The sequence below is a fragment of the Phoxinus phoxinus genome (assembly GCF_949152265.1).
Source record: "Phoxinus phoxinus genome assembly, chromosome: 2".
Taxonomy (NCBI): domain Eukaryota; kingdom Metazoa; phylum Chordata; class Actinopteri; order Cypriniformes; family Leuciscidae; genus Phoxinus; species Phoxinus phoxinus.
The window spans coordinates 5654406-5866905 of NC_136877.1; the positions used below are offsets into that span (position 1 = coordinate 5654406).

At 39.6% G+C, this 212500-nt stretch overlaps 6 protein-coding genes across 11 annotated transcripts in view; 3 read left to right on the forward strand and 3 right to left on the reverse strand.

Annotated features, from left to right (window-relative positions):
* Positions 1-63103: 63103 nt before the first annotated feature.
* Positions 63104-98772, reverse strand: mmp15b (matrix metallopeptidase 15b). The gene is made up of 10 exons (XM_079605536.1): positions 97933-98772; positions 85664-85812; positions 82559-82681; positions 82152-82459; positions 79043-79204; positions 76509-76735; positions 71818-71956; positions 68474-68624; positions 66773-66891; positions 63104-65505 (listed from the first exon to the last, which is right to left on the reverse strand). The coding sequence occupies exons 1-10, from the start codon at positions 98059-98061 to the stop codon at positions 65012-65014; spliced, it is 2001 nt and encodes a 666-aa protein (XP_079461662.1). The 5' UTR covers positions 98062-98772; the 3' UTR covers positions 63104-65011.
* Positions 98773-106394: 7622 nt separating this feature from the next.
* On the forward strand, positions 106395-119878 carry LOC306992339 (adhesion G-protein coupled receptor G2). The gene is made up of 10 exons (XM_079601087.1): positions 106395-106530; positions 106740-106853; positions 106967-107086; positions 107171-107207; positions 107828-107928; positions 108031-108149; positions 115294-115562; positions 116900-117005; positions 117113-117390; positions 118059-119878. Exons 2-10 carry the CDS (start codon positions 106740-106742, stop codon positions 118172-118174), a joined length of 1260 nt encoding a protein of 419 aa, XP_079457213.1. The 5' UTR covers positions 106395-106530; the 3' UTR covers positions 118175-119878.
* A 10019-nt stretch (positions 119879-129897) lies between these two features.
* On the forward strand, positions 129898-153443 carry LOC306988189 (adhesion G protein-coupled receptor G3). Its single transcript, XM_079592997.1, has 14 exons — positions 129898-130089; positions 130246-130322; positions 132787-133026; positions 133161-133347; positions 134767-134911; positions 145281-145391; positions 145528-145641; positions 145730-145766; positions 147820-147917; positions 148249-148364; positions 148567-148835; positions 149900-150005; positions 150141-150421; positions 152942-153443. The coding sequence occupies exons 1-14, from the start codon at positions 130013-130015 to the stop codon at positions 153037-153039; spliced, it is 1956 nt and encodes a 651-aa protein (XP_079449123.1). The 5' UTR covers positions 129898-130012; the 3' UTR covers positions 153040-153443.
* Positions 153444-156184: 2741 nt separating this feature from the next.
* On the forward strand, positions 156185-172486 carry adgrg3 (adhesion G protein-coupled receptor G3). 3 transcript variants are annotated; one of them, XM_079600922.1, is made up of 12 exons: positions 156185-156275; positions 157220-157292; positions 157386-157476; positions 157727-157888; positions 158029-158157; positions 158279-158327; positions 161852-161943; positions 162049-162164; positions 162269-162540; positions 170222-170318; positions 170405-170697; positions 172144-172486. In XM_079600922.1, the coding sequence occupies exons 1-12, from the start codon at positions 156218-156220 to the stop codon at positions 172266-172268; spliced, it is 1557 nt and encodes a 518-aa protein (XP_079457048.1). In that variant the 5' UTR covers positions 156185-156217; the 3' UTR covers positions 172269-172486. The 3 variants fall into 3 exon arrangements, with proteins under 3 accessions (XP_079457048.1, XP_079457049.1, XP_079457050.1); XM_079600923.1 differs by having other exon boundaries at positions 156227-156275; positions 158032-158157; positions 172144-172412; XM_079600924.1 differs by lacking the exon at positions 156185-156275 and having other exon boundaries at positions 157249-157292; positions 172144-172412.
* Positions 172487-181772: 9286 nt separating this feature from the next.
* sinhcafl (SIN3-HDAC complex associated factor, like) lies at positions 181773-188425 on the reverse strand. Its single transcript, XM_079592165.1, has 6 exons — positions 188153-188425; positions 186764-186902; positions 185983-186082; positions 185786-185900; positions 183521-183671; positions 181773-183430 (listed from the first exon to the last, which is right to left on the reverse strand). Exons 1-6 carry the CDS (start codon positions 188262-188264, stop codon positions 183253-183255), a joined length of 795 nt encoding a protein of 264 aa, XP_079448291.1. The 5' UTR covers positions 188265-188425; the 3' UTR covers positions 181773-183252.
* A 2451-nt stretch (positions 188426-190876) lies between these two features.
* dennd5a (DENN/MADD domain containing 5A) overlaps positions 190877-212500 on the reverse strand; it is a 73718-nt gene continuing 52094 nt past the window's right edge. For all 4 annotated transcript variants that reach the window (XM_079587984.1, XM_079587985.1, XM_079587983.1 and 1 more), the window contains 13 exons: positions 211120-211251; positions 208943-209095; positions 208757-208844; positions 206397-206481; positions 203156-203284; positions 202697-202818; positions 202280-202425; positions 200972-201090; positions 200717-200895; positions 200517-200599; positions 200310-200433; positions 199394-199562; positions 190877-192813 (listed from right to left, as the gene is read on the reverse strand). In XM_079587984.1, coding sequence (XP_079444110.1) covers positions 192630-192813; positions 199394-199562; positions 200310-200433; positions 200517-200599; positions 200717-200895; positions 200972-201090; positions 202280-202425; positions 202697-202818; positions 203156-203284; positions 206397-206481; positions 208757-208844; positions 208943-209095; positions 211120-211251 — 1713 coding nt within the window. In that variant the 3' untranslated portion in view covers positions 190877-192629. The remainder of the gene's footprint in view (positions 192814-199393; positions 199563-200309; positions 200434-200516; positions 200600-200716; positions 200896-200971; positions 201091-202279; positions 202426-202696; positions 202819-203155; positions 203285-206396; positions 206482-208756; positions 208845-208942; positions 209096-211119; positions 211252-212500) is intronic.

Sequence of the window (212500 nt, forward strand, 5' to 3'; positions counted from 1 at the left end):
TAAAGTCCCCCTGTGGTGAAAATCCAGCTTTTGATTTTGTTTATGTCTGTGGTGTTTTTAATATGATTTAAGACAAACCATGTGCAAATTCATAAGTCAACAGCATTGCTGAGTATTTTCTTAAAACTGCAGTGAACCAAAGACAGTGTCAAAAACACGGTTTGAAATCGCTGGTGTTTCTGACGTCACACACTACCTTGTAACCAATCAGATCAACGTGTGATCGCCAACGAGTGGATCTCTGAGCTGAGTGAGTGAGTGGAGGCGGGGCTCATTTGCATATTCATATAACCAGTGTTGGGGAAAGTTACTTTTAAAAGTAATGCATTACAATATTGCGTTACTCCCTTAAAAAGTAACTAATTGCATTACTTAGTTACTTTTTTAGAAAAGTAATGGGTTACGTTACTTTTGCGTTACTTTTTTCCCCACCTGGGCTGGGCTTGTTTTTTTATAACACAAAAGTTGTATTTTTGGGCAAATGTAAAGACCCTTTCACACCAAAAGTGAAATAATAATCCTCCGGCAGAAGGACATGTGTACAGTAGAGGAAAGCACACAAGCAAACCTTTCTATCTATCTACAGTCATTTCTGCTTATTAAACTGAATCATCGAAGGTCAGAAGCAAGTACATTGGTCAATAAAGTGAGATTAAATGCATAACAATTTATGTTTTATTTAACATATTTAGTTATTTCGAGGTTTGCATATTATTCTGATTCTGCATTTCACTGATTTTATTCATTTTGAGGAATATTGAATACTCTTTTGTGTAAGTGAGATGAGTAAATGCTCACATTTAGTCTAGAACTACAATAACCATCATGTTCACACACACACACACACACACACACACACACACACACACACACACACACACACACACACACACACACACACACACACACACACACACACACACACACACACACGCCTCTGCACTTTGATTTGTCTCAACATGAGGACAGGAGAGCTGTCAGTCAATAAATAGGAAAAAAAAATAGCTTGCGTTACTTATTTGAAAAAGTAACTCAGATATTTTGTTGTAAATTTTAAAAGTAATGCGTTACTTTACTAGTTACTTGCAAAAGTAATCTGATTACGTAACTCAAGTTACTTGTAATGCATTTCCCCCAACACTGCAAATAACCACATATACTAAATGAGGCAAGGGTGTCGAGTTGCATTCAAACGATTTTAAGGCATTAAGACTTTTTTTCAAATATTTTTTTTTTAAATATGTCATTTTGGTGATCAAATGTGAGTTTTAAAGGATAAAATCATTGACTACAGGGGACTTTAAAATGTCTCGCGAATGGGTTAATATGGGGCTCCAGTCGAACCAACACATGTTACATATTCTTATTAATGCACAGGATATATCAATTGCCTTTTTCATGAGAGAGAGAGAGAGAGAGAAGAGAGAGAGAGAGAGAGAGAGAGAGAGAGAGAGAGAGAGAGAGAGAGAGAGAGAGAGAGAGAGAGAGTATGGCTTGGCAGCAATTCACAGATTAACAAGTATTCGAACCATGTGCCACATGAGAGTCTCAGTGACACACAGGAAAGGTGTGGCCTCTATAAAGAATATATGCTTTGCTGGACCCCGGGGACTTTACATAAGTACTCCTTTAAGTGGAAGCATTAATGTGGGTTCAGAGATGACGCCGCAATACCTCTTAGACACTCGTGTGATGTGGAACACTGATGGGAGCCTGATTTATTCATGGAATTTATGACATCAGACACTAAGGACCCACAACATGCAGTTGTAGATGTGTCTGTTGGGCTTCATCACATTATGACATTTTGAAAAAAAAGAAAAAGGTTTAGAGTTCTATATAGAACCCTAGGGCTCTTGACTCGATTTTAAAGAACCGTTTATGCTAAAAAGGTTCTATATGTGACCCTGGATCACAAAACAAGTCGCACGGGTATATTTATGGCAATACCCAAAAATAGATTGTATGGGTCAAAATTTTTGTTTAATGCCAAAAATCATTAGGATATTAAAGCTAGAGTAGGTAATGTTGGAGAGCTAGCCAGATTTGAAAGTGGCACCTCTTCTAAGCTCCGCCCCCTCCTGTCAGTGCTCCGTCCAAAGCTACGCCCCCCCACAAACATGAACGCGCATCCACATTTGGAGTCAGCTGCATGTACCTACCAGTGATGCGCGGGTTGATCCAAAATGAGCGGGTGCCTGCGGTTACCCGCGGTTACGAGTCATCCAAAAATATTTTTAATGATATTCGGGTCGCGGTCGGTCGGGTCGTTTACCTTTGTAATTTATATAGTACTAGACACAATGTTCTATGAAATACATAGGTCTACACTTTATTGTCTGAATGCGCAAGGATGACGCACGAGCAGTCTGCAGATGACAGTGGGAAATCCTTATTTACCTTTTGAATGTTGAGCGCGTTATTAACTTTTGAATAAAAGCTGACACGGGACAAAATGCCCGATTTCCCAACGCGTTGAACTGAGCAATGCCATTGTGCCATTTTAATAGGCTACTTTTAAACGCATATAGCTCAGTAATGTCAGTTTTATGTAGCCTATTTGCTGAGAGGGGGCGGGATTTTTGTTGGGAAAGTCCGGGGAGAGACACACACTTCGATTAGACTGGATAAACACATGCAGCATCTTAATTGTTAAGAAAATGAAACGAAATAAATGAATAAATCAAGCCTTTATTACAAAACACTAGGCTATATCATACAGCATTCAGAAAAATGCGCACCCCTAGTTCCTCCGTCTATGGCCCATGACGCAATGAGCATTTACTATAGCTACTTTAAAAAACGCGGGTCGGGTACAATATTATCTTTCTTTTTTTTGCGGTCCGAGTTGCGGGCGGGTTAGTTGAAAACGTCGGTCGGGTGCGGGTTGTTTATACATTGACATCAGCAGCATCACTGCTGTGCACACAGTGGTGCTCGGGCACGAGACATGAAGGCATCTGATTGGTTCTTTACATTCGCACCGAATGGCAGTGATTGGTCAGAGTTTTTACTGTCCTACAGCTGCTACAGAGGTCAGATTTGTTTCATTCCTTTTTCTGAACACATAATGTATTGACTACTATCAGAATGGAAGGACCATTTCACCCAGTATAAAAAAAAATGTTTCTGAACAGGATTACCAACCCTACCTTTAAGTTAAGATCATGTTCCATTAAGATATTTACTACATTTCCTACCGTAAACATTTAAAACATTTATTTTTGTGAGTGATGCAGTAGCATCGTGAACATAAATGCAATATCCTAATGATTTTTGGCATTAAAGAAAATATTATTTTTACCTTGAATTTTGAATGTATTGTTGGCTATTGCCACAAATATACCCGTGCGACTCGTGACTGGTTTTGTGATCCATCCAGGGTCACATACTGTATAAGGAGAAATGTCCTAAATAATTGCATAATACTTTAATGTTTAATTAAAGTTCATTGGTTCTTACAGAAGCTCAAATGTGCTGTAAATAGAGAATGAGAAATAACCTTTCGTGAGAAATAACGGTACAATAAGGTTCATTAGTTAACATCAGTTAATGTATTAACTAACATTAACAATACATTTGTTACAGTATTTATGAATCTTTGTTAATGTTAGTTAATAAAAAATACAGCTGTTCATTGTTTGTTCATGTTAGTTCACAGTGCATTAACTAATGTTAACAAATACAACCTTCGATTTGAATAAAGTATTAGTAAATGTTGAAATTAATACTCATAAATGCTGAAGAAGTATTGTTCATTCTTAGTTAATGTTAACTAAGGTAGTTAACTTATGAACCTTATTGTAAAGTATTACGGAAATAACCTTTGATTCCTCATCCTCATCACTGCACACAAGAGGAGTGGGAGTCAAAAGCTTTGCTGATGTGCCATTGGAGTATTTTTATTGCTGTAAAATATGATCCGTGTGAGTCTCCAGTTGCTATTGTGGCATCTCTCAGTGTGTTTACTGTAGTTACAGTATTAAAAACTATAAGCCAGTGGAAGTTGAGAGGTCTGGATGTGTCTTTGTGTACTTAGTTACATTCATTTTAGGGAATCATTTGTCCAAAACATCCAAGAACATCCTCATTTGGAATTTTTTTTTTTTTTTTTTATGTTTTGAATGAATCTTTAGTAATTATAATAGAATCAAAGTAATTAAATAGTGCAATTCTTTTTTGCAAGAGTATAAAACAATAAATGTCTCCGATATGACAGCATCTGGTATTTCATCTCAGATATGCTAAGTAACTGCATGTGTGAGTTTGCTCAGATCAGTTTGTTACCAGGGTCACTCAAACATAATCTGTGCCATAATGAGCAGTGAAGAGGTTGTAAAGACGAAGAAGCACTGGAAACGGACAGCAGGGTGGAGATACAGATGAATGTTTCTCTGGTAACCAGTCTGTCTGTCTGTCACCTCTTTGTGCTCGGCTTTCTCTGTCTCCACCATGATCCGTGTTCTCCTCGTTCAACTGCATATAATCCTCACAAAGTGTTGCTCACTCAGCTCTTTCCACATGATCTTAGACAGTGGGTTTCATTTCATGGGACCAACCCGAAATGATTTCAAGCTGTGTGTAGCAGCTGAGGATGATTCGGTCACTCCAAAATGTCCAGGCACGGCAGAAGGTCATTGTGATTGTGGTTTCAGTGAAACTGCACATGTTAGTGGTGCTGTGTCGCTGGAGACTAGTTAAAAGAAAAGCTGAAAATGTCCTTTTGAACATGACTTTTAACTCATAGTTAAAAACGCATGCAGTGATAGGGACGCAAACAGCATTTTTTCACAACAAGCAAGTACGGTTGAGTAGGATTATTAAACCGCTTGATTCATATGGATTACAATGGCTTTATATACTTTAAAGGCGCTGTATGTAATTTATTTGACTGTACTAAAGCATAAAAATACCATATGTTTCAGGTATTTAGATCACATATACTTGTTTCTCAGAAAAACACTACTAAAGCCAGTTATGCTACTTTGAAATGTGCGTTCTGTGTCGGAATGTCTGATTTTGTTTTGGTCCGTGTGATTCGCCCACTGCCAATTTACTCAATATATTTCCACACGCCGGGTTGCCAGTTAGTGGAAAACCGTGTATTTCAGCAATGGATGTCAGCAAACAAACTGGGTCAGAGATTGCAGATCCAACCGGACCTAAAAAGCCTCGGCATCCGTCTAAAAATATCTGTCCAGAGGCATATTAAAAGGCGGATAAATCAACTCATAAACTTGAGTGTGTCAGTCTAATCCGAACCGCTCGCTCCTGTTGTGTGTCCTCAAGTCTTGAGTTTGAGGAGGAGAAAAAATCTCTCCAATATTTTGAACTTCGGAGCTGTCAATATTACATACTGCACGTTTAAGCTTGAACATTTTCATTGTATGTGTCACGGGTTGCTTGTAGGAAAATTTAAAAATGTAAAATTTAAATCACGCAATTCTGACTTTATAACTCACAAAAATGGTATGTACTGTATGGTACAGTAACTGTAATATTATCACTGAAATCTTATTAGTAATTAGTTATACTACTATACTGCAAAAAGTAATATCACTGTAATGCATTACTAGTAACACATTACTGCCCAACACTTGATAAGATTATGTTTCTTTTTTAAATAGTGAAACTTGAAAAATTAGAATATCGTAAAAAAGTTCATTTATTTCAGTAATTCAACTTAAAAGATGAAACTAATGTATTATATAGACTCATTACATGCAAAGTGAGATATTTCAAGCCTTTATTTATTATAATTTTGATGATTATGGCTTACAGCTTGGAAACCTTTTCACAATATTCTAATTTTGAATTTGGGGTTTTCATAAGCTGTAAGACATAATCATCAAAATTATCAAAGATGACCAAAGACTTCCTGAAGTAAACCTGAGGGTATTCAAATGATGATGGAATTTGAATATTTGGGTGAACTATCCCTTTAAGTCTTAGATTCAGACAGTCATGTAAAATAGTCATTTAAAAATTAATTATGACTGTTCTTTATGCAGGAAACGTTGACTTATTATAAGTAGACTTTGTTTGGTATGCATGGAAGCTTGTTTCCGCCACTGAATAAAAAAATTAAAAAGCGAAATTGCAAACTTTTTTCTCGCAATTGCGTGTTATAAAGTCAGATGTAAACTCACTATTGTGAGGGAAAAAACGTAAGAATTGTTAGATAAAAAGTCGCAATTATCTTTTAAAATTGTTTATTCCATAGAGGAAACAAGCTTCCATAGTTTGACTCATAAGGTTGACTTATTATAAGTAGAAAAAAATGTAAATGATGTAGGACATGACCTCCTTAAAAAACACAATTAACCTTCTTTTCTTCACCCATGTGGAAAAAGCACTAAGCTGACCGGCAGATCAGAGCACTTCAGGAATAATTAGTGTACAGCAATAAAGTTAAGATATTTACACTGACTTATCTCACAATGGTTCGGTGAGTGATCCACTAGGATCATTTACCAAACATACTTCTCATAACAGCCTAGATTGCAATATAAGATAGCAAAAGGTTACACGAGAACTGCAGAACTCTGTGTTACACTGGGCAGGACAAGGAAGGTAACCAAAATATGATAAATGTTCTTGTAATTTGAGAGACTCAGAGAAATAGCGAAACAAAAGCATAAAGCTGTTCAAGGATATGTCCTCACATCTGGGCAGCTGCTCAAATCTCAGCACATCTTTTTACTACCGGTACGTGAAAATATGGAGGTACAGATGGTGAAGATGTGTGTAGTGATGATGTGCCTTCTGCTAAATCTCTATCACAAGATTTAGGAGAATAATACATATTATGAGGAGATAATCAACATTAATGTTTGATTCAACACTCTTTCATGGCAGTGACTATTAAATGTTTTGGCAAATTGGAGCTGAATTTGTACTTGTATTTTTAGGGGTGGACTTTCATGCGTCTATTCTAAAAATCATACATTTTAAATAAATATTATAAATTTTAGAGCTGATGAAACGATTAATCGCGATTAATCGCATCCAAAATAAAAGTTTGTGTTTACATAATATGTGTGTGTGTACTGTGTATTATTATTTTGTATATATAAATACACACACATGCATTGAGAAATATTTGAATTTATATGCTGCATATATATTTTTATATAATTTATAAATATAAATATTTTATACATAAATAACTAATTTGTCTTGAATATATACATGCACGTGTGTGTATTTATATATACAAAATAATTATACACAGTACACACACATACTGTATAATATGTAAACACAAACTTTTATTTCGGGTGCGATTATACGAATGTACACGAATTTTCCAAAACGTAAAATACAGTAGTCACGTTTTCTCTTGATATTGGGTTGTTTGATTTTAATTTCAGTGGTTAAATGGCCTCCATGAGCTCAATCTACAGTATTTCCCCACAAATATCCCAAATAGTGGTGAGCTACATGGTTGTAACATTTATTTATTTATTTTGTGTGTGTGTAAAAACATCTTAACTCTTGGTATTTTAATTACATAAAGAATGGGGGGAAATTATGTTAAAACCCTTTAGTCTATTAGCCTACTTCTGATTTATCACAGAAATGGAAGGTCAAGTTGAGTGCATTGTGGGATACTGTGACCCCCACACAGCTGTTTAATACTCACAGAAACACATTAAGAAGTGCTAATGCGACAAAAAGATTATGGTATGTATGCTATAACTACTAATTTTATCCTTCCTTTGGTGCAGTGAATAATGAAAAATGCAATTTTGTCATTCAAGTCTCTTATACAGTACAGCAATACTTTCTAGCAAGCTTTATCAGAATTGTGCTATTGGTTATAGCTTTATTACTTGCATTTCACTAGCTGACTTAGTTGGTTACTGTACATTTATAAGCAGTTATTGGAGAAATTGTGAACAAATAAATCAATTTTTTTACTTGACACACCCCCATGTTAAAAAAATAGTTTTCAGTGAACAGTTCTTAAAGGAACCTATTGTGTGATGAACATTTGATCATAACTTTTTTCCACTATAAAGAACCTTTTTTTTGTAATGGAAAGGTTCTATAGATGTTAAAAGTTCTTTATGGAACCATAAAAGCGTGGATGTTTGGCTGGTTAGCTTTGCTAGTTAGCATGCAAAAACATGGCATTTATAGCTCAGGCTTTAAAAAATTATTTCTGGAACTGAATGTCCACTGAATTGAGCAATAAAGCCATTCATGCACCAACCGAGCAACTGCCATTGAGATGACTGGGAATGCTAACTGTCTCCAGGTGTCTTATGGGTGGTATTTGTTTGTTCTCATCTCATTCTGAAATATGGCAGAATATACATACTGAAAATTCACATTTCATGCACAGTATATACTGCAGAAATAGTAGTGCGATAGGGAAGTGGCGATATGAAAATTTTGGCCGATACGATAACCAATAATTGTTTATATTTGAGAGCTGATACCCAACATATTGGCCGATAAATCTAAATTCAGATTTAATTTTTGAGAGCCTGATTTAAAAAAACTAAATTTCTCACCATTAAAAAGCATACAATTATAATGTTCTTATTGTAATTTTATGCAATCCGTTGCACTTACGTAACAGTATTTTCCTTTTTGAAGCGATTTCAATCATATTTCAAGGAATTTAAAACCATCATGTTGAAGCATCTGAAGCATCTCAACTGAAAGAAATAATCCATTATTTATCGGCTTTAATATATCGGCCAAATCTTCTTACCAGACCGATAACGAAAACATTAAAAATTAACCTATATCGGCCGATGCCGATATGGTGGCCGATGTATCGTGCATGCACCCCTATATGAAACACTGTCTTTCTATTAGCTCATTCTCAGCTTACGCTCTCACTTCCTCTCTGTTGTTGTAGCATGTTTGATAAGTTAGCAGAGAGCAAAGGCTGATAAACGTGAATGGATTCCCACAATGCACTGGAGCAGAGGGGGGAGGGGAAGGTGCTTTAGACCACATGGCTCCATTAGCTTGATGGAGTTTTTATGAAATTAGCAAAGGCAGTCTATGGATGACTCCTCTTTCACCAGAACATGAAGAGAGAGAGAGAGAGAGAGAGAGAGAGAGAGAGAGAGAGAGAGAGAGAGAGAGAGAGAGAGAGAGAGAGAGAGAGAGAGAGAGAGAGAGAGAGAGAGAGAGAGAGAGAGAGAGAGCAGTTCACTCAATCACATTAGAGTCCTTATTTCATTTGTGAGAGCAGAAGGGGAGGGTCACTCGGCTGCGGGCGAGAAAAGACAAGGCCTCATAAATAGGGACATATAGAGGAGATGAAGAAAAGCACTGAAGGGTTGAAGGACCGGGTGGCAAGGGCGGGCGATTTATCGCGTGTGGCAGAGTGACAGCATGCTACAGTTTGCTGCCTGCCAAGAGATATTTCTAAATTGGATGAATTGATTCTGACCTCCATATTGTTGTCAGCAGGTGTGAGTTGTGAGGTCGACTTTGTTTAGAATAGCATGCTAACATGCTAACATGCTACTCTTACGGCAGGAATTCCTCCGTTGCACACGAACGGAGATCTGATGTGAAGAGACCGAACTGTAATGGGGCATCACGTCCTGCTTTTCATTTATTTAGATGTCTTTGGTCTGTGTTGCGTTCATATTTCAGTCGAACCGCACCAGAGTTCGTTTGGAAGAGGATCGAGACACATCTTTTTAGGAGTCTCGGTCCGCTTGTTTGGTGCACACAGGGTTCAGACGGCAGTGTTCACACTTATTCAAATGAACCACACTAACAGAGCAATCGCACCAGAGTTAATTTTAATCCAACCAAACATGTGAAGTGTGAACACACCCTTATTCCAGTTGCAGAAAATGTTATGCATAAAATACTGATGACCTATTTTTGCTACAAGGCACTTTATCCACAATGCAATACAAATGATTTGACCTTCCATTCCCAATAAGTATTAAGAGGTACAATAATAAGTAATATCAGATGCAATTTTTCTTGAGTCATTAGGACTCGGACTGACTGCCAAATGTTAAGACATTGTATATAATAAATAGATAAATAAGAATCGGTTTCATTTCCAAAACATCCTTTGAAATGGATTCACTTACTATTTTTACATAATAGTACACTCTAAAAAGTCCATAGAAATAAGGTCTAATGACCTATATGCTAATATTAAGGAACTTTCCGTACTGATTTCCCCTATATTTTTAATTACACTGTTTTGTGTTTTAGAGTCCTTAAACTTAATGGAAAATTTGTATATGGATTTTTTGTATATGGATACAGAGTATGCAGTATATAGTAAGCTGCATGTCATTCCAACTCAAAAGTCTTTGGATGTTTATGTGTGTGCATCACACACACACACACACTGCCCCTATCCCTAAACCTACCCATCACACACACACGCACACACACACACACACTGCCCCTATCCCTAAACCTACCCATCACTCACACACACACTGCCCCTATCCCTAAACCTACCCATCACACACACACACACACACTGCCCCTATCCCTAAACCTACCCATCACACACACACACACACTGCCCCTATCCCTAAACCTACCCATCACACACACACACACACACTGCCCCTATCCCTAAACCTACCCATCACACACACACACACACTGCCCCTATCCCTAAACCTACCCATCACACACACACACACACACACACACACACACACACACACACACACACACACACACACACACACACACACACACACACACACACACACACACACACACACACACACACACACTCACACTCACACTCACACACACACACAGCCCCTATCCCTAAACCGACCCATCACATTCTGTATTTTTACATTTTTAATAAAACAATGTTTTTTATGTTTTTTAAGCTATTTGAATTACGAGGACTCATGAAATGTCCTCATAAATCACGTTTAAGTTGTAATACCAGTGTAATACACATGTCATTATACAGATTTGTGTCCTCATAAATCACAAAAACAAGAGCACAAACACACACACACACACACACACACACACACACACACACACACACACACACACACACACACACACACACACACACACACACACACACACACACACACACACACACACACACACACACACACACACACACACACACACACACACACACACATAGGTTTAGGGATAGGGGCAGTGTGTGTGTGTGTGTGTGTGTGTGTGTGTGTGTGTGTGTGTGTGTGTGTGTGTGTGTGTGATGGGTAGGTTTAGGGATAGGGGCAGTGTGTGTGTGTGTGTGTGTGTGATGGGTAGGTTTAGGGGTAGGGCCAGTGTGTGTGTGTGTGTGATGGGTAGGTTTAGGGGTAGGGGCATTGTGTGTGTGTGTGTGTGTGATGGGTAGGTTTAGGGGTAGGGCCAGTGTGTGTGTGTGTGTGTGATGGGTAGGTTTAGGGATAGGGGCAGTGTGTGTGTGTGTGTGTGTGTGTGTGTGTGTGATGGGTAGGTTTAGGGATAGGGCCAGTGTGTGTGTGTGTGTGTGTGATGGGTAGGTTTAGGGATAGGGGCAGTGTGTGTGTGTGTGTGTGTGTGTGTGTGTGTGTGTGTGTGTGTGTGTGTGTGTGTGTGTGTGTGTGTGTGTGTGTGTGATGGGTAGGTTTAGGGATAGGGGCAGTGTGTGTGTGATGGGTAGGTTTAGGGGTAGGGGCAGTGTGTGTGTGTGATGGGTAGGTTTAGGGGTAGGGGCAGTGTGTGTGTGTGTGTGTGTGATGGGTAGGTTTAGGGATAGGGGCAGTGTGTGTGTGTGTGTGTGATGGGTAGGTTTAGGGGTAGGGGCAGTGTGTGTGTGTGTGTGTGTGTGTGTGTGTGTGTGTGTGTGTGTGTGTGTGTGTGTGTGTGTGTGTGTGTGTGTGTGTGTGTGTGTGTGTGTGTGTGATGGGTAGGTTTAGGGATAGGGGCAGTGTGTGTGTGTGTGTGTGTGATGGGTAGGTTTAGGGATAGGGGCAGTGTGTGTGTGTGTGTGTGTGTGTGTGTGTGTGATGGGTAGGTTTAGGGGTAGGGGCAGTGTGTGTGTGTGTGTGTGATGGGTAGGTTTAGGGATAGGGGCAGTGTGTGTGTGTGTGTGATGGGTAGGTTTAGGGATAGGGGCAGTATGTGTGTGTGTGTGATGGGTAGGTTTAGGGATAGGGGCAGTGTGTGTGTGTGTGTGTGATGGGTAGGTTTAGGGATAGGGGCAGTGTGTGTGTGTGTGTGTGTGATGGGTAGGTTTAGGGATAGGGGCAGTGTGTGTGTGTGTGTGTGTGATGGGTAGGTTTAGGGATAGGGGCAGTGTGTGTGTGTGTGTGTGTGTGTGTGTGTGTGTGTGATGGGTAGGTTTAGGGATAGGGGCAGTGTGTGTGTGTGTGTGTGTGTGATGGGTAGGTTTAGGGATAGGGGCAGTGTGTGTGTGTGTGTGTGTGATGGGTAGGTTTAGGGATAGGGGCAGTGTGTGTGTGTGTGTGTGTGTGTGTGTGTGTGTGATGGGTAGGTTTAGGGGTAGGGGCAGTGTGTGTGTGTGTGTGTGTGTGTGTGTGTGATGGGTAGGTTTAGGGATAGGGGCAGTGTGTGTGTGTGTGTGTGTGTGTGTGTGTGTGTGTGTGTGTGTGTGTGTGTGTGATGGGTAGGTTTAAGGATAGGGGCAGTGTAAGGAGACAGAATATACAGTTTGTACAGTATAAAAACCATTACGCCTATGGAATGTCCTCACAAGGATAGGAAAACAAACTGTGTGTGTGTGTGTGTGTGTGTGCGTGTGTGTGTGTGTGTGTGTGTGTGTGTGTGTGTGTGTGTGTGTGTGTGTGTGTGTGTGTGTGTGTGTTCGTGCGTGCGTGCGTGCGTGCGTGCGTGTGTGTGTGCAATTAGAAATCTTGTGTGTGAGAGGGGGCTGTTTTTATGTGTGACTGCATTTAAGTACCGCCACTCAGCGATCCAGTTATTTACAGATGCTGTTTTCAAAAGAGACGCTCAACCTAGAAAACCAATATTATGAACATTTTGTAAACAGAGCAAGAAAAGGAGAGACAATTAGTCTGAGAGAAAATAGCTGGCTCAGACACAAGGGCTCTGGAACGTGAGGTTACTCCAGGTAAATCCGGAGACTTTTTGACAAGAACTCACTCTATTATTATCATCATCATCAGTGTGGTGGTTTACATGAGGCTGCGCATAACAGGAGAATGAAGTGAGTCTGTGTATCAGACCTCATTTGGAGGACACCATTTCATTAAAACAGACAACAAAGCAGCAGCAGGAGGAGTCACATCCTCAGAGTAATAATGGCATCCCGGCTCTCAGACAGTCTGGTGTTGGCGTCTGGGGCCGCTGGGCTGTAAAACACAACCTGTACACATTTCTGTCCATATGGCGCATGATGCTCTTTTCACAGACTGCATGCATAGAGATCTCTTTAATATCTCAGCTGATTTTCCTATAGACAGCAAACAGATGGAGTGCAAAAACTCTTGTGGAAAAGAAGTGCGCTTAACTGTGTTGAAGTTACACTTGCAGTCAAGCATCAAAACTAATGAAACTGAAACAAGAAAACCTTCTTACTACACCAAAATATTTAGCTTATTGTTTATTTTTGTTAGTTTTGTTGCTTATTTTGTTGACGTATATTCATTTAGTTGCTTATTTATTTTTATTCACTTTCTTTTTTTTCTTCTTTTTTTTTCTTTTTGTTGCTTATTTAGTTCCTTTTTATATGAAATTGCAGGTGTTTATTTTTTCTTCTTTTTTTTCATTTTATCAAGTGCACAGTTACATTTTTTTGCAGCTTGAAATAAATATTTCTATGTTCTGTATCACTCTGTGTTGTGTTTGTTTCCCTGTTCTGTTTAGAAGTATTTAAATCTCCCTTGTAAAAGCTTTACGAGGCATCAATAGTCCTCACTTTAGATGAGCTCACAAAAATAGTTAACTGACAACTACTAATGTTTTATAACTACCTGAATTAATCATGAATTACAGTAGGAATACGTGTTAAAAAAACATTTATTAACACAATAAGTAACTATTACTATATGTCTAAATAATAAGATGTATAAATGTACCTTTAAATAATGTATTAATCATTCACTTACACTTTCTAAATGTTCTTATGAACCACTGACAATTTCTAAATAACTGGCTTTGAAAATAATGTAATGCTAATAGTATTATTTTTATAAATTACAAATTGATAATAAAGTATGAAAATACAATTAGTAAACACATTATTGATATGCTTATAAATCAAGAGTAAAACATTTATAGCTAGGCTATATTTATAAACTGCTAACTGATGTCTATTAATGTATTAGGGACAATGATTTATAAATGAAATAAAAAAACTGTTTGTGTTTACTAATGCTTAACTAATGATTCATAGCTTGCAGTTATTATGAAGTGTTACCGTATTTGAGTAAATGTAATTAGTTACTGTACCTAATTATCTTTTTGGCACACTTTGTGCTTTGAGTCATCTACATAAGTTTATACATTACAATATATTTGTGATATTCGTGAGTAATGCGTGTCCATTAGGTGTTGAAGACATCTTGTGTATATTGAAAAATATAAATTTTATAAAAATGTAAAAATGAACTTGAGTCATATAATTCCGGGTGATCACTCACAGCTAAAATTAGTTTCTCCTCCATTTTGAATGAGTGACTTCGAGCAGGAGTTTGTTATGCTATGTCACGTGAAGCAAGCAGGCTCCTGATTGGTTAACGCGGCACGAATTGACGCAGAAGTTCAGATTTTTCAACTCGGGCGGCAGAAGCGAATTCGCGTCAAACGCGTGAATGCACAAAAAGCACTATAAAATAATTCGCTCAATTCGCGCCATTGAGGCGTATTCACGTCTACCGCGCCACACTCTACGCCTCATTCGCGCCACAGGATTTTTTTACGCGCGTAACGCATCTTTGCATTGACTTAACATTGAAATCACTCGTCCCTGACGCGCTATTCGCCTCCGGTGTGAATGCACCATAACACTGTCAGGTTGATTGGGACATTGCTGTGAATCTAATTTTCACAAATATTTTATACAGTTAGATGCTCATTGTTATTTATCTCTAATACACAGACAGTATAAATATATGTATAGGAAAAAGTTTTATTGTTACATCATAAGTGATAGAATTATCAACCTTATTATTCCAAAATAGCTTTACACTTTGCCGGGTGGGTTATCGTGAGGTCTCAGGAGTCAAGCAATTTGAAAAATAACAACCGAACCACATCTGTGATGTCTCACCAATCACAACCTTTATTTCATATCCAATAGACATTCAGCTTCAACACAGTGACAACTGTTGTGATTGGCTTACAAAATTAACCATTTACAGTACCCAAAAGCTTAAGTGTCCCACTCAACCTGATGTCCCACTCAACCTGATGTCCCACTCAACCTGATGTCCCACTCTACCTGATGTCCCACTCTACCTGATGTCCCACTCTACCTGATGTCCCACTCAACCTGATGTCCCACTCTACCTGATGTCCCACTCAACCTGATGTCCCACTCTACCTGATGTCCAACTCTACCTGATGTCCAACTCTACCTGATGTCCCACTCTACCTGATGTCCCACTCAACCTGATGTCCCACTCAACCTGATGTCCCACTCAACCTGATGTCCCACTCTACCTGATGTCCCACTCAACCTGATGTCCCACTCTACCTGATGTCCCACTCTACCTGATGTCCCACTCTACCTGATGTCCCACTACCTCAACCTGATGTCCCACTCTACCTGATGTCCCACTACCTCAACCTGATGTCCCACTCTACCTGATGTCCCACTCTACCTGATGTCCCACTACCTCAACCTGATGTCCCACTCAACCTGATGTCCCACTCAACCTGATGTCCCACTCAACCTGATGTCCCACTCAACCTGATGTCCCACTACCTCAACCTGATGTCCCACTCTACCTGATGTCCCACTCAACCTGATGTCCCACTACCTCAACCTGATGTCCCACTCTACCTGATGTCCCACTCAACCTGATGTCCCACTCAACCTGATGTCCCACTACCTCAACCTGATGTCCCACTCTACCTGATGTTCCACTCAACCTGATGTCCCACTACCTCAACCTGATGTCCCACTCAACCTGATGTCCCACTCAACCTGATGTCCCACTACCTCAAGCTGATGTCCCACTCAACCTGATGTCCCACTCAACCTGATGTCCCACTACCTCAACCTGATGTCCCACTCTACCTGATGTCCCACTCAACCTGATGTCCCACTACCTCAACCTGATGTCCCACTCTACCTGATGTCCCACTCAACCTGATGTCCCACTCAACCTGATGTCCCACTCAACCTGATGTCCCACTCAACCTGATGTCCCACTACCTCAACCTGATGTCCCACTCAACCTGATGTCCCACTCTACCTGATGTCCCACTCTACCTGATGTCCCACTCAACCTGATGTCCCACTCAACCTGATGTCCCACTACCTCAACCTGATGTCCCACTCTACCTGATGTCCCACTCTACCTGATGTCCCACTCAACCTGATGTCCCACTACCTCAACCTGATGTCCCACTCTACCTGATGTCCCACTCTACCTGAATTCACCCATTGCATCTTTGAGCCATTCAGACACCTATATAGCAGACACCCTTCAGGATTTTAAGCCCGATTTGCAAGTTAACGAGCTCGCCGACAGGTCGGGCTGTAATCGCTTGCAAATCTGCGGGTGATCCGCGCTCGCCAATATTTATGTGTGAAATACTAAACGATGCATCATAAACGCTCGCTGACGCCTCGCCGACGCCAGACACATATCTAGCATGCTAAACAAATATCTGGAGCTGTTGGCCGACTCGATAGCCTTTGGTGTCATGTGTCGCGACGAGCAACAGCCAATGATCAGCTTGTTATCACATTAAACAAGCCTTTTGTATTTGTAACCATCGTTGCCAAACCACAACATCAGCAGACGACCGCTTTTTCATTATAAACATGTTTTACTCTCCCTGACATTCATTCCCTGCTGCCCGCGTGTGCTCATCCATCCTATGAATCCTTTCACCCATATTATTATCTTTTCTTTTTTTGGGGGTTCTAAACTACGGAAGCGTATTGCATTCACTTGAGGAAAAAAAATCTACCGGTACTCTGTTTTTCTGAATTAATGAGTTAATTATCTCAGAATTACGAGATCATTTTTCATGAATAAAAAGTTTTTGCTCTGTTTTTCAGAATTAATGACTTAATTATCTCAAAATTGTGAGATTTTTTTTTTAAATAAAATGTATTAATTCAGTTTTTTTTTTTTTTTTACAAATAATTAAGTCATCATTAATTCAGAAAAACAGAGCAAAAACTTTTTTCCCCATAAAAAATAATTAACTCGTTAATTCAGAAAAACAGAGTAGATTTTTTTCCCTCAAGTTAATGCAATACGCTTCCGTACTAAACAGATCATTGCACAAACAAATTTAATTTTTTTATTTTTTTGCACCGCCCATTTTTTCCGGCGTCCATTTTCAAATAGATACCTCCTATTTCGCGTCATTCCCATTCCGCATCTCGCATGTGTTTTGGGGACAAAACGTGCTTCGGGGATCGGATAGAGTCGTTGGGTGACAGAGTTGTTGTCATCTCACACCACAACGACTTCAAGACTCCAGAGCAAGTCATGTAGTCTAAACAGCACAGCGATCTGCCGACGTTTAAAGTTGTGTAGTGTGAACTTAGCATAAGACTAACTTGTAATGGAGTCATTTTTGCTGTAAGGTAAGGTTTTCAAGTACTCTCTTTACACCTCTGAATTGTAGTAGGGACATCAAAAGCTGTTACTGAAACAAAGCTGAGTCAAACCTGTTACTGAAATGAAACGAGACTCCAAGTCTCTCGAGCAATGACAGAGCAATAATAAAAGCTTCCTCTGGGAATACTGTTAAAGAGGGAGGCTTAATGAATATAGGAGCGGCCAATCAAAGATTTATAGGTTGTATCTCACAATTGGGTGTGCGCACCAGAAAAGCCATTCTTCTTCTCATACTCAAGATCCTGCTTGAGCCCCTTGAAAGATCATCAATATCTGTGCTCAAATCCAACAGTCACGGAGAACCGAGAAGAAGACTTTAAGAGCTGTCACCACTTCTGATCCTTTAATCTTTTCAGAAAACCTGCCCTATAATGGTCACTGAGATGTGAAGAAGCATACCAGAGCCATGCAAACAGAGCAAGCCATCACAACAGGGACTCTCGGGTTATTCATTAAACGCCAGGTGAAGTTTGCTTTCAGCGTGGTTTATCATGGGCGTTTAACGACGGGAGGGTTAGCTTTAGCTTCTAGCGATAGGGATCTTAGGGAGGACTGACCTTTTTGAGGCTGGGATCAGAGACAGGGACACAGCAGGCCTGAATGAAGCCATTAAGATCTATTACAATGGCCCTGACCTCATAGGGAAAGCATGGAATCTGTGTTATTGCTCCATCCCGGCATGCTGGTGTTCACACGCAAACGGTTACTGCCGGCAGACCGAAGGTCAAACACACTCGCGCTAAAAACAAAGTGTTCTTCTCACCTCTGTCTTTATAATTTACAGCATCCCTCTGAGAAAGAAAGAAAACAAGAAGATGGCAGCTTTATTAAGCAGTGATGTATTCAACTAATATCCGTTCTCTTCACATGCATGAAGAAGCTCTTTAATATCCGAGCAAATTGAATATCAGAGCAAATTTTGTCTTTTTATGGCATCATATTTTCCATCCGACTTTATTTCACGGAACTGGGACATTGTATCTTATAATTGCGACTTTCAATGTGCCTTAAAGGGATAGTTCACCCAAAAATGAAACTTCTGTCATCATTTATCGATTCAAGACATTTCTTTGTTCTGATGAACACAAAGCAAGATATTTTGAAGCATGTTGGAAACCAAACAGTTGTTGGGCACCATTGACTTCCATAGTATGAACAAAAAAGTAATATAGTCTTTTTAAAATCTTCTTTTGTGTTCAACAGAACAAATAAATGTATACAGGTTTGGAACAACTTGAGGTTGATTTAATAATGACAAAATGGGTGAAATATCCCTTTAATATATAGCAATGTATACGTTTCTTTCATATTTTTGAAACTCACAATTACCTGTTTTATTTTTATTTTTACCTGTTTACAGCAGAAACGGACCTCCACACTATTTGCTTCAGTCTCCTGTATGTCACTGTATACAGCGAAAAAGCCTTGATAATCTTATTTTTTCCTGTAAGGTTGCAGATGAGATCTGCACAATGTTTCAAACTGTACTCATATTTCCCCAATATAATAAGTACCAACAACTAAGGTTAAAGCCTGACATAGGCCCAAAATGAGCAAAAATATGCAATTTGTTGCAGTTTCTGATTTTTATATGGCCAAAATGTATAGCAGACTACATTAGCGTTGACAGGCATTAGAATAGAACCGCACCTGCTACTGGCAGAACGATCATCCGTGTTTTTTTAGGGTTTTTTCGCTCTCAGAATTACGTGTTTCTCATGTTGGTTGGTTATCTATGGGTACTTACATAAAATGCATATGAATATCAGTTGTCACTCTATATCTCTCTGTACACTCTAAAAAATGCTGGGTTGTTTCAACCCAATTTTGGGTCAAATATGGACAAACCCAGCCGTTGGGTAAGGTTACATTTTTAAATTACATTTTTAACCCAACGTTTGGGGTTTGTCCATATTTGACCCAAAATTGGGTTGAAACAACCCAGCATTTTTTAGAGTGTACTATGTCTTAGTAAGACAAGATTTAAATGCTTAGTTTTATGATCAAAGCCCTAGTTTTTATTTTGGAGGGTAAAACATACAATGCGATGCAATACAATGATGATCGAGAGATTAACAAATAAACGTTCCTCAAAAGTCTGATGGATCATATTTGATACTCCCATTTTAACATGAGTTTTCTTTTTCTTTTTATGGATAATCACATAAACCTTGCTTCAGTTCAGTAAGCATTCATCTTGAAAAATTACTAACAATATTGAATTGTTATTCTTACGTTTACTTTATGAATCACGGCAAAATAACATGTATACCGCAACCTGAAGAGGGACGTTTCTAAAATTACACCAAAAAGTATAAGCGATCAGTCAGACGACAGAAGGGATGTACAGTGAAACTAAAAAAAAAAAATAGAATATTGTGCAAACGTTATTTCAGTAATTCAACTTAAAAGGTGAAACTAATATATTATATAGACTCATTACATGCAAAGTGAGATATTTCAAGCCTTTATTTGTTATAATTTTGATGATTATGGCTTACAGCTTATGAAAACCTTTTCACAATATTCTAATTTTGAATTTGGGGTTTTCATAAGCTGTAAACCATAATCATCAAAATTATAACAAATAAAGCCTTGAAATATCTCACTTTGCATGTAATGAGTCTATATAATATATTAGTTTTACCTTTTAAGTTGAATTACTGAAATAAATGAACTTTTGCACAATATAAATTTTTTTCGAGTTTCATCTGTAGAAGACAGTGTGCAACAGGTTTTTTAGTAATGTTTTGATCGTGTTGATCATTTAGAGGCCTTAGAAATATGATACAGTAGGGTTAAAAATGAACACACATTAATTACCTGAGCTAATGTATGCTATAATAAGTCTTGAGAACTTTGATTGTGTGAACAGAAAAGAATACTAAAATACTCCAAAATAACCCTTTTACGTACCAGAAAAGCCCACCTTGTAACTTTCTCTCAGACACACTACCATCTCACACCCAGTGTGTTACGCCAGAAGTGATGTCATCACAAGTCTTCCGCAAGGAAATGCGAATCTGTCGACTGTAATCCCTTTCCTCTCCCGCTTCCCCGAGGGCATGAGATGAGTGACCATTATAACAGGCACAGGAAGTCTATTGTTCTGGCTGCTTCACACACTTAACCCAAATCACCCTAGAAACCAAAGTATTGATGTCAGCAAACCCACCCAACCCTATAACCTCAAAGCCTGTGTGCACAAATGCCAAACACACCTTTGTTATCAAACCATTTATCTATTGATTGAGTTTTCAGTAGTCTCAGCCTCAGACATCACGCGTTGGCTAAAGGCACACAAAATGGAAAAGACTTCTTGAGTTTTGCAGTCGTCATCAGGAGTGTGTTTCCCGAAGCATCGTTACGTTAAGCAACTATGGACCCAAGTTCTGTCGTCATCAGCATAGATCAACATGTCGGTGTTTCCTGAAACCTTGTTCCCAACGAACATTGGCAAACAGCATTACAAAGTTGTGTGGTTTAAATGACAGTGCTCGACCTGTGGTTAGAAGCAGTTTCTTGTTTGCATGACTTGTGCACTTACAGGACAATTCCGGTCAAAAATGAACCTAGGGGTGTTGTAAAGAGTTTTATCTCTAAAAACAGATTAGCTTATATCGCTAGTATATGGGACATATAATAGGTAAAAGTAAATCGCTAGTTAATACCACTAACAAGGCTCAAAATAGCCTCACCCTAACACGGTAGCATAATGAGGGTCCCTACATGCAAACCGAAGCATTGAGAACTTTGTAAGTGTACAGACAGTTTAATAAGAAGGTACTTCATAAGATACGGTACACGTCGCGTATACAGGCAGGAGCCATCTTTGGAAAACAGACTCGACCAGTCGAGCCACGAATGGCGTGCTAAGTGAGTTAGTCAATAGGTTTAAGTCACAGTTCAGCTCACGTAGCACGGCGTTCGAGGCTCGAGTTTTGAGCCTTGTTAGTGGTATTAACTATCGATATCTTTTTACTTATATTCGATGCCCCATATACGTTATAAGCTAATTTGTTTTTAGAGATAAAACTCTTTACATTCGATTATCATGAAAACGCATCCCAGAGAACGATCGACTCGGTAACCATGTGTAAATTACCCCTAGGTTCATTTTTTGCCGGAATTGCCCTTTAAGTCTTTTAGTTTGTCAAGAGATTTAAAGCACCGTTTTTGAAGGGAGCGCTTGAATCTGAAAATAAAGCAAAATAACTGAGGAAAATGAGAATTAGTCAGAATTAGCACAATTTTGTATTTTTATTAATTTGATCTCAAACAGATTCGTTATCAAAAGTTATTACTCAAGCATCTGCGTGTCATCGTTAACCAACGCGGATGAACAACAAATTTGCGACAGTACGGTTTCTGGAAACAGTCGTGACTAGCTGGTTGGTTTCTTCAACAATGTATCGTACTATGATAGTTAAGCAGCGAGTTATGTCGTTATATGGGAAACAGCCTTGATTGGATGAATTCTACAGGATTTCCGGGAGACGTGTGTGTCTGCCTGGAAACCAAGCCATAATGTGACGCCAAACCCTCCTCAATGAAGAAGAAAGCCGTCGTGTTTACAACTGTGGCAATGAGTGCTTATCAAGATCAACTAAACGCTGGATTTTAAAAAGTATGTAAAGTTTACGTTGCCATTGTTGCAATAAACTCGAACAATGTTCTTGAATAAATCATTTATTAGATGCATGTTATTGTAGGGACATTGACTTTACATTTTTACATCCCTTAATGATGCGGAACAAACCGAACTGTGATTGGTCGCTTTAAACGTCAGTCAGACGGCCTCTGGACGGTCCTTGGCCAATGAAAGCTGCCGTGGAGTCCCGACCTTCTGCCACCAGTCTGACTTTTTCAGTTTCCTTCCAGTCAAATATCCATTACACTCCAGCGTAACAGATCCGCGCGGTCGCCGAAAAGCACACGTCGCAATTTGATAACGTTCTGCTGGCCAAGAAAAAGGTGCTGGATGTGCATGACCTTTGACCCTTTCTTTATAAGTAATCAGGAATTATTGATTTGTTCTTCAATTATTAACACCAGCTCTAGAATATGGTCACTAAACATTTCTAAACTAAACAAATCTGTAACTTTGTAAGTGAATTTTGTGAAATATTATCTAAAGCCATTTACGGCACTAAAGCACAGTGTATTCTCAGACACACTTTGCCAGGAACATAATTTAGCACTATATCGTAAGTCACTTTAGTGAAAATGTGTTCGCTAAGAGTATAAATATTTATGAACGATGAATGTATATGAATAAATGAAGACTGCGTAGGGATGCCAATCCACCATGATAACCATATCTCAAGAAACACAGAGAGACATCAGACTATATTAGATGACTATACAACGCTCTCCATGTCTACAGTAGTCTTGGCGCATATTCATCTGTCACCAGCTGTATGTAAGACTGTTCTCTGCTTTAAATCTGTTCCCTTCCGTCAATCCATTTGAGTTTTGTCAGAAAGACAAGAGGGGCTTTTGTAGTCTGTGCTAGTGACCCCGACAGCCAGCTGACACTCAGTCTGCAATGAAGTCCATTCATTATCTTGTTCTTCTATCTGGAACTCCTACATACTGTTCATTCCTACATACATGCACGTATTAGATGCATACCACACAGGTCAAATGCTGGACGAGACACCAGAAATACCCTTTAGTTCAACACTTATACTTTTTAAAATATCTGCATCTGTGTTCCACAGAAGAAATACAGTTGTCCAGGTTTGGAACAAACCATATAGCCAAAAAGCAGACAGGGTGGTCAGCGTAACTGCCAGCATTTACAGAGCCGCTGACAGAACGAGCTGGACTTTTGATTTCATTGTAAACTTGCCTGGAAAACACTCTGTCACTGTAAAACGAACTCCATCTGGTGTCACCGTAGCATGGAAATCTAATCAAAGCCTGAAAATGTCCTCAGTCTGTCAGTGTCAAGCTGAGTCTGACTGACCATCAGGGGAAAACTACTCTGATGTCAAACATGAGGTCACAAAACAGTGACAGGGTCAATAGTGTAACTAGTTTTAATACTTTATTACAGTTCCCTGGAGACAGCCAGGGCGTTCCGGCACCTATGGGTAAAAAAAAAAAAAAGGAAAAAGATTCTCACTTTGTTTTTCAATCCGTGTTTTGTGTTCTACCTCTCTCTGCAGATGGATGGATGGATGGATGGATGGATGGATGGATGGATGGATGGATGGATGGATGGATGGATGGATGGATGGATGGATGGATGGATGGATGGATGGATGGATGGATGGATGGATGGATAGATAGATAGATAGATAGATAGATAGATAGATAGATAGATAGATAGATAGATAGATAGATAGATAGATAGATAGATAGACTTTTAGCTGGCAAAATATACATGACAGACAGACAGACAGACAGACAGACAGACAGACAGACAGATAGATAGATAGATAGATAGATAGATAGATAGATAGATAGATAGATAGATAGATAGATAGATAGATAGATAGATAGATAGATAGACTTTTAACTGGCAAAATGGATGGATCGATGGATGGATGGCAAGGACGGACGGACGGACGGACGGACGGACGGACGGACGGACGGACGGACGGACGGACGGACGGACGGACGGACGGACGGACGGACGGACAGACAGACAGACAGACAGACAGACAGACAGACAGATAGATAGATAGATAGATAGATAGATAGATAGATAGATAGATAGATAGATAGATAGATAGATAGATAGATAGATAGATAGATAGATAGATAGATAGATAGATATAGATAGATAGATAGATAGATAGACTTTTAAATGGCAAAATGAATGGATCGATGGATGGATGGCAAGGATGGACGGACGGACGGACGGACGGACGGACGGACGGACGGAGGGATAGATAGATAGATAGATAGATAGATAGATAGATAGATAGATAGATAGATAGATAGATAGATAGATAGATAGATAGATAGATAGATAGATAGATAGATAGATAGATAGATAGATAGATAGATAGATAGATAGATAGATAGATAGATAGATTGATATAGGGTTCTACCACTCCAACTTAACTCCGTCCATCAGTTCATCTTCTTTTCAACCCAGGAAAACAAGTAAACACATTCAGAGCATCTATCTGATCCGAACTCCCTATGATGGGACCTGCTGACCCCTCGATGAACCTCCAAGCTGGCATTCTGCAGACCAGCCGTATCCGCTGAGATCTCTCAGAGCGGACATTAAGCCCACAGTTCAGCCATAATGGCTGAGCTCATTTGTATAGGACTGAAGACGTGACCACAGAATCATACATTTGTTTGCATTGCAATCAAAGAAACATTTAGGGCGCCTACACAGTCATTTCTCATTTCGAATGTTGGTATTTGACATGACTGGAGGGATGTGAGTTGAATATGAGAGGCTTTTGTGTATTGTCTCTGAGGAGTTTTCTGATGTTGATGAGTATAATTGCAGGAAGCACAGTCTACAGCGAGGATGTTGGACTGATCGAGGGACGGCCGAGGAATGTTGCGTAGACCTCTCAGAACAAGAACGCAACTTTTCTTACAGATGAAACACCGCTGTGGACTGACTTGCCTTCTTTCGCAATTGACTTTTTAAGTCACAAATATTTATTTTCTGTGTGTGTTACCATTCGTATTTCAATAAATGTTTATTTTATTTGCAGTCAACATTAAGTATATCAGGGCCTTTAGTGTATCGCTCCGTTAACTTAGTCAACTCTTGTTTTTTTTATATTGCAGTATTTCTTATTAATGATTCATCCATGCACATCTTTTTTTTTTAAATTCATGTTTCCTCATAATCTTGAATCAAAATAACTTCCCCTCCTCTTGCAGCGACATCTTTTCTCTTCACTGAGGGCGAGGGCGGGGCAACCTGTCACTCACATGAGATCAACCAATAGCAAACGACAACCATCCAATCAATTCCTAATGGACAAAATCAAGTCCCGCCCTACATTTGTTCTTGTTCGAAAAGCCATTTCACTTGGATTTACATTACAATAGAAAAGAAAAGGCTATTACAACTTCTGTTTCATGGCGACTTTAATAACATGTTAATGGCAAACTTTATTGAAATCAGTATTTGTTTTGCAAGTGGAGTTGCTGCTTATAAACAATATTCAAGATCATTAAATTAAGAGTTCCATTGTGTTATTGGTTGACATCTAGATCATAAGGTGTATTCTGACCTATATCATTTATGATTATGATAATGCTGCATCCAAAATTAAAAAGTTCAACTTCAGATCTGCCCAGTTTTCTTTGTATACATTCGTATATTCAGAGGAACTGTGAACAACATTAATGAACCAGACTTTTAATTATAGCAATCCTGACGTAAGCGAGCCCAATGTCCTTTATCCTCTTAATAAGAACTGACTCCATGTTAGGGTACAGCACTCTCCGTCAATGTATCATGAGCATGTTTCAGTTTTATTAGGGTCTCTGTGATGCTGCACCATAGTGACATAATTTACCGCGTCGCCTTTGCTCTGAGGTCAGGTCGTTTGGCACAATTAACCTAAATATTGTCAAAACATCCTTGTGTGCCATGTGGTCAGTGACATCATCTCTCAGTGCCCACTTGCCTCCACCCACGATCTAACCACAAGGCTCCACTGATGACCTAACCTCCACTGGGTTTTCCCCCATTCTCTTCCCTTACATCCTAACAGCAAGTGTTGAAACCGTATCTGCAGGCATGAGTGTCGAGGTTAGAGGATATGTGTTTTCTGTGTGGAAAGATTAGGTCATACCAGGTGATGAAGATGGTGTTTGGAACATGTAGCGGGTTGCGTTTGTCTTCCGGCCCTAACCAACTTGACCAAGATTAACCAAGATGTTGAAACCAGGGACTGGATTGAATGAAATCTTTTAAAGGAAGTTAAGAAAGTCCTTAAGACAAAAAAATCGGTTTAACTTTATTTTGATGGTCCCTTTGTACGTTACGAAAGTTACACATTGCACTTACATGTTAACTAACTCTCATTAGAGTGTAAGTAGTATTAGTAGACTATAGGGTTAGGGTTTAGATTTTAGGGTTAGAATAAGTTGACATGTAGTTGCGAATTTACTTATAAGCCACGTTTCCACCAAAATTACCCGGAACAATTTGTCCCAGGAACTTTTTTTGCCCCAGACTGGTTGATTTCTGCGTTTACACCGCGGTCTAAAGTACCGGGAAGATTATGTAAACTGCACACAACTGCTCCTCCCAGTCTGCGACGGACAGTAATCAGTTTTGAGCGCCACATTTATAATAAGTATGGAGGAGATTCAAACTGTGCTGCAGTTGTTTGTGATGTATTGGTTTACTAACGAGATAATTAACAAAACGCCAGAAAAGAGATGAGCACTGATACTAAAGCATGTACAGAAAGCTCGTAATGCTAGATTTAAAAATTAGACAATGCGGACATTGACCGTGAGATGGCTGGGACGAACGCGCAGAAAATGTCCTCTTCTTTCTTTTAATTTTTTTTTATTAAATTCCATATTTGCAGACAGACAACTCTTATGAAGCCACAAACCGCAATAGATTTCTAAAAATGACGGTTAAAATAGAATGCTGCGTGGAGTCATCCAATCAAAATGCAGCGTGAACACAACCAATCAGCATGTTCAGCGCACAAGTCCCACCCCCGAAAGTTCCTGAACTTTGAAAAAGTACTACCTCCCCAATCAGGGACTTTCGGAGGGGGAAATATTTACCCGAAACTTAATTTAGACCCTGGTTCCTGCGATGTAAACACACCGAGTACCAGCCCAAAGTTCCTAGTTCCTGGGGAAAGTTCCTGCGGTGGAAACGTGGCTATTGTCAGTAGAATGTCTGTTGAGTGAGTGAGTGGAGGCGGGGCTAATTTGCATATTCATATAACCACATATACTAAATGAGGCAAGGGTGTAGAGTTACATTCAAACTATTTTAAGGCATGAACTTTTTTTTCAAGGAAAAAATGTTTAAATATGTCATTTTGGTGATCAAATGTGAGTTTTAAAGGATAAAAGTATTGACTACAGGGGGAATTTAAATAGAAAATGCCAGGCTTTGGTGTTATCTGAGTGGGTCTTGGCAAAGACCTGCTGATCAACTTAATTTAAAACACCTCCGAGGCCATGTTTTTATGATGTCTTACCGTTATAACAATATTAAGTGTGCACAAGTTTTTCTTTGCAAGAGCCTGAGCAGTGTCAGTGATATTCATGTGTTCTGACTTCCCAACTTTATTCTTAGGTTAAAGATAGAAGATATAAAATAAGAAGAAAATAGCAATTAAGAATTTTTTTTTTATGAATGTTTCATGAGTCTTGCCCCAGGAAAAAGGCCCCTGGTCAAGATGATCCTCTACACCAGCTAATGAATATAAATGACCAACTAGAAAACCATAGGCACCACCTCAGGCCAGTTTTAGCCTGACCTAAGGTCAATGTTGATACCTTCCACTGATTGTTTGAGCAGGGTCTGAAAACCACCTTCATTAAACACAGCACATTTTATACATTATACATACAGAACATTCTTTCTCTTGTTCAGCTATGCATTCCACTCTCCTTCAAACCCCAAATCAAAGACGTTACAGAGCCGTCTCATCCTCCCATCTCATCACTTCACCATCCCTCCCCTGCACTCAAAGCAAAAATGCAATATCTCAGTCTGCACAACCCAACAGCACTCAGACTCTTTACAGTCAGGCGGTAAATGACCATACTGCCCTAGGTTAACAAGACCTTTATTAGAAGGGTTACCGTAATCTCCTCCTCCCTTCTTTTTATTTGTATACGAGTCTGGGAATAATTGTGTCTAGCTATTGTCTAGTAGTGTCCTCACTGTCATCTGATTCAGGGTCTCCTGAGAGCCGTTTCCTGTCTGCTGGATCAGCACAGCATGCTCACATTACCTTCATAGACAGGAGGGCTTTTTTCTGATCTCCTCATGCTAAAAGCTCTCCTGCTGTGTTGAATCTGCTGTGATGATAAACTGTGCTTGAATTGCGTCAGAGAGCTCTTGGGGGTCCCAAGTCTGTTCTTTTATATTGTGAAGACAAGAATCTGAAGTGTCAATCTGTAAGTGAGCCAATGACAAAGATGCTAATTTATACGTATAATGACATAAATATATATATATATATATATATATATATATATATACATGTGAAGATGTACCTTTAATTTCATCAAGCTGATTGCTCACTAAAAAAACCCAGAAGTCATCATGTTTTCAGGACATTTCAAGTTTGATTTTGATGTAATATAAAGTGGGGATCTAAATGGCTAAGTTGTTTACTTACTTTTTATTCAGTATTCTTCCCATGAACGCCATGAATCATTGTCTTCATTCAGGCTGATTCGAGAACGTGCACGAAAACAAGAGGTGGGATTTATCACACAAACCAATCATATCCAATTATATCCGATCATATCCAATCATATCCAATCATTAGAGATGTTCCGATACCCTTTTTCCCTTCCCGATTCCGATTCCTGGACTCAGGTTATCGGACGATACCGAGTAGTGATGCGATACCTGGGTGTGTATCTATACAGCTGCAATTCATACTAGCCCTGTATGAATTTATATAATTATTTTATGGTGTGCTTCAGACTTATCCCTTAATAAAACATGAACAAATACACACAGTAAACTAGAATATTTGTATTATCTGACATACATTTAGTATATTATTTATTTTTAAGTGAAAAATAACTTCAAATGCAGCCACAAATCTAATACTGTAAACTGAAAAAGGTATTTTAGTTTTACAATATATCTGTATAAAAACAGTACAACAAATAAATCTAGGAATCAAAAAAATTATATATGAATCATTTAAGAAAATAATCTCTTTAAAACTTAAAGATGACGGTGTCACTGTGCCCACCCAGTGTGCTTGTCAAACTCAGTAAGGACAGCGGGGTCGCGTCGCGTCGCAGCTCCAGATGTCGATAGTAAAGCGAATTGTTTGCACATATTTTAGTTTACATGAAATGTGTTCACGCACTGTCTCGAATAGCTTAGGGAGCGCTGTTTCAGAGATGTATTTGCGACCAGGCAAACTGTACCGGGACTCCAAATGTTCAATTAAGCGGCAAAATCCAAAGTTTTTGACGACTGACAGTGGCTGGTCATCCAGAACAATAAACTCGATAATTTTGTCGGTTATATTGCCAAACTGCGGACATACTGCTAGCCCGTGCATTTTAATTTCTTCTTCACTGCTCTAAACGGTGGTTGCTTGTGGTGACACAGCACAACTTCCTGTGTTGCCGTGGGCAACCACTGTTTAGAGCAGCGAAGAAGACTTGATCTCCGATTTGCAGCGTTAAGCAAAGCTAGCGTGCAATAACTAGGTATTGTTTATGAAAATGGTATCGGATTGGTACATGGGTAACGTTACAAGTACTCGCCGATACCGATGCCAGAAGTTTTATTGGTATCGGCGGCATTTCCGTTACTAGTATCGGAATCGGAATCTCTACCAATCATAGTGCGATAAAGACATTGCCTCCGCTCCTCTTACATGACTTTCCCCCATTCCTTCTCAATTACGCTCCATCAAGCTCAACATTTTAGGGGGTCTGTTAAAAGTCAATGGGCTCAACTTCACCTGCAGGTGTTACAGTGTTACTTTATAAAAATGAGTGAATTTTACACTTTTTAATGTCACATTTTGTAATATTTGCGTTTTTGTGATATCAATTATTTTCTCACCCAGTATTTTTGAGGAGACACTGCCTCATTTGCCTCCTTGGAGGAAATGCCCCTGATATTTGTATATATACATATCAATCATGACAACTCTCTAAATAGTTGTATGATGTTCTTGAACATGGCAATGTTCATGTATTTGGTCTTGGCGGACTAGATCTGCTACGCTGCTGCTGTTGATTATTGAGCAAGTATGGACTTGCTACTGCTAATAGATATAGACACATTGCTGTGAGCATGTAAGGTTTGCTGCTGCATAAATAAACACATAATTCCCTTTGCAGATCTAGGTAGGTGGAGCTGGGGGAGGTGGAGGGTTTCAGAGGATCTCTGATAACGCACTGCAGGACTAGCTTACAGCTAACAATCAACCAGACTATTTAAATGTTGAGCAAGCAATCTCATTGGCTTCAGGATCAGCAGGGGCCAATCAGCTTGTGCCATGTGGTAATGATGTGTTTGCTTGCAGATTACATGTAAAGGACCTATCAGTCTGCACCCACTAGAGTTTCATGACTGAACTATATATATATATATAGGGATATTTAGATCCAATCACGTTTCAGACTCGATCGGAATCGGACGTTCCCTCCCGATCAGGACTCAGATATATATGTATATATATTCTCAGTATTTTTTAACACATCTATAGTTATGCGGTGGCACAGAGTTAGACCCTTTTGACTCCACACAGAAACAGCAACGCGTGCGGCATGACATCACTTTGTTGACATCACCAAAAGTGAAGAATGTATGTTATTTATTACTTGATTGTTAAAGCTACCTCACAGAAGTGCTCTGTTTGTTAACAGAGTTGTTGAATGTTAAAATAAGGTGAATTAAATAAAAAATAAGGAACATCCTAGATCTGTTTTTTTGCTCTTCTTTATTCTTTTTTTTTTATGTATTATAGAAGTATCTGATTGGGACTCGGTATCGGTAGATACTCTAAATTAATTGACTCGGACTCGAGGGCAAAAAACCCTGATCGGGACATCCCTACATATATATAGTACAGGTGGATGTCATGTGGCGTGAAAAAAAATAGTTTGTACACGTCAAATCATTGATTAAAACATGGTTTTATGAAAAACAATCACATTATGTCAGAGCAATAATTAAAGTTTTTTTTAATTCAATTAAACAGAATGGAATTTTTTTTTTGCTCTTACGGGTGGTCGCTTAACTCTCACGGAGGGCCCAGGAGCCACCAGCCCCCCTTCACTCCACAGGCAAAGGGAAGAAGGAGAAAAAAAGAGGAGTTGTTGGGTAGTTCTCGTATTTGTGATCAACATAATTCAGACGGGAGAGGAGATAACGTGACCTGAAGGCCAGGCAGGTCAGCAGACGCCCATGCACAAGACTCTCAGTTTCTGACAGCGCATCATTCTCACACAGCTCTCTTAAACTGCCCGCATCAGATAACTGCGGATTATCACTGAAAAGTCCTAATGCATTTCTCCAGACACGCAACAGACCTAAATATCAGTTTCACAGGCCAGTTTCATCATGTAACGTGGGGATGTTTGATGTCAGCACCTGTTGAGGTTTCTGTGGGAAGAGGAAAAAAAATATATCAACCCTTCAAAGGAAAAAAAAAGAGTATGTGTCTCTGTCTTTTGTCCAGAAACGGTGTGTGGTTGAAAAGACTGTCAGTTCTTAAAGTGTTTTTCACATGTGAACACACTGACAATGCTTCTTTACCAATCTCACACAAACGTCCTCCTCTTTCAGCTCAGTGCTTGTCTGGCTTCTTTGAAAGCTCAACTGGTGAGAAAAGCAAGCCCAATAATAGCGGTGTCTTTTTACAAGTAAACACAGGGCTACAGGGTCGGCATGATACATGAACGTCACAGTGAGTTTAATATTTCCACAACACACAAGGGAAATTTTCAACAGAACATTTGTTATCACCAAACCGGCAAAATGAGACATTTAGCAGAACACCAATAATGAAAGTAGACGAGAAGGTTAGCTCCAAAAAAGAAAGAAATATCCACACATTGCGTTATAATTCACATCTTCAAGGCTAAACAAAAGCTTTGTCTGAGGAACAAACTGAAAGTTAAATCCAAGTTAATTTTGAGTGATCTCAATTTTATCGAGATATCCATAGAAATAAAACATAATAATAATGCTATCAGTCACACTCATCATACTCAAAATAGTGTAATGAGGTGGATGGAGAGTTTGTAACCAAAAATGTATCTGCACGTCCTGCAGACTGGAGTTGTTATAGTTATTCTGTGTCTCTTATGTTATTTCAGTTGAGACGTTTCGTTGCTATGATACAGAATATCCGTGGCACAGTTTTGTTCGGTTAGCTCTGCTGGTTGATGTCGTTGTACCGAAAGAATGTTGTGACAGTTGGTCGGTGTGGTATTAGTCCCGCCTCTCCTCCACTGTGATTGGTCGGTTGGGTAAAAAGTGACAGTGATGAGCGCTGTGTTTTACCCAAAGTTGAACATTCTTCAACTCTCGGGCTGTGAAAAAAAACGTTCAGCGCCTCGTTACGCTCATGGCGTTTTAAAAACGCGGCACTCCCATTGAAAACAATTGAAAAAACACGCCAGCTGCGTGAAAAAACTCTTTGGTGGACACACGGCCTAAGTCTCTATTTACTCTTTGTTTCTCTCAGTTCATGTTGGTTCTTGTTTTATTGCAGCGATCGTTATACTGGTAAGTTAAACTGAATTATTTCAGAAGACCTGGAATAAACTGCATACAAACAATGTAAGTAACTGCACACAAACTTAATTTGTTCTTGCATGTATTGCCAATATGCCAGGTTTGGATATGCAAAGGTGTGAGGGGAATGTAAGAGCAAGGGCTGAAGGCAAGGTTTGGAGATGTAAATATATATTTTTTAATCCCTGATATTCAGAAGCAAATGGACTGACCTGTCTGTTTAAAAACACTTGAATGTGTCATCACAAATACATGTGCAATAGCTTCACCATTTGAGGTCCTGTCATTGAGATATGTGAGGCTCATAATGGCTGTCAACCATCAGATACTTGTATAGAGCTTCAAAGCTTGCAGCATAAAGCCTGATTTGGTGAAACACACCATCAAGGTCTCTGTGTGGTCTAATATCTCCAAAACGGGCTCTTGTTATCTGCAGGACACTACGAACCTGCTAATGACAAGAAACAGGACTCTGGGAATAATGGGAATACGAGAGGCATTTCAGCATGCACTTTATATGGAGATGGATTGGTTCACTTTCATTAAAAGACCAGTGTGTTCCCCAAAAGCATCGGTAGCCAACTATGGTCGCAAGTTCTGTCTCAGAAATAATAACGATTTGCCGTTTTCCCGAATGCTCCAACAAACATTTGTAAACAGCATTGCAGAGTTGTGTGGTTGGGACTCCAGCTCTCAGCTTGTGGTTGGAAGCTGTAAGTGTGTTCGGCTTTGGCTGTGGCTGAATGTAACCGTTTGGCAAGATTTGCCACAGTCGAGAAGGACATGAAAAAGGAGACATGAAGTCGGACACTTTCTGCTTCCAGTAGTGACGCTCTCTCTGTGTTTGCATACTTTATCACTGACGAAGTGGATTAGATGCAATATTTGTTAAATACACTGACCTTTCAGACATTTTCATGAAGCAACAGACACACTTTTCATTCAATACTTTATGTATTACTTACAGTTTTTTTACGATCGCTATGACAGTTTTTTCAATACATTTAACAATTTTCCTAAACTCTTAACGCACCAACACACCTAAAACACACAATTGGCAAAACGGTTAATTTCATGCTCAAAATCACACACTGTAAACTAAACTCCAAAACTAATTTTCAAAATACAATAATACACTAACACAATACACAATGTCTAACAAAACACTGCAAACATGTTTCAAAATCAAATAATTATTCAAAACACTAACACATGTTCTCTTCCAACAGGAACATTTAGTCAATCATAACACAATGACAAAAAAAACACTAACATCAGCTGAAATTACAGAAACTGCATTATGCTATGTGTCAGGTCTGCCCTTATACAATAGACAGTATATTGTATTGATCATATATTTGTGTTTTGCACTGTAGTTTCTTTTGAAGCCTCTCTACATTTTTGTTTTGTTGAGTTTAGTAAATGCATGCATTTTGTTTCCTTTGCTGCAGAAATTCAATACAAAAAAATTAATGACCATCTCAGAGTAACTTTATGTACAGTTTATGAAAAACAGAATTCCTGCAGTAAAGACTTTATTTGCAAAAGGACATTACTGCAAGATATACCTCTTCCTTGTCCTTGCCCAACTCCTCTCCCTTGTCCTGGTAGTCGTCTTCCTCTCCCTCTTGTAGGCTTCTTTCTTTCTTTCTTTCTTTCTTTCTTTCTTTCTTTCTTTCTTTCTTTCTTTCTTTCTTTCTTTCTTTCTTTCAGAATTCCTGCAGTAAAGACTTTATTTGCAAAAGGACATTACCGCAAGACCTCTCCCTTGTCCTGGTCCTTGCCCCACTCCTCTCCCTTATCCTGGTACTTGCCCCACTCCTCTCCCTTGTCCTGGTACTTGCCCCACTCCTCTCCCTTGTCCTGGTACTTGCCCCACTCCTCTCCCTTGTCCTGGTACTTGCCCCACTCCTCTCTCTTGTCTTGGTCATTGTCTTCCTCTCCCTCGTGCAGGCATTTCTTTCTTTCTTTCTTTCTTTCTTTCTTTCTTTCTTTCTTTCTTTCTTTCTTTCTTTCTTTCTTTCTTTCTTTCTTTCTTTCTTTCTTTGTGTTGCTCTATATTGTTCCTTTTCCACACACGATCAGCCCAAAGAGTCCTCTTTTAGAACATCATGCGATTGAAAGAACCTCAACACCTGAGTGTGCTTTGGAATCAGCTGTAATTTATATATTTGCATAACTTCAATAAGCTGTTTCTCAGTAGCAATGGAATACAATACAGGGCATATATTTGTGTTTCAATTCACAATATGATCAGCTTTTCACTTTGACTTTAGCCTATATAAGTTATGTTTAGAACATGATGTTATCTGTTCTGACATACAGTGTGAAAGCATTTGTAAATTTGACTGTAAAATTACATAGTTTTGGTATTAGTTGAGCTTGTGTGTAAAAGAAGTTCAAGCATTTTAAATTTGTGTTAACTATATGCATTTTGTGTCAAAGCAACAATAAATGTGTTAATTGTATAGCTTACAAAGACGAATGTTGTGCTAACCGTGTTAAGAGTTTAGGAAACTTGTTAAATGTATTGAAAAAACTGTCATAGCGATTGTAAAAAACTGTAATACAGCACCTGTATGTACAAGAATAAAGTTCAACATGAGCCTATACCATTTAAACACCAATCTATATCAGTTTTATTTTGAATAACATGACACAATATAACATTAAGTTTGCATGAAAAGAGTTTTTACTTATATAAAAAAAACACGTATTTATGAGCATCAGCTGAGCTGAATGTGTCAGAATAAGCATGAAACACACGTGATCGTTTTCTTCTATAAATCCGGCCAGTCGTGAAACAGCTGTTATCTTCAGAGGTATTTAATGGCATACATTACAGTCATGTGACGCTGACGACGTCTTAATCCGGACAAAAATTGTAACCAGCATGCACTGCTTGAAGTCAGATATTGATCAGTCTATGCAGTGCCGCATCAAGTCAAACACACCTATAGTTTATTGTTACTGTGGCATGAATGACAGATCATGATCTTAAGGAAAATAAGCGAGCTAGTATAATCTATACTGTATCTTTATACAAATTTCATTCTACATCTTTTAGAAGGTCAAATAATGAAACCACATGTGCTCGAATATGACGTAAGAGGGAACCCGTGATGAATCAAACATCTGGACAGAAAGCAAAACAACGGAGAATTAAAATAGCGAAGGATTCTTCAGATGCCATGTTCATTATTTACAGCCGCATCACACAGGAATTACATTGAGGAGAAAACCGCTAACTGAACAAACTAAAGAGAGTAAAGCCAATTGCATAAGAATGTCAACAAATGCATGACTTTCTGTTTTATAATAATCTGACATTTGATCTCAAACCATTTATTATTATTATTATGTTCCTCACCAACTGAGTTACGCCAATAATGACAGTTCAATATTATTGAACCACCATGGTTCGAACAACAAATGTGCAAAAAAAGTTACTACAGTTTTGGAAAACAATCATGACATGTCTCCAACGATGCATCGTACAGTTGTCGTTAAGCCGTCAGTTACATCGTTGTAAGGCCAAGTTTATTTATATAGCACCAAGTGCTGCACAACCAACATAACAACGGGGAGGTGCATACGGAAAACATACTTAGACCAGCATGAATTCTCTGGTTCATGCTAGTTTGGTTCGGATAAAGCTGGTAGACCAGCAGGGTTGAAGTAAACAACACCCTCAGGTTAAGCTCAAGTTTCCTGGTAAGAGATATCCCCACATCAGAAAACTGACATGGAAATGTGCTAGGAATAAGTGCAGACACTGTTTTGAGAATGTAAACATGAAAGTCAATGTATAATCAACATAATTCCCTATTTGGCAACAGAAGCCTAATTTAGTGACAGTGTACAGGGACGCCCGGCTAAGTATTGGAATCTGGAAGGGGATTTGACAATCCACTCCGCTGGGCTGTTTATAGCCTGTGCTGCGTAACACTTCCAAAGAAAATCCAGCTTCAGCTCCAGTGTGCATGACAAGCGTGCATTAGTGGACTGAAGAGAATAAACAGGCCAATAAATTGCACCGAACGCCCGTCGCAGACAGAGGAGAGGCGTCTTAGCCCCCTGGGATGCGTTTGTGTGCTGTAAGAGATGTTTTTTGTGTATTCGTCTACAAAAAGTGGGCAAACATGGAAAAGCTAATGCGAGTCAGCAAAAAAAAAAAAAAAAATCATTATTATGCTGTCTATCAAGCATTCCCTTTCTTAATTTTACATGCTTTTCTAGACTAGGTAAATCAACAGCAGAAATATGGGTTCAGACATAATGATTAGTTCATTATAACAGAAAATTAATTATATGTCCCTAACTAAGAATACTGTGATTATGAGTTTAGAGATTATGCATACAGTGGCTGTGATTTGATCCAGAAACACATCCCACTTGATAAAGATCTTTTGTTGGCCCTGGATCAACATTCTTAGTCCTAACCCTTTCCCTGAAGTCTAATAACCTGACATTAACTACAGAAATGACAGAGTAATGATAGGTTGCTAAGAATGTTGTTTAAGTCAAATTGACAAAGAACTGGCGAGGATGAAAGCCGACTGTGTTGTTGCCTGCGTCTCGGTCAAAAGATTGCGCTTGAATAAACGGCAAAGACTACAGCCGGCGTTAGAGGAAAACACTCTCCATACCAGCAGGTGGCAGTAGTCTGTATTTGTCATTCAAAAATGGAAACCGAAAATTGATATACAAGATATACAATAAAGCAGCAATTGCTTATCTTTTTGATTATGACTCATGTTGATCAGTTTTTCATTCCAGACAGCCATGTCGTTATTAAAATATTCAAAAGCAAGTTTAGTTCTCACACGGTATAGAGCTTCTGTGTTGTGTTGATCAATGTTTATATGTGAATAAAGCCTAAATTTACTTTGGATTTAACCACTCGATTCATATGGATTGCTTTGTGATGCATGAACTTTCAATGGTTGGACAAGAAGTAATGAAAGAATATTAAAAATACCTCCCTTTTTGTTCCGACGATGAACAGACATCTTATGGGTTTGGAATGGCACACAGGTGAGTAAATGATGACATCATTTTAATTTTTTGGGTGAACTATTAATAACCACACCCACAGCGAAATATCACTGGTCTAAAATTGTGCTCCACATGGCTTTATAAATAGATAAGCTGTGCATCTGATGCTATGTGCAGGATTTTCCCTTTCAATGAGGCTATAAAAGGGAGAAATTAAGTAATTGGTATAAGTTCTTATTTCAGGTTTCCTTGAAAAAATGAATAAATAAGGAAGTGATCATTTCACCAGCTGACCACATCAAAATCACTAGGTGGGTTGGATTTGAGGTGTGTATGACGTTGAAGTACCGTGAGAAGTCAAGTACCAACATTTTTTTATATCATGCACCATTGGTCTGCGAAAAGAAGAGGCGTGTTCCGGCGCAAACGTTCCCTGATGCTATTTTGCAGTTTGAAAAAACAATTCCGCCACTGACCAGGAAAAGTCTAAAGTCAATGGCGCTGGCGCGTTATCCAGATGCTATTTTAAGGGCGCATGCTTGGCCATAATGTAGCGTGTGCACAACACGTATACACTTGGCTTCTCTCATCTACACAGACGTTCATATTTTTGCAAACCATACATAATTACAAGGAAAAATATTACCACACGAGGGGAATAATTGTGGTGTCCATGAAGATGTGAAAAAAATAGCTTACACATTTACCCAAATTATTCAGGCTAATTGTAGTAATGACTGATCAAACCTGTTTGATCAATAGTGGCAAGACACATCGGTATATAAGGACATCTGACAATGTGGTTTGTCCGTCAAGAACCAGGAAACAAAATTCTGAAGGCTGCGAAATCACCTTTACTATCATGTGCGTGTGCTGGCAAATCCACCGTTATAATAGCAATCCGCCATGGAACAAGCGCGTCTGCTCTTAAAGGGAATGTGAGATGACGCTCTGATTGGTTTATTGCACGTTACGCCCAAACCACACCTATGAGTAATGAAGCAACTTCAGACCAACCCATTTTAGATTTGCATCGGGCACAAGAGTCATTTATCCCGCCGGTATAATAGCAACAGAGATCCGCCCACCAACTTACTTGCGTTTCGCGTTTGATACTTGCATTTCAAACCGTTAAAATAGGGCCCCTAATGTCTTCGCGTCTGCAACTCCCACACACTGATATTTCAGCAGCTCGACCAGCATATCTGTGCCCCATCCTCTAATGGTCCACTGCTCTTCTCTCTGTTTATCATCAGCTGACTGAGGGTTGAAGAGAGCTGGAGGACGTGGTCTTATCGCTGCCTCAAACCCTTTCATCTCACTCCCTTCCCTCCTCGGACTCTGTTTGAAGGACACTTGTGTTGTAGGGAAAGCGCCTTTTGAGGGAAAGAGCTGTTAACCCTCACATAGACTTGAACTCTACCTTAGGGACTTTAAAAAGCCTACTTGCCCTTTTCGTGTTGCACAAATAGAGATCAGGACGGTGCATATATCAAAGAAAAATGTGTGAATCTGTTCTGCATCATTGGCTTCTTTAATTTTAAATCACATGAGAAGTCAACAAAGATTATACTGGACTAAAAGGATTTGGAAAGGCAAAGGCAAAGGCAGAGACTGTGGCTCCATGCCTCTTAAAGCTTTTTTTTTTTTTTTTAATAAAATGAAGATAAAGTTTAATTTAAAAAGATAAAGATAAAGAAGATAATTGTAGTCAATATGCAGTTATATATATTATATCTGACCCCAAGAATTAAACAGAGCCTTTTTTGTCTTCAATGTAAACACTCTCTGAACATGAAATAAGAGAAATCCCATGAGAAATAATTCTCTCCTGTGCTTATGGGCGGCAAGTTTGCTGTCGAGTCAAAAATTGTTGTCATCTGTTGTATATCAAGATGGGAAAGAAATATTTTTGGACCTTAGTTCCAATAAAGGAACATTTTGGACCGGGTTTTGAGTCATGAAAGTTACATTATTTTTACATAGTACTTTCACAATTTGATTTCTCATGATATGATCCTTAGCCTTTAGCAAAATCTTAAAGACACATATTTGTACGCCCTAAAACTATCCTGGGGTGCGTTTCCCAAAAGCATCGTTAGTCAACTGTGGTCGAAAGTTCCGTCGTTATCAGCAGTTCAAAGAGTCGATGTTTCCCGAGACCATCGTTCCAACGAACATTCGCAAACAGCATCGCAAACTTGTGTGGTTGGAGCGACAGCTCTTGAGCATGTTAGAAGCAGAGTTTCTAGTTTGCATGACATGTGGACTTAATAAATCCTTATCTTGAGCAAAATAAGCAAGCTGACATCAGTACAATCTGTATGTTTTATTTAGAATACATACAAATGTAATTTACGTCTTTTATTTTGTCACGAGATTTAAAGCGTCGTTTTTGAAGAGTGCGCATGTGCGAACGTACTCTAGTACGTAATAACGAGCCTATGACTGAATCTGGAAATAAAGCAAAATAACTGAGATAAATGAGAAATAGTCCTCAGATGCCATGTCTGTAATTTATAGCCAAACTTAAACTGTTTCATTAAAAGAAGTTATTACTCCACTACGTGCGTGACGTCATAAACCAAGGTGGTTGAACGACCACTTTGCGACAACATGGTTTCTGGAAACAGTCGTGAGCTAGTAGATTTCTGGATTTCGATGCATCGTACTATGGTAGTTAAGCAGCGAGTTACGGCGTTGTACGGGAAACACATCCCTGGTCGCTTCAAGTGAAACCATTTCACCCATGATTTTATCTGTCAAAATCATGTTTCCTTCAGGCAGAGTCAAGTGAACATACACACACACACACACACACACACACACACACACACACCAGACAAGAGCATCTCACCTCCTGCATGAAAGCCCTATTCATTTAAAAGCAACACCAGCAAAAGAGATGATTTCTGAGAGATTTTCACATTTTGTCACAAAATTCACTGTGCAAAATTAGAGTGTTGTGGGTGGTTGTCATGGCATTGCTGTGCAGTTTCTAGGGTGGTTGCTAAGTTGTTACTTACTGGATCAAGTCAAAAGCTCCCAGCATCAACTCTATGAGAGCCTGGTCCCAATATGTTCAGGTGTCTCCTTCATGTTATGGATTTTTCATCTGTTTTATAATCAACCAGACGAACATTAAAAGTCTAATCACTTAATAATGTTTGCATTAGCAGAAAGCATTATTGAAATAACATCTCTGGCCTGACTAAGAAATGATGTCCAGTGAAAAGTGCATTGCATTAAATAGTATAAGGTCACATTTCATACCAAGGTACACATGAGTAATGAATGAAAAATAATAATGATAATAAATGATAATCATATAAATGATGAATGACATATTTCACATTTGGCTCCTGAAAACACTTTTTCTTGAATCTTGATATAAACTCTTAAATTGTCTCAACTCTTAAACTGTATATGTATCATACAGTATATGTACCATAAATACCAAATTGCATCACTGTTTTAGGGTCACAGTTTCGGTACGGTCCAGTATGTGCAATGTTCAGGGGGAAAAGTACTACTGTCAAAATAAAAAAAAATAATCAAACTAAAAGCTCAAATAGATGCAATAAAGCAAAGCTACAAATAAAATAAACAGTGCTTTTTAGTTTTTTCAGGTATCTAACAGTAGTTTTCAGGAACAAACATTGCATATAATCTTTACTGTATAAATAAAATAAAGAGGAATCATTATTAAAGTTACTAACGCTTTTGTTGTTTGACATTAAACACAGACAGCAGGAATATTAGGCTGCTGTCACTTTAAGATAAAATGCACGGATCCAGTATACACTAATATTGTAGACATGCATCGTCTTTCTCGGCAGTTTACGTTCACTTAAGAAAACCTACTATGTTGCTATACTATAGCCTGCCAAGAAAGGCATGTTGATATCATTTGTGTGTGAATTTGGTGTAAATGACTGGTTATACGGCACTCGCATTGAACAAAGATTAGGGGAAGCTGTATACATCGACAGAAACATACATTAGCCTAACTCTAGCTAAGTGTCCATCCACTTGTCATTGTCAATCGAATTATCTGAAGTTCGGTAAAAAAAACTCATGCGAATAAAGCTGGTGAAAGTGTGTTTCCATCCAACGGCTTTAAAGCTAATAAAAACCTGTGCGTAGTGACGTCACTGCTGTTTTGCGATCAAATTGGTATATCGAATTGATTTGAGACATTTTAAGGTGTTTCCATCCATTTTCGCACTGAATCGCACAACATTCAAGCCAACATTTGCGAACAAAGTTTTGCTGGACAAAATGGATTCATTATTTATTCGCCAAATAACGTTTCCATCAGCGTTTATCGCATAAGCCGTATATCGATCAGGATACAATCCGATGAGACCGAACGCATTTCATTTGAGTCGATATTCATGAAATTCAATCGAATTTTACTGTTTCCATAAGGCATTTTTCATTCGATATCACTTAATTCGGATAAAAACGTGTGGATGGAAACATACAGTAGCTTCTGTCTGTCTGTTTTATGTGTTGTTATTTTAACAAACCATTACAGATGCGTATGCAGATTTGAGATTAACCACGGGAACGGTTACACTTCAAATATTAGGTATTTATACTTTATATATTAGTATTTATACCAAAACAGTAAAATATGAATTAACAGATAGAAGTCAAAGTGTTTTCAGCAGCCAAATGTGAAAAACTACATGATGAACAACAAAAGGAAAAGAAGAAGAACAGCACCTCTGAGAATGCTTGTCTTTGTGCTGATCAACTCAGAACTTGAATTAAGTCGTGACTCTCAACTCTATTCCCCTAATTAACATGCCACAGAAGAAGAGGAAGTGTCTGTCCGCCGGGTCTCCATCTCTCCAGTGTTTCAGTTGTTTATGTGAGTGATCTTATCTGGGTGACAAGCCAACGAGAACCAGCATGATGATGGATGGAGTGCTGCAGTGAGCGAGTGGATGAGTGCAGCACAATGAAGCGCTGGCACAGAACAAGGGAAGTGGAGGAAGGAGGAACGACCTTTCATGATGGTCATCTAAGGTGGACATCTAAGGCCTTGTCCACACTATACGGTTTCATTTGAAAACGCATCTTTTTCTCTCCGTTTTGGCTTTCCGTCCACATTTTAAAAATATATATTTTTTAAATCGAACCAACCCTGTAAACAGATTGTTGCAGTTTTTTTTTTTGTTTGTTTGTTTGTTTATTGTTTTTTTTTTTGTGGCCCTGATATTATGTGTGTGTATGTACAAGTGACACTCGAAAAATGTAAATATCGTTAATTTATTTCAGTAATACAACTTAAAAGGTGAAACTAATTATATAGTCTCATTACATTCAAAGTGAGATATTTCAAGCCTTTATTTGTTATAATTTTGATGATTATTGCTAACAGCTATAAAACCTTTTCACAATATTCTTATTTTGAAATTGGGATTTTCATAAGCTGTAAGCCATAATCATCAAAATTATAACAAATAAAGGCTTGAAATATCTCACTTTGCATGTAATGAGACTATATAATATATATTATTTTTACCTTTTAAGTTGTATTACTGAAATAAATTAACGATAAATTAACTTTTGCACGATATTCTAATTTTTCAAGTTTCACCTGTACATTTGTATTGTATGTGAACACATATTGTCTGTGTAATTTTATGTTAGTGTTGTTGTTGACCTGCCTGGGGACTACGGATGAAAATTAGCCTTTGGCTAAATCCGGTACAATGCATGAAATGGAAACATTTATGTTAAAAATTGTACATGGTCCCTTGATAAAAAAAAAAAAAAACTGAGATGGCACACTGTCCAAAGTGACTAGAATTGAAAACGCCTTTTTAGTGTGGACTGTGAAACCGGAGTTATTTTAAACCGATGGCGTAAGTTTAGTCATGTGATGCATATTGTACCAATAGATATTCATGTTTATACTGGTATTGTGCCTTTTTTTGTGCTATTCACTTTCACACTGTTGCTAAAATATGTTACTTTGCACACTCTTCATATCACAGTCCTGCAAATATGATTTTAAAAAATGTACTCACATTTGCTGTCCTGTGGCAATACATGAGACCAGTTGTGTTTTAGACCAACTTATGGTGACTGAGCTTGGCCTGAACACATCAGTGAATGGTGAGATATTTTGCTAAATAAAATGATCCTGTCAGAAGAATTGCGCGATAACTTTATTATTTATTTTTTCGTGTGAATCATCTCAGTGAGCTTTTGTGATGTTTTACGCATGCGCAGTAAGGTGAATTTAGCGTTTTCAGGCGTTTTTCAAAAGTTTCTCATCCACACTGAAACATCAGGAAAACGCCTGAAACCGGTAGTGTGGATGGAGAGGGTTTTTAAAGGAGACTTTCACCCATGGGAACATTAATCTTTATTGAAAGTGGGTCATATATGTAGTCAAAATGTCATATAAATTTCGAATTTGGTGCCTTCTTGACCGAGGAAAGACAGAAAGTAACTTTAGGACGCATTTGTATGGAAAACAACAACTCCCACAATGCACCACATTGCACAGCTCCACAAGCCACTCCCACTAATCCAAAACACTAATCCCACGAATCTCTTCGCTATATTGCGGCTCGTAAAGTATGAACATCTGAGTCGAGCATCAGACTTTCGAAATCCTCTTCTTCCATATCATATTGAGTACCTTCCACCATTGTCGTAACTTCGCATCTGGCTCCACAGCGATTGTTAGCTTAGCTTCCAAACAAGATGGTGGATATTGCTTTAAGTTTCTGCAAGTGAAGTCCCACCCCCTGGATAAATGAGGAACGAGAGTTTGTAGTCTCAACAACCTCTACAAAGATATGGGACTTCCTGCCTAGAATGACGCAAATTAAAGATTTTTACATCATTATAAGCAGGAAATGCAACACTGAAATCCTCATTTCTCCCGTCTCAGGGGAAAATGAGGGAATAATGCACGACTATTCAAAAATATGACTGGGTTTCTAACGATACAAAGCTTAATGCAAATGGTTAAAGTGCTCCTTTAAATAGAAACACTGTTTTCAAATGTATCCAGATTAATGTAGACATAGGTTAAGTTGGGTGTATCTATAAGAGTTTTGGAGAGTAGACAATCCGTGTAATCCTTCTCTTCTCTGAGCTCAGATTGAATTCTGTGTCATTAATTCCCCATCAATCGAGGAGGAAATATGATGGACTCCATATCCAGTAGGACTCTTTTTGCTGCCTGACCCTTGAACACACCCTGAAATGCTGGTATGGAGTCCAGATGCTGAGCCCGCTGGTGGGGTCTCCACTGCACAGCTGCAGGACCGGCAGACATCATGGGCCGGGAATGTCTGACTAATCGGAGAACAAGGACCACGAGCAGATGTGCTGAGTCTGCTAAGCAATCGAACATACGTTTGCACACTTATACAAGTGCACTCCTCCCAACACACATTTTAATAAAATATCAGAATGATTTTTGTCAGTCTGACGTAGCATGCAAGATTGTAAATGTGTTAAGAGAAAAAACAGATTGATGCTCTGGTCTTACTTTCTCCTCCCTGGTGAAAGGTCTGGCTCAGGGGATGTCAAACTCAGTCCACTGTCCACGTTTCCCGTACAACGCCATAACTCGCTGCTTCACTACCATTGTACGATGCATCAAAATCAAGAAATCAACTAGATAGTCACGACTGTTTCCCGAAACCGTACTGTCACAAATTGGTCGTTCAATCACGTTGGTTAATGGTGTTACACATGTGGTGGCGCGTAATAACTACTTTTAATAAATCTGTCTGAGATCGAATTAATGTTAGATGTTTTGCTATAAATTATGGACATGGCATCTGAGGACTATTTCAAATTTTTCTCAGTTATTTTGCTTTAGGCTCGTTCATACGCAAACACATGCGCACTCTTCAAAAACGGTGCTTTAAGGCCTTGTCCACACGAACACGGGTATTTGTATAACCGTGACTTTATTTACGCGGTTCGCCCGTTCGTCCACACGGAAACGCAGTATCAGGTCACTGAAACCGAACATTTTTGAAAACCCCTGACAGGGTGAGGATTTTCAGAAACGCTGGTTGCAGTGTTGTCGTGTAGACAGTAAAACCGGAGTTTTTGCCTTGCGACGTCAAAGTGTGCGCCGTTATCCGCTGTGTTTGACGTCAGATCAAGCGCTGCCGACAGCTTCTGATTGGCCAACGTGGCTTTACGGTTAGGGTTATATCGCCGCCTGCTGGTGTGGAATGCTCTTGACGGCGCTTGATAGCGTGTTTTTGCGTTTTCATGTAGACGGAGATTTTTTCAAAAACGCAGGAGGAAAAAATCTGGTTATAAAAATACACGTGTCCGTGTGGACATGGAATAAATCTCTTGACAAACTAAAAGACGTAAAAGACATTTGTATGTATTCTAAATAAAAGACAGGTTGCACTGAATGTCAGCTTGCTTATTTGGCTCAAGATAAGGATTTATTTAGTCCACATGTCATGCAAACAAGAAACTCTGCTTCTAACTACAGGTCGAGAGCTGTCGTTCCAACCACACAAGTTTGTGATGCTGTTTGCGAATGTTCGTTAGAAGCATGGTTTCGGGAAAAACTGATTTTTTTTTAACTATGCTGATAACGATGGATTTGCGACCATAGTTGACTAACAATGCTTTCGGGAAGCACACCCCTGTAGTTCAGAAGTTAAACACACCTAAACCAGCTAATCAATGTCTTCAGGATTACTAGAAGCTTCCAGGTGTTTTGGAGCTACACTATGCAGGACAGTGACCCTCCAGGAACTAAGTTTGACACCCCTGGTCTAGCTTATGTTTTGGATGCTGGTCCTTAAAGTGGAAAGCTGTTTAAATCCCGTCTGGCTAGAGCTCTTCCTATAATGTTACGCATTAGATCAGTAGACGGAGAGAAGACGGTGTTTTGTGGCGGTTTGAACACATTCGACCACATGAGCGTTTACACTACGAAAGCAATCCGGTCGAATGTGTATTCCACTACCTCTGGAAGTGGTTGAAAGTGGACAAGCTCAAAACGCTTTAGACCCCGTTTACAGCTGTATTTAGCGTCGTCCACTTGTGATCCGATCGACCACAACGCATCTTAACACCAAGTGTAAACAGAGCCTAGAATGGAAACACATTAACAAATACATTCCTGGATGCGCAACAAAAAATCTCACGTGAATTTTCCTCAAAAGAGGATGTGATTGGATAACTGGACTAACCAGTGGTTCACGAGTTCACACTTACATATAATTTGAAGGGGTAAAGTTTAATGCGTATTTGGCATGCTGTCCGGAGGGAGGGCTCCGAGCTCGGCCCGAACCCAGAGTACTCCCCCCGTATGTAAGTGTTTAGGACTAGAAGCGTGGAGAAGGGGTGGTGGAGGGATGCTGCAAAACTGTCAATGGGATGAGGTGAGACTGCTGCGTGTATATATACCTTTTACCATTGATTGCTGAGTGCTCTCCACTTGCATTAATTATCTGAACGTGCTTCTCCCGAACCTTGTTAATAAAACATCATACCAATCTCATTGCACAACATCTAAAATATTTCTGACAGTCAAAGTCTATCATCAAAGTGGTTCAGTCCTAAACATCAGGCATCCACCTCTGAACACAACAGCTGAGGCATTATTGTGCTATAGTGTAGGAAAAATTTTGTTTTAATTATGTAGGTTTGAATTGCAACTTTGTACGGAAACATTGTGGTGATGATTTACCTTGGATTCGAGCAAGAGTGAGTGTAAAGCGTATGAACCAGTTCACACAAAACACGTTTTTGCTGTTAAATTATGAGGTTACTTAGAAAACTATTACAAATTGCATTTAGTTATTTAGTCAGTTAACATGTAGGTTATGACCTCTACGTAAAACGAATAATAGTTTTATTTTGGTACCATTTCATTGCTAACATCAGATATCAGGTTCCCAAACGAATGCAAGCTAATCTTAGTAAAGTATCAGTGCTATCGTGATTCTGTATATTGTACGAGGTTAATAGTGTAAGGCATTGTTTACAGCGTAGGCTACATAATTTTCTCCGTGAAGATTCAGAGATCAGTTGATGTGAAAGGCGAAGCTTGAATTTCCAGGTGTGTCCCTCTTTGGCTAATGTATTTTCAAGATGGAGGCGCAACATTCAAGCGACTCGCTCGTATGTATTCTGAATGGCAGATTCTACGCTCACGAGAATACTTGATTAGTTGGTGGAAGTAATTACACATGAATGAGCACATATCATTTTGAAAGAACAAAGTGTTTTTTGCTAAGAATCAACTTAAAAAATTACACAGTGTAGCTTTAACTTGAGTGCATTGTTTTAGAACACCGTGTCATGAGAGACGCTGCAAAAGTCGCGAAGGTTTAAACACTAGTTCAGTTTACACTGAAAAACTCAGTGTACTGTATTTTGCAATTGCCCCTTTGCAAGCAAAACTGTCCTTTACCTTATTCTTGTAAAGTTAATTTCCAGGTCATGGTTGACTCGAAATATGATCATGGTTGTCAGAGTATGACTTTTACCAACAAGATTTTATCCACATTTTGGCCTGTTTTTTCCCAAGCCCTTCTAAAGATATTAGCATCAGCGTCTGTCTGATGTTGTTCAATCTATCCAGCAGGGAAGGCAGAAAGACACCTGTGCTGTTTACAGGCGGCTAGACGCCCTGCAGAGAGATAAACAAAGCATTTACTTACAAGAGTACTCACAGATGTGAACACCCAAGGCAAGGCAAATATCACTATCATCATTCCCAATATTTAGGGTTAGAGGGAGAGAGAAGTCTTAAAGAGATAGTTCACACACAAAAAATCAGTCATCAATTACTTACCCTCATGTCGTTTCAAACCCTTAAGAATTTTATTCATCTTCAAAACACAAATGAATATATTTTAATGCCCCGCCATTGAAAGTCTGCTAACCCAAAACTGTTCAAAATATTAGTAAAAAAAATATCCATATGAATTGAGCGGTTTAATCCATGTAGTGGCTATTTTATGATATTCACTGATCTTTAGTAAAATATAGATGATTCAAAGAATGTCACATGTGTGACTCTCACTTGTAGTGAGAGAAGATTCTTTTTATGTACCTGGGGAGGCAGAAGGGAGAGACACTCCAGAGAACAGACGAACGAGGACCTCTGACCTAGATGTCAGAAGGCCATTTGATGCAGGGGGGGCTTAGTGACGAATCTAAACTAGTGTTATGGCTTCCTTGTCTATGGAAAACCACTGGATGGAAAACTACTGTGGGAGGAGGGCTCTGAAGAAGAAGACCTTGAATCTTAGATAAAAGCTGGTTCAGTCTGTCTGGGGGTGTGTCACTCTTCTGCACAGGGTAACAGCTGTGTATTAGACTGCTCCTTCTTGCAAGAATAAATACTTTTAATTTTATAATTTGACTCTGAGTCTCCCTTACGCAGTGATGTTTGTTTGATGAATTTTTGCCACAACATCCAATTCTTCTGAAGAGACACGATCGTTTTACATGACGAACAGATTTAATTTAGGCTTTTATTCACTTATAAACATTGATCCACGAACATATATAACTCAAAAACGGTTAAAGCTCAATAGTACTTGCTTGATGCGCAAGAACAAACCTCATTGGTTCTTGCAGAAGCTCAAACATCACTGGTTCTTGCAAGTCCGTTTACTAAATTTGAGTGCTCAATGTACGTTCAATGAACCAGACTTACAATTTACGCCTGGTAAATAATAATAAAAGTTGAATAATTCCATAGACTTACATTGAAAAAAAAAAGTCATACAAACCACATTTTGGTTGCTCTTTTTTTTGCAAGTTATTAGGCCAGTTTTCTATGTTTCTTGGCACGTTTTATATTTTTAATAGCATGCATAGCGAGATGTACTAGAGTACACGGAGATTGTGGTGTTTTATAGTGTGGAGTCAGCATGACTGAACAGACACTGCAGGTATCCTGTCTTATTTGGCAATAAGACAACTTTTGGTTCTTAAACACATGTCTTTTGATTCGCACAATATGGCCTTTTTGCTGATCCGATTCTATAAAGGATAAGAGCAGTCTATTAAAGTTTTTTCTTTCTTTTGAAAATGCAGACCGATCAAAAGGTTCTGTCTCTCAGGACTATCTAGCTCCACACTATAGTCATAAAGAGCGATCACATAAATCAAGACCATTTGTGAATATAATCTCTGAGTGCTTTGCATCTGCATCATAGGAGATGGAAAAGCCAATGCACATGAAAATGTATGTGTGTGTTCACAATGAAACATGCTTACTAGCATACTATTTAGTCAAGTCACATAGTGTGTTATACAATACAGTAATAAATTAACAGTAAAACAACAGTATTATTGGTGCAAAGTTCTTCAATTATAAAAATTTCAGCTGTAAAGCAAATCTAAAAAGACTTAGGCAGCTAAATTTAGTTCAATGTTGATTCAATTGGTTCAATAACAGTGTCAATGTTGCAGTTCATCCTGAAGTGAGCATAATTCAGCTAGAAGAAGCTCTAAAGGAGGTGATGTTGTTGTTATTCAGCTCAAGTGATGTTGCAGAGTTCATCAATTATGAATTATTCGATTCAGCAATAGAGCAGCTCTACAGAAGACATTTATCATCATCCAGCTCAATTTAGTTCAAGCTTTGATGTCAGTGCATTCAAATTGATAATATAACTGATATTAAGGGCCCTCTCTTGCACCCAGCGCAATTTACTGTACGCCAACGCATGTATCAATCCCTGCACCCGACGCACAGCAGACTTTTCTGTTTCAGCGAAAAGAGGAGGTGTGTTCCGGCGCAAACGTTCCCTGCTGGTATTTTGCAGTTTCAGAAAACAATTCTGCCACTGACCAGGAAAAGCCTAGTCTAAAGACAGTGGCGCGTTATTCGGATGCTATTTTAAGGGCGCAACGTGCATTCACTTTGCTTCTCTCATCTACACAGACACAGAAGTTCATATTTTTGCAAACCATACATAATTACAAGAAAAAATATTACCACACGAGGGAAATAATTGTGGTGTCCATGAAGATGTGAAAAAACAGGCATAAATCTAGCTTACACATTGCCCAAATTATTCAGGCTAATGGTAGTAATAGTAATAGTGGCGAGACACATCGGTATATAAGGACATCTGACAAAGTGGGTTGTCCGTCAAGAACCAGGAAACAAAATTCTAAAGACTGCGAAATCCCCGTTACCATCATGTGTGTGCGCTGGCAAACCCGCCGTTATAATAGCAATCCGCCATGGAACAAGCGCGCCTGCTCTTAAAGGGAATGTGCCAGCAGTCATATCACCCTGTAGCCCAAGACTGGTTTCCCACTGAAGCTAAGCAGGGCTGAGCCTGGTTAGTACCTGGATGGGAGACCTCCTGAGAAAAACAGGTTGCTGCTGGAAGAGGTGTTAGTGAGGCCAGCAGGGGGCGCTCACCCTGTGGTCTGTGCGGGTCCTAACGCCCCAGTGTAGTGACAGGGGCACTATACTGACAAAGAGCACCGTCCTTCGGATGAGACGTTAAACCGAGGTCCTGACTCTCTGTGGTCATTAAAAATCCCAGGATGTCTTTCGAAAGAGTAGTGGTGTAACCCCGGTGTCCTGGCCAAATTTGCCCCTTGGCCTCTGTCCATCATGGCCTCCTAATCATCCTCATATATATACTAATTGGCTTCATCACTGTCTCCTCTCCACCAGTAAGCTGGTGTGTGGTGGGCGTTCTGGCGCAATATGGCTGCCGTCGCATCATCCAGGTGGTGCTGCACATTGGGGGTGGTTGAGGAGATTCCCCCCTTCTATGTAAAGCGCTTTGAGTGTCCAGAAAAGCGCTATATAAATGTGATGAAATGAAATGTAATGTGAGATGACGCTCTGATTGGTTTATTGCACGTTACGCCCAAACCACACCTATGAGTAATGAAGCTACTTCAGACCAACACATTTTAGATTTGCGTCGGGCGCAAGAGTAATTTATCCCGCCGGTATGATAGAAACAGAGATCCGCCCACAAGCTTACTTGCGTTTCGCGTTTGATACTTGCGTTTCAGATCGTTAAAATAGGGCCCTATTTAAAGTGTGTCTTGACACTTTACTTCACAGTATGTGCTGTACATTGCCTACTATTTTAACCATATGTGACATTCTTCAGTATGCAACGATAAACATCTCAAACCGTAGTAAGTGACATTGCCGTCACATGACCTAAAAAAAAAAGTGGAATAAGTGCATGTAAACGGGTTCATAGACCACACAAACCCAATGTGTTCAAAAGAGAAACTTTAGTGTGTTCACACCATGGCGTAAGTATTCGAGATTTCGACTTGTAAAAAGTGTTCACATCCTCGTAGAGCTCGTAATTACAACTGGTCTGGGAATTTTCTGAGAGCTCCAACTCACACTACTTAAAATAATAACATACTTTAAAATATATACTTCAGTCCGAGTTGATTTTTATTCTTTTTTTAAAATATACTTTTAAGATTTGAGGTGAATATTCAATACAATTAAGCAAGATCTTTGAGATCCATGTGAACATGCTGTGTGTGTGTGTGTGTGTGTGTGTGTGTGTGTGTGTGTGTGTGTGTGTGTGTGTGTGTGTGTGTGTGTGTGTGTGTGTGTGAATCTCCAGGGTTCTGCTGCCTGAAATGTCAGAGACACAGGGAGGTTATGGGAACTAAAGAGTAGAATGAGAGCTGTGATGAGCAAAGACCACGACCACTTGATCAAGACTTTCTCTCAGGAAACAGAGTGACCTACACAGACCACCTGACCCTGTCAAGCCACTTCCTCTGACCTCGTCTCCACATATCCTCAATATGAGGTGATGCAATCCCTCCCATGATTCTCTTCTTCAGGTCAAACCTCCAGACGAAATGGCACACTACTGGTTATATTTTCTCTTAGGTGGGAAAATGCTTTCAAAATAACAGATGGGAGTGCAATTTTTCCTCAGAAGTCATGGCACTACTACAACAATTATTTGGAATTTAATTTAACAAAGCAATAAGCCCCTTGAAGCCATGTTTTGCAGTGCATTTAGAACAGCTAAGGGGCGTTGTTAGGCACGACGCGGAGAGGAGTAAACCCCTTATAGCTGTTTTAAATTCACTGTAAAACACGGCTTTTATAAAACGGTTACTCCATAAAAATATTTATTTTAATATTTATTTTATTCCTAAAATACAAATATGTTCCCTATATCCCTTTCTTGCTGATGCTTTACGTCATATAGCATTTAACAGATGCTTTGTCAGACAAACATCCTTTTACTGGCAGTTCTGAAAGCTCAACCGGAAGGTCATTACGAGCTAGAATCTCATTATGATCATCACAATGATAATTTTCCCACTAATGTGTAACATATGGATGACTTCAGCAGCCATTACACGACCAGGCCATTAAGCAGCTGCTAAATGACCTCAAATGCTTTTTCAAGACTGAGCTCGTGCAAATACTTGATTGTTTCTCTGAATTGTTATGAGTTTACTTGCATAAACCTCTTTTCATGAGAAGCCATAATTTTTCCAATCTGCTGTCAAAGAAAAGTTTAAAAGTTTAAAGTTGAACTGATAGATCTCTTCTGTGCGTGCAATAATAATTAATAAATCAGTGATTTGCATTTCCACTTTACATTAGATGCACTTTCACAGGTTATTCATATTATAACTAATGAATTAATGGTTTGCATGTGTTCACCTTACATTAGGGTTCACGGGTAACTAATATTGGAATTAATTTGTTCATATTTAAAATCTCATAAGTTATGGTTGTGTGCTATTATATATTTTTTGATACGTTCATATTAGAAATTAGTTGATAAACAAGAAATCAGTTTTTATACATTGCTGTGGACAGGCATCACAAGCTTCTAAGCAACATAGGAAAAGTGACACGAGTCGTGAGATATTAATAAGAAAACCACAAATACAACACCCTATATGCATCATGAAAAAAGTATGAATAAATATATTTATTAAGCATTTATAACATGCTAGTTAAAAGTGTCTCACTATTTGTAAGGTATTGAGTTAAAGTCACCCTTTTTATACTAATGCAGTTAACTGCTTATCAATGTTTTATGCAATTGTAAATTAACTATTAGTCTTTAAAGGATACTTCCGGTATTTAACACCTTGAGTCTATATTGTAGTTTGTTTTGGATGAACAAGAGTGGTGGACAACATTTTTTTGACAATGGTTCCTCTCTCGAGTTTTTGACTATAAAAGAATTGGCCATGGATCCATTTAACATTGGAGTCAATGGGCATGTCCGAAAATGTCATTAAAAGAACCTTTAACATTAGTTTTCAAAACTGTGCAACTCACCGAGTGATTAGTGATGTTAGTTGATGTTCCAGAAACAAAAAGTGTTGCGAAATACAGTTTCTGTCGTGTTTTATTCGTCATTTTGTAAAATCCCATTGAATTCTGTTGAAGGACTGAGTGCTCGTTAATATAAATGCGCTACCAGAAACAGAAAGCGGGCTGTTTACATTTGGTCGATGTAGTCTTTTTGCTCGGTTCCGTTTCTCAGAAGGCTAGCGAGCAGAGCAACTGTGCTCCGGGAGAGTAAGCGAAATTCTAACCATATTGAAAGACGTGACCCCTGACCAGTGCAATATGAAGTTGAACTCGACTGTGACCGTGAGTGTCCCGCGAGACATAAACATCGGTTATCGCCATCAAGTGGTCGGGAGTGTGCTAACGCTTCAGATTCAAATATTGAGCGGAAGTTACACGGTTGTGAAGTGTCTGAAAAAATAGTTCCACTATAGCAAAATAAACGGATTGGAATCATATATTGCGACGATATATTGTTTATAATCATCAACGAACATCACTAACCACTCGGTGAGTTTAACAGTTTTGTAAACAAACATTATTGGCTGTTTTAATGACATTTTCGGACATGCCCATTGACTCCAATGTTAAATGGGTCCATGGCCAATTCTATTATAGTCAAAAACTCCAGAGAGGAACCAGTCAAAAAAATGTTGTCCAACACTCTTGTTCATCCAAAACAAACTACAATATAGACTCAAGGTGTTAAATACCGAATTATCCTTTAACGAACATCCTTATAAACCCTCTACAAAGGGAACCTTAAAGGTACACTGTGTAGGAATTTCTCCCATCTAGCAGTGAAATTGTATTTTGCATTCAAACGAATACTGATTTCTCGCTTTTTCAAATGCGTGTTGCAACTACGGTAGCCGTTATGTACCAAGAAGCTCTGATAACATGTCTTCCAATAGCACTTCGTCGAGTTTTCTTTCAGGTGATGAGGTTCGTTATTTCAAACAAACTGCAACTTGACACACAACGCACAAACGAATGTTACTGTTACCGTATGAATCACAGACTGTAAAAAGCATCTCCTGTGGCTCGGCATAAGTATGATCCTGCATTATGAAGTACCGTGCAGTGCGTACAAGCGCCTCTCGCTGATCTCCTTGTCCGTCTCGGCTGGTCTCAGTCACGTGACGCTGGCTCTGAATGGAAACGCGTTGAGGTAGGCTAGTGCTTTTTGTCCCTCTCTGCTACTATAGTTTTTTTAAATGGCGGATCGACATGGAAGCCTCCGTGGACTTACCCGTCTAATGTAAATAAAGATAAGAAATTCTTCGCTTACAACGATAAGTCAGATCATTGGCTAATTTTACACCAATGAGGATGTATTTATGAATAAAGACGTAGCTAATAAAATACTGCACAGTGTACCTTTAATGTAAAGTGTCAACTTATTTTAGTATATTAGCTACTGCAAGTAGTTATATGTTTGAGATTTGAAGTAGGCCTATACATGTTGACATTTAATATAATTAAGTGCAGGTCTTTTCATAAGAGGGAATGAAAATTATATGAGCAGTTAAAACCATTAAGGTCCATATTAATCTTGGATTTCCTTTTCCTGGATGAATTTTTTTTTTTTTTTTTTTGCGATAGTGCTAATTCATTCAATGTGACCTGCACTAAGTGGACTTTGTTGACAACTTTAAAGATCAGGAAACAGTTTAAAGACCCTTGGAGGAATAAAGTTTCCACAACATCCTAATGGCCACCTTTGTGCTCAGCCATTGTGTCACCGTTTCTTTAACCCATTGTGTGCCTTCAGTCTTCAGAGCTGCCAATCAATCTTTCGGCTGGCCTCGGGCTGAGAAGCTGACCAAGCGTTGAGCGCCTGCTTCTTCTAGGGTTACAAGTGTGTGGTCAAAAGTGTGTCAGGTTAGAAAAACAGGAATGCCCTTGGAGGATTCGCTTCGAGAAAACGCCTCAGAGCTGCAGGTGTTCGCCGCGTGTTATGAAATAGTTTACTCTCCACATTCACAGATGAAGTAAACCCATGGCTCGCATTAGACGTGTGCAATTAAAAGGTGTGTTAAGTTGTTTTGCTCTGTGTTGTTTACAAGTGTAGCGGAGGAAAACTTTAAATTGTTCGTGAAGGAAACCATATAAATCCGAAGAAAGAATGTGCTTGCTGGGTCTTGTTAGAGTCGTAGGTTTTTTTATGGAGGGATCTTATAGTGTGCGATCGCTGCCCACCCTAATTCTTCCACAAATAAACACTGGAAACCACATGCTTTCTGCTAAAAAACACTGACCTCATTCCCCAGCAGGGACGAAGACATGTGAACAGAGCGCTGTCAAAATTTAACTAAGTATGTTAGCGACAGACCACCTGTTTTCTTCAAGACGATCTGTTAGGAAATAGCAGGTGCCTCGGGGAGGAGTGAGTGTTAAGTGTTTCTTTAACAAACCCCAGGTGGAGATCTGAAAGTAATTACCTTAGAAATAAGTAGAATCATATGACAAAAACAGTAAGAATAGCTAGCATGCTATTTTGAAGTCAACTTTCTACTCTGCCTTCTTCTTTTAACTCATTACATTGCATTCAGCGAGTGGTTTTTCCGGTCCAGTTATTGTTTTGGAAATAAAATTGTTGTTTTGCATGTGTAATACAGTTTTTCAGTTTAAAATGGTCCCAATGAGTCTCAAGAAAAAGCTCAGGGCTGATTCTGGTTTATTCATTACACTGGAAATATAAAGTCAAGACAAATTTACCTAACACAGTAAACTCATAGCATAATAATTAGGGCTGAAAACGATTAATCGTATCCAAAATAAAAGTTTGTGTTTACATAATATATGTGTGTGTATTTTGTATAATTATTTTGTATATATAAATACACACACATATAATTTTTTTTATTTATATATAAAATATTTCTATATATAAATCATATAAAAATATATATGCAATATATAAATGCAAATATTTCTCAAATATATACATGCATGTGTGTGTATTTATATATATATACAAAATAATTATACACAATACACACACATATATTATGTAAACACAAACATTTATTTTGGATTCGATTAATCGCGATTAATCGTTTAGAGCCCTAATATTAATACTATTTTTGCAATACATGCCTCTGTTTATACAGCACCTTTAGACAAATGTACTGTAAACTAATACCGTTATGGGATTTTAAAAATTTGTTTTACTAAGAAATCTGTTACTTGCATATTTTTTAAATAAAAAATACAGTAAAAACAGTAAAAATTCTTACAATTAAAAGTAACTGTTTTTTATTTAATATATTGCAAAATCAAATTTATTCCTGTGATGCAAAGCTGAATTTTCAGCATCTTATTCTTCAGTGTCACGTGATCCTTCAGAAATCATTCTGAAATGCTGATTTGCTCCTCAAGAAACATTTCTGATTATTATCACTGTTGAACACAGTTGTGCTGCTTAATATTTTGTGGATTCTTTGATAAATAGAAAGTTCATAAGAATAGAATTTATTTGAAACAGAATTTTTGTAACAATGTAAAAGTATTTGCTGTCATACATTTTAGTGCACCCTTACTGAATAAAAATATTAATTTCTTTACAAAAAAAAACTTTTGAACAGTTGTGCAGGTCATCCATGCATTCAGAAAATTAGGATAGTGCGGAGAGAGTAGTATGATAGTGTTGTTCCGGTCATAAAGGGGATGGGAGTTTAGCAAACTTGTTATTGCTATTTTATCAACACAGATAGTGAGATGGAAAAGCAAACATTAGCTTAGTTTTATTGATCTAGGTCAGGGGTGTCCAATCCTGTTTCTGGAGATCTACCTTCCTGCAGAGTTCAGCTCCGACCCTGATTAAACAACTGACTCAGATAATTAAGATCTTCAGGAGCAATTACAGACAGGTGTTGGATCTGGTAACAGGATTGATGGACTCCTGACATAGGCGGTCCACAACCGTTCAGCCGGTGTTTGAGAGAGCATGAGGCCCCGTTTACACGTACATGGTTATTTTGAGAACCGGAGACATTTCTCTTCGTTTGTGCCCTTCGTTTACACGCAAACGGAGAATTCACCCCTGAAAACGATTCTTTCTAAAAACTCCGGCCAGAGTGCAGATTTTGGAAAACTTTGTTTGCATGTAACCTGAGAAAACTGAGTTTTAGGCAGCCGACGTCACAGTATGCAACAGACCTTGAATGCGTCAAAAGTGCGATCTATAATTCGTTGCTGTTTTCGGGATTCTGATTGGCTAACGTGGGCTTGAGCTTCTCGTTACACTGCCACCTACAGGTCTGGCATGCTCTTGACGGCATATACACGGGTTCATGAAAACGAAGACTTTTCTGAAAACTGACAGGTGTACACAATGTTATTTTTGAAAACGGAGAGGGTGAAATGTCCGTTTATGAAAATAGCCGGCCACGTGTAAACGTAGCCTGAAACTGATCCATAAAGCTTCCTGCACTGATGATAATTAAAATCGGTGTGTAAATCAACCGCACACTCTGGATTTGTGTCTGCTTGGGTTCCTACAGTCCACCTGCTCTTAATGCTTCTCATCGTTTCTCTTTGTACTTCAGCAACTATAAATATCCCGCCCGTCTCCCATGGCCCATGCGGCCCTGCTCTTTCCTGAGGGAGAGGAAGCTCAGGCTGATTCAGGGACCCGATCTTTCTCCTGGGAGAGAGGAGAGCCCAGCGATGGGGGTTGGGAAGGACGAGGCTTGTTTACACTGGAGATCCCTGGAGGTCTGCACTGTACAAAACACGGGCAACCATCAAAGGCAACCACAACAATGAGCATTAGACCGTGAATCAATGCTTTTTTATGCATACTCAAAAATATTGGCTAATTTTATGTTTATAAATTACATTTACTTTAAAAGGTTTAAAGTCAACATGATATTGTATTTGCAACTTATTTTACTTAAGTAATGCGATGCACTGTTGAATTGTTTACAAGACCACAAATGTGTGTTAAGTAAGTACACTGTAAATAAAAAAAAAGTTTCTGCCTTAAATTAAGTACAATCAACTTGAATGTTTTAAGTAATTTCCACTTAAGTTACATTAAACTGATTCAAAAATCTTGTATAACATAAAGTTGAAAATAGCTTAACTTATTTTGATGAGTTAAAGTAATGTAAAAAACATATGTTGTCAACTTATTGATCATATATTTTTTTACAGTGTAAATAAGAGCGGTTTTGATTTCATGTTTACTTAGAGAAGACATGTTTGAAAAGTAACTGAAACTTCGACAGAAAACAGAGACTTGATTCTTTAACATCTTTTTTCTTTTATTACTGTTTACATGTCCAGCATGGAGATCGTTAAACACACTCAGAAGATGTGAACAAACACAAATGTATAAAATCCTCAGTTTCTACATAAGAAAAAAATCAAAAACACAAATCGGAATGTTATTAACAAGGTAAAAACCTATTTAAAAAAAAACACAAAAGAAAAATATTGAAAAGGCACTATTTACAATTTTAAAAATGACCAGATTTAAGATAATATTAAGAAAAAATATTAACTGAAAATATGACCATCTAAATTTAATTGTATCATTATTAATAAAGACGATGAGGTGTTTAAGAAAACACTGCAGCACAACGTTGTGCACATTAACAGCATTGCTTTAAATGTTAGTGATTTGCTACTACTGCATATTTTGTCTGAAATGCTCCGTCTAGTTTTAAACAGCATGTTTTTGTAAGGCTCATTAAGTAAAGTGAGATTCCCTTCAAGACAGTGTGCATGCCTAGACGCATTGTCACACAACAGGCTTGATTTGACACTGAATCTACCCTTGACACAGAACAATGCAGGCAAGAGCAAACACACCGTCTCATTCTGCTCAGCTGATTCCACAAATATTGTCTCAACATTCATTTTTTGGCTATTTATTCAGAAACCTAACAACGATTGCAGTCTAATCACTGCAGCTGGTTAATAAATGGTGTGGACGGATGTTCTTAGAGGCACCTCTGATCAGAGCTCAAGTTTATATCAGGAGAATATACATACACACAGAGAGAGAAGTCACGCGGCATATGTTGCGTCACTGTACTGTCCGTTTGGGTGGTCAAACTCCACTTAACTGTGATGAAAAACCCATCATTGCATAAAACAGCAGTGGTCCTGAGCTGCGTTTATGGGAACGGACTGACTAAAACGGTCAACGTCCATGATTCATACTCGAAGCCTTCTGAACAGAGGCTGTTGTTAGTATGCAATGCTAGTGTGAGGGCTGGTGGGAGGAAGCTTTGTGGCCCTGGCCGAGGGCCCAGTCTATCTTCCTGTTGGCCAGAAGCAATGTGCACGACAATAATGCAGCAAGAGAGAGGGGCCATTGTTATAAGAGCCAGTCCTAAACTTGGCCAAGAGTCGATTTGAGATGACGGTGAAAATATTAGACCTTAAAATCTACACTATCACATACTAATAAACAGACTGTTTTGATTATTCCTCAGTCATTGGCTACCACAATCTTGTTTAGTCACCCTTATCATCTCTGGAAGAAAAAAAAGACAGACAGACAGACAAAGACAGTGTAGAAACAAACTTACTTAGTAATACAGTTTTATGCATACTAATTTACTTAAGGGCCTTGCACACACTGAGTCTGACATTTTCATATGCGTTTTTTCGCATTCATCATTTGGTGGTTCTGAAATGTCAAAAAAAAACTCTCAAAATGGTTGCTATGGATGCAAAAAACTTTTTTTTTTATGACGGACGGAAGTTCGGAGGCAGTGTGTAAACATGATTGACACAACGTGAGGTCAAATTTATTTTTTAACGTGCGAAAATTTCGGACTCAGTGTGCAAGGACCTTTACTCTCATGGTACCAAGGTAAATCAGATATATATACCACCTGGACTGGATTATGGACCGAACTAGTGGTGCCAGGTCCCAGGGGCCCGACAAAGCCTACAGCCGTGCCAAAGACTGGGAAAAGGACTGGCAAATGGGACTCATGGTCCTTGGTGTACACAGCTGAAGCTGACCACTAGTGCCCGAGCGCCCCGCCACATATAATGGGTCATGACGACTAGGGCCCCGGGCCTCTGGGCACATATAATGAGACATGACCACTAGGGCCCCGGGCCTCTGGGCACATATAATGAGACATGACCACTAGGGCCCTGGGCCCCTTCTGACAAATAGGGCTAATATAGAGCAAATGGACCACTACCACCTCTTAGTGAATACAGCCCAGACTGACCATTAGGGCCCTTCTCACCTCAGCGAATACAACATTTGCTGACCTTTTGGGTCCCCTAGGATCCCTACAGCAACCAAAGTGACAATTCTACCAAAACAAGTGTTCCCTAATTGTGTTGTTTAATGCAGGATAAGTTATATATATATGTAGAAATTGGAGGGATGGGGCTCGAAAAGAGGTGTGCTGAAGGACCTCAAAGAACCATGACTTGGCCCTTAATACCATATTAAATGATTACCCAATTGATGTAGATGATTTGACTCCAAGAATACCATTGCATAACCATCATGGTTGTGCCCATAAAGAATGGTATTACCATGGTACTACAGTATGTCCAAAAGACCATGACAATATCATGGTACTTTAAAAAAAACAAATAAAGTGGCAGATTATGGAAAAGGGCCATAAAGGAGTAGCCTATTAAAGTAAGACAAAGAATGGGCTGTAGTGGGAACAAGATGGGAATAAGGCCTGAGTGAGCCCCTGAGAGTGAGCGTTTCAGATATCCTTCAAGCCTGTTTATGTATTCCTCATTGATCTGGGCGAGTGGAGGAGAAGGTAAAGGGCGTCGAGGGAGGGACGGAAGAGCTTTTATGTCTGATTAACTCTCCTCCAAATCTCCTCGGACGAGAGGAGCACCGCAAGGAGGGGCGGATCGCCTGGCAATGGTATTCGGTGGGATTCATCAGTGACCGCATTCAGATCATGACTGTCCTGTGTCTCCTCTACTCTCCCAATAATATATATCAAAGTGCTTTCTGCTCTACCTTGTCTGACAGGGCAATATTTATAATGCCACTCACTTTCGTTCTCTCCTCGACGTCTACATCTTCCACTACAAAAAGGAAAGGTACTCTCTCGCTGATTGCGAAGGGTAAATGACAGAGATTTTGTCTGAGGCACTTTAAAAAATGGCGGCGGTTTGTATTTCAATGCTTTCCGTGTCCTAGTATACTAGCTGTGTTTATGTAGGTTAGACACAAGACTAAGCAAACACTACAGAAAGCAAACACAGACCTACCTGACAGCAGTTATATCTTACAATGTTAGGAAACTTGACTAATTTGTCTACTTTGCCTAGTAGATCACATCAGCATGAACAAGTCGTGAATGAAACAGGGATCCTGTTTCCTCTGCTGGTCAAGGAATGCGCTCCAAAAATAACTGGCAGTGGACCCTGGCAATGTGTGCCAACACGCTCTCATATAGGGATGGCATTGCTACACACACTATCTACCAAGCGGCTCAAGCTGAGGCCAAAAATATACTCTAAGCAAGTATCCTAACACAGATGTGAATGCGAGGCCAATGCACTGCAAGTGTACGGTCTCGTCGGAAACACTAACGTGCATTCGTATTCGGAGTTGCCTTCAAATGTCAAGAATCATTAAACGTTTTATTCAGGTAGCTAGCTAGAAACATGTCTACAGTTTAACCGAAACTTGCTCAGCAAGATTCCCAAACTGTTGCTTCCAGACAGTGATTGAATATCTGGCCATAGAAGAACGTTTACACTAATGTCTGATACAGCACCCCTTGAGGCAATTCTGAGAATGCAACACATACAATTGAGACAACTAAATCATATATCAACACATACTTGTGCACAAGTATGTTTCAGCCTTGGAGAGGGAGCTTGCAATGGGTTTACCCCACTCCTGGCTGTTTGTTTATTACACCCCCACCCCTAAAATATCCCCATCACTGTAATATAATCCAGTTCAAACTCTACAAACACACTATAAGCCCTTTCGCAAAGACTTCAGATATAAGGTTTCTGCATCTTAACCCTTTCCTTCTGAACTCACAGTTGTCCCTGCTTCTTTCCCTGTCGTCTCACCCCACCTTTGTCAATGAAGAGTGACTTTTCTTTGGTAGGGAGAGCTTTGGGTTTGGGAAAGAGGAGCTTACCAATGGTTTTCACCCCCTGCTGTTTTTGAAATTAGACTATTACCTAACATTCCCTACAACGGTGAGCCCCTACTAAGGCTTTTATTTATAATTGGGCCCCAAGAAGCTTTTTTCGCATTTTAAATTGGTGTAAGCTAGTGGTATGTATTTTATAGTTCTATTTTTCATATTTTCATTTGATTGACCGATGTAAAGCTATTATATAAATATACACTTTCTCTCAATGCCTCAAGCTTTTTCAACCCCCCCGTAAATTAAACCAACCTAATCATTATACTGCTCAGACAATAAAAATTATAATCGCCACAGGATCACGGCACTGTTGGAGATAAAAACACACCAGCTTGCAAGAAAAAAAGTCAAGAGGGCTCTACAAATATGGACGGAGCCACATAAAACATGTTAAAACAAGGGGATATAAAATGCACTAGGTAAGCAAAACGTAGAGAAAAGTCCCTATTTTGACACCAAATGAAATATCAGATAAAATTCAATCAAACACAATTGGACTTAGTTACTGGTTGAATAACCAGGTCCAGTTGCTTGCTCAAAAAAGAAAGGTCTAAAAGTCGGAGACCACTAGTTGAGAATGTTTAATTTTTTTAAAGCAATAAATGTTTTCTACATTAAAAATGTTATTAGAATGAGAGTTTGAACTTAAAATTAGCATGAATTTCTTTGCTTTGACAGCAACACTCGAGCTGCATGAACAAAAATAATCAAAAAAATGTGTTGCTTTTTAAAAAATCTTCTAAAATAAATTTTCAGGTTTAAATTAGTCTCTCAAACCCAGACTTTCCTTGTGGTCTCAGACGTTTGGACCCCGCTGTATATCAACATATTACCAACAAGTTATGATAGAAGCGGCCACAGTCTTTACAGTCTTTATGATGATGTATTATGACTTGCCCGGACGGTTGGAAAACCACAGCTGAGAGTCCTGAGAAAAGGTGAATGGATGCAGAAATATTCCTAAGCGAGATATTCCTTTCTCCGCTTTCCTTTCCCTCACTTTTTGCTCTGCGAGACTTCCCGTTCATCGTTTACGCAGTGATTGGAGATCTAGATTGTGACATCTTAAAAACAGAAATGAAGAAAACCCCAAAAACAACGGATTCAAAAGAAACAAAAATATTATGAAAAGGAAAACCCAACAACAAAATCAATGTGCAAACTTTCTGATATAAATAGACTAGACAACATGTTAGGAAAGCACCATGGGAAAAGAAAAGAAGGGTGAACATGAAAGTGTGTGTGTCAGTATCTGTGTGTATGTGTGTGTGTGTGTTTAAGCATGTTTATGTTGTTGTTTTGTGTGTGCAAAGTTTTAGGGCATGTGAATTGGAAGGGCAGAACAGGGATCGGAGATCATTCTGAGAGGTTAAACCCAGTCCTGCATTGAACGTCTGCAGTGCACTAAATACTTGGGTGCTCCTTTCCTCTGTAGTGTGTTAATAATAGCGTAGATCAATCCCAAGATGCACAGCACCAGGACCAGGGGTACCGTCACCATGATGATGTTCATGGTACGCTGCGTTTCATCAATCTTCAGAACCACATCCACCTCATTCGTTTTCTCTTCCGTCTCTTCTTTAGAGTCCACGTCATTGGTGTTGTCTCTCTCCTTGTCTTTCTCCTTGTCTTTGTTCTTGTCTTTGTCTTTGTCCTTGTCTTTGTCTCGGCCAGCATCTGGGTTGAAGGGTGGGCGATCAGGCAACTTGCGTCCCGGGTCCACGTCGGTGTCTATGTCAGGATCGAGGTCCACATTACAGCCCATGAAGTCTCTAAGAATGGACTTTGGGTAGCCCGGCTCGCTCGTCATTCTGTGGTTGTCAAATTTCCAGTACTTTGAACCCTTGTAGAAGTAAGTATGAGCTGTGTGAGAGACAAAGTTGGAGATTGTGTCAAATATTGTGGATCACCGCATACAAACTCAATTTAGATTATCTGGTCATTACTTTATTCACTGAGTGATTTGGGAAAAAATTATGCACATAATACACACATTTCAGTTCACAATACATATTGCTTCAAAGCAGCTTTACAGAAAATTATTGTTTCAATTATCCATTGTCCACCAACCAAAATTATTCAGTTACCAACATTCTTCAAAATATCTTCTTTTTTGTTCCACATAGGCCACATAGAGGGGTGGGGAGATGACATTGCGATATTTTGTATTTCTGCAACATATTGCAATATCAAAACAATTTCAACAGTTGACTTGAATAGCTCTATATGGAAAGAATGAATCATTCTAGGATCATTTTGTGGGGAAGTGCATCTGCATAGAAAATAATAAGCAATTTACAAGCATAGATAAATACAATAGATACAAATTAAATAAACAGTGCTTTATGTTTTTCAGGTAAGTCTAACAGTATTCAGGTACGGAAATTAAATAATCAAATGTAAAATAACACTGCATAGTCCTAACTGTATAAATGAAATATAATTAATCTTTGATAAAGCTACAAAAGTGATTTTATATTTGTATTTTATAGTTTGATGAACACTAATGACACAGACAGCAGCAGGAATATAAGGCTGCTGTCACTTTAAGAGCGAATGCACAGATCCAATAATGATATGCATTTGTTTTCTTTCTCAACCGTTTACGTTCACGTAAGCCATGACTGTTTATGGGGATTCTCGCCGAGACGAGCATGTCGACACCATTTTGCGTCTATGTGTTCGATCAAGTACAAATAGACGCGAAAGAGAATTAAATTAGGTGAATGTTTAAATGGACACAACCTAAATCAAGTGCTCTTTGCTAAATCAATATATCGTGCAGCCCTAGTTCCACAGAATAAAGAAAGTCACAGGTTTGAAACTACATGTGAATGAGTAAATTAAGACAATTTGAACTATTCCTTTAAATCAAAATTAATATCTATGGTAATCGATATCATGCCACAGATCCAGTTTGACTTGCAGGAACATTCCTTTAAATGGGAAAGAGCTTTCAGTGATGTAAGTGTTTCCCGATCATATTGCATTACTTTCTCAAATCACATTTCATGCATTACTCTCTCTCAATGTCTTTGTTTCACCGTTTGTTTGATCCCCATCCATCGAGTACATTAGGTGACAGGCTCTAGATGACCCCTCAACCCCACACACCACCTCCCTCACTCACCTCCATCATCGCTGAGGAAAGCCCCCTTGGGAGAAGACGGCACAGAAGTGCCCCACACACTGAGTGGTTTAGGGTAGTCCTGATCCGCGGCTCTGGAGTGCTCATTAAACCGCCAGTACCTGTAGTTTATCAAACACAGTTCAATGCATCTTTCCTTAATGCAACAGTTTCAGCAACAGCACAGTGACCTCATTTACATATGACATTGACATGAAAAGAGTTTAGAAAAATAATGAAAACCTTTTTATGTCAAGACAGTTGTATCTCTGATATTTTTGACTTTATGCTCCTTCAAAAAATATTTAAATTACCTTTGTTCATTTAGAAATGGAAATCATTTCATAGAAGAGGTGTGTTTAATTCCTTGTACGTATGTATGAATTTGATTCTTGATTTTATTATTTTTGAAGCGGTGTCATTGACCCATTTATTGGAAAATGATTATATGTAGTCAAAAAATAGTCAACCTCTCCTCTATAGCCCCTTTCACACAGCGCGTTGATCCCGGGAAATTGCCGGGAAATTGCCAGAGGGCCTTCTGTGTGAACACAAACACGTCCCGGGATTGATGCCGGGATCGATTGTCCCGGGTTGGGGGACCCAGTAACATTGCCGGTATCAGTCCTGGAACGCGCTCAGTGTGAACAAAAGCCAGGATCAATCCCGTGAGGTGTGTGTCGTAGTGATGACGCTGAAGCTGGGATCGTTCGCCAGCTAGTGAAACGGTACGTAATGCACTAGTTTATGATTCAATCAGGAAAAAAATGCACTAGCGAGAGAGAAATCACAGCTCATGAGCAAACTTAGGATGCTGGAGACATTACGTCACATCGATGTCACGTGTCTTTACGGGATCTTTGCGGGTTGTGTGTGAACGCACGCACAGATTCCGGAAAATTACTGGCAGTGTGAATGAACCAAAATCAAACAATCCCCGGGATTTATCACATTATCCATGTATTTTCCGGAATCTCTGTGTGAAAGGGGCTTATGAAATCCAATCTGAAGTGGTCACTGAAGAAGCATGCGAGACGTCTCAGAGGACCACTTTTGATCGGACCACCCGAGACCGATGTAAAGACCAGGACAGAACAGGCCGTGACACACCAAGCCGACATTTAAAAAAAAGCTGCGCTTGATCGCATCAGGAAGACTACAGGCGACTGCCAAGCATCAATAATCAATACTCATCATAAACCGAAATTAGCACTGCAGATATACAAACCCTAAACAAACCCGTGCTTGCTTACCATTTTGATTATCATTCATGCTGATCACTTTCTTCATTCCAGGCGGCTCATGTTGTTATGAACTTATTTGCGCATTCAAATGCTCAGGTAAGGTGACGTAAAATTAGACAGCCTTCTGTCTGTGCTGTCTTGACTTCACTTTCGCTTTTTTCTTGTGCACTGACTCATTTGCTAAGCTAAACAGCCAATCAGACTCTCTCACTGACAGACACCGATTCAACATGCTCAATCGGCCAAAACACCCCTGATGTCCAACTAGTGCAGACAGTGTGGAACACATCGAGTAAAAAAACTGGGCTGGACGATGCTCAACAACGGCACAACGATGGCTTAGTGTGTCAGGGCCAAAATTCATCGCAAGGAGGATTTTATAAAACAGCTCAAGGGAACGATTAGACAAACATTAGAGGAAGAATTCTTTGTGGAACAAAAAATAAGACTATTCCCTCACCAGTCTCCTTTGAAGAAGTAAGTGAAGCCAGAAGGTTCCCACCAGATGGCCGTGTCGATCTTGTCATATGGGATGTCTCTGCCATAATCCATCAGCTCCTGAGGGTAGCCGGGCTCCAGGTTGGCTTCCCTGAACAACCAGTACTGGCTTCCTACAGGTGGAGGGTCACAAAGAGAGAGGACGGTTATGACTTTTTTTGTGAATTTTGAATAAATATTGTGTAAAAAAAAAAAAAATTTGCCATCATATGAGGTTTATATATCCGCCACCCATTGAAAAACCCATATCGGCACAGACAATTTGCAGGTGTGACGGACCAATTTTTGCCAGGGTCGATATTGTCCCCACATTGATATTGATGTACCTAATACAAATGAAACGTTTGTTAAATAAGTGTGATCTAGTGCTGGAATGTATTCGTTGCCGCTCTTTGCAGTGTCGGAAGGCAAAAATTGTGGCTTGTGTGTCAGTCTCTACACAGATGAGCACTTCAATCTACCGCTTAACGCCGTTGAGGAAAATCTCTATTTGTTCCGATGAGATCACAAAACAAACAAACAAAAAAAAAAAACCTTGTAAACCAAACCTAGTTTTTACCACCAGACCATTACGACATACAAACATTAATTGTTAACATAGTATGTATTTATTTACTGACGCGAAGAATCTCAGGACTAACAATATATTATATTACAGTAGATGTAAGGATGAAACTATGACATAAGTTATATATCATTATTAAATAATTGGTTGAATTCTAATGTTGAATTCGAATGTATTATTTCTTGATGACAGACCACTGCTAAGTATAACAAACCGTTGCCATGAAAAACAGAGCGTTGCCATGGACGCAGGATTCTAACCGTAGAGGCGGAATGGAATATTTTCTTTAGCGGAAACCATATAAATAGTTTTTAAATCAATAAATTCCTTTTTAAATCAATATTTTGAGTCAAATTATTGATTTATTTGGTAAGTAGCCATGTAATAAGTGGGATAATGTATAGTGAGTTGGTTGTTATAGCGAATACAACTCCCTTCAGGCTGATTCAAGACCCCTTCCCGCTTCGCATCGGGTTCCCGATCAGCCTGTAGGTGTTGTATTCGCTATAACACCCGCCTCGCTATACATTATCCCTTACATAAATTAAACTCGGAAACTCGACCGCGAACGGGACTTCCCTGCATATCGGCTAACTACTAGAAAACAGGTTAAAAAGTAAAACACTCAAAAGTTCATAAGAGAACAGAAGTAGAAAAGACAAGAAGTGGGGAATGTACAGGGACTTTCCAACCTTTGACACAGTCTCCAGCACCGAACCACAGATTGGTGTTTATTCTCCATTAGAAAACATATAACTGCATGACAACACTGAAAAAGATGCACCAACAATGTGGGTTTGGTTCGAATCCCACATTTTAAGCGGTTAAAGTGACGACAGAGAGCATCGCATGGAGCCGTTACAGAAACATTGGGATACGCTTCAGTTTTTATTATTTTACAGTATGGCAGACACCGAGGCACCATCCTCATGGACCCGTTTGATTCAACGGGCCCTCATCCAAGTCCAACCGTTGCTGTCAGCATCTGGTAGAACCGCTAGCTGACGCAATGGCCTCGCCTCACCAAGAACAGATGTTGCTCCCCAAGATGTTTGGTCTCCCGATTTTCTCGGATGGCAGAAATCCCAAGTTAAAAGGGCCTTGCCAATGACATCACTTGCCCTACAGAGTTTCCTTATGGGAGCCAGCTTTCCTTAAGTACAGCGCATACACATTCATTCATCTACACAGAAATCTTCAGTAGGAAGTCATTAGATGTCTGTTTCAGGGGGCCGGGTGTTGATATGTAGAACTAATGTGGGAAACCTCACCGTGGTCTGAGCCGTTTTTGATTTCAATCTGCTGGCAGGGCTTGATAACAGCGAGGGCTGAGTTTCTGGCCAGTTGACTTTGCACCAGAGATTTTTCATTGATTTTATGACTTGCAAATATTAACATTTGGTTTCCAGTTTTAAATTAAGATGAGTTAAATATTATCTAGCAAGATGTTAGCATGGATGTTGTTGGACTGGAGTGGTGGAGGGATGACGTTTATTGTGTGCCAAAATCTGTAAATGACTTAGCATTTTAGCACTGAAGTCAATGTTTTTTTTTAATGGGTTTTTGTTTAAAAGCTTGAAATAAAAAAAGTCTATGGTGAAAATAAGATTTGTAGCTTAATGACAGAGTATTTACCCTTCAAAATTCATAAAAGTTGTCAATTTGTGAAGATTACCATGATGAACAAACCGTGTAAGAATCATAAGCTTTTGTTGGTCACAGTCTTTGTTTTCTGCAATAATCAAAAAGTCAATGGAAAGATCCTAATGGGTTTTTGTCGAAGGAAACTGTGTGATGCTGAACTTATGGGTTGGTCTACAAAAATAAATCATCACTGCAAAAAATTACTAACCAATCAGTAATGTTTGCACCATTTGACATTACAAAAAACCAAAGCAAAAGTAAACAAAGCAAAGTATGTTTATGAATGTAATGGTGTAATGGAGTTAAATTATTGCGGTTTAATTTCTAGCTATTGTTTAAAAAATTGTTTGGCAACATTCGCTTGAAATGTTTTTAGGAAACTTAAAAAAAATATATATATATATATTTATTTTAATGAATCTGACACATCCAAAAATTTAAAATTATAAAAAATAATTATTTTGTTAGTAGGACAGTTTACTAATGCTAACTTTTTCACAAGACCTTAAAATTATGTAAAAAAATATATATATATATAAAAAAAAAATGTAATTAAATATAACTAAAATATACTTTTATATATGCCAGAAAAAAGTATATCATTTTCATTATAAGGGTTTCTTGTTACTAATGTAGTACCGGTAATATTGTAATTTTCAGCTGCACATAATAATAAAAATAAAAGCAAAAAATCGTATTGTTGAGTCCTGATTGAAGTGAAGCTAATGCGAGTTAAAGCATTCACAGTATTTTGCTTCCTTTGCAAAATTTATGGTCAATCTCCAGAATTATGCAGCTCCTAAATTACATTTTGGCCGTTCACCTTAAACTCATAAACCCATATATAACACAAAAAGCCATGTCTCTGAAACTCTACCTGTAAAATCCATCAGACTAACACATGAGAGGCTGAGGGAAATCAAGGACACTTCCTGTACTAAATGACAAATGTCAAAATCAATGGCTCGTTCTAATGTAAAAAGCACTTCAATGTGATGTAATTCTGCCAGCCTGGGTAATAATGTTTATGGTCTATATTAACTTTTAACAGCACAGAGCTATATCAGTTTTCAAGTGAAGTTAGAAAGGGAAAATACCTTTGAAAAACACAAATCGGCCATCATGCCTTTCATAAGCGGCGTCGATGTCTCCCGGCAGACCCCTCCAGAAGTGTCCGATCGGCATAGGGTAGTTATCCAGCACTCGATTCCTCCTCACTCTCCAGAACCAGCGACCCTGGGGAAGAAACGAGACTCAGAATCAATGACCAGATGATGATGGTTGTGTATTCTGTACTAATGATGGTCAAGTTTATTTGCAGCCCTCTTTTGTCCACTTTCTGCCCTGATTTCTTCGAGGGGATGGTCTATGGACGGGTAAATGTATGCGTTTATTCAGATCTTTAGATCTAATGGACAAAATAAGCTTGCACAGTTTACATATGAACGCGGAAAAATACACGGAGAGCATCAGCTTTAGTTTCTGCTCTGACAGACGCAAGACCTGTGAGTGAGTGTTAGAGATCAGGAATGGTGGGAAAACATGTGCTTTTGTACGTTTTTCATCTTCAAACCAAATTTGGGTCTTTAGCCGACAAAGTTTAAATCCCGTCTGGCTAGCGCACTTCCATAATGTTAATAATAATAGGTGGGTGTGGCTCATGATAGTGCGCGTGCACATGAAGGGCGCGGAGGAGAGAGAAGCATGAAGAAGGAAGTTAGCTAGAGAAGAGATGTCCTAGACAACGAAAAACGACTAACGTTAAAAATGTATATTCTTTAGAATTTTGATGTGGCCGACACACGACCAAAGAGACGACATTCCGATGAACAAATAAAGAACGGGCAAAGTCCCGAATCTACATTGGGAAAGTGGCTCTGTTTTTGCTGGACAGATGGGTAAAGCTGCGTTCACACTACAAGCGACAAAGCGACACGTTACCATTCATTTCAATGGGGAGTTTTCCGGTGACACGCGTGATCGCGGCCGTTGGCGACCGGATGGGGCGTGTCTGGCGATGCGACAAAGTTGAGATCTAACTTCATGCAAATGAAGAGCGACAACCAATAGGAGTGAAGTCAGTGGAGCGCGCGTGATCATCCGTCACTCTCTGACAGAGGCAAGTTGAACGAGAAGCTAATTTTAGCCGTCAGAAACTGTCCTATAAGTTGTGATATATCTCCGTGTACATACAGTGGTGTTCACAGCACTGACTCAGAGCCTGACTGGTTTCGTGAACACATATAGACCGGTATTTGCCCGTTTGTTGCAATTAAATAGCCGCGATGGCAAAAGCACTCACAGTTTCTCGTTCATCTTTAATATTATGCATGTTATACTGATTCCATTTATATTTAGAATTTTCCTTCCAAAATGTTTGTTTGTAGTGGCAAGAAAACGGTTTGTTGTCTACAACATGGAGAAACATCCGTGAATGTCACTCACAAACATTACTAGGCAACCAGTAGCGGGAACGCCCACTAGCGACCTAACCGCCAGTCACTGGCGACCTGCAGCGACAAAGTCGCTTGTAGTGTGAACGTAGCTTGAGAAGTGACGTCATCCTACATCGCTTAGAGCTCCTTTAACTGCTGTTTTCTCACCGCTGTCATTTTACCTGTGTGTTTATTCTGTTATTAGGAGGAAAGTGCACAGCACATATTTACATATTCATCTAAACGTCGCTCACAGCAGTGATGTTAGCTAACAGTATACCACTACAAAGCTATATCTTTTTACCTGTTTAAAGAACTTCGCTGTGAGTTTATCGAGGCCTTCAGTATGAGCTGCAGTAACAGTGATCATGTACATAAACTCAGTGTATCCTTTACACTCACTCTGGCTCTCCACCGGGACCTTTTCCAACTTCCAAACCAAGCCCAAATTAAAACCAGAGACCGTTCTGCGGCCAACACGCTCTAAATTTATCCAGCTTTCTCCCTACACCCTCCTCAACCCCAACACCTCATCGTAACAGACACACGTGCACCTTGTTCTTGCATGAGTTAACTTGTAGTATTGTGTTACATGAGGAACCGCCTTATTTCAGGAACCTGCCTTTGAGAAACACAGATTACTAGGGAGTGGTTCTTCACTCAAGGGCATCTGGGTGTTGACTAATGGATAACCTGACTACTGTGACTAGTTAAACAGTAACACCTGAAGAAGAAACACATCAATATATGTTTCCAACAAATTGTGCTAAGGTGTAACAAGCCTAGTGGCTCCATTTTTTATACATTTTTAATTATGTTTACATGCACAGTAAAAAAAAATGTTGGTTTAACTTAAAAAAGCAAGTTACCTTGTTGCCTTAAAATTTTGAGTTCGTTGTAATTAAAAATTTTAGTTAATACAATGAAGAAAAATGGTTTAATAAACAGAAACTCAAAATAGTGTTATCTTCACACATTAGTTATCGAAGTTGATTTGACAAAAGATAAAAAGTTGTGATAACAAATCATGAACATATTTTTTTACAGTGTGATAAAATATAGCAGTAGTACCATTAGTAACATTATTTATAATAATAATAATACATTTATTAAAATAAATAACAAAATATATTATTAAAGTATTTTTTGCTTACCACATCTATAAATAAAATTAATATATATATATATATATATTAACACACTGTAAAAAAAAGTTGCTGCCAACTACAAAAAGTTGCTGCCAAGTACAATCAACTTGGGTATTTAAGTAATTTCAACTTAAATTACATTAAACTGACTTTTAAAAAATGAGTGGAATCTTGTATAACTTATAAAAAAAAGTTTAACTTTTAAACTTATTTTGATGGGTTAAAGCGATGTAAAAACATGTTGTCATTGATCATATAATTTTTACAGTGCACTTTACAATAAGGTGCCATTTATTAATCAAATATTCAGGATATTTTTGTCCCTAGATATTTATTTGTAAAAAGGTTAACCAGGAGGACACGGACATAATTGCTAAATTACATTGTTAGGATTTTTATAATAACCTAACTATTTCCATGTATAAATATCTCTTTGTTCTTTCCTATACTGTATTTCTTCTAACTTCTCCAACAGCAAGACTCAAGCAAAATAATGTGCTTCTTCATCTAATGGCAGAAAGTGAAAGATCATATGATGTGCTCTGTGTTTTCCCCCCCAGAGGAATTAAAGAGACTCTGCCACAGAGAGCACTTCTTTCATGCAAGAGCAAATCACATGACATGGCGTGACCACAAAACCGCAACTCCAGCAAAAGGGGCAGAGCAGATGAAGTCTGATGTATCTCCTGATCAACTCCAGACTCCAGATACATGTTTCCTTTCCTCTTTATGGAGCTCTGCCTCGTAACAAAGACCAGCACGAGGGGTTTTTACGGCCCACTGCCTAACAAAGCCTGATTGAGAGCAGGCCGACCTCAGCGGGACTCGACCTGTGTCTCGGGTCCTTCACCTGGAACTGTGACTGTTACCGTTTCACCGCTTCAGTGAATCTTACGAAGCCTGTCAAAAACATGTTTGCGACATACTTCTCATTACTATAAAAAGCTTGGTTGCACTTTATTTTAAGGTGTCATTGTTACAGTGTAATTATACAGAGTAATATTAATTAATAACATGTACTTACTACAGGGTTAGGGTAGGATAAGGATTTGGTCGAGGGTTAGTTGCATGTAATTATGCATAATTTACTGTACATGTAACATACAGGTGAAACTCAAAAAATTTGAATATCGTGCAAAAGTTCATTTATTTCAGTAATTCAACTTAAAATGTGAAACTAATATATTATATAGAGTCATTACATGCAAAGTGATATATTTCAAGCCTTTATTTGTTATAATTTTGATGATTATGGCTTACAGCTTATAGAGACAGAGTGTAACGCGTCATAATCTGAAGACCACGCCCACCGGGGAAAACAATCCAACCGTCTCCATTGACTTTGCATTGCGAGAGGCTGCCACCTTGTCATTTCTTGCTTCTAACTAAAGACAGAAAAATGCCTTAAAGCTGCTGTGTGACAAGGTGTACAGCAAACAAGCTAAAAAAAAACAAAGTTTTTATAAGCTGTCGACCCGAAAAAACAAGCGTTTTCAGTACTTAAAAGTGGTTACAGGCTGGAATGAATGGGTAAATTGTGGGATCCTGACACTCAGTATGCACTAAAAACACAGTTACGTGTGCTGTAAGTTAAACATTTGGTCACTGGTGAGTCAAATATCCAAATGTCAGTTTTAATTATATTTGTAAGATAAGCTATCCTGTGTTGCCGATTACGTTCTCCTCCAGCGGCCGTACGTTAGTTCTCAGAGTAATGAGACGCGTTACGCTCTGTCTCAACTGCCTGATCCACTTTTATGTCCCTAAACACTCGTTTCTTGGGGTCGACAGCTAATAAAAACGTATTTCTGTGTTTCTTAGCTTGTTTGCTGTACACCTTGTCACACAGCAGCTTTTAGGCATTTGTCTGTCTTTAGTTAGAAGCAAGAAATGACAAGGAGGCAGCCTCTCGCAATGCAAAGTCAATGGAGACGGTTCGATTGCCCCCCCCCCCCATCCGGTGTGGGCGTGGCCTAATCACGCTCTGTCTCTATGAAAACCTCAAATTCAAAATCAGAATATTGTAAAAAGGTTTTCATAAGCTGTAAGCCATAATCATCAAAATTATAACAAATAAAGGCTTGAAATATCTCACTTTGCATGTAATGAGTCTATATAATATATTAGCTTCGCCCGTATGTAACAAGGACACTGTAAAATAATGTGTTACCGAAAGCTTTTATATAGCCAGGGTCTTTAGCTCACCTTAAAGACAAACATCTCTCCCCTGAGCATGGTGACGGTGTCGAAGTTGCCCTCGCAGATGTTGGGGCCGTAGTGATCGGGGCGGTCGGTGGTGCGAGGACCCGGCGGCCGGCGAGGAGGCGCTCCGGGGGGGTTTTTAGGAGGCTGAGGGGCCCTGGGGTCCGGTTGGGCCGGGCGTCGAGGGGTCACAGTGGGGAGAGCCTGAGTGGGAGAACTGTTAGGGGGTCCTACAAGGAAGAGTGGGAGAAACAAACACAAAATACTTCAGAATTTGTACCAATAATAGCTCATTGTGCATGGCAACCTCTTAGTTCAGTCTATAATAAACAGATAATGGATATCTTATATATAAACTAATATATTATATAGCTATATAATTGAACGATTATGGCTTACAGCTTATGGAAATGTCAAAATTTGAATATTGTGAAAAGGTTTTCATAGCTGTAAACCTTAATCATCAAAATTATAACAAATAAAGGCTTGAAATATCTCACTTTGCATGTAATGAGTTTATATAATATATTAGTTTCATCTTTTAAGTTGAATTATTGAAATAAATGAACTTTTGTATGATATTAAAATTTTTCGAGTTTCACCTTTGTGTATATATATTTAGCTAATATATTTTATTAGGTACAACCGTTCAACTATTCGTGCAAATGCAAATATCTAATCAGCCAATCACATGGCAGCAACTCAATGCATTTAGGCATGTAGACATCAAGACAATTGAGCGTCAGAATGGGGAAGAAATGTGATTTAAGTGACTTTGAATATGGCATGGTTGTTGGTGCCAGACGGTTTAATGCAGAACCATATCTAAGGTTTACAGAGAACGGTCCGAAAAAAAGAGCCAATATCCAGTGAGCGGAAGTTCTGCGGGTGGAAATGCCACAGGCTTGTTGAGGTCAGATGAGAATGACCAGACTGGTTCAGCTGATAGAAAGGCAACAGTAACTGAGATAAGCACTCGTTACAACCGAGGTCTTCAGAAGAGCATCTCTGACCACAAAACACGACCAACCTTGACGCAGACGAGCTACAGCAGAAGAAGACACACCGGAACCACTTCTGTCAGCTGAGAACAGCAAACTGAGGCTATACTCACAGTACAAAAGCGGTCACCTTTACAAAACGTACACTTTTGTTCCTTTTAGCCACTAATGTGAACACTTTAGCTACTAATGTGTACCTTTAAGGTACCAATATGCACCGGCCCTTTAGTTACAAAAGTGTACCTTTTGAAAAGGTACCACCACAGTGACAGCTTTTGTACCTTTTTTTTCTGAGAGTGTACAATTCACACAGACTCACCAAAACTGGACAATAGAAGATTGAAAAACGTTGCAGGTATGAGTCTCGATTTCTTCTGCAACAATCCAATGGTAGGGTCAAAATTTGGCATAAAAAAATGTGTGTGTGAGTGTGTGTGTGTGTGTGTGTGTGTGTGTGTGTGTGTGTGTGTGTGTGTGTGTGTGTGTGTGTGTGTGTGTGTGTGTGTGTGTGTGTGTGTGTGTGTGTGTGTGTGTGTATTTTACAAAGCATCAAGATATTGTCCAGGTCATATTTAATGTCCAAAAGATAATATATTTTGATTAAATTAAATGAAGCCTTTTGTATTGATTTTGCATTGTGACACTTTCCCTAAACTTTGTCATTATGGTAATTTTAACAACAACAAAAAAAATATTTTAATTGTAATGTTTATTTATAAACTTTTTAAACACAAAAATACTTTTTACATATAAACTTTTAACTCTCTTCGATTTATGCAGATTTAAACAAAAATATTATAGTACTAGAGTAATTTGTTTATGCAATGAGTAATGATAATATAGAGAGAGAGACCAGTGAGAATTAATGGACCCTGAACGCATTACGATATCCTAATGGTTCCAGAACTAGGCTTCATTTTATTTCTGTATGCAAAAAAATCATAATTTTTGTCTTTTTAAGTATGAACAATAATAGTGATGCTTGCCTTCACAAACACCAATAATGTGTAAAATGATTAACGAATCCACCATGACATGACCACGAGTTCTTTCTTCTAAACTGGGAAGGATGCCTGCGATTCTCCCTCACAGCTGAAACTCCCTCATGCAAAACTTAAATAAATATTACTTAAGTCCACAAAGACCAGAGTATTTCAAAAGGAACATGGCCTGGTCCAAGGCAAAGTAAATCCAATCTACCACAAAAAAACAAACATTATAAACTTTACACCAAAAAGCTTGAATACCACTAAAACTGCTTACTGTAAACAAAACAACAACACATGTATATAACAACTCTGGTCCAGACCGAAACAGGAAACTAAAGTAATCTAGAGCTGTAAATCTATAATGTCTACAAACACTTTCTGCCAGATGATAAGGAGAAAAGCAGAGAACGGGATCCGGAAATGAAACGCGCCAGAACAAATGTTGCACAACCGCTACGCCAATAGCAGTAGCACTAAACACTTGTTCTTGATAACTGCCCACTTGATCAGAGATAATATACAGTAAAATAAGAACAGCACAGGTTACCGTAAATCTGCTGGACCCCGCGGAGATCATCCTCAGGCAGCTCAAAGTTTTCCGTGTCCATCCACTGGTAGAAAGGAGCCATAATCGCCAGAGGATTATTGGAGTGCTCCAGTCCAAGGGCATGGCCCAGCTCATGTACGGCTACCAGGAACAGATCATTACCTGGAGGAGACACATATTAAATATCACATGCTGAGGTATAAGAGACAGCTAATGGTCAGCAATGAGGAGAAGAGCTGATTTACTGAGGTCTGATGTCTGACACAACAGCATTCGCTCTGGGAGATCACAGCTGCACTTTATGAGCACTCTGGCTTGAGGACACATGATATAATGCATATCAACTGCATATTACTTTTGCTGTAGTTAAGTGTACACACTAGGAACACGCCAACTTTTTGGGACTTTAGCTTATTCACCGTATCCCCCAAAGTTAGATAAGTCCATACATACCCTTTTCATCTCCGTGCGTGCCGTAACTCTGTCTGACGCACCCACCGCTAGCCTAGCTTAGCACAAAGACTGGAGGTAAATGGGTCCAGCTAGCATACTGCTCCCAATAAGTGACAAAATAATGCCTACAGAAGGCGAAGCACTGCTACTTCTGCGGAGTGATTTGCTCGCAGCGCCTGAGAAGCCCCGTGGTGAGGAGCAGAGAGTTCGCTCAGTGTTGCGCTAATCACTCCGCAGAAGTAGCAGTGCTTCGCCTTCTGAGAATATAGTTGCCAGTATGTATACGGTTAGAAGATGGCTGTGTCTCATGTGACCTTGTTATTTGTACACGCTGTGACTATACAAACCACAACAGTTATTTTGTCACTTATTGGGAGCAGTATGCTAGCTGGAGCCATTTACCTCCAGTCTTTGTGCTAAGCTAGGCTAGCGGTTAAACTGTAATGCCGAATGTACTGACATTTGTAATTACACAATTGTAATGAGAAAGCTGTAATTTAGAACATTTAAAATATATACAATTTAAATGTAATATCAAATAACACACTACACTTAAAATTATAATCATGTACTTCACATGTGCTTTAGTGTGTTAGTCTGTTAAGGGTTCTTATTTAGAGCAAGAATGATTAAAAAAGTTACTTTAAAGTAAAACGTTACATTTGAGATTATTGCAAAGCGTACTTTTTAAAAGTATTTTTAACACTCAGTAATGAACGTGCACTCTCTTTAAGTGCACTTAAGTGTCCTTTTTTTTTCGTTATATTATCTGCAAGTACAGATTTTTTAAGAAATACACTTTTGAGATTTGAAGGACATTTACTGTACATTCAATAAAATCAAACACACTACTTTTCCACATGGATAGGCCACTTGCCGATTGAAAATCACCATGTCCTGAATGGGTACACATTTGTAATACATAGTAAGTGTTCCTCTCACTTAGGCTTATCAGTTCATATGAAAGGAGTTGGTGAATCAGTGCAGAACATTTGCACACGATTAATGGAAACACTTGCAATGACAGTGCACTCAGTCTGTGACTGATTTGAATCATATTCTGTCTCCATTTTCCGGCTGTCACAGTGATCTGTGACTCTGCGGGTGTAAATGGCTCCATGTGATTGTTAAATCCTGATTTCGAGAGGGACAGACAATGATTGACTGCTTCCCTTTAATACTGACTGTATCCATTATTAGCCAGTGTTAATGCAGGCTGTATGAAGTCATCGGATAGTAATGTTGCTTCTTCAAGGTTTTTTTCTCTCTCTCTCTCTCAGAGAGGCAACATCATTAAGGCTAATAAGTGTGCAGATAAGAGAAGCACTGAACTGGTTGTCCTGATGCGTTCAGACAGTTCAATCAATGACGGCTTTCACAGACAAATGCACTCGTCATTCAAAGCTGCCCTTGTCTGAGGGTCGCGACTGGTAAAAGATGCAACTTCAAGGCAATAGGAGACATCTCTCCTCACAGCTGGGACACGGTGACCGAGACTTCAACTGTAGCTAACAATGATGATCCTGTAGCCGGACATTACAAACCTATGGAAATACGCTCTGGAAAATCCTCGAGATTCCCTTTGAAGTTGCATGATGAGTTCTCTCTCAGTGAATGTTGCAGTGTGTCAGCGATTCATCAAATGTGTCATGATTTCTTTAAACTGTTTGAAAAACTACATCTCATAATTAACCTTTGGCCCATTTAAAGACAAAGAGGCTTTTCCGAGTTACTTTAGCAAACATGGACCGTATTATAGCAACTTTCGATCTTAAAGTCAGCATGAAGATGCGATGGTCTCGTGACGTATATATGAGTGAAACGGCTTCAGGACTTGACTTTGTCCATGGGGAATTTATTGGATTGTTGTGGTTTGCTATTGGCCGATCTCATGTGAGTGACAGGTTGCCCCGCCCATAATAATGATTTCTGAAGGATCATGTGACACTGAAGACTGGAGTAATGATGCTGAAAATTCAGCTTTGATCACAGGAATAAATTACATTTCACAAAATATTGAAGTGGATAACAGTTATTTTAAATTATAATGATATTTCACAATATTAGTGTTTTACTGTATTTTTTTATCAAATAAATGCAGCCTTGGTGAGCATAAGAGACTTCCCGACATCTTACCGACCCCAAACTTTTGAACGGTTGTGTATGAATATATAATTTCACATATGTGACCCTGGACAACAAAAACAGTCACATGGGTCAATTTTGTTTTATCATATGAAAGCTGAATAAATAAGCTTTCCATTAATGTATATGGTTTTTTAGGATAGGACAATATTTGGCGAGATATGACTATTTGAAAATCTGGAATCTGAGGGTTCAAAAATATCAAAACATTGAGAAAATCTCCTTTAAAGTTGTCCATTTATGTTCGCGATTGTGCTGCATCCACTCACAAAAATATTTTTTTAATATATTTATGGTAGGAAATTTACAAAATATCTTCATGGAACATGATCTTTACCTAATATCCTAATGATTTTTGGCATAAAAGAAAAATCAATCATTTTGGCTATTCCCACAATATATTTATATATATATACCCGTGCGACTCGTTTCTGGTTTTGTGATCCAGGGTCATATATATGTATATTACATATTATTCAATCTATAAAGCACACGGGTCCTTCTGACTCACCTTGTAGGTTTTGCGAGCCAATGGTCCACGGCTCGTCTGAGTCGAAGTGAGTATCTCCACCCATCCCCGGACCAGGGAAGTAAGCATGAGCCAGGAAACCTCCCTCTCCGTCAAACGGAGAACTGTCACCATGGAAACCCGATGCGAAGAAGATCATAATATCCGGTTCCTTCCGACGGCCGTATTTGACCTCATGGAAAGGAATCTCATCAAATGTCAGCGGCGTCACTTTCTCCCACACTTTGAAGGCCCTTCGGATGGCCTCGTATGAGTTGTACTCCCCGATCTTAGGCGTGTAGTTCTGAATACTGCATCCACAACAAACACAGGGAGAACATTGATGCAAGGGAAATCAAAATCACTAAAAATAATAATGACATGGACTGAAGAGTCAAATTCAAACCCACCTGAAAGTTATGTGGGTCTTGTCCCACTTGTGGCCAGTAAGGGCATAACGTTTCCGTCGTACATTGGTCTTGATTTGACCCCCAAACTTGTCTGGGACGCCACAGCGGGGTCTTTTCATGGCCCTAGAAAGACAGCAACAGATGAGGGCTTAGTGTTGAAAAGTAATCACAAAATAAATCCATGTTAAGAAAGCTGAACACATGTGAACAGGGTTTGACATTAACACCCGCCAACCCGCTAAATGTCCGCAGCCACTCCTACTGGCCACTTTCATTTTATATACGGTTTTCACTTGTCTTTTAAAAAGGGTTAGGAAATATTAAACTAAGTACAATGTAGTGTTGTCAAAAATATAATTTTTTCGATACTGAGAAACACTTCCAATGCTCATGTGCCTCAGAATAGATAGACGATACCAGCTGTGCTTTCTCTATCTCTCATCTCTCCGAGTGACACACAAACCCGCCTCTCCTCACTCACTCGTTTCTTTTGCTCCGGATCAATATTGTTGCTGTTAGAGGGCTTGAATTTCGGCATAGGATTGCGCGTGTTGTTCATAATTTTTGTTCACACCCAAAGTGCACGTACATAAAGCATTTTCTAATGTACTAAATTGTACTAAATGGAGTTCTTTTTAACTGCTTAAACAGTCAAATACACACAAAATAGTGTGTATTTTTTCATAGTTTGGCTGGTCCTGCGACTTATAGTCAGGTGCGACTTATATATCAAAATGAATTCATACTGACTGAGATGAACCAAGAGAAAACATTACCGACTACAGCCGCGAGAGGGCGCTCTAGTTGGCGGAGTTGTTCAGAAGCGACACCGAGGAAAAATTTAATGGATTCAGTGTTGTGGAATGAGATCGGGAGCTTGGTGAACTTGCTTACCGGTAAATTGTTGGATTTAGCCTATTCAGCCTCCCAGTGTGTTCTTTATGCTATTGTGTAGCTGAATAACTGTTAATGTGTTACGTTAACATGCCGGACACCTTCAGCCTGTTGTTCTGTGTGCTGTTGTGGAGCTGAATAACTTGCCTTTCCAGATTAAATGTCTGTTCTTGGTCTTGGATTTTGTGAAATAAATTTCTAAATAAATGCGACCTATAGTCCAGTGCGACTTATATGTGTTTTTTTCCTCTTCATGACGTATTTTTTGACTTATGCGGCTTATTCTCCGGAGCGACTTATAGTCCGGAAAATACAGTATGTTTCAAACGCGAACAATAAACAGTTGAGAAAGAAAATGCATGTGTAACAGTAAAATGGATGTGTGCGTCAGGTCTTAAAGTGACAGTAGGTATATTATAGTCCTGCTGCCAAATTATGAGATAATATGAAAAATATCTATGTGGCAGTTTTTCACCATGGGATGTCAAAATTGTGGCCAGTAAAAATGCTGAGTGGCTAGAGACTTCGGAAAACCACTAGCTACAGTGGCTGTGAACAAAAAAAAGTTTAATTAAAGGAATATTTCAGGTTATTTTTAACTAAACATCTATGGAGAACATCTGTGGCATGTTTTCCATTACCATAGTACAATACTTTTCACCTGATAATACACTTACAAAAGGCAGATAAGCATGCTAGAAAACAGAACACCTCAATGAACATTTTAAAAAGGCAACTATCACCGTTTTAATAACAAAAACACTTTAACATTAATGTGTAAAGGCCTGTTTACAACCCAAAACGATAACTATAATGATAATAACTATAATATAACTATAATAAGTATTGTATGAGAATAGGGAAGTTCACTCCACAGCTATATCAATAGCGACAGAGGAATTATATTGTTTCAGAACTACTTTTTCCACCTGCGATAAAAACGATAAAAACATTGATAGCCAATCACAATCCAACCGAGTTTAATGAGCTTAAGGTGGCAGACGGCATAACTGCACACACGCTTATAATAAACTGAACAATATCAATAAAGTTATCATTTTAGTTATCTTCATAGTTATCAATCTTGATGTGAACAGGCCTTCAGTATTATATGTTAGCATGAGACCGGTGTAATAGAATCGCTTGTAAACTGTTGTCTATGGACATTTCCAATCAAACTCATGTTACAACCAGGACTGTGTTTTCAAAAGCATCAAGTTAATAATGGAGTCTATTGCCACCAATGTTCTCCACAATCAACTACGATCAAACAGCTTTTGGAAAAAAAAAAGAAAAAAAAAATATAATGCATGACCACAGGATCCTTCAGCTAGAAAAGTACTTCCACAGACATTAAATAACCTATAGAGAAATAACCTTCCGGTGGACCAGCATGGGACCTTATTTTGGAAAAATATTGTATGGTAGTCAATGGCGAGAGACAACAAATATTTTGATCTCGTTTGAATTGTGCCCTGAATTACACATATTATGTTTGTCAATTTAAAAGATACATTTTAAAGTCAAGAAAGTCGCAGTTTGATGTAAAACTGTTGAGGTTTAAGACTGTGAAAATACGTAATTACAAAGACTACAAACCCAAAAGGCGCACATGTGACGTCATACCTTTTCTCTCAATGAATGAAGCTAACTTTACTGAAGCTAACTTTACTGAAGATAACGTCTGTCATTTTTTCTATAGTCTTGCGTTATAATCGCAACGTTACGTCGTCATGCCTGAGTGTTTTGTACCAGACTGCACACACACGGTGACGTATAGTGCGAGACGAGAGATGTAGTTCATTGAGCGATTTTCACATAAAACTAAAGTTACTCTTCCGATTTTATGACAAACTGCGACTTTCTTGACTTTCATAATTATCTTTTAAATTGACAAACATCATATGTGTAATTCAGGGCACAGTTCGGATGGAATAAAAAGATAAGTTGTCTCTCGCCATTGACTACCATACATATTTTTTCCGAAATAAGGTCCCATGAGCCGGAAGCGGAGGGGCGGGACTTAGGCTCTCTATTACCTCAAACGTCTCTATCAGGTGAACTCTGTTTTTCTGTTCAAATACAGTATTAATGGGATGAAAGTACTTGATGAAAAAGCAATGGTTTGATTACGGCGAGTTGAAGATGACTGCTGGTAGCTCAAACAGTACAGCTGATACATTAGATCATGTGATGGACTGAGTCTCTTACTCTATGGTGACGATGTCCATCTGTCCAGTGATCTCCAGCCCATAAAAGCGTTGCATGTCGCTGATGGCGTTGGACAGGATTTGAGCTGAGCGCATGGTGGACATCTGCCTGCTGGCCTGAGGGAGGTAGCCGTACATCCGCAGCCATGACTAAGAGAAAAACACAAGACAGATGGAATTAAAAAGACATATCATGAGAAATCAGATTTTCCTTGACCTTTTCTGAATAGGGATAATAAGATATGACATCTCAGAGATTCTGTCCCTCCATTGACAGTCTACGCAACTACCACTTTGACACCTCAAAGTTCATAAAGAGATCGTAAAAACTAATCCATATGAATTTTGCGGTTTAGTCCAGATTTTACGACCCGCAAACAACTGCGTAAGTAAACCGAAATTACGGTGTACGTTTCTGTAATTATAGTGTACTTCTGTGTAGGTATAAGGGAACAAAAATTAAGTTTTGGGTAATAAAGGGGTAACAAGCAGATATACAACCTGCAAACAACTGCGTAAGAAAACCGAAATTACGGTGTACGTTTCTGTAAGTATAGTGTACTTCCGTGTAGGTATAAGGGAACAAAAATTAAGTTTTGGGTAATAAAGGGGTAACAAGCAGATATACAACCTGCAAACAACTGCGTAAGTAAACCAAAATTACGATGTACGTTTCTGTAATTATAGTGTACTTCCGTGTAGGTATAAGGGAACAATATGTTACGTTTTGGGTAATAAAGGGGTAACAAGCAGATATACAAGCAAATTATTTATAATGTAATTATTTTAAAACTAAGAGGTACCTATTCTGTTAATATATTCCAGGCAAAAATTGTACGTCTGTTGTATATAAAAGTTATCATCACATTTCTGGCAAAATATGTTCTTGTGCAATGTATAGTTACAGGGTCATTTTTACATCTGTGGGTTGTAAATTAAACTTATATATATAACTTATAACTTACCACGGGTAACAAATACTACTTACAATAGTTACAGGGTCATTTTTACATCTGTGGGTTGTAAACTCAACTTATATATATATATATATATGGCTATATTTAAATTTATTGGCTTTTCTTACTAAACTACTTAACGTTAAGTCAAAAAAAATAGTTTCTGCTATGATTTTAATTTAGAACGTACCATGTAGTACTTAGTACTTAACTTATCACATTGTGTTGCAATGACACTTAAATGTCAGGGCAAATATACTGTGTAATTAAAACGTCATTTTTTCTTTTTCTTAATAAGAGTACCTTTCTCTGTAATTACTGTGCAAATAGTGTTGTTTCGTATTGTAAGTAGTATTTGTTACCCGTGGTAAGTTATAAGTTATATATATAAGTTTAATTTACAATCCACAGATGTCAAAATTACCCAGTAGCCTAACTACATTGCACAAGAACATATTTTGCCAGAAATGTGATAAAAACTTTTATATACAACAGACGTACAATTTTTGCCTGGAATATATTAACAGAATAGGTACCTGTTAGTTTTAAAATAATTACATTATAAATAATTTGCTTGTATATCTGCTTGTTACCCCTTTATTACCAAAACTTAACATATTGTTCCCTTATAACTACAGAAGTACACTATAAATACAGAAACGTACATCGTAATTTCGGTTTACTTACGAAGTTCTTTGCAGGTTGTATATCTGCTTGTTACCCCTTTATTACCCAAAACTTAACATATTGTTCCCTTATACCTACACGGAAGTACACTATAATTAAAGAAACGTACACTGTAATTTCGGTTTACTTACGCAGTTGTTTGCAGGTCGTAATATAAAGTGTTAGCAACAGATATAATATAGTAGGCTTTTATTCACATATAAACATTCATCAACACACATTAGTTGTGGTAAACAGAAGCTCAATCATGTTATCTTGACGTTCGAGAACCAATGAGGTTCATTCTCGTGTTACGCAGCACGTTTGAGTTTCTGCAAGAACCAATGAGGTTTGTTCTCACGTATCAAGCAAGTACGGTTGAGCATCTCTTTATGTTTGTTGATCAATGTTTATATGTGAATAAAAGCCTAAATTCAATCTGTTCGTCATATAAAGCGTCAAAGTCTCTTCAGAAATGTTTTACTAAGCCGGTAAATTCATATGGATTAGTTTTACGATCTCTTATTAACTTTTTGAAGCGTCAAAGTGGTACTTCTGTAGACTGTCAATGAAGTGACAGTAATCTCTTAGATTTCATAAAAAATATCTTCATTTGTGTTTCGAAGAGGAACGAAAGTCTTGTGGGTTGGAAATGAGGGTGAGAGAGTTAGAGAGGGGGAAAGGCTATGAAAAACTAAATGATGTGACTCCTTTAAGACCACAGCAATTCAAAAGCACATAAGTCTGTCACTGCCATGAGAATGAGGGAGAAATAAGATATTATCACGGACTTAAAGACCGTCACACCTGTTATACGCGACACCTAATACTGGCCCAGACTGTGAGCGAACACTTGGGGCAGATCTGACCACAGATTGAGAGGAGACGGCACCAGCTGCGGTGGTCAATTTATCAGGCTTTAGAAGCAGAGAGTGTCCACTTTTCCCTTCACTGCTGCGGGACTTTCCTCAGGGCAGAGACATGCATGGACTCCCATCTGGCTCTTGTGTGGGATGCGGTGAGCGATTTTAAAAGGCCAGAGGGCTGATTAAAGGGGGTGAAAGCTGGACATTATGCATTGATGTGCATTAAATGTGGCTACAGCTACTGCTTATCATCATTAGTTAGGTCATTAAGACAAATTATGTAATTAAACTACCCTACTGTTAAGCCCACCCTGTAGCAACACTAATCGGGCAGCCCTACACCAAACAAAACTTCCCATAGGAAGTTAGGTTTCTGTAATGTCTCAATTGTTTCTCCTAGACAGCAGTGAGATAAAGTGGAGAACAGATGGGGAGGTATCTTGCTTGTCTCATTGTTCGGAAAGTCTGAACAGTGTCACAAAGTGTCCTCTGATTTGTAAAGATTCTGCCATCCAAAGGCAGAGGATTTAGGTCTATCAGACAGCATTCATGCACAGTTTTACATTTTAACGTACACTGTAAAAAATGTGGCTGCGATTAGTTATAACAACTTAAAATTTGTTGAGATAACTTAAATATCCAACTTAACTAAACTAAGCTAAAGTTAACTAAACTTAATATTTTAAGTCAACCATGAACACATACTTTTTAAAGTTGAAACTGAGACTAAAGTTTGCAATTTTTTTTTATAGTGTAACAGATGATTTGTCCTGTTTATAACGTTACTTCCGCACACAAATCCGTCGTGTATATGCAAAAAAAAAAAAAAAGAGAATTGCGATCCATCCCCAATTGCTTATAATGTGAAACGTAAGAGATCAAATTGGTCCTAAAATGAAGGAACCAAGAACAAATGCAATACTAAAAGCAATTCAGAATCAATTGCTCAACATTGTGTTTGTGACTTTACAGTGCAAACTGCTTTTCACCTGGTATTAATAAGCAAAGGGCTAATGTCGACGTCCCAATGGGCTCATGTGGTTAAGGGGGTCCCTGCTTTAATAATGTCCCCTTCTCTTCCTACTCTGTAACCAGGGCTGCCTGGACCCGATCTTCTCTTTCCATGGCCACAGAAAACACAGGCCTTTGTGCCCTTCTGTGTGCTGAGAGGCATCTGGATAACAGTAAAACAGTTGAATAGCTGGCCCTGTTTTGGCCAAGAGTAATGTGCCACCGCACCAAACAAGCTATCTACAGTCTGTAGAAGCAAACAAAGTGACTATAACCCAACATGCATCACTATATTGGTTAGGCATGTGTTATTAAAACCTTGGGTATTAAACTTCTGCATGAAGCTCATTTTGCTATGTTTGTGCTATAGACTGGAATAATGCCTCAAATAATGCAGCTATAGTTTGAGTACTTTCCTAAGTGATCAGATTTACTATTATCATCTGATGAATGATAAAAATGGTGAAATGATCCTGAAATAAAAACAAAAATAGTGATATGGCTGAGTGCAATTATCGTTAAATGCGTTTACAGTGTCTCAAAATGGCTCAGTTCGTAGTAAAAGCACAAGAACTCACCTCTGCATGTTTTCTGAGTTTAGTGATCACTTTAATGTGAATTTGGGAATGAAACACGCAGCCATCTTCTGATACGTAACAAAAAGCATTTATAAATACAAGAGCAGCTTTAAAGCTGTGTAGGATTTTCTCCCATCTAGTGGTGAAATTGTATATGACTACCAACTGAATATTACTTTCTAGCCCCTCCCATCCAGAGGGCGTTTTAACTCCTACAGTGGACATATTATTTCAAATCTGCCGGCAGTTGCGAGTAATCTCCCCCTCGCATTCGTCACGGCGCCACTGAGTGTAAACACGCGAAAGGCGAAACTTGAATTTCCAGGTGTGTCCCTCTTTGGCTAATGTATTTTCAAGATGGAGGCGCAACATGGCTTCCACCATTCGAGCAGCTCCCCCGTATGTATTATAAATGTCAGATTCTACGCTTACGAGTAGTTGGTGGTAATTATACATTAATGAGCACATATCATTTTGAAATAGCAAAGTGGTTTTTGCTAAGAATCAACTTAAAAATTACACAGTGTAGTGTTTCCCCCAAAATAAAAGCTTGATGGAACAGTTGACAGTGTTGGGGGTAACGAGTTACAAAATAACGGATTACAGTAACGATATTACTTTTTTGGGTAACGAAGTAAAGTAACGCATTACACTAAAAATATCAGTAACTATACTACTTTACTAGACTATAGGAACGCGCTTTCCTGCGTTACCCAAGCCATGTTTTCATGTGTGTAAAGCTCTGATCTGTCGAAGTGGTGCGTGCATGCCTGTGTGTGTGTGCTTGCCTGGGCACCGTTGCCATAGAGATCGATTTGAGTGACGTAGCTGCTGGTGCGAAGGACAGAGAGGAATGGAGATGGAGACGGAGACGCGAGTTTCGGCCAGTGAAGATATTCACATTACTTTCAGTTTATTGCTCGAAAGGACAAAAATATTTGCCAGAAATTCACTCTATGCCCTGGCAGGCAAGTACTGGACATCGGGACTACCGGGAGATTCACGGCTTTTTGGGCCGATCCGATGCATCTAAAACTTTTTTGTTCGTTTGTCTTAACGGCTCATAAAACTCGTACATCGGCGGCCCATTCGTTTTGTTTTGCTTAATTGGCGGCGCTGGGTAAGTGCTGGTGTAATGCATTGGTTAAAAAAAGTCAGCATTAGTTTTTTTTCTGACAGACCGGCCCATGAAACACGTAGATTGGCCCATTGGTTATTTTCTTGATTGACACTGGACTGGCCCAATCACATCTTTAAACGCCTCCCCCTTTGGGCTTTGAGCGAGCGTGCAGTGTCAGTGTATCTGTCAAAATCTCTTATATACGGTCTATGGTCAAAATACAGATGGAGAAGAAAGTTTCAGTTTTGCAGTTTCCGTCAAAATAAAATACAATGTTTATCTCTGTCCAGCCCTGATCATGTGTCTACCACCACGGACATAATCCTGTTGTTTGTAGATTTTACAGTGAGGCATATTTCTTTGTGCAGACAGGGATAGTTATTTTATATGGTTTTACATGCCATTTTTATCGGCTACATTTATAAACACTATGCGGACATGCAGGCTAAATGATGATAGGGCTATGATGTTTGTCCATGTATCTACACGGTAAATTAAGAAACGGGAAAGTAAAGTAATAAGTAGTGAAGTTACTTTTCAAATGCAGTAACTAGTAAAGTAATCTCATTACAATTTACAGAAGTAACTAGTAACTAGTAACTAGTTACTTTTTTTGAGTAACTACCCCAACACTGACAGTTGAGCATGAAGAAATAAAAAAAACGTACACAGTAAATATAAATTACAAATGCAATCGATTGACAGCACTCGTTTTTTTTGCCCCATTTCCATATTATATGTCAACTACCCTTACTTTCATACCTAATCAAACAATCCCCAGCTTTTTTCCTCTCCCGGAGCACAATCCGCTTTGTATCCCCCATAGGGCTGTGAGAGAGGGAAGTGCTAAAGGGCGGTGCAGGGCATGACACACCTTACCCCCACAGATAAGACTGCTGGCTTTCAGTCTCTCAGAGCCCTGGGGCTTTTAGCAAGGCGAGAGGTGGGAGGGTGTGTGAACTCCCACAACAGAAAGACATTACCCTAGTGTTCTGCTTACTGGCTCGTAAAGGAGAACAACGTTCTTGTTTTCAGGCTTTATATGCTCTTTTCCTTATGTCAAGGGCACCTGGGATCATTCGTTGCAGGTCATTGGAACGGACGCCAAGCTCTCCAGTGCATGAGATAAACGAAGACCTAAAGTTTTCAGCATCTATCCCACCATCACAACATCATATGTCATGCACACAGAGTAAGGCTTTGCAGAGAACAGAAGCAAGGAGAGCCATCCTTCTCTCCCATCAGCCGCCGTTGCCAACTGTTGGCTCAATTGGACCTTGAGAGCGTCTGCCAACAGCATGTCCTCCAGGAACCTGTGATTCACAGCGCGTCGTGAAAAGACTTGAGTTTAGTGTGTGAGAGAGAGAGCGTGTGTGTGTCCAGAACAATGTCAGCCAAGAATCTAACGACTAGAGAGCGCTATTATTCCTGGGCCTTGGGTGCGTGCCACTTTTTGGTCATTAAGTGAGAGGGAAGGGGGAGCAAGCGAACCAGATCAAGTGAAAAAGATTAAGAGGAAGACAGGAAAACAGAACATGACAGAGGAGGGTGGGAGTAAAATAAGTTAAAGCACGTTGGGATTTTGGCGTTCCAGACAGGATTCTGGCTCTGATCTCTCAGGTAACTGGTCTGGGGAATAATCAAGGACAAATTTCATTTAAGCTCCATGTGGTCTTCTCTCTCAGCTCTGCCTGATGTCCTTTACAGCCTCCAGAAAATGCAATAAATAGATTTTGAAAATGCATTTAGGCTATATCTTTGTTAGGCAATGGCAGGCATTGTGAAACGAGATTCAAAGCAAGGTCAAAGGACCAAGTGCATCAATCAGTTGACAATTTAATTTCCCGCTGTGTAAATCAATGACCATAAATAAATCAAAACGGCATATTAAATTAACTGAACAATCAAGTGAGGAGTTTTCAGAAGGAGATGGAAGTATCACCAAAAGAGATTTAGAAATAGTCATTAACTATGTGTAGCTCTAGTTAGACAGCATTTTAAGTAGGGATGCACAGCATGTACCATATTGGTTATCTGCCAATATTTTTAAGAAAATTTTATCATAACGGTTAATATTGGAGATAAGTTATTATTATATGAATATGGCAATGTTAATGTATTTGGTTTGGTTAGATCTGCTATGCTGCTGCTGCTACGGAGCAAGTATGAACTTGCTACTGCTGATACACAGACACGCTGCTGTGAGCATGTAAGATATGTCAACACGATCTCATGAAAGTGCGTATCTACATCACGAATGTTATTTCTCATAGCATTTATACGGCAAAAATGTTTTTTGCGTGCATATGCTACGCACTGAAAACCCATGGGTAGGATTAGGGGTGGGCAGTGTGTGCGTATTACACGCCATAAAGTGTGTATCATATGCACGCGAAAACTGCGTATCATATGCACGCAACAAATTATTGGCGTATAAATGGCACGAGAAATAACATTCGTCGTATAGATACGCACTTTCATGAGATCGGGCTAGATATGCTGCTGCTGCATGAATAGACATGCAAAAAACCCATAGCAGATCTAGGCAGGTGGAGCTGGGGGAGGTGGAGGGTTTCAGAGCAATGCGGATAGTGCGCATCGCAGGATTACCCTACAGCAAACACTTGAACCAGACTATTTAAATGTTGAGCAAGCAATCTCATTGGTTGCAGGATTAGCAAAAACCAATCAGCTTGTGGCATACGGTATGATGTGATTGCTTGTAGATTGCATGTAAAAGACTTATCAGTCTCCGCCATTTATTTTCATGACTGAACTAGATATTTCCTTAAATACTAAAAGAAATATTTAAATTAAATGCACTATTTTACCCAATGTGTATTTATTGCTTAGTGCTGAGTATTAGCATTAACTTGGCAACATGCACCAAACACAATTGAAATCAATTTTTGAATCGCCCACATGCTTCACATGAGGAGGAGCACTGCAGTATTTGTGTGCATAGTTGCTGCCTATGAAGAGCGTTCTAAATGAATCACTTATGATGGTCAATTTCTGTGAGGATAAGGCAGATATGTACAGTAGAGAACGAGGCAGGTTTCAGAACAGGCCAAACGAATCTCATTACACTCATGCCCTTGCAGTAATTGCGCTGGTCAGTGTGGCCCTGGTTCCCAATGAGAGGAAATAGACCTACCGGTCAGAAGTAAAAGTCATCCACTGAGACAAGGACACAATTAGCAGTTAATGCAGTTAATGCATTTCCCCGGTCCAATCACATCTCATTACCCCCTCAGAGTCTTAGTGAGGTAGCCCAGACCCCACACAAACAGCTGAACATGAGTTTGTGGGAAAACCACAAAGATGCGACGTGCCAGATATTCCACGGATACTCAGGGCGGATAAAGAGCATAAGGGAAAAGTGGGACTCCAGGGGTTAAATGCAGGATAAAGATAAGGTTGCAGGAAGTGATACAGTCGGCTCTCTATGAAGTACAGTCCTCAAAACCCCCCTCGGCTCCCTCAGCTCTTCCCGTCTCTCTATCTCCCCGCACCTCTGATCACAGTCAGCTGAACACAAGAAGTCTCATTGTTGCGCCTCAGCTGCAAGCCCTGAGAGCCCTGCAGTCCTAAACGTCTCTTAACTCTTTCTGTTTGTGGCCTATTTAGAAAACAGCTGTTGCATTCACCGATCACATGCAACATGGAAGAGCAAGCCAACACCTTTTAACCCTCCACCCAGAATCCAATTAAACATTCCTGATAGTGTATGACATATCCAGAATTGAAAGGACTCTATTTGAATTGCCAAGCAAACAGATAAAGCTATCTGAAAATTGAAGGAACCGACAACAACTGAAAGTAACCTTGTCGCCAATCCCTGTTCAAAAGTTCATCATTCAAGTCCACTTTGAAGTCATATCTTTGTTTGAGAAAGCAAATGCTTTTCTATGCAGTATTGTATTGTAAAGAACGGTATGACAAAAGGCTCTCTGAGGAGCACCCACACACACATACTCACAACACTCCCTATCGTCACTCAAGCGACACAAGCTTTGAGTTTGCACTTTTTGTCATTGCAAAGAGATTATACAAAACATAAAGATACAAGGTTCAAACTTTTTTACATACACATATACATATTAAAAGAAAATGTGTGTTATAGCTCACGCTGTGAGGTTCCTCAGAAACCGTACATTCTGCAGATATGCATATGTACAGCTGGCTATTGAGAGGTCTGTAATGGGTATGCATGTTTTATGTAAATGACTAGCCTCTGTCATGTGGTTTCTCATTTGGAATACTCCCATTCGTTAACATTAAAACATGGTTAATAGCAAATTCATGTGCGTATGCATGTGTTGTGGGTTAGGCAGACAATTTTCATGACAATTAGCGTATGTTTAGAATATTCATGTTCTTAATTGTGAATCTCAAATGCAAGTTGTTCTCTGTAGGCTTCATAAGGTCTTGGTGTACACCCGTTGAATTAATGTATGTAGATCCAGCACAATGGACTTTGAGGGCGCTGCCATCTGAACCCTGGTGCCACCAAACAAGCAGATCAAGACCCTCTTCCAGTGAACTCTGGTGCGGTTTGATTGAAATATGAACAAAAACAGGATGTGATGGCATGAGATGAGACCCTAAAAAGGACAGAATGCTGTTGTGTACCTGTTTTTTCTCGTCATAGGAGCTACGTTGAACATCACAGTTCGGTACAGGCATCAGAACCGCCATCTCTTTGAAGCAGATCTTTATTTGTGTGTGTGACAGAGGAATACCTAGCACTGTTTTAACTCATTTACACATTTTATAAGCTTTTTGTGAGTTCTCAGCTGGTCAAAGTACCAACATATGTACACACATACAGTGAGCACATTTTGCACAATGCATTGTTTTGGATGTTCAGTAAGTTCTGTCACAAAATATATGTTATAAAAGAGAATGCATGCACACTATACTTTTCTATTAAGGTTTTGGAGCGGAATTTGAGCCTTTGTTCCCAGAGTTATCTCACCACGCACTTAAATCTGTGGGTCGTACAGCTTTAACACACATAATCCCCCTAAGAATCCATAGACCGTTGGGACAAGTACAGGCCTATCAGCTGTCATTCAACATTTGTGACTGGTAGATTTACGAAGATAAACTGCTTCTTTCTGAAAGGGTTTCGGCCAACTATAGGTTTAAAACGTCTATATGTTAAACCAAATGCCCAAACCTTGGAGATCAGGGATGCATTTCCCAAAAGCATTGTGAGTCCAAGTTGATCATGCAGACCACTGCCACCAATGTTCAGTGAATACCACCAAAAAAAATGTCATCAATTACATCAATTACTCACCCTCATGTCATTCCGAACCCGTAAGACTTTAGTTCATCTCCGAAAATCAAATGAAGATCTTTTAAATGAAATCTGAGAGATTTCTGTTTCTCCATTGACAGTCTATGCAACTAACACTTTGATTCTTCAAAACGTTAATAAAGAGTGTGTGTTGATGTGTGTATGTGAATAAAAGACTAAATTCAATCTGTTCATCATATAAAGCAATCGAGTCTCTTCAGAAAATCTGGAATAAACCACTCATTTCCTATGGATTCGTTTTACGATCTCTCTTCGAGGCGTCAAAGTGGTAGTTGCGTAGACTCTCAATAGAGGGACAGAAATCTCTCAGATTTAATCAAAAAGATCTTAATTTGTGTTCCGAAGATGAACAGAAGTCTTAAGGGTTTGGAATGATTTGGAATGACAGTAAATAATGAATTTTTATTTCTGGGTGACCTAACACTTTAAACAACCTCAAAAATAATGAAAGGAGAATGTGTAAAATTCATATTTGGGTTTTCAGTCAAAAAGTTGTGTGAGAAGGAAAGAAAAAAAACACCGGCACAGAATGAGTGATAAACAGCCGATGTGATAACCAGGTATGTGGGAACAGCCCAAGCAACGTCACGTTTTGATAGTGTCACAACATCAGAAAGTCCCTCAGGCTTTTTTCACAAAACCAAATCATCAGGGCAAATGTTAAGCATCCCTAATCTGAAGAGACTGCAGGTGCTCAATTTGAGATTGATTTTGCTTCCAGTCCAGAGGAGAACTTCTATATTTATAGCTTGTGTTATTCAAGACTTTTTTTTTTATTAATCTAGGTCAAGACTGATTTAAGAAGGCAACAGATACCTGAGAGGATCAATATGAGGCTCTCTGCCAGATATCTGAATCAGTCTGGATCTGGAAGAGTAAAATAATGAACTGCCGGTTCTTCTGTCAGTCTCTTTACACAGTGCCAGACCACCAACGACTGGGTTTGGACCACTGAGGCACTGCATGCATGAGGTGGCACACCACTAACAACCCTCAAACCACACGGACTACAAGCTGTTCCACCACTTCAAACCAAAACATCCAAAAGTGTGTCTACAAGCACGTAGCTTTCAAAGAGACAAGAATTTTGGCAATTCAAAAAGTTGTTAAAATCTAAATAACTTTCTAATTTGCTCTCTGATATTGCAGCAATTCCCATGCTGAGCTACAGTCATTTAGCGGTCCTATAAAAACCAAACCTGAGACTGGATAAGAAATGCACAGTGCATCAAACCTAAATGAGAAACACACACCAAATATAGGGTTTATACTTGTATCAAGCTTGTAAAGTAGAGAATGATCAACACCAAATGTGCAGCACTGTAAAAAATATTGTTGGTTTAACTTAAAATTTGAGTTTGTTGAAATTAAAATTATGAGTTAATACAATGAAGGAGATTGGTTTAATGAACATAAACTCAAAATAGTATGTAGCTACTCAGACAAAATAAAAAAAAGTTGTGATAAATCATTAAAAAATATTTTTTTAAAGTGCAAACAATATGCATTTAACCAGGACATCAACAAACCAACTATTCCTGTTCTAGTCCAAACTCTTCAGGCACTGACAACTATCTGAATACATTATTTTCTGTTTGAAACGGTGACCAAACTCAGTGATCAAAACAATTTATATCTAACATTCAAAGTGCTCACCAAACTTGCTGAATAAAGTACTGAATAAGTTCTACATGATCAGTTTGTGGTAGAAAAATGCAGCACATTGATAATTTGAAAGAATCACCTCTCCATTAAAGGTTTCATCTCCAAAGGCGCGCGCTCCACTCATCAACAGCACCAGAAGAGAATACATTAGAGTCCGTCTCCACAGCAACGTGAACGGGTCATCCCATAATACTGCCATCATTCTCATCGGGATCAGTGATGGTGGGTTCCGCAGCTTAAACTCTTTAAAGTGTAACCAAAACTGTCTGTAACTAAAAACACAAAAAAATCCAATGCACTCAGATTAAAACCAATCTCATTGTGGGCTCGCTTCTAGTCGCGTGTCCGTTCTGCAGAAGCGCGAGGCTCTTGAGCGCAACAATCATTCAGTGAGATTCAAACACCAATTCCAGTCAGTAAGGTCCGATGTTCTGTCAGAAGTTTCGGAGTGTGTTAGGTTGTATCATATCCCGCGGGTGTGCCCACTTAATGCTCGTTTCATCCCACTCACGTGCTGACTATAAAATTAATTACATCTACAACCTACTTCAAAGCAGGCGCTGTGCAAACTTGCGTTGCAATTTCCTCTTGCGGTATGACTCTGTAAACGAAGCATGAATACTGTCTGGTTTTATTGTGGTGCACAAATTTGGGACAGAAACTCGCTCGTGAACGATGCCCTCGGTCGTCGCGCGCATCAACCACAACACAAGAGCGCTCAAATTGTTCGCAGATGACGGCAACACTCTGACACCTGCCTTGGATCACCGCCCTGCTTGTAAAGATTTAATATGATGGTTTTTTCTCGATAAAATCCTCGTTTTCTCTCAGTTTTCTTGGACGGTTTCCACTTGGTTTCCGCTTGTGACGCCCCTCATGTGTGCAGAGAGTGACTCGGACTTTGTGCCGAATGAATCCTGCGGCGTGTCCCGCTGCCGTGTAGAGCTGGAGGAGGGGCTCAACGCGACGGACATCAGTAAAGTAGCCAGTGCCACCTCCAGTCTGGACATTTATCCTAACACAGACATGCACGAGTTCATGCACTTTTTGAGATATGCATAAAACATAAAAAGTAGGCTAGTAGGCTACTACGCCTACACAATTAGCCTACCTTTAAAAAAAAAAAAAAATAGACAACAGCCTAACCGTTCCTCGCTATTCTGAGGGGGAAAAAACAGCATAGCAAGATATAAACTCATGCTAGAATAGTAGGCTATGGGAGCCCCTTAAGGGACATGGGGACGAAAAAAATATGAGATGGAGGAAAAATTATCTGTCAATGCTTTTGCGTTCTCTCACAAATGTTTTGCGCTCCCATGAGCTGCCTTTCCGCTACACTTGATTTTGAGCTCTTTGCTACGCAAAGTTTCCAGGGGGAACGCAAAAAAGTTTGCGAGCGAACAAAAAGTTTCCAGGGGGAACTTAAAGGTTTTGCGGGCAAACGCAAAGTTTCATGGGAACAGAAACGTCTTGCAAGCGAACACAAAGTTTTTCGGGGGAAGGCAAAGGTTTTGCAAGCGAACGCAAACTTTCTCGGGGACCTCAAGCGTTTTGCGAGCGAACGCAAAACAATTTAAAAGAGAAATTTAACTTTTACTATCCCATGAGGCCATGGGAGAGGATTTGTGAATGGCAGTGAAGCGACGCGACTGACGCTGGTCGATCACATGATAATGACAACATGGCGAAATACTGTATTATGTCCAGATTATATTCATAATTTACATATATAAGGGTAAGGGTAACATGGTAGATATAGATTACATTCATACTATATAGAACACACTTTTTAGTGTTTGTGAAGTAATTAGCTACTTGTTTAAAATAAGTCTTTATTAATAATTCTGCAGGATAGCGGCCCCCATGAGCCGGTTTGGGCATCCCTGCTTTACAGTTTTTTTGGGGGGCTACCAGACATTCAGAAATATGCTCTGGTTAATTTCAGACAGTTTCACTCTATCAATTTTAGATTGGTTGTTTATAGAAATAAATGAACAGGATGCCAGTAGCGTGTGTTGAATTCACTCACACTCAAGAATAGCCCTGTGTGACTGAGAGCATCTCTGTGACAGAATCAGAGTGAGATTGTGTAGATTGATAAAATGACAGTCAGATAATGGGACACAGCGCCCTCTACAGGACAGATGTTGTGTTGCAAGACTTTAAAGTAGTGCATTGTGAATCTCAAATGCAAGTTGTTCTCTGTAGGCTTCATAAGGTCTTGGTGTACACCCGTTGAATTAATGTATGTAGATCCAGCACAATGGACTTTGAGGGCGTTCACACTAGACAGGTTTGGTTCGATTAAAACAAAATTTGGTGCGATTGCTCGGTTAGTGCGGTTCATTTGAAGAAGTGTGAACAGTGCCATCTGAACCCTGGTGCCACCAAACAAGCAGAGGCTTGGAATAAATCATGTCATTATACTTTTGGAAAAAACACGAGAACCAATGGTGGTCTTAGAATATTAGCCTATATGAGCGCTGAAAACAGAGCGCTATAGACAAGTACTTTAGTTAAAAACACGTTTAAAAGAAGAAGAAAAATATCGAAGTAGTCTTATCAGGTAGTTTGCCAGAATCAGCACTCACAAGTCTAAAATCAGGGAAATCATGCAGACTTGATATTCTACATGAAATATATTATATGATAAACTGGTGGCATAACAAGGGTTTGAATATCGGGTTCATTTGAGTTCCGGCACATGTAGGCGTGAAATGAAATGAGAAACTGGATATAAGTTATCCTTAAGTTACAATTTTTTTTTACATTTCATTAAGTGAGTCCATCACAAAATATCTCTCTGTGGCAGGAATATTGGGATATTAATGATACAGGAAGATATTTATATAATATTCAAAGACACGATGGTGTTGTCAGAGAGATGGATAAAAGTTGAAGGGAAGTTGCTCAGAATAGGGCATACAACAGCATACGACTCAACCTGACACTTCATATACGTAATAGGAAAACACCCAAATAGATTGTGTGTTTAACTGTAACCAACCAGAATATGTCCAACATGTGATAACAGAATTGAATGCATATGAAAAGGAAAGAATACCTAAAAGATGCACTCAAAAGTGTGAAGCTAAACTTCACATTAAAAAAAAAATCCTTGGAATAGCATTCAGACAAATATATGCACAAGTATTAGATAATTTTTTAAAGAAACTTAATGGAGAGAATATAGAATGTCTTTGGTTTATTTTATTTGGTGAATGGTTAAAATTTCCCTGCCAATGTCCTAACTCACACTTCTGTCCAGTAGGTGGCAGTAATGCACCTTGGTTTGCCAAAAGACAATAAACACCAATAAAATGTCACATCATTTACAGAGAAAAGTAGCTCTGGATACAGTGGAGCGTGAATGGTGTGGGAATTGCATGATTGCGTGAAACTGAAAGTTAATTAGAACGAACCAGAGAAATGCATAAGTTGTGTCCCAATTCAGAGGCTGCATCCTTCAAAGGACTCAGACTTCACAGGCCACGCCTTCAAAGTCCACAAAGGTCGAACCAATCGTTGTTGGCCCTGTCCCGACTGGAAGCCCTCCCAGTCACACTTTCGTTACAAAAATGGCACTTTGACTGTCAGCTGTGTTCTTCGGGGCTCAGCAAAAGTGCACATCGAGGGCGCATATCGGCCACAAAGGTGGTTAAGCGAACATCCTTATGAAACCTAATATGACAAATGGGAAACCACAAGTCCACAAGACTGCAATTGCACATGGACTGTCCCATTTAAATGGGACGGTCTAACATATGAAAAAGTGCTCACTGACGCACAATGAATCCTGGGATATTCCAGACTGCGAATGATCTGGCCCGGGAAACTGAGCACGCATTAGTAGGCCACATTCAAAGGAGCCTTGGACAGGCTTTGAAGGATAAAGCTTCTGAATTGGGACACAGCCATAGTGAAGCTTTAAAGTGTAGGAATTACTCCCATCTAGTGGTAAAATTGTATATGACTACCAACTGAATGTTACTTTCTTGCCCCTCCCACTCCGAGGGCGTTTTAACTCCTACAGTGGCCGTATTATTTCAAATCTGCCGGCAGTCGCGAGTAATCTCCCGCTCGCATTCGTCACGGCGCCACTGAGTGTAAAAACGCGAAAGGCGAAGCTTGAATTTCCAGGTGTGTCCCTCTTTGGCTAATGTATTTTCAAGATGGAGGCGCAACATGGCTTCCGCCATTCGAGCAGCTCCCCCGTATGTATTATAAATGTCAGATTCTACGCTTACGAGAATACTTGATTAGTTGGTGGAAGTAATAATACATTAATGAGCACATATCATTTTGAAAGAACAAAGAGGTTTTTGCTAAGAATCAACTTAAAAAATGACACAGTGTAGCTTTAAAGTTACTTTCATTAGACCTTATAATGAGGGTTCTTTCCTAATTTGTGTCCATTAAACATATTTATTTATGTACCACCATTTACTTATTCATAACACACAAAACATACAATGTCAGCACAGTTCTACAGACAATACTAATACATTTGTCATGTTTTTTATTAGTAATTGTTGCTTCTGTGATCAAATGACTATTACTAAAGATTGCTCCTTATCGAGCGCCCCCCCCCCCCCCCCCCCTCCCCTTTTTTTAATAGACATGAAAATGCACATCCCGAACTTAAATGGTTGTAATTCAAGAATGCTTTGGAAAATAGATGTAAGATTGGTCTTGTTTTTAAGATTTTTGTAGAAGTGAAATAAATTAAGACAGTTAAACAGAAAAAAAGTTATGGAAGTTTGAGTTTATGAAAATGTACAACGTTAAAAATTTAATTATTCATATTTTATATAAAATATATATTTTCAAAACCTGCTGGACTCTAAAACTGCAAAAACATCAAGGGCAAAAATCTGAACAAGTTGTGTTTCAAATTGTAAGTTGATATCTCAAAAAAATAAGCTTTCAGTGAGATTTAGTTTGGGTGCAGTACCAGACTCTTCCACTAGTTGGCATTACTCCCCATATAAGGGTGCCTCCATTTCCATGTTGTTTGAGTGATCTGAACCATTATTTTTACAATTTTCATACAATTTATGAAGTAATCATCCTATTCAGAAGTAATATTGGAAGTTTGGCAGATTTTGAAATGAATTCAACTTCTAAGAAACACAAAAAGATCACGTATGTGCATTATAGCTCGCTGCCACATCACAAATGGTGAATCTATTATTTTTTCTTTATATTCAAAACATTTTCAGACCTTTTTTTCTAAAACAATTGAATAAATGCTATCTTTTGAACTCTTGGCATGAAAACAAACTGAGGTTTCTACCATTCTTTCATGTTCATCACTATTTCAAAATAAAGGTCTGAACACACCTTAGGAGTATGAAAATATTCTTGAAATAAAATCGAAAAAACGAAAACTAGAGACTGTAAGCTTTCAAATGATATATAGTTTGTCAAGATTAGTTAAGGTTTAGTATAGGATATTTTAAATACGGTGCCAATATAAAGGGTTAAAACCATTTTAATTTCTGACCCTTTTCACATTTTAATGCTGTTTTATAAAAACTGTAGAATGAATATTTATAAACTTTGCAGAAGCACAAGAAACTATTTATTTACCATGCTAATGAAAAGAGACTTAACATCTGAATTGCTCTTGTAAATATATCAACAGTTTGCTCTTAACTGGTGTGTTTTTTTACTTAACTCTGTCAGTCTGCATTCCTGAGACTCGTGTGCTTGTCATTAGCAGGGCGTCTGTCTTGTGCTCGCTGCTGTCTCTAAAAGCTCAGTGTGTTTGAACGGTCTTGTGTTTTAGACAGGTGTATTAAAGGACCGCGCTGAATGTCGGAGATAAGAGTTGACTGTGTGCTGAGAGTGTCTAGAGCTGTCAGATAGAGTGCTTTCTAACATCTGTCGACACAAACAAATTAAAGCCCTTTTCAAATCCCTTCAAATACACACAGAAATGGTTAGACCTGCCTAAAGAAGAGCTAGAGCTGATCAGGACACGGTACTGACAGTAAAAATCCTCAAACAGTGAATTACCAGAACACTCGCGCAACCACCGTCAAGCTATAGTTGGTCTAAAGTTAGTTTGACAAACTATTAAAAATGATTTGTGCCCTAATTTTCTTTTTAAATGCCACACTATTTTTATTGTAACAATATTCATCTCATTTACTTGTTAAACATAATTCATTGCTACAGCATGAACAAAAAGGGATTTTCTAAATATCTTGATTTTGTTAAATATTTTATTCTATTTATTTAGATGCTTGTTTGTTTGTTAGTTTTCAAAGCTATGCTATGATCAAGTTTTCCACAGTTAGTCAAATGACTGTTTTTTTCCATCACTGACCTCATTTATTCAAATCAAGTCTTTAGAAGGAAGTTTTTATCTTTTTATATTTTTCTGGAGGAATAAAATCTTATTTAGCATGACATGGATATCATATAAAGTTTTATTTTAAAGTTGTTTTTTAACCTAGTATTTATAATGAAATAATTATTTTTAGTGAAATAATCCCAAATGGTAGGTACCTACGAAAATGAGCACAGTATTACAATATGTTGAGAAAGTGGAAGTAAGTTACATAGCCATTAAGAAACAGTAGTAGCATGTAGTGCTGAGGATTTGGTCATATTATATAATATATCATGTCAGCGAATGCCATTTCTTTAAAACAGTACAACCGCCCCCTTTTTTTTTTGTCTTGCATTTATTTTTTTTATTTTTTTGGCACATGGGTACAGTATGTATGTTAATAGTATGGCTGAAAAAAGCTAAATGCGATGACAAGGATGTCATTGTGCTCTGTCATCAGTAGAGCTCACCGAGTTTGACTGAAGCCACAAAATTTGAGTTTTGCTCTTCACTTCTACAAACTTTCCACAGAGCTAACACAACTTCAACCTACGTGAAAAACAGTAAGGTAAGAGAAGAAAGATTACGTCTATGTATTTAAACAGAAATACTTATGTTTAATGAAATATGTATATGTTTGGATACTACATATATTAGGCCTAATTAGCCTATCTTAATTTATTTATTATGAAGTTCATTTAACAATGAAAAGATGAACCTAATTATTGTAGGTATTTTTATTATATATTTACTGTTTTAATCGATTTGTCTTTTTGTATTTGATTTGATGTATGTCTGTGTCATAATTTATTCCACAGAGTTGAAGATATGAAACTCCTGCTGCTTCTGATCATGATCTATGGAGTGGAAAAAACTTTTTCTAATCAATACTCTGACAAAGCTAAAAAAAACAGCATATCTACTGGCCGTAAGTTAATCATCCTGAAATAACATTTCATTATCATTAGTCTTGCACTCCAGATCTCAGTATGAGACAGTGTGATATTGCTTTTTTACATTACATTTAGGAATTGTATTTGCATAAAGTCTGCACATTCATAATCCAACGCAATTTAACAACTTGTATAAAATTGTTTATTTGTTTGGAAAAAGTACGCTCACCCTTTATTTGATCAAAAATAGAGTAAAACTGAAAAATTTTGAAATAATATTACTATTTAAAATAGCTTATTTCTATTTGAACATATCTAAAATGTAATTTATCCCTGTGATCAAATCTGAATTTTCAGCATCATTACTCCAATCTTCAGTGTCACATGATCCTTCAGAAATCATTGATGTGCTGCTCAAGAAACATTTATTATTATGAAAATAGTTTTTGCTGCTTAATGTTTTTGTGGAAACAATGATACACTAAAATTCAAAAGTTTGGGGCAAGTAATATAAAAAAAAATGAAATACAAATAAATGAATACTTTTATTCAGCAATGTAGGCCTATTTCAAATAAATGCTGTTCTTTTACAACTTTCTATTCATCAAAGTATCCTGCAAAAATGTATCAGTTTCTACAAAAAGGTAAGCAGCAAATACTGTTTTCAACATTCAAAATAATAAGAAAGATTGTTAATAATAGATAACCAATAATATTCATGTAAGACCATGTGACACTGAAGACAGGAGTAATGATGGTGAAAATTCAGCTTTGAATAAATTACAATTTTAATAAATTGCATTTAAAATTATATTAAAATATAAGGCAATTATTTTAAAAGATAAATATTATTTTATAATATTATGATACTGTATTTTTGATCAAATAAATGCAGCCGATAAGCAGAAGATATATATATTTTTTAAAATCCAGTTCATTACATTTGAGCTAATAATTTTTCAGTTGTATTTTTCCTTGTAAAAGTGCAAATAAAATAAAATATGAACTTGAAACAAACCCAAGTGTGGAAAAAAAGATGAAAGTGTAATTATACTTATGGTCATTTTTCCCTTAAACTATTTTAGAGCCAAAAACCTCAGCTCAAGCCGGCTGTCACAAAGTCTCGTGCGATGTTTGCACCTCAGTGCATGGATCTCATTCAGATAATAAAAACGGAAGAGAACAATACAGGTAAACACTGTATAAATCGTATTTTTCTATTTAAAAAAAAAAAGAGCTAAATAAACTATATTAATCTTGTGTTGATTTTGTTGTGTCCCTGTTGATGGCATCATTGTGCAGAGAACAGACAGAATGTATAAACAGCGTTATAAATACGACGAACGAATCGCAGACCTTCCGTTATAGCGATCTCACTTTGACTGTGGTTACGGTGAACATCAAGAACCACAAGTTCAGCCAAGTACTAATCACCGCTCCAAGTGTAAGACTCTTCTCCCAAAGGTCTAAAAGACAGATTACAGTATTTATTAAAGACATTAAGATAACACTGAGACTATGTTCAAAGGTTGCAGCTTAATTTTTTTACAGCTCAAAAAGGTTACATAATATAAGCATTTTTATATCATAACCTTTGTAAGTGTTAATAATACAGTGAAATTATTTCATTCATACCTTTTCATTTTATTTAAGATGTCTAATGAAACTCGAACAATACAGACATGGATCCCAATGGAGGCTCTCAGGAATGCAGAAACCAAGCAGAAAGTTGGAGTAGCTACATATAAGTCCGATGATCAGTTTAATGTAAGGTTTACATTTGCTCTTCTGACTGTTTTATAAGACTATTAAACTTGTTCTTAACCCCTTCACTCGTTATTATATAGGCCTAACCTGCCTGTCTGTGGTTGTTTTCACAGGGGCATAAAGCTATAATGTCCAAAGTCATACAGATTGAAATTCTTGGACAAGACATTGTGAATTTGACCAATCCACTTATAATGAATTTCCCAGTCAATAATTATACAAATCACACAAACGTAAGCATACCGTTTTAAAATTTTCTCCAAATGCTCCAAAATGTTATTAACTTGTTTATTATCTTTTTTTGTTGATATTCATAGGGAAACTACACATATTCCTGTCAATACTATGAAAAAGGTGAGTGAGCACTGAAGGGATAGTTCACTCAAAAATGAAAACTGTCATCATTTACAACCCCTCATGTCCTTCTTAACCCAGGTGGGGTTTTTTTCTTTTCCATGTAAAACAAAAATCATCGCATCACAAAATCAAAATTATCCTCGTGCTTCCTCTAACTTTGAAACAGGAAGAAGTATTGAGAAAACTTCCCCCTGACAATCACACCTAATACTTTTTCAGTTACGTCTTTTTATGACAGACCGCACTGAAGCCCACTCAAAATCTACAACATAAATCGTGACACTTTTTTGTTTTTGGGTGAATTATCCCTTTAAAAATAGTGCTAAACTGACAGAGGTGGAAAGTCCAGGTTCAGAAAGTAAAAGTCCTCCTCAGTATTTTGTTCCAATCACCTGGATTTGCTAATTAGCACAGTTTTTCAGCCAGTAGATAGAACTAATTAGTGAAATCAGCTGACTGAGTTCATGGGTGGAATAAACATATGGCAGGACTTATACTTTCTGACCCCTGGACTTTCCACCTCTGCAAACTGACATATAAGCATTACTACATGCAGACTTTAAATACACATTTTTTTTTTTTTACTAAAATGCATTTAATTCACATGGAATATGTAGAAAACGGCATCTGGAAACCGGATGGCTGTAACACCACTCTGCTCAGTGATGATGTTGTGGAGTGCTCCTGTAATCACATGACTGCTTTTGCTGTGCTTCTAGTGAGTACTGAGCGGATAATCCAGGGCATTACAGAAATCATGCTGATATTATTTTTATTTAATTGTTTCCACTTAATTTTGTCCTTCCTTCACTCTGAATAGGTTGAGGTGAACAATATTGATGAACGCCAGTGGGAAATCCTGTCCTACATCAGCTACATAGGCTGCAGTCTGTCTGCGATCTTTTCTGCTTTCGCTGTCTTGTTGTTCATTTTCCACAGGTGCTGTTCCTTCTGTTTTCATATAAATGCATAATTTGCATAATCTTGGTATTAGTGTAAAATAATAATGTGAAGAAAAGCACATTTTTATAAATATATATATAATGTGCTTTTCTTCACATTATTATTTTACACTAATACCAAGATTATGCATATACACTTATCAAAGCTTATATAATATCTCTTTTGCGGAAAAAGTCTCTTATGCTCACCAAATCTGCATTTATTTGATGAAAAATAAAGTAAAAACAGTAATATTATGAAATGTTATTATCATTTAAAATACCTCTTTTCGATTTAAATATATTTACAGTCGTAATTTATTCATGTGATGCAAAGCTAAATATTTGGCATCATTACATCACACTCTAAAAAATGCTGGGTTGTTTTAAAAAAAATTATTACAATTTTAACCCAACGGTTTAGTTTGTCTATATTTGACCCAAACATGGGTTGAAACAACCCAGCATTTTTTAGATTGCAGTCTTCAGTGTCACACGGTCGTTCAGAAATCATGGTGTTGATGCTCATGTAGGGTATCTAACGTGTGAACATGCCGAATTCGATTGGCTATTGGAGTCAGGTGACAACACAGTCGCTCCGGGTATAAAAGGGAGCCTGAAGAACACGTCATCAGCTTCTTTGTCTTCAGGAAGCCGTTTGTCTGTCTGAGCGTGTGAATTTCCCTGCGTGTCACCGTGTCCTAACCAGACGCGATGTGATAAATTCCAGCAATAAATAATTTGTCTGTCCACACTAGACGCGACTACGAGATGCGTACAAATCAATCAAAACCCACAGCCAATCAGAACAGCGTGTAGGCGGGCTCTCGCGGTAAGTGTACAGCACCAGAGAGTAATCTTGACGGCAATCACAAGAAAATGGATAAGTAGGCAACACAATTTAATTCAAATACATTACATAGGCTACTGAGTTACTAAAGCAATCTTTGTCGAATAATACACTTGTTTCTTCACAGTTTGAACGACATGTTTCCATTTGTTTAAATTTCAAGATCTGAGGTGAATTATCCATTGTTGCTTTTACAGCTACAAATCTGGAGCACTAAATGATATTCGAAGTCCCATTACACGCTTTTAACATTAAATAAAGCACATAAACAGCACCTGAGATTATCATTGCCACACTTTGTGTTTGTTGTTCCAGCGCGACGTCGCAGAAAAATAGAAACAGTTTCTAAAATAGAATTGTCGCGTGACGCTGGTTAGGACAAAAACTCTGATTAACATGGAAAATATACATTTTATCGCGTGCCGCGTCACGTTGCAGTTAGGACACAGTGTAAGAGAAAGAAACCATGAGATGTGCTTGCGAGCTATCTCTCCTGGCACTCCAGCCTCCTGGAAGGCTTCGGTCTTGCCATCGAAGCCCTGCCAAACTACATCTAGGCTCGTTGGCAAGGCATACGTGGCAACAGGTCAAGCCTGTGGCGCTTTTGACACCAAGGTGGTGTTGCAAGCCTACCCGGCTGACCTGTAGATGGACCTCGGCCAAGACTAGGGGATGTCTCCAGTTGCAGTCTTGGAGCTCCGCCCTGCTGCAGATCTTACCCTCCATCTCAAGGAGAAGGGAAAGCACATAAACTAGCCAATCAAGGCCGATGCAGTCATGACGTTGCAGGGTGTTCCCCAGTGTATAAAAAGGGCACTTGAAAACACGTCATCTGTTCCAATGTCTTCAGGAAGCCACTTGTTTGTGTGTTGTGTGAAGATTGCAGTGTGTGAAAAAAAAGAAAAGGAAATATGGTGAGATTAATACGCTGTGTCCCTCCATGCCTGATTGGTTTCCTGGTGAGGTGCATGAGGAACTGTGACTTCTTCTGTGGAATATGAGGACTGGTTGCTCGCTTATGATCTTAAAGCAGGACTGTCGTTGAGACGGTGGTGAAATGGTCGAGAAACTTCTTCTCTTCCCTTTCTACCAATCTATTTTGGAGAATAAAAAGGCATCTTGTTTTGAGGTAAAAAAAACCCTCCTCCCTCACCCTCTGAGGAGGGTTCAGGTTTGCAACAAGCTGCTTTTGAGGAGATTAACGACAACCAATATTTGTGTTTATGAAAAGAATAATTATCCTCCCTCCTTAGAGGAACAGGAAGTTGTATAATCTCCTCCTTATCCCCCAGTTGTGGCCGTTGGGCGGGCAGCATGTTGTTTTTAGAGAAGGATAAATTCTCCACCCTCCCCCACCGAAGAGGGAGTTGGGATACAGTGTTGTTACTAGAAGAGAATACAGATAAGGGTTGGCCCCCTGATAACATATTTGGATGTAGAGCTGACAGATGTTTGAGATGATCATCTATGATAGTAATACTCTCTTATGTCACCTTCCCAGGTATCTGGGTATTAAGTGAGGTTACACTCCTTCCCATTGCAACGTTGTGTGTCCAATCGCTGGCTGAATTTTTTGTTTCAGGGCCTAAGATTTTAGACTGTGTTTTGTCTCCACCAGGCACTGGTAGTTCACATTGACATCCCCATTGCATCAGCTGGCGTGGCATTGAGTTCCCTCAAAAGGGAACGTCTCAGGTTACGCATGTAACAATGGTTCTCTGAGAGGGGAATAAGACGTCTCGTAGCATTGCCATGCTTCGGGCATGCCAGCGCGTCTTCCTTCAAATATTTGAAGCTGATGACGTGTTTTCAGGAGCCCTTATTATACGCTGGGGAGCACCCTGCAACGTCATCAGTAGCTGCGTTTACATGGACCCTTATAATCGGATTGAAGGCTCAATCGGATTGAAAAACCTTCATGTAAACACCTCAATTGATCCGATTGAGCTCGAACCGATTGAAATTTCGATCGGATTGAATGGGGTGGTTTATTCCTTTTGTAATCCGATCAAGAGAACATGTAAACACTTAATCGGACTGAAAACCAAATCTGAAAGGAATGCGCATGTGCAATGACGTAGAAATGACGTAATGACGTATGACGCACTGTTGTTTTTGAAGGGAAGATGGCGTGCGGTAAGCAAAATTGGTCTGTAGCAGAGACCAAGTTGTTGCTGAATATCTTGAAGGAAGAAAAAGTCGTTGAAAGATTAGACGGTCGCAAGTCACGCAATAATGACTTGTTCAAGCAAAAAATAAGCAATGGTAAGAGGGTGGCTGTTATGCGCATTGTGGAACGGCGGCGGGAATCGTCTTGTGCACTGATTGTGCGTAACTGCGCATGTCTAAAACGATCAAATCAGATGTAAAGCTTGTGACATGTAAACGCGCACATCAACCCGAGTACTTTATTTGTCGTCCATGTAAACACCTTGTTCGGATTCTTTAATCGGATTGATTTCATTCGGATTGAGCCATGTAAACGCAGCTACTGTATCAGCCATGATTGGCTAGTTGGTACACGTGCCTCAGACACCGGGTCATATGGGACACGTCCCCATTGCATCAGTTGATGTGGTGTCACCCATCAGGGAACCATGGTTGCATGTGTTACCTGAGATGTTCCCTTTTGTGGACAGCAGGCAATACAACTACTTGCATCTCACTCCCTTATCGGTCGCCCCCTCCAGTACTGGCAGTTCAGAGTTGGTAGCAATGTTCTCCCTCTGTAATTGTATATAAATGGGCTAGTATAGAGGAGAGTGGGCAATACCTCCACTCACATCCCACTTTCTCCCTCTCCGGCTTGGAGTTTAAAGGAAATCCCTTTAAACTTCCCTTGGAATCACATTCGTATGGTTAATACATGGAATATGGAAACAGCGTTATTGCACATCCCTTGGGATGCAAGGCAAGAAGCTGTTGACAGAATAGGACGAGTGGGCATGACCGTTAGTAGTATTCTACCTTCCTATCTGTTGTCCCCTCCAAGATGATACAGAGCTTGCATCAATGTGCTTCCTCATATGATGTTTTATAAACAAAGTTCGGGAGGAGCACGTTCAAATAATTGATCCAATTATCACATCATTCCAACCAGCTGTCAACAATCAGTAATCAACATTTCTATCCAATCAGCATGAGTGGAGACCTATATACATACTCATTTGACTCACCAACGTTCCTCGACAGTTTTTCAGCATTTTGGCCGCGTCCCATATAGCCTAACGTTGTCCGAAACGAGCTCTCCTGTCCGATGAAGAATCTTTTCGCCCTTCAGGAATCTTTGCCAGAATCCTCCGGCGTTATCTCGCGGGCGTCAGGACAAACAAACGGATCCTCGCCACCATGGCCGAAACATCCGGGATCTTCCTTCAGCGCAATTTTTCAAACCGGACCATTCAATAATTCCTGCTATAGAGAAATGGACAATAAAGCCCGCCGAGCACCACGCTTGCGTCTCGGGCAATACCGCCCTCTTCATGCGAAGGAACGGGACTTTCCTCCAGCATTAAGCCACCGCAGCAGGCAAGCGAGTCTCTTTTGAACGTCACCAAATAAATGAACCAGCAACAGATAAATGAACAAACGATCATATAAATCAGACTGTACTCCGCTGTTGGGTGATCATCCTTAAAAGCCTTTCTTTTTTTTATTCAGAAAGGCTTTTATGTGCTAATTGTTTTTATTCGTTTTAAGTTACTGTCGTTTTACTGTGTAGCACTTTGAGATTCTTTGAAAAAAAAAAAAAAAGTACACGAAGACGTATGCTGAGCTCAATCATCGCACGTTTACTGAGAACATATAAAATGACACCAAACAGACGTGAAATACAGCTCATCCGGTCACATTCTCCTCAACAGCTTGCATGAAACTCTTTCCACCAGTTAAACCGCAAGGTTTCTGCTGAGCTTCGGTTTTCAATCGCCCAGGATAAACCATGAGTCTAACCACATCCATTGAATTCTGGGCTTTAACTTGGATACAGTTAATTTCCAGGCCGCCATGCACAAGAAGAAATCAAAGGATATTTCTGGTCTCATTCACCTTCCCAGACATTTTAAACTGTCCTAAACCCGAACTGCTATCTTTGCTCGGTCATTTAGACCTAAACTTCAGATGCGCATAATCCGGCAAGGCTGCCATTTAAACCTCTAAACCTACAAGCTCACCATATCCACCATTCCCGCAGGATCCCTCTCACACTGCCACAGCAGTGTCATCTCCTCCGCTCCTACATCCGCTCCGTCTCTGGCATTCATCTGGTTAACCTTCTTCACTGTCAGCAGTCCATTCTGCTCCCACAAGAGTCAAGTTTCTCTGACTAACCTTGCCTTCACCGCCACAGCAGTGATGTCCCCTCTCACTCCCGCAGGAGCTTAGTTTCTCTAGCTAATGTTCTCCACTACCGCAGCAGTGACGTGTCCGTCGGCTCCCGCAGGAGCTCAGTTTCTGTCTAAACTTGCCTTCACTGCACAGCAGTATTACATTCCTGCTCCGGTGGAGTTAAGTTTCTTTGTAAAGTACTCCAAAGCCGCAGCAATGTCACATCGGCTCCCACAAGGAAAATTGTCTCCACTGTGCAGTGGAGCAGTGATGTCTCCTCTCCAGTACCTTACTATTCAGAATTAATATCCCCGTGACTCACTCGTTTAAAACCCCTACTCGACGCATCGCTCGACACCATCCTCCAAGCAGTTTTCCCCCAGAACCATCCAATCCTGACTGCACGAAGATGTTTCAAAGGATCCCACTTTGCATATAACTTGCAGTTCCTCAATATTTCTCTCCCTTCAGTCACCTCATTCACCTCCCATATCAACAGCGGTAAGGGCCTCCAAGCAGGGTCCATCAAAGGCTACTTTAGTGGTTTCCAATTTTTCCATAAGTTCATTCATGGTGCAAATCCCCCCGTCTGTTGATGACTCCCTTGTTGCCCAGGATCCATTGCAGCTTCCCAACGCCGCAACGAGCTCCCATGCTCAACAGGACAGCACAACCGAACCTCCAGCAAAGAGCCGAGCCGCTTCCCGTACCCCGAGGCGCCGTGGCTTGCCCTCACCCCCACCATCAAGGTTGCCACCACCATCTCCAGCATCCTCCTACACTTCAGTACAACCCACCATTCCTGCGATTGAAATTTTACAGTTTTGGGGTTGAGACAAGCGCTAATCAGCGCCGACGTTAATTTTACCAGGAGAATGAATAAAGCACAACTATACAACCTGTACGTTTCTCTCCAGTCAGCTTTTCCGTCTCCAAAATCCACTCCACCTGCAAATCCGCAAAAGGCGAGTAATTACAGAGCCCCGAACTCACGTTCACAGAAAACAACTTCCCCTTTCGCAGGGCCCAGTTTTCCCAAGCGTCAGGCCGCAGCAGGCCTTCAGCTAGCCCAAGCCGCGCCTCAGTTTCCGCCGCTGCCGGCAGGCCCCAGCCTCCTCTCCGCTCCGCTGAGCTACAGACCGCAGCTTTCGCCAGCACCACGCCTCACGTCCCAATGCCATTTCTAAACGAACAGGCCCCCCTTTTTAGCGTGAGTATGCCTCCACCAATGGCGCAGGCCCAGCTACCATATCATTTTCCTGTCACTTTTTTCCAACCGTTCCCCTGTCCGTGGCCAGCTCCACCTCCAGACTCTAGCGCGAGGCTGCCTCAGCTAGAGGAGCAGGCCCAGACTCCCTTTCTGCCTACTCAGCTCCCTTCCTTTCCCACTTTTTCTGTTCCTCCACAAGCTCCAGGGGCCGACCTAAGCGTGAGGTTGCCTCCACAAACGGCCTCGGCCCCGGAGGGTTTTTTCCTCCTATTTTTTCCCAAAATCGGCCTCCTATTTTTTCCCAAAATCGTCCGGCAGGGAGACCACAGCTACTCTGCGACTGCCAGCAACTCCCAATAAGAAGAAATCAGACTAAAGTACTGCTACCCTGACCATCCAATTCTTCGTCCATCAGTTCTAAGGGGAACCGTACTGAAGGGAGCATAGAGTTAGGTATCCCATCCTTAAGGACTGGGAAAGGCCTCAGGAGAGAGCTGTGCTATGTCAACTGCCTGCTCAACCGGAGGAAGAAATAGCGAAAGTGTTTGCTGCTTAGTATTTGAGCGTAAAACATCTTGTTTTAGGATTCTTTAAATATAAAGTTTAAAACTGCATTTATTGCCTTACTATCACAAAGGTATTTTTTTTTACTTACCTCAAACTTTTCAGCCTTGATGAGCATAAGAGACTTTATTAAAAAACAATGTAACATAATTATGCCAAACTTTTGACCAGTAGTACACGTGTGTTTCTCAGGAACGCAAGGGCAGAAGTGTCCAGCAGCATCCATGTGTCTCTGAGTGGCGCTCTGTTTCTCCTCAACATCAGCTTCATGCTCAGCGAATGGGCTGCCACACTGGGAAAGGAAGAGTTCTGCGTGTTTATCGCTGTGATGATACACTACAGCCTGCTGTGTTGTTTCACATGGATGGCTGTTGAAGCCTTGCATCTGTACCTTCTTCTCATCAGGGTGTTCAACATTTACATCAAGTACTACATGACCAAGTTGTCCCTGATCGGATGGGGTGAGTATAACAACATACAAAAACACAGCAGCCAAAGTCTCATAGGACAACTTTAACATCAGTAACTGCGTTCACAACCCAGTTTACTTTCGTAATATATAATATTTCAGAGTTAAATAGGATATTTGATGAGAAAAGGTGTAGGAATTTATTTCAACCACCGGGGTGTTACCTATGAGAATAGCGTAGGTGGTTGGAAGGAAAGGATAGAAAAGGGATTTGTGACAACTGATGAATATAATGGCATTTAAGAGACAGAGAATTTTATTAAATTATAATAAACATTAAAATATTTATTTGATGAATAACATGCTCAGATTATTCATGCACTTTAAGACCAGGAATATAGTAAAACCCTGCCCCCTGTTCAATATTCCGTTTCACTCTGAAATGCGTCACAACACTTGAAAAAAGTCGTTTGCAACTTCCGGTTCACGCGGCCTTTAAAGAAGACACTTGCACATTATTGTTGACCTGAAAAAGTTATAAAAGCGAATTAGAAAAAAAGTTATAGATAAGTTTATGAAATTGTAATGTTTTTACTTGTTTTGTATTTTTTCAAGTTGTGTTCCAATTTTAGTATATCTCTGCAATAGCCAAATGACATCCAGCTCCCCCTCTCTGGTTGTAATGGGTGGAGCTTGACCTAGTTATGTTTAGAGTTAGAGTTATGTTCAAACTCCCCCCATTTCACCTAGAGAGGAGGAGCTGGATGTCAAGCTCCACCCACTGGCTTTGCAGTGATCAGCCTGTCAAAAAGTGAGTTTTTGCAGTACCAAACTCTTCCACTAGATGACCTCCAAGCTCCATTGGCGTTCCATATAAGGATTTAGGATTGGTTTGAGACGTTCTTTGGTTCACATATTTGTTTATGTAGTGTTTCTCTAGATGTAAAACATTTTTAGAAACAAAATTAAAATAGATGTTATCTTTTGAACATGATTGCATGATTTTTACTCGTCACAAATGTCTATCAAAAGTCTATCTTTCCAATGGCATACAGTTTGTTACAGTTAGTAAGATTTATGGCTGTTTACAAGTTAAGTAGTACAAAGTAAGCACAAAAAACTAAAGACAGTCAGTTGCATAAGCATAGCCATTATGTTAAGACATATTCTTAATAGCTAGTATGTATGACCCACTATCAGTTAGATTACATTTTTATGTAACTGATTTCAAAAAGTTATGAACAATATTAAAGAAAAAAAAAATGGATGTCTAACTTGTAAGACTAGTCTTAGCGGTTTATGCAACCGGCCCCAGGACTATAATACTTGAAACATAAAAAATAATGATCGAAGTGTGTGGCTCATCCTGCAATCTTTTCCTCTTGACAGGAATCCCTGCTGCTGTTGTTGGAAGTTTGCTGACAATTCAAAACACTCATCCTCTTTACGGCACTAAAAATGTGAAATTATCAAATTCGAATGCAACAAATGCAGTGTAAGTCCACGCTTTATAACTTAATCTTTTCATTTTAGTTTGTTTTAGCTCTTTTTTTTTTTGTTGCTCTTTTTTAACTTTAGCATTGTTTATTGTATGCGTTACAGTTGCTGGCTCAAAGAGCCTCTCGTCCTGTATGGCGTGAACCTTTCCTACTTCACCGTCATATTCCTGTTCAACTTATTAGTTATACTCAAAGTGTCCAGACAGATCTTTAAGCTAAAGCAAGTGGAGAAAAAGAAGCATAAAATACCAGTGAAGGATGCGGGAACAGTGCTGGGCCTCATGTGTCTGCTGGGAACAACATGGGGTTTGGTGTTTTTTGGCTCTGGATATACCAACTACATTATACTTTACCTCTTCTGCATTTCAAATACAATGCAAGGTAGGTTTACTCTTAATCATAAGCATGTTTCCATCCGCCTATTTTTATGAGATTTTTGGAATATTGCATATAAAAAGCTGGATAGAAAGACCAAGATGTGCATAAATTCTAAAAATGTGCATAAAAAAAACATATGCATAAAAAACATTTAAAAAAAAATGTTATCCAAAAAGAAGCATAAACTATGATGAAAACACATTTACTGAAGAAATCCCTTTGCACAACATAAAACTCATGTGACTTTGCCTCAACAGAGGATGTGATTGGATAACCAGTGGACCAATCCCATTGCGTTCCCAAACACCAGTATCAGAACGCATGATAACTTTTGTTGCGCTCTGAGGCGCAAGTCACTTAGGCTACGTATGATGTCTTTAAAAAGAGGCACAGTGGCTTCCCGATTTGCAGCAACTTCCATTTTTATTACAGATATTTTGTGCCAGTTTCCCAGGAAGTGATGATTTTGTTCTCTTGAACACATAGAATTGTGCTTTATTCACAAATGTTTTATGTTATTATATTCCAATTTTGTGCATAAGTCAAATTCGCAACTTTGGATGGAAATATAGCTATAGAACCATAGAGGAGGTACAAAAAGAGATGTGTCTGATTGTTGTCAAATGTAAATGTTTTCTAATACAGTTGCCTTCAACTTTATTTTTTGGCAGGGGCTTCTATCTTTCTGTGGATGTGTCTGACAATGAGGCCAGACAAACAGAAAGCAGCTCATACCAAGTCTTTATCCACTGTGGACACCTTCACCATTGATAAACAGAAGGAATAGTCCATGCCTAACATTTACCAGATTGTAATCATACAACCAAAATGTCTAATCTCAATAAATAGCATGAGTTCTTTATGGCTACATCCCATAAAAAAAAATTTTTTTGGGGGACCCATTTTTAAAAGTGATCTCTTTTTTTTTAAATTACATTTGCTGCCACTAGAGGCACAAAAATCCCACACTTTGTCTGTGTCTGAAATCTCCTCTACACCCTCTAGTGGTGTTTGAAACCATAGTGGACATTATAGAGTACGCTCATTTAATCCCAAAATGCACCACAGGTGTACACTCAATGGCTAGAGAATACCCATAATGTGCTGTGAAGGCCCCAATATACTTCAAGTGAAATCAAAGAATGAATAATAATATGTATAATTGCGTGATAAATAGGTGTTGCTCTGAGCCTTTTCATTAGTTCACTCACTTGGTCCATCTAGGCAAAGAAGACAACAATAGTTGTAGGTAATAGGTAATTCATGAATACACCAGACCAGAGTGCTTTTTATTGATTATAATTCTGATTCAAGAAATATAGAGAATATTCAATTACATTTGCTCAGTCATTTCAAACTTCTTTTCACTCCCCTTTTTTAAAATAGAAAATAGTGTTTCGTTTACATCAAAGCTCGGCGAGAGCCGTTGAGATCGGTAAAGCCGCAGTTTACTCCTAATCTCTAACCGTGTCTCCTCCTAATCTCCGCCATATCGATTTAAAGCCACAACTTCATTGTCTATTTATAATGTACGGGACGGGACGCTTTAGATTCTAGAGAGCATTTGATCGGACAGAAAATCTGATCAGGAGCTGAAGTGCAGAGTGATGTCATCAAAATCATTGATCCGTATTGGCTGAAGTGAGGGACTGTAAGTTTTGAAGGCTGTGGGTGGGGCCTATGGTGCAATGATGTATAACTATTCGTCGATGTCTTGCTCTCAGTCAGTCATATGCAAATATATTTGCCCATGTGATGTCACAGATCCCGCAATATCCAAACGAACTGTTTTTTGATCTTGATCAAATAAATGCTTAGTTTATAATGAGGATGACGTTTTAAGCTCTGAAACTTACAGGATATTTTAATTGTACAAATACCTCTTATATGTCAAAAGATCAAGGCAAATGTGATTTCTCATGTCATGACCCCTTGAATTGTGTTTTTATCTCTTTATTTTACCTTGTGTACCTTTTATAGTTATAGTTTTATAGTTATATAGAGTATTTTATCATATTGATATTGTGTGAAATTGTATTGTCAATAATAGCGTTTGTACAACTGTATAGTGTGAATGATAGTATAAGAGGCGATATATATGTTAAATAGGACACATTTTCCCAGTCATCTCAATAGCTAAAAGTGTCCCAATCAACCTGAATTTATATATATATATATATAAAGAAAGAAACTATTGGGAACTATGCTTTTAAAACAGCAAACAAGAAATTGCTTTTCGAACTTTTTGAAGAAATCAATCTTGTACTTTAGAGAGGTTTCGCTATTTACTTTATGGATGTGGGTGGCGAGTGTTTCCTTTGTACTGATCATAGTAAATTAAGGTAATTTATTTGTTCCTATTCTGACTATGTATTGCAACTGCATATTTCATTGACCATTTCATTTACAAACAATGATTTGTAATTTTAAAAAAATGTAAATGCTCTGTTTTTCATTCACTTTTAGCAATAAACTACAAGTCTAAAAAGTTAATGTGTGGGATTGTTGTAAATCATTTTAATTATTTAATTATTTTTTGTTTTAATCTACACTCCATACCATATTATGGGGAATTGAGTGTAGATTGATGTTGAAAATAAATTAAAGCATTATAGCTACTGTACATAATATTAGCCAGTATGCCAATTTAGAGGCTTTAGTTCCAAACATTTGCATATCAGGAAAATGAACAGTATTTAAATATTTAAATGCCGAAACACCAACATGGAAACAGTCATGAGAAAGATGGTGTTCTAGTTCCTCATTAAAGCTGTTACAAAGCAAACTGTATTATTTTTCTGCAATCATGTTGCAGATCATCACATCACAGAGATTTTAGGGTTGGCTCTATTCACGTGGTCCAGTAGCAAGTGGACTGTGCAACCCTTTTTAGTGCACTTTAGTTGCAGAGTACACCAGCAGCCATATCATCCATATCATCAGCCATATCCATATCATCAGCCATATCCATATCATCAGATATATCCATATCATCAGCCATATTCATATCATCAGCCATATTCATAACATCAGCCATGTCACCACAAGTACAAACAGCAAACTTCATTATTTGAGAATAGGCCTATGCCTTAAACACATTTACCAAAGTTGAGCACCAAACAATCACAAATAATTACAGAGCGCATTGATGCAAAATACAGGCCTACGGATAAATAAATAAAAAAGACATAAATTGCAGTCAGGTTGAAATAAAATGTAGCCTAAAAAGATTCCTGGAATCCAATATCAAAAAAAGATAATGACGAGCAAAATGCAAAACAGAGAATGTCAACACAAAAAAGACAGCAAACATTTTCTTAAAATGATAGTTCACACAAATATACAATAAAAAAAGCTCTTTTCGTTAAAAGGTTTTAAGTATTTTGACCTAGGTATCGTTTTCGTTTCTGGCGGGATTCTTTTATTTATTTATTTATTTGGAGCAGCATTTAAAAGCACTAATGGACTCAGAGATTATTTATTTTGCTAAAAATATTCCTCTGTGTTTATTTGAAGAAAAAATACACTTGGGATGAGCCATGAGGGTGAGTAAATGATTCGAGTTTTTATATTTTGTGTCGACTATCTCTTTCAGGACTATTTTAAGTGGTTCTCAGATTATTTTGGTGAAATAATAATATAATAAAAGAAATAAAAGAAACCCATACAGGTTTGAAATGACATGAGAGCGAGTACAGAAGCTAACCGATGAAACCATATGAGGCCATATGCAAAGTCATTCAAACGTTGCGTTAATAATTTGCATTCATGGATTCATTATAATGTTTGTTATTTCCCGGACTTACCGCAAAGAATAGCCTACGGTTTAATTCAAATTATTTATTTATGGCATTTCTTTTATCTCTCTTTTTTCCCAAATGTATCTGCAAAATGTGTTAAATGTCTTATCAGCTGGTCATGACTTGAGTAAGGTGACCAGATTTCCGAAATGGAAATCAGGAGATTTCAGTTCAGTTGTCAAAATGCCATTGACATCTCACTTGTTTATTGAGCATATGAATACTGACAATAATAGAGCAGCATCAAAATGCTTGCTATGTTACCCATATTGCTAACTTTCTCTCCTACACTATTGTATTAACCCAATGTTTGGTGTAACATTGTTAGAAATATTTGTTCTATATTCCTATGTTCCTGCATGCCCCCAGACCTGTATATGCAGCATAAGCATTCCTTTATGTTAATGTAATGGTCACATCTGTTATACATTAAAGCTGCAGTCCGGCACTTTTTTGGGTTTAAAAATATCAAAAAAGACATTTTTGAAAAAAAACGTAACCAGCCAGTGTTCAAAACGATCTGCTTGCCTTACCTCGATTCAAAACGGTAATCTTGTAATAATGATTTTAATTCCAGTGGTACTGGTGGATTTCCGCGGGAATTTCGAGCATGTCTTTGCGTCATTACGTCACTTTTGTACACATAGAGAAGGAGTCCCCGGCTAGCGTGTGTGGATGATGGAGGTGGAGATTTAGCTTAGCACTTGGTATGGCGGATCCCGAAAGTTTAAAGCGACAATCACCAGTGACAACTGGAGATTCACCAGTTGTAAAACCCAAAGACTTCGGACTTCAGAGTGGCTACAGAAAAAATATATTTTTCACGTTTTGACGTGATATAGCCTAAGCAATCGTTAGATTTAATCAGCATGATATAGCCTACTGCAATGCTTCCCCCCACCCCCCGAATTTGGTCAGAACAAAAGTGAATGTTACTTACTTGTTCAGATGACATTTACCGATGAAAATTCTAATGTTGACACTTTCAAAAGGTATACTCTAACATTGCTGATGACAGTACAGTATCCACAGCGACGCGACAGGTTCTCCTCAATACATTGTGTTCATCCGCGCTGTTTCATGCCGATTTACTACCCACGCACAGTTAATAATTCTGCGAATAACTGCAATTGCAGATTTCTAACAGAGATGGCGACAAAGAGGAAAAAAGACGGACTGCAGCTTTAAGAAGGCCCCTTTTGCTCAAGTGGAGAGCTGGTTCGAGGGTCTCTCATTCTTTATATTGAGGGTCCTGTTCGGATACACATGTCTGTGTGGAGCTTTGACAGGAAACTGACCATATTTAGAATGTGTTATATAACTATGCTATATGATCCTATATGATGTAATGTATGGTTTTATTGGTGGAGGGGTTTTACTCCCCCTTATACTTATCCTATATCTATGGTAAACTATTGTCTGAGATTAGAGAATCTTCTCTCCTCCAGCGCTGGACGAATTGTTTATTCATGCCTGAATAAAGACAGAGACTGGGGCACTTTTGTTGGAGTCAATTCATTTCTAACAAACATTAAATGTCATTTTATTTATTTATTTATAGTTATTTAATATATATAATAACTATAAATAAAGTTATTAGTTATTTATAGTTTATAAATAACATTTTATTACATTAAATGTCATAATATTAATTAGTGCCCAGTTGCCCTAATGGTTAATCCGGCCCTGGTCCCGCCGAAACGGGCGTGGCTTAGGGCTATATATTTCGCTCACAGGCTTATGAACTCTGATTTTTTTATCCTTCAGCGAAACACCTACATCGCTGATCCGAGGAGAAGCTGCGCCGTCGAGGGAGCACTTCAGCGGGAGAGGACGTGAAGCCGCTGGCACCGCCGCCTTCTTCGCCTTCCAGCTGCGCGTTCCGGCGCTTATATCCTTTGCCTCCATTTGAGTGTGTGTGAGTTCGCCGGCGCGACTCACACGTGTTATTTGTATCCGAAGCCGTCTTCTCCGAAGATGCCTTCCTGCGGCTCATGTAGTGCAACGCTCAGCGACGGGGACCGTCATGTTATATGCGCTTCCTGCCTGGGTGAGCAACACGCGGCTATCGCTCTTGCGGATGGCGGCTGCCATCACTGTGAACTTCTGCCTTTGGCGACTCTGCGGACTCGCCTGGCGACTGGCGTCATTCCAGGAGCCCGTGTTTTCCGCTGTTGTGCCGCGCCGTAAAAAGCGCCGTGCACAGCGGAACCCTGAACCATCCCCTAGCCGCCAATGTTCGCCGGCGTGCCCGCGTACTATTTCTCCGGCTTCTTCAGCTTCGATCCCCGACGGACAGCGGCCGCAGATTGCCGCCGCTTCCGTCGACGACATCGATGAGATCGACGCCATGCACATGCGCCCGCTGCAGATATGGCTCAAAGGGAGGGTGCCCTGCAAAGCATGGGCCACCGGTCGGCTTCGCCTCAAGGTCAATCAAGCTTGCGTTGCAGCTTTGAAACCGTGGAAGTCAAAAGACTGGTACCTGTCAGGTGTAAGCCTAGGGATTTCCTCGAGTCTGAGGGTGGTGTCTACGGACGCATCCAACGCAGGATGGGGAGCGCTGCTCGAGGGCAGACCGCTGTTTGGCCTTTGGTCAGAGCGAGAGAAGCTCTTCCACATAAACTGCCTCGAGATGTTAGCAGTGTGCAAAGCGCTCACTCGCTTTCGTCCCCTGCTTATGGGCTGCCATGTACTGATACGTTCAGACAGCATGTCAGTGGTGTCATACATAAATCGCCAGGGCGGCCTCAGGTCTCTGTCATTATACAGGCTGACCAGACGCCTTCTGGTATGGGCGCGCTGCAACCTCCTTTCATTAAGGGCGCGCACGTGCCAGGACACCTGAATGTTGGACCAGATGTACTGTCCAGGAACCGCGTTCCGGCAGGAGAATGGTTGTTACACCCACACACAGTGCAACTGTTGTGGAAGAAATTCGGCAGAGCGGAAGTAGACCTCTTTGCGTCTCCGGAAAACGCTCACTGTCTGGAATTTTACTCAAAAAGCAGGGACGCGCTGGCTCATCAGTGGCCGCGCCGCCCGCTGTATGCTTTTCCCCCTGTCTCCCTCCTGACCCAAGTGGTGGAGAGGATCAGGGAGGAAGGATGCTCAGTGCTGCTGATAGCACCGCTGTGGTTGAATCAACCCTGGTTCCCAGCTGTGATGCAGCGGCTTTTTCTGAAACCGCTCACGGCCAGTCCATAGGAAGGAACGATTTAGTCATTCGGTTCCTTAAAGGAGCTAGGAGACTTAATCCACCCAGACCTCCCACTGTTCCCATTTGGGACCTTTCTACGGTGCTGGACGCCATTAAGGGTCCTACTTTTGAGCCTCTTCAGGAGATTGATTTGAAACACCTGTCGCTCAAGACGGTGTTTCTCCTGGCTCTCGCTTCAGTGAAGCGCGTTGAGGACTTGCACGCGCTCTCCGTGAGCGCGTCGTGCATGGAATTTGGGCCTAATGACTCCAGAGTCGTGCTCAAACCTAAGCATGGTTACGTTCCAAAATCCCTAAACACACCGTTTAGGGCGCAGGTTATTTCCCTGTCTGCCCTTCCGGTCACCGGGGACAATACGGACGATAATTTTCTCTGCCCAGTGAGGGCATTGAGAGCTTACGTGTCGCGCTCGTCTGCTTTCAGACAGACGGAGCAGCTTTTTGTTTCGTTTAGTGGGCGTCTCAAGGGACTTGCCACTTCGAAGCAGAGTCTATCCAGATGGATAGTAGACGCGATAGCTCTAGCTTACGCATCCAAAGGCATTCAGTGCCCTTTGGGTGTTAGAGCGGACTCCACGAGAAGTATGGCTTCTTCGTGGGCTTGGTCGAGTGGGATTGCCTTACAGGATATTTGTATGGCGGCAGGCTGGGCCTCACCGTCTACATTTATCAGGTTTTACAACCTCGAGGTGCCCGCCTTACAGGCCAGGATTTTATCGGTTCGAAATAACCGTGTTTATATTAGACTGAGATTTCAGTCGCCGTTTTATGGCATTGTTATGCTGTACTGCTGAGTGCAGTCAATTTGTGCTGATCTGCTATGTGCAGTCAATTTTGTGAGAGATGGTGGTTAGAACCCACCTCTTTCAGGATTCTCTGTGAGTCCTATAGGTGATTATGTACTGTATGAACCCCAGCTCAGTGCTCTGGGTCTATGGTGTCGGATCACTGCATACACGGCGTCTAACAGGGTGTTCCCCAATGCGTTGCTACGACAACGCAGTACGAGAGTATCTCTCGTAAGAGAACGTACTCGGTTACTAACTTAACCTCGGTTCTCTCTAGAGAGGAACGAGTACTGCGTTTCTTGCCGTGTCTGCGCTCTGGTTGTTTCGCTTTAAAAATCAGAGTTCATAAGCCTGTGAGCAAAATATATAGCCCTAAGCCACGCCCGTTTCGGCGGGACGTGACGCGGGAGGGCGCGAAGCGGTTCTCTCTCTAAAGAGAACCGAGGTTACGTTAGTAACCGAGTACGTTCTTGCTCCATCCATGCAATAACTGCGTCCTTGAGCCGAGTTTTCTGTTTACTTCAGCTGCTCAGTGCTCTGGCAATATCAATTGTATGATTTGTTTAAATTTAAAAGCAGAATATGAGCATAGCTCACTTAATTTCAATAAAATATTGAAACGTTAGCAATCGCGAGCGCCAATAGTGATTAACTGTCAAAGCGCGGTTTAAGCGCCCCGCCCCCCAGCTGAACTGGGAGTTTTGATTGGGTTTGAACCCGATCGAGTCAGACCTGTCAGCAGAGGTGGAAAGTCCAGGGGTCAGAAAGTAAAAGTCCTGCCATATGTTTATTCCACCCATGAACTCAGTCAGCTGATTTCACTAATTAGTTCTATCTCCTGGCTGAAAAACTGTGCTAATTAGCAAATCCAGGTGATTGGAACAAAATACTGAGGAGGACTTTTACTTTCTGAACCTGGACTTTCCACCTCTGCCTGTCAGTTATTGGCTGAGGCGCTTCAGATCTGCCAGTTTATGCCTGAAGAGCGCAGTAGTTTGAATAGTGTCGGTCAGCTCGCTCGCCCTGTTGCTCCAACACGATCTCACGAAAGTGCGTGTCTATACCACGAATGTTATTTCTTGTAGCATTTATACCCCAAAAATGTTTTTTTTTTGCGTGCATATGCTACGCACTGAAAACCCATGGGTAGGATTAGGGGTGGGGAGTGCGTGCGGTGCGTATTACACGCCATAAAGTGCGTATCATATGCACGCGAAAACGGCATCATATCATATGCAAGCAAAAACTATTTTGGGGCGTATAAATGGCAGGAGAAATAACATTTGTCGTATAGATATGCACTTTCATGAGATCGGGCTGGTTTACAGGCCATCCTTGGCTCGATAGACAAAGGAGAAAGCCTCTCAGCGGGCGCCGGCAAAACACACCGTTCATACCCCATCCCAGGTCGGTTTAACAAAGTAGAAGGCGACCACGCATGAGATTAAGCCAAACAGCAAAGCTTTTCGCGTTTTCTCAGAAGCGTCCTTTTCCAGGGCAAGTCAGCAGGACGCCAAGGTTGGTACAGGGAGATAAGAATGGGTATGCAAAGGAGAGGCACTGGCCGTGTCGCCACCTACTGGTGTAACAGCAGAAGTTCAGTGAAAAAATAGACTCACTTTGGAACAGCATATTACGCTTAAGAACTTTTCACATAAGAGTGCGTTCAAGTCCTCCTGGGAAGTTCGTAGGTATGAGGTGTACAGTCGTGTTTACGTTGTCAGGTGTGTCGCTTTCATCGGAGTAAGATGGAAATGTACTTTCTCTTAAATAATTAGACAAAAATACAGTAAGGTTCTTACAACTCTAGTTCTAGAAAATGAAGAACAAAGAAATGTGCAGGTGTACTTTGGTTTTTTAAGTTTTTAATAAATGTATGAAGCCAAACTTTATCGTTACATATTACATTGTTATTATAATGCCATCATCCTGTGCAGGCAATTAGCTTACTTTGCTGTAAATAGAGAAGTCTAGCAATGTATTCACTGCTAAATTCCATTAAATATTGTAGTCCGCCGGCTTAAAGAAAATCCTGAGCTTCCCACTCGTATTTACGACATTGTGGTGGCGTTCATGTGCGTTCAACTCGTAAATACGATCTTTACGAGATGACTTGAACGCACCATTATTGTCGTTCAAAACTCCACTTAATCCCAGGAAAGGACCAGTTCTCACTTATAATTCAGAAGAGCAGTTTGCACCTGGGTTATGAAACCCTGCTCTGGAACAGGGTTAGCACCACTTTTGCAGTCCCTAACGTGTACAGTGTGAATTAAAGCAGTGTAAAACTATACTACGTTTACCCCGGGTATTGGTTATCTTAAGCGTGAAAAGCCCTTTATCGTGGCATAACTATACTGTCTCTGTCTCAGACAGCACACACTGGCCGCCCACAGCCTGTGCACTAAATATCTAGTGCTTATTGCATACAAAACTGCAAGGTACAATTTTTATCTAGCAAGAACAAACTTCCTCAAATGGCACATATGAACTAAATAAATCATGAATTGCTTATATGCACGTCTGAGAGTCTTCCTGTCTAAGTGGGTGTTTCTTAACCAGAATAATCTGCAGTACACAAGCAGCTCTAGTCTAGTTAATTCAAGACACTACTGAAAAATCCCCACCAGTAACACGCAGACTAGCAAAAGTGGAAAGTCCCTGTGCTGGACAGTGTTATTTATTTTTTTTAATAAGTGTTTAACATCACAACATTTAGCTCCATCAAGAGGTGCATCAGTTTTTGGTCAAGATCTTGTGTTAATGCAAGAGTCCATCACTCTGTAAAGTATCCTCCAGCACATCTCAAAGACTTTCAATGAGTTAAAGCTCTGGACTCAGAGGAGCCAATTCATGTGTGAAAATTGGCTAAGCCCCGCCCCCCTTAGTTACTGTTGCTACGTCCGTCAACTTCATCTGGGCTCTGGTTTGGTATCAACATGGCTTATGCTGTGAAAGATCTTCCTGCTGAAATTATATCAAACTTTTATAAAGCAGCAAATAAAGTGTCCGATAGAAGTAGGCAAAAGCTGCAATATGCGTTCGAAGGCTTTATTCAAGACATACCGGTGAAACGCAAGCAACAACAAGCCATCCAAATAGAGGCAAAAGCATAACGGTCACAGTCAAAAAATGAACCACCGCATATCCTAATGGAGACGGAGGCTGGGACTAACAATATCAGGAGCAACACTGTTCATGCAAAGCTGGGTAGGTCTCTATTCACTTCTATAATCGTTATTACAAAGCAAACGGACTATGCGAGTATAAAGTTGTATTTATGAGCAGCGTGTGCTAGCGTATCAACAATTAGGGTAGAGAACCGAAATCATAACCTAAAACTGTCTAACTAGTATAACTTCACAGTAAGGTTAAAAGCTAAATGTATCTTAGAGCACACAAGTGTGCTTGTTACTTGAGGGGTTTCGCTGACTGAGGATGTCCACACAGTTTAATCCAAAGACGACACTTGTCAGGATTTGACTTCGGTTTTGGGAAGGGAAAAAAACGGACACCCCCCTCCAACCTCTCTGGGAAACGCGTATCTGTGTTACAAATGCCCCAGGCACAACGTTTAACCATATTTTTGATAAAACTACAACAGTAATAGCCTGCAGAGACCAAAAATATGAGACGCCTGTGTTAAAGTCAATGGAGCGCTGTGAAAAAGTGTCGGACCCTCTGTGGGAGCTCGTTCTTGGCTGCGCTGTGATTGGTCATTCTACATTCTAGGGTGTGGCTTAGCCAAAGGAGAATTCTCCTACCAACCATTTTTTTTCATCTTAACATTGTCATCCTGGAATATGGCCATGATGTGTGTTCATACATGGATGTTTAAGAAATGAAAAGCTACACACTCCATCAGTTAGGGTTAGAAGAACTGTTGTCAAACATACATGCTAGAAACATAATAATCACTGCAATAATGAACCAAATCATAGACTCTAGCCAATTTAAATCCAAACAGCGACTTCTGGCAAGGCACTGCATATCTGAGTGAAATGTCTTCTCAAACAAGAAAAATAAATAAAGTTCTGGACTTGATTTTGTCTTTGGGAATTGATTTAGTAGCCTGGTCCTACCAGACTCTCGTACATTTCATTTGTCTCTCTCCATTGTCAAGTGTTAACATCCTTGAAGGCGGGTCCTCTGTTGAAGTTTAAAACTATTGGATCTGCCCAGAGCCACTCTGCATCTGCCATAACCAATCGCTAACATTTGGTCGTGAGTTTCGTGACTTTTGACGACTCAAACTAGCGCATGACCTCAACGTCATCGTTCTCAGCCACTCCCTCTGTTCGCTGATTGGACCGGTAAAAAATTTATCGGAGAAAACCCAAGAATACACCGCAAACCCAGACGTAGTACTGAAGGAAAATGAAAATTGAGCGGAAGTACGTAGGAGGGCGGAAGCCAGGCTATCGATTTTGATGGTTGGGGTTTGCTATTGGTTGATATCATTTGAGTGACAGGTTGCCCCGCCCTCACGCCAGTAAACACATCATCAGAGAAGAGATGTCGCTGCAAGAGGAGGAGAAGTTATTTTGATTAAACATTACGAGTAATATGAACTTTAAAAAATAAAGTAATGATGTGCATGGATAAATTATTTATAATGAATGCTGCAATGTTCCACACTTCTTTCATGGCGTTAACAGAGGCGGTTGTCACTGATGATAAGATCATAGACTGTTATGCCTAGGAAAAATTCACAAACATGTGTTGATGAGCATCATTAATAACATGTTATGACAAGGCTTGTCATTGTTCTCTGATGTGCTCATTAGAATCCAAAGCCACAAAATTTGAGTGTGGCTGATGATCAACTCAGTCTGTGAATCCTCACCTGAACACACAGAGCTGTCAGCACCTCCACCAGCTAAGAAAACTCAAAGGTATGTCAATCATACGCTTTTAGGCTCGTATTGGATAGCATTTTTATGATTAAGTCAGTTTAAGAGATGTATATGTAAAAATATTAATGTTATTAAGCTTCTAATGTATGATGATGAGTTATATTGCAACTCCCAAAAACGTAATATATCCCACAGAGCTGAAGATATGAGACTCCTTTTACTTCTGATCATGATCTATGGTCTGGATGCTGAGAGATGTAGTCATGAAAGGGGTAACTATTGAAAACACTTACATACTTGTAATAATTAATTTTAAGTATATTAAATTGATTTCCATGGCCAGTTTATCTACTACTGATTGCTAAAGCACAAAAAGGTTATAAATGGTGGAATCCCAATTGCTGAGATGAGAAATACTTTCTTAATGTATTGTTTTTAACAATGTTTTATATTCCAATAAGCAAATTAGAAATATATGGAAAATATTAGCATACGATTTCCATAAACATACTCATAAAGTAAACAGGTTAGCATTTATTGTACTGAAGTTTGCCCTCTGCATTTTGACTTCACTGGTAAAGAATATTCTGTGATGGAATAAATACAACAGAAAAAACTAATGTAATTTCTGAATATAGTTCAGGCAGAATTTTAAAAACAAAGTATATTCTATATGAGTACTCAATTTAAAGGGATAGTTCACTTTAAAATGAAAATTCTGTCATCATATACTCACCCTCGAGTTGTTTCAAACAACTGTATGAATTTATTTCTTCTATTTTGAAGAATGTCAGTAACCAAACAGTTAACTGGTTCCCATTGACTTCCATAGTATTTTTTTTCTTCCTACTATGGAAGTCAATGGGAACCAGTTAACTGTTTGGTTACTGACATTCTTCAAAATATCTTCCTTTGTGTTCAGCAGAAGAAAGAAATTCATAAAGGTTTGAAACAACTTGAGGGTGAGTATTTGATGACAGAATTTTCCTTTACTATCCCTTTAAGCTTGTAGAAATTAAATCGTAAATATCATTGCCATCAAATATTTTTCTTAACTTAGTAGATTTTAACGAATTCCATATAGGAAATTTACTTAACAAATCTCCATGCAAAAACTTTTTTTTAATTAGTTATTTTATGTGGCTTTATTTTAAATTTCTGTACAGAACCTGCCATTAACAGTTTATGGTTTTTAAATAAATTCAAACATTAATACAGAATATAAGAGCAAAAAACTAACCCACAATTTTTTATACAATTTTTATAAAAATTACAACCTATAAAACATGTGACGATTTGTCCTATCTTGACATGACATGTCTGAGCGATACTCTTGTCCTGACAGCGTAACTCAACGCAAAGGGTTGAGTTCAAATCTTCCTTTATTATGTAGTTGACACTTCTCAAAATGTATGCCAGTATGATGTCATTGTTTGCTTGTTTATAGAATATTATATTGATTTCTGAAGGATCATGTGACACTGAAGATGCTGAAATTTCAGCTTTGCATCAAAGGAATAAATTACATTTTAAAATATATTCACCTAGAAAACAGTTATTTTAAATTATAATAATATTTCACAATATTACTGTTTTACTGTATTTATGCTCCAATAAACACAGCTTTGGTGAGCAGAAGAGACTTATTATAAACTCATATTAACCACAAACCTTGTAATTATAGTAATTTACTGTAATTTTAGTATCGAGAATAGAATTTATAAAATCACTAAGTTGAACAAGGTATTTGAAATAAAATAAAAACACTGTAGAGAAAGCACTACATTGTATAGTCACTGAGATGACAACTAGCCCCAGTCTTCCCTATATAGAAATTATAACTGATACGTCTTTTAAAGACTTAGGGGAGACCGGGGATGGTTGTAACAATTTTGACCTTTCTGTCTATATCTTGTAGTACTTTGAAGTCAGTGTGTTCAAAATGTGATCCAAACTAGTTACAAGTGTCTGCTATTAAATGACATAGCTATTATCTTTGCAACACAAACAGAAAATGCATGGTTTAGTTTCAAACACGAGGAGTGAAATGTTACAATTCACCCCATAGTCAGGGTTAGTTGTAACATACCTTGGAGTGAGATGTGACATTATGATACCCAGCGGGGTGATATGTAACATAATGAAATAAGGATTTTGACAAAAAAAAAAAAAAATTTATTCAACACTGACTTTTTTTAACTTGAACACAAACATTGTTTGTTTGTAAGCATGCTGTTACTGCCAGTGTTAGTATTGGCCATAATAAAATTGAACACTTGAACATTGTGTGTATGTGTATGCGTGTGTGTGTGTGTGTGTGTGTGTGCGTGCGTGCGTGCGTGAAAGTGAACCCAGAGTCATGTAGCCATAGCTTACCTTACAGCTAACAGGCAAAACATTAGCACTAACAACTTGCATGGAAAATATCTACACAGACACACAATAAACATGATAAAAAATTTGATGAGTTTAACTACAAAGCAGAAATTCCCATAAAAAAAGTAACTTTCTTACCTCAAAATTGTTTTTTCCACTCTAACATGTGCTGTGTCTGCCACAGGGCTCTACTTTATCACATGTGGAATAAGAACTAAACTGAGCATGTGCGAAGTGAATCAGGTTATATATAACTATAGTTCCTGATTGGACAGATTGGAATTGTTACAACTGACCCGTGTTACAACCATCCCCGGTCTCCCCTACATTTGACTGTGTAATTGTGTATTATCTCTTTAGGAAATCTAACACTGACAAATAACACACGGACATTGGAGACGAGAATCTCATTGGAATGTGGACACAACATCACTGTTCGTGACAGTGCAAAAGGATTATTTTGTAATTCAACCACAAATCCATGTTATATTGAGTGCTCCTCTGACGATTTATTTGAAAACCGAAACTTTACCGCACCGCAAACATTTGAGATATGTGCAACGTATATTAAGAATTACACTAGAGTTGAATTCAGCATACGTAAGTAAGACTTATTTTACTCTATTGCTTTTAACCAGTAACACAACAGCATTATGAGAAATGTGCATTGAGTATATGATTACATGGTGTTACTGTTTACTCGGGAGATTAATTATTCCTTCCGTCTATTACAGAAAACAACGCACCACTGCCTAATACTACATGTATTGTGGTGGATTGCTTGCATGATGAAATAAGTCAGCTCTTGGACGAGAAAGAGCAGCAAATGGATATCCCAAAAGACTTGAGAAACATTCTCAATATTAAAAAAATGTGCCCAGCTGTGATCTTTAATGAAACTATTGTGAATACCTACATTAGGTAAATAAAACCTTATTAAGATTTTAAAATCCTTTACTACAATCTTTACGTTTGTTATGTTTCCAACCCCTATTCCTGGAGGCCCACAACAGTACACATTTACCGATATACTTTAAGTGAAATTGAAGAACTAGTGTGACGTAATTTCAAACAAAATCAGGCCAAAGCGAAGTTCATTTAGTTTCGAACAAACTTTCCAGAAAAGTTCGCTCTGGCGGGTAAACACATTTGCAATACCATTGGTCCGTGTCGATTATGTCATAGGTGGGTGTGGCTTTGAGACTCCGCCTTCTTTGAAGTGGAAATCTTCTTCAGTTCATTTCTCCTGTTCGGTCTGTCTGTCGAGGTCAGACGTCTGTGAGTAAAAACATGAACACACTACAAGGCGCTTTATAGTAGAAACTGAAACGCTGTAATAGCTGAAAACCTGCTGCTTCAAAGGAATCTACTGTATAAAGTGATATATGATAAACGTGACGTTTATTCTTTTTATCCCACGTTTCTCGCTTCCATTAAAAATACATTTAATGTATTATATTTAATAAAAGTGGCACTTTTGCATTGTTACAAAAAAACGGTAACACTTTATTTTATAGTGTCTTTGGTACTATACGGTTATCCGGACCACACGTGTGTCTTTTAGTCCCGTATAGTCATCCCTGATTGGTCTTAACCCCAGTGACGGGTAGGTTTAGGGGCGGGGTTAGGGGTAGGCCATCGTATGATTGGTCTTAACCCCAGTGACGGGTAGATTTAGGGGCGGGGTTAGGGGTAGGCCATCGTATGATTGGTCTTAACCCCAGTGACGGGTAGGTTTAGGGGCGGGGTTAGGGGTAGGCCATCGTATGATTGGTCTTAACCCCAGTGACGGGTAGATTTAGGGGCGGGGTTAGGGGTAGGCCATCGTATGATTGGTCTTAACCCCAGTGACGGGTAGGTTTAGGGGCGGGGTTAGGGGTAGGCCATCGTATGATTGGTCTTAACCCCAGTGACGGGTAGGTTTAGGGGCGGGGTTAGGGGTAGGCCATCGTATGATTGGTCTTAACCCCAGTGACGGGTAGGTTTAGGGGCGGGGTTAGGGGTAGGCCATCGTATGATTGGTCTTAACCCCAGTGACGGGTAGGTTTAGGGGCGGGGTTAGGGGTAGGCCATCGTGTGGTCCGGATAACCATATAGTACCAGTTGTGTTTGTTTTGTTATTGAGAGGAAAACGCATGACATTGCTGAAAGCGAAGAACCAAAAAAGAACTTCACCTTGAGTATATACCTTTATCTGACACTCCCTTCAGATCATAGAGTAACTATTAGGTGTGATTTTGGGGGGAAATCCAAAATGTGTGTTATTGTAGGGGTCTCCAAGAGCAAGGTTGGAAACACTGTTTTAGTCCTGGTTTTATGTTTATTATCTCCTTTGTGCAGAGTGGAGAAGAAAGCCATACATGGTGTTATAAATATGACTATTCCTGTGCAATCCAAGAGCTACTATCATGAGGATCTATCCATGACTGTGGTGAAGATGAATTTAACCATGACAGATGAATATTTACAAATCATTGCTCCACATGTAAGTATACCTGCTGAAGTGAAGATAATGGGTAGACGCTCAGTCTAGGTGCTAATTCTGGGTTTATCACCAGGTTCACTCAGATGTGTCGGCCAGAACACCACTTAAGGCCAAATATTCCAGAGTATGAAATAAAGAGCTGAGAGAAAGTTCTTATTATTCCGTTTATTCTTTGCTTTTTCTTGTGTGAGTGAGTTTGAGGGTGAATGTAATTTTGAGTGTGTGGTTTCTATAAAGAGAGAAACAAAATACAGATGAATAAAGGAAACATGCATACACTCATTCCTCCTTAAGCACTAATATACATTACAAACATAAAATAAATAATAGTCAGAATATGACTATATATCTCTTAAACTCTAAGAATGTAAGCAGAAAGAAAGGATTCAAACACTTATATGGGATTCTCAGATTTCCTACCATGCATTAAGTTACCAATAACGTAGATATAACCTTCTGTCGTCTATGATATACTTCAAAGCCTCAATAGCGGTCCAGATAATAATATTTAACGCCACTTCATATTTGCTCAACCAAAGTACTGAACATTCATAACAACAAATAGTAAAGGATAAGCATGTCTAAACACGATGCTGTGATATATTTTGACCCGACGTACTGAATCAGATGGACCGAAGCTAGAAAGTAACGTACGAACGTGGATATAATCAACACAACGGTCGCGTAGCGACCCTTAAACTCCTAACTCTCATCCATAGCAAATAGCAGAAATAACAGCAGACAAAGAAATACAATATCACGAGTAATGCAGCAGATATACTTACTTTCCTCATTTACGCACACTCTGAAGAAAAGTGTCCCTCACAATTATCATCCGACCGACGATCTCTATCTTACAGCATACTAACAACTGTGACAACCAACCGACTATCTCTATCGTACTGCATACTAACTGTGCAACGTCAGATATACTATACAAACCAGCGCGCGCTTTACCGTCACAAGCACTGAATACACGGGAGTAAACATGAAACATAAAGCACAATACGGTCTGAATCCTAAATAATTAGTACTAAATAAAAGCAAAACTGACATAACTTTGGGGCCTTTTCTACAGCCGCCCCCGAATGTATGTAATACATTCGCTCATCATTAAAGGCAACAAAGTTCTATGGCTGGGGTGTAGTGGCAGGAGTGGAACCATCTCCATCTTCTCCAGAAGGAAGTGCAGGGAGGACAACCAGCCTGGCAACTGGCCGGGTGTAGATTCTCTCCTTCACCTTAACATCAGCGGACCTGATGTGCCCGTCAGGGCTGGGATGAGTCTTGACTACTTTTCCAATGGGCCAGAGGGCCCTCGGATGATGTGGATCAGCAATCATCACTACACAGTCCCCTGCAATATCAGCTGGTGTAGCCTGCCACTTCTGGCGAGCTTGCAGACTCGGCACATAGAGTCGGATGAAACGGGCCCAAAAGTGATCAGCCAAGATTTGTGAGTGTTTCCAGCGGCGGCGACAGATGAGCTCACTTTCGGGGTAGACTACCTGAGGTAGCGAACCATCAGGCCGCCCCATAAGAAGAACACTGGGAGTCACTGGATCTGGGTCGCTGGCATCTGAAGACACATAACCCAAGGGCTTACTGTTAAGGATCCCTTCTACCTCAGTAAGTACGGTGCGAAGCACTTCTTCTGGAACAGGCTGAGCACCGACTGTGGCATAGAGTGCGCTCTTAACTGAGCGTATCTCCCTCTCCCACACCCCTCCGAAGTGGGGAGCTGCTGGGGGGTTAAAGCGGAAGGAGATCTTCTGTGGTGCAAGGAGATGTTGTAGTTCATTAGACATTCCAACGAAGGTCTCACGGAGTTCTCGCTCACCTCCCTTGAAATTTGTCCCCTGATCGGAGAACAGCTCTGCAGGCGTTCCTCTACGGGCAATAAACCGTCGAAGGGACATCAGAAAAGCATCTGTATCAATAGAGGTAAGGAGGTCCAAGTGCACCGCCCTAGTTGTGAGACACTTGAAGATGATCCCCCATCTCTTCTCTCGGCGCCGGCCCACTTTGATCTCAAATGGCCCAAAGCAGTCCATCCCTGTAGAATAGAAGGCGGGCTTGAAAAGGCGCAGACGGGCTGATGGCAGGTCTGCCATCTCCGGCACCGCAGGTTTTGCCCTCCATCGCTGACAGTCAGCGCAGCTATACTGGTAGCGGCGGACAGCCTCACGCCCTCGCAGGATCCAGAAGGAGCGTCGAAGCTCTGCGAACACCCGCTCTGGGCCTGGGTGGCGGAGGCGGTTATCGAAGTCTTTGATCAAGAGCATAGACACTCGATGACCTGGATCTAAGATGACTGGATGAAGAGTGGTCAGTTCTAGGCCTTCTGCTCGACGGAGTCGTCCTCCAACACGAATGAGCTCTCCCTTTTCATCCAGCTCTGGAGATAGAGTGCGAAGTCGACTGCTCCTGGGGACTGGTTTACCAGCTTTCAGGAGGCTGTACTCCTGCTGAAAACTATCCCTCTGAGCCCTCTGAAGTATTAACTGTTCAGCCTGTCGGTAGTCTTCAGCTGTGGGCTTATCATTAGAGTTGGCCGCCCCATGCAGCTCCTGCACTGTCCCTTCCAGCAGCTCCTTCCACGAGCCGTATTGGTCCACATCTGAAGTCGACTGGCTTGATGCAACTGCGGCGACCCCACAGAAGATAGACTTGCGCAGCTCTGAGATATCTTCTGCTTGGTCAACAGTGGGGTCTACTGGCCATGAGTCTGGACTGGTCAGGAGGAAGGCAGGTCCCAGGCTCCATCTATTTGGCTGAACAAGCTCTCGCAGCTTCTTCCCTCGTGTTACATCATCAGCAGGGTTTCTTGCGGTATCAACATATCTCCAGGTATGCTCGTCAGTCAGCTCCTGTATCTCGGCCACAAGGGTGCCCACAAAGACCTTGAACCGGCAGGATTCAGACCTCAGCCATGTCAGCACCGTTGTGGAATCTGACCAAAGGGTTGTCCGATCAATGTGGATGGTAAGCTCCCTCTTCAGCACCTGTGAGAGCTGTGCACCAGTAAGGGCAGCACAGAGTTCTAATCGGGGCATAGAGTGAAATCGCTTGGGAGCGACTCTGGAACGGGCCATCAGGAATGACAGATACACTTCACCGTGTCTGTCAGTGGTCCGGAGGTACGCCACTGAACCATAAGCCTCTTGTGAGGCGTCGCAAAATACATGCACCTCTCTCTGAAGACCGGAGATGTCCACGGACTTCGACAAGTACGGTCGGGGCAGGGTGACTTGAGGTAAGACTTTTAGTTCTTCTTCCCAGTCTTTCCACTGCTGCAGAAGCTCCTGCGGTAGTAGTGGATCATCCCATCCCCTGTGTTTGTCCCAAAGGTGTCGAACAATTATCTTAGCCCTGGTGGTGTAGGGTAGGATGAACCCCAAGGGGTCGTACTGACTCGCCAGCACCTTGTAGATATTGCGCATCGTGGGAACACCGTACTCCACATGACGATGCTTGTAACCAAGGACATCAGTGTGGAAGAGCCAGCTTAGCCCTAGAGTAGATTCTGGGGTATCCGTCTTGTTCTGAGCCAGCCATAGCTCAACACTAGCAGAGCAGCTCTCTTCTGGTAGATGACTTATTACACCTGGTTCGTTGCTGGCCCACTGACGTAGATCAAAGCCTGCAGACGCAAGAAGGGCTCGTAGTTTGTCGACTAGATGCCTCGCCTCAGCAATAGTGGGGACACTCTGGAGGCAGTTATCTACATAAAAGCATTTCTGAACCGATATCCTCACCTCTTCATCTGGCTGGCTGTTATCGGAGACGTGGCGTTGTAAGGCGAATGTGGCACAGCAGGGGCTACATGTTGTACCAAACGGTAGCACCTGCCACTCGTACACTGCAGGAGGTCCTTCTTGACTGATGTCGCGCCAAAGAAACCTGAGCAGAGCACGATCTTCTGGGAGGAGGCGAACTTGGTGGAACATGCCTCTGATGTCTCCACTAACTGCAACTGCATGCTCTCGGAATCTTAGCAGAACTCCCAGTAGTGATGCTCCTAAGGTCGGCCCAGGCAGTAGATGATCGTTGAGGTTCTGCCCTCGATACTGATAGGAGCAGTTGAATACCAGCCTATTCTTGCCATTATGGCTCACCATATGGTGAGGGATATACCATTCCTCACGACCCTCCTCGTCGGAAACTTTCGGTCCACACTTGATGACAGAGCCCGCCTTTATAAGTTTGTCCATCTCCACTCTGTAGGCTTCTGCCCGTACAGGATCTCTGGCCAGTCGCCTCTCTACACTTCGTAAACTGGGCATTACGGCTTCTTTAGTAGCCTGAAAGAGCGGCATGTCTTTACGGCGGAGCAGCGGGGTTGCGTAACGGAGAATGCCATCAACCTCTACCCTGATGGTTTTGGCCTCCAGGATGCTGATGGCCTCTTGGTCCTGCCTTGAACGAGTAACTAGTTTCTCACTTCTGAATGGAACAGTGTCGACCTGCCATAATCTCTCAACATGTTTCATCAGCTCGCTCGCCTGGGGTGTTACTGTTGTAAATAGACACTGCTGGGGTTGGGCAAGGTGACGGACTACACTCGCTGGGCCCTGCAGAGTCCAGCCCAGCCTTGTGCGGATGGCAGCAGGCCCACCTGGAGGTCCCAATCTGACAGGTTCAATGGGAGTGACGAGATGGGGATGGTCACTCCCAATAAGAAGCAGGGGCTTGACATTTATAAGAGTCCGTATGGGAAGGCCAGTGAGGTGCTTGTAGGTGCTCCGGAGTTGCTCCATGGGGTAAGTATGGGCAGCTAGTCCAATACGACTACTGGTGAATGCACCTATAATCTTGAACTTGGTCTTTGGCTTTGATGGCGAAGAAATGGAGAACGACACTGATGCACCACAGAGGATCTGCACTTCTTCTCTAATTGTGCGTAATGGTAGGTCCTCTTGAATCCCCTGCACACCTAACTTCTCTGCAGCATCTGGCAACAGCATAGTTCTCTCTGAACCGTCATCAAGTATTGCATAGGTGTTGATTGATTGGTCACCATGGTGAATGCGGACTTTGACAACTTTCAGAAGGACCCGACTGCCTTCAGTGGGTCTGTCTAGATACAGAACCTCTGTTGTGCCCCTTGTGCCTTGGCTTTCTGCTGCCAGTGTTGACGCTGCCACCTTGGGTGACCTCATATTCACCTCATGCAGCACCTGGAGGTGTTTCCCTTGGCAGAGGCTGCATGTCTTTTTTAAGTTGCACTGGGCCGCCTGGTGTGGCCGTGCACATCGCCAACATCTCTTGTTACTCTTTATCCATTCAGTTAGCTGATCTTTTGTTAGCCTGGATACCTCTGTACACTGGCTAAGGTAGTGTTCCTCGTTATTGCAGAATGGACAGTATGGCTTGCTCTTGTTCCATTTGAAGGAGCTGCTTGGCACTGGAGCCTCAGGTTTCTTAGCAGTGTCCTTCACACCATGGAGGACAATGGTAGGTTGCTTGCCCTTCCTACCCTCATGTCTGGACACCGGCTTCTCTCGAGCTCCTCTCACAGCTAACTGTCCTTCAGAGTCCTGACACCAAGACTCGTATTTCAACCAATCTGAAAGATTAGTTAGGGTGTGGGTTTGTGTGCCCTGATGGTACATGCAGCGGCGAAACTCAGCTCTCTGCTCAGGTGGCAGCTTGCTCAGCAGACGAGCAACATGTGAGCCACACTGTAGTTCCACTTCACCCTCATGGCCTAGTGTCTTCAGCATTCCCACAAGTGACTGTATCTGGAGTGCAAACTTCTCAAATGCAGCAAAGTCTCCCCGCCTTATGTCTGGTGAGTCCATCACAGCAGCAATACGCCTCAGTGCTATCTGATGTGGTTGGCCAAACTTGTCATTTAGGGCAACCATTGTGTCTGAGAAGGGTGTTGGGGAGTTAAGGTAAGCATCTGCTATTAACCTGGCTTCTTCTAGTTGCAGGTGATCGACCAACACTTGGTATTTAAACAGCTCAGATGCACCATGTGGTAAGAGGTTCTCCAATGAGATCTTGAGCCGTGCAAACTCACTTGGGTCCCGACTTGAGAAGTTGCGGATTGTTGGGCGTGGCCCACAGTAACTTGGCTCTGGGACATTGTAGTTATGACCCTGAGGTGAGCTAAAGGGCAGAGGTTTGGTCCATGCCATGCCTGGATGTCGATGTTGGGGCGTTGGGTTGCAGCCAAACTCACTCCGTTGACCAACATAAGCTGTAGGGTACTTGGGCTCAGCTGGAGGTAATCCGTGTGGCTGCGGCAGAAACTGAATGGGCTTGAACCAGGGCGGTGGATGACGGCCAGTGTCATCCCATGGCTTTGCAGTATGAAGGGCCCCACGTGCTGAATGATTAACTTGTGGCTGGCCCAGAAACATGTCAGGAGCTGGGGCTGGCAGTGCTTCTTCCTTAGTACTTGGAACCTCATCTATTCTCCTAATAAGCGAATGTAGCATAGGTGGGTCACTAGGCAGAAGTTTGTCCATTACTGGGTCTGGCCATGGTGGTGGTGCAGGCCAATCATCCTCTTCCTCTGCTTTAGATTCACTTTCAACAGGTGGCCGTGATGACATCACCGTTAACTCTGGCTCTCTGGTATGAATAGAGGTTGGACTCTGCATGTTGCGAACAGCATCTACTAACTGTCTCATGTCTGCTCGCAACGCTCTAAGCTCGACTAAGTCTGATGCCATGTGCCGCTGTGTCTGCTGCAGGAGGTGTCTTTCATGACGAATGTCATCTAACTCAACTTGGCTCTCCTCCTGTGGATGTATAGGGTGCAGCGCTGAAGGTAAGGGAGTAGAGTAATCTCGTAGCTGTTCCCTAAACTCTCTCTCTGGAAACCGCTGGGGGGCTAGCTGATTCTTCTGGCTGTGCTGTTGGTTCTCCGTCCTATAGCCCAGGTCCATCTCCTGAAGAATAGCATCCCACCTCTGCAGGCGAAGGGGAGAGTCATAAGGGGAGGTGAGGGGTGTCATCCTGGCATTTCCCTCCTGGTGAGTACTCTCTAGTTCCTCTCTGTACCTCTCATCGATGTAGCCTCTATAATCAACCTCATAATCTGCATAGCGCACAGGTGGGCGAACATGCCGTCTGGGACGTGCACCACTAGCATCATACTCTGGATGTAATTCCATCTCTGACGTAAACCCAGTGATCCGGCTCGAAGGACCATCAATGAAGTGAAGATAATGGGTAGACGCTCAGTCTAGGTGCTAATTCTGGGTTTATCACCAGGTTCACTCAGATGTGTCGGCCAGAACACCACTTAAGGCCAAATATTCCAGAGTATGAAATAAAGAGCTGAGAGAAAGTTCTTATTATTCCGTTTATTCTTTGCTTTTTCTTGTGTGAGTGAGTTTGAGGGTGAATGTAATTTTGAGTGTGTGGTTTCTATAAAGAGAGAAACAAAATACAGATGAATAAAGGAAACATGCATACACTCATTCCTCCTTAAGCACTAATATACATTACAAACATAAAATAAATAATAGTCAGAATATGACTATATATCTCTTAAACTCTAAGAATGTAAGCAGAAAGAAAGGATTCAAACACTTATATGGGATTCTCAGATTTCCTACCATGCATTAAGTTACCAATAACGTAGATATAACCTTCTGTCGTCTATGATATACTTCAAAGCCTCAATAGCGGTCCAGATAATAATATTTAACGCCACTTCATATTTGCTCAACCAAAGTACTGAACATTCATAACAACAAATAGTAAAGGATAAGCATGTCTAAACACGATGCTGTGATATATTTTGACCCGACGTACTGAATCAGATGGACCGAAGCTAGAAAGTAACGTACGAACGTGGATATAATCAACACAACGGTCGCGTAGCGACCCTTAAACTCCTAACTCTCATCCATAGCAAATAGCAGAAATAACAGCAGACAAAGAAATACAATATCACGAGTAATGCAGCAGATATACTTACTTTCCTCATTTACGCACACTCTGAAGAAAAGTGTCCCTCACAATTATCATCCGACCGACGATCTCTATCTTACAGCATACTAACAACTGTGACAACCAACCGACTATCTCTATCGTACTGCATACTAACTGTGCAACGTCAGATATACTATACAAACCAGCGCGCGCTTTACCGTCACAAGCACTGAATACACGGGAGTAAACATGAAACATAAAGCACAATACGGTCTGAATCCTAAATAATTAGTACTAAATAAAAGCAAAACTGACATAACTTTGGGGCCTTTTCTACACCTGCCCCATAAACGCCAAAGGTCCTTGCTGATATAAATTATATAAAAATGCTAAACTGCTGTAAGTTATTTCTGCAGCACCTCTTAATTTTTGTCCATGAGGATTTTTTTAAATGCATATAAAAATCGCACAAAAATATGAATGTACTCAGCAAGTCGGTCTTGCATGACCAAAAATAATAGCTAGGGTGAAATGACAGTTAGCATCACGCCCTCGACAAAACCCAATAGGATTTTCCCATATTTTTTGGATTATCGCTAAAAACAAGCTCTGTGATCAACACGAGAGTTTGACAAAACAAGTTTATGATACTTACACGTTTTGTCTATCAACATAATTATCACAGATGAATACAACTTTTATGAATTTTGAAGCCTAAATGCAGTCGCTAGAAGTAAAAAGCTAAAGGCAGGCTATAAACGAACTACGCTACGGTCACATGACTTCAGCGTCACCATCACTAGGCTTCCGACAACTCTTTCAGTTTTCATTAAAAAAAAAAAATCCCAGAACGTTTGAGTTAGAATAGTGTATAAGCACGGTTATAAATGTAACCCCTCCACCCGGGTCTCCGGCGTGAGAGTCAGTCATTCTAACAAGGAGGCTAAAGACTGCAGACTCTAGCGTCTATCGCTAGAGCGCCTATTGAGATCAGAGGAGTGAGGTTTACTCGCACAGCGACTACTAGCTCTGCCTCCGTTACACTCACCCCCCTAAACCTCACTCCCACCCGGGTCACGGCACCAATGTAACCCCTCCACCCGGGTCCTACTCGCCCCGCTCTGTGCGGGCATCAAACTCAGGTTTCCGGCGTGAGAGTCAGTTGTTCTAACAAGGAGGCTAAAGACAGCTGACTCTAGTGTCTATTGCTAGAGCGCCTATTGAGATCAGAGGAGTGAGGTTTACTCGCACAGCGACTACTAGCTGGCCTCCGTTACACTCACCCCCCTAAACCTCACTCCCACCCGGGTCACGGCACCAATGCAACCCCTCCACCCGGGTCCTACTCGCCCCACTCTGTGCGGGCCTCAAACTCGGGTTTCCGGCGTGAGAGTCAGTTGTTCTAACAAGGAGGCTAAAGACAGCTGACTCTAGTGTCTATCGCTAGAGCGCCTATTGAGATCAGAGGAGTGAGGTTTACTCGCACAGCGACTACTAGCTGGCATCCGTTACACTCACCCCCCTAAACCTCACTCCCACCCGGGTCACGGCACCAATGTAACCCCTCCACCCAGGTCCTACTCGCCCCGCTCTGTGCGGGCCTCAAACTCGTGTCTCCGGCGCGAGAGTCAGTTGTTCTAACAAGGAGGCTAAAGACTGCAGACTCTAACATCTATCGCTAGAGCACCTATTGAGATCAGAGGAGTGAGGTTTACTCGCACAGCGACTACTAGCTGGCCTCCGTTACATAAGCATAATGATGCTGTAAAAGCGGACTGATCTTTACTTTTCGGCGTGATGACGTTTAATCTCCTCGACAGCCTCAATAGTCACATTTAGCCATTTGTTAGCAACCGCCTTTTTTAAGACACGTAACAGCTTCAAAAAAATCACAAGTCGGGTAATACTGATGTATTTTATGTCGTAGAATAAAATGTGAAAGTGTCTTGAGCTTGTGTTCACCACAGACATTATTTCAGCCATTTAATAAAAATATACCCCATTTAAAAAAAAAACATTTACTTCAGGACGATGGAACCGCAAGATTTAAAATGCCAACTCGATAACTGATGTCATACCTATTGTGTTATCAAGTACAATGAACTTTATTTCATGCTCGCTCCACAGCACCACCCAATGCGTTTAGTTATAACTGTGTTTAGTTTGTGTGCAAAGGATTTATCATGAATGCACTGCATTTACAGCCAGCAAAGCAACATTTAGCGAAATCCAAGTTGTAATTTTATTTTTATATTCATTATTGCAGATCGGATATCCGACTAGTCTTGCATGACCCTAGTGTAAAACCCTAAAATACAATTTCTGTAATTTCGCTATATATATGAAAGAATTAGCAGCTTCATTTTTTTCACTTCTAAACAATGTAGAAAATGTGTAGCCTATATACTGTAAGAATGTAATTATTTATTTTAGATAATTATTAAAGAGACCTGATGTATTTTTTCTTTTTAAGGTATTAGATGATAATGAAGTGGCAAAGATGTGGATCCCGGGGAAGCCTTTCCAAAACCAATCGGAAAACAAAATTGGTGTAGTTACCTACGATAGCGATCAGCACTTTAAGGTTCGAATCAAACCCCCTTTTAACGTTCTGTCGAGTGTCATGCGATAAGAACAGTGTTGCTGTCACAGTCACACAGATTCTCAAGTTTACAGTAAGCTTAAATTTATAAATCAAACTATTGTCTTTTTTTTTACAGCTTGCACCGGGAAATACAATTTTTACCTCGAAAATCATACGGATTGAATTCCCTGGACCTGACACTAACAACTTGATTGATCGACTTAGAATTCAGTTCCCAAAGTCCACATTTGTAAGTGTAACTTGAATTTTGAATATTCTCAAATTGCTTCAAAATATCCTAATAATGATTTGTTCCTGTTTTATATTTGTATTTAAAGAAACAAACCCTGTCCTGTCAGTTCTATGATGAAAAAGGTACAGTAATGGTTAATTGCTTCTTGGGCTGGGCGATGTGACCAAATTCTTATTTCACGAAATGAGAAATTTTAATTCACGATAACAATAAAATATATATATATATATATCACAATATTTTTTTTGTGTTCTTTTATCTAATTTCTGTTATTAAAAAGAAGAAGAAGCTAATTGCAAACAATAGGACAAATACAATGTAACAAAAGAGCAGTAGGTACAGTATATTAGGCTGCTGTCGCTTTAAGACCCAAAGCATGGATCCATTATACTGATGCACATCTGGTTTCATCCAGCTGTTTACTTTCACTTGAGACACAATCGTCTGTGTTTACATGAATACTCCACATGATGGGCATTTTGACATAATTGTGCATGTGTTTGAACATTCAAGCGCAGTAAGACGTGAAAGAGAACTGAATTCCAGATTCCTTCACTGCATTGAAGTGATAGTTCACCCAAAAATTTAAATCACCCCATGATTCGCTAACCCTCAAGTCATCCTAGGTTTATATGACATTCTTCTTTCAGACGAATACAATGGGAGTTATATAAAAAAAAAAATGTCCTGGCTCTTCCAAGCTTTATAGTGGCAGTGAATGGCCGTTTCTGTTTTGAAGTCCATAAAAGTGCATCCATCTATGATAAAAGTGCTTCACACGGCTCTGGCGGGTTAATAAAGGCCTTCTGAAGCGAAGCAATGCGTTCGTGTAAGAAAAATATCCAACTTTATCGACTAAAAAAACTAGCTTCTAGCAGACGGCCTACGCAAGTCGACTTACGCCAAAAGAGTAACGAAGAGTAACGATGTATGACGTCGGATTTAGGATGTAGTGTAAACTTTGACGCCTCTCACGGTTCAAACAAACAGGACTGGGCAACAAACTCAAGCTCCTCCGACATTTCTCTTTAAAAATTGTCCTTTTAGACTTCTAATTCGTGACTGGTGTTTTGTTTTGCTCTTTCCTCTGCACTCCTGCGTTCGTCATTACATTGTGCGTCAGGTCAAGTGGTTACTACTTCACCGTAAATCGCGGCGTACTGTAAGGCCGTCTGCCAGAACCTATTAGTTATCGATAAAGATTTAGATATGGATATGTTTCTTACGCGCTTCACTTCAGAAGGCCTTTATTAACCCGCCAGAGCTGTGTGAGACACTTTTATCATGGATGGATGCACTTTTATGGACTTCAAAACAGAAACGGCCATTCACTGCCACTATACATGGGTTTCTGTGCAACGTCATCACGTAGATGCGCGCGCATCTAAGAGGCAGAAAGCAACAGTCTTTACGGCTATATCTAGCAGAAGCAGAGATGACGCGGAGCTGTTGTGCTGTAAACTAGCCTAAATGCATAGGGTATGTCATGTTTTTATGATTCGCAAACTTAGTTGGACAATTTCATACTAGTCAACTAACTAACTTTTTACATAATGTTATATTAATATGCAAATGAAACACAAGCAAACAGATTCAACTCTGAAATTGCAGTTTATTATTGAGTCAACAAGAATTTACAAACAATGCGAAATCTACGTTAATTACAATGTTCTTTTACAGAACTCGGCATAAAATATAGCGGTCTTGCCTCTTGGATGCGCGCGCATCCGGTATTGTTTGTATACAAGAAACCTGTGTATAAAGCTTGGAAGAGCCAGGACATTTTTTAATATTACTCAGATTGTATTCGTCTGAAAGAAGAATGTCATGTACATCTAGGAAGGCTTGAGGGTGAGTAAATCATGGCGGGATTTTCATTTTTAGGTGAACTATCCCTTTCAGTTTCACTGCTTATTGTGCTTAATAACACTTTTGAACATCGAACAAGTTTTCTGAGAGGCAAATTTCCGTGCGCGCACTTTGTGCCAGTCAGTATATTTACATACAGCAATATATACATGATATAGCAAAACCGATAGACATTTTATACCGTGGTAACAATATATATCATCCCACCGCCCAGCCCTAATTGCTTCAATGAAAAATGTGCTTATGCTCTTATATTACAATATATGTTCTTTGATGATGATTTGATTTTTGTTTACTGTCATATAGGAGACAAAACCTGGAAAAAGGATGGTTGTCTCACCAATAGTAGAGATGATGTTGTGGAGTGCTCCTGTGACCATATGACCCCTTTTGCTGTGCTTCTGGTGAGTACTGAGACATCCACCCGTGAAATAAATAAAAGTACACTGTAAAAAATATGGTCATGATTTGTTTTCACAACTTTTTATCTTTTGTCAAATCAACTTGGATGAATGTGATTCAGATAACAATATTTTGAGTTTCTAGGTTATTTATTAAACCAATCTCATTTGTTGTATTAACTCAAATTTTTAATTGCAATGAACTCAAAATTTTAAGGCAACCAAGTAACTTACTTTTTTATGTTAAACCAACAATATTTTTTTTAAATAATCAGGTGATATGGCTTAAATTTCACTCCACCTCTTATTTATCTACCTTCCTATCTTTGAATAGACTAACTTGGAGATAACCGAAAGCCAGTGGCATATCCTGTCCTACATCAGCTACATAGGCTGCGGTCTGTCTGCCTTCTTTTCTGCTTGCTCTGTCTTGGCGTTCATGTTCATCAGGTGCTGTTCCTTCTGTTTTCATAGAAATGCATGTATAATCTGTGCTTTGATTCACATTAGTCCATGCATAAATTAAATTGATATAAAAAGTGTGAATATAAACTCTTCAAAATGAATATAAACTTCTTCAAAGCCAATAATGCTTCATTTACATCCATTTTTGCCCATAGTTTTCAATATATATTATGTGTGTGTTTCTCAGGAACGCAAGGGCAGAAGTGTCCAGCAGGATCCATGTGTCTCTGAGTGGCGCTCTGTTTCTCCTCAACATCAGCTTCATGTTCAACGAATGGGCTGCCACACCGGGAAAGGAAGGGTTCTGCGTGTTTGTCGCTGTGATGATACACTACGGCCTGCTGTCTTGTTTCACGTGGATGGCTATTGAAGCCTTGCACCTGTACCTTCTTCTCATCAGGGTGTTCAACATTTACATCAGACACTACATGGTCAAGTTGTCTCTGATTGGATGGGGTGAGCATCAAGACTAAGGCCCTGTTTACACGAGAACGCTCGCGGGTGAAAACATAAAAATATTTTATCGGATGTGCCTTTCGTTTACATGGCGACGGCGTTTTTGGGGCTTAAAAACGCAAAAAGTGAAACCACCCTGACCCCCCAGAGTGGAAATCTTAAAAACGCTCCACCATCGCGTTCCCGTCTAAAGGGTAAAAACGGTAAAAACGGTAAGGCGTTGCGTACGCGTTTACGTCACAGGCATGCGCCAGTACAGGAAAATAACAAAACATTATCAAACTAAAATATAGCATTAATTTCATTGACAAAAAAAAAAATTTCTGTCATTTTTGAGCGACATGCGAAGAGCACCGAGGGTTAAAGCAGCAGCTTTACCGTATTAAACATGAAAAACAGTGTCAGCGTCTCTTTTACTTTCAGTGCTTCACATTGCCACCTAGCCGCCTGGAGTGCACACTACATCGAATTTCACACACTTTTGCGTCACCATATGCACGCAGATTTCCCCATAACGCTCGTCTAAATGCAGGATAAAAAGTGATAACGCAACGCCACTTCTGCGTTTTCTCTTCAGATCGTTTCCGTGTAAACATAGCCTAAATGTAATGTAAATAACATAGCAGCTAATGTCTAATAAACATGCAGGAAGCATTAAAGGGAAATGTGCAAAATTGGAAACTCAAGTGTAAAATTTGAAATCAAAAATTACTTAAAGGAACCGTATGTAAGAATTGTATTTCAAATAATCATAAAATGTCCCTGATATGTCAGTAGACATAAAGAAATCATGTTCATTTCAAATACTTATATCACTGACAACAGTAGTCCAGCCAGGATATTGTCATTTAAAAGTGAAGTTGCAGCCCTCAACTGATGTTGATGTTGTCATGTTGTGTTTTGGCTGCGCCACCCTCCGCAAAGCAATGATAAATGTGACTGGGTAATGTTTTTTTGAAAAACACAGAAATAGATGGATTTGTGATGGAACTAAATTCATAAAAAAACGTTTAAAAAAATTGAATCTTGAAATTGTTTATCCTGCGATCTTTTCCTCTTGACAGGAGTCCCTGCTATTGTTGTTGGAGCCTTGCTGTCAGTTTATAAAACTAATCCTTTTTATGGCACATATGAGATGACATTATCAGATTCAAACAAGACAAATGCAATGTAAGTCTTCACATTTTTTTAAATTTGCATTAGATATGGCATTAGGCAAATGTAGTTGAATTATGTTGCACTCTATGTCAGTCCATCAAAATGAATGAAGTACAAGCTTACGTTGCAAACCTTTCTTTCATACAGTTGCTGGATCAAAGAGCCTCTCGTCCTGTATGGCGTGAACCTTTCCTACTTCACCGTCATATTCCTGTTCAATTTAGGAATCCTAATCACGGTGTCCAGACAGATCTTTAAGATGCGACATGTGGGCAACAGGAATACCAAGATGCCAGTTTGGAAGGACGCGGGAACAGTGCTGGGCCTCATGTCTCTGATGGGAACAACATGGGGTTTGGTCTTCTTCAGCTCTGGATATACCAACTACGTTATACTCTACCTGTTCTGCATCTTAAACTCATTGCAAGGTATGTTTAGTTAGGGTTCAAGAGTGATAGAGTAGCCTACATATGAGTGTCCACAATAAATCTTGCAGTTTAAAACTATTGCCAAGTTAAATGTAAAGTACACTTCATAGTGGTTCCATTAGGTTAAATCTAATGACTCTAAAATGTCATATGGTCTAACCATCAGGTACAAAGTCCTAACATCTTGAATACATGTGAAAGTACACATTTTAATTACATTTTTAGAAATTTAATTCATTAGAAATATGATATAGCTTATGAAAACCCCAAATTCTAAATTAGAATATTGTGAAAAGGTTTTCATAAGCTGTAAGCCATAACCATCAAAATTGTAACAAATAAAAGCTTGAAATATCTCACTTTGCATGTAATGAGTCTATATAATATATTAGTTTCACCTTTTAAGTTGAATTACTGAAATAAATGAACTTTTGAATGATATTCTAATTTGTCAAGTTTCGTATATCGATAGTCCTCTCTGTCAGACTACAGGCAAAAGTGTACCAAATATTTCTTTCTTTTCTTTTTCTTTTTTTGTGTGTGCTCATATGTAACTCAGATTTGGGGGGGGGTTCATAACCGTGTGAACGGCACAAACAACATGGAATCTGATCTTTTCTATTGTGATTTGGGCCACTCAGATATGAGGTTTTGCAGTGCGACCGTCTGAACAGCCCTTATCAGAATTCATGCGATGTTTACGTCACTCTAGATCAACATACACGCAACTTACTAGACAGACATGTTTGACTGTTGCTTTTTTTAATTTTTTAAATCATGTTCGGGCCCCTAAATTATGACTTCAATAACCTCTGTGTTTATTTCCGTATAATTCTGTGGTGCGCCCCGGTTTTGGGCCTGTCCAAATACCCTCACTCGTGGTCTTTGCACTTGACTTGACCACATGTCTACTCAGATTAAACATTTCCTGTATTTGGCCTAAGCATTCACGCTTGAAGACCGTGTGTGTAGAACTTTTGATTACCAAATAGGCCACACTTATAGTTTTGTAAAAATGGACGTTTAGTAGTCAGTAGTGTTCAGTAGTCCTTATGAAACAGACAACACAATTTAGCAATTGTGGTGCTTCCAAAATGATCCAATAAAAAACAGTTACAAATGTTGCACAAAATACACAAAAACATTTTTTAACACTTCAGTTTAGGGTCCAATTCTCACTATTAACTATTTGCTTATTAACATGCATATTACTAGAATATTGGCTGTTTATTATTACTTATGAGGTAAATATTAATGCCTTATTCTGTATGACCATTATCTACATTCCTTACCCAATACATAAACTTAACAACTACCTTACTAACTATTAATATACGGTAATAGGAAGTATATTAAGGCAGAAGTTGTAGTTAATGTTCAGAATTGGACCCTAAACTTAAGTATGACCAAAATTTCATCTGCACCAATAAAAGGGGGCGACACTTTATGTTTTACTACCAAATTATAGAATAAATTGTAATCTCTAATTAATCTAACTTACAGTGGAGTGTTTTTTTTTTCAACATCTCACGAATTTGGGGCATGTGAGATCTTGAACATGATGCATGATGGGATAAGTCTCGAGGCTAAGCTTATGTCATCATGCATCATGTTTTTGGTTTTATTAAGGGGAACTGAGATTTGGTGTTCTCAAGACCTCGGTCAGTCTTGTGCGCTTACTTTTGTTGCGTCCACACGTTCTCGCTGGCCAAGACCGCAAGTGCGGGTATTTGGACAAACCCTTTGTTATTGTTCTTTTGCGGATGCAGGTCAGTTCAGGATCGTGACCTGTTCACACTCAAATCTGACATTGGCCGCATTAAAAAAATTATGTGAACAGCCAAACAAAACAATTAAAAAATGGATCTGAGCAATAAATCAGAATGGATTATTTGCAGTGTGAACGTAGTGTTTCCTGTTTTATTTTTTCCCTGCATGTTGGTTGTACCACATGACTTTGTTCGTCACGCCACATGACTTTTATTTGGCATATGTACGTTTTTCAAATACTCTATTATCAGTATGCCAAACTACTTAAGGTTTTTGTTCCCAGAGTTTCATCTTTATTTTATTATTATTGTATCACCCTGATATTTTTGACTTAATGCTCCCTCACAGAAAAATTCCCAAATACATTTGAATACAGAATTCAAAAACATGCTCATCATAGAAAAGGGTGTATTCAAATCATGTCATTGACCCATGTCTGCTTGCAAAATGTATCAATTTTCCATGGTGGCGGATAACAACAGGCGGAAACTGAAGAAATATTTGTCAAATTAAAACGATTTGTTTCTATTTGTTTCTGCTACCAAAGCATAGTTAGGGTCAGAACAAGGATTGCTTTAAAGTCACGACACAGTCTAGGTAGGAGGAAGTGAAATATGAAAGTACATGTTTGTTTTCCTGTTAAACCACAAGTAGAATAATTATGTGACGTGAAGACTCAAGAAAAGGGGAATGGAAACTTCTGGATAGCAAAAAATTATGGACTGAAAAATGAAGTTTGTTTGTTTACAGGGTTTTACATCTTTTTGTGGATGTGTGGCACAGCGAGGAAAAACAGAACGCAAACACCTCAATCCAAGACTAAATCCACTCTGGACATCTCTAAATAAGGACCTCGCATGCGGTTTTCTTATTAAAACCTCTGACGTGCTTTAACAAGAAGACATGTTCCAGCTATAGATATCTTCAGCCAATCACCCACAGACATGCACACTGGCTTATAATTGACACTCACCACAACATGCCACCTTCAGAAAGTGTCGTCATGACCAGTCTGCTTCTTTTTTTTTCGTCTTTTTTTTGCAAGTGTACTTCCCCTGCGCTAATTTCAGTTCATCGCATTAAAGAAATGCAGTTCCCTCTTTGTAATTACACATACTAAAACCTTGATCTATTATCTATCATATCTCATAGCTACTTCATCATATCTAACAAATGAAATAAAAGCTGTGATTTGTACATTTTAAACAATTTGTTCTAGTGTTGCTGAATGTATTAATAAATCTATAAGTGTAAAATTAATGTTTCAGCCTATATTGGAAACAATAATTTCAACAATGCTATTTTAAAGCAATATACATGTGGCTACCTGGATCAAATGCAGCGGCTATTTACTGTTTAAGTAAAAAAAATCATATTTTCTTAGCGATATGCTTTTTACCCTAAGTGAAAATAGCGATAGAATATATTTACACTGTAAAAATATTTTCTTTGCAATAAGTATATAGTTAAATGCAATTTATAGGCTACTTATAAATGTGGGAGATACTATTTGCACCTCGGTGTTGTTATAACCATTAAACTGTATACAATAATAGCTTAGAGTGTAAGTTATTATATTTATTAAAATTATTATATTGATGCCGCCTTATTGGGATAAAAAAAGCCCTCCCTACCCCTAACCGTTAAAACCTTAATTATTCAACACACGCACTTTAATTCCACTTTTCGAATGCTTTCTTAATTTTTATTGAAAATAAATGCCTTTCCGATCTGATCAGTGATGGAAAAGGGAGTAGAGCGAGTTCGACAAAAGGCGAATTCGACATCAGGTCGATTTGCATGAAAACTTGCTGCCACGCGCATTACCCGTTTATATACTGTCTATGGCATTACCGACCTATCGACAGTCCAGCGTCTTCTGTAGTTTTGTCTGGCCCAATCCGATACCAGTGGGCAGTTCGTGGAAATAGCCTCTGCCAACAAGACAGGGCTGCGTTTCCCAAAAGCATCGTAAGCCTAAGAAGTTCGTAAAAACGATCGTACGACTGATCTTAATATTATGGCCTGTTTCCCAAAAGCATCGTAACTTAAGTAGCACTTAAAAATGTTCGTAGAACTACGAGTGCTCTGGAGTAATTGTAAATCCCCAAGTGCATCGTAAGAAGATTTATGAGGTCACCTGCAGGACAACCGGCAGATTACACTTTTATCTAGATTTAACAGATAACATTGTGCAAGGTTTTGATTGCACTTTATTGTACACTTTATTGTAGCTACTCGTTTAAAGGGTAACTAAACCCCTGGTCAGAGCCTGACTCCACCCACTGGCAATATTTGAAAAATGCTGGAAAAGTGGGCAGAGCCCAACGGACGAACCGAGGGCGGGGCTGAGCGGGTGATTGACAGACCCGCAGTGACTGACAGCTGCTGTCAGACTCGCTAAGATGGAGAGTGACGCAAGTAGCTTTGCAACAGAGCGGTCATTTAAAGTTGAGGACTTTTCTCACCTGAAGTGGAGGAATTGTCTGTGGAGCTAAAATCATATCAATTCGAGCCGCTAGCTCAAACTGCGGTGTCGCATCGCATTAACTCCCGCCTCGCGATCGGCATCCGACGATGCTAGCGAAGCAGCCGCGCTAGAGAGAATGGGTCCAGTATCTGAGTGGATTATTATTACTATTGACCTACGTTAAGCATATTTTGCCGCTATGTGAAAAAAAATATCCAGCAAAACGCGCCGGCGGTTGTGGAGTCCATGCAGGAAGAGCAGCGTTTGGCACACAAGTGCATGTAAACACTGGCGCCTAATTTCTAAGTCTGGTGGGAAGTTATACAGTCCAGCAGTGCTGTTGCAACCGGCAACACTACACCTATACCAGCCTAACCACTGTACTAAATACAGATAAAGCTAATGCTAAAAATCTACACTATCCTAACTGATGCAATACTATGCTACTAACTAACTATGCTTCTAACAACACTAACAACTATGCTAAATAACTACCTACACAAAATAATCTAAATAACTATAAATGCTATGCTAACTAGATGCTAAAATACGCTATCCTGATCGTTTTCAAAACTCTTAATTCCAATTTCCAGCTCCTGACTCGCTCTGGTGTTGACGGAACCAGATGCTTTTATACCAGGGGCTGCCAGGGGCGTGGTGAGCTCGCAGCGTCAGAGAGTACCCTACGTCAGAGAGTACCCCTACTTCAGGAGATTCCGTTTAACCTGAAGAGGGCAGCACTCAGACGTTTTTACACCATATATTTGAAAATTAAAACACTTTATACTCAAATGTTAAAAAAAGTACTCGAATCAATGAACAGCATTTATGAAGCTCCATTCGTACAGATCATTAACTAAAAAAAGTTGGTTTAGTGTTTAGTTACCCTTTAAATTAATTTATAAATGAAATAATTAAAAAGGGAAGAAAAAAATAGAAATACACACCTAAATTAAACGAATTAACAAAAAAAAATATAAAAGAAGTAATGTGGAAAATATGCTTCAAAGACTGGCCAAAATAGGGAATTAAAAAACATCTGTCAATGACTTGCTGACGTGAACGAAACCCAGCCATGTATTGGCCATTTCTTGGTTGGCCATCATGTGATCCCATGCCATCTTCGTCGTCCTCCTCTTCCACCTCCTCCACCTCTTCATCTTCCTGCCTGTTAAGTAAGGGCACTCTTACTTAATTACTTAATTTAATCTTTTTGAAAGGTATCTTTTCGTGCGTTTTTTTTTTCAGCCATTTTGTCAGTGCCAAAATTATAATAATAATTATTAAATTATTACATTTTATTATTTAATCAGTTATTCATTCAGTAATGTTTGGATTGTTTTCACCTTAAGATCACATAGAGGTTTGTTTTAGTAAGTTTTTGGTAAAATGCGTCATGGTTCCTTAATTTTAAATGATATGAAGTTAACAGCTATGTTGCACAGGAAGCCACAGGAATCACATGACACAATTTCAGTGTCTGACAGATGCCACACACACACACACACACACACACACACACACACACTAGAGGAATAGAGCATTCAACAAGAGAAATGAGAGGCTTATGTTTAGCTCTTTGGATATATTCCTGCACAATATGGACTGCAGCTTGTGAGTATACATTTCAGTTCGGAGTTTAATCAAGTTATTTTAACACAACAAATGTTGATAATAATCATGTTTACATTATTGTGATATACTAGGACTGCTGGGTAGATGACTTAATCAGTTACTGATTCCAAATTACATGACAAAAAATGTAGTTAGTAACGAATCCCTTACATAACATATTTGAGGTAATATAATCTGACAACTTTTTTTGATTACTCATGGGGTACTTGTCTTCAAGTAAATATATTCGGTCAAAAAAAGTTCAGTGGACATAAGAGTTGAGAAATCCCTGCATTGCATGTAAATATGAAATGACTTGAATTTGTATATTTTAATGTGTTTAGAAGACAAAAGCCTTCCAGAAACAGTAATACGTGATTAAATGACTCACTGAGTGATAATTCAAATAATAAGTTTGTCAGGAGATGATTAGACAACATTGTAGTCTACAACAATTAGACTAGGCTACAATGTTAAGAAAATACAAGTTAAATGATTTTTTTGTAAATCCAGTGATCAAATGCTGGTCTCAATTTTCAGTGGCTGGTCTGTAGGCCTATATGTAATTCCACAAACCTGGAAGACCTCCTGAACAAATATAAGCAGTCGGCTTTTTTAGAAAGGAAAATCTGAAAAGATAAAAAAGTAGTTGGGAGAATCAATGAATTATGAATAATATACTGCCATTGTAAGAATAACGTAATCATGTAATCAATAAAATGGTTACTAGTCTGATTACGAGTATTTTAAAATGTAATGCAATCTAATTGCCGGTACAAGCATAATAATTTACAAGAATCTGACTACGTAATCCAGATTACATGTAATCAGTTACTACCCAGCTCTGCTAGCATGTAAGAATGTTTATAAATATGTGTTTGAATTTTACGGTTTGGGTTTTCATTTATTACAAAGACAATTTACCACCAATGATTTGACATCAGTTTCTACAGGTCAGCCTTTTTGTCATGAGGTTCCAGACAAATGTATGGAAAATAATGATTTTCCACTTCCACAGTAAGTTATTTTAACAAGTGAAAAGTTTTTAAATGCTTTTAAATGTTATTATTTTTAAATAATACTTAAAGGCATAAAGTATGTTTTTAACAGGTGTATAGAAAAAGCCATGAGACAATGCCAGCAACCAAAATTGCGATTAAAAAGTCCAAACTATTTCTTTAAAAACATTGACTCCTCAGAGGTAAGACTAAATATATACTTCTTAAACATGATTTAACATGCATTACACAATCCACAGACAAAGTCCATGTTTGAACAGTACTATCACATACATGTATATTTGTGTGGTCTGATTGATAAACGTGTAAAACCAATTATAACAAAACAAGAAACAGAAGTTGAACTTCAAGTGTCGATATACTGTAGGTTTTTAATACAGGAAGATCAATAAGGTGACGCACTAGATGTTGTCTTCACCTTTGTTTTTGCAGGCAACACTGGATACAGAAAAGGGATATATAATCAACATCACCTCTGAAGCATTACAAAGGAGCAGAAATGAACAGGGGGGAAACAATGATTCAAATGTGAACTTGATTGTGTCTCTTCTCAATGAGACCTTATTCAGGGTCAGCAGCAGTTCAGACATGGAGGTACACAGAAGTACTTTATCTCTGTCCTCCAAAGACTTGTTTAATTGTCAAATTAAATGTGAATTTTTCTTCTTTGTGGAACATCTGCATGTCATAACACTGGTTTCTTTGGATCATTTGTCATTGTGGTATTGACACAGAAGGGAAATGCCTCAAAAGATAGAGACCCAGTATTGCATGGGCGAAACGTGTTGGGAGTTTGGCTTGGTGGGAAAGAAGTTCACAACCTTTCTCAGCCTGTTCAGCTTAGATTCAGGAATAGCAATGAGGTGAGATGCTTTCACGTCACACCATAATGCCACTGTAAAATAAAATACAGCTTGGCCTTGTGGCTTTTATTTATCAACTGCCAGTTTTCACGTCTATAAAAGTGCAACTTCATAATTGCAGAATGAAAATGGACTCTGTGTCTTCTGGCATCTCGATGGAGACGGCAGAGGTCAGTATGATTTTCACACCATCTTCAGAGCGAAACATTTATTATTAGATTAAATGAAGCATGAAATCTCTCTTTATAAACTGAAACAAATTTACTATCCTCCAGCATCTAGATCAATCTCAAAAGTAGTGCAATATGTGTGCGTGTGTTTTATTTGAAATATTAATTTAAAGAAATATTATTTTTCCACCTCAGGCTCAAAGTAACAGGATGGATGCAGCCCCTTTAATATACACATTAGGCTGCAAAAATATATACGTTGTTTTTTTTAGTGGTTAATTTAGTAAACTATTAAACCAGTCCACAAAATGTTATCACAATCTAGTACCACTAGTACTAACGTTAAGCCTAATCTAAAAGTGCTGATTTATTTCAGCCCCAAATTTGGAATTCCTCGAAATTCTTTGAATTCTGGTAAAATCAGTTTTATTGTTTCTTATATTTAATCACATTATAATACCAATAAAAACAAACTAAACTTTCTCATTTGGTGCCAATTCAAAATGCTTCAGATAGTTGATGGAACACAACTCAAGTCTGAGGGTTTTTTTTACAGGAAAGGAAGGGCAAAGCCTGTAATATTTAACCACTTTATGGTAATGTGCTATTTGTGTTATTTAAGGTTAACCAAGCCTGCTTACCCAAAGTTTATTTAGAGCTGCCCATGACGAATTATTTTCATAGTCAACTGGTAGTTGTTCATTTAAGCCATTAGTTGACTAGTCACACCTTTAGGATGTTCATTGAATTACTTAAATATACTGTATTCCGGAAGGTACATTAGTATACTAAACTATAATAATGAGCCTTTAAAATATACAATAAGTGCATAAAGCACATGCAGTTTGCAATATCAATCAGCATAACAGACAATTAACATTTATTTACCTGTTTTTGAACAGGTAAAATAACTATCCTAAACCTTACTTCCATACGGGTCACGGCACTTATGTAGCTTATCCAACTCTGCCCCTTAAGAAATTTCACACTAATAATAACAGTTCATCTCCATTTATTGGCTCTGGACAAAATGGGCTCTGGACACTTTGTCCGAGGAATATCCATTGCTCTAACCTCTTGCCACGTCATATGCAATATTGACTGGGAAGAGTAAGGGGCCGTTCACACAGAACGCGTTTTTCCATTCCACTGGGCTACTTTCCCATTGTTTTTCAATGTAAACACACTCTAAACTGACGTTGCGCTCGCGTATTTTGCAGCATCTCACGCACGACACGGCGTTATAAAAACCAGGTGCTCAAGTTAAAAGAAGTTCAATTGTTAAAAAACACTCTAGACCTTGCGCTTTTGTTCCCGTTCCATACCGGCGTTTTAACAGTGAAAACACGTTCTGTGTGAAGTGAACCGGCCCTAAGAAGAGAACATGCATCCGGCTTCGCCAGCTTCAATGGGCATTCTGAGGCCAGGTATAACAATATAACAAAACCAGTATAACAAGTATTCAGTATAACATATACTGTTATTACTAGCCCAATTGAACCAGCCCAATTACTACTCAAAACCAGTCCAATTACAACTCATAACCAGTCCAATTACTACTCAAAACCAGCCCAATTACTACTCAAAACCAGCCTAATTACAACTCAAAACCAGCCCAATTACTACTCAAAACCAGCCTAATTACAACTCAAAACCAGCCCAATTACAACTCAAAACCAGCCCAATTACTACTCAAACCCAGCCTAATTACTTCTCAAAACCAGCCCAATTACAACTCAAAACCAGCCCAATTACAACTCAAAACCAGCCCAATTACTACTCAAAACCAGCCTAATTACAACTCAAAACCAGCCCAATTACAACTCAAAACCAGCCCAATTACTACCCAAAACCAGTCCAACTACAACTCATACCCAGTCCAATTACTACTCAAAACCAGCCCAATTACAACTCAAAACCAGCCCAATTACAACTCAAAACCAGTCCAATTACAACTCAAAACCAGCCCAATTACTACTCAGAGCCAGCCTAATTACTACTCAAAACCAGCCCAATTACTACTCAAAACCAGCCCAATTACAACTCAAAACCAGCCCAATTACTACTCAAAACCAGCCCAATTAAAACTCAAAACCAGCCCAATTACAACTCAAAACCAGCCCAATTACAACTCAAAACCAGCCCAATTGCTACTCAAAACCAGTCCAATTACAACTCATACCCAGTCCAATTACTACTCAAAACCAGCCCAATTACTACTCAAAACCAGCCCAATTACAACTCAAAACCAGCCCAATTGCTACTCAAAACCAGTCCAATTACAACTCATACCCAGTCCAATTACTACTCAAAACCAGCCCAATTACTACTCAAAACCAGCCCAATTACAACTCAAAACCAGCCCAATTGCTACTCAAAACCAGTCCAATTACAACTCATACCCAGTCCAATTACTACTCAAAACCAGCCCAATTACAACTCAAAACCAGCCCAATTAAAACTCAAAACCAGCCCAATTACTACTAAAAACCAGACCAATTACTACTCATACCGAGCCCAATTACAACTCATACCCAGTCCAATTACAACTCATACCCAGTCCAATTACTACTCAAAACCAGCCCAATTACAACTCAAAACCAGCCCAATTACTACTCATACCCAGCCCAATTACTACTAAAAACCAGACCAATTACTACTCATACCGAGCCCAATTACAACTCAAAACCAGTCCAATTCAATGTAATTCCTGCGCTCCCCAAAAACATAGCGTGCAACATCAATAAGCGTCCTACTTAAACTAAGTACCTTAACTAAAAGATCCTATACCCAACATTACATGACTATATACATGAATATAAGTATTTACTATATTATGATGATGACCAAATAAATGAAACCCCATGGAAACATTTTTTTTGGGGGGTAGTCACTACAGATAAAAAAAAGTAAAATTATTATTTTTCTTTTTTTTTACCAGTTACACTCGCTCATTCAAGTTACAAATGGCCGCACATACTCTCACATTAAAAATAAGGTGGATAGAGAGAAATGCAGGTTAAAATGTATAATGTTTAAATTTAGTGGCTAAGACTGCTACTTACATCTTTCAAATGATAAGCCACGTTTGAGGTCGATGAATGATAGGCGAACGTTTGGATTTTCTGTCCGACATAATTACCACATGGACCAGTTGTATTAAAAGTCTGTCCGTCACAGACTTCGCCACTTCATGTGGAGTTTTTTTTAATCTGCAACAACTGACCAAATAAAACCTGGTTGACCAAGCCTCTTCTCATCAACTAAAGTTTGGTTGACTAATAGGAGGGTTTCGCTTGTGTTGCCCTGAAGTTGACAGGAAAGATAGTGTGAAGATAAAGTGGAACAGAGTAGTATTTGGAGCATCTGCAACGTCACTGTTTTCTCAGAATGACCTATATACTGTATTTTGTAACAGTCATTGTGAAACTAATGTCCTTATTTACAGACAGTTCTCATTTGAATAGATGTTTTTGCATCGAGTTAGTGTACATGTAATGTGTGTGTGTGTGTGTGTGTGTCAGGTAACTGGAGAACAGACGGCTGTGAGACTAGCATTGACAACAGAGACTTTGTGTGCAGTTGTAATCATCTGAGCTTTTTTGCAGTGCTCATTGTAAGTGCATTTGTCATAAAATGGCCTTTTTTGGTTTTAAAAACATTGACTTTCAGATTAAACTTGGCTGCTTGTAACTGATTTGAATGCTCTCATTTCTTAAAGAGTCCTCAAATTCCTGAAGGGTCTCATATAATCCATCTCAACTACATTTCATACGTTGGCTCTGCCCTTTCAATCGCATTTACAGCGCTTATGATTGTCATGTTTCTGTGCCAACGGTAATCTTATTATTACTTCAAATAAATGTAAGACACAGTTTCAGAATGAGATGTTCTGTGGTACAGATATGCATAGATAATGTCTTTCAACATCCTCTCAACAGGAAGAAGCAATGTGAACATTCAGTCTTCATTCATGTTCAACTCTCGGGTTCCTTATTCTTGCTGCACATCTCATTCTTGTGCAGCGTGTGGTTTTCGGGTCAAGGAGACACTGAGTCAGTGTGTCAGGCTCTAGGACTTCTCCTACACTGGTGTCTTTTAGCCACTTTCACTTGGACAGCCATTGAGGGCTTCAACCTGTATCTGCTGCTGGTGCGGGTCTTCAACATCTACATCAAGAGATACATGCTCAAACTAAGTCTTGTGGGATGGGGTGAGTTCACATTCACATTCTGAAGTCAATATACACCATTCCCACATTACTCATGGGCCCTACGATTTCCACGACGCATTGGACGGAATCACGGTCATAAAAACGGAATTTACTGTATAACATGGAATGTCACAGAATTTGGCGAAATTTGGATGAATCAAACAAACGTAGGGCTGTACACTTAGGGCCCTTTCACACCTACCTTGTTTGATCCGGATTTTCGCACTTTTCAGTTTGATCCGAATCAAAATTAGGTGTGAAACCTCCCCCGGACCACGGTCCGGATCAAACAGACGAAATTTGGTCAGACGAAAAGAGGTAGTCTCGGTCCGGATCAAACTGAACAAAGATTTGGTTCGTTTCTAGTGTGAACGCATTTTCTGTATGGTTCGTACTTTCAGAGCATTTACAGGAAGTTCCGGTGGTTCCCGCAGGATTGATTGCAGTCTTCTCCTCCTTTCCTGCCGGCAACGATAAAATGTTTGCACAACAAGGACGTTAATTTGGCGAATTTGAACTAGCCTCGAGTGTAGTTGGTGCTGCAGGTGGTAATGCCGTAATACCGTTTTCCTCAGTCGCTTTGGTGCATTTCTCACATCACTATTTACATTTGCACAACAGTTAATGCAGTTCTCAAAACAATTAGTACAAACTGCAAAACCTAGTTGATAACCTGCAAAAGCGTGTCACTTGCTCAAAATGGATTCATGTCAATGAAAGTTGACCAAGATGAAAAGTCCTGATACCATTGTTTATGAACAAGATAGTCAAATGGCTTTGTCATGTTTTCATTATGACAGTTTACTACTGTAAATGTTTTCCAATGCAAAAAAGTCAGATCATGGTGACACTACCTGAAAATGTTCAAGACAGCACTATATACTATTTGCACAGCCATTTGAAAAATACAGTAAAGTTACAGATTACTGTATTTAGTGAGGTAACTGAGTACAAGACGCTGAATGTTTCACATTTTTACTGCATATGCTCTTTACTATTCTAATTTGTTCACAGCATTGTGCAAAATAAAAAAAATACACCCTTATTTACAACAAACATAAACTCCCTTTGGGTAGAGCTGTGCACAACTGTAAACAATATTGCAGTACATATTGGAACTGAACATACAACATACATAGTACTGTAGTCATTCATGCACATCCAGACGTTCCTCTCTGTCTGGCCGCATAATTTCATCTACATCACAGCGAATAACAGCGAATATCATCTCTTGCAATGCAGCGAGGAAAGTATCTCCTCGAGTGGCGAATCCACCCTCTGCAGGACATCCATGGCCGCTAGCAGGGCCATTTGGGTTTGTGGATGCCGGTCATATACCTTCCACCTCCAGGAAGAAAAAAACTTCTCTATTGGATTTAGGAATGGTGAGTAGGGAGGGAGATATCCCACCAGCATCCTATCATGTGCTGCAAACCACTGTCTGACGACATCTGAGTGGTGAAAACGCACATTATCCAAAACAACAACATGCTTGCTCAGATGGTCTCCAGTTAGACCCCTCTCATTCTCAGGGATTATGTCCCTGTAAAGAGTGTCTAAAAAAGTCAGCAGATGTTGTGTGTTGATGGACCAAGACGGGGGATATGGGTGAGGACGCCGTTTTCTGAGATGGCTGCACACATAGTAATATTCCCTCCTCGTTGGCCTGGGACATCAATGGTTGCTCTCTGTCCAATGCGATTCCTTCCACGTCTTCTACCTTTTGCCAGATTGAAACCCGCCTCATCAAGGTATATGAATGTGTGCAGCGGTTCCCTGGCCTCCAGCTCCAGTACATGCTTTATTACAGAAGAGGGAGTGAAAAAAATAACAGCTTTTCCAGTGTAACAATGCATTTTGGACAAAATATTGTACAGTATGCACTGTGAATACACACACACAGAACTGTCATGTAAGTGTAGTGCATGACACTACTCAAAGTAAACAGTTTACAGCACTGAACATTAGAATATGCATAACACATACATGTTTTACCTGTACATACTGGTGACGGATCTCCTTCACTCTGTCGCTGTTCCGTTCAAATGGCACATTGTACAATTGTTGCATGCGCATTTCATTCCTCCTGAGCACTCTGTCAATTGTAGCGGCTGAAACAGATTCAATATTCCCAAAGATGTTGTCATCCTCTATAACAGCACTTTGTATCTCTCAACTTTATGGCATTGTTTGCAATCACCATTGCACAAATGGCTTCCTCTTGTTGCGGAGTAAAAATGGGCCCTCTTCCACCTCTGCAAGGTTGTCTTGCAATCCTGTGGTGCAGAGTAAAATTACAGTAAATATGGCAAATCTTTACTGTAGCACTACTGTACACTACAATACACTAAATCTGTGATGCAGTAAAGCTGTACGTCTAAAAAGTTATTGTCCCACTGCAAGCTTCATGTATGACACAATGTCAGTAGTGCAGTGCAGATTGTTTTGTGCTGAATTACTGTCCATTTATACACACCTGTTCTCCCGACGAAATGTTTGAATAATTGAATTTACAGTGGTTCTCCCATCATTTGGCTGCAGCCTTCGACCAGCCTCAGCCATTGTGAGGCCGTGATTGACAACATGATCCACAATTGTAGCCCTGATTTCATCAGGGATCTGCCTATGTACTTGGCACCCGCACCCTCACCCTCACCCTCACCCTCACCCGCACCCTCACCCGCACCCTCACCCGCACCCTCACCCGCACCCTCACCCTCACCCTCACCCTCACCCACACCCTCACCCTCACCCTCACCCTCACCCTCACCCACACCCTCACCCTCACCCACACCCTCACCCTCACCCTCACCCACACCCTCACCCTCACCCACACCCTCACCCTCACCCTCACCCTCACCCTCACCCTCACCCACACCCTCACCCTCACCCTCACCCTCACCCTCACCCGCACCCTCACCCGCACCCTCACCCGCACCCTCACCCACACCCTCACCCACACCCTCACCCACACCCACACCCTCACCCACACCAGCACCCACACCCTCACCCGCACCCTCACCCGCACCCACACCCACACCCGCACCCGCACCCTCACCCTCACCCGCACCCTCACCCGCACCCACACCCTCACCCGCACCCTCACCCGCACCCGCACCCTCACCCTCACCCTCACCCTCACCCGCACCCTCACCCTCACCCTCACTTCAGCGCTACGATTGCCTGATGCACAAAAGAGTGTTTTAACTTCACCTTATTAAATTTGGGAACTCTATACCTCCGCTTTGACGGTAGTAGTTCGAACTCTTTGTACAAAATATGCATGGGATTAGAAACTATATTGTTAGCCAGCCTGAGAATGTTATTGTGATAAGTTAAGTCATAAATCTTGTCAAGCGGCTGACCCATTATCTTTGAGCAGATTTTGAATTGATTAAAAACCTTTGTTTTTAACATGACAGACATACTTTTATACCAAATAGAATTGCAGTATTGCAGTAAACTCAGTATCACAGACCTAAAAAACAGCAGAAGAATCTGCCTTCTTACTCCAAAAGACCTAAGACGGCGAAGAAAATAGATTCTCTGCTTTGTCTTTTTACATAGAGTCTCAATGTGATCTTTCCAGGATAATATATCATCTATGGTCACTCCCAAATACTTATATGTCTTGACCAGTCTAATTTCCTCTTTATGAATAAAGACAGGCACTATATCTGCCTTTGACCCAAATACAATCTCCTCAGTTTTACTCGTGTTGATGATAAGAGCGTTATTCTCACACCACTCAATCAATTTACTTACACCGTGTTGATGGACCTCAGGACTATCTAAGTCATTCAACACAGATATTAGGACAGTATCATCAGAGTACTTCAAAATATACTGATTTACAGTTTTTCTCAGTCGCTTTGGTGCATTTCTCACATCATTATTTACATTTGCACAACAGTTAGTTCAACCTCCACAACATTTAGTCATTTGTGCACATCATAGTAGCAGTTTCTCATTCCTTCGAACAAATTGCAAATGCTTTTGGACATGCATCAATTGCTTTCATACAACTCTCTGCTGTTTTATAACATTATCATTTGCTTATGTCATGTCAGTCAAAATTAACTATACTTGTGAATGCTGAATAGTCATTCCATATAAAACTAATAGTCCTCCTTTCATTGCTTGAGTCATTACATACAAAAATGTTGAACTAGTTGTCAAAATCTGTCAAGCAAATTTAAAAAAAAAAATTAAATCATTTTTGAAAATGTCTCCTAAGTTGAACAATTTATCTTAGGTGAATCTCAACTTTCACTGATGCGAAGGGGTGTGTGAAGCATTACTGTAGTTGCAACCAATGATAAGCAACTTCTCTACAATCACTGTCAGAGCTGAATCCCATAAACCCCCACTTTACAAGCATATATGAACCAAGCAGGACATAGTGTGTTCCATTTCAACGCATTCTCATACAGAAATGGAAGGCCAGCCTCGTGGAAGAGGGGTGTGGGTGAGGGTGCGAGTGCGGTGCAGGACGGGGACGGGGAAGGGGAAGGGGAAGAAGAGGCCAAGTACATAGGCGGATCCCTGATGAAATCAGGGGTACAATTGTGGATCAATTGTGGTACAAATGTTAGGGGTACAACAGGGGTACAAATGTTGTCAATCACGGCCTCACAATGAAACATCTGCTGACTTTGTTAGACGCTCTTTACAGGGACATAATCCCTGAGGATGAGAGGGGTCTAACTGGAGACCATCTGAGCAAGCATGTTGTTGTTTTGGATTGCATTGCAAGAGATGATATTCGCTGTTATTCGCTGTGATGCAGATGAAATTATGCGGCCAGACAGAGAGGAACGTCTGGATGTGCATGAATGATTACAGTACTATGTATGTTGTATGTTCATTTCCAATATGTACTGCAATATTGTTTACAGTTGTGCACAGCTCTACCCAAAGGGAGTTTATGTTTGTTGTAAATAAGGGTGTATTTTTTTATTTCACAATGCTGTGAACAAATTAGAATAGTAAAGAGCATATGCAGTAAAAATGTGAGACATACATATTCAGTGTCTTGTACTCAGTTACCTCACTAAATACAGTAATGTGTAACTTTACTGTATTTTTCAAATGGCTGTGCAAATTGTATATAATGCTGTCTTGAGCATTTTCAGGTAGTGTCACCAATATCTGACTTTTTTGCATTGGAAAACATTTACAGAGTAAACTGTCATAATGAAAACATGACAAAGCCATTTGACTATCTTGTTCATAAACAATGGTGTCAGGACTTTTCATCTTGATGACACTGACACTTTCATTGAAATAAATACTTGCTTTTGAGGAATGAGCGATCCATTTTGAGCAAGTGACACGCTTTTGCAGGTTATCCACTAGGTTTTGCAGTTTGTACTAATTGTTTTGAGAACTGCATTAACTGTTGTGCAAATGTAAATAGTGATGTGAGAAATGCACCAAAGCGACTGAGAAAAACTGTAACATGTCCGTTCGACAATTGTCGGTATATATAATGTAAAAAGTATGGCAGAACTAACGCAACCTTGCGGTACTCCGACATTTGTGATAATTTCAGACGACACGGTTTTATTCACCCAGACTCTTTGAACTCTATCTGTGAGAAATGAAGTATACCACTGAATCAGATAAGGGTTCACCCTCAGCTGTACGAGTTTTAACACTAGTCTGTCAACCTGTATGGTGTTAAATGCAGAAGAGAAGTCCAAGAACAAAGTTCTCACAGTTGTTCTTGGTTTATCTAGATTTTTAGAGATAATATGCACTAAAGCAGCAACTGCATCTTCAGTACTTCAGCTCTGACAGTGAGTGTAGAGAAGTGGCTCATCATTGGTTGCAACTAATGCTTCACACACCCCTTCTCATCAGTGAAAGTTGAGATTCACCTGAGAGAAATTGTTCAATTTAGGAGACATTTTCAGAAAAAAAAAAGATTAAAAAAAAGTGTAAAATTAGCTTGACAGATTTTGACAACTAGTTCAACATTTTTGTATGTAATGACTCAAGCAATGAAAGGAGGACTATTAGTTTTATATGGAATGACTATTCAGCATTCACAAGTATAGTTCATTTTGACTGACATGACATAAGCAAATGATAATGTTATAAAACAGCAGAGAGTTGTATGAAAGCAATTGATGCATGTCCAAAAGCATTTGCAATCTGTTGGAAGGAATGAGAAACTGCTACTATGATGTGCACAAATGACTAAATGTTGTGGAGGTTGAACTAACTGTTGTGCAAATGTAAATAGTGATGTGAGAAATGCACCAAAGCGACTGAGAAAAACTGTAATAAGAGTATAGTGGCAACGCTACGCGTCTGTTCATTCATTTTTGTCAAAGTTACCCGCCGATTTGACAACACGCTAACGTCAGACGCACGTCTGTTTACAAACCAATCAATGTCGAGATGCCGCCCGCATAGATGATGACGACAGGACGCAAGCATGTCATGTAAAGTTATTTAGTGCGCTCACATAATTGCAGTGTGAAACCAAACCAAAACTTACAGAATGTATCAAAACATGAACCTTGGTGCGGACTTTCAGGTGTGAAAACACCCTTAATCAAAATGCAATATGAAATATAGCTGCAATAAGCAATTATGTGGCCAAGCACAAAGAAGGCATGACAAGTCATACCATCATGGCTAGGAGATTCAGACCAACTGTAACAATGATATATTAAGATATATTAATATATCATATATTAAGATAATTTTAGGCAAAATGGCTGAAAAATCATAAATACTAGTAATTTGATTTAATGGTTTATCACTTTTGATCAATAGGTGGTGCTGTGACCAAATTGGTGTGGTGTGGTCAGAGTGAGGTGACAATGACATATTCAAAGTTTGGTGTCAACGTGCCAAAGCTTTGCAGAGATACAGCCTCAGAGTCGGTTTGGTATCGTGCCATCAATTTTGTTAATGCGTTATAACAGTTTTGGCTATCGATGCGAAATCCATCAATTTTTGTCGGCATGGTCTGAAGATGACCTGACTCAAATTTGGTGAAAATCGGACGAACGGCCCAGGATAAGTTAGAAACATTTTTTGTTTTAAGTTTTTAGTTTAAAAAAAAAATCTAAATGGTGGACAAGATGTTCGGCCGACTATGGCAGATATGATATGATATGTTCTCGACACTAGCCAATGAATCTATTAAGACCAGTTTCATTACAATCAGCTAATTAAATCCAAAGTTACTTGCATGTATGGAAATCTCATTATAGCTTTTGACCACAAGGTGGCGCTGCCAAGAAACATTTTCAATCAATTTTCGATGCAATCGAATCATCTTGAGCCAAGGAACTAGAGGAAAAATTTTTTTTTGTTTCTAGCCCTTACGCCATAATCATAAGTGAATCTTTGGACAGTTGGTGGCGCTAGAGGGATACAGTTAGATACTCCCAAAATTGCTGTGGTTAATGTTCAGACTGTCCTCGATCTGTGTGCCAAATTTCATAACTTTCCCACAAGCACGGGGAATAGACTTCCAGAGCGGAAAAATATAAGATAAGATTGGGAAGAATAATAAAAACGGCAATTATTACAATAAGTGCTTATGCATCTTCAGTGCTTGGCCCCTAACTAGTGTTTGAATATTAAACTGCAGAAAGACTGGATGTATCTGAGCATTGTGTGTATTCGATCTATTTACTGTATTAATCTTCTCCTACAGGCGTTCCCACGTTTACAGTGATGATATGCGGTGTGACTAAAGCGTATGGCAAATATTCCTTCCACATGGATAAAGAAAACTCGACAGCCACACAATTGTAAGGTCAATCTATTCAAATGACACTGCACTTCTCTTTCTGCGTCATCTCCTGAGCGTGTGTGTGTGTGTTTTATTATGGTGTAGATGCTGGGTGACCACACCGATAGTGAGCTACATTACAGTGAACGGTTATCTGGGACTGGTGTTGCTCTTCAACGTGGCTATGCTGGCGGTGGTGCTGGGTAAGATTCGCCAGTTGAGATCACAGGCTCCTCAGGTTAAAGACCATCAGAGGAGGGCATGGAAAGACTGGGTGTCTCTACTGGGACTCAGCTGTGCTCTGGGAGTGCCGTGGGGTCTGGCCTTCTTCACACACTTCACACACCCATTGAGTCTCACTGCGCTCTATGTTTTCACCATTCTCAACGGTTTTCAGGGTAAGAACACGTTTCAATGCTCACGGAAACAAAAGCGTGTGTTAATGAAGCACAAGCATACACAGGCCTAAATGGCACATTCATAAACAGAGTACAAAAACAAAACAAAAAACAGCACAAATACTGTAGAAAAATAACAGATATAACATATATTATAGAATGAAAAGTGTACAAGCTTTAAATGTGAATTCAGTAATTCGCGTCTGGTGCGCATTATAACCTGTTAGATCGAGGGCTGCCGACTCATGCATTCAGTCTGACACACACACACACACACAAACACACTTGCCACTGTTCTCACGCTCTCACGCATCACATCTTCACACACAGTAAAAACCACTGCAGAACATAGAGGGCATTACAACACGCTGACTGACAAGACAACACGTTTCAATCTCCAAATCGGTGTTTCAACCACGGACACACGGAAGTAAAACCGCCTGTGAACAAAGTCATTGTCTCAGAAAAGCCATTCGGCGTGAGAAAGAAAAATGTACTTTAGCATTTTGCAAAAAAATATGCATTCTACATTATAATTTACTTACTTAACCTAGATAATTAAGTCATTGTTATTAAATAATAGTATAATACCCATGTTTGGTTTGTTAATATAGGCCTACAGTGTGTTTGCTGTCTTTATCAGTTTGCCTAAAGAACTATAAGCCTTTATACATGGTCACTTGTGAAATGTTAAATAGAACACAGAAATCATATTTAAAATAATTGATTACAAATATGTCCGATTTCTGGCAGCAACCGTAATAAAAATATCCATGCAGTCCAAATATCCATTACAATCCAAAATGTAAAAGTGGACACTTTTTAAAGATTTAAACTTTGGAACATGGACTGTATTTAAAACTGTTATTAAACACTGTAACTTAATCACTTTTCCCTTGAAAAGTAAAGTAAGGTGTTTTCTGTCATTTAATTACAGTATTTCTGGTGTAAATGCATTAAATACCGCATAGACTAAAACAATAGTGGATTTAACATTTTATGTCTAATGTGAAAATGTGTGTTTTTAATGTAACCTTCTCCCTTCACAAATTTGGTCAGTTCAAGAATAATTTATGCAATTTTATATTTATTTAAAAAGAATAAAAAGAGCAGTTCATGCCTATCATTGTCAACTGGTCGAGGTTGATACAGGATTTATAAAGTTGTTAAAACAGCGCATATATTAATGTTTTTTATCTTTCATTTTTATCTTATCGTTTACATAGATTAATCTCCTTGCACTTACCATTTGTTGAAAAAGAAAAAATGTAGACTTTTGAAAGGCATATTTTGTTCCCTTTTTGCATTAAGTGCCAGATGCTTATTTATTATATTTGTGTTTTTTGGGCCCTAAATGAACAACGTGAGGCATGGGCTCTTGATGAAAGATGTCTTTGGCATTAATAGGCTACAAATTACTTCATCTCTGTTCTTTTCATCCTCTAGGTATCTTAATTTTCATGTGGTTCTTGACTCTCACGTGTCAAATACGGAAAGAGAAACAAATCTCATCTAAAGGCACCATCCAGGTCAGCTTCCAGAGCAATGAAGAATATGTGACTACAAGATAACCAGCGGCCTTGGTGGATCCATCAAACCTTCATGTATTTCTTTTTTGTATTCATATTTTACATGTAGATCTTTGTGATTTTTAACCTGGGGTCTGCAGAGCCTCGGGGGACTGCAAGGGGGCGCTATAGGAAATCTGCATATAGTTTTAATAGGGGGGGTATTTATTTCTAAATGTTGATATATAATTTTTTTATTAAATTCCAGAATAGTTATTTTCATTGCGATTGTAACGTCTGGCTTACTATATATATATATATATATATATATATATATTAGTATATAATTATATTCATTGTGAAAAATGCAAATAAATAAATCTAAAATTGTTCTAACATTCTAACTTTACAACAAAACTGAACAACAGCCGAAATGCATTATTTTCCTGTTATCACTGTAAAACTGTATTGTATAAAGCTCTATATAAATAAAAGTGAATTGACTGGGTAAAAAACAAAAACCTGTTGACTTTAGCTACATATATTTAGTAGCCTACACTGAAAAAAAGTTAATTATTCTTAGGAAACCCTACATTTTATGAATTTTGCACACATATACAGTAAATGGATTTTTACAGGTATATAGCTTTATATTTTTGCGAGGGTTTCATCTTATTTGGGGGTCCTTGCTCTTAAATGAAAGAACAATCAAATAGCTTAACTTTAACAGGAGAGCTCAGCATCTGAGGATCAGTGTGGTTTCGACCATAGACATCATATAGATAGACGCCCTATCGACCGCTACTGCCTATTAGCGCGGTCGAGCCGTGGGGCCGCCATCTTAAACCGGTCACCCGCTCCACTCAGTGTAATCTGTATGGCCGGTGCAATGAGCGATCAGCGCATTTAATTAATCATACCTCACTGAATACCGAACTGATTTTCACGCGGGGTTTTTTTCTGCAAATGTCATTCATGTAGCTATGATACAGGACACATGGTTCGGCATATTTTAATATTCATAGTAGGCTTAACAGTAATATAATATTCTGATATAAGATATAAAGTGACCAGACGTCCAAAATCAAAATAGCCTATGTGATGTAGGATATAAGGTATTTTATAAATCACACACTATAAATATGATAAAGAAGCAGAAACAGATAGTTGCAGTAAAGTAAGATATTTTAATAAGTTGAAGAAACAATAATGATTTGTGACACACACACTTACTCTCTCTCACACACACACACACACACACACACATACACACACACACACACACACTTACTCTCTCTCTCACGCTCACACACACTCGATTTGCGCATCGCCGTCATGTGTGTATAACACAGGTAACGTTATTAACGTTACATTGCTTCCTGATATCACGTGCGCAAACACAAATAACCTATATTTGTTTACTACAGGGCCGTTGAATGCTTGTATCTGATAACCGAGAAGCTCTTGTAATTATTACTTTACCCAACCTCTCCATGCCGGCTGGTGCAGTAAACATAACATCTAACGTTAGCTGGCTACGATTTCAGTCCAGTAATATCAAAGATCCTTGCTCCTTCTCAATTATCTGGTAATATTCTATTCACAAAATACAACCCAAAGTACGGTAATGTTCAAATGTACTTGTGAAAAGTAATCCCGGGCCCTATTTGCGATGATCCGCCGATTAGAACAGGAAAATGCTCCACAGTGCTCTGGAATCTGACTGCTGCTAAGCAACGAAACTAGGAGTACGACCGGTTTAAGATGGCGGCCGTATTTCTCAGTGCCCAGCGGCCAATAGGGCATCTAGTCTCTATATAATATCTATGGTTTCGACATTAGTGTTCAGAAACGGAAAGCACACATTTGTGGCAGACTTCTCCAATAAAAGAACAAAAAAAAGGTAATTATGAGTTTTATCTCACAATTCTGACTTTCCCCCCGTAATTCCGTTAATATATAACGATTCTGGGAAGAAAAATCTGAATCGCAAGATTTAAAAAAAAAAAAAGTAGCCTATTCCCTTTTCCCCTTAGAATGGCGAGTTCTGGTCAGGAGTTATTAATGTTGCCTTCTCGCGCTATTCGACATTTCCTACTTCCCACTTCTGAAGAAGTGATTACGAACTCAACGCAATCACATTTTGACTTGAGTTCATGTCCTATTTTCTAACTAGGAAACGAGGTTGGGAATCTCCCAAATTAAACGTCTCACTTCAGACTGTCATACACATGTTGACCACATGATGTCGCCACGACACAACGAGAGCATATCGTGTTTTTGTCAAATACGGCAAAAACAGAATAAAAACAAACATAAAACCGCTTTGAAAGCAGATGACGGAAAGCAAAAACGTACTCGGTTACTAACGTAACCTCGGTTCTCTCTAGGAGAGGGAACGAGTACTGCGTCGAAGAACGCTACGGGAAAGATATTTCTTTGTCGAGATTGAAGCCAAAAATTAATCCTTAATTTTGTAATATTGTAAAACGCTTTTCTGAAGCATACAACCTAGGCGGAGCAATACAGCTCACCCATTGGCTGCTCTGCCAGAAAAGCACAGCCTATGCGAGGCCAGGACGCTGACCAATGAGGGCGCTTCGCACCCTTCTGCGTCACCTCCAACCCAAACAGGCGTGGCCTAGGCCTATAAATACGAGCATAGCTGTCTAACACGCCGATTTTCGTCAATGAAGCGACGCAGCGTGGACACGCACGGCATGAGACGCAGTACTCGTTCCCTCTCCTAGAGAGAACCGAGGTTACGTTAGTAACCGAGTACGTTCTCTTACGTAGAGTTCTCTCGTACTGCGTCGAAGAACGCTACGGGAACCCCATGTTAAACGCCGTGCGTGCTCTTGGACCGACACAGACACCTAAGGGCGCGCGCGCCCTGGTATACAAGTGCCTACCCCAAGAAGTATAGGGAGAGCGGCTAAAATAGCATCATCCCTTATAGTAGTGCCTCTTAAGGCATAATAGCATATATATGTAAATATAGATATATATGAGGGGTAATAGCATGCTCATGGGACACATTGTCAGTGAGTGGTGCTTAAACATTGAAGTGACCTGGGCCGCAGCGCGGGGCAGGAACACTTATACATATTAGACATTGAAGTGACCTGGGCCGCAGCGCGGGGCAGGAGCACTTGTACATATTACCATTGAAGTGACCTGGGCCGCAGTGCGGGGCAGGAACACTTATACATAGTCTTCTAGACCGAGAGCAGTTTAGCCTGCAACGCAGGAACCTCTAGGTTATAGAACCTAATAAATGTAGACGGGGAGGCCCAGCCTGCCGCCATACAGATATCATGTAACGAGATTCCGCTATACCAAGCCCATGAAGAGGCCATGCCTCTCGTGGAATGTGCTCTGATGCCCAAAGGGCATTCCAAGCCTCTAGATGCGTAGGCTAGCGCAATGGCGTCCACTACCCATCGAGACAGACTCTGTTTCGTTGCGGCTCGTCCCTTGGAGCGCCCGCTGAACGAAACGAAGAGCTGCTCCGTCTGTCGAAAAACAGCGGAGCGGGACACGTAAGCTCTTAATGCCCTGACCGGGCAAAGGGAGCTATTTCCGTCCTCTGAGGCCGGCAGGGCCGACAGGGAGATGACCTGAGCCCTGAACGGTGTGTTGAGGGACTTAGGCACGTACCCATGCTTCGGTTTCAATACGACTATAGAGTCGTTTGGCCCGAACTCCATACAAGAAGCTCTCACTGAGAGCGCTTGCAAGTCTCCCACACGCTTCACTGAAGCGAGAGCCAAAAGAAACACGGTCTTGAGAGACAGGTGTTTCATGTCAACTGAGTGAATAGGCTCGAAAGGGGCCCCTTTCATAGCGTTCAACACTGTAGAAAGGTCCCAAACGGGGACTGAAGGAGGCCTTGGAGGGTTTAACCTCCTGGCGCCTCTCAGGAAGCGGACCACCAGGTCGTTCCTGCCTAGTGAACGGCCAAGCGTTGGATTAACGAACGCTGATATGGCAGCCACATAGACTTTGAGCGTGGATGGGGTTCTTCCCTTATCCAATAGCTCTTGCAAGAAGGAAAGAATCTCCGGTTCTCCACACTGAAGTGGTGACAGACCTTGATCTGAACACCATCCAGAGAACACCGACCATTTGGAAGCGTAGAGCCGTCTAGTAGACGGAGCCCTAGCTTGTTCGATCATGTCTAACACTCCTCTTGGGAGGTTAGCGGGTACCCGTTTATGGCCCATACGTGTAGGGACCAAAGCTCGGGGTGAGGATGCAGAATCGAGCCCTTGGCCTGTGAGAGGAGGTCTCTCCTCACTGGAATCGGCCACGGGGCAGTACTTTTCAGTCGCATCAAAGCTGGGAACCAGGTCTGATTCGTCCAGAATGGAGCAACTAGCAGTACTGAGCATCCGCTCTCCTTGATACGCTCCAGCACTTGAGGCAGGAGTGAGACAGGAGGAAAAGCATAGAGCGGGCGGCGGGGCCAGACTCTGGCCAGCGCGTTCGCGCTCTTCGAAAAGAATTCTGGGCAATGAGCGTTTTCCTGGTTTGCAAACAGGTCTATTTCCACTCTGCCGAACGTTTTCCACAGCAGACGCACTGTCTGTGTGTGTAGGGACCACTCTCCCGTGGGAACGTTGTTCCGTGAGAGTCTGTCCGGGCCTACGTTCAAGTGGCCTGGCACGTGCATTGCTCTTAACGAGCGCAGGTTGTGCTGGGCCCACACCAGTATGCGTTCCGCTAACCTGAATAGGTTCCGGGATCTCACGCCACCCTGGCGGTTTATGTAGGCTACTACCGACATGTTGTCCGAGCGGACCAGGACGTGGTGTCCTTTTATCCGGGGACAGAAGCGCCTCAGCGCAAAGTCCACTGCCATCATTTCCAGGCAGTTTATGTGCGGTAGTTCGGCTCGCTCTGACCACTGGCCAAAGAGCGGACTGCCGACGAGCAGTGCTCCCCAGCCTGAGGTGGACGCGTCCGTGGACACCACCTTCAGGCTCGAGGAAGTCCCCAGGCTTACACCTGACCGGTACCAGTCTGACGCTCTCCATGGTGTCAGGGCTGAAATGCATTCCTGAGTGACCTTGAGGCGATAGCGACCGTGTAGCCATGCTTGGCGCGGTACGCGCGCTCTCAACCAGAACTGTAGTGGGCGCATGCGCAGCAGGCCCAACTGCAGCACTGTTGAGGCTGAGGCCATGAGGCCCAGCATTTTCTGAAATCTCCTGAGTGGCACTATGTGGCCGCTGAGGAAGGATTTCGCCATTTGCAGGGTATTTCGCCTGCGCTGTGATGACAGCTGTGCTGTCATAGACAGTGAGTTCAGATCCAGTCCTAAAAAGGAGATCCTTTGACTGGGAAACAGTGAACTTTTCTCCCAATTGACTCTCAGACCTAAGCACTCGAGGTGATCGAGTATTAGTGTCTTGTGGTGAGCGAGTTCTGACGGCGATTGAGCCAGAATTAGCCAATCGTCCAAATAGTTCAGAATTCGAACGCCCCGGAGTCTCAGGGGTGCCAGCGCCGCGTCCATGCACACTGTAAATGTACGAGGTGCTAGGGATAGGCCGAATGGCAGGACTGTGTACTGATATGCCCGGCCCTCGAAGGCGAATCTCAAAAATCGCCTGTGACGTGACGCAATTTGTATGTGAAAATACGCGTCTTTCAGATCTATTGCCATAAACCAGTCTCCTCGGCGAATTTGCGCGAGGATACTTCTGGTCGTGAGCATTCTGAACTTCCGCTTTGTTAGCGTTTTGTTCAGACGCCTTAGATCTAAAATGGGTCTGAGACCCCCGTCTTTCTTCGGTACCAGGAAATATCTGCTGTACAGACCCCCTTCGCTCTGAGCTTGAGATAAAGGCTCTATGGCCCCTTTGCTCAATAGCTTCGCTATTTCGGCTCGAAGTAGATGTGCTACTTCTGTTTTTACCGTGGTTTCGACTTTTCCCGTGAAACGGGGAGGGCGTCGATGAAACTGTAGCGAATAGCCTCTTTTTATAGTCTCTAGCACCCATTCTGAGACCCCGGGAAGTCCTTCCCATGCATCTGCACGTGTGACTAGGGGTTGAATGTAATCTGGGCCCTGGTCGCGAAATGGCGGCGACACGAGAGCAACCGTGTGCTGTAACATGGACGCCGTGGCGTGTGAGGCGGGGGGGCATGTTTAACACAGTATGCATCCCGCGCGCGCTCGGCTCTCTGTGTCGAGAGAGAGCGCGCGGGACGAGTCCCGTAGGGCTCGTTATGCTTGTGAATAAACGTGGGCGCTTGGTGGCGGGCACATTTATAACACCGGGGACACTGTGTTTGTGTACTGACTGACCGTTCGTTAGTTTCGTTTATACAGAAACCGCGGAACGTGCAGTGTGTAGTGGTTGTGGGCACTTGGCAGTGGACACGCTTACTACATGTAAAGCACAATCGATCTGAGTCGATTTTAAGTGTGCAAACCCTGTGTTGAACGGGGCTGCCCGTAGGGCTCGTATATTTGTGAATAAATGTGGGCGCGTGGTAGCGGGCACATTTATAACACCGGGAATACTGTGTTTGTGAACTGACTGATCGTCCGTTGGTTTCGTTTTTACAGAAAAACCGCGGAACGTGCAGTGTGTAGTGGTTGTGGGCACTGGACAGTGGGCACGCTCACTACATGTAAAGTACAAACGACCTGAGTCGTTTTTATGTGTGCAGACCCTGTGTTGTACGGGGCTGTGCTTGCACGGGTTGAAAAACCGGGCTCTGGTCGCGAAATGGCGGCGACACGAGAGCAGTCGTGTGCTGTAACATGGCGTGATGCGGGGGCGCGCTTATCGAGCGGGCAGCCCGCGCGCGCGCTCAGCTCTCTCAGCTGAGAGAGAGAGAGAGAGAGCACGCGGTGCGAGCTCCGTAGAAACCATGTTGACATGTAGCTTGTAGTGATTGTGGGCACTTGAAAGCGGGCACGCTCACTACATATAGTGCACAATCGACATTGAGTCGATTTTATGTGTGCAAGCCCTGTATTGTGTGGGGCTGTGCTTGTGTGTATGAATGGGCACTGGGTCGTGGGCATTGCAGTTACACACATTACATCATCGGCTGTGGCCGGGACACCGTGTAGCACAGAGAGTACTGTCTATCAAAACCGACTGACCGTGCATTCGTTTCGTTTTTACAGAAACCACGGGACATGCAGTGTGTAGTGATTGTGGGCACTAAAAAGCGGGCACGTTCACTAGCTTACATGTGACGCACAATCGACACGAGTCGATTTTATGTGTGCAAGCCCTGTATTGTGCAGGGCTGTGCTTGTGTGTATGAATGGGCACTGAGTCGTGGGCATTACGGATACACACATTACACCATCGGCCGTGGCCGGGACACCAGAAAATACATTTTCAGATTTACCTGGGGCGTCGTGAAAACGGCGTTTGTGTGCAGGCAAACGAGCATTGATGCTGATTTGGTGACTGCAAAATACACTGGCACGGTCGCGTATGTTGGGACTGTGCGAGCGAGACATTTTAGTGAAACCCGGCCGCGGCGGGATTTTAACACTGTAGCTTCCCTCGAAGCAGAAGTGCGCATCCTGGCTAAAGACGGGGCTTTCCGGGACTCCGCGCTTTCTTCGTGAATTCAGGAAGAAAAGGGCGCGGGTCGTGAGGACGGTAACGTACGTTCCTCTGCAGAAAAACAGCCATCCAGCCGGTAAGCGCATCGATGCTGGTCTTTCTCCGTCGACGCTCATGAGCGGCGGGGGAGGGGAGATCCTCGGAGCTCGCCCATCCGAAGCGGGAGAGAAAAGCAGTCTTCCTCCACAGACGCGGCTTCACCTTCCTCGTTCATGACGGACGCGGCGGCACACAGCGGCCCTTGTCCGTCGATCATAGAGTCCAGCGAAGCGGGCGGAGAAGCTGGCGGCAGCAGCGGCGAGCACCTCGTGGTGAAGGGAGGTTCCGGGCTCTGCTAAGCACGGCGCTTTTCACGGCGCGGCACTACAGCAGGCGGAAAAGATGCAGCTTCAGTAAATGAACGCCAGGCGAGTCCGCAGAGTCACCGTAGGCATCAAATTACAGCGATGGCAGCCGCCATCGACGAGAGCTGAAGCTGCGTGATACTCACAGGCAGGAAACACAAGCACGTGGTCCCTGTCGCTGAACGGGGCTCTACACGAGCCACAGGAGGTGCGAGGCATCTTGAAAAAGACGCTCGGCTCTTTTAGTGGTGGAAAAACTGTGTGTCGCGACGGCGAACACACACACAAAACACACACACATAATGTAAAGGATATTCCACGCCGGAGAAGCGCAGCAGGGAACGGCGGCTGAAGGCGGCGAAGACCAGCGGCTTCAGGTAAGAGGCGCGTCCTGCTGAGGTGCTTGTTCCAAACGGCTGTGGCGGCTCGAATCCAATCCAACGATGCGTGTAGCTCGTGAATTTTAGAAAATCGGCGTGTTAGACAGCTATGCTCGTATTTATAGGCCTAGGCCACGCCTGTTTGGGCGGGAGGTGACGCAGAAGGGCGCGAAGCGCCCTCATTGGTCAGCGTCCTGGCCTCGCATAGGCTGTGCTTTTCTGGCAGAGCAGCCAATGGGTGAGCTGTATTGCTCCGCCTAGGTTGTATGCTTCAGAAAAGCGTTTTACAATATTACAAAATTAAGGATTAATTTTTGGCTTCAATCTCGACAAAGAAATATCTTTCCCGTAGCGTTCTTCGACGCAGTACGAGAGAACTCTACGTAAGAGAACCAAGGAATTATTACATAAACTTAATGTCTAATGTTTAAATTTGTTTTTACGTTTAGGCCTATGCTCTTGGAAGCAGGACTTGCCTACATCTTGGAAGTGACCCCAAATTGACAGGTCGAATCATAAACATTATAACAGGCCCCTAGGCATTGTGAGGGGACAAAAAACATTAACGAAGCCGTTTTCATCATATAAGGCACAGGTTAATATAAATGTGCAGCCTACATATTGAGAATTAATATTATAATATAATTTGTAGTCTTTAGTAAATTAAAGTGACTCAAAGTGCACCAGATTAATGAATTTATCTTTAAAATGTACAAAAAAAATTCGAGCTCCACTTAAAAAAAATATTGTAGGCTGGCTATTTGATGTTCTATGAAAAATACAAAAGTAATTCTCTTATAATTAAAAAATGTAGCCTACATGATCAGGGGGTTTTCATCTCCGCCTCGTTTTGAGCCAGGAAAAACCATGCATATAGGCTACAGCCCCCCTAAAATGAAAATCCTACAATCACCCCTGGTGTTTGAACCTCATAATTAAATACAAAAGGAGGAGAAAAAACGCAAAAAAGTCCATCCAAGGTCTTTTTGAAACCCCCCCGCCCACACCACCACCTCCTCTTCCTCCTCTTCAATAGGCTGGCTACGGACCTGTTTAAATATATAGATAGATAAATAGAGATATACACACACACACACACATATTTATTATATCTATGGGTCGAACGAACGTCCGACTTTGAGTGACCGCAGCATAATTGCATAACATCCCTCTCTTCTTCCAGTTTTCCCATATTTAATGTATTGAAGACTACCAAAAAAACTGACAAAGACAAGATTTACTTTAAAAGTTTTATGAAAATACCAATGTGAGGAAAATTGAGATACAAAATTTTATCAATGGTAATATTACAAAAAGTATAAAAAAGAAAGTGCACTAAAACTTCTTTACAGCATTAATTGTACAGACAGCTTTGAATAAATAGCATAAGTTAAAAAATGACAAATGAACGTAATGAAATGATCAGCTAAATCTCTGGTAAGGCACATTGACTGAGAATGTGCCACATTAATAGTCAAAAACATTTTTCCCTGAAATTTATCGACATCTTGTGTTCGCTCTCATGTATTTTAGGAACGAGAGCATCAAGTCAACACTAAAGTTGACTCAAAGTATTGCTGGTGAATAAAAACAAACATTCATTCAAATAATAACCTAACCAAATTCATAAACTCCACAATCTTGCTCAAGTTCAGAACCAAAGCAACTTCCCCCTGCCCAAAGAAAAAGGCTTTTCTGTCACATCGACAACATTTTGATTAATCCAAACTGTAACAATAAAAACAAAACAAAAACAAAGGCTGCAGTCAATATATCAAGGCTGAAAGACTGTACAATTTCATCTTCGATTACCTTTAGTGTACAATATTGAGACATGGAAAAAACGTGGTTAAAAACACAGTGTAAAGCCTGGTCGGAAATTCATCATTCAGTAATATCTCTTACTTTCTGTATTATAACACTCTCATACAACAATAACATAAAATAAAATAAAAAATACAAACACCACCAACTGATCATGCCTACAAATACATTATGCATGCTTTCATATGCCATTGTGTAAATGATAACCATTTAAATACTCTGAGATTATGCGTTTTTAGCATCTTGGTTTTAAAGATTTACAAACCCGTAACCGTATTTTAAATATTGAGAAACATCTTTATGCCAAACCAGAAATAAATGAGATTTTACAAGCATGTGTCCAAAATTCACATTGTGAATATTGTGCCCAAAGAAACCTTGTCAGTAAATGCATGTGTGTGTGTGATTTAACAGAGCAGAAGACCGCAAGGTAAAATATTGTATTTGCTTAAGTTAAAAGTACACCCATCTCATCAATGCCTTGGCTGTAATGTTATATATAGCAACTTTACATTATTCATCTTTAACCCGTGAAACTAAATGCCAAATAGAAGTCTTTTGGTGCACTGGAATGGAAAATAAGATTATATTTACAAAACACTGGTAACTCCCAAAAAAAATTTACAGTAATAAAAAAAATGGATTACATTAAATTTCCTAACTCAGACCTATAAATATGTCCTAATGCCCAAATGTTTATCCTTTTTGCGGTTATATATAAAAATAAGAAAAAAGGTACAAAACTTACATTTTACAAAATAGGCATGAAAAAATAATAATACAAAAGCAATGGGAAAACTCAACTCATACACAGTCATCTAACAAAGGGAAGATATCAGAGTCTACCACTGGAGACAAAGCTATGAGGGCCTCGAGGAGGGTGTGCGATCGGGGATCACCAGCTCTCCTTCATGACCTCTGGGAGAGGGGAAGGAAGTGTTTGGGAGATCTGAGAGTCCGAGGAGGATGCCAGAGCGGGACGCTTCTTGTTACAGCAGGGCTTGAAGAGACGCGGGTCGATGATCACCTCGCCGAAACGCCCCTTGTAGACAATCCCACAGCACACCTTCTGCCTGAAACACATCCGCGGTGTTATTCACCGGCTCAGCCACTAGGGTGTCAACATGCATTGGTAAACAGAAGGAGAAGAAGAAGAGGAATACCTCTTCCAGTAGGACAGGTCGAGAAAGGAGAACCCAGACGGGGTCGGGCGCCTCTGTTTTGTCTCGATGTCTGAGCCATCGTCTGATTGGTTACTGTGGCTGGGGGACTGAGACGGAGACATGCTGGATGTGGTGCTGTGGGCATCCGAATCTGTCAAGACACGACGGCAAACATATTAACATCTGCAAAAACTGTACTATTTTAGGTGGCGATTTTGTATTAGTTTGTGTGATGTGAATAGTAGGAGAAAAGGAATTAACAACACCGGGCCGTTCTCTGCAGACATTTGTTGGTGCAACTCGAAAAATTTGAATATCATGCAAAAGTTCACTTATTTCAGTAATTCAACTTAAAAGGTGAAACTAATATATTATATAGACTCATTACATGCAAAGTGAGATATTTCAAGCCTTTATTTGTAATAATTTTGATGATTATGGCTAACAGCTTATGAAAACCTTTTCACAATATTCTAATTTTGAATTTGGGGTTTTCATAAGCTGTAAGCCATAATTCATCAAAATTATAACAAATAAAGGCTTGAAATATCTCACTTTGCATGTAATGAGTCTATATAATATATTAGTTTCATGATTAGCGCACGATATTCTAATTTTTCGAGTTTCACATGTAATATTTTGAACCGAAAATTATTGCCTCATTGTAATTACACATGTTTTTTAAGTCAGTTTAAAGGCTTAGGTCTTTGTTTAGGTCTATTTTTATTTCCCACAAAAAAAGTATGACTACTTGATTAATTGTAAAATGATTACTCAATTACAAAAATAATCGTTAGTGGCAGCCCTATATCACAGAATAATCCCATGTGACATTTAGTATATATATATATATAAAAAAAAAGTATCTGACTACTCGATTAATTGTCAAAATAAATAAACTGATTACTCGATTACCAAAATAATCGTTAGTGATTGACAGCCCTATATCACGTGACATTTCATATATTCCAAGTGTTCTGGTGGTATTTGATAGCGTTTGGTGAAAAACAAATCAAAACGTAATGCATTTAATGAAAGTCTTGAGCGTGGCCGTTGGTCTTCTGTGCTCGACTGCGCGTTCACGAGTTTCTATGAGTGCCGCAGTTCACACACACTAGCCCGGAAAAAGCCAAACTAGTTATGAGAAATCAAGATAAATTTTTTTTTGGGTAAACTTCCAAAAAACTTGGAATATACAACATGTGACATGGGATCATTACTGTATTTTTTTTTTTTAAGCTTGATGCTGCTCAATGGCATTATATGGGCGAGCACGAGAGTTACGTTTTGTTGTTTTCTCCCTTTGTGGTCCATAAAAGAAAAAAGGGCATTAAAACAACACCAGGGTGGGTAAATGACGACTTAAAGGAATACTCCACTTTTTTTGGAAATAGGCTCATTTTCCAACTCCCCTAGAGTTAAACAGTTTTACCGTTTTCCAATCCATTCAGCCGATCTCCGGGTCTGGCGGTAGCACTTTTAGCTTAGCTTAGCATAAATCATTGAATCTGATTAGACCGTTAGCATCGCTCTCAAAAAAATTACCAAGGAGTTTCGATATTTTTCCTATTTAAAACTTGACTCTTCTCTATTTACATCGTGTACTAAGACCGACAGAAAAATTATAAGTTGCGATTTTCTAGGCCAATATGACTAGGAACTATAGTTGGGCGCAATGATATTACAAACTTAGCGCCGGTCACGTTGGAAGTTACCGAGCTGGGGACTATTTTCAGGCACTGTGTAATATCATTGCGTAGTACGGCAGCAGTTCCTTGATTATTACGCAGGAATGAGAGTATAGTTCCTAGTCATATTGGCCTAGAAAATCGCAACTTCTCATTTTCTGTCGGTCTTAGTACTCGATGTAACTACAGAGGAGTCAAGTTTTAAATAGGAAAAATATCGAAACTCTTTGGTCCTTTTTTTGAGAGAGATGCTAACGGTCTAATCAGATTCAATGATCTATGCTAAGCTATGCTAAAAGTGCTACCGCCAGACCCGGAGATCGGCTGAATGGATTGGAAAACGGTAAAACTGTTTAACTCTAGGGGAGTTGGAAAATAAGCCTATTTCCAAAAAAAGTGGAGTATTCCTTTAATTTAATGGTGCTTTTTTAAATGAAGATGCATCCCTAAACATAACCGTCACAAGCAAATCGCACTTAAAACATACGAATTAACCACACAAATCGCCAAAATATAAAAAAATATCGTTATATGAACCATCATAAGATTAGATAAATAAAGTAAAAGTGCGACTCACTTTGCCTTTTGAACTTATGAAGCTTCTTCAGTTTACTTTTCTTCTTTCCATCACTATTTTTGACTTTCTTGGGTTTGGTCAGCTTGAATCCAGGTCCTGCTCTGGCATCAACCACCTTGGGACGGAAACAAGATTATTCTCTAAATGTCCGGAATGAAAATGGACGATTCCAGTGAAAACCAGAAAACGGCCCTTACATGATTCCAGTTCTTCTTTGATCCGTGCGGTAACTTCTTCCAGCGCTTCACCAGCAGCACACAAGCGTTGCAGATGTCCCCGACCCGGTCCTCGGCCAGACTATGAACAATAGCGCAATAATATGAATATGACAGAAAATTTATTTCAGATTCTGATTATTTTATTTAATGCCATGTCAGCATTAAAAGCTATTTCCATGGCAAAAATACAAATATCATATAAAACAAAAATAGCAAGTCATATTTATTACAGAATTTTTTTAATTAACATGATAAAATAAAAATAAAAAACCTTTTCAGGCATAATCTTATTAAATATGTCCTTAAGTGAAGTAACTTCATAAAAGAGCATTCTCAGAAAATGTATTTAAGGACAGATCTCATTTTTAAAACATCAAGTATATGACAAGAATTGTATTGCCCGTTATCAAAAACAAATCCTAATGGAATTCCTCTCTTTTTGGAACCAATCCCAAAGGGATCACATAAGCTGGGAAAATTAAAAAAGCTCATCTAGTATGATATTATTTAATTCCAATATGCTTCTCGTTGATCTATTTAGGATCAAAAATTGTGATTGAAAATGATTTTTTTGGAGGGTTAGAATCATGAAATTCCTAATGGAATTCCTCTTTTTGGAACCAATCCCAAAGGGATCACATAAACTGGATAGTATGATATTAATTAATTCCAATAGACTTCTCGTTGATCTAATTAGGATCCAAAATTATGATTGAAATTTTTTTTTGGGAGGGGGGTTAGATCATGGATAAACACTTACCCGAAGCAGAGTCTGAAGTTCTCCTCATATCTGCTGCTGTCAGTGAACCGAGAACTGGATGACTTGGTTTTGCAAATACAACACCCCTCGTTACTGCGGTAAATCTTGGATTTGTGGAAGCCGAACATCTTTACGGGCTCTAGAAATGAATGGAGAGCGTCATTAAAACAAAAGGTCTCCTGGTAGTTTTGCGCGGGGGATTGAAGGGGGCGGGGGCACAAATACATCTCCTGAACTTGATCATTTCATCGCGTTTTGCTCCAGAAGTTAGGAAGAAAAATGCGGAATCACAAGCGTGCGTCTGGGATTAAACCCCCGTGTTTTGCTTTGAACCCGTCTCGTCTGCATGACCTACTTCTGATGTTTGACAAAAGCTTTCGCAGCAGACACTTAATACACGATCATTCACTCGCACGGGGAAAACAAACAACAGCAGCATGTGTGCACTGGGATTTGATTATTTGGGAAATCCTAGAAAGAACGATAATGGGATTTTTTAACGAACTATAAACTGGGAACCCATTTTAAACAGGAATCCGCTAAGAATCAAGTCCTACTGGATAAATACATTTCTATTTTGTACAGTCCTTTAATTTCTGGTCTTATTTGATTTTTGTTGGATTCCCATTTAGTCGCTCCCAATAATGATAAGAATTCCTTTGGGAATTTTGACATGGGGCGAAGCGGGTGAAATAGGCGGAGTTGTAAAATCGAAAGTACCATTAAATGGGCGCCTTGTTCACGGGGTTTTAGACAAAACACCAGGAATAAAAACACTGGGCTAATACTACTTAAAAACACCCTTTTAAACGGTATAACGTTATCCATAAAATAATTAACATCGCGCGCTTGATACATCAACACAAACGCGTGAAAAACAACATTAAACATGGCTCATTCACACATTAAAAATAATTATTTTGATGAATTGTGACATACAGTATGCTCGGGTTTATGTTTTTTTATTAGCTCGTTCGCGCCATATTTGCATATATTGAAACCAAAAGAAAGCTACACGGACATGTGTCGTAAATTAACATTCACGCGCGCTTTTAAATCGCTTAGGAAGCGGTTTCTAAAACAACACACGGATGATATTACTGTTAAAATACGGTTTGAATACGATCGCTACTCTGAACTTGGCCAAACAGTGAGCGAGCGCCAAACGCGCGTCCCATTAACAATAACAGCTAGCCCGTTAGCACGCGACCATGCCACGCTCCACGTCCACGCGCGCCAAGCCCCATTGTTGATGTAAATAACCGCGCTGCAAACGCACTAACATTACACACACAACACGTTACGCACTCCGATGCTGACATTACAAACAGTTAAAAACGAGATGCTACATTCGTGTAAGTTAGTTCGCAACAATAACAAAGGACTTACCGTCAGAAACTTTGAATTCCGTCCGTTTTACTCGTCTGTACTGCGCATGCCTTACTACGACCACACACAGAAACACAAATGAATGGTGGGGGCGGGGCCTGCGTACAAACATTGAGTAAAGGGGTTTGTCGGAGGAAGACCATATAAGGAGTTTAGACGCCAAGTTTAAACATCCCTTCAACCAATCACGGCGCTCGAGCTTGGCATTTAAGAATGTTTCATCCGGGGAAGTACACAAACGTTCCGCACGTAACGCATTGTTCTTGTTGTGACTTGAATGTGTGTGAATGGACTCGTTTCCCGCTATGTTAGCTCGCCTCGAATGCTTGGAAATTGAATACGGGACTGTTTTTGTGAATTATATTATCAAACACGCTGAAATGTAACTTAATGTTCCTGATAAAAGTGATTATATTATGTCTTATCTTTCAGTCAGTGAAACACTAGCAGCATTAAAAAAAAAAACAGTATCATTTTTTTGTAAAGGATATAATGGGTACATATCTTGTCCATGCACTTTTCCTGACAACTCATCAATATTAAATATAAATATATTTTTTATTTCATATCGTTAAAGTTGAAGTTCTTTTTTAAAAACTTGCTTTAAAAGTATAAAGTTAAGCAATGAGAGATCTATCTCTTTTTTTTTAGTTTTTCACATTTTTTTTATCACCCTTTTAATACTACAAACTATTCCACGTAGTCTCTCAATCAATATGGGAACTAAACAATACAAATCTGATACTTAAAGGCTGTGTAGCAGGGTTAATTTTTCAACGAATTTGTGCAATTTGCTTGTTGGTAATAAACATTTAAACTGTTATCCATTGTATTTTATGTTGTTGGGTATCACAAAACAGAATAATTATAATAGAAAAAGCAAAATCCTGCTTAACCCTCTGGGGTTCTTCGGACCAAATGGTCCCGAAGCTTTTGAATAAACATTTTTCAAAAATCATAGCTTCATCGGAATGGTCCGAAATTTGGTAACTTTGTTGGTACTTGGTATATGAACACCCAAAAAAATTGGCGACAGGATTTGAATTGTCTAAGTGGTTGTAAAAAAAATAGTCACACTCAAGACCTTCGGGTCCAAATGGTCCCCCATAGGAAATGAATGGGAAATTGGCAAAAATGTGAAAATACAGAGTTTTTTTGCGCGTACAATCTACAAATCAGCCACGATCCAGAAAAAAAGCACACAACAGTGAAGGGGTGAATCTATAAAACATCAAGAGTGCAAAACAGACACATCACACACACACACACACACACACAAACACACTTTTATACACATACACACTAATAAATTCAGATTACATAAATCTATTTTGAATTTTTAAAAATCACAGCTTCTTCGGAATGTTACGAAACTAGGTGACTTTTATGGTATTAGGTATGTGAACACACAAAAAATATTGAAGTCATGATCCAAGCATGCTAAGTGGTCATCACACTTCTGCTCTTTGGTCAAAAATGACCCCCATAGGAAATGAATGGGAAATTGTAAAAAATATGAAAACACAAGAGTTTTTTTGTGCATAAAATCTACAAATCAGCCAGGATGCAGAAAAAAAGGACTCAACAGTGAAGGGACGAATCTCTAAAACATCAAGAGTGCAAAACAGACACACACACACACACACACACAAATGAAAGCTAATTTGACTGTATTATAAAGTAAAACTGGCACTTCAAATTACCATTTAAACCAACCAAACTAACAAAAAAAGACAAAAATAGTCTTTGAGAATCTGTTATTATATTTTAAAATCAATAACCTGAAAAAAAATTGGCAAATATGTGCAAAAATCACTAGAATTTGCAAGCCTTTCTACAGAAATCTGTAAATCTATCTAGTGGTAAAAATGTGCTATTGCGTGATAAAAATGCTCAGTGTATCCACCAGATGGCACCAATCTAATTAAAAAAAAATGTTTCATGAGGCCTAGGCTTGACTCTAAAATGAAATACAGCTTTAATAAAAAAAAAATAATAATTACATATATATAAAAAATTTATATTATATTCAATGGGGAAAAATGGGTCATAATTATTGCATAAATATTAAACCAACCAAACAAACAAACAAAAAAGACAAAAAATAGTCTTTGAGAATCTATTATATTTTAAAATCAACAACCTGAAAAAAAATTGGCAAATATGTGCAAAAATCACTAGAATTCGCAAGCCTTTCTACAGAAAGCTGTAAATCCATCTAGTGGTAAAAATGTGCTATTGCGTGATAAAAATGCTCAGTGTATCCACCAGATGGCACCAATATAATTTAAAAAATTGTTTTCATGAGGCCAAGGCTTGACTCTAAAATGAAATACAGCTTAAAAAAAAAAAAAAAAAAATTACATATAAATATTTTTTTTATATTATATTCAATGGGAAAAAATGGGTCATAATTATTGCATAAATATTAATTACAAATCATAAAATTATCTCAAAACACCAAAAAAGAAAAGAAAAAATATTATAAAAAACAAGTAAAAAAAATTTTTTTTACATTTTTTTTAATAAATATTATTCCCACCCTCCCGGACCATTTGGTCCCGAAGGTCCTAAGTGTGACTCTGAAACGAAGGACACCAGAGGGTTAAACTGTCATAGGACATGGAAATATATATATATAAAAAAATCCTCACAACAATATACGGTAATCAAATGTTGCTCTTGATGAAAGGTTGCATCATAAAAAAAAGGCTGAAGCATCATAACCATATTGAATTGTCACCTTTAATACATTTTATACACTGTACACAATTGTTCAATATTTAACACTACATTACACTGCTTTGTCTATAAATGTATCGAGATAAAACACAAGAAAGAAAGAAAAACTCCCAGAATGCTCATGCCAGCTGTGTTTGAACAGGAACCAGAACATTCATGATGAAATTGGCACATGAATATCAATCAGCCTTTGATGTGCTTCTCCAATGTATATCCTACGAATGATGCTAGCTAGACTCTAAAAACAGGCGAATATTTCATCAATATTCAATAACAAAACGTTGGAGCTGTAAATATTGCATAGCAGAAATAGAGGGGCTGCTGGGGTCTAACTATAGGGACACAAACACAGCAGCTGTGCCAGTTTAATTCTACTTTAAATATGGCATTAGAGTCGCCCACAGTCGAGACCTGGGATACATCGGTTGCGGCAACTGCTTATTAGGTGAAACGCTAACGTTATCCTTTTTCCATTGATTGTTCTCGTTTTTTACAGTCTCTCTCATAAAATAAGTTTGGACATCACTTTCAGACGTCGTATCTATGATTTTAGGGGATCATAATAAGCTTAAGGAGACGGTTCACCCTTTTCCTGCGGGGAACACAAAAGGAGATATTTATATGAAAGTCCAAGCTGCTCTTTTCCCATTTAATGAACCGTGGTCACCATTCACTTTCATTGTATGGGGAAGAAAGAAAGAGGGTTTGGAATGATACGGGTGAGTAAATTATGTCTTTTCTGCTCACAAAGACTGCATTTATTTGATCGAAAATACAGTAAAAACTGTAATATTGTGAAATATTATTACAATGTAAGATAACTGGTTTCTATCTCTATAGTTAAAAAAAAAAAAAAAAGATTCCTGTGATCAAAGCTGAATTTTCAGCATCATTACTTCAGTGTCACGTGATTCCTGTGATGCAACATTTTGCATTACAGGAATAAATAACATTTTTACATGTATTAAAATAGAAATCAGTTCTTAACATTTTTAATGTTTCACAATATGAATATTTTTGATCAGGTAAATGCAGCCTTTGTGAGCTGAAAAAAAAAAAAAAAAAAAACACATTAAAACATTATTCCAAGCTTTGACCGGTAGTGTAACTTATGGCGCGAACTCTTTCTAATCTATTTAAACTGATTTGCATTTGAAATCACACAAGCCTCTGGCATTGTTTTTTTTTAAAAGAAGAGCCTTTTCCATTTTTCTTATCTTTTCTTCCTTTCTATTTTTAAGTAAAATATGAATTCCCCACAAGTTGTACTTATAAAGCATACTTCTACATCATTTGCTTGAAACTCTGCATGGTGACAGTATGGATTCGATTAGAGCACAGAGCAAGCAACCTGACACATATCAAAATAACACTGTTCTTCTCTGAAAATATAATAACAGTTTTTCTTACATGTTTTCCTTTTAAATATAGCCATTGTCAGCAGTCCACAACAACAACGAAAAAAATATTGAGCTTTCAATAAAACGGTATAGCACAGGTGGGAGTTTTCACCTTTCCAGAAACGTATGAATCAAAATAGAGGACATATTCGAATGTCAGTTGATAAAAATGATGACACGTTTGAAAAGACTCATTGCACTTAATATATGGCAAACATGACAGTAGCTTTAACGTAAGCCAGGTTAAGTCCTTTTGTTCAAGTCTCCATGTAAAAAAAAAAAAAGTTAGTCCATGGTCCCGCTGATCTGTGTGTTAGTTCTGTATGGAGACGGCGTTAGATCCCGATGCCTTTGACGAGAGACGCCTCCAGAGTGATATTGAATTCCTGCAGAGTCTGTAGCACTCGAATCAGAGAGTTCACCAGAGAGTGGTCCTTTAGGAGCGCCATGTCCTCGTACATTTGTGCTGTGATTGGACACTCGGCGAGGAGCGCGATCCAGTGGTGCAGCAGGTGATCTCTGCAAGCAGGAAGACAACACATGTGACTAAAGAGCAGCATGTCACTTTTTATGCGATATTCGAATATGCATTCGAACATGACGTGAAATATCCGTAATCTAAGTAAGGAATAATTGACGACAGGCCGTTGAATTATTAGAAAAATACTAATACTAACTACTTATACTACAGTTACCACACCTCGAAATATTGTTCAGATGATGTATTTCAAGACGTTTGTAAAGTTTTTGTCATTAAAACGCTCTTGTATGTAGGACTAATTCCTTGCGCATCTAAACTGCATGCTCCGTTGCTAATTCCAAAACGTCATTTTAGAGTTAGTAACGGAGGTTTGAGCCGCTGATAGCAGACTAAAGGCCACTTAATGCTGGACACACGTAACGACTAGAAACATTCTCTGACTGTGAATGCAGCAGATTTTAAACACCGCTGTGAACACAGACTGAACGCGCTGAACACGCGTGCATGCAGATAAGTATCAAATTACATTCATAACCGGCCTTACAGTAAGTGTGTCCCCGGCTTTATGCAGTTATTAATGCAGTTATGAGAGAGAAAGAAGCATTTGCGTCAATATTATTATTTATTTATTCAATTCGTTGTAATTAATTCGTTCATTCTTTTTTTTCTATTAGTGACAGACTAGCCTAATAAATGAAACACAAAGCCCTTTTAACAAGTATAGGCCAATCAATAATTTTTTATTTGTTATATTATCTGCAGCAGGACTATCAATTTATTGAAATATTCTTTTTAATTTTCTATTGATTATATATAGGACTATATAGGCTATATACTTCATTTATTAAAATTAAACTGCATGTTTCCATTGATTGTGAAGTTAGACATTGAAAATCACAGATCAAGCGCATGGGGCTGCAGTTTTCTTGTTATGAATTGTATCCTATTTTCCGTTATTACAGTTGACTTTGCGAAGTGATATGGAACTGTAATACGGTTAAGACCTGCCGGAACTACTTTAGCCGTGCGGTTCCCTGAATATAATTGCACACCTCAGAACGTTCGTCAACCAATCAGATTCAAGCATTCAACGGCCCTGTAGTATAACTATAAATAAACTATCCGGTTTTTAAAGTGCCATGTGTAGCGCTTTTTTTTTTTTTTACAGTCGTTTGTTTTTTATTTTATTGTTTGCCATCTCATTTACTCGCCAGTAGCGGGCGCTCTAAACGTATTGTAGCGTAGGCCCATGACCAAATCAAGCAAATAATAGCCCCGGTATTATAGCACCGCTGTTTTAAAAATGGAAGATAACGCACAGAGCGGCCAGCCAGGGGTGCGTTTCCTGAAAGCATCGTTAGCCAACTATGGTCGCAAGTTCCGTCGTTATCAGCATAGTTCAACGATTTGGTGTTTCCCGAAACCATCGTTCCAACGAACGTTCGCAAACAGCATCGCAAACTTGTGTGGTTGGAATAGCATAGTTTCTAGTTTACATGAGATGTAGACTGAATAAATCCTTATCTTTAGCAAAATAAGCAAGCTGACATTCAGTACAACCCGTGTTATTTATTTAGAATACATACAAATGTAATTTACGTCGTTTAGTTTGTCAAGAGATTTAAAGCACCGTTTTTGAAGACTGTGCATGTGCGAACGTCAGAGAGCTGCACGGGTCCGATTTTGTAAATCCGCACCCGCCCGTACCCGCAGGGCTTAAAACCGCATCCGACCCGTTTTCCGACAGCAGCACTAATTAAAATCCGCAACCCGACCCGACCCGCTTAAAATAGAACCGAGATCCGACCCGCACCCGAAATAAAATCAGTTTAGTCAATCAGACACACTTTTTTCAAATTTGTATTGCCTTTGGCGGCTTGCCTTAACACAAGGACAACAGCCGAAGCTGTCAAAAAGCCGATAGCCTGTAGGCCTACATGGCTAACGCGTTACCACAAAACAATTCAATTTCGTCTAGCACATCAGCTTCACAATTTTATATATATTTATATATTGTTTCATCAATATTAATTATATGAGAAGTTAAAAGCATAGTAGCCTAAGATCATACGTTGTGCAATATGTCGGAGACAGAGGCAGACATTATTGACCACTTCATTATAAGTTTCTTACTGTATAAAGCCTTTCTTTAAATTGAATTTCGTTTTGTATTAATTTTATCTTAATTTTAAATGATGTTTTATAACCAATTGTCTGAATTTAATAAATAAGAAGTAGCCTAATAGCAGGCATCAGGACACGGAGCGGATCAACGGCGCATGAACTGGAAATTAACGAAACTCAGCGTATAAGCTAGGCTACATGCCTCACAGACCTGAGAAACATATAGAAAGCTTGAAATGTGTAGCCTACTTTTAAACAAAACAATTCAAAACGAAAGAAAACAGCTCTGTCTCCTGTCCTGGCTATATTTGACATGGCCTATATAGCCTATTCAATAATCATTAGGCTACTTTTCCCGTTTCTTTGTGACGTTTTCATGAACGAGTCATCACCTCTCAATAGTTAATATTGTTATTTGGTGTTCAGTTTATACAGGTTTTCAAATGTTATTTAATAAAAATATTATTTTTTTCCCCTGTGGCTGTGTTTGCATTAAAGGGATAGTTCACTTTGAAATTAATTTTTGATATGTTTTATCTTACCTCAAGGACATCCAAGATGTAGGTGTCTTTGTTTCCACAGTATTTTCAATTTTGATATTTTTAGGTCAAACCGTTCTTGTCTGAAAGTCATATCATGCAGGTCTATGGGGTCCACCTCAAAGAGCATGCACAGAGAAGTCCAAATGAAACATGGGCCGTTTCTCAATACAAAGTACGCAAACTTCGGACTTGCGTCCTTGGTAGTTCAGACTTGCCAAGTTCGACTTAGGAGAACGAACTCCCGAGGACGAGAGGACGCAAGTCCGGTTATTCTGCAAATGGGACAGCGGCGTTCTTGATCGCGTCACTCAGCACGCTCTGGCTACTCCGGTTATCTCTTTATGTATATTTAATCAACAATAAAACGAAATATGGTATAAAAAAACACTCTGCCTCTTTTCATTTAAAAAAAAAATCTTAAACACATTAAATGGCCACACAAATGTGGTTCAGGCAACGTGTACATTGATTATCTTCACTGCATAACAACACGAAATAAAACGCAATCCTGCTTCTTTTTGCTTTCATTAAAAAAAATATTAAACATTATTGAACATTAAAACTGACATTTAAAAAACAGACGGGGTTGTGTCATTTTATTTTATTATACATGTACAGTGAAGAGAATTTATAATAAAATTAATATAAAAAATATTATATATATTTTAAAATATATAGCCTAAAATAAAATTACACAACCCTGACTCTTTTTGTTAAATGTCCGTTTTAATGATCTGATATCCAGTATAAAAGTATAAGTAAATAAAAATAAATAAAGCAAACAATTCAGTCAAACATAAGTCAGCTTAAAATAGCCTATAGCTCAAGTTAAATAGCCTAAATATATACAATTATGAAACTTCACTTTGCCCTCAGCCAAAACGATTTGCCATGGAACACATTATAGATTAATGAGACCAAAGATCGCCCGTTAGATATAGGCTAGACAAGACAAATAATATCTCATGTTTAACCACTAGACTAGAGACACCAGAGCCAGCGGCAAACATCAGAAGCACAAGCCGAGGAAAAGCTGGTCCAGTCGGGGTTATTGAGCGCTGAGCGCCCGGTGATCGCCTGGATCTCACAACTCCGAAAACGTCAGATACATTTTTTAAATAGGCGCTATCTTTATAAATAAACCACAGATTTAAGCTTTAAACAACTACATTCTCGACTGAAACACTCTTAGAATTACATTTCGTGACACGATAACAGTAGTATTTTGATATTACGCGGGTTTTCTCCTCTGCCATTGACGCTTGCTGGTGGGACGAGATGCATTCTGGGATACCTGTCTGTCTCAAGTCTGCACAAGTCACCTCTACATGCATCCTCGGTAAAAGGGGCGGATCAAGAACACATCCGGGGATTTGAACTGGACTTGGCTAGATGTGAACTTTTGAATTGGGACAGTACTTGGGCAGCGACTGATGACGTTTCACAAGTCCACAAGAACACAAGTACAGACAAGAACGCATATTGAGAAACGGCCATGATTTAATGACTCGTAAATGTAAGTACACATTGATGGCCTAAGACACGAAACGAGCGGTTTGTGTGAGAAAACGAACAGTATTTATATCGTTTTTACCTCTTGTAACAAAGCCATGTCCAAGTGATCTGAGAGCGCGCGCGCTTCCTTCTGTGTGACGTGTGCGCAGAATGGTGCATAGATATGTATACACTAGATTTCGCATTAAAGACATTCGTTCCAATGAACTGCCGTAGCCAAGGCGACATCTAGTGTATATACATCTATGCACCAGTCTGCGCACACGTCACACACCAGGAAGCGCGCGCGCCCTCAGATCACTTGGACCTTTTACAAGGCGCCGCATCTCACTGAACCCGTGTTTAGACCCGCGTTTCCCCGTGTCCGACCCGACCCGCACCCGTATCCGACACAGTTGGATATTTTTCACCCGTTTGAGCAAAATTTGCGGGTCACCCGTCGAACCCGTGCAGGACTCTGGCGAACGTGCTCAACGTATTTAAGAACGAGCCAAATATTGAGTCTGGTAATAAAGCAAAATAACTGAGAAAAATTAGAAATGGTCTTCAGATGTCATGTCTGTAACTTATATGACAAAATCTAGCGTTAATTCGATCTCAAACAGATTAATTAAAATAAAGTTATTAGTCCACTACGTGCGAGACGTCATAAACCAACGTGGTTGAACGATACTTTGCGACATACGGTTTCGGGAAACAGTCGTGACTAGCTAGTTGATTTCTCCAACGATGCATCGTACAATGGTAGTGAAGCAGCGAGCGATATAGTTGTACGGGAAACGCACCCCTGAGCGGACAATTACGACCCCAACTCGTTTAAAAAGCAGTGTCTATCATATTTTTAATTCTACACCGTAGATGGTAAAGTAACCGTTAAAGATAAGGTTCTTTTCTCAACATTGACGCACAAATACCTGTGTGTGCCGGGTCTGTGCGCTCCGAACGTGTGTTCTCCACCGCGGGGAACATCGTCAATAAAAAGAGAGCCGCACTTGATCCAGATCAAGTTGATAGATTGGTGTTTCTAGCAATCCTGCTGCTGTTTAAGTTGTCACGTTGTTGTGTGTGCCGTGCTGTTCCGATTCAGTGTTTTTTTTTTTTTTCATGTAGCCTAATTTTGTGATTGGCTATGCAGGCACTTCATATAGATTAAGTTGATAACTTGCTGTTTTAAACATTAAGTCAAAAAAAATTTAAAGACAGGCTATGGCCTGAGTCCTGTTTATCACTGTCAGACTGTTAATACATTTGTGATTGCATCTCCGTTACGGTGTTTTTTTTGGTGGGGGCGTGGGTGGGGCTCGTATATATTCGAATATATTCGAATACATTTCTTGATATTTGATATCCGTTTGAATTAGATTTTTCTCAAAAGTGACAGCCCTAATGTCAATTCAAATAAGGGCACATATAATACACCCTTTTCTGATTTGCCCTGTCCTTTAGTGTATCATATACTGTTGCTGTTTGTTCATGTAAACACTCCGCAAAGTTAGAAAATCGAAGGGTGTCGATCTCTCCATCAGAAAACAGGACGTTAACGTAACTTTAGAATAACGTTCAACAAACCAAAAACTAACGTTCTATTTCCGTTAAAAAAAAGATTTCCTGGCTAACCAAAAACAAACTTTAAAAAAGAATGTTTCAGGAACCAAAAATTGTTAGCTAGGGATGAGCTATATACCGGTAGACACGATAAACCGATAGAAATGTGTCAAATCTCTAAGAGAAATCTCTATCGTGGTTATGCGCAAGTGACTATATGCCGTGCTGTCCTGTCATGAAAGGTTATTGTTTTAATGCGTTTTTAAGCCTCGTTCAAGCACAATAAGCAGTGAAGGAAAACTCATTTCTGTATATGGCGCACTGTCTAAGATGTTTTCTGAGCGCACACATAAAGCCACTGCTCATCCAGCGCGTGAGAACTGAAATTAGTTATTTTTAGGTTTAAACATTTGGTCTAAAAGTGACAGCAGCCGAATAAACCTAGTTAAAGTTATTCAAACAATCTCTCACTGCTCTTGACTGAATCACTTTTCTAACTTGGAATACATTCTTATTTAATATTTAAATGAAGACTATGCAGTTTTTTGTACATTTGACTACCGGTACTTTATACAATGAATGTAGTATTTCTTATTTCTAGAGTTTGATGTTTTCAGGTAGGTCTATTTCATTTGTGTCTTTGCTCTACTGTAGTTTATTGTCCTATTGCTTGTAATTAGACAGGAACTGAAGCAGAGTGTTTCAGGGTGAAAGAGGTGCTGCAGAAATGTATAGAATGGAAAAAATTTGTGTTTCTTTTTCTTTAAATCATGTCAATATTTTGTGGCTGATACCAAACATAGTTATGAACTTGTAAAGGAGGATAACATGAGCACTTTAAAATTCAGAAATACTTAAACAAGTCAAAAATTTGACGTAAATAATGACCAACCTGGCCCCGAGACACACGAGCATCTGAAACTTCCCATCTTTGCCGATGTTTCTGGGTGTGCTGTTGATGGCGCGCATGAAATGGCAGAAATGACGGACTCTCATCAGCCAGTTCTCGTCCTGGGTCATCTGACTCTGTTCCACACTCTCAAAGTAAACCTGTGACTTTTCTGTGGTAATACAGAATATAAACAGGAGGATTTAGGATCATTTGCAACATTTTGAGGTATCATTCATGTTCCCGATAGGATTTAGATAATAACAAACTCCAAGTCTCAGCTTCAAACTACAGAAGACTAGCCAAGATTTACAGTAAAAATAGTAATATTGTGAAATATTATTACAATTTATACCGTTTTCCATTTTAATAAATGTGAAAGTGTAATTTATTCCTGTGATCATTACTCCAGTCTTCAGTGTCACATGATCCTTCAGAAATCATTCTAATTTATGCTCAAGATATATTTCTTATTATTATCAATGTTGAAAACAGCTGTGCTGCTTAACATTTGTGGACAAAAAAACAAAAGCATTTTTTTTTAGGACTCGTTAATGAATAGAAAAGTTCACAAGAACAGCATTTATTTGAAAGTATTTGTTTGTAATATTATTAATGTCTGTACTGTCAGATTTGATCAATTTGATGCATTTTTCCTTAATAGAAGTATTAATTCTTGAAAAAAAAAAACTTTTGACAGTAGCATAGTGAATAAAATGGCACATAAACAAAACAAACAGTGATTGATCCCTTCACATGTCAGTCAAGCTGCTCTTCCTGTCTAAGTGGGTGGCTCTTGACCAAAATATGCAGTATAAATAACACCTAATCATGTCTGATAAGACAAACAACTCCTAACACCAAGTATGAGAAATTAATAATAAATAAATATTGTATAGAATGTAACAGTATTTGTTACCTAGAAAGTCCCAAATGAAGACGTTCTTGAAAAGGCGCGGTGACTTGAATCCATGCTGGAAAACCTGCTCTAAAGCCCATACTAAACCATACTCTCCACACAAAAGCAACGTGAGGCTTCCTCTCTACAAGAGAAGAAAGAAGAAAGATCATCAATATGTGCTGATTTCATCCACATTTCTCTTTTCCACTGTTTGTTTGTCTTTACCTCTTTTTCTGGCTTATGGAAGTGTTTGACGATCCCATTAATCGCCTCTCCCACTCCTTCCTGGATCTGGCCTGTGTTTAACTCTAGAGGGCACACAATGGGAAACATGCTTGAGATAACAAATATCCTCCAGCAATAAGTGCAGTTATAAAATCTATAAGCTGTGACTTTGGACTTTTATGAAATTTCCAAGTACACACTTGGTTTGCTGTTTGGGGAAATGGTGACAAATCTTCGCATCATCCCGGGGGATTGCTGCATTGGAGGAGTCCGGCACATTCTTTCTTCGTTCTCCGTGTTAGTCACCAATTCGCCCACCAGTATCCTCTCCAAGCTGCCATCATCCACTCCTTTACCCAGCCAACGGCCGCACGGAAACCTACACAACAGACAGTCAGTTGGGGGACTAATAATGAATAATGTGATTATAATGCTACTAAAATCTTGGCACTCACTTGTAAGTGTGCCCTGTGATCCCATTGCGGACCATTACGCACTCCACTAGCCACTTAGCATACAGCCCTGAGTTATCATGGCCCATCTGTATGGTGGTCAGCTTCCCCAGGTTCTGGCACTGTGTGAAGTACAGACAGAATTATGCAACAAACCTCGAACAAACAGATTACCAAAGGAGGAAGTCACCTTGAGCTTTTCAATAGTCAATATCTAGCATGGTGCCCAAAAATACAGCAAATTATATAGTGAAACTTTACTTTATCACTTTTTAATGTGTTATTTTTTTATTCTTATTTTTCTTAATCTTATATAAATGTTCTTTTTATTATCTTGTGCATGTATGTATGCATGCATGCAAGTATGTATGTATGTATGTATGCATGTATGTATGCAAGTATGTATGTATGTATGCATGTATGTATGTATGTATGTATGTATGCAATTATGTATGTATGCATGCAAGTATGCATGTATGTATGCATGTATGTATGCAAGTATGTATGTATGCAAGTATGTATGTATGTATGCAAGTATGTAGTATGTATGCAAGTATGTAGTATGTATGCAAGTATGTATGTATGTATGTATGCAAGTATGTAGTATGTATGCAAGTATGTAGTATGTATGCAAGTATGTATGTATGCATGTATGTATGTATGCAAGTATGTAGTATGCAAGTATGTATGTATGTATGTATGCAAGTATGTAGTATGTATGCAAGTATGTATGTATGTATGTATGTATGTATGCAAGTATGTATGCATGTATGTATGTATGTATGTATGTATGTATGTATGCATGCATGCAAGTATGTATGTATGCAAGTATGTATGTATGTATGTATGTATGCATGTATGCATGTATGTATGTATGTATGTATGTATGCATGTATGTATGCATGTATGTATGCATGTATGCATGTATGTATGTATGCAATTATATATGTATGCATGCAAGTATGTATGTATGTATGTATGCATGTATGTATGTATGTATGTATGTATGCAAGTATGTATGTATGTATGTATGCAATTATATATGTATGCATGCAAGTATGTATGTATGCATGTATGTATGCAAGTATGTATGTATGTATGCATGCAAGTATGTATGTATGTATGCATGTATGTATGCAAGTATGTATGTATGTATGCATGTATGCAATTATGTATGTATGTATGCATGTATGCAATTATGCATGTATGCAAGTATGTATGTATGTATGTATGTATGTATGCAAGTATGTATGCACGGGGGTAATGCGCAAAAGAACGTAGATGTGTCGTAAAAGAACGTAGGTGTGTCACCTCAAACGTAATCTCCAGAGTGTGTTTGGGGACCTGCAGGACCCCAGTCTCAGCTAGTTCCCCTGAGACGCACACCCAGGGGTTGGCCGTAAACATGGAGCCACCTAGTTTCTTACTGGGAATGATGACCACATGGTATGGTATCACTGTGAACAACAACAAGGACGAGGTCAAGAAAAGTTTATTTGATACAAGAGTTAATATAATAATTCATAAATCCCATATCAGATCTAGGCAGGTGGAGCTGGGGAAGGTGGAGGGTTTCAGGGTTTAAAACCATTAAGCTTTTGCAGTTGAAAGTAACAATATAGACTGTATATATATTGTAAACACTATAACTCAGCCCTAATTGTTACTCTCAACTGCAGAAAGCTTAATGGTGTACTGTGTCTGCAATCCGAGATCGATGCCTCTTACTAATCGTGGTGAAGACATTGGTAAAGCAGAAGTAGTCCACCGCGTTGAAAGAGAGGAGATGGTAGAGGAACTGCTCCTTTTCATCATCACAGCGCAGGAAAGCATATCGCTTATAGAGTTTCCTTCAAATAAATACAACCAAACATAGTAAATAATACAGCTTTAAAGAACACAGAGATGAAAGTTAAGTGCATGTTTAAAACCCCTGAAGAAAATGAGTTCAAATGCATTTCAGGTCAGAAGAGAACACCACAAAGAATGTGGATGAGCCACTTCAGTTCAAGGCCCATTAATAATACATAAAAATAAAAAAACACTTCATTTTTAATGGAGCCTTATTCTTTTGCTGTGCTACATCTCTTACATTTGAACTGTCTCTTATCCGAGTGTTCGTCTACAGTACATCTGATTCATGATAGTGCCTTCTACGCCACTAAAGAACCAGTCGATGGGTCTTACTTGGTGAGCTCATGGTCCGACAGCAGTTGTTTCAGGTGCCGGGACAGCAGCTTCTTCTCCATGGAGAGACGCACCCATGCCCTGGCCTTCCCAACATCTGTCTTGATCTCGCTGATGTTCTGGATGTGCCTGAAAAATGACAGATAGCAGATATCACATACTGATAATAACAGGATTTCCAATTCCAATGCCACATCACGACATGCGATAAAAGGTATGTTAGCGGCCCCTAAGCTAATAACTAATGATCTTTGCAATGGATGTGAATCAATCAAAAACGAACTTTAGCTGGACAATAACTTTATTCTAGAGCTGTTGTAAAGTCAAAACAATCTCTGTTACTTTAATTTCCTAGTATCAATGTAAAGCTGCTTTGAAACAATCTATATTGTTAAAAGCGCTATATAAATAAAGGTGACTTAAATACTCTGAGTGAAAGGGTATTTTATTTTTCTATTGGTTTTCAAATTCCAATGGATTTTGTCAATAAAAATTCACCAAAAAACAGTAAATTTGATGGCTCAATAGACCTTATGTAGCTCCGCCCCTTTTCAGCGCTATGCTCGTTGATCTTGCATATTTATGAATGAACGGCTCATTTTAAAATCTTCCTACTGACATTTGTTAAGACATCTGCTTTAAACATTACAATCCTCATGATAACTTTAGTTAACTTTACATTAAAGCTACAGTATGTAAGATTTTAAGCCACAAGAGGGCGCTGTTTCCAACAATAACAAAGGCGAAGCTTGATGACGCTATGAAGGAGAGTGGAACGATGGGAGATGTCGTTTTCAACATGAGACGTATGGAATTAATGAATCATGATCACGGATGATGTAATTTATTAGTTTTTGTATTACCTGTACGTCTGAACACGAAATTTTATGTCATGATAATGAATTAACTAAAAGGAACGCGAAATGTTATGCTATATTATCCTGTTACAGCTATTTGTCAAATGATTTGTTAGGTTGATGCTGTGTAGTTTTAGGATGTTTATAGTTAATGAAGTGTTGTTTTACGTGTTCAAACCAATCGTAGTAAAATTAAATTTGAACGGACATTTGCAAGTAATGGCTCAATATTTTTTAACAACAGATATCCGATTGTATTTAATTGCACTGCCATAATCTCGGTCACGGACTGGCCGGCCAATGTGGGCCAGCCCACCTGCTACACAAATATATTAAATAAATGACGGAAATCATAATAGGCTATTACATGCGTGGGTGCGGGGATGCGGCCGACAATTTTGTATAATTTATAATGTTGATATATCGCATCTCGATAGTGTCGTGGGCAAGTGTGCCATCAATATAACGTGGGAGACCCAAGTTCGTGTCCCAGCTAGAGGAACTTTACTGATTTTGTCCCCCTTCTCTCTCTCTCACTTCACTTTTTGTCTCCATCTCGAAAACGCCACACCGATATTTATCCTTGTTTTATTCCTCCGTTTGTCACAAATTCTGCGTGTATCCCCAATATGGACGCTTACGTTTTGTTGGCACTTCAATACTCGCCAAAGAGTAATCGTGATCCATGATGTACACAGCTATAACCACCACTTCCGCATTTGTCCACGTGATATTGCGGAAACCAAGGATAGAGCGGATATTGCATCACTGACAGGCGACATTTTTTTCCGGGACGGACAATTATTTAAAATTTGAATTTATCTGAAATAAAAAATCTTTGGAGACTTTTGGGATATTGTAAGTACATAACTGCAGGAAATATATCACACTGTCCAAGTGATTTTTGGATTTTTTATTACAAAATTGTTACATATTGTATCTTTAAGTAAATCCACTTCAAAAGATGGTTAATCTTGGACAGCAATGCCATAGAGATATAGAGAGCGACCGCAAAAACGGAAGTTCAAAGACAATATTCTAAAGATGGCTGCGCCCTTGTTTCTCTGGTGCATAAGATCTATAAGAATCAAAAGGGCTCTTGCCAAGATAACGCCGTGCACAGGTTCACAGCACTGAACACCCAAGGCATTCTTGCAGTCCAATGGGAATTCGCCAGCGTTTCAGGAGAAAATGGGGGCAGGAGAAATGTCTCAGACTCCCTAGAGCATCAGCCAGCCGCTATCATGCATGCCACGTCCAGACACATTCTCTTCCACTCCACCTCTAGTAGTCAACACTGTCTGACCTTCCATTACATAAATGCATTATAGCGTTCAGTGCCGCCCTCCAGACTCTGCAAACTTCGCAATGACAGTCTGCTGAAGCCAGATTTTCAAGCAGACCTGCAGCCATAATATTAATGCACTAAACAATGTCATTGCCTTGCTATATTATGCTGACATCAGGAAAAAAAGGTACCACAAAGGTAATACTTTAATGATAAATACTGTGTTGTTAACACAAATTAACCATTTCTGTTGAATGCACTGTCAATAGGAGACGCTGACATGGCTAAAGAGAGCCGAGGCTTTCATGCACTGGCACAGTTCAGCTCAGCAGGGGGTCTGGTGTTAATTAGGCTGGAAATAATGTGGCGACATGAACCGTCTCAGTGCTTTCTTCACGCGATGTGAGGAATCACCCCCCCCCCCCCCCATGCCTCCTCCCCCCTTCCATCTAAGACCATACGCTCTCTGCATTGCAGCAGCCTACCTATATTTTCATTAAAAAACGATATTAAAAATTCAGTTTCAGTTCATAAATTGATTAAAATGTTAAACTGTAAAGAATTAAAGAAATAAAAAATACATGCGATCCTCTTTTGACCTTGGGTTTCAGGGTATAGTTTCATATTGTCTGACTATCAATTTGATTCTTGTAAGGAATATAGTTTTTTGGGGGGGAATTACAAAAAAAAATGTTTAGACACAAAACAGGTTTTCTGATGTACACGCAAATGATCACTTTAAATGACTGATGTAGTAATGCGAGTTCATTTGATGGACATCCCGTTCCTTTATTTGTTGCATTGTTGCAGTGACTCGGGACACTATATTATACTATCTTTTGTTTTTATTAAACGTATTATGCTCATTTACAAGTTTATAATTGTATTTTTGGGATCTGCTTAAATATATTTACATGATTTGATGTTCAAAAAAATTATTTTTCACATACTGCACATTGCTGTACATGTCAAACCAAAACCCCTCATAACCAATAGCCAGAACCAAAAAGTAAAAGTACATGCAAAGGACAAAGGACTCCGTCTTCTCTGTGTAGTGTGATTGCTTTGCTCTATCCTATACTGGTTTAATTCTCACCTCATGTCCTGGATCAAGGAGACTTTGAGAGGTGGCAGTGCACAGCTAGCATCCGACTTCCGTCTCTCTGTGTCATGAATGATACCTGAGACACAAAACAGGGAAAATATGCTGATAAATCAAACATAACAAAAGCTATTCAGCATGTTTTCAATAAAAACTAACTACCTAAGCACTGCACTGGCTTTCTGTTCCAGACCCTAGCGAGCTGCCGACCTGGAAAGCATTTCGGCATCATAGGAAACATTTCCGATGTGGAGGTTGTTCCACCAGCAAAAAAATATATATCTAAGTATCAATGCATATATCCCAGAATGCACTGCACCAAATTCAGTGAACGTAATATAAAAACACGTATATTGTAGTCAATAATAAAAATGTACTCCTAAAAAGTTCTGGCATTTTTGTTTTATGCTTTATAAAATGCAGTGCTATTTTATTATTATTATGTATATACTATTATAGTATTTATTAATGTTTTTTATTAGCTTTTTAAAATTTTAAGTGTTCATGTAAAAATGTAGTGTAACACCGTGTCCTAAGAACGTTCAAACTCAATATGAACAAACGAGAGTAATCTATGAGAAAGATTGTTTCAGTATGTATTTTTATTAAATTATTTTTAATAAAGATAAAATGGTGTAATATTTACAAATTTGACTATCTACTTGTGATTATTGTACATGTAATTCTTATACGTTTATTTTTTTCAATAATTCTACTTAGTTTTTTAGTAATTTTATGCCAAGTCATCATTTCTAATATTTATATTTTATTTCAAGTATGTTTGAATTAACAAAAATAGTTAATTGTTTCAGTTAAGGCATGTTCACACCAAGAATGAGAACTTTAAAGATAACAAACACTACATTAGCATCCACGCCAACGCACGATAACGTTTTGTCTGCCGCTTAAGTCAGGTGGATTCTGATTGGCTGTCAATGTTTTATTATTATTCGGCAGCTAGAAAAAAAAAAACGGTCTGAAAGCGATTCCAATTATATCATTCCTCTATTGCAGTTATCTTGATAGTTGTGGTATGGACTTTCCTATTCTCACAAAACTAGAATGATTATTAGTTAACAATAACAACACTGACAGAATCGGTGCGTTCACGCCATGTCGTAATTACCGTAATTACAGGATTACGCCTTGTAAAAAATAATTCACGTCCTCGTAGAACTCTTAAATACAACTTGTAAACTGGGAATTTTATGAGCGTCCCGACTTGTACTCCCGACGGTGTACCACCTGACACTGCAGATTCATATTGGCGTTGATAAGTGTTGTTATGAAACGGCACGGATTGTCATCTCGTAATTACGGTAATCACAATATGGCATGAATGGAGTATACGTCAAGTTGTTAGCTAAGCTAAATGTAACATCAAAGTTGGAATCACCATGTTAGCCGAGTTTTAGTGCGGTCCGTGTGTGTGTGTGTATATGTGTGTGTGTGTGTGTGTGTGTGTGTGTGTATATGTGTGTGTGTGTGACCAGCATTTCAAATCAGTCACTCATGAGGTTCTATTTTGGTTCGCATGTTGCCTCAGAAGAAGATGCAGATGCCGAAGTAGTCATGTTTTAATTTTGTTTGTTTTAATTAAATTGTTTAATAACATGTTTTAATTTTGTTTGTGTGACTATATGCAATTGCTTTTGTTGTAGACGCACTGATTACAATTTTCTAGGCCGATTTCGATTTCTGATTTTTCATTGAGTTTGACCTGCCGATTCCGATTTCATTTTTTCTAACCACTTTACAGCACACACAAATATTTATTTTCTATATTATTATTTTTTTCATAAAACTCCTTATACTTTTACCCAAACTGAATAATAAAAAAAAGTTTAAATGGGTACATTTTCTATAAATATTTTTGACTCTTCATATTCTTTTCTGACATAGCTCCTCCAGTTCTTGTTAAAACACATAAGACATGCAAATTGTGTGCATTTTGGGCACTTTTTGTGTGAAATCATATTTATTTTGTCCATCAAAAGTGTCATTTCACCTTAATTGAGCATGAGCAACGCAGCAAAAATAGACTCTGCGCCGAAACCCACATTTGACCGGCATAAAATCGGCATAAGTCAGACTGACCGGCCGGTCGCCGATCATGGCCGATCAATCGGTGCATCTCTATAGTATTATCTATGCTGGTAAGCACTTTGGTCAACGGCAGCTGTTTTAAATGCACTACAGAAATAAAATTTGTATTGTATTGTATTGTATTGTATTGTATTGTATTGTATTGTATTGTATTGTATTGTATTGTATTGTAGTCAGGTAGAGGTATGGAAAAGTGCAAAAATGTGATTCAAATTTTAAAATGTGCAAAATGATTCTAAGCATTTTACCAGGAGGGCCGAGGCCTGCTGGAGTAGCGTCTCTCTTCTCTTTACTCTCTTGATAATGTAAGAGGTGCGACCACAAGGCGGATTTTCCCTGAAAAACACACAGAGCAGGACCAGGTCAAACAATCTGACTAATGGTTACTACTTTCATATCAGTAGTCGTAGAGTTTGTGTATGTAGTCCATTTACCTGCTTGACCTGCAGACCGTGGCTCCAGATTCTTTCCAGCAGATCACACAAGCTGGCGATGAGCGTGTTCTCCTCCACGCCAGTGATGCTAACCTCCCCGTGTCCCAGCTCCACCGCTTCCCGGCCCATCTTCTCCACCAGCATGCGCTTCGTCTGAGCCACAGAACAACCGGGGTTAGTTATGGTTTACATCCTTGAACTATCTGGATCACCCGTGATGATTATCAATACAGGGTTTATTACATCAACATGTAAAGCTGAAGGTGCGTTCACACTACAAGCGACTTTGTCGCTGCAGGTCGACGCTAGTGGGGGTAACCACTACTGGTAGCCTAGTAATGTTACTCCATGTTGTAGACAACAAATCCATTTTCATGCTGCAACAAACAAATATGTTGGAAGGAAAAGTCTAAATATAAATGAAATCAGTATATATAATGCATAATATTAAAGGCCCAGTTTTTCCTGTGTTTTTGAAGCTTTGATTGTGTTAATAGTGTGCAATATAACATGTGTTCATGTTTCGCGTGTAAAAAAAACACAGTATTTTTCACAAAATGTACTTATCTGTATACTGCTGTTTTCACTGTCCTAAAAACGGGCTGATGACTTCCTTGTTCTATGAAGTCCCTCCTTCAGAAATACGTAACGAGTTCTGATTGTGCCAGCGGTTCCTGTGTTGTGATTGGACAGCAGCTTAGCGCACGTTGGCCGGAAAGGTCACGCCTCTTACCATACCGTGGAGATGCATGCGCTCAGTGTTATTGTTAACATGTCTTTAATATTACCTTATCAATTTGAGCCTCGGCGACAAACACACTCTACAAACGCAACTCTTCCTCTTCTCTGTAGGAGCGCAACAAGACCACGCCCCCTTTATTTGACTATTCCTGTGTGCGGAGGTTAGTCAAAAAACTGTTGTAGTGACGTCATTAAAGCAGGAAGTAGAGGATGTAGTCCGAACCGGCCGTTCGCTGTCGGCTCTGAAAGGGGACTTCTGTTAAATCAAATATCTCGCTTGGCATTGAACTTTGAGCTTTATAATTTTACAGGTATTATTTATGCTCTAGCAGCAACATTACACACTAGCTAAAGTTTAAAAAATGGGATCACGAAGAACAGGACCTTTAAAGATGAACGAGAAACAGCGAGAGCTTTAACTGCAGCAAACAGGTAAATGCCCATCTATATGGGTTCACGAAACCAATCAGGCTCGGAGTCAGCACGGCGAATACCACTGTATGCACACGGCGATATATCAAATTGCTAAATTGCTAAAATGAGCTTCTCGTTCAACTTGCCTCAGTCGGACTCAGCACTGAAGAGTGACGGATCACGCGCGCTCCACTGACTTCACTCCTATTGGTTGTCGCTCCCAAAAGTCGCTCTTCATTTGCATAAAGTTAAACAGATCTCAACTTTGTCGTGTCCCCATCCGGTCGCCGACGGTCGCTGTCATGCGTGTCGTCGGGAAATCGCCCGCTCCCCATTGAAATGAATGGTATCGTGTCGCTTTGTCGCTTGTGGTGTGAACGCACCTTTAGTCTATTACCAAACTAGGGCTGCACGATTAATCGCAATGAAACCGCACACGATTATGTTATGCGCATCTTCTCAGTGCAGCACGGCTGATCATTAGTAAATGCTGCTCCATCTGAACGCCAGAGGGCGTCTTACACACACACGCCAAATATGCCCCGCCGCAGAAGTACGACAACACACACCATTCCAGGACGGGATCACTGTAGCCGAATAAACAGAAGATTGAAACGCTTTGATTGATTAAACATGACTAATAAACACACGACTGCCTTATTCTGTGTAAGAAGCACATCATCTCACAGAAGCATGAGCTCAACTGTCGTTATGAAGTGAGTTTGGAGTAAAAGCTTGTTGTTAAATGTTGTCTTTTGTTGGACAAGATAAATGCTTCTCGTGTTTGGAAAGATGTGTTGCTTTTTCTCATGCACGGTATAAGCGACTCAAACTCGCAGTGCTTTCAGATGGAGCAGCGTTTACAGAGCCGTACGTCACTGACAAGCTGCGCATTAAAAACAATCGCAGCCTTTGCGATTTCATAATCACAATAAGCCAAATCGGTTTAAGTGCGATTTTATGTAAATTGCGATTAATTGAGCAGCCCTATACCAAACCTAGAGGAAGATCAAAACACGCACCTTGTTTCTGCACTCCTTTAACAGTCCCTCTACAAACTTCCAGTTGGTCTGTGCAATGACTGAAGGCGACAGGTTGGAGAGTTTGGGCTGGCGGAGAGTGGTGCCAAGGTTCCTGGCCTCCTGGATGTATTTCTGCAATGGCAATAGCAAAAAAGTTACATGACGCCCCAACAAAAGACTTTCATGTAGTTTGTGGCTTTTGAGCTACTTCAAATTTAGAGTTAAACAGCTAAAAACCAAGTGTGCTGCACACATCCTGAAAAGTGGAGACAAAACACTTCGATCGCCCCCCTGGTGGCTGGTCACAGTATAGGTCATAACCCCACCCATACATTTCTAAATAAATGCGACTTATATGTTTTTTTTCCTCTTCGTGACGCATTTTTTTGACTGATGCGACTTAGACTACGGAGCGACTTATAGTCCGGAAAATACTGTACTTTTTTTTTTTTTTACAGACGATGGGCTGAACGTAATGGAGAGCACAGGTGGTTTACAATATACACCTATAAATAAGCATTTAAATCTGAATTTGGTATTGTCTTAAAGGGATAGTTCACTTTGAAATTACATTTTGGTATGTTTTAGCTTACCTCTGCATAGATTAGCAGACTGGTGCATAGATATATATACACTAGATTTCGCATTAAAGACATTCGTTCCAATGAACTGCCGTAGCCAAGGCGACATGTAGTGTATACATCTATGCACCAGTCTGCGCACACGTCACACACCAGGAAGCGCTCGCGCCCTCAGATCATTTGGACGTGGCTGTGTTACAAGAGGTAAAAACGATATAAATACCGTTCGTTTTCTCACACAAACCGCTCGTTTCATGTCTTAGGCCATCAATGTGTACTTACGATGGGGAATTGTTTAATTTGGACGATGGGGAATTGTTTTAATTTGGACTCTGTGCATGCGCTTTGAGACAGTGACCATAGACCTACATGATATGACTGTCAGACAAGAACGGTTTGGCCTAAAAATATCAAAATTGAAACTACTGCGGAAAAAAAGACACCTACATCTTGGATGCCCTTGAGGTAAGATAAAACATACCAAAATTTAATTTCAAAGTGAACTATCCCTTTAAATTAAATAAATCTAATTTAAATAGCAGCCTTCTGATTCTCATGAAGAAATTTCCGGGCTATATATTCCACCCCCAAATAAAATTATAACAATATATAAATCAAATAAATAAATCAAACAGATAATAAAATAAAAATATAAAAAAAAAACATACATGAATGAAACCTATTTTAGGACCATACTTTTTTTTATCGTGTCATTTATTTCACAACAATTAAGGGAATACTCTTCTTCTGTGGGGCACAAAAAGAGAAAATTTGAAGAATATTTGATTACAATAAATGGC

What these genes read in the sequence shown, in the direction of transcription:
- adgrg3 (XM_079600922.1), top strand. Translation starts at nt 156,218, where the DNA reads ATGAGAGGCTTATGTTTAGCTCTTTGGATATATTCCTGCACAATATGG. An exon ending in CACAATATGGACTGCAGCTT is followed by an intron (nt 156,276 to 157,219) that starts GTGAGTATACAT and finishes ATTTGACATCAG; the next exon opens with TTTCTACAGGTCAGCCTTTT. An exon ending in GTCATGTTTCTGTGCCAACG is followed by an intron (nt 162,165 to 162,268) that starts GTAATCTTATTA and finishes TCCTCTCAACAG; the next exon opens with GAAGAAGCAATGTGAACATT.
- LOC306992339 (XM_079601087.1), top strand. Translation starts at nt 106,740, where the DNA reads ATGTCTAATGAAACTCGAACAATACAGACATGGATCCCAATGGAGGCT. An exon ending in TTGTTGTTCATTTTCCACAG is followed by an intron (nt 108,150 to 115,293) that starts GTGCTGTTCCTT and finishes TGTGTTTCTCAG; the next exon opens with GAACGCAAGGGCAGAAGTGT. An exon ending in CATTTCAAATACAATGCAAG is followed by an intron (nt 117,391 to 118,058) that starts GTAGGTTTACTC and finishes ATTTTTTGGCAG; the next exon opens with GGGCTTCTATCTTTCTGTGG.
- LOC306988189 (XM_079592997.1), top strand. Translation starts at nt 130,013, where the DNA reads ATGATCAACTCAGTCTGTGAATCCTCACCTGAACACACAGAGCTGTCA. An exon ending in CCCCTTTTGCTGTGCTTCTG is followed by an intron (nt 147,918 to 148,248) that starts GTGAGTACTGAG and finishes ATCTTTGAATAG; the next exon opens with ACTAACTTGGAGATAACCGA. An exon ending in TCAAACAAGACAAATGCAAT is followed by an intron (nt 150,006 to 150,140) that starts GTAAGTCTTCAC and finishes TCTTTCATACAG; the next exon opens with TTGCTGGATCAAAGAGCCTC.
- mmp15b (XM_079605536.1), bottom strand. Translation starts at nt 98,061, where the DNA reads ATGAGAATGATGGCAGTATTATGGGATGACCCGTTCACGTTGCTGTGG. An exon ending in ATGAAACCTTTAATGGAGAG is followed by an intron (nt 85,813 to 97,932) that starts GTGATTCTTTCA and finishes TTTTTCTCTTAG; the next exon opens with TCATGGCTGCGGATGTACGG. An exon ending in CCGATTTGTGTTTTTCAAAG is followed by an intron (nt 68,625 to 71,817) that starts GTATTTTCCCTT and finishes CTCCACCTGTAG; the next exon opens with GAAGCCAGTACTGGTTGTTC.
- sinhcafl (XM_079592165.1), bottom strand. Translation starts at nt 188,264, where the DNA reads ATGTTTGTACGCAGGCCCCGCCCCCACCATTCATTTGTGTTTCTGTGT. An exon ending in AACTTCAGACTCTGCTTCGG is followed by an intron (nt 186,083 to 186,763) that starts GTAAGTGTTTAT and finishes TATTGTTCATAG; the next exon opens with TCTGGCCGAGGACCGGGTCG. An exon ending in CAAAGAAGAACTGGAATCAT is followed by an intron (nt 185,901 to 185,982) that starts GTAAGGGCCGTT and finishes TTCCGTCCCAAG; the next exon opens with GTGGTTGATGCCAGAGCAGG.